Source organism: Budorcas taxicolor, chromosome 9 (assembly GCF_023091745.1).
Source record: "Budorcas taxicolor isolate Tak-1 chromosome 9, Takin1.1, whole genome shotgun sequence".
Classification (NCBI taxonomy): Eukaryota; Metazoa; Chordata; class Mammalia; order Artiodactyla; family Bovidae; genus Budorcas; species Budorcas taxicolor.
Window position 1 is genome coordinate 33,038,894 of NC_068918.1, and position 243,793 is coordinate 33,282,686.

Consider the following 243,793-nt stretch of genomic DNA (forward strand, 5'->3'; position numbering starts at 1 on the left):
AACTTGATCCATTTGACCACAGTTGAGAAAAGACATATGCCAACTGGGTTATGCAACAACCACCACAAAGTGTTGGCTCCTAGAACTGAAGTTTTCAGGAAGAAGGTTGTTATAAACAAGATTCTGAATGAAGTTTATCAGGATCCAATTTTACCTCCATCTCTCTGCTCACTTCTTGTTGAATGTTGAAGCCATTCAGAAACAGGCTCATGTCCATCAGATAACTGTCAGCAATTCCTAGAATTACACACTTCCGGGTCCACACTCAGCAGAAAGTGGGTCTTTGTCCTAGAGTATCGGGAAAATCGCATTGGCTCTTCCTGGATCACTGCTCATTCCTAACCAAATCACATTGCCTAAGGAAATCTGGAGCAGTGACTAGCTTAGGCCCAGGTCAGGGTTTTGATTCCTGGGCCAGGGGTCAACTTAGCTCCTCCAGAGACCCATAGGTTGAGAACAGGGTTAGTGGTAGTTTCCAAGTAGGAATTTAGGTTGTGGTTAGCAGGAGAAAAGTGAACAAATGCTTAACAACTAAAAGGACAAATATCCACCTGCCAAATCCGGTCTCTAAAGGCACATCATCTGAAGGTACCGGAAAGAACAGTGTCTTTCTGCTCTGGTCCTCCAAGGTTATTTCCATGATCCTGCTTCTTGGATTATGATCCTACTCTCTTCACACCGCCACCTGCTCTACACCCAGCCTCTCCACAAAACGCCCTGAGCTGTTTTGTCCCTGGCTTGTCCCTCCTCGTGTGCTCTCTTCTTCCTATCTTTCGGAAGTCTTAGCAAGAGTTGAGATAGGAGCAGGAGGAGGATGAGACGGTTTCTATTTCTTCGTTGTTGCTATTTTCTGTCTCTCTCTTTACCTCCTCAACAGAATAAGAGTCAGATGATCAGACTGAGCTTCATCATTCTACCGTTTACTGCTATGATTCTGAAAAAGTCACTTCACTACTCTCTCAATTTCCACAACTGCAGACAGAGCTAATGATATCCACTTCACCTCCTTCCAGGCAATAGCTCTAAAAAGAGTAGTATAAATGAGGGAGAGTAAGAGGGTGACAGGTCTGGAGACTAAGTCCTTTTAAATGACTGTTGAGATTGTGGGTGATGCTTCTGCTAGAGAAATCTTAAAACGTGGTTTTTTTTTTTTTTCCCCTCAAGCATTTCAGTGATTGTGAAGGCTAAATGAAATATTTTGCAAATGTTTATAGACTCTGAGGCTCTTAAGAGATGCTGAATTGTATTATGGGCCTCATACAGACGATTACGAACCTCTTATTCCACCCCAAGTATTGTTTGTGTGTGTCACTTGTCAAGGGTCTCTACCTAGGGAACAAAAGCACAAAAGTTGCACTGAAGTCCTCTGGCCTAATCCTCTTAAGAGTCATTAAAGCCTCTTTGAATTGATCCAAAGGGAGTCAAGTACCTTTTTCAGACAGAAGGTTCTTTTAGATTTCCTCACTGTTCCTGGTTCTGACAAGCCCACTCAAGTGTTCACTGCTACACACCACTGTTGCCATGCACCACTTGGAGCCAGAGATTCTGTCCAAGATCACAATGCCAGGAAATGGCTGACCAGAGATCTTTCTAGAATCCACCGTCCTTCCACGTGGCCAACAAACAGCACAGTCACAAGGGGCACTGTCAAGTGCAAGGCTTCAAAGGCTTTCGAAAAACAGATTTTGACTACACTCTGCAGGAGGAATGGGACAGTGTCTGAACAAGGGTTGTGTGTGCAGGAATGAGTGGGTCGGGCATCAGGGAGATCAGCTCTTAGCCTGGCAGGGTTGCCTAACCCAGGACTGAAGGCATAAGACCAAATGTTTTAATGATCACTGCATTTGCAGAGCCCAGCACAGCAGCTGGCTTCAGGGATGCTCTGTTGAGCTGATGGTGCAGGTGGACAGGAACAGAAAGACTTTAAGAGGTGGTCTGGAGAGGAGACAGTTAAAATTTGTGACTGGCTGAACATGAAGGATAAACAGTGAATAAGTGAACTCTGATTCAGGTCTGGGGAACTAGCAGACACAGGGACAATTGAGTAAGATGATTAAGAGTTCAGTGAGTGGCTTTAGTTTGAAGTGATGGTAGGTCTGCTATGAAAACTCTATCAGAGACTTACAACATGAAGTAGTTTCTTAATGAAAAATTTATACGAAATTCTATAGGTTTTTACTATAAAATGTTAAGCCAATAGAATGTCTTATAGAAATTTTCCTTTCTGTGGAGCACAGACCATTAGACAGACCACCTCCTAGTGTTTTCCTTACTAATGAAACTCTACTTTTGACTGAAACATTAGTGAGCCTGACTCAATATTTTCATATTTCAATTTCCCTTGCCAGATGACTATGGAACTCAACCTAGCCAACGAGACATAAGTAGAAGGTCTTGGACAGGCCCCAACCAACTGGTGTGTACATTTTGCTCTTGGACTTTTCATTTTTTCCCCACTTCCAATATGGACCTGATGGCTGGAGCTCCAGCAGCCTTCTGATGACAAGGATGGAAACCACATGCTAAAGATGGCAGATGGAAGGAAGCTGAGTTCTTCATGGCACTGTGAAACCATCATACCAAGCCCTGGATGCCACTGTGTAAATTCTATTTAACATAAGAAAGAAAGCCTCTAATTTGTTGTGTCTTTGTTTTTCAAGTCTCTATCTGTCAAGGCCAAATGTAATTGCTTTAAAATTGCATTTGTCATTAAAATTATGAAAGATCTTTGCTTTTCTTCCAGAATGAGTTTAAGTGTTTTACAAAAGTAATAAGGCTTTAGTCCTTGATTTAAAATAATGTTTCAACCTTATAAGCATGACCATCATTTACAATATCTGAAAGGCACTTTTGGGAGACTGGTGAAAACAGTTACAAGCATAGCCCATGGCCTTTGTACATTTTTTCAAAAAGATTGAGAGAACAGCATGTTTCAAATGCTACACAATTCAAGATTCTAACCCTTGCTCATGACCACTACTCTGCACTTAAAGCAACCCACTACTTTTAATCCCAAATAGCCTAATAAATACCAAGAGCATCCTGGTTTTTATAGTGGTGGAATCTGTGAGAATAGATCCGCTGTGAGCAAACTCGTCCCAGGGAGATCACCGTTGTTGAGGCGAAGGAGGGAGACGCCAGGCACCCACAGCTCCATCAGCCTCTTTTTTAGTTATGGTAACTGAACAGGATGTTTTTGTTTGATTGAAAGCACATGTCAGACAATGGCTGCTTCAACTCTGCCCCTCTACCTCAAGCCCAGCTCCAGCCAGCCGCTGACCACCTGACTGGCCAGGCCTAACACCATTTTCCAGGAGAGAGTCTTTGCTTAATCCAGCCCACTTTGTACAGGGGTTCTTCCCAGGTCCAGGGTGCGGCAAGGACTTTTGGTTTGGGACTATCTCCTGTGGTTGGCTAGGGGCTGTAGTGATTTTTAGTGCAAGGGGCATGGGGTAGGGGAGGGTGTCCAGATATGAGGAACAAACAGCAGAGGTGGGCACACCACAGATGCAAAATACAAAGTCACCCTTCAGGAAAGTTCCTCAGTCAGAATCCCATCTGGTTTCATGCCTGAAGCTGTGGGCTTCATTTCCACAGTGTTCTCAAGCCTAAGAGCTTCATTTTGTCAATCACCTTCACGGATACAGAGTTCATTACTTAGCACCTGAATAGTAGTTCTGTTTGAAAGATAAATTTCTCCAGATTTGTTCAGCTGATCTTTTAGGTAACCCAGAAACCTCTAAACAGAAACAGAAAAGAGAAAAACCTCAACCTTAATTCTATAGATCCAAAAGGGAAAAAAGATACCCCATTAAAGCCAGACTCACAGAGCTTCCAGCTCATTTGACTTGCTTAGAACAGACTCCCTCCCAAGGGGTGAGCCTTTTCTGGAGCTTTCTCAGAATTTCTCCCCTACCCTGAAGTCTTTGCTACTACTTCAGTGTCCCCAGGTGGGAGATGGAAATAAAACACACTCACAAACCTTGGCAAAGCAACATTCTGGTCTCCATGCCTATTCAAAGGAGGGGCAGAGTCTAGACACAGATGCTAAACTAGAGGAGAGCTTCTACTCCTGCCCAGGACAGTAGAAAGTGTTGATGAAGGAAGGCCCGGGCATGGCCCCAGCTCCTCAAGCAGCGTGAACGTACACTCACAGAGCATGTGGAGCTTGCATCACATGCATTCTCTCATTTCCCACAGCACTGGAGGCATCTCCCAGCACCAGTTCCACACGGGGCAGGAACCCCCCATCAGAAGGTCAGGCTGCTGCACGTCTGATGGGCAGGAACTCACCACTTCGTAAGGCCTCCCGCCCCCATTTTTACATCGAAACTCTGCATCCCTCTGGTTTTCATTCACTAATCTAGTTCCAGCCCTGCAGCTCTCCATGTAGATTATGCACTTCCGCAACCTCCTGATCATTTAATTATGTGACAACCACTATCATGCCACTCCAGTGAGTATTCTCCTTTACAGGCCACATGAAAGTGTTAGGAGCTCAGTCATGTCCGACTCTTTGCAACCCCATGGACGGCAGCCCACTAGTAGCCCACTAGTCTCCTCTGTCTATAGAATTCTCCAGGCAAGAATACTGGAGTGGATTGCTATTTCCTTCTCCAGGGAATCTTCCCAACCTAGGAATGGAACCCAGGTCTCTTGCATTGCAGGCAGATTCTTTACCATCTGATCCTCCAGGGAAGCCCCTTATAGGCCATAGAGCCCCTGTCATAGACCTTGATTTCTTCTCCACTTATCCTGCCTCCAGCTTGTCAATGACCCTCTTGAAGAGCATTGTTATGGAGGCCTGTGTTCACTTGACTGTGCATGCAAGCTCCAGGTGAGTCCTCCTAGGCCCTACACCTCTGTCAATAGAGTCCGTGGTTGTACTAATGTCTTTGTCAGCTCCAGTCACACTGAGCTTCTGGCCAACTAAAACTCATAAATCTTCTCCAGTCCAAACATGTGCCTTTCACTTTCTAAGAGTGGGACTGATGTCGATCAATAATGAATGTTGCTCCTGATGCAATTTTTGTTAAAGCCGAGGAGAGTTCTGTCCATTTACTTTAGAGGTTCCATCCTGATGTTCCAACTAGTCTCAAGATCTGGAAGACTGACCTGTCATTCGCCCTCAGCTACACTTTCCAGCTTTGTGGCAATCACGAGCTTGTGAACCTGCTTTGTATTTCTGTGTGCCACCCATGGAAGCTGACTGTCTCTACCAAGGGGTGAGCCGAGGTGATAGAGTCTATCTTACCTGGGGTTTGCCCAAGGTCGGGCAATAGACCTATGCCTGTGGAACTGCACTGGAATTCTGGTCTCCTGAAGCCCAGGGTGGAGATTTCCCCAGAGGGCCATGGGGCAGCTGCGTGGGATGCTTTCCTCCCCCGGGTGCTGCCACACCTGCTTCGTGCTCATCAGCCACTCTGCAGGTAGAATCTCCACGTGGTTTTCAGGGTGAGAAACTGTGTTCATTATCTTGTGTCGGCTGACACAGAAGGCCAGAGCTGCTGACAAAGTTGCTCTCCATTTGCATTCACTTCTAGACTTCAGGGGTCTCTGACCAAACCCAGCTAGACCTGCCTGCTCCATGGACCTGCCTGTATCACCCAGCTTTCTGCCCTGGCATGGGCAGCTCTGACCTAGGCACTAAGACTGGGATCCTAACGCTCATTCCATCATGTTTAATTCTTTGACTTTGAGACAAGCCATTTCCTCCTGAGCCTTAATTTTCTCATTTAAAATAGAGGACACAGCATCCTTCCTTTCAGGGTAAATTTGAGCATCAAAGGAGAAAATGAATATAACAATTTTTTGAAAACTCTCCAATGCTTTGCAAAGTATATTGTTATTATCAAATGGGTACAGAACTCCAAAATGAGTCAGAACCACTTAAAATTCCTTTTTTAAAGCAGTTCATTGTATCCTAACCTATTTATTCATTTCTTTCTTTTTTTTTTTTCTTCTTAAATTCCCAGTAAAAACTGAATATTAAGAATGCATGCAGGGAGAGCACTGAATACAAATTAACTATGTAATGTTCTTTAGTCACTTTGGCAGGGAAACGATACACCTATTAAAATACCCCAGGCAGAGCTGGCACGTACTCTGCTGATAACCCCAGCAGAGAATGACCTTGGCACCATTACAAGGGCAATATTTTCAAATGGATGAACTATTCTTGAACAAAGTGTCCAGTGTACTAGGAATAAACAGGCTTTTCATCAACAAAGCTGTGTGTTTTCTGGTTCCAACAACCTTTCCCAGAGACAGTGTCAGAGAGTGGGGAAGACCAGGAAGCGGCACCTCCAAGCCGCTTGCCCAGTCTTGCTTATCTCTCCTCGAGAATCCGGTGACTGAAAGGGCCTTCAAACCTCCCTCCTCTCTTTTGAAGTTGTCATGATGATTTGTCTGTACCTTTGCACAAGTGGAACCTGGTGCTGTCCACTGTGCTGCTGGGCAGACCTCAGTGAGTGCGTGGCAGGACCCCTGCAGTATCAAATGGGGGCCCGGAGCCTCATGAGCAAAGGCTGTGCTGGGGACTCATGTTCGATGCCACCAAGTGTGTCTAAGAGGCCAACTCCATCAGGAGGAGACAAGTCTCCCAGGCAGTTGAAAACAGGGTACACGAGAGGCTTTGAAGACAAGATCCTTGTGACAAAATTCACAAGGAGAGCAAGAAAGGACTCTCATTCACCAGAAACAAAGCGCATATGTACCATATATCAAAGAGACAGCCCTTGGGAATTTGCTGAGACTCAGGGAATTCGAACCAGGACTCGGTAACAGCCTAGTGGGGCAGGATGGGGAGAGAGGTGGGAGGTTCAAGAGGGAGGGGACATAGGTATACCTATGGGTGGTTCATGTTGATGTTTTGCAGAAACCAACACAATATTGTAAAGCAATTATCTTTCAATTAAAAATAAATTTAATTATTAAAAAAAACTCAACTGGTGAGACTTGCTTCCCCTCCTGGGCCCAACGAGGCTGGTCCATTTAGCTATCCATTCTTTCATTCATTTCAGATGTTTTTTTGAGTACCTACTGTGCACCTAACATTGTTCTATGTTCTGGGGACACAGAATAAAGAAGATGGTCTGTTCTCCTTACATTCTGGTAAGAATAGGCAAACAAAAAAAATAAGCCTATGTCTAGTCTGCCAGGTGGTGGAAAGTGCTAAGAGGCACAGGGAGTACAGGGGTGGGTGGGCATAAGTTTATATCGGGGAAGGCCACGCTGTGAAAGTAAATTTGACTGCAGGTTAAGAGGAAGTGCGAGAGCGGGCTGTGACTATCTGGGCAAGTGTATTCCAGGCAAGAATATGCTTCAAGCAGCAAAGAAGATAGTGTTACAGGAGGGGAGCCAGCCAAGGAGAAAGTCAGAAGAGATGAAGTCAGAGAGGTGATGGGGAGCCAGTCCTTGTGGGGCCTGAGAGCCATTTCAAGGACTTCGGTTTTAATTCTGAGTGATCTGGGGGCAGGGCGAGACTGGAAAAGTAAGATAATCTGATTTCTGGGTCTAAAGATCATCCTAGATGTTCTACTGAGAACAGCATGGAGACAGGCAGAATGTGAGCAGGAAGAGAATTAGGAGGATATGGCAAGAGTGTCAGCAAGAGAAGACAGCGGTGGCTGGAACCCAGACAGCACCTATGCAAGGGTGAGATGAGGCTCAGGATGTTTTTTAGGTAAGATCTGTAGGAACTGATAATAGTGGGATGTGGGAAATAAGGATTAGTCCATTGTTTTGACTTACGCACCTGGGAGGACAGAGTTAACATTTTATCAAGAAGGAGAAGATGATGGGTGAAACGTGACTAAAGGCATCAGGAGTCTGGTGTGGGACATGGTGAGTTGGATGTGTGCATGCATGTGAAGTCACTTCAGTCATGCCTGATTCTTTGTGACCCTATGGACCATATCTCTCCAGGCTCCTCTGTCCTTGGGATTCTCCAGGCAAGGATATTGGAGTGGGTTGCCAGGCCCTCCTCCAGGGGATCTTCCTGACCCAGGGATTGAACCTGTGTATCTTGTGTCTCCTGCATTGGCAGGCAGGTTCTTTGCCACTAGCACTACCTACGAAGCCCCACTGAGATGTCTAGTGGATGCCAAGTGGAATGCCTTGTAGGCAGTTGGATAAGCAAGCCTTGGGCCCAGGCTAGAGATATAAATGTGGGGATCATTATTGTAAAGAAGGGAAGGGACAGTCCACGTCGAAGCACACCCTTGCTCAAATGCCTCAGCTTGAAGGTTCATGTTCCCACACCAAGAACTAGTCATCTGGGCTAGTTACATGCACAGATATTGAGAAATGTCAGTTAGTTGTGTCTCCAGAAAGAAGAAACAGTTGGGTGACCATATAGCCAGTTTCTGCCAAAATGGCCTTAGCAAGTTCATTTTAGGGGATGGTGGGAGGAAAAGACTGATTGAGGAGATGTTAAGAGAAAGAAGGAAGTAGAGAAATGGGGTGGTGGCTAAAGTGGGATTTGGAATCAAGAGAGGTTGTGTGTTTTGTATCCAGCCTATATACAGGATGGAATGGAAATTTATCTATCCAAAAGAGGAAAAAGTGCGATGATGCAAAAGAGATAGGGACCACCCCAGAGGGATATTCCTGAGCAGGTGAGAGAGAAAGGGTTCTAGCTAAGTGCTTCTTAAATTTCACTGTGCTGAAGAATCACTTAGAGAGACAGTTTCCAGGCTCTACCCCACAAATTCTGATTCAGCAGGTCTGGAGTGGGCTGGACAATTGGTACTTCTGATCATCCCCCAGGTAATGCTGATGCTGCCAGTCAGGAGCAAGGACCACACTTTGAGTACTGCTGATGGAAGCTTGGGAAATTCACCCCAGTGCCAGCAGGGAAGGCAGAACAGATATGCACTGATGAGGATGGGTGGGTGGGTTGGTGCGGTGGTGGGAATGTGGAACTTGTCAGTTTATTGTTCTATAATCCCTCTGAACTAGGAAGCAAGGTCATCAGCTGAGAGTGAGCATGGGGGAGGAAGACTGAGGGTTTGAGAAGGGAGGAGAAAATGCGAAATCCTTGTCTTACAGAGTGGGAGAATAATGGTGTAGGGAAATGGAATAGAAGGACCAGGCCAGCACCAAGGTCCCACCCGAAGTTCAACCACAGCCAGTGGCATGCTCAGCCTTGCTGGTGCAGACACAGTGGACAGAGGTAGATTCAGCCAGGCCTCTCTGGTCTTGCCAGGAAGGTGCAATGAAGGAAGAAGTGGAAGGGAGTTGAATGTGTATTAGTGGCCAGGGTGATAATGAGAAACCACATAATCTAAGTGGGTAAGGAGGGCAGTGAGGACTTGTGGGTGACAATGGGGGTGGTGGGGAATACTGGAAGGGTGACAGATCCATTGACTGTGAATCTCAATGAGGTTGAAGAACCACTGGACAGAATAGAAGCCTGAACTGGAAGGAGAAAACTATGATGAGAGGGTGGAACATTTGAAATTGAGATTACCAAGGGAGTACAACTGTTAGTAATGGCAAAGTCAAGGGCATGGCCAGGGGCATGAGTGGCCAAAATACCATAATGAATCAATGGAACAAGACAGAAATCCCCCAAATAAACCCACACACCTATGGTCAATTAAACTACGATGAAGGAGGCAAGAATATACAATGGACAAAAAGTCTCTTCAATAAGTGGTGCTGAGAAAACTGGACAGAATGTAAAAGAATGAAATCAGAACATTCTCTAACACCACATACAGAAATAAACTCAAAATGGATCAAAGACCTAAATGTGAGGCCGGGCACTATAAAATTCTTAGAGGAAAACAGGCAAAACACTCTTTGACATAAATTGCAGCAATATCTTTTTTGCTCCGCCTCCTAGAGTAATGAAAATAAAAGCAGAAATAAACAAACAGGATCTAATTAAACTTAAAAGCTTTTGCACAGCAAAGGAAACCATAAACAAAACAAAAAGACAACCCACAGAACAGGAGAAAATATTTGCAAATGAACTGAACAACAAAGGCTTAATCTCCAAAATATACAAACAGCTCATGCAGCTCAATATTCAAAAACAAAAACCCAACAAAAAATGGGCAGATGATATAAATAGACATTTCTTCAAAGAAGACATACAGATGACCAAGAGGCATGTGAAAAGATGCTTAATATCACTAATTATCAGAGAAATGCAAATCAAAACTGCAATGAGGTATCACCTCACGCTGGTAAGAATGACCATCATCAAAGAATCTACAAATAACAAATACTGGAAAGGACGTGGAGAAAAAGAAATGCTCCTACATTGGTGGCAGGAATGTAAATTGGTATAATCACTATGGGAAGTTTCTTTAAAAAACTAAAAATAGAACCACTAGATGACCCAGCAATCCCCCTCCTGGGCGTATATCTGGAGAAAACTATAATTTGAAAAGATACATGTACCCCTATGTTCATTGCAACACTACTCACAATAGCTAAGACATGGTGGCAGTCTAAACATCCATTGACAGAGGAATGGATAAATAAGATGTCATACATACCTACAATGGAATATTATTCAGCCATAAAAAAGAATGGTTGGGGGAATGTCTTCACCAACTTCCCATGTGCCCCCATCCCCTCCCACCTCCTGCGTCAATAACCTGGAGCAAGAATGCCGACTTTGTCATTCCTCCCCCAGTCACATGCTTCTGTGAGCAGCCCATGCTGGGGCCTCGGGCCAAGTGCCCTGACCACCAGACCTGCCCCAGCAGTTTCTAAGGAGACCAGCCACCTGCCCAGGGAAGGATGAATGAGCTCTGCACCTCCAGCCTGGCAGCCAGGGGAGAATCTAGTCCTTCCTCCTACCTTGGGTAACTCACCTGCACGCCCTCCATGGACATGCCTGTGTTACCCCCTCTCCTGGGGACAGGCCAGGCAGCCTAGAGAGCCACTTTCCCATCTGCAGGACAGATACTGACACCACCCTACAGAGTCAAAATGCCGATTAAACATTTGTGCTTAAAAAGAGAATGTGCTTAAAAACTTCTCGGTGCCATGCTTAATTTTTTAAAAAAAGTCTTAACAGTGAGTATGTGACAGTGCCTATGTCCCAGATGCTGTTCCGGTGCTTTCCACACATCACCTCAACTCTCAAGGTGCTCAGGTTAGGTCATCTCATTAACATTCCAGAGCAGGAACTTGAACCCACCGCTGATGAGCTCTCAGCTGCTGGGTCACCGCCTCCCTTAACAGACCAAGTTTCTGTCCTGTTCCATCCTAGCGTCCCCTCTCCTAAATCTGCCATCTGGATGACCAACCATTTAAGATTTTGAGATATGTGGTCAATTCTGATGAAACTGGTAGAAAATTCTACTTAAAGAGTGTCACTGTCATTTCCTAGTGGCTTCCCAGATGACTCTGTGAGTAAAGAATCTGCCTGCAAAGCAGGAGACACGGGAGATGTGGGTTCAATCCCTGGATTAGGAAGATCCTCTGGGGAAGGAAATGGCAACTCACTCCAGTATTCTTGCCTGGAAAATTCCATGGACAGAGGAGTCTGGCCAGCTACAGTTCATAGGGTCATAAAGAGTCGAATGTGACTGAGCAACTAAGCAAAAAAAAGTGAAAGAATGCCATTTGCAGCAATTTGTATGGACCGAGAGATTATCATACTAAGTCACCCAGAGAAAGACAAATATCATGACATCACTTATATGTGGAATCTAATTTTTATAAATGAACTTATTTACAAAGCAAAAATAGATTTACAGATTTCAAAAACAGTTTCCAAAGGGGAAATGTAGGAGGGTGAGGTGGGGTGGATAAATTATGAGCTTGGGGTTAAAATGCACACACTACAATATATAAAATAGATAACCAACTTGTGCAAGGACCTCCTGTATAGCACAGGGAACCCTATTCAATATTCTGTAATAACTTATATGGGAAAAAAATCTGAAGAAGAATGAATATACGTGTATATATATATATATATATATATATATACACACACACACACACATATATATATAACTGAATCATTATGCTGTAAACCTGAAACTAATACAAGGTAAATCAACTATTTACCAATAAAATTTTTAAAAATGAATGAAAGCCGTACTCTATGTGAGACAGACATATAAAAATTTTTTAAGATGCCATAAAGGATAAGATCACTGGGAGGAGAAGAAGTTGAAGAACTGGGAGACAGTATTAGAAAGACCATGTTTGTGGATATTGACATTACCAATGATTATTATCAAGAGTATTTTTGGAAGAGCACTGAGAGCTATTGTTTTCAAACTCTCCTGACAGAATCTGGTGCTCTAATGAGGGGAAGAAGTTCTGAAATATAAATTCTGGGCCCCCAAGCAAAAATTTCCCCATGAGTCTCCTTCTAGCGCTAATTGCAGAATAAACAGATGAGCCAGCAGGGGCTGCCGGTGAAGAGGCCAAGCGAGCAGAGAGGACTGCTCTAGCTGGCCAGCACAGATCTCAAAAGAGCCCAACTTTCCCCAGCTCTTTCCTTGTTTAAGCTGAAGAATTCAGAGTGATACACTGTTCACTGGCTATGTGCGTGCTTGTGCTAAGTTGCTTCAGTCGTCCAACTCTTTGCAACCCCATGGACTGCAGCCTGCCCAGCTCTTCTGTCCATGGAATTCTCTAGGCAAGAATATTGGAGTGGGTTGCCATGCCCTCCTCCAGGGGATCTTCCTGACCCAGGGATCAAACCTGCGTCACCTGTGGCTTCTGCATTGCAGGCAGATTCTTTGCCGCTGAGCCACAGGGGAAGCCCCCAACTCAAAATTTAAAAAAAAATTTTTTAAGAGTGGTGGGGAGATGTTGAGAACCTGAGGTGATTCATCAGAGCCTGTGAATGCTGGTGATGTCTCCTCATGCATTTTATATGAAACAGGAGGCCGATGGTTTATGACGTCTTGGATTTCGTATTTAACTACTATGCATGTGCTAAGGCAGAAAAGACTAAATACAGACTTCAAATTAGGAGATCTAAAGGGAATGCCAAGGCAGCATCAAGGGTGAGCAGAGGAACCAGGAATTAGACTGGCAGACACTTGGCAAGAGGGTGGTATCCCTACATGAGGCCCCCCACTCCATGACAGGGGTGTCACCAAAGGAAATTAGCGGCTTCAATACACGATGGAGAACAGACATCCTTCATTCGCCTGAGCAAAGCTGAACTTCCGAGTCCTCACTGTGTGGGACACACTGAATCCTACTCAGAATCGTGGAGCAGGCTCCTCCCCCCTCACACCCCATCAGATTCATCCATCCCTGAGACAGAAAGGGGGCCTGACTCCCCGCTGTCCTCTCCATTACCCTCTAAGCCAGAGAATCCACACACAAAGCCCGGCCCCTTCTGCAGTGTAGACACTGCTGCAAAGCAGTGGGGATGGGCATGGAGGGTGGGAGGGTGGAAGAATGCCCATGACTCTGGCCACATACGAATCCCACCTGGGACCTTCCACACGTGTCTGTAGGGCAGGTGGGGTTCACATCCAGAGCTGGCTGTCCTTATCTCTGGGGGACAGGATTGTGGGTGACTTTTTCACTTTCTCATGTGTGTACTACTACTATGTGGAAAACCCCCAATAAACGTGTTTTATTGTTTATAAAATGCTTAGTTGGATGGGTTTGCCTGGACGAGGAGCAGATCAATCACGTGAGCCCACTCCAGGCAAACAGCTAAGGATTCGCCTGGCACATACCTGGACTCACACGTGGCATATGGCACCAGGCAGCGGCAAGTGTAAGAGGTGGTGATTCACTGCTAGCGCCACCTGGCAGGAGCCCTAAAACCCAAGGCTGGAAAAGACAAGGAAGCGAGGAAGGCAGAGCTGCCCTCAGGAGGGGGAGGACCCTTCGTGTCCCTCCGCCCGGTGATTCTCCTTCTGGCCCCAGGCTGTGGGCACCAGAGCATCTTCCTGTGGGTCAGCCGCCTCGTGAGCAAAAGGACAAGGTGACGTTGCACAGGCCAGTGTTACAAAGGAGGACACTACGTCACCCAGGAGGACAGATGTTTCATTTTCCCACCTGGTCTGGGTTACCCCGGATGTCACACTGGCTTTGTCCTGAAGGTTGAGGTCAGGTTCAAAGACCCCTGGGTTACTCTGTCATGTTTGACTCTTTGTGACCCCATGAACAAAAGCCTGCCAGGCTCCTCTCTTATGGGATTCTCCAGGCAACAATACTGGAGTGGGTTGCCATTCCCTTCTCCAGAAGATCTTTCTGACCCAGGGATTGAACCCTGGTCTCCTGGGTAGCAGGCAGATTCTTTACTGTCTGAGCCACCAGGGAAGTCCTCAAAGAACTCTAGTCTAGTAGAAACACACAATGACCTTGGATCCAGGGCAGACCCCAGATAAAATTGTTAAATGAATAAAAGGCACCTTTGGACATCTCCCTAAAAAACAGCAGCTACTTCTCACCATTTACCTCACTTTCTAGGGTCCCCTGAGGGTAGCTGCTGCAGTACTCCCCCATTCTGAGTCCCGATCCCTCAGGATTCTTATTCAGGAAAACCTCCCTAAACTGAGCCACTTGTGCAGAGACTCAAGTGGTGTAGCCCAAAATGTCACACTTCCTGCCATATCCAAATTATATCTGAGCCAGAGCCTCTTTCTAGAAAGACATGGCTTTACCTAAACAAACAAAATGCTAATGATAGAAATTTCAGGTTGATTTATAGGGGTGCAGGTCAAGGAGAACTGGGGGGATAGGGACAGCACCCCCCCTCACTAAAATAACACTTTACTTATTCTGCCATGTGTCTCTATCAATAAGAAGGTTGACTTACTGGAAGAGTGAGCCACTTTAAATCCTTTATGGAGCAATGAGGAATTTTTAAATGAAAAGAAGAAAGGAGGGAAGAGAAGAGAAAGAAAAGGGAAAATAAGGAGTTAGTAGAAAGAAAGACTGATTCTTAAAACACATTCATGCTCTTTCATTCATTTTTCTCCTTGTCTTTCACATGGACAAGATGCTATTTAGCCCATGATCGTGTCCTTCAAGTCTTACTTTTAATATATTATTTTCTAGGACATCAGTTCTCAAACTGTGTTCCAGGAAACTCTGGAAGGTATCTTTGAGTCAAAGTTATTTTCCATTTTAGTGCATTCTTGAGGTCAAAGCTATTTTCATAACAATACATCAAATAAAATTTGCCTTTTTAACTTGATTGAGTTTTCCAGAAGCCACATGATGTGTGATGACATCAATGCATGAAAAAATGCTCTATGTTCCAAAAGGTTTAGGAAATGCTTTTAGACTCTTTTAGAAAATTCACAGTGTCCATTGGCATATTGAAGGCTCTGAGAAGTTCTGTGGTAAAAGCAATTCTGTTTAACTTGTTTTAATACAACTTTGCACATTTGTTTGACCATGGACTTTTTGCTTAGTTTTGGTTTTGGTCGAAGCCTCACTTTAGTGCCTCAAACCTTCATGTTTCAGGAAATGTCCCTCCAAGGGTAAGATTTCAAGCCAGGAATCCTCTGGCCAAGGAATTTATTAGAGGTCCTTCCTCTGGGCCATAAGTGAGTCAAGACTGCACGCTAGTATGTCAGGACTGTGCTGGGGTCAAGAGCAGAGCCAGACTGCTTGAGTTCAAGTTCTGGCTCTGCCAGTCATTAGCTGTGACTTTGGGCGAGTTACTTAACATCTCTGAGCTTTGTAGTCCTTAAGCATAAAATGGGGAAGATAATATGCACACAACACTATACATATTTTACAACAGCACCTTGCACATAGTGAACTAAATAAGAGTTTGTGTGCGTGTGTATGTGAGTGTGTGTGTGTGTGTGAGTGTGTGTGTGTGTGTGTGTGCGCTCTTGCTATTATCTATTACTATGCCAAACTTGCCAGCCTAGGGTCAGGACCTAAAGCTAGTCACCAACTAGTGATGCGCCCTGAGGCTCGCCATCTCTCTGCCATGGACTTCGTTTTATCCATATGTCAAATTAGAAAGTGGGGTGAGGCAGTCTCTGAAGCCCCTTGTGCTGCTGATATTCTCTGATTCCACTCGCTTCTTACAGACTGTGGCACTAACCCGGAGCACACAGAAGGAGAGGGCGGTCTAAGAACCCTCAGGTCCTGGGCAGCATCGTCTGGAGATGAAGGGGTCCACAAGATGGGATGGTCAGCCCTTGAGGATGGAGTCCTTCAGTTCCGGAGTGCTGCCTCCCACTGACTTGGCTTCTCACCATGCACAGGCATGAAGGAGAAAGCAGGTGGGGGTTTATTCCCACCACTTCGACCCCACCCTTATGGCATGACTACCCCTTAAAACTGGCTGTTTGAAGACATAGAGAACAGACTTTTGGACATGGCAGGAATGGGGGGCAGGGAAGGAGAGGGTGGGATGAACGGAGAGAGTAGAAGGGAAACATACACTACCATATGTAAAAAAGACAGCCAGTGGGAATTTGCTGTATGACTCAGGGAGCTCACACTGCGGTTCTGTGACAACCTAGACCGGTGGGGTGGGGTGGGAAGTGGGAGGGAGGCTCAAGAAGGATGGGATATATGTATACCTATGGCTAATTCATGTTGATATATGGCAGAAATCAACACAATATTGTGAAGCAATTATCCTTCAATGAAAACTAAATAAATTCATTAAAAAACTGGAAAAAAATTGGCTGCTTGAGATGAGGGCCTGGCTACAGAGAGGAACATGTTCTTCATAAGGCATTAATAGGACACGGGACTTTCAGCTTCTCAGCAGGTTTTCCTGCTCTCTTCTAAAGACCACCACCCCAGCCCCAGGGAAAGCTTTCAGACACCTTTGGTTGGTAAGACACAACGGTGACTGCCTCTATAAAAATTCCCCCAGGGTAACTTCACCACCATTGGGAGTGAGAATACCTAAATTTAAAAAACTGAAAATGTCTGTACAAGAAAGAGCTTTGGATTGCCGGCAGCTGCGGACCAAGGTAGAGGCGCCCAACATAATGCTTCAGAGGCTAAATCGGGAACAATTTGAATGCTTGGTTTTACTTGTGCTTAAAAAAGCCAGTGGCAGCTCAGCTGCCAGATGTGGGAGAACTTCAACATGTAGCTCGCGGGCATGGTATCAGCGATGCTGTCGCAGGTGACCACGCGTCAAAGGGAGATGATGACTTGCTTTCCTAAAACTGCTTCTAGGGAGGGAGCCCGGTGGCTTTCATTTTTCACTTTCACTGAAGAAGTTAAATTTGGGAACACCAAAAAGATTTCACTTAACTCAGAGAGTATTGACACCAGGGCTTGTCAGCAAAGGAAGAATTTCTGAGAACCGTGCCTTTATAAGAGCTCAATTCCCTGTATCTAAGGCCTTCGAGTATTCACTGAACTATCATCTAATTCAGTGTATCAACTAGAAATTGCTGTTAGTTGCTAGTAACAGGACTGGTTACAGTGACTTAAACACAATGGTCTATTTATTGTTTAATGTGAAATGACAGTGTATTACTGGCATTGGATCAGTGGCTTATGAATCAATTAGAATCAAGAAAATTAGGACTGAGTCTTTGTGATTCTTTGTCTCTTCCTTGTGAACTCACTATGGTTCTTGCAGCTCCAGCCATCATATCCACACCCCAAACAAGGCAGGTAGGATGGAAGGGTAAAAGTCTTTCCCAGAAGTTCCATCCAACAATTTCTGCTTTCATTTTCTACAAAAGAGGCAGAAAATCATAGTCCTTTGACTGACTACATGCCACCTGGAATTACATTGTATCTCTGTCTCTAAGAAAGAAAGAGAGTGGATACCACATAGGAAGCTAGCACTCTCTGTATAGGGCTTTCTAGAGAGATGTGGGGGAGAAGGCAATGGCAACCCACTCCAGTACTCTTGCCTGGAAAAGCCCATGGGCGGAGGAGCCTGGTAGGCTGCAGTCCATGGGGTCGCTAAGAGTAGGACACGACTGAGTGACTTCACTTTCACTTTTCACTTTCATGCATTGGAGAAGGAAATGGCAACCCACTCCAGCATTCTTGCCTGGAGAATCCCAGGGACAGGGGAGCCTGGTGGGCTGCCGTCTCTGGGGTCACACAGAGTCGGACATGACTGAAGCGACTTAGCAGTAACAGGAGCAGAGAGATGTGGTTAGACAAGAATGTGCTGCCCAAACTGGTTTTTCTGGGAGAACTTGTTATGTGAAACAGCAGGCATCTAGGGGAGCCTCAGTTTACCCATGAGACTGACTTCCAGACCTCTCTCACTACGAGAGGAGGGGAAGCTAGTTCCCTTAGTTCCCTTATTTCCCAAAGCAACTTGGTTAGGGAAGAAAAAGAGGAGTCAGAAGACAGGAAAATCTCTGAATAGTAGTGGATTCATTTCTTGTTCAAAGGCAGGGTGCTCAACATTAAGTCTACAAAGATGAACGGATGTGGACACAGGCGCGACAAGCACTGCTTGCTGATGGAGTAAGGCAGGTAGTGAGTGAAGAAAACGTGGTGCAGACCCTCCAGAATCTTATCGTTTAGAAGAGAGAGGCAAAACATGTAAACTAGACAATGAAAGAGGTTGCTATAGATTGAATATTTGTGTCTCCCCCTCACCAAAATTCATATGTTGAAACCTAGCTCCCCAAAAATGATGGGGAGGTGATTAGCTCGTTAGGGCAAATGGGGTTGAATGAATCCCGCATGAATGGGATTGGTGCCCTCATAACAAAGACACCAGCCAGCTCCCTCAGCCCTTCTGCCATGAAAGGACGCAGCAAGAAGACACAGCTGTCTGTGAACCAGGAAGGAGGCCCTCATCTGACACTGTATCTTCTGACACCTTGATCTTGGACTTCCCAACCTCCAGAACTGTGAGAAGTAAGTTTCTATTGTTTATATGCTACCCAGTCTGTGGTGTTATAGCAGCTTGAGCAGACTAAGACAGAGGCTAAGTGGAGTCAGCACCAGGCACAGAGAGAGGGAATGGGCATCACCAGCAGGATGCTCCCAAAGAAGCCAGAGAAGAGGGGAAAGATGCAAAGGCTGCTGACCAGGGTGGGGAGGGGGGTGTCAGGGGAGGGGAAGGGGTGGGTTTTGCTAGCTACACAGTGGGGCTCCGTCAACTGGCAAGAGAAGCAGCCCTTGGCCTGAATTCCCAAGGGCCATCACGGATCTCAAATGAGATGTCATCCTGACATTTCCAACTCTCCATCCAGCCCCATACAACAAAGATGAGGAATTTAAGATCCAACCAAAACTGGAAAAGGAGAGGGAAAACTCTCACATTGATGTGTGGGGGATGGATTGAAGATGAGGAAATAGTTTGTTCCGGACTTTCTTCAGATTTGGGAGTGAAAATGGGCTGTGGAAAAATATGTGAAGGGCAGGAGTAGTACAAGAGGAAGAAAAATACTGCGTGTAATCACTTCTAGTGGAATCTAAACAATAAAACAAGTGAATGAATAGAATCAAACAGACTCACATATTAGAGAACAAACCAGAGGTTACCAGTGTGGAGAAGGAAGTGGGGAGGGCCAGAGAGGCGGAGGGAATTAAGAGGTTAAAAACTTCTAGGTATAACTAAATAAGCTACAAGGATATATTGTACAGCATGGGGAATATAGCCAATATTTTCTAATAATTTTAATGGAGTGTAATCTATAAAAATATCGAACTACTATGTTCTATACCTGAAACTAATATATTGTAAATCAACTATACTTCAATTTTTAAAAATTGTGTGTTTCTTTTAACACACACACAAAAAGAGAGTAGCCGGTTTGTTCCTTAAGTCTATGCTTTCCAACTGCTATTCGGTACTTCCAGCAGTTACCATATGTTCACAGATTCTAGAATCACAGTAAACGTCAGGGTGAGCTGCAGTGCAATAATTCCCAGCTTTGTTCACTCTCCAGCACCGCCCCCCAACTCATCAGATCACATAGCTTAAATGATGACTGGCCCTCCCTCCCCTTGCACATTAAGTGCGTGGCTCCTCTCTGCTAATGGCAGCGAAAACAGCCAATTTTACTCCTGTGGGAGTTAGGAGACATGCAAACTGACCGGTGAGCTTTGAATGGATCATGAAACCTTCTGTTGCTAAAACTTGCTTTTCCAAACGTTGGACTTTAAAAATAAGTTTTCTCCCTAGTAGCATCTTTTAAATGATCACAGAACACTAAAGCAAAGACTGATTCCACCCTGTCCTGCATCGTGAGAGGCTGATAACCTAGGAAGCAGTTGGAGGAGTGACTCTGGAGGGGACTCTCTGTGTTCAAATCCTGGTTCTGTCACTGATTTGCTCTGTGAAACCGGGCCCAGTATTTAACCAGTCTGTGCCTCGACATTCTTGTTTGTAAAATGAAGCTAATCGAAGTGCCTACCTCGTAGCACTGTGAAGATTAAATGAACTGACAAGTGTAAGCAGATTAAAACTGTGCCAGGAACAGATGCCGGTTATTATTATTAAGTAACTGCTGTGAATGTAATCACGTACTTATTTGCCTTGGTGGCTTCTTAAGGGTTAATCCTTAAGGCTCAAGTCCTGCAGGGACCTGCAGTGGGTTTGTCCACTTAGATGCAGGTAAGGCCTGCTCTTCTGCATACCTTCCTTCCCTCTCCCCTTTGCCCTTCCCACCACCAGCATCTTCCACAACACATGGAGCAAACCTACTGGCAAGTTACTGGCTCCTCTGTGTCCAACAGCACAGGAGGGTGGAGGAAAGATGGGAGGAGGGCACAGACCTGAGGGGCAGAAGTGTCCCCAGCTCAGAGTTCTTTTCTCTTTTCTGCAAGCCTGGTACACCTTTGCAGTCTTCCTATGGCAGTCAATTATCTGTACATCTGTTTGCAAAGCAGCCTGCTCATGGGGGCAGAGGCGAGCTGGCCTGGCCCAGCTCCTTGTGACACCAAGCAGGCTAGCACTGCTCTCGGGAGCCTTGCCCAGTGGTCTGGCCTTGGAGGAGCTGCCAGCTCCCCCGAGAGGGTTGGACCTTATCCATGTAACAGGATTGACTCAAAAAGAGCAAAGTTGCTCTCAACACCTGCTCACCCTCTCACAGCTCTGAAGGCCAAGGGTGGAACGAGTAATTGCAGACCATGGGCAATGAAAGGAAAAGGAGGAAAAATGTCAGCAGCCCTTAGTTCAGCATCTTCCGCACTGTCCTTTCACGGGAGATCAGGGCAGGACTCACCGTGTCTATCTCTGGGTGGAGAGCTGGGAAATAGCAAAGTGGCTCAAAGGGCAGCAGATGGGATGGGACAGAGGGATTCAGAAAAGCAAACCCAGAAAAAGTCTCCTACTCTGCTAAAGCTAGCTTGAAATGGGTTCCTACGACTTATGCACGTGTGCATGCTCAGTCGCTACAGCTGTGTCCAACTTTTTGTAACCATATGGGCTGCAGCCCACCAGGCTCCTCTGTCCGTGGGGATTCTCCAGGCAAGAATACTGGAGTGGGTTGCCGTGACTTTCTCCAAGGAATCTTCCCAACCCAGGGATTGAACCCATATCTCTTATGTCTCCTGCATTGGCAGGTGGGTTCTTTACCCCTTGCAGCACCTGGGAAGCCCTCCTATGACCTGTACCCACTCTCATTTGCAAGACATTTTGTGAGAAATGCACAGGGGTCCCTGAGCACAAGCAGAACAGCCTGGTCCCACTTCAGCTGCAGGGTGACTTCTGGGCCCCCAAAGCATCCCACAAGCCCAGCTCCACTCTCTGAGGGACCCCCAGCATCACTTTGCTTCGCGCCAGCTCTCAGCCAGGGCCATGCTCCACAGGGCTCACAGGACAGGACTCACAGAAGACAACAGAGACAAGGACAGTATGAAAGGAGGTTCTTAAAATCAAATGCCACCCTTCCGTTGACTAATGTAATCAGACCACTAGATTTTGGCATCATGTTTGTAGAGGGCACCTCTCCTGGTACCTGTCCACCAGCAGGGATGGACAGAGGATGACGTTTATCGGTATGACCCCTGCCCACACTCACAACTCAGCAGACAAGGCATGATTGCCTGCCCAGACTGAGCCATACGTGAGGACGTGAGAGAAAAGCCTGGGCTCATTGTTTAAACAGAGGCAGGTAATCACAGGTGCCACGGGGTGACCATATTTGGCCTGCAGGCCAGAGCAACAGAAGTCAGCCTGCAGAGAGGGAGGGGCATAAAGACAGATGGACGCGCAGAGGAGCCAGAGGGAGTGAGCTTCCAGCTCTCCAGACCGCATTTCTGCATCCAGGCTCACTCCCTGCCCCTGGTTTCTAAGAGATTTCCCAGTATTCTTTCAACTCATTGTCTGTTTTTTTCCTTTCTTCATGTATTAGGTTTTCTATTATATACATCCAGAACACCTTCCACAAGGGCGGTGACACAGTCACTGAAGGCTCACTTGTTATCGTGTTTGGATTTCGCTTTTCACGCTACTCCAAGAAGACGACATGGGAATCACCATCGACATTTTATGGCCAAAGAAGGCCAGGCGACTGGCCAGTCCTCAAGGTCTCCCAGGAAGGGAGGCAGTCTTTGACCCAGACCCAGCGTCGCCTCCACCATGCCTCCTTGACCTTGAAACCATGCCTCCTTGATCTTGAAGTTTCCTCCAGAAAAAGGAACACTGGCTCCAAGGCATAATCAAAGGAGATTGTGCAGCATTCCTAAGCACAGTCAGACATTTCCTGGGAGTACAGGAGCTTCAGCATGATCATTAGTTGTCAAACTTCACCGGCCTCCAATCAGCAGAGCTAGCCATGCCTCTGACTTTGAAAACAAAGGATGCAGAAAAGCAGAGATGCCTCCCTCTTATAAAAGTATGTGAAGCCTGTACTCTGACTATTATTTTAGTATCCATCATATAATACTTTCAGAGAAGGCAATGGCGACCCACTCCAGTACTCTTGCCTGGAAAATCCCATGGACAAAGGAGCCTGGTGGGCTGCAGTCCATGGGGTCACTGAGAGTTGGACACAACTGAAGCAACTTAGCAGCAACAGCAGCATACAATACTTTACATCTTTCTCCCTTCCTCCAGGGCACTTTAAACAAGGGATATATATGTTACATTTCTCCTCCATGCCTTGGTCTAGTCCTCACTCTGACATTTCCACCCAAAGTAGATTAACTCAGAAGTTGGCAGTCTCTCCCGCTGGCCTGTGTCTGTGCTTGTACATATGTGTGTGTACACACACACACACAACTCATGGATATCAAAAATTTAAAAACCAGCTTAAGATATAAATTCAGATACCATACAATTCAATTCATTTAAAATGTACAATTCAATGGTTTGGAGTATATTAAACTATTTTTAAACTGTGGTCAATATGTACATATAACCTAAAATTTGGAGTTTGAGCAAATTCCAGGAGAAGGTGAAGTACAGGGAAGCCTGGTGTGCTGCAGACCATGCAGAGAGTTGGACAGGACTTACTGACTGAATGACAACAAGTGTACAGTTCAGGCATTAATTACATTTGCAGTATTGTGCAATGGTCACCACGATTTCTAACATTTTTTGCTCTGTCTCCCTCCCTTCCTTCCCACCTTCTGTTTTCACTTTTTAAGCAGAGAGGGAGAGTCCACCTCTCCTCCAGCCCTGGCATCCCAACGTGCGCTAATCCCCACTGCACTGCTTCACTTTACATTCCACTATTAACTAACAGAGGCCAAGACTTGAAGGCAAGATATTGACTTAAGTGTGAATTTCTGCCTGCTCCCAAGTGCCCACAACGCAGAGAGAATAACCTGCTTCTGGGAAGTCTCCTGGGTGCCACACTCCCCTGCTGAAGGGGAACTGCTAGAGGTCAGGGCTATGTATCCTCGGGGGCTCAGCAAATGTCTGCAGAGTGGTCTTGGGGCCATGGTGGGCTGTCCTATGCACTGGCTGAGATGCAAGCACCTCAAGGAATATACATAGATATGTCGAATTCCTCAAGGAATTCCCCCTTGCTGAAAGTTAGGTTCTTTTTTTTTCCTTGTTACTTATTAAGTTTTATAGAAAGAACACACCTAAGTATCATTCTATTGGTGATGACAATTGAACAATACTCATAAACCATAATTCTTGAGTAAGTAATAATTATCAAAGATTATAATTGTATAATATTGAGACGTATAGAACAAAATACAATTATTGGAGGACAATTGCTCTACCCATGCTTTATTCCTTCATCACTTTTGCTTGCCTATTACTTTGCACATGTCCTAATTGCTGCGAGAAAAGAACCTTCCGGAAGTTCAGTCTAATCGGGTGCTAATGTGGGCTTAGCAATTTCATGTGGTTGCTGGTGGCCAGTGGGAGAAAGTGGGTCCTGATACTGTATTAGGTGCCAGGTCCTCACTTCTGGGTTCTGGAGGCAGGCAGTGCCCCCCTTCCAGGATCCACTCAGAGAGGAAGAGAGGGAGGCAGGAAGGTGGCATTTCAGAGGAAAAGTGCAATTCTTAAGCAGAGTCTCAGGGTGTCTGCACAGGAATGACTTATGAACTTGTCTGGAAGGCTACCAGTGAGCCCCATCCCCTTCACCAAAAGCCATCGTTGGGGATATCGTTACTGTCATTCATCATGCATGCGGACAGTCAACAACCCAGTCTCCTTGTGAGAGTTTTCTATGTAATTACATGTACTAGCCTGACACCACCACCCCCCACCCCAAAGAAAAGACAATATCTTCTGGACGTAAAATGACTTTTATTTCATCCCAAGGGGCAGCATGCTGTTGCTAGGTGCCTATTTTTCTGCCTCTCAAATATAAAGTGACTAATGGGGTATAGTTCATAAAACATCTGCAAGGATGTAGTTATTCTTATACTTCAGTGCCCTTTAAGATATTATTATCTGTCAACATTTGGACTAGGTGCTATTATGCAAATTAGACATAATAAAGGAAGAAGGGAGAGGTTCTTTGCTCCTAAAACATCATATTTTTAAGGTTAATGAGATTTATATATATTACATCAGGGAACTGGGGTTAGAATGCAAGACTTTTTGAAATGTAGTAGTTGGCAACACTAAAGATTTGCTGGTGTTTTTCCCTGCACAAGATCAAAACTTTTCTTCTCTGTTGAGGTTTAATGAGATGAAAAAAAAAATTCCCACAAAATCAAAACACATAGAATCCAACTTCAAGAACAAGGCAGACATTCTAAGCTGAATGTTTTCAATTAGTAGTGCCAAGAACAGGAGAAGGGTTTTAAAAACACATAATTTTGCATTAAAAAATCAAGTTAAATATTTCAATGAGATATCCATTGAAGCCAGGAAAGTGGGCACTTTTATTTTTTGGATGAAAGGGAAAATACCAGGAAAATTCAATCTAATAAAAGAAAATACACATGCCCCCCCTCAGAAAAAAAAAAACTGGAAAAAATTTATATATGTATGTACATATATGCACACTTTATAGAACTATGAAGTATTCTATAAGCAAACAGGAAAAGGTTCTGAACTCAGTCTGGTCAAATAATGGGAAGTTATAATTTAGCAAATATTCTGATTATAGGGAACTGTCTGTATCTTAGAGCATATGTCTATTTAGTATTAAAATAGAAACACAACTAAGTTTGTACTTGCTAAAGAATCAGATATCAGCAAAATACACTCAACACTAAAATAATTCTGCTGATTAAGTTATCAGTGACAACTCAAAGGCACTTTAGGATCTTGTAGCACTTGGGACCAATACTACAGACATGAAGTTACAGCTGTCTTTGTAGCTATCATGTGCAAGCCCTGAATAAGAGTTCCAGTTGATAGGATGTGGGATTAATCAAATGTAGGTGTTCTGGAAAGGTTTTAGGAGGCCAGTAATGGTGGATCCGCCCAGAACACCCAGAAGTGGGTCAGGGCCGGGTCAGTTTTTCTTCTTACTGAGTACACATGCACATAATCCTGGCACGTGGTTCCCCTGGGTGTTTACTGAATAAATATTGTGGATGAATGAATTATTAGTAGTGAATAGCAGAAGGTTAAATTGGAATTTTTCTGTTGAGAACTTTTGCTGAGGCTTAGAGCAGAGCTGGGTAACAAGTGGCCCAAAGGGAGACGAAGCTTCCATGTGAGCCTTGTTAGGAGTTGGCCAAAACAAGAGAGATAGATGATAGAGGTATACAGATATGATTTTAGATGGACTACAGGGGAGTTCTAATAAGAAGTATTGTGCACTTATTTTCCTTTTCCTCTCATCAGAGGAGGGGAGGGAGTGCTTCCCCCATCCAAGTGAGGTTGGCTCTAAGAGGCCCATTCAGAGAGTAGGGAAGTCAGCCAAGAGCAGAGATAAAATCTCCTTTCTTGGTGGATGCTTGCTGAACTGCAGGGTCTAGAGACAATAGGTGAGAATTCCTCTGTGGACCACGTGGATCCTGAGAATGGTAGCTGGGCTTCAGTCCTCTTAATAGGACTGGCCAAAGGCCTTGACTGCCACGGGGAGGTGAACCTGGCATTAAATGGCCATATGCAGTATCCCATTGGTTTGGATCTGAAGGGGGTTCCTAAGAGTCAGCCAGAGAGAGTGGGTGGGAATGGGGCTTCCAAGGAGCCCATGAAAGTGCCTTACAAGAGAAGGAACCAGTACCCCAAAACTCCCATATTCAGAGGATATCGGTGGCTGTGTTACAGCAGACCCCACAGAGTAAAAAGACGTTTTTGCTTCTTCTCCTGTTCTCCCTACTCTTCCTCTACCTTGGAGAGTCAGAAGCAGATAGTGAAAGTCAAGAGACAACACAACAATCAAAGACTGTGCAATCTTTTTGAGTTTGGGTGAATTCTGAGCTGAGGGAAGATGAAATAACTTTGAATTTGGCAGGAAACAGTTGTAAAATGTATATTGGATTGGGCTTTTTAATATTGTAACATGAGGACAGTTCATTAATAACCTGAAAGGGACCGAATAGTTCTGGGATCTGCCTGAGATATTGCCCAATGAAAGAAGGTTTGACAGCAACTTGGAAGGGCAGTGATGAGAGAGAGAAAAAGAAGCAATTTCCTGGTTGTATCCCACCAAGTCCAGCCCATTTGATAAACTAGCTACAGACGAGTGAATGAATGAATGAGTGAAATCATTTCTGTATAATTTAGTTGGCACTATGTCCACCTGTCCAGCGCCCTGTTCACCTTATCTGCCTCCAGATGACGTCTCAGCTACAGGTAGGGGATCCGTTGAGACCTCTCCCCCAGCTTCAGGGTGTGGCTGGGAAAAGTCACCCTGTTGGTGAGTCAGGGAAGGTTGACTTCTTGCATTCCTGATTTCTCTCCAGTGTATGTGGCTTGATCACTCATCACCATCTTATCAAACACTAAGATTGCTAAAAAAAAGAAAACTACAGGTCAATATCACTGATGAACATAGATGCAAAAATCCTCAACAAAATTCTAGCAATCAGAATCCAACAACACATTAAAAAGATCATACATCATGACCAAGTGGGCTTTATCCCAGGGATGCAAGGATTCTTCAATATCTGCAAATCAATCAATGTAATTCACCACATTAACAAATTGAAAAATAAAAACCATATGATTATCTCAATAGATGCAGAGAAGGCCTTTGACAAAATTCAACATCCATTTATGATAAAAACTCTCCAGAAAGCAGGAATAGAAGGAACATACCTCAACATAATAAAAGCTATATATGACAAACCCACAGCAAACATTATCCTCAATGGTGAAAAATTGAAAGCATTTCCCCTAAAGTCAGGAACAAGACAAGGGTGTCCACTTTCACCGCTACTATTCAACATAGTTCTGGAAGTTTTGGCCACAGCAATCAGAGCAGAAAAAGAAATAAAAGGAATCCAAATTGGAAAAGAAGAAGTAAAACTCTCACTGTTTGCAGATGACATGATCCTCTACATGGAAAACCCTAAAGACTCCACCAGAAAATTACTAGAGCTCATCAATGAATATAGTAAAGTTGCAGGATATAAAATCAACACACAGAAATCCCTTGCATTCCTATACACTAATAATGAGAAAGTAGAAAAAGAAATTAAGGAAACAATTCCATTCACCATTGCAACGAAAAGAATAAAATACTTAGGAATATATCTACCCAAAGAAACTAAAGACCTATATATAGAAAACTATAAAGCACTGATGAAAGAAATCAAAGAGGACACTAATAGATGGAGAAATATACCATGTTCATGGATTGGAAGAATCAATATAGTGAAAATGAGTACACTACCCAAAGCAATTTACAAATTCAATGCAATCCCTATCAAGCTACCAGCCATATTTTTCACAGAACTAGAACAAATAATTTCAAGATTTGTATGGAAATACAAAAAACCTCGAATAGCCAAAGCAGTCTTGAGAAAGAAGAATGGAACTGGAGGAATCAACTTGCCTGACTTCAGGCTCTACTACAAAGCCACAGTCATCAAAACAGTATGGTACTGGCACAAAGACAGAAATATAGATCAATGGAACAAAATAGAAAGCCCAGAGATAAATCCACACACATAAGGACACCTTATCTTTGACAAAGGAGGCAAGAATATACAATGGAGTAAAGACAATCTCTTTAACAAGTGGTGCTGGGAAAACTGGTCAACCACTTGTAAAAGAATGAAACTAGATCACTTTCTAACACCATACACAAAAATAAAATCAAAATGGATTAAAGATCTAAATGTAAGACCAGAAACTATAAAACTCCTAGAGGAGAACATAGGCAAAACACTCTCAGACATAAATCACAGCAGGATCCTCTATGAGCCACCTCCCAGAATTCTGGAAATAAAAGCAAAAATAAACAAATGGGATCTAATTAAAATTAAAAGCTTCTGCACAACAAAGGAAACTATAAGCAAGGTGAAAAGACAGCCTTCTGAATGGGAGAAAATAATAGCAAATGAAGCAACTGACAAACAACTAATCTCAAAAATATACAAGCAACTTATGCAGCTCAATTCCAGAAAAATAAACGACCCAATCAAAAAATGGGCCAAAGAACTAAATAGACATTTCTCCAAAGAAGACATACGGATGGCTAACAAACACATGAAAAGATGCTCAACATCACTCATCATCAGAGAAATGCAAATCAAAACCACAATGAGGTACCACTTCACACCAGTCAGAATGGCAGCGATCCAAAAATCTGCAAGCAATAAATGCTGGAGAGGGTGTGGAGAAAAGGGAACCCTCCTACACTGTTGGTGGGAATGCAAACTAGTACAGCCACTATGGAGAACAGTGTGGAGATTCCTTAAAAAATTGCAAATAGAACTACCTTATGACCCAGCAATCCCACTGCTGGGCATACACACCGAGGAAACCAGAATTGAAAGAGACACATGTACCCCAATGTTCATCGCAGCACTGTTTATAATAGCCAGGACATGGAAACAACCTAGATGTCCATCAGCAGATGAATGGATAAGAAAGCTGTGGTACATATACACAATGGAGTATTACTCAGCCGTTAAAAAGAATTCATTTGATTCAGTTCTGATGAGATGGATGAAACTGGAGCCGATTATACAGAGTGAAGTAAGCCAGAAAGAAAAACACCAATACAGTATACTAACACATATATATGGAATTTAGAAAGATGGCAATGACGACCCTGTATGCAAGACAGGAAAAAAGACACAGCTGTGTATAACTGACTTTTGGACTCAGAGGGAGAGGGAGAGGGTGGGATGATTTGGGAGAATGGCATTCTATCATGTATACTATCATGTAAGAATTGAATCGCCAGTCTATGTCTGACGCAGGATACAGCATGCTTGGGGCTGGTGCATGGGGATGACCCAGAGAGATGTTATGGGGAGGGAGGTGGGAGGGGGGTTCATGTTTGGGAACACATGTAAGAATTAAAGATTTTAAAATTAAAAAAAAAGAAAAAGAAAAAAAAAATAAAGCTCAGGGCAAACACAAGGTATTAATAAAAAAAAAAAAAAAACCACTAAGATTGCTAAGTGTTACTTTGGCCCCAATAAGAAATGACTCTCAGCAGGCACGTCAGCAAAGTGCCTGGGTGTGACATCACCCTCTGTTTGGTACAGGACGTCTCCACTCCAGGCTGCTCAGGACACGTCCCAGACAGTAGGCCTGAGAACTTGCTGAGAAGTGTGGGAAGGCTGAACGGTCCCTGCTTTTGCCATCTCTCCCTAGATGAGCACAGCACAGGTTCTTTTGTCAAGGCGCCTATGAAACGATGTTGACAAGAAGATCCATTCTAACCCTGATCTTTAAGTGCAGGGCTCACAGTAGTCTCCAGGGCATCATCCCCATTTTTCTCTTGTGACTTAATTGCATTGCCCAGAACTGGCTGATCACTGGTCTCTCTCTTCTAGGGCTGGAGTTTCTCATTATTCATGATTCTTCCTTCGGGTACAGAGTAGAGCCTCAAAAGATGGTGGTTCAGTAAATGAGACTGACTTGTCCCGTGGGTCTCCTGGAGACAGGTGGAGTTAGGGAGAAGACACATCCTCCAGCGGGAGTAGCAGAGGCATAGGTGTGGGGGAAGGGCTCGGCCAAAGGTCCACGGTGAAGCAGGAGGACAGGTGAGCACAGGGCAGAGAGACGAGCCTCGAAAAATAAACATGAAGCCAAAGGTCTCGGTAAACACAAATCAAAAGCTAGTTGCCTGGAGGTCAGGGTGTCTTCTCAGGGTATGGCTCTTAGTCCAGAGCCCTGGATAGCCATGATGTCACTGCCTGTTTAGTGGCATCTTACAGGTCATCAACTCACTTTTCACAGCAGCCCAGAGAGAAGAAGATGTTATTCTCTGGTCCAGAGAGGTTAAATGACATTCCTGATGATGCACGCCTACTAAAGGAGGAAGTGTGATGACCTCAGATCATGTGATCCCATATCTGTGAGCTTCCCACCAGCCCTGATCAAACCCAACTGTACAAGAGCATACAGAGCATTTCAGGACCCCCCAGGTGCCCCCTTTAAATAGTTTCAGAGCAGTGTTAGGAGAGATGTTTCTCAGTTTTTATATATACTTTAGAGGTTTCTTCAACTCTGCCCTAGCAGAGCCCACTGGGCCAGGCAGCGCTCTCATTCCCAGGAAGAGCCATACATAGTCCCTCTGCCCAGGTCCCAGTGGTGACGCAGGAGCCTGTTGCAGAATCCAGCTCCAGGTTGGGCTCCACAGCTTGTGCTGGGCCTGGACGGGACAGATTGCTGGGATCCGGAAGTGCCTCTGCAGCCAACACACTGCCGTATGGGAGAGGCTGCCGTGCCAAGGCTGTCATTTTCTGCTCCAAAATGTTGGGTGAGAAGTGAGGCAGGCAGCATCCTCCCCTCGGTGCCTCAGATGTGCAAGCTTTCCTTTCCACTGGTAACACCCAATATATTTCATTCTCTTCGGAGGGTTGTCTCGGCATAAAAAGAGTTTCTGAAATTTGGCATCCTCAGGGGTCTGATTTACAAAGTTGGGACCAGAAGGTGGAATTGCTTTCGAGGTTTTGTTCAGATTGTTAAAAGAGATGCCAAAAGATGTCTTTTTTATGTTCAGTTGGCTTCTTCTTTTAATGTCAATACCAGCTTAATGTTTTTAAGGTAACAAATGACACGCTGTGATAACTTGCCCAGTTAATTTTTAAAAGGAACTTTAGGGGGAGAGCCTGAAATTACTTTTTGTTTTTTAGTGACAAAGCATATTTAGGCAGGCTAAATGTGGCAAAATAAAAAACAACAAAAAAAGTAAATATCAGTTCAGAGACTTCCATTTACTGAAACTCACTTTAAAGGCAAGAAGAGACACGAAAGGCAAAAATTCTATGCAAATTCAAATAGTTTCCAAGGAAAATTCCTGTAACCTTGAAGAATAATAAAGGCTCATGGATATATTTGGAATTTCTGAATGGTAGGACTGTTTCCTGAGAGCATTTTAAACACCCAAGTGAAAAATGAGAACAAGGCCTAAATTGTTTGGTGAAGAGCAAAGAACTCTTCTTTGGTTTGAGAAAAAGAGAGGGGACTCTAAGAGTCAAAAAGTGCTGTGAGGGTTGGAGTTTCACATAAAATATGATTGACGGTAGTTTTTTGCCAGAAAACTTCTTGCTAGATGCCATAGGCAAAAAAAAAAAAATGTATGTTACAATCATTTTTTAAAGCCCATTTCATGCCATCTTGCATTCTCTAAGCTTTCCCCTTTGCTTTTTAGCCCCGAACAAGGTGTCAGGGTCTGAGCCTCTGCTGAGTGGGACCTGCCAGGCACACTCAGCCAAGCCCTTCTTTCATCTTTGCAGGATCCTGGGCATCTGCAGCCCCATCCCTGCCCAGATTTGTGTTCATTTCAAGGCAGTGGAGCATCTTTGCATTATTTTATATTCTTTCCAGCATTTCTAAGCCACTCAAACCTCAAAATTGGACATTACACTGAAACCTAATAAGGAGGATACCTGGTAGACTGACATACACAACTGCCCTCAAGTAGTTTATAATCCTTTGGTGTAGACAGTATTATGTGACACACATAAGAGGTGCAATAATAGCCAGCATTATCTGATGCATGTAATAAAGTCTAAGCACTTTGCAAATGCTAACAGGAGAGCAATTACTTCCATCTGAAAGGAGGGGAGAAGCCTTCATTCAAGCAGCATCAGTGCAAAAGGAACTTTGAGAGATGAATTGAGATTTAGCAGGGAAAGAGAAGCAGGCGGAAAGATTGCCGGGGAGCACAGGCCTGGAGCCTGGATCTGCCTGGCACCTTAGGGAAACTCCGGCTCCTCTGGGCCTGGTACCAACATGCAGAGTGGGACCTGGGGCTAAGGGGGAGGTTGGGCTGTGCCTTGGGAGGTTTGAGAACTGTGCTAAGGGCTCAGAGTTGCTTCTGGAGGTTAAGGGAGGCCACGCCTTTGGGAGCAAAATTATGAAACGCAGGGGACCTGGGAAGAGTCTGAAACTGCATCTGTTCCTATGCTCTATATGGTATGTGTGGTGAGTAGGAAGATATGTCCATGGCTTTCTCTAGTTTTTCAAAGGGTCTCACTGTTCTGAAGCCAGGTGTCAGAGCCAGGCTGGAAAAGAGGCTCACTGCCATCTTGTCCCCAGAACCCCCTACCCCACGCATCTACAGTCAAGACATAGGCACAAAGGATGCCTCCAGTGCACCCACCCCTGGAAAGAAATCAAATTAAAATGGAGACCTGGGGAGTGCTGGTTCCCTCCTCTGGGATCTCCTTGTGGTATTGCATTTCCGCACTACCTAAGGGTGTTTATTTACACATTTTAATGTCAAATAAATGGAGAATTGTCCAATAACTTCAGCCATGAGGTTCAGATTTCTAACTTTCCCCCTTTGGCAACATCATCTCAATTGTTTAAAACAAAGCAGCAGACTCTCCACGATTTCCCTGCTCCTCCCACGGCTCAACACCAGACCGCAGCCTCCTGTCCGTCTCTGACCATCACCACTGTCCCCAGCTAGCCACCAGCAGAACCCTGCTGGCCTTGTCAACCTTTTATCTAATGAGAATAAATGTGTCCTTCTCCCCTTCACCTCACTCCTCTCACACTTCCTTGGGGGCCAGGCTGCAAATCTTGTCCTCAGAGCCCTCTGCTCCATAGACCAACAGTACTGATGGAGTTTTCCAGAATGAAGCCCATGTTCTACTTGAGATGCATTCTGGCTATTTTACTACAACCATTCACCACTGTTGGAAATCACACCAGGTTGCTCATGAGAAGGCCTCCACATCTCGAGTGGTGGGCTGCAAGAAATGGGGAAGAGGCAGCCCAGAATCCGGGGAAGGGACAGTCAAGGCCCCTTGAAGACTGGAGAGAGATGAGCCTCACAAGCAGTGGCTGCTAGGCTGTCAAGGCTGACTTTAGAAGTATGGAGGTTGGGCTCCAATTCAAATAAGTACATTTAAAAAAAAAAAAAGAAAGAAGAAGTATAGAGGCTCAGAACCTGAACCACCACTCAAGAAATGAGTATTTCCTGGATTCAAAGCATGCAAAGTTAACCACCAAGCACATGTTACTATGTGCAAGCACTGGTCAGATTTAGAGGCTCAGGAGCCTAGATGTGTCTGCCCCCCTCACCCCCACAGGTGTCTTTCCTCCCCACCTGACTGTGATCTTGCAAGGTGCAGGTGCCCGACTCACTTGTGACCCCACTCCCACCACCCCTTCACTCACAGTCCTGGGTATGGGTCTTGAACATGGTGGACATCAGTGACTGTGTGCTAAAGAGCACTGGCCTGTGCAAATGTTTGTTGAACGCTCCTGATGTACCAGACACTATATCAAGCCCTGAAGACAGACTTAGATAAATAAAGCCCAGTCCCTGCAGTCCAGAGGCTAAATGACCACAGTACATGTGAAGGGAAGAGCTAACATTTAGGTAAAATGACCTAAGACCTAAACAAACGTAGAAGTAAAACAAATGAACAGGCGTAGAATGAGGCTGGCAAAACTTTGCTTTGATTGGCAGGGCAAAACTGCTCGTATTAACTGGACCCAGGGCAAGGAGCTCATTTACTTACTTTCTCCTCGTCTGGTAGAGCCAAAAGAAAGAAAACCACATCTTTGCCCCAGCAGGAGAATGTGCCTGGACACATACCCCTTCCCTCTCATCCCATCTCTGCATCTCTGGCAGCCGGACACTCAGAAACACAGAAGGTAGGACACACACCACCATAGTTTAGCTCAGAAACACAGAAGGGTCAGGACAAACGCACTGGAAAGAAGAAGATAGGAGGAAGGTGATTTGCAGGAAAAGTTTGGAGATAGAACTGCAGGTTTTCAGAACTTTCTAAAAGTTAAACGTGTGCACACACATGCACAGACACAATCTATCTACTTACTCTTTATCACCCATGCCTTGCCCTTTCCTCTTCGCTCTTAAAAGTGAAAATGAAGATACAGATGGCCAAGAAACACATAAAAGATGCTCAACATTGCTAATTATTAGAGAAATGCAAATCAAAACCACAATGAGTTATCACCTCACACCAGTCAGAATGTCCATCATTTAAAAAGTCTACAAACAATAAATGCTGGAGAGGGTATGCAGAAAGGGGAACACTCTTACACTGTTGGTGGGAATATAAATTGGTGCAGCCACTATGGAGATCAGTATGGAGACTCCCTAATAAGCTAAAAATATATTTATCATATGATTCCACTACTGGGCATATATCCAGAGAAAATCAATATTCAAAAAGATACATGCACCCCTATGCTCATAGCACCACTATTTACACTAGCCAAGACATGGAAACAATGTCCTAAATGTCCATCAACAGATGAATGGAGAGAAGAAAAAAAGGTGTGGTACATATATACAATGGAACATTACACAGCCATTAAAAAGGATGAAATAATGCCATTTGTAGCAACTTGGATGGACCTGGAGATTATCATAGTGAGTGAAATAAGTCAAAGAAAGACAAATATACCGTATCACTTATATATAGCATCTAAAAAAAATGATACAATTGAACTTATTTACAAACCAGAAACAGACTCAGTCTTTGAGAATGGAACTCATGGTCACTAGTGGGGAAGGATCAGGGGTAGGGAGAGACTGGGAGTTTGGGAGTGACATGTACATGCTATACTTAAAATATATAACCAACAAGGATATACTGTAGACAGCACATAGGATGCTGCTCAATGTTGTAATAACCCAAATAGGAAAAGAATTTGAAAAAGAATGGACATATGTATATGTATAACTGAAGCACTTTGCTATACACTCAAAACTAACACAACATTGTCAATCAACTATACTCCAATAAAATTTTTTTTAATTATTTTAAAAAGAGAAGTAAAAATCAAGAAAACAGAGGACTAGGCTATTTATGGGGTGAAAGGAATTGGGGCTGGGTCAGAGGTGGAGCTTCCTGTTTTGTTACAAACTCAAAACCAAGGACCATGGCTCTCTCTCACCCTCGCTGGACTCATACCCTGAGCCCCACCCCCTGCTTTGCTCCTCTTATAAAAATCCCTGGTTTCGTGAGAAAAATGAAAGAAAACACATATTACAAAATCTGTACAGTCCCATCTAATTTGCGTTTCTTTCTGAGTAACTACCGTCATTTCTACATTCACTGCCCTCCTCCCACACCACGACTTTCTAATTTTAGAGTTAAGAGCATGGAACTTGACACTGGATATGTTTCCATTTACCATGAAAGGCATGTTTCTTCACAAACAACTGGAGGGCAGGCTTGGAAAACAGGTTTAAAGACCAGACTTGTAGAATTTTGGCACGCAGTTCTCTGGAAATGTCCACCAACCAGGCAAGAGGCAGGAAGCACTGAGAACGAATATGTTCTCTGGCTTCTTTCAAGTGAAATGATTTAATTTTAAGACTTTCAATTCATAAAATAGCCTCAGCTAATTTTCCAAGGAAAAATTAGCATGTTTTGTTTTTCTTCATTTTTCAAAGAATATTTGGGCCATGAAAAAGAATTTATACTGACTTTCCTTAAAAGACTTATTTGGGTACTGACCCCAGTGCTTTAGGAATGAATATAAAATAGTGAAAGAAGCAAGTTTACTAGGGATAGAAACTTTTTTGTGATATAGAAATTAGAGATCAGTTCAGCCTTCATGATATTCACAAATAAAAATTAAACCAGAAGAAACCTGTCAGCTTGCTGTAGTCCATTTCTGTAATTTTGTAGATTTATAAATTTAGAAGTAGAAATAGCTTCTATTTCTACAGAAGGAAAGGCCAAGTCTTTGACTGTGAAGCTAACATTTTTCTATCTCCATGGATGTCCTCTTTACCTAAACTGTAGATCAGTGCCTTTTATTTCCACTTATATAGTCAAATTATCAATATTTTCCTTTAATCATCATTTTATAAGAGGAAGAGTCAGAAACCACTCACTGTAGTTTTAAACATGTCATTTTTTGTTGTTTTTAGTTTATTTTTTTCTTGAAGGATAATTGCTTTACAGAATTTCATTGTTTTCTGTCAAACCTCAACATGAATCAGCCATGCTGCTGCTGCTGCTGCTGCTAAGTCGCTTCAGTCATGTCCGACTCTGTGTGACCCCATAGACAGCAACCCATCAGGCTCCCCCGTCCCTGGGATTCTCCAGGCAAGAACACTGGAGTGGGTTGCCATTTCCTTCTCCAATGCATGAAAGTGAAAAGTGAAAGTAAAGTCGCTCAGTCGTGTGGACTCTTTGCAACCCCATGGACTGTAGCCTACCAGGCTCCTCCACCCATGGGATTTTCCAGGTAAGAGTACTGGAGTGGGGTGCCATTGCCTTCTCCATAGGTATACACATATCCCCTCCCTCCTGAACCTCCCCTCCCATCTGCCTCCCCATCCCACCACTCTAGGTTGATACAGAGCCCCTGTTTGAGTTTCCTGAGCCACAGAGCAAATTCCCCTCAGCTATCAATTTTACATATGGTAATCGGACACGACTGAGTGACTGAACTGAACTGAATGTAAGTTTCCATGTTACTCTCTCCATACATCTCACCCTCTCCTCCCCTCTCCCCATGTCCATTAGTCTATTCTCTATGTCTGTTTCTCCATTACTGCCCTGTAAATAAATTCTTCAGTACCATATTTCTAGATTCTGAATATATGCATTAGAATATGATATTTATCTTTCTCTTTCTGACTTACTTCACTCTGTATAATAGGTTCTATGTTCATCCCCCTCATCAGAACTGACTGAAATGTGTTCCTTTTTACGGCTGAGTAGTATTCCATTGTGTATATGAACCACAGCTTCTTTATCCATTCATCTGTTGATGGACATCTAGGTTGCTTCCATGTTCTAGCTACTGTAAATAGAGCTGCAATGAACAATGGGATACATGTGTCATTTTCCTCAGACTATATGCCTAGGAGTGGGATTGCTGGGTCATATGGTGGTTTTATTCCTAGTTTTTAAAGGAATTTCCATACCGTCTTCAGTATTGGCTATATCAATTTACATTCCCACCAACAGTGCACGAGCGTTCTCTTTTCTCCACACCCTCTCCCCCATTTATTGTTTGGAGACTTTTTGATGATGGCCATTCTGACTGGTGTGAGTTGATATCTCATTGTAGTTTTGATTTGCATTTCTCTAATAATGAGTGATGTTGAACATCTTTTCATATGTGTCAGCCATCTGTATGTCTTCTTTGGAGAAATGTTTTTTTAGGTCTTTTTCCCACTTTTTCATTGGGTTCTTTTTCTGGCATTGAGTTGTATGAGCTGCTTGTATATTTTGGAAATTAATCCTTTGTCAGTTGCTTCATTTGTTATTATTTTCTCCCATTTGGAGGGTTGTCTTTTCACCTTGCTTATAGTTTGCTTTGCTGTGCAAAAGCTTTTAAGTTTAATCAGGTCTAACTTATTTACTTTTGTTTTTATTTGCATTACTCTAGAAGGTGGGTCATTGAGGATCTTGCTTTGATTTATGTCGAGTGTTCTGCCTGTGTTTTCCTCTAAGAGTTTTATAGTTTCTGGTCTTACATTTTGGTCTTTAATCCATTTTGAGTTTATGTTTGTGGACATCACCAGATGGTCAACACTGAAATCAGATTGATCACATTCTTAACTGCCAAGCTCAATACAGTCAGCAAAAACAAGACCAGGAGTAGACTGTGGCTCAGATCATGAACTCCTTATTGCCAAATTCAGACTTAAATTGAAGAAAATGGGGAAAACCATTAGACCATTCAGGTGTCACCTAAATCAAATCCCTTATGATTATACAGTGGAAGTGAGAAATAGATTTAAAGGACTAGATCTGATAGACAGAGTGCCTGATGAACTATGGATGGAGGTTCGTGACATTGTACAGGAGACAGGGATCAAGACCATTCCCAAGAAAAAGAAATGCAAAAAAGCAAAATGGCTCTCTAAGGAGGCCTTACAAATAGCTGTGAAAAGAAGAGAAGTGAAAAGCAAAGGAGAAGAGGAAAGATATACCCATTTGAATGCAGAGTTCCAAAGAATAGCAAGGAGAGATAAGAAAATCTTCCTCAGTGATCAATGCAAAGAAATAGAGAAAAACAATAGAATGGGAAAGACCAGAGGTCTCTTCAAGAAAATCAGAGATACCAAGGGAACATTTCGTGCAAAGATGGGCTCAATAAAGGACAGAAATGGTCTGGACCAAATAGAAGCAGAAGATATTAAGAAGAGGTGGCAAGAATACACAGAACATCATGACCCAGATAATCATAATGGTGTGATCACTCACCTAGAGCCAGACATCCTGGAATGTGAAGTCAAGTGGGCCTTAGAAAGCATCACTATGAACAAAGCTAGTGGAGGTGATGGAATTCCAGTCGAGCTATTTCAAATCCTAAAAGATGATGCTGTCAAAGTGCTGCACTCAATATGCCAGCAAATTTGGAAAGTTCAGCAGTGGCTACAGGACTGGAAAAGATCAGCTTTCATTCCAATCCCAAAGAAAGGCAATGCCAAAGAATGCTCAAACTACTGCACAATTGCACTCATCTCACACACTAGTAAAGTAATGCTCAAAATTCTCCAAGCCAGGCTTCAGCAATACGTGAACTATGAACTTTCAGATGTTCAAGCTGGATTTAGAAAAGGCAGAGGAACCAGAGATCAAATTGCCGACATCTGCTGGATCATCAAAAAAGCAAGAGACTTCCAGAAAAACATCTATTTCTGCTTTATTGACTATGCCAAAGCCTTTGACTGTATGGATCACAATAAACTGTGGAAAATTCTGAGAGAGATGGGAATACCAGACCACCTGACCTGCCTCTTGAGAAACCTATATGCAGGTGAGGAAGCAACAGCTAGAACTGGACATGGAAGAGCAGACTGGTTCCAAATAGGAAAAGGAGTACGTCAAGGCTGTATATTGTCACCCTGCTTATTTAACTTATATGCAGAGTGTACATCATGAGAAATGCTGAGCTAGAAGAAGTACAGACTAGAATCAAGTTTGCTGGGAGAAATATCAATAACCTCAGATATGCAGATGGCACCACCCTTATGGCAGAAAGCAAATAAGAACTAAAAAGCCTCTTGATGAAAGTGAAAGAGGACAGTGAAAAAGTTGGCTTAAAGCTCAACGTTCAGAAAACTAAGATCATGGCATCGGTCCCATCACTTCATGGCAAATAGATGGGGAAACAATGGAAACAGTGGCTGACTTTATTTTGGGGGGGCTCCAAAATCACTGTAGATGGTGATTACAGCCATGAAATTAAAAGATGCTTACTCCTTGGAAGGAAAATTATGACCAACCTAGGCAGCATATTCAAAAGCAGAGACATTACTTTGCCAACAAAGGTCAAGGGTATGGTTTTTCCAGTAGTCATGTATGGATGTGAGAGTTGGACTGTGAGGAAAGCTCAGCGCCAAAGAATTGATGGTTTTGAACTGTGGTGTTGGAGAAGACTCTTGAGAGTCCCTTGGACTGCAAGGAGATCCAACTAGTCCATTCTGAAGGAGATCAGTCCTGGGTGTTCACTGGAAGGACTGATGTTGAAGCTGGAACTCCAGTACTTTGGCCACCTGATGTGAAGAGCTGACTCATCTGAAAAGACCCTGATGCTGGGAAAGATTGGGAGCAGGAGGAGAAGGGGACAACAGAGGATGAGATGGTTGGATGGCATCACCGACTCAGTGGACAAGAGTTTGAGTAAACTCTGGGAGTTGGTGATGGACAGGGAGGCCTGGAGTGCTGCGGTTCATGAGGTGGCAGAGAGTTGGACATGACTGAGCATCTGAACTCAGCTGAACTGATGGTGTTAGGAAGTGTTCTAAGTTCATTCTTTTACGTGTAACTGTCCAGTTTTCCCAGCACCATTTATTGAAGAGGCTGTCTTTGCAACATTGTATATTCTTCCCTTCTTTGTCAAAAATAAGGTACCCATAGGTGCATGGGTTTATTCTGGGCTTTCTATCTTGTTCCATTTGTCTGTATTTCTGTTTTTGTGCCAGTACTATACTGTCTTGATGACTGCAGTTTTGTAGTATAATCTGAAGTCAGAAAGGTTGATTCCTACAGCTCCATTCTTCTTTCTCAAGACTGCTTTGGCTATTGAGGTCTTTTGTCTTTCCCTATGAATTGTAAAATTTTTTGTTCTAGTTCTGTAAAAAATGACATTGGTAATTTGATAGGGATCACATTAAATCTGTAGATTGCATTTGGTATTATTGTCATTTTCACAATATTGATTCTTTCTACCCAGGAATATGAAATATCTCTCCATCTGTTTATGTCATCTTTTATTTCCTTCATCAGTGTCTTATAATTTTCTGTGTACAGTTCTTTTGTCTCCTTAGGTAAGTTTATTCCTAGATATTTAATTCTTTTTTGCAATAGTGAATGGGATAGATTCCTTAATTTCTCTTTCTGATTTTCCATTGTTAGTATATAGAAATGCAAGTGATTTCTGTGTATTGATTTTGTATTCTGAAACTTTGCTAAATTCACTGATTAGCTCTAGTAATTTTCTGATACTATTTTTAGGGTTTTCTATGTATAGTATCATGTCATCTGAAAACAGTGAGAGCTTTACTTCTTTCCTGATCTGGATTCTTTTTATTTCTTTTTCTTCTCTGATTGCTGTAGCTAGGACTTCCAGAACTATGTTGAATAATAGTGGTGAAAGTGCATACCCTTGTCTTGTTCCTGATCTTGGGGGAATGTTTTCAGTTTTCACCATTGAGAATAATGTTTGCTGTAGGCTCATCATATATGGCCTTTACTATGTTGAGGTAGGTTCCTTCTTTGCCCATTTTTTGAAGAGTTTTAATCATAAATGTGTGCTGAATTTTGTCAAAGGCTTTTTCTGCATCTATTGAGATTATCATATGGTTTTTATCTTTCAATTTGTTAATATGGTATATCACATTGATTGATTTGCGTATATTGAAGAATCCTTGAATTCCTGGAATAAACCCAACTTGATCATAGTGTATGAGCTTTTTGATGTGTTGCTGAATTTTGTTTGCTAAAATTTTGTTGAGGGTTTTTGCATCTATGTTCATCAGTGATATTGGCCTATAGTTTTCTTCTTTTGTGTTGTCTTTGTCTGGTTTTGGTATCAGGGTGATGGTGGCCTCACAGAATGAGTTTGGAAGCATCCCGTCCTGTGCAATTTTTTGAAAGAGTTTTAAAGGGATAGCTCTTCTCTAAATGTGTTTAAATAAAATTCTCCTGTGAAGCCATCTGGTCCTGGGCTTTTGTTTTGGGGGAGATTTTTGATCACAGCTTCAATTTCAGTGCTTGTAATTGGGTTGTTCATAATTTCTATTTCTTCCTGGTTCAATCTTGGAAGATTGAACTTTTCTAGAAATCTGTCCATTTCTTCCAGATTATCCATTTTATTGCCATATAGTTGTTCATAATAGTCTCTTATAATCCTTTCTATTTCTGCATTGTCCGTTGTAACCTCTCCTTTTTCATTTCTAATTTTGTTGATTTGATTCTTCTCTCTTTTTTTCTTGAATCTGGCTAAAGGTTTGTCAATTTTGTTTATCTTCTCAAAGAACCAGCTTTTAGTTTTATTCATCTTTACTATTGTTTCTTTCATTTCTTTCTGCTTGGATCTGTGATTTCTTTCCTTCTACTAGTTTTGGTGTTTTGGGTTTTTTTTTTTTTTGTTCTTCTTTTTCCAGTTGTTTTAGGTGTAAAGTTAGGTTATCTATTTGATATTTTCCTTGTTTCTTGAGGTAGGACTGTATTGCTATAAACATCCCTCTTAGAACTGCTTTAGCTACATCCCATTGGTTTTGAGTTGTCATGTTTTCATTGTCATTTGTTTCCAGAAATTTTCTGATTTCCCTTTTGACTTCTTCAGTAACCTGTTGGTTATTGAAATGTGTTGTTGAATCTCTATGTGTTTGTATTTCTTACATCTTTTTTCTTGTACTTGGTATCTAGACTCATAGCATTGTGGTCAGAGAAGATGCTTGATATGATTTCAATTTTCTTAAATTTACTGTTTGATTTGTGACCCAAGATGTGGTCTATCCTGGAGAATGTCCCATGTGCACTTGAGAAGAAGGTGTATTCTTCTGCATTTGGATGCAATGTCCTGAAGATATCAGTGAGATCCATCTCATCTAATGTATCATGTAAGATTTGTGTTTCCTTCTTAATTTTCAGTTTTGATGTTTGGTCCATTGGTGTGAGTGGGGTGTTAAAGTATCCTACTATTATTGTGTTACTGTCAATTTCTCCTTTTGTCTGTTAGTGTTTGTCTTATGTATTGAGGTGCTCCTATGTTGTGAAAAGTGAAGTTGCTCAGTCGTGTCCAACTCTTTGCGACCCCATGGACACCATGTTCCTCCTTCCATGGGATTTCTAGGCAAGAGTACTGGAGTGGGTTGCCATTTCCTTCTCCATGTTGGGTGCATATATATTTACAATTGTTATGTCTTCCTCTTGGATTGATCCCTTGATCATTATGTAGTGTCCTTTCTTATCTCTTGTAATCTTCTTTAAGGTCTATTTTGCCTGATATGAAGGTTGCTACTCCAGCTTTCTTTTGCTTCCCATTTGCATGGAATATATTTTTCCATCCTCTCACTTTCAGTCTCTATGTGTCTTTAGGTCTGAAGTGGGTTTCTTGTAGACAGCACATATATGGGTCTTGTTTTTGTATCCATTCAGCCAGTCTGTGTCTTTTTCTTGGAGCATTTAATCCATTTACATTTAAAGTAATTATTGATATATATGTTCCTATTGCCATTTTCTTGATTTTCTGGATCTGTTTTCTCCTCTTGTATTTCTTGACTATATAAGTCCCTTTAACATTTGTTGTAAAGCTGTTTTGGTGGTACTGTATTCTCTTAACTTTTGCTTGTCTGAAAAGCTTTTTATTTCTCCATCAATTTTGAAAGAGATCCTTGCTGGGTACAATAATCTTAGTTGTAGATTTTTTTCCATTTTAGTACTTTAAATATATCTTGCCATTCCCTTCTGGCCTGTAGAGTTTCTGCTGAAAGATCAGCTGTTAAGAGTATGGTGTTTCCCTTTTATGTTACTTGTTGCTTCTTCCTTGCTGCTTTTAATATTCTTTCTTTGTATTTAGTCTTTGTTAGCTTGATTAATATGTGTTGCGGCATGTTTCTCTTTAGGTTTATTCTGTGTGGGACTCTTTGTACCTCTTGGAGTTGACTATTTCCTTTTCCATGGTGGGGAAATTTTCAACTATAGTCTTTTCAAAATTTTTCTCATACCCTTTCTTTTTGTCTTCTTCTCTGAGACCCCTATAATTCGAATGTTGGTGTATTTGATATTGTCCCAGAAGTCTCTGAGACTATCTTCAGTTCTTTTCTTATACTTTATTCTGCTCTTCAGAAGTTATTTCCACCATTTTATATTCCAGCTGACTGATTCATTCTTCTGCTTCAGATATTCTGCTATTGATTCCTTCTAAAGCATTTTTAATTCCAGTAATTGTTGTTTGTCTCTGTATGGTTATTCTTTAATTCTTCAAGGTGTTTGTTAATTGATTCTTGCATTTTCTCCATTTTTTTTTTCAAGGTTTTTGATCATCTTTACTATCATTATTCTGAATTCTTTTTCAGGTAGTTTACTTATTTCTTTTTTCATGTTTCTAGTTTGTTCCTTCATTGGTGTAGTATTTCTCTGCCTTTTCATTATATTTTTTTAACTCATTGTGTTTGAGGTCTCCTTTTCCCAGGCTTCAAGGTTGAATTATTTCTTCCTTTTGGTTTCTGCCCTCCTAAGATCGGTCCAGTGGTTTGTGTAAGGTTCATATAGGGTGAGATTTGTGCTGAGTTTTTGTGTGTTTGTTTTTCTTCTGATGGGCAAGGCTGAATGAGGTGGTAATCCTGTCTGATGATTTGGATTGTATTTTTGTTTTGTTTTTTGTTTAGATGAGGCGTCCTGTACAGGGTGCTACTGGTAGTTGGGTGATGCTGTTTATTGTATTCAGGTGGTTTACTTTGTGTGCGTTCTCACTATTTGATACTTCCTAGGGTTAGTTCTCTGGTAGTCTAGGGTCTTTTAGTCAGTGCTCCCACTCCAAAGGCTCAGGGCTTGATCTCTTATGTTTTGTAAACAATGACATTGCTGACCTTGGTAGCACTTGGCCTGCACGCCCACTTGGCAATGGGCCACTTTTGTCTGTCTTAGTGTATCAGTAGTCTTTGAGGACTCCTTGCCTCTGCTGCCCAGAGAGAATAAACATGTCTGCAGCCCCCACAGCTCCTCGAGTCTTCTTCCAGCTTCCCTGGTTGCACGTTATCTACCCAGTGCGCTGCTGCACAGCAGCCAAACCGTAGCTCCCTTCATCAGTGCTAGAAGGCGGGCGCCACACTGACAACACATATCATTCTAAACGGAACTCCTGCCTGTTCAGTGTCTACGTCACCTGCCTGTGTCCCCCACCACCACACCTGTCCTTCCAGGAGGACAGCACAGCACCCAGTACACTGGCCCAGGTGTTTGGCCTGCTTTTCTTTCCAGTCCAGAGCTGCTACAACCAACAAAGAGCACTTTCTTCTCCTGTGACCAGCTCTTGGGCAAAGCAAAGTCTCCCCAACTCCTCTCTTCTACCTTATCCCTCAAAACAAGCAAATCAGCGATCAGCCCCCCTTTTAGAGAACTTACTGCTAATTCCGCTGTGGAAATGGACGTCATGTACTGAAAATGATGAGCAGGAAGAAGCTGGGGAATCTCCTCAGCTCTCCAAGGCTCTCTCTGATTAGAGCCTGACATTCTCCTTCTTACATGGCTGGCAGGAGCTTCTTCCAGTTGGTATTGGATACTGAGAAAACCTGTAGAGATCAGAGGAAAAATTAAATTTGATCTAGCTTACCTGCTGGATGAACTGATCAACAGAATTCTTAGCTATTGTGTAGGTACCTACCCGGGATGGCAAACTCTGCGACCTCTCTACCCCATGTCCAAAGCAGACTTGGCTTAACAATCACGACTTCTTTCCTGGTGAGCCTGGATGCCGCCCAGAATGCTTCTTAACAAGGTGCTAGAGGCAACCACTGGAAACTCTTTGGATTAGGCCTGTGAGGTAGACTTAGTTGTCATTTCTGTCCCACCCTGTCCCATATCCTGGTTGCTCTGCTGTATCCACCTTGCAGGAAAGCTTGACTTCTTCTCCTCTTGTCTTAAGAACAAGAGAGAAGCATTAGCTTTCTTGACCCTCACCTCCACTGGGGTGTGTCAGGTCTCAGGTTTTTAGCAGATCTCAACATTTACCCAGTTAATTTGTGCATATGAATTAGTCAGGGGCTAACTACATGCCTATCAGAAATTTGAGACATTGGTCTAAATGTGGGCAAAGGAGTTCTTATGTGTGGATGGGACATTTTATTCAAGTTAATGGAGTGGCCAGTGGGCCAACTTTCTGCTAGTTCCTCATCAGAAGGCCTGTGAGCCTGGCAGCTAAGGCTCCTCACAGGTAGGAGAGGGAGGAGGTGATTGAGGCAGTGGTTTTCTTCATGCTCGTGCCCTCCTCTGTGGCCTTTTATGAGGCACTTGGAAGAGTGCACACATCTAATTTGTTTTCACACAGACAAACAGTAGGGTTTGGGGAGCTTGGAGCGATTTCCTATGCCGCTTCCTCAGATGTGGGTCTTGTTAGCACTGACATACTCTGACAAGCCTACCTTCTTACAATGGTATAAATCATCTGAAGGCAGGGAGCTGTGGCTCTGGGGAGGAGAGCATTTCTCATGTGAACATGGAAATACAGGTATCCTGTTCACCTAGGCATGTGGTTGTAAGAGGACTTAGAAACAACCTTTCTTTCCCCGAACTGCCCAGCTGCCACTGTGGCACAGATTTGAACCACTGAAGCGTTATTTGGGGGAAATGAAGTCATACCTGAAGGAGAGCATCACAGATTAGACGGTGTGAATCACACATACATCTCTCTGGCCAGCCTCTGGAGTTGAAGCCCAGGGGGTGTGGCTGAATTATCAAGCATGTGTCCTGTGACAATGACTCAGGTTCATTGGACTGGCCACCCAAATGACACGATATTTCTGGATACTTGGAGCTCCATCGCAGAACATGAATTACTGCTATGAGCCAAACTCTATGCCTCACTTATATCATAAATCAGCTGGAATGAAGTTAAAAGTCACCACTCATAATGTAAACCTATATCCAGAACTGAGACGTGGTTTTGATTTAAGACATACCATAGTCCTGGGAAGAGTTCAGACTACTAGACACCAGGGATCACTTGACTGTATCTGATTAAAGACGAACTGTGGGCCTCTGACTGTATATTAGGATCTGGAAAGGGGGGTTTGGACTGTTTTGTATTTCTGAAAAGTATCTTCATGTTCAAACAGCTAAAAACATTTGCCATTTAAAATTTTCATGCAGCAAAATACACCACGTACTGATTTCTGAGGCAATGGTTTAAAAATGAAAAAAAAAACAAACAAACAAAAAAAAAACCTAAACACTCCTCTCTTAAGGTAATGCCTGGGCCTGATTCTACATATTTGACATATTCCAAGTCTTTAATCCTTTTAACTTTTAAAAAATTTCCAGCAAAGTATTTACTTAAATGCAAAATATCCTAAGGCTTAAGGTTCCTGATTCCAGTATGAAAGAAAGTCCTTCTAGGTTCACTGCTGTTTGCCAAGCTGCAATGATTGACACATGCTGTGACTAAAAAGGGCCTCATCTTCCCTGTTTCAGAGCATCAGCTCCCTCCCCCTCCTAAGCCCTTGGTTTTCTGCAGTGACTCACTATCCTTCTCCTCATAGGCCTCTCCCCTTCCTGCAAGTGAGCCTTTGAAATTCCCATTTTAAGGGGTAAAAATAGAAGGAAAAAAAAAAAGAGAATTCTGCCAAGAGAAAGAGTCCTCTCAGTATATCTTTAACAGGAATACCTTAGCCTTCATTCTGAAGCTCTTGAGAACATAGAACCATTTCAGGGGAACTTTCTAAGCACTAGAAACCATTCCATCTGCCTTCTTACCTTCCATTCCTAGACACTAGTGAGTCCTGATTGGCATCTTCCATCTCCCCAGGCTGCATTCTCTGGCTTTTCTTTGCGTTTCTCTGCCAAATGGGTCCTGAGTCTCCAGAAAAGTTGGCTCCTTTTTCCATCCTGGTGTATAACAGAAAGAATGGGGAAAAGAGAATTTATTGAAAATGAATCCCAGACAGTTCATTCCTGGACCTGGCACTGACTCTCTCTGTGGTACTGAGAAGTTCAGGGCCAGTGTCTCTGGTTTCACTTCCTCATATCACATAGGAGGGACCAGAAGACCTCCAAGGCCCCACCCAGGTCTAGCAGGATAGAATCTACCCTCCCACAGCAAGCCCTGGAACTGGGCTCCACGGAGGATCTCTCCTAGCTGGGGCCAAGTGGCTGGTTCTGCTCTGAGAATGTGGTGGGAGGGGCAGGGAGAGGGAAGCGCAGAATTACAGAAGTAGGTGGGGCAGTCAGCTAGCACTTTGCAAAAGGACAGATAGAACAGTAAGGAGGGAGGAAAGCAAACACTATAGGCTTCCCTGGTAGCTCAACTGGTAAAGAATCTGCCTGCCATGCAAGAGACCAGGGTTTGATCCTTGGGTTGGGAGGATTCCCAAGAGGAAGGCGTGGCAACCCACTCTGGTATTTTTGCCTGGAGAATTCCCATGGACAGAGGAACCCGGTGGGCTACACCAGTCTGCAGTCAATGGGGTTGCAAAGAGTTGGTCAAGACTAAGCGACTTTATATATATATATATATATATGCACCCTCTCATATGTGACATCTAAAATTACCAAACTCATAGGAACAGAGAACAGATTGGCAGTTGCTAAAGGGAAGGGTGTGGAGGTGGGGAAAATGGGTGAAGATGGTAAAAAGGTTTTTATAAACTTTCAGTCTTAAGATGAGTAAGTTCTAGGGATGTATTATATAGCAAGATGACTATAATTCACAATATCTGTATTGTATATTTGAAAGTTGATAAGTGTATATTCTAAAAGTTCTCATCACACACACAAAATGTAATGATGTGAGGTGGTAGATGTGTTAACTAATCTTATTTTGCAATATACACATATATCAAATCACTATCTTGTACACCTTAACCTTACATAATGTTGTAAGTCAATTATATCTCAATAAAGCTGGGGAGAAAATAACGACAAACAATGGGTGCATGGAAAGATGTTCAACATCATTAATCATCAGAGAAGTGCAAATCAAAACCACAAGGAGATATCACCTGAGACTTGTTAGAATGACTGTCATCAAAAAGGACATATAACAAATGTTGGCGAGGATGTAGAAGAAAGAAAACCATTGTACATTGTTGGTGGGAATGTTGGTGTAGCCTCTTCGGGAAACAGTATTCAGATTCCTGAAAAAACTAAAATTAGACCTACGTATGACCCAGCAATTCCACTTCTGGTCATATATATCTGAAACAAAAGTACTAATTCAGAAAGCTACATGCACCTCAATGTTCATGCAGCATTATTTATAATAACCAAGATATGGACCTGGATAGCATATTAAAAAGCAGAGACATTACTTTGCCAACAAAGGTCCATCTAATCCAGGCTATGGTTTTTCCAATAGTCATGTATGGATGTGAGAGTTGGACTGTGAAGAAAGCTGAGCGCTGAAGAATTGATGCTTTTGAACTGTGGTGTTGGAGAAGACTCTTGAGAGTCCCTTGGACTGCAAGGAGATCCAACTAGTCCATCCTAAAAATCAGTCCTGAGTGTTCATTGGAATACTCCAATACTTTGGCCACTGATGCGAGGCACTGACTTATTTGAAAAGACCCTGACACTGGGAAAGATTGAAGGTGAGAAGAAAAGGGGATGATAGAGGATATGGTTGGATGGCATCACCGACTCAATGGACATGAGTTTGAGTGAACTCCAGGAGCTGGTGATGGAAAGAGAGGCCTGGCATGCTGCATTCAATGGGGTCACAAAGAGTTGGACACAACTGAGTGACTGAACTGAAGATATGTAAACAACTTTAGTGTCCATCAACAGATGAAAGGATAAAGAAGATGTGCACACACAACAGAATACTACTCAGCCATTAAAAAGAATGAAATGCTGCCATTTGCAACAACATGCATGAACTTGGAGGCTATTATACTTAGTGAAATAAGTCAGAGAAAGAGAAATACTGTATGATATTACTTGTATGTGGAATAAAAAAAATAAAACAAACTAGTGAATATAACAAAGGAACAGACACACAGATATAGAGAACAAACTGGTGGTTACCAGTGGGGGGAGAGAAGTGGGGAGGAGAGAGATACAGGTACGCAGTTAAGAAGTACAAACTACTGTGTATAAAATAAGCTATAAGTATATATTGTACAGCACAGGGAATACAGCCAATTTTTTATAATAAGTGTAATGGAGTATGCGTGCTTAGTCACTTCAGTCATGTCCAACTCTCTGCGACCCCATGGACCATGGCCAGCCAGGCTCCTCTGTCCATGGGATTCTCCAGGCAAGAATACTGGAGTGGGCTGCCATTTCCTTCTCCAGTGATAAAGTATGAAGTGAGTGAAGTGGGTGAAGTGAAGTCGCTCAGTCATGTCCGACTCTTTGTGACCCCATGGACTGCAGCCTACCAGGCTCCTCCATCCATGGGATTCTCCAGGCAAAGAGTACTGGAGTGGGGTGCCATTTCCTTCTCCAAATGGAGTATAACCTTTAAATGGAATATAACCTTTAAAAATTGTGAATCACTGTCATACACCTGACACATAATACTGTAAATCAACTATACCTCAGTTTTTAAGTATGCTACTTAAAAAGAAGAAACTGGAAAAAAAATCAAGGATGAACATATATATGGCACTTCACAGTTCAGAGAAGCTTTCACTTACATTATCTCATTATTATCTCATGAGCAGGATTTCTTAAACAGAAGAAGTAGGTCTCTCTGTTTAAAAAAACAATCCCTCAAGCCTCTTCTCACTGATTTAAATTATTTCACTATGTTTCTTGACTATATCCAAACTAAATATAAGCTAGATTTGAAATTTAATAGAAACCCTTAAACTTTATGGCACTTAGGTAAGTGTCTGGTTTTGCTGAAACTAAACCGCCAACACTGATTAAATGGTAGATTTCGTGCGGGTCTGCACTGGCTCCTGCACGTGGCATGGAAGTGCTGTTGGCAGAGGATGCCTGTGCACCGGGTGCATGGTGGGGTAACTGCAGAGCTCTTTTGCCACTTCAAGATCATTACTTCCATACTGAACCAAAGTTCTGCCGGGAGCGAGCCTTGAAAGCCATCTCTAACGGTGGCCATCCAAGACTTCTGCCTCTTCTGCTTAAAGATAAGGTTCATGCCTTGCTGGCCAATTCTGGCTGCAAGCTGTTAGATGAAGAGCAGCGTAGAGACACAGATGTGTGTCTGCATGCCTGTGAATGTGGGCTCTGGCTTCTGGCAGGCTTTTCCTGTCACATGCTCTGGGAGGGCCCAGGTCTCCCACCTCACTAAGGGTAACGCCTTCACAGCCTGCAGGCCCCAAACAGCCAGGAGGCACTTGAGGCTTGGTGGTCACCCGAATGACCCAGAAGTGGCTCATGTGATTTGGGGGATCGTCACTGCAGAACTCTCAGTGCTACATAGACCTGTTGAGAAGCAGTGGTCTGAGCTATAAGATGTCACATTCTGTTTTAAAGCCCTGCTCCTGCTTTTTGATAACTGTCATCTAATCCCAAGTCACCAAACCTCCCTGCATGTCAATTTTTTTTCTCTGAAAGATGGAAACATTAATAACACCTGCTCATCTAATCTTACAGGATTGCTACAGTGCAGTGGTTCTCAAAGTGTGAACCTCAGAACAGCCCAGAAGCAGCACCTGGAAATGAAAAATGCAAATTCTTAGGTTCCACCCCAGACCTACAGAATCAGCACTTGTGGGTTGTGGGCAAGCAGTTTGTGTTTGAACAAACCCTCTAGGTAATTCTGATGCCTTCTAGAGTCTGCTAAAAAGAGAGGGGATAATGAAGGCGAATAGCATCTGCAAACTGCAATGCCTGTGTCCTCAATCTGAGAACCACAAGTCTCCAGAAAAGCTGGTGGCTGTTCTGCTACCCAGGCTCTCGTTAAAATACAAATAGCCTTCAGTATTGGTATAACAGTTGTCAGTGACTCCCAATAAGCATGGAAGGCAGTTAGGTGAGAATAACCCTTTCCAGAAGACTGAGAGTCTCCATGGCAGACAAGGGGGAGGGAGAAAGGAGACAGGGGTTTGGAGCTGCACAGATGGAACATATTCCAGCTCTGCCACTTACCAGCTACATGACCTTAGGCAAATTACTTAGACATTCTAATGGTGCTAATAACCTCCAAAGGGTTACTGAGATTAAATGACAATACATGCCAAGCACTCAGCTCAGTGCATGGCTCGTACAGGAATTCAATACATGACACCTATCTTAAGTAACAGGGTGTCCAGGCTGTCTGAGGTTCCCACCAGGACGAGTCCTCTCTCCCACATTGCTCAAGCTCCTCCCTACCATCCTGTCTCTTGGCATACTCATCATCACCAGCCACACCCTCACCCTTTCTTCCCTGGAGCTTCCTGACCTTAGACTTAAGACTGCCACCCGAAAGTGTCCCAGAAGTTTACCACCAAGAAAGGAAAGGGGGCATTTCCCAGAATGGCATAGCTGCCTCCAAAGACAGGTCAGGCCGTGCTCTGAAACCTGAGAGATGGCTGGCAACCCATGGAGGAAGTCTTTCCTCTGCGTCCATCCCCTTCTCTGACCTGGAGGCGTGGCAGGTACAGCCTGAGTTGGGCAGAGTGGACAGGAGCCGACCCACAGCCTTTGTCCATTGTTGACCCCGCCCACCTAGGGTTTACCTCTCAGGTGGCTCCCACCTATCTGCGCAGGTTCAGACCTCTGAGATGGGTCATATGAACTCAGCTCATCTCTCTGGGATGACTCAGGGTCTGTTGGCTGAGAGTCGCTCTCAGTCCCCTCCCAAAACTGACAGGAGGTCCGATGCCTTCCGGTTTAGTAAGGGCACTCCTTGAGGCTGCCTTTTGTCACCCGTCCATAGTGGGAATTCTCCTTTTGTGAGCAGGGAGCCACACCCTTCCCCAGAATGGGGGGTGGGGTGGGGTGGGGTGGTCTTTCCAGGTGGCACGGAAGCAGGGCTGGTTTCACAATGGCCAGCCCACAGGTAAGGGACCAAGGGCAGGCCTAGCCCCGGCAGCTGAATGGGACACGGCCTCCTGAACCTGCTTGGTCAGCCCTCCCCAGGCCTCCCTCCTGGGCTGCACCTGCTTGGTGCTCCGCCCACAGGAACAGCTGGGGAGAGAGGCTACAGCCGGCAGGGCAGGCAGAGGGATGACAGAAGAGCTGGGGTAACTGAGCGCTCGATGATGCCTGCAAACCAAACAAAGCTGCAAACCGGCCAGGCGGTGCTGGGCCACTCCTGACCATCGGCTCTCCCCTGAGAGCCCCAGAGAAGCCAGACTGCCATGCAGTGTCCCCCAGTTTATACACATGCTCACGCGGTGTCCCACTTTTCTTAAACCTACCAGCCACAGGAAAGTAGTATGAACCTTATCTGCAGCTCAGGATGGTGAAGGACATGTCTGGGTTATATGAGGATAAAGAGAAGAATTTTGGACTCAATCCCATGAGGTCCAACTCCAAAACCTGTCTATTTTCTACTAAGCCACTGGTTTTTAAGCTTCTTTTGAAAAAAAAATGTGAACATTGAAAAAGAATATGAAATTCTATGTTCCTTGCTATACTATCTTTGCAACTTTCTAGAAGTCTATAATTCTTCCAAAATAAGAAGTTTTTAAAAACCTATGTGAGGCTTCAATGTGTAGAATGTATCAATGAGATACTATCAGAAATCAAGAGCACGGCTCCCCTTTCGAGGGAAGCGCTGAAAAGGCGCACCAGGGGCTGGAAACGTTCTGCTTCTAGAGCAGAGTTGGTTCCACACGTGCACAGAGTCTGTAAAATGTCATTGAGCTGCACATTCTGGATAGGTGCCCTTTTCTATGTAAATGTTAAAAATCTTTAAAAGTTAAAAATGTATTGAAGTGGAGGTACTCTGGTTGAACAGGAAGAGAGGTTGGAATTTGCTTCTCCTTCCTTCCCCTCAACCCCCTGAACACCCCAGGGTTCTGTGGAATGCAGGTTGGAATCTGGGTCCCGATTCCTGGGTCAGAGGACCGCAAGTCTCCAGGGTTGGCTCTGAGCGGGTTGTCTGAGTGCCATTTCCCATTGTTGTTGTTGATGTTTAATCACTGAGTCATGTCCGACACTTTTGCAACCCCTTGAACTGTAGCCCACTAGGCTCTTCTGTCCGTGGGATTTCCCAGGCAAGAATACTAGAGTGGCTTAGCATTTCCTTTTCCAGGGGATCTTCCTGACCCGGGGATCGAACCAGCATGTCCTGCATTGGCAGGCAGATTCTTTACCACTGAGCCACCAGGCAAGCCCTGGGAAATGGACATGTCCATTCAAAAGCACGTGAAGAAGAGCATAATCCCGGATGTGGAGCAGACCCCAAAAGGATGCTGAGTGAGAAAGCAAACAGCAGGCTCTAGGTTTCCCACTTGGATAGGGCAGCCTTAGTCTGAAACTGTAATTTAGAGTGAAAGTTCCAAAGAAAACGGGGTTGTTGCGGTTTTGAAAAGGCTTTATGCCTTGAAAGGAACTGGTTCAGACTTACAATCACAGGAGCTGAAAATAATGGCTATTCAATATATTCTGGACATAAAAAGCACCTGACAACATAAAGCAAACAAGCAAACCTCCCTCATGACCTAAGTTGGCCATATACTTCATTTCCACTTGATTTGGCTTTGGTGAAGATATCTGGGTGGATGGTGCACATTTGCTGGGCAATGCTTTAGCAGGTTGTTGTTCCCCCTCATGCTTGGAGGATATGGTTAACATTTGTTACTTTAATCCACCAAGTTAATTTTCACTGTTACCTGCCCACTGCTGTACCTGGAATCAGCAGTAGCTGCCAACACACAGCTAAGGGCAGAAGTTAGCCCAGTGTGAGGTTAATTGGACCAAATTGAAGCCGTTACAGCTTAACAGATCTTCTTGGAAGTCTATGGGAGGAGTGCTTAAGTGGGCTCCCACGAGACTTTGGGAAGTTTGGAAATAAACTTGCTCTTGCTGTTGACTGTAGCAGGGGCCCCAGTATTTACGTGTCAAACAGTCACTGTCCAGGCTACAGTGGGATGAAGCTGTTAGACAAAGGAGAATCTTTTATGAGCTCCCATATCTAGAAGAGGCTACTTCCTGAGGGGATTGCTGCTGCCGCTGCTGCTGCTGCTAAGTCGCTTCAGTCGTGTCTGACTCTGTGCGACCCCAGAGACGGCAGCCCACCAGGCTCCCCGTCCCTGGGATTCTCCAGGCAAGAGCACTGGAGTGGGCTGCCATTTCCTTCTTCAGGGCATCTTCCCAACCCAGGGATTGAACCTGGGTCACTTTACCGTCTGAGCTAAAACAGTGACTAAGACTAATGGCCCAACTAAGCGGGGGAGGGGAGGGGAGGAGAGCAGTGAGGGATGCAGGTGTCAGGATCTTCTACTTGGTGATGTGGCTTTTCTGGGAAGTTCTTTCCTGTTCAATAACACTCCACTTCACTTCAAGGAAAATGGGGGTTTGTTTCACTGAATTTTCAGGCTCAGTGGAAAATTATTTTTTGGTACATCATATGTCATCGGAGCACCATATTTTCTGTGATTTCTGCCCAGAGCACTCTGTACCTGAGGACCACTCCTCTGCAGAATAAAGGCAAGGAGGTTCCAGTTGGTCAAAGGGTAAATAGACAGTGGCAGCACACAGTTCTTGTTTTAGAAGCCAGCCAGCCAGAGACAGCCTCCATCAAAGGGCTCATCTAATAAGGAAGGTAATAGTGTGGTCCTTCTGTGCTTCCAGGACATCTGGCTTGTTGGGTACAATTGTAAGAGGCTTATTTCAACACTGACACACTAGAATCTTCCCAGAAAAGAGCCCAGAGTGGTAACATGTCTGAGAGCTGGGTCAGTTACAGAGAAAGGGCATTCACATCCCAGGGAACAGAAGACTTATCTGGGGATAGGGTAGTCCCTGGGGGAAGAGCTCTGACCTCAGAGTTCTGGTTCTAATGAGGGATTGTTCAAAACCAAACTCCTAGATAGGGTTTCCCCATGCCCCAGTCACAGATCTAAACACTGCACATGCCACGACTTCATTTAATGCTCACAACAGTCTTATGGGGGTGCTAGCTCATACTGTCATCCTTGTTTTACAGATGTAAAAGCAAGTAACTTGCCCAAATCACACAGCTATATATGATAGAACTGGAATTCTAATCCAGCTTTCTTACTAGACCAGGGTTTCTCAATCTTGGCACTATTGACATTTGGGGTTGGGTAATTCTTTGTTGTGGGGGACTGTCCTGTACAATGTAGAATATTTAATAGCATCCTTAATCTCTGTCCACCAGAAGCTAGTATCATCTCTGAGTCATGACAACCAAATGTCTCCAGACATTGCCAGATGTTTCTGGGAAGGCACAATCCCCCAGGTGAGAACCACTAAGCAAGAGTCTTTGGGATGGGACAGCCTGTGTCATGCTGGAGAGGGTGCCCCTGATGTCCCCTCCAGCTCAATGTGGGGGCCACCAAGGACCTTTCCACCCCAAGACTTTAATGATGCCCATCTTAACAGAACAAAGTTCTACAATGGACCTTGTATCTGCCTAGAGAAGTCCTGGCACTAGAGGCTACTTTGCAACATTTCCAATAGTGATCTTTCAGTTCAGTTCAGTTGCTCAGTTATATCCGACTCTTTGCGAACCCATGAATTGCAGCACGCCAGGCCTCCCTGTCCATCACCAGCTCCCTGAGTTCACCCAAACATGTCCATCAAGTTGGTGATGCCATCCAGCCATCTCATCCTCTGTCGTCCCCTTCTCCTCCTGCCCCCAATCCCTCCCAGCATCAGGGTCTTTTCCAATGAGTCAACTCTTCGCATGAGGTGGCCATAGTATTAGAGTTTCAGCTTCAGCATCATTCCTTCCAAAGAAATCCCAGGGCTGATCTCCTTTAGGATGGACTGGTTGGATCTCTTTATAATCCAAGGGAATCTCAAGAGTCATCTCCAACGCCACAGTTCAAAAGCATCAATTCTTCGGCACTAAGCTTTCTTCACAGTTCAACTCTCACATCCATACATGATCTTTAACATTTACTAATTTTATTGCCATCTGGCCCTGTGTCTCAAAATGAAGGCCAGGGAGACACAGTTCCAATCTCTGGTCCAGGAAGACTCCTCATGCATGGAGCAGCTAGGCCCATGTACCACAGCTACTGACCTTCTGCTCTAGAGCTTGGGAGCCACAGCTACTGAGCCCACGTGTCCTAGAATCCATCACAACAAGAAGCCGCTGCAATGAGAAGCTCATCTGCTCTCACACAGTGCATGAGAAGCTCATGCGCCAACTAGAGAAAAGCCGGTGCAGCAACAAAGACCCAACAGGGCCGCAAGTATGTAATTAATTTTTTAAAAATAAAGGCCATAACACAATTCTGATTCACTGGGGCAAAAGCTGAGGAACGGCCTAAATTTTACACAATCAAAAGGCATAAATCCTTATAATAATCCTACTGGGGCAGATATTTTTTAACTTATTATTTTTATTGGTATATAGCTGATAAACAATACTGAGATAGTTTCAGGGGAATGACTCAGCCTTACACATACATGTATCCATCTCCCTGAAACTCCCCTCCCATCCAGGCTGCCACGTAACACTGAGCAGAGTTTCCTGTGCTATACAGTAGGTCCTATTGGTTATCCATTTTAAATATAGCAGTGTGTACATGTTGATGGGTTTCCCTGGAGCTCAGCTGGGAAAGAATCTGCCTGCAGGGGCTGGCAAATTCTTTGTTGTGGGGGACTGTCCTGTACAATGCAGGATATTTAACAGCATCCCTGACTTGCTTTCGATTCCTGGGTCGGAAAGATCCTCTGGAGAAGGGATAGGCTACCCACTCCAGTATTCTTGGGCTTCCCTGGTGGCTCAGATGGTAAAGAATTGCCTGCAATGCAGGAGACCTGGGTTCAGTCCCTGGGCTGGGAAGATCCCCTGGAGGAGGGCATGGCATCCCGCTCCAGTATTCTTGCCTGGAGAACCCCAGGGACAGAGGAGCCTCGTGGACTACAGTCCATGGGGCTGCAATGAATCAGACGCGACTGAAAGACTAAGCGCACAGTACATGTCAATACTTTTATGCTCACTTTACAGAGAAAACTGAGGCCCAGAAAGGTTGGTAACTTAGCCAGAGTCATAGCTGCTAAGCAATGGAGCCAGGATTTGTAGACAGATATGTTGATACCAAAATCCAGACACCTTTTTAAGGCACAATCAGAGAGAAGCTCAGACACTCGATGCTTACAGTCACAGACTGGGACAGGAAGCGCCTGAGCTGGAGGGCGGGGGTGGGGACAAGGGGCGGGAGACCTGTTGCCTCCACTGTCCCGGGAGACAAAGTGGTGTCACAGGCGATGGTGACAGGGCCTGAGGCCAGAGTTGGGGAGCACATTATGGAGGCTCCATGCTTGGCCCCCACCCTTGTCCAGCTCAGGCCCTGATCTCTCTCTTGTGGGCCCACCAGACTCCTTAGCCTTCAGCATCTCATGGGTGGCCATGCCTTCCTCTGGAGGATCTTCCTGACCCAGGGATTGAACCTGTGTCTCACATCTCCTGCACTGGCAGGTGGGTTCTTTACCACTAGCACCACGTGGGAAGCCTGCCCACGTCAGTCCTCTGCTCTAAGCCTCCACTGTTGCCCTCCTCTCAGAGCCAAAGCCCAAACCACCCAAGTCCAGACTCCTGCAACCTCTTGGCCACCTGACCTCATGTCCTCCAACCCCCACACACCTTCCTTCTAGCTCTTTCTGGAACTCCATGTTCTCTCTCGTATGCCAAGTTCTTCATGTCAAATCAAGGTTTTGAATGAGGTATTTGTGAGTATGTATATCCCACTGATTTTCTTTCTTGTTTCAGCTCTAGGTGGCCCAGGAGCCTCCTCCCAAGATCAATCCGTGCAGGGCTAGCTCAGTGCCTGTTACACTGTAGGACTCAATCAATTTCTTGCTGAATGTATATTAAACAAGCATATAATGTATGTTCTCATTTAAGTCACTGACAAAAATGCCAAGCAGTGGCAGATGGCTGTCAGCAAATACTACCCTCTGGGTGACGTCAGGTCCTTCATCCACACCATCTGGGTCATTCAACCTCCTGACGCCATCCACCTACATCTTCATGCAGTCTGTACACCTCCGCACCTCCAGGTTCTTTTCACCAGGCACTGTGAGAGCCCAGAAAGGCCTGTTAAAGTCCCTGCAACAGGTGCCGGCTCACTCCTTTGCTCTCCCACACCAAGAACCCTTTTTAAAAAGAAAATGAGTCTAATTTTCTTGATACAACTTCCTGCCTTTAATGGTCCTTCTTCCTTAAGTTCTCAAAAGTCTCTCAGTTATTGTATTACTTATGATCTGATTCTTAGGAAACTGAGAACAAGCTCTGAACACATGGGCCAGGACAGGTGTGATCTTTTCAACTTTACTAAGGTAATTGATGTTCAATAAACTGCAAAAATTAAAATTGTAAAACTTGGTGAGTTTAGGCAAATGTTTATCCCATGAAACTATCACCTCAGTCAAAATAATGAACATTGATTTCCATAACCCCCAAAGTTTCCTTGTGCCTCTGCGTCATCTATTCCTTTCTCCACCCCCATCCTGAGGCAGCCACTGATCTTTCTATCATGACAGCTTAGGGTACATGTTCAAAAACTTTAAATAAATGAAATCACATTGTATGCATTTTTAGGAGGAGGTAACTGACCTCTTTCAGTCAGCATAATTATTTTAAGGTTCATCCATGTTTGTGCGTGTAGTGATTGTTCCTTTTTTTTTTTTTTAGCTAAGAAGCATACGTACCATTATGGGTTTCTCTGGTGGCTCAAACAGTGAAGAACCCACCTGCAATGCAGAAGACCTGGGTTGGGAAGATCCTGCGGAGGAGGGCATGGCAACCCACTTCAGGATTCTTGCCTGGAGAATCCCATGGAGAGAGGAGCCTGGCGGGCTACAGCCCACGGGCCGCAGAGAGTCAAACACGACTGAGCGACTATGCATAACACGGAAGCATACATACCATTATATGATATGCCACAACTTCTTTATCCATCTACCCGTCATGGACATTTGGGTTATTACCCAACTGGGATCATTTCAGATAAGGCTTCTATGGACATTTGTGTACAAGCCTTCTGTGAACACGTTTTCATCTCTCTCATTTCTTTTCTCTTTTATTTCTCTACTTGGGAGTAGAATGGCCAGGTCATTTGACAGATGGATATTTAATTTTTTAAGAGAATATGAAACTATTTTTCCAAGTAGTTGCACGTGGCTGTCCTGATTACTATAGCTATATAACGTCCTAAAATCAGAGTAAGTCCTCCAACTTTTGTTTTTCAAGTTAGCTTTGGTTATTCTCTGTCTTTACATCTTAATATACTTTTTAGAATAACCTTGTCAATCTTTACAAATGATCTTCCTGGGATTTTGATTGAGAAATGGTGAATCTGTAGATCAATTTAAGGAGAATATTGAGTCTTCCAATCAATGAACACAGTGTAGTTTTCCATTTCATTATATATTTTTAATTTCTCAGTGATAATCTGTAGTTCTCAGCATGGAAGGCTTGAACATTTTTTATTAGTTATATTTTTAACTAATTTTATTTTAGGTTTTGTGGTACTATTATAAAAGGAATTGCTTTTTCAAATCTCATTTTCAAAATTTTTGCTGCTAGTGTATAAGAATATAATTGATTTTCTTATAATAATTTTATGTTGTACAATTGTACTAAATTCACTTATTAGTTCTTACTTTGTGGATTCTTTGGGATTCTACATATCAGCAATCATAACATCTGTAAGTAGGGACAATTTTATTTATTCTTTCTTTTTTAAATATATTTTGAAATTAATTAATTAATTTTTGACTGCACTGGGTCTTTGTTGCTGTGCTCGAGTTTTCCCTAGTTTTGGTGAGAGGGGGTTGCTCTCCAGCTGTGTTGTTTGGGCTCCTCATTGCAGTGGCTGCCCTCGTTGAGAAGCATGGGCTCTAGAGCGCAGGCTCAGTAGTTGTGACACACAGGCATAGCTGCCCTGTGGCATATGGGATCTTTCTGGACCAGAGACTACACTCATGTCCCCTGCATTGGCTGGGGGATTCTTAGCCACTAGACCACAAGGAAAATTGTATTTGTTCTTTCTTGATCTTTGTGCCTTTTATTTCTTTTCATGCCCAATTTCAGTAGCTGCTGCTGCTGCTTCTAAGTCGCTGCAGCTGTGTCCGACTCTGTGTGACCCCATAGACGGCAGCCCATCAGGCTCCCCCATACCTGGGATTCTCCAGGCAAGAACACTGGAGTGGGTTGCCATTTCCTTCTCCAGATTTCAATGGCTAGGACCTCTAAGACAACATTGAATAGAAGTGAAAGCAGGCATCCTTGCCTTATTTCTGATCTTCGGGAGAAAGTCTAATCTTTCACCATTAAGTAAGATGTTAGCTATTGGGTTTTCCGTAGATATCCTTATAAACTTGAAGTTTCTAGTTGCTGAGGGTTTTTATCATGAATGAGTGCTGCATTTTACCAAATGTTTTTTCTGTTTTGATTAAAGTGATCAGATGATTTTTCCTCCTAATTGTCTTACTCCATTCATGCTGCTATATCAAAATGCCAGAGTTTGAGTGGCTATTAAACAGTAGACATTATTTCTCACAGACGGGGGAGCCTGGTGGGCTTCCATCTATGGGGTTGCACGGAGTTGGACATGACTGAAGTGACTTAGGAGCAGCAGCGCTGTAGGCTGGGAAGTCCAAGATCAAGTCACCAGCAGATGAACGCCTGGCGAGGGCTCACTTTCTGGTTCACAGCTGTGTATTCCCTGTGTCTTCACATGGCAGAAGGGATTAGAGAGTTCTCTGGGGCCTCTTTTAGAAGGGTACTAATCCTGTTTATGAGGACTCCACCCTTATGACCTCATCCCCTCCCAGAAGCCCCAAATGCTAATACCATCACATTGGGAATTAGGTTTCAACATATGAGTTGTAGAGAGCCACCGTCGGTCTATAGCACTAAGACAGATGTAACTTTATGGAGGTAAGAAAAGGTGTGGAGTATGATATCCTGCCACCATAGAAACCTTCAGGCATCTTGGAGAAGAGGAGTGAAGGTGACAAAAGAATTAGAAAGAATACAAGCATTTCAGAGAGCCAACCTGGCCTTTGAAACTCAGCTCTACATCTTACTACAAGCAAGTTAACTCAAGTCTCAGTCTTCTCATCTGTAAGACAGAGGAAATACCTTCCTTGAAAGGTTGTGCTGAGGATTAAAAAGAAAAATATATGCATCGTAGGGAGCATGTATAAACAACAGATACTCTTGCCTATGTTGTTGGATATGAAACTGGAGGCATTGGTCCTTGGGTAAAGACAAAGTGTGCACAACTGTGAGACGAAAAATCCCAACCCTGCTTCAGCTGAGGATGTCTGGATAAAGGTTTCTCTACTTCCTTCTTGTGTGCCTTGATGATCCTAGCAGACATATTAGATTTTTAAAAAATGCATCAAAGATGATGGTGTCTTTTTTGTTAAACCAGAGGCAGGTATCTCTGAATTCAGAAGATTCAGAACCCATCCTTTGCAAGAAGTCATTCTTTTTCAATCATAGGTTAAAAAATTTCTGATGACTAAGTGTATAGTCACAGAAACGCCCATTCTGAATTTCCAATTCAGTTTAAAATCTATCTCTAAAATTATCACAGCAATTGGTATCATCCAATCCTTGGCGAGGTTACATTAGGAATAGGGTAATTTAATATTTCTCAAAGTGTGTTACATTGAATCTGGGGTATAAACAGTGTGACATAAATAGAAGTGTCCATTTTTTAAGTGATCAAATAAATGTGCAAATAGCAAGTTTATCATAAACATCCTTTTTAAATCACAGGACTTTAAGACACTAACATGATGTAAACCCCTAAAAGGAATACACAGGCGACGGAGTTTTCCAAACCTTTGACTTCAGGACCCTTTCTCAATTAGTTTTTTTCTCCCCCCCACTTTAGGAAAGCCTGCTGTAGTTCTACTCATGCCTTTGTGGCATCAAATCTTAAAGGTTTTAACATCCTAATCAAACATTAAAAAAAAAAAATTCAGACATATTTACTCCCTGCAGCCTTCCACATAGCTCAATGCTTAGTAGGCTATTACTTAGTAGGATTATATTATATTATAATATATATTGTTAGGTAGTATTATCCTCATTTCATGAATGAGAAGAAACATAACATAGAATGTTAACCACTTTTGCATCTCCCTCAGGTTAATCATCTCAACACCCCCGTGATGTTGACATCATGGTCTCCATTTGACAGCAGGGGAAGGAAGTTAAATAACTTGTCCAGGGTCACATAGCTAGTGGTAGAGTAAGAAAGGGAGTTGTGTCTTCTGGCACTAGGGTAGCAGGTCATCATGGCTGCCTGCATCCACCTGAGGTGAGCCAGTCACTAAGAGAAAGATGGACAGAGATGCGGTGCAAGTTCCTCCAGGAGGACGGCACCGTGCAGCTGCTACTGACTCACCCCCACCTCACCGCCCTTCCAGGTTGGCCTTGGAGGGGAATGAAGCGTGGATGGTAAAGAACTCTTGGACAAGAGGCTTTTGTTTTCTGCAGACACCAGATAGCGCCAGGAGATAATCTGGGCTCACAAACACGGCAGCCTGAGATTTGTAAGGCTTTCTGTGCAGCCCTTGCTGTCACCACTCCTTTCTTACTGGTGCATTTAGAAAGGAAGCAGGTAGAAATCCTTCACTCAGATGTCCACATGAATAGTCACTACGCTTGGGCCTGAAATTAAAAGACACTTGCTCCTTGGAAGGAAAGCTATGACAAACCTAGACAGTATATTAAAGAGCAGAGACATCACTTTGCCAGCAAAGGTACGTATAGTCAAAGCTATGGTTTTCCCAATAGTCACGTATAGATATGAGAGTTGGACCATAAAGAAGGCTGAGCGCTGAAGAACTGATGCTTTCAAATTGGGGTGCAAGAGAAGATTCTTGAGAGTCCCTTGGACTGCAAGGAGATCAAACAAGTCAATCCTAAAGAAAATTAACCCTGAATATTCATTAGAAGGACTGATGCTGAAGCTGAAGTTACAATACTCTGGTCATCTGATGTGAAGAGATGACTCATTGGAAAAGACCCTGGTGTTGGGGAAGGATTGAAGGCAAAAGGAGAAGGGGGCAGGAGAGGATGAGATGGTTAGATAGCATCACCAACTCAATGGATGTGAATCTGAACAAACTCAGGGAGACAGTGAAGGACAGGGGGCCTGACGTGCTGCAGCTCAAGGGGTCACTAATTGGACACGACTTAGTGACTGAGCAACAACCCCTGCTCCTGCCCAGTTTTAAGCTGAACGAGAGGGGAAAGGGAGACAGCCCAAGCCTTGAAAATTCAGGAAATCGTGGGTAGAGGAGAGTAAGGAAAATGTTAACCTGACATTCAGAATGAAAAGTTGTCATAAGGTGGTTACTCAATTGTATTAATTGGCAAGTAATTGCCAGGGTGTGGGGAGGAAAACACCTCATCACAGGAAGCCAAGTGTAATTTAGTAATCCCACTGAGACATACAGACACTGTTCTCAGATGTTTGGAAATCTGACCTTAAATGTAATCTGTGGGTGGAAGGGGGAACTCAGGTTTGCCTTTATTTTGAAGATGCTGAACATGGCCACATTATTCCAGGTTTAGATTTGAATATCTTAATGTTGGTCAAGGAGGGGAGGAACTGGCAGTGAGGTGTTAGCTTCCCCACACAAAAAAGATACAATTTCTTTCTTAGCTGCAAAAACAGTTTGATGAATCAGCTAGCAGCTTTTCTTGGTACAATGGTCCATTTATAAAGGCCACCCTAAGTAAGAGGATAAAAGCAGAGATCAAAATGAAAAATTAATTGGGAGACCATAGAAATGGGCCTGTAAAACAAATAGCACCCAAAAATCAGGCTGGCAGTTTTAGCCTCTGTCGGGTGTCCTGGATCCACTTGGCAATTTGACAAACATGGCAATAAATGCACACAACTTTGTGTAAACCTAAGGTGCTCATTGTTCTACTGGGGCCTCACCATAGACCTTCTGGACATGGAGAGCATAGATTTAGAATCCCTAATCTTGGCAGAAAGCATCTTTAAACTGGAAAGGGGCATTATGATTCTTTTCTTTTGAGATAATTAGCTGAGACCACTTTTAGAGCTACATCTGGGACTGCTCCAAGAAATCATTTCACTTAATCATCTGAGGCAGTCTATTAAATATTGGCTGTTCTGGAAAACTGGCCTGCATTCTGCCAATACTGGTGACTTATTAGAATTGATAAAAGACAATCACCTACGGGATAGATGTGGATCCCATTAACCCCCCTCTGGCTGTGATGCAAATATTGAACACGGTGACCTGGGTAATGAGGTGGGGGTTGGGTGGGATGGGATCTTCAAATGCCACCAGCTATTGATTCCCAGGAAATTGATTTTGTCCTTAGCAAAGCACATAGCAAGATAGGCTCTGTGTCCCTTGTGACAAATTGATGAAAGTCATCTTCTACGCAGGAGGTCATCAGCAAACACTGGGTGCGGGACCTCAGGCTCCAGGGGAAATGTTCAGGGATTCTCCATCCTGAACTGGAGTTGGTGTCCCCCGCTCCACTCCTTAGCTATGGACTTACACAGACTCCCAGCCATGACCAAGCTCAGAAGGTGAAACTGAACAGCTTTAACACTCCACTCATCGGTCTTGACTGCCTTTTGGGTTCATTCAAGGAGTGCTAGAGAGCGAGAAGACTTGGTTGACCAGTGACAGTCTCTCTCTCCATATACCCAGGCAAGGAAAACATTTCCTAAATCCTTCCTATACTGCCAGGTCATTCCAGAACAATGTCCTCTGAGATGTATGTGGGTCATTCTACCTGGACCAAGTTCTGTTGCCTGGGGCAACAGTGTTTTCTGAACCAATATGGGGGCTGGGAGATCTCCAGGTCTGGTGTGTTGCAGTTAAATGGAGGGTCAGACGAGTTGGGGCTGGCTGAGTCTTGGAAGCTGAGGGTCACCATAACCACATCTCACAGTGTCTCCCCTTCTGGACCAATATCTGAATGGTACACAGCTGGCATCTCAACACCCTTCTACAGCGCAGCAGTTTGTTTTAAGGGTAGAATGACTGGAGTTCTGCCACTTTGTGGCACACTTTCAGTTATTCATAAGTAAAATCAATGATAAATCAGATCACACTTCACATTAGAGCCTAGATTTCAGGTTATTTTTAAGAAAAATCTAAAGATAAAAATTCTTAAAATTGAAGAAAATTATACCATGACCCCAATTTCTCACCCTCTCCACCTTCCCCACCCCACCCCATGAATTGGGAAAAGACCAGGTTTCTTTGTGTTGGGAACAAATTGTCTCAACCTAATATGTGATGTAAGAGCACTGGCTGGGAGACATTGGTTTAAAGTTTTAATAGAGAACTGATGGACAAAAACAAGGAGGAAAAAAGAAGGGAGAATTATTTGCATTAAGCATTTTCTTTTGGCCTGTCTTCTTGTTTCTCAAAAAATCATAGTGTCTCACCCAGCTTTCCATTAAGTCTAATAATTTAAATCTATTTCTAGAAGTCTGAATGGCAGTCTGGTGTGGACTCTGAGAATTCTATTTCGATTTTATGAAAATACTTAAAACCAGAGTTTTAAAGTTATATTTATTTAGGGCTCTCTAGCAATAAGGAGTGGCTGCTGGAGTAATTTTCAGAGGCCAGAGCCATTCTCACCCCAGAATTCTCCTTCCACTGGCTTCCCACAGTGTGTCTAATGTTTCCCAATACAGTCTTCCAAGAAGTATTTCCAGAAGGCATATTAGAAAGATAACAGTATGAAAACACCAAAGACCCCAAATAGCCAAAGCAATCTTGTGAAAGGTAAATGCAGCTGGAAGAATCAGGTTCCCTGACTTCAGACTATACCACAAAGCTATAGTTATCAAAACAGTATGGTTCTGGCACAAAAACAGACATATAGATCAGCTGAACAGGATAGAAAGCCCAGAAATAAATGCACATACCATGGTCAATTAATCCATGACAAAGCAGGCAAGGATACAAAGGAAAAAAGACACTCTCTTCAATACATGTTGCTGGGAAAACGGAACAGCTACATGTAAAAGAATAAAATTAGAATGTTATCTAACACTATGTACAAAAGTAAACTTAAAATGGATTAAGATCTTAATGTTGGACCAGATACTATAAAACTCCTACATGAAAACATAAATAAAAGACTCTTTGAGATAAATTGCAGCAGTATATTTTCAGATTCATCTTCTAGGGAAATGAAAAATAAAAAGAAACAAATGTGACTTAGTCAAGTTTATAAACTTTTGCACAGCAAAAGAAACCATAAATAAAGCAAAAAGGTAGTCTATGAATTGGGAGAAAATATTTGCAAAGGATGCAACTAATGTGGGCTCAATTTCCAAAATACACAAACAGCTCATACAACTCGTATCAGAAACAACCAACCAACCAACCCAATCAAAAAATGGGCAGAAACTATGGAAGATGGTATGGAGATTTCTTTAAAAACTAAGAATAAAACTACCATACAACCCAGCAATCCCACTCCTAGGCATATACTCTGAGGAAACCAAAGTTGAAAAAGACACATGTACCCCAATGTTCATTGCAGCACTATTTACAATAGCTAGAACATGGAAGCAACCTAGATGTTCATTGACAGATTAATGGATAAAGAAGTTATGGTATGTATACACAATGGAATATTACTTAGCTATAAATATGAACACATTGAGTTAGTTCTAATGAGGTAGATAAACCTAGAACCTATTACACAGAGTGAGGTAAGTCAGAAAGAGAAATATAAATATTGTATACTAATGCATATATATGGAATCTAAAAAGATGTACAGATGAATTTATTTGCATGGAAGCAATGGAGAAACATAGAGAACAGACTTATGGACACAGGGAGAGGGAGAGAGAGGGTGAGATGTATGGAGAGAGTAACGTGGAAACTTATATTACCATATGTAAAACAGACAGCCAATGGGAATTTGCTGTATGTCTCAGAGAACTCAAACAGGGGCTCTGTATCAACCTAGAGGGGTGGGATGGGGAGGGTGATGGGAGGGAGGTTTAAGAGGGAGGGAACATATGTATGCCTATGGCTGATTCATGTTGATGTTTGACAGAAAACAACAAAATTCTGTAAAGCAATTATCCTTCAATTAAAAAATAAACAAATCAGAAAAAATTTTAATGGGCTAAAGATCTAGATAGACATTTCTCCAAAGAAGACATACAGATGGCCAAAAGGCATATGAAAAGATGTACAACATCACTAATTATCAGAGAAATGAAAATCAAAGCTGTAATGAGGTACCACTTCACACTGGTAAGAATGGCCATCATTTAAAAGAGTACAAATAATAAATTCTGGAGAGGGTGTGGAGGAAAAGGAACCCTCCTGCACTGTTGGTGGGAATGTAAATTGGGGTAGCCACTCTGGAGAACTGTATGAGGTGAAGTCGCTCAGTCATGTCCAACTCTGCAACCCCATGGACTGTAGCCTACCAGGCTCCTCCATCCATGGGATTCTCCAGGCAAGAATACTGGAGTGGGTTGCCATTTCCTTCTCCAGGGGATCTTCCCGACCCAGGGATCGAACCCAGGTCTCCCGCATTGGAGGCAGACGCTTTAACCTCTGAGCCACCAGAACTGTATAGAGGACTTTGAAAAGCTGAAAATAGAGTTATCATATGATTCAGCAATCCCACTCCTGAGCGTGTATCTGGAGAAGACAAAAACTCTAACTTGCAAAGATACAAGTACATGGTCACTGCAGTGCTATTTCAAATAGCCAAAGCATGGAAGCAACCTAAATGTCCATTGACCGATGAATGGAAAAAGAAGATGTGGCCTTCCAGGTGGTTATGAAAGTGTAACTTTTGAGTACTGAGGCTAGAACATGTTCTATTCAGCAGGTATTAGCTTGATTTGTAAGTTTCGTGTATTTGGGGCTGTCATTTATACCACAGCCCCCACACATATTAAGGTTGTGACTGGGCCGGAGTGGACTGGTTCTTCAACCACAATTTGGGTTCTGATAGGATGGGATTCTATAGGCAAAGAGGGAAGAGAAGGTGGGCTCAGACCCACAGAAGCTCACAGACCAGGGAAGAGCAAGGGCTCCACACCCAGGCAGAGCGGTAGAGTCGAGTCTTCTGAGTCTGGTGTTTGCAGTCCTCTAGAGAGAACTCCCTTTGGCTTTGGGGGACAGCACCAGTTTTTTATGCTAACGTTTATGGAATACGGCAGACATTGTTCTAAACGTATTTCATGAATTGCCACATTTAATCCTCCTATGAGTTGGGTAATATTATTATCCCATTTCACAGATAAGGAAACAGACAAGGAGATGAGGCAACTTGCCCAAGGCACAGCTGGGATTCAGGCTCAGGAATCTCAAGCCATGCTCTTCTCCATATCCTATCCTACATCCTACCCTGTAAGAACTCTGAGTACCTGGAGAAGACTCTGACCTCCCTACTCCCCACACCCTCCCTGGACAGGGAGAATGACCACTTGCTGTCATTCTCCAGCACATTTAAAAAGACAGTTTTTGCATCCTCATCTAAGCCTTCTCTTTTCCTGGCTGAACATGACCGTCTTTTTGCTTTTCCTCATGTGGCAGAGCTTCTGCTCTCCTTACCACCCAGCTTGCTCCTCAGTGGGGTCCCTCCTTCCTATTTCATTGTCTCTTTTGAAGTAAGGGACCCAGAACTAAAATCCACATTCAAGTTGTCCAAACTGCTCTGTGTGAGCAGAATTAGGAAATCCTTTCTGCCCCTCACTCCTATACAAACACAGCGAAAGACAGGGTTAGCATTGGCGACAGCCAGACCTTCTCTGCAAATATTTGTTGGGCATGAGAGAGCCCTGGCCCTCAGGGAGTGCACAGTCCCATGAAGGAGGCAGCAGGTGAACTGGTCACCGGAGTGAAATGTGTTGAGTGAGGGGGCACAGAGAAGTGAGGACTCTGTGACTGGGTCCTCAGGGTCCTGAGAGGCTCCACTCAGGCGGAGCTGCTGATCTGGGTCTTGAAGAGTGACTAGGAGCCCATCAGGTGATCTAGAGGGGCAGGGAGAGGGGACAGGGCATGCAGAGGTGTGGAAGTGTGCAAGGACACAGGACATTCCAGATCGTGTCCAGTGATGGTGGCCAGATCACATATGGATCTGATCCTATGGAAGGATAGAGCACCCTGATGGCAGAGGGGAGCCGTGAGCTCCTTACCATGGCTTGATTCCTGTGAACTCAGTGGAGCTTTCAGTTCACTAAAACCCTGGGTCCTTTTCACCCCATGTCACAGATTTGTTAAACCAAAGTCCAGAACTTTCTTCTTATTCCGAATGAGCCTCAAACTATTAGATCCTGCCCATTATTTCAGTCTGCCTGGGTCCTATTTCTGTATCCAAATTGCTAATGATCTCTCCCAGGGCTGCAACATCTGCCCTTGGTGTTATTGATAAAAAAGTACCCAAAATAGCAGGCTCAGGCCAGAGACTTGGTGCCCACCACTACAGACCTCCTTGGAGTCACCATCGGTCAGCATTCCCCAGGTTACATGTTTAATCAACTAAAAAAAAAAGATAGCGCTAAGTCATGTCCAAATCTTCCAATCCCATGGACTGTAGCCTGCCAGGCTCCTCTGTCCATGGGATTTTCCAGGCGAGAATACTGGAGTGGGTTGCCATTTCCTTCTCCAGGGGATCTACCTGACCCAGGAATCAAACCCAGGTCTCCTGCATTGTAGGTAGATGCTTTACCAACTGAGCTATGCACAAAGCCCTTAATCAGCTATGCATTCTTCCAAATAAAAGCATCTCTAGCTCACAATTGGCCAATTTTGACTAGGAGGAAGTCATGGGAGACATTATCAGCTGGCTTGCTGAAATCAGATATATACCACGTCATCAGCACTTCCCTGATCAACCAGCTCAGCAGCCCTATTAGAAGAGGAAGTGAGGTGAGACCTGGTTTGTTTCCAGTCAACCCTGTAGCCCTTTAGGGATCTGTGCTTCCATTGTCAAGGGGCACAAACCATTTGCTCAGTGGCATACAGTGCAGTTTCTCTGGGGCTCCCTCGTACCTGTGGGAATGCAGTATACAGAATCTAAAGTGTCCTCCTTCTTGAAAACTAGGGGTCTTGCCCGGCCCTGGAGCTCTCTCCCCTTTGCTCTGTCTATGAAAGATTAACAACAGCCTTGGAGAAAGCTAAGCCCTTCACTCTTTGAAGCCTGGGCTGGGGCTGGGTGCGCTGGCTGGGGAAGGGCACTGCGACTCCCTTCCAACCTTCTCCTGCTCCTCGGGCATGTTCTCACCAACCTTGGGTTCCAATCCCAACTTAGCAGAGCTATTTTTTTTCTCTCCAGACTGAAGATTACTTTTGAAAGAGAAAAGAGCAACAGGGTTTTGGCATTTTATCTCTTCTCTGTGGTGCTTTGTATTGCAGGCTAAAGAGTTTAAACTTCATCTGGTAAGTAGAGAAATCACCGGAGAATTTTGGGGGAAAAAAAAGAGTGATCTGATCCTATTTTAGGTGAAAAGTTTCAAGGTTTTCGACTGTTTCATGTCATTACTAACCACTTTTAGCCTCAACACTGAACACCAGCAGTTGCCTATAAGTGTGATAGGCAGTGCAAACTATACTAGCTAAGGTGGATCATTTTATCTTTAGTGTGAGGTGGAAAGGGAAAAGGATATATATAAGTAGGTTTTGGAGTCTGAAAGATCTGGGTTTAAATACCAATTCCATCACTTAAAGACCGGGGACCTTAAGCAAGCATCTTTCTAAGCCTCAGTTTTCTCATCTGAAAAATAGAAATAAATAATTGTACCCTCCCCGCAGAATGGGTGTGAGGATAGAGATAATGAGTGTAAGGTGCCTAGCTCCGAAGACAGAGCAAGTTCAAGAAGCCGTCCTTCGCTGGCATCCTTCAGCTTCAGTGTTACAATTACAAAGTGGTTATCCTGCAGGACTCCCAGGTGCCCCAAGACCAGACGGTGTACTCCCACAGCAGCCCGAAGGGAGTGGGGCTCCGTGGAAGCAGACATGGAGATGGTGCCTGCTTGCTGCCCAGCTCTGAGCTGATGATGCCGAGGCCTGGCAGGGCCCCAACCCCTGAGTGACCTGCAGGGGAGGCTGGCACCAAATTCCTAGAGTCCTGATCTACCATCCCACCCTAATTAGCTCTGCCTGGGTGTGTGTTTTGTCAGGAGTTGCAGGGTTAATGGCTGGAAGAACCGGTTTTAAAACATACCCTCAGGAGTTGGTCTGGGTGACTCTTCAGAGGAGCCTGGATGGGAGGCGCCAGGCCCCAGAACTGGAGTGTGTCCCAGGGCCCCGTGCAGGTACCCACAGCTTCCTGCACATGTGGCCTATCACCCCCCACACACCTGGACTGCCTCCTCCCACCCGGTGTGGGTGTGCAGAGAAGGAAAATGAAATAGGCCTGGGGACATATTGTTGGGGAGGTGCCAGCCGTCCCTCATCCCACTGTCATTCCAAGCTCCAAGGCTGGCCTTCCAGCCTTCCAAGCTGAGCAAAATAGCTCTGGATAGCACACAAAGCTACTCCGACTTCTGACCTGGGACCGGCTGGCTCAGGCCATCAGTTTATCCCGGCCAGAAGTAGCCACATTTTCTTTTCACTGAATGCATTTCCATCCAGATGCCCCGTTCTCTACTGCAACATGAATTCTCCCATACTCACCTCAACCCTGTCAAGAAGACTGGAACTTTCTAAACACTAACACAGCACATTGGACAAAATGCTGAGGGATCCCACAGGATGACTTGTTCAGTCCTCGCCCTATGCCAATGATGGACTATTACTGTCCCCATTTTACAGATGAGGAAACTGAGGTACTTGAGAGCTCAGACACCTTGCTAAAAAAACTACATATCTAAGCAAGTGGCAGAGTTGGGAACTGAACTCTTGAAAGTTTTCCCTGCTCTCTATTCTATTTCCTCTCCTGTGATAAAAATTTGGAGAATTTGGACACCTGGCAGGGACAAGTGCCAGTCACTTAACCACACACACCTGGCATTCCTCTTCTTGGGTCCAGGCAGCCACACACACACACACACACACACACACACACACACACCACATACCACACACCACACACACACCATACATATCACACACCACACACACACCATACATATCACACACAAACACACACATACCTGGCACTCCTCTTCTCGGGTCCAGGCAGTAGCAGCTATAGCCCTTGGCCACTGGAAGATTAAGCCTCTTTTTTAAAATGTGCTTTAAAAAATTGTATTATATATGTATGTATGTATGTATGTATATACACACACACATAATTTAGCATCTTAGCCATTTTTCAGTGGAGAGTTCAGCAGTGTTACTATATTAACATTGGTGTGAAACAAATCTCCAGATTTTTTCCAACTTACAAACCTGAAACTATACCCTTCCTTCTTTCTTCCCTAGCCCCTGGAAACTACCACGCATCTTCCCATCTCTCTGAGTTTGACATTTAGATAACACATATGTAAGTGGAATCATATGATATTCTGTCTTTTGTGATGGACTTATTTCACTTAGCATAATGTCCTCTAGGTTCATCGTGCTGTAGCATGTGACAGGATGTCCTTCCTTCTCAAGGCTGAATGATATTTCATTGTTTGTATAAACCACATTGTGTTTACCCGTTCATCTATTGACGGACACCTGGGTGGTTTCCACCTCTTGGTTATTGTGAACAGTGCTGCTGTGAACACGGGTGTGTAAATACCTCTTTGATACTCTGCTTTCAGTTCTTTTAGATATACACCCACAAGTGGGGATTGCTGGATCAGATGGTCATTCTATTTTTAATTTTTTGAGAACTTCCACATTGTTGTCATAGAAGCCGCACCATTTTACATCCCTACAAACAGTGCACAAAGTTTACTATTTCTCCATATCCATGCCAACACTTGTTATTTTCTGGTGTGTGTGTGTGGAGACGATCCTGTTGGGTGTGAGGTGTGAAGACTTAACTCTTGAGCATGGAGTCCTGCACACACTGACTGGAGGCTTGGACTTCCCATTGCCAGGATGGAGACTCACACGTGACAACAAGAGCTCTTGTTACATTTTCCTCATGACCAGAGAAACCAAGTGACCCTTGCTGACTTGCTGAAAAGCCTGGACATTACAACTTTGTTTTAGAGAATCCCTGAGGAACTGCCATGGTTCAGTGAACTTTCCTGCGCGAGCAGTATTTTCAGTGGGTGCTGGGCAGACATTAATGAATGTAAGTTCCTGTGCAGGCAGAGATGTTTGTCTTGGTCATCTCTGCATCCCCAGCACTCGGTACATGGAACATGCTCGAAAAGATTTGTTGAATAAACAAAGAAATGGGTAGCTTTCTAAGACTATTGAAAGCAGTCCCTCTGAGCAAAAGTGGTCCAAGAGTGATAACATTTCGCAGCCTGCCTTTGGTGGCTTGCAGACTGTTTTTCATGAAAGCCCCAGCTGCCCCTCCCTCCTTGCTCTAAAGCACTATGCACCTGGCTTCCAGCCGCCAGCCCACTCCTGTCACCCCCTTCTCTACAGAATGACTCTGGACTTTGTCATTCTGACAAGGCTGACAGGGAGAGAGTTTTAAAAGTTTGAGAGGGGATGCCTTTGAGGGAGGTTTTGACAGGCAGTGATAAATCGTCAGCTTTGCTTCAAGAAAAACAAAGTCTATCCTGTCCTCGCTCCTTGCAGGGAAGATTTTTTAAGCATCTCAGCACTTTTCTGTGCAGTGAGATCTAGCAGTCCACCAACCCCACCTCCAGACACAAAGACACTGCAGTGGGGAATGAGAATGGGGGGTTTCAAGCTAATACGGATACTGCTTCCTCCAGGATGGTATGAGGGAAGGGCGACAAGTGCGAAGAGAGTTTATGCCAGCCCCGTTGTCACAGCCTGGGGAATTCAGTGAAAGAACCCTTATTGTAGGCCTGGCCTTGTTCTCTGTTCTTGACACATACTAATTCATTTAGTCCTGCCAACAGTCTTGAAGGATGTATATTGATGTCACACCCATTGTACAGATAGGAAAACCAAGCCACTGAAAAATCAGGTCATCTGCCCACAGTCACACAGCCCGCAGGATTTGAATCCAGATGTGTAGTCCCAGAGTCTGGGCTCTTATCTGTGAACCATGCCAACTGTCTTGAGCCTGTTATCAATTCATTTGCTAATTCAACAACCATTTCTAGAGAGCCTACTATGTGGCAGGGACCATGCCCAGCAACGAACAAAACACAGGTCTCACCATCCAAGGCTTTCAGTCTAACAAGGACATTTACAGGTATCTGGTCTCTGAAAGGACACCAGGGATAGTGGGAATCCAGACTCACAAATCACCAAACCAAATTCAAATTCATTTTGTGATCAAGAGAGTCCTGACAGACTACTTTCCAGGAGTCGAAAGTTAACCTTTGTTTTTGAAGTAAACAGCAGTAAGTATAAGGGTATTTCAGATGGTGACTCTGGCCTCGGAAGAGAGACTTTGGAATATCCAGACTGAAAAGGGAGCCACTGATGCTGCTGCTGCACCCTTCGCACAGGGCACACCTGCCCATCCAAGAGCCAAGTAATGCCAAGATTTCCTCATGAAGATGCCAAACGAAGTCACGAGAAGTATCAACTAACAGCAGCCAAATTCCTGCACAGGAGTAGGATGAGAGGAGCTAAGAGCTGCCCTTAGCTTCTCTGGGGAGACCAGCCAAGCAGCAGTTTCTCATCAACTCAGATAAACCATGGGTTGTGTGTGTGTACAAATACCCTGCATTCCACAGACATGTTGGGGAAAGATGGAACACTCGTGTGTCTCTACTTGTGGAACAGTGGGCAGTTCAGAGCACAGATCTGTTTCATCCTGGCCCCACAGCTCATACAGGCAAATCTCTGCCTCTCCTTCAGCCTATAAAATGGGACTAATTTCTAATCATGCACCTTCTGCACGGGGTGGATGTAAGGACGAAAGGAGAGAATCCTGTTGAATATTTAGTATGGTGCCTGGCCAGAGAAAGGTACCAGAAGTGTCAGCTAATATTCTCTTATATATTATCAGCAAATAATTTCACTGACTTTGAAATTCACTGCATGTAAATAAATGTGTTATGAACACTGTATGAAAGTATTTGTTCTATATTGCTCAAAGTTAAAGCTTTATCCCCATCAGACACAGTATGGCCAAGGCCCATATTTCTTCCTGTTTTCAATCAGGTGGCAATAGGAGCAGGACCCTCAACGCCCAGTTCAAGGGTTTGTCCAGTGGCTCAAACTTCCTCCCTTCAGCTCTGGCTTCAGTCCATTGCACCTACTCAAAATCAGAGAGTTTTGCCCACCCCACTCATCCTGACTTCCAGGCCCCTCCTAGGTTGGCTTCCCCAGGAAGCAGACTCTTTTGGGTATAAGTAATTTAGCAAGGAGAGGCTCCTAGAGGAAACCAGTAAGGGAAGCAGTGCAGGGAAGCAGAGAAGGTCCATCCATGGTGAGGTCTCAGCAGAGCCTCATGGAGGGTGGCTTCAGACTGACCCTGCTGGGCACCTGCGCGAGCACCTGCGTCTTCCCTGCCCACAGGGACAGGAGCCGGAAACACAGACCAGGGAAGGACAGGTAGTGGGAGTGGCCCGCTCACCATCTCTGCCAGTGACCTACTTGGGAGAAACTGGGCTTCCCATCGTCACAACTTTTGGTTCTGTGGGTCTAGAGAGCCTAATTTCCAGAAGGAAGACACAGAAACGGTCTACTCAACCTGAATCTATGGCAGCCACTTGGTCATCTGGGGGCTTCTCATGCTGTAGAGAGAGCATCAGGCAAAGAAAGAAGCTGCCACGCCGGCCAGGGTAATTAACCCTGATCGTTAGGAGGAGGCTCTGTCGCTGCTACCACGGGCCAGGCGGGACTATGTGTGGAACTCAGGGCAACTAGAGGTCACTCCCACGCCCAGGGTTAACTGCAACCCAGCAATCATAGCCAGCACGGCCATAGTAACCGGGACTCAGACTCTTCACAAATGAAGGGCTGGGTCACCCCATCAGAGGAGCAGCCAGCAGCAGTGCCGGCCAGCCAAGGGTGAGGGCTTGAGGAGGGTTATGTAGGTATCCGTTGCCTCCAGTCTAGTTGTAACAGTGAGGTCTGTGAGTGGTCCAACTAGCCCACCTCTTGTAAGTTTTCCCTATAAATTGTAGCCAGTCTCCATCGTGAAAACTCCGTGATGAAGTTGGGTGGCTGCGAATGTGGGATGTGAGTGAATGATGTCTGTTCACTCCAGCAGGTGCTCTCGGATCCCTTCTTGTGGTTTTTGTTTACCCCTGGCTCCAGTGTGCTTAGCTTCCCAGTCCCACTTTTGAAACCAACTGTCATAGGTTGGGTTCCCCAAAGCAGGCTCCAGACTCAGAGTTTGTGTGCACATAATGTGAGGCCCCTGGGAGGGGTGCAGGGTGCAGGACAGGGACAGGGAGGAGCACAGGCTGGAGCTCACGCAGGGCAACTGGGGCTGACCTGCCACTGGAGCTCCAGGTGTCCTCTCTGAGCAGCCGAGGCAGTGCCAGAGCCCCCGCGGGCCATCCTGCCACACTCACCACAGAGCTAGTTTTGGGACCAAGGCCTAGGGTGTGCAAGAGGTGGTAAAAAGGAACTGAGGGGAGTATGGATGTAAGCACTGGCATTTTCTGTTACCAGCTTTACTACATAAATGCTTTTTGAGGTGCTTTGCTACCAGTAAGAATGAATCTGGGTCAAAAAAAAAAAGAAAAACACACACAGAACCAAGGGAACAAACAGTCGGCCTGTTTCAACAGGACCAGAAGACCACGTGTGCCCAGCTTGCCTCTAAGGGCTGGAGGAGCAAGGGAGGGCGGATGCGCAGTCCTGCTCTCCGGAAGGTCCTCTCTGGCTGCAGAGAGGAGAAGCCACCTGTGGACTTCGCAAGCCACAGCCCAGCAAGCTCCCAGGCAGCCTGTTATTACAGGGCAGAAGGGAAGTACATGCCCCAGGAGATTAGAGACTGGCAAGGTCGCCCTGAACCTGAGAGGTGAAAAAGCAAAGCAAAATAGACAGAGAACTGGCATTGACAAATTCAAGACACAAGTTGTTTCTTCAAATTACACTTCCTTAAGTTTTGCTTGGACTTGGAGTTATTTTCAAGTCAGGCAGGTTTCCAAGCGTCCAAAGCTGTTTTGATAGCAAGCACATTCATTGGTTCATCTCTTGTGCCTTTCTTTCAGTACACATTAACAGAATGCCTGCTCTATAAACAAGCACGGGCTGTGAAAAAGGAGTCATCGGCCCTGCCCTTTCGGAGTTTACGGTTTACAAGGGAGACAATCACTACATAAGTAACTCATAGGTATGAAAGTTCAGGTTGTGATGGGCATCTTGGAGGAAAAGTGTAGAATGTCATGAGAGAAAATAGTGGGGTGAACTAAATTAACTTCATTTGTCAGGAATGATCCCTCTGAGGCAGTAACCTATAGATTGAGGCCTGAGGATGAGTAGGAGCTAGACTATGGAGGGGAAGGAGGTTGGGCTTTGGTGGATTGGCCTTCCTGGGCAGAAAGAATAGCCTGGAGTTGTGGAAGATAGGGGTTGACCTGAGGATCACACAAACCAGAGCAAGCAAAGTAGAGCACCCCAGATCTCCCAAAGGATCCAACCAGAATCTCCAGCATGTTTCTGCATGTATTCAGTCGGTGTAGGGTTACAGAGTGGAAGGGGACCTGGAGTGGTGATAAGCATTAGCTTTGAAACCTGCTCTGGTTCGGAGATTTAAATCACACCAAAACAATCAACCTTTTGATAAAAGACAAGGCAGAATGGTCTCAGCTTATAGCACCGCACAACTCCAGGGGGCACTGTACACGCTGCAATCTTTGTGAAGACAGCCCCCAGGTGTGGGCAGTATGCAGTTTGTGTGGCCATCAAGTGCGTTTAAAACCAGAGCTATGTGTCTTCCCTGGTAGGCCAGTGGCTAAGATTCCATGCTCCCAATGCAGGGGGCCTGGGTTAGATCATTTGTTGGGGAACTAGATCCCACATGTCGCCACTAAGAGTTCATAGGCTGCAGCTAAAGATCCCACGTGCTACAACTAAGACCCAGCACAGCCAAATAAGTAAATAAATAAAATACATAGTTTTAAGTGAAAGTCGTTCAGTCGTGTCCAACTCTTTGCGACCCCATGGAGTGTATACAGTTCATGGGATTCTCCAGGCCAGACTACTAGAATGGGTAGCCTTTCCCTTCTCCAAGGGATCTTCCCAACCCAGGGATAAAACCCAGGCCTCCCGCATCACACGTGGATTCTTTACCAGCTGAGCTATCAGGGAAGAAATATTTTTTAAAAACAGATTGAAAAATAAAACCAGAGCAAGTGGGAAAGGAGCTCTCTGGAGAAGTCAGTAAAATAGTTTTATCATTGGGAAAAAAGAAGAAAACCTCATCACTGAAGTGATGAGGTTTTATTTTGTGGAGAAGTTGGAGGCCACTGAAGCAGAACAACAAAATGGAAATGTAATATGTATTGAGAAGAAGAGTTTTTCTCCTACAACAAAAAGGATTTGTGGAGCTTTCTGCCAGACAGATAAGATTGAGGAACGCAGACAAGGTCCTACCTCCGTAGAGCATACAGTCTAGTAGAGACGGAAAGACACTAGTATAAATAATATAAAAACACATGTGCCCTTGTACATGGAGAAGAAGCACGCAGGAGAGGCCATGGGGTGAGATGGTTGGAGGTGTGTGCCAGGTCCTATGTCTGGAGTGTGTCAGGACACCTTGCTTGAAGAAGCAATGTTTCAGTTGTGATCAAAGGGACGATCGAAGGTTAATCAGGCCAAGGAGGTGGAGATTCCGAGATTCCTAAACCTTTTTGACCACAGAATCCTTCTATCCCAAGGCAGCTTGGTGCAGTAGACAAACCTCTCTGGCAGTAGACTAAGGTAACCAGAGCACTATGCCATTTTTCCTTTGAGGACAAAACCAATCATACAGTGCCTCACACTTGACTTGGTGCTTTTGTATCACTTTATTTTGACATTTATTTTTAATTGGAGTATAATTGCTTTACAATGCTGTGTTAGTTTCTGCTGTTACAACAATGTGGATCAGCTACAGCTTCCCACTAGCAACCTATTTTATACATCATTCATCCCATCCTCTCCTTTCCACCCCGTGTCCACAAGTCCATTTGCTCATGTCTGCATCTCTATTCTTGCCCTACAAATACGTTAATCAGTACCACTTTCCGAGATTCCATAATATGCATTAATATACGATGTTTGTTTTTCTGACTTACTTCTGTGTGACAGACTCTAGATTCATCCATATCACTACAAATGACCCAAGTTCATTCCTTTTTATGGCTGAGTAATATTTCACTGTATATATGTACTGTTCAGCTCCACAGATAACCCTGCGTGGGTGGTTTTAGTATTCCCACCTACAGACAAAGCTCAGACATGTCAAGTGGCATACCCAGTAGCCACGTCTCACAGCTAGTGAGGTGCAGACCTGGAACTAAAGCTGGGGACAACCAGGTCACCAGATCCCAGACTGCTCTCACAGGGGAACAGTGTTATTAACTGAATAGTTCTAATGCCGATGCTTGGATCCTCAGAGCCTTCATCTGCTAGCTGAAAAGACTATGCTTCTGAACCAGACCTGCTGCTTCTTAATAACCTAAAAATGGCTACACTGAATCGGACCCAAGGTCTATATGGCTGTCCTCAGGGAGGTCAACTTTAAAGGCCAGAGCCCTACCCCAAACATCCTGCTTCTCTTTAATAGCCTGCTATTATGTAAACACCACGCAGATCAAGAAACATAAGGCTACCTGTGCCTCTTATCGACACAACACCTCCTCTCCATCCTAGAGGTAACCAGTGTTCTGAACTATTCTGACCTAATAATTCTCCCGTTATTACTGTAACAAATTATCACAAACTTAGTGGCTTTAAAACAACATATATTTATTCTCTTATAGCTCTGGAGAGTAGAAATGCAAAATCAGTGTCCCTGGGTTAAAAATCAAGGTGTCTGGGGCTTCCCTGGCTCAGAATCTGCCTGCCAATGCAGGAGACACAGGTTCGGCTTCTGATATGGAAAGATCCCAAATGTCTCGGAACGAATAAGCCCGTGCACCACAGCTAGAGAGGCTGTGCTCTAGAGGCTGGGAGCTGCAACTACTGACGCCCAGGTGCTCTAGAGCCACTGCGATCAGAAGCCTGCATGCTGCAGCTGGACAGTAACTCTCGTTCACCACGCGCAACCAGGGAAAAGCCCAGTCAGCCAAAGACTCAGCACAGCCCAAAGTAAATTAATTGTTTAAAAAATCAAGGTGTCTGCAGGGCTGCTTCTTTCCGGAGGCTTCTAGGGGAGAATCTCTTTCCTTCTCTTTTCCAGTTTCTGGGGGCCACCTGTACTTCTTGACTTCTGACCTCATTTGAACATCTTCAAATTCAACATCGCAGCTCTGACTCTCCTGCTCCCTCTTATTAGGACCCTTATAACTGGACTGAGCTCACCTGGATCATCAAGGATAATCTCCCCATTGCAGAATCCATAATTAAATCACATCTACAAGATCACTTTTTACCATATTAGGTCATATATTCTCAAGTTTAGGGGACTAGAATGTAGATATCTTTGGAGCGGGGGGCAGTGCTATTTGGCCTACCACAGACCATAATGCTATAGATTCACTTTGCTTGTTTTTAAACTTCATGTTAATAGAAAATCCCTTGGACTGAAAGGACATCCAAACAGTTCATTCTGAAGGAGATCAGCCCTGGGTGTTCTTTGCAGGGAATGATGCTAAAGCTGAAGCTCCAGTACTTTGGCCACCTCATGCAGAGTTGACTCACTGGAAAAGACTCTGATATTGGGAGGGATTGGGGACAAGAGGAAAAGGGGACAACAGAGGACGAGATGGCTGGATGGCATCACCGACTTGACAGACGTGTCTGAGTGAACTCCAGGAGTTGGTGATGGACAGGGAGGCCTGGCGTGCTGCAATTCATGGGGTCGCAAATAGTCGGACACAACTGAGCGACTGAACTGAACTGATATTTCTTCTTGTCACTATAAATTTTTACCTACACATTTAAACCTACAGTCTGCCTAGAATCAGTTTTAGTGGACAATGTGAGGTACTTATGAAGGTTCATTTTTTCCTGATATGTATACCCCAATGACCCAGTGTGATTTGGAAAAGATTGCCTTTGCCTCACTGATCTGAATTGCCACTTTTGTCTTAATCTAAGCATCTGATTCACACCATATAACACTGCCTTAATTATTGCAGTCTTTAAAATAAATCCAGACAATCTTTGGTGCAAATTCTCCAGTTCTGTACTTCTTCAAGATTACTCTGGCATTCTTGACCTTTTCCATTGTCATAAATTTTAGAATATGTTTACCAATTCTTTGAATTTGACTGAGACAATGAATCTGTTGATTATTTGAGAGCACGTCTGTACAATATTGAGCCCTCTGACCCCTGAATATTTACTTGGGTTTTCTTTCACTTAACTCAATGACATGTTATTCTTTTGCACAAAGGTGTTTTACACCCTCCATTGGATTTCTTCCTCTAGAGATGCACCACTTTCAATGCTCTTATCACAAGGCTGTAACATTATTCAAAAATTTCATTTGATTATTTCTGGTATATAGAAATACAATTGATTTTTTTATATTGATCTTACCTCCAGCTAGCTTGCTAAATTCTTTTACTAATTTATATAGTCTAATATATTCTTTTGGATCTCCTCCCTATAGTTACATCTATATAAATAACACACATATATACACATATATTCATATATATTTCTGTATATTATCCATGATGCTGATGAATAATGGCAGTTTTGCTTCTTCCTTTTTCATCCTCATACATTATTTCTTTTTCTTTCCTTACCACACGAGCTATGAACTTCTAGTCCAATGCTGAATAGATGTGATAACTGACATCTTTGTCTCATTTCCAAATGAGGGGGGATCATGCTGTTTGGTATAGGGTTATCTATAGGTACCCTTTAAAAGATTATGAAAGTTCCTTATATTTATAGTTTGCTAAATTTTTTTAAAATGAATAAATATTGAATTGTATTTAAATGCTTTTTCTATAACTATTAAGATGATTATAAGATTCCCCCCTTGATTCTGTTCATGTAGTAAATTACATTAATTGAATTATCTTAGCCTTTTGACATAATTTTAGATTTACAGGAGTTGCAAAAATAGAGTTCTCATGCACTCTACATAGGTGCTCCTAAGATTTGTTTTATGTAACAACAGGAGAAGGCAATGGCACTCCACTCCAGTACTCTTGCCTGGAAAATCCCATGGACGGAGGGGCCTGGTAGGCTATAGTCCATGGGGTCTCAAAGAGTCAGGCACAACTGAGCGACTTCACTTTCACTTTTCACTTTCATGCATTAGAGAAGGAAATGGCAACCCACTCCAGTGTTCTTGCCTGGAGAATCCCAGGGACGGGGGAGCCTGATGGGCTGCCGTCTATGGGGTCGCACAGAGTCGGACACGACTGAAGCGACTTAGCAGCAGCAGCAGGACAAGTATCAAAACTCAAGTAATTAGCAATGCTACAATACTTTTAACTATCACTTAAGTTCAGTCACTCAGTCATGTTCGACTCTTTGTGACCCCATGGACTGCAGCACGCCAGGCCTCCCTGTCCATCCCAACTCCCAGAGTTTACTCAAATTCCTGCCCATTGAGTTGGTGATGCCATCCAACCATTTCACCCTCTGTAATCCCCTGCCCCTCCCGCCTTCAATCTTTCTCAGCATCAGGGTCTTTTCACATGATTCAGCTCTTCACATCAAGTGGCTAAAGTATTTGAGTTTCAGCTTCACCATCAGTCCTTACATTGAATATTCAGGACTGATTTCCTTTAGGATGGACTGGTTGGATCTCCTTGTTGTCCAAGGAACTTTCAAGAGTCTTCTCCAACACCACAGTTCAAAAGCATCAATTCTTTGGCACTCAGTTTTCTTCACAGTCCAACTCTCACATCCACACATGACCACTGGAAAAACCATAGACTTGACTAGACGGACCTTTGTTGGCAAAGTAATGTCTCTGCTTTTGAATATGCTGCCTAGGTTGGTCATAACTTTTCTTCTAAGGAGTAAGCGTCTTTTAATTTCATGGCTGCAATCACCATCTGCAGAAAGCCCAGAAAAATAAAGTCAGCCACTGTTTCCACTGTTTCCCCATCTATCTGCCATGAAGTGATGGGACCGGATGCCATGATCTTCGTTTTCTGAATATTGAGCTTTAAGTCAACTTTTTCACTCTCCTCTTTCACTTTCATCAAGAGGCTTTTTAGTTCCTCTTCACTTTCTGCCATAAGGGTGGTGTCATCTGCATATCTGAGGTTATTGATATTTCTCCCGGCAATCTTGATTCCAGCTTGTGCTTTATCCAGCCCAGCGTTTCTCATGATGTACTCTGCATATAAGTTAAATAAGCAGGGTGACAATATACAGCCTTGACATACTCCTTTTCCTATTTGGAACCAGTCTGTTGTTCCATGTCCAGTTCTAACTGTTGCTTCCTGACCAGCACACAGATTTCTCAAGAGGCAGGTCAGGTTGTCTGGTATTCCCATCTCTCTCAGAATTTTTCACAGTTTGTTGTGATCCACACAATCAAAGGCTTTGGCATAGTCAATAAAGCAGAAATAGATGTTTTTCTGGAACTCTCTTGCTTTTTCCATGGTCCAGCGGATGTTGGCAATTTGATCTCTGGTTCCTCTGTCTTTTCTAAACCCAGCTTGAACACCTGGAAGTTCACGGTTCATGTATTGCTGAAGTCTGGCTTGGAGAATTTTGAGCATTACTTTACTAGCGTGTGAGATGAGTGCAATTGTGCGGTAGTTTGAGCATTCTTTGGCATTGCCTTTCTTTGGGATTGGAATGAAAACTGACCTTTTCCAGTCCTGTGGCCACTGCTGAGTTTTCCAAATTTGCTGGCATATTGAGTGCAGCACTTTCACAGCATCATCATTTAGGATTTGAAATAGATCAACTGGAATTTCATCATCTCCATTAGCTTTGTTTGTAGTGATGCTTCATAATGCCCACTTGACTTCACATTCCAGGATGTCTGGCTCTAGGTGAGTGATCACACCATCGTGATTATCTGGGTCATGAAGATATTTTTTGTACAGTTCTTCCGTGTATTCTTGCCACCTCTTCTTAATATCTTCTGCTTCTGTTAGGTCCATACCATTTCTGTCCTTTATTGAGCCCATCTTTGCATGAAATGTCCCCCTGGTATCTCTAATTTTCTTGAAAGGATCTCTAGTCTTTCCCATTCTATTGTTTTCCTCTATTTCTTTGCATTGATCACTGAGGAAGGCTTTCTTATCTCTTCTTGCTATTCTTTGGAACTCTGCATTCAGATGCTTCTATCTTTCCTTTTCTCCTTTGCTTTTTGCTTGTCTTCTTTTCACAGCTATTTGTAAGGCCTCCTCAGACAGCCATTTTGCTTTTTGCTTTTTTTTTTCTTCTGGATGGTCTTGATCCCTGTCTCCTGTACAATGTCATGAACCTCCATCCATAGTTCATCAGGCACTCTATCAGATCTAGTCCCTTAAATCTATTTATCACTTCCACTGTATAATCATAAAGGACTTGATTTAGGTCATACCTGAATGGTCTAGCGGTTTTCCCTACTTTCTTCAATTTAAGTCTGAATTTGGCAATAAGGAGTTCATGATCTGAGCCACAGTCAGCTCCTGGTCTTGTTTTTGCTGACTGTATAAAGCTTCTCCATCTTTGGCTGCAAAGAATATAATCAATCTGATTTCGGTGTTGACCATCTGGTGACGTCCATGTGTAGAGAGTTCTCTCGTGTTGTTGGAAGAGGGTGTTTGCTGTGACCAGTGTGTTCTCTTGGCAAAACTCTATTAGCCTTTGCCGTGCTTCATTCTGTACTCCAAGGCCAAATATGCCTGTTACTCCAGGTGTTTCTTGACTTTCTACTTTTGCATTCCAGTCCCCTAAAATGAAAAGGACATCTTTTTTGGGTGCTAGTTCTAAAAGGTCTAGTAGGTCTTCATAGAACCATTCAACTTCAGCTTCTTCAGCATTACTGGTCGGGGCATAGACATAGATTACCATGATATTGAACGGTTTGCCTTGGAAACGAACAGAGATCAATCTGTTGTTTTTGATATTGCATCCGAGTACAACATTTTGGACTCTTATGTTGACCATGATGGCTACTCCATTCCTTCTAAGGGATTCCTGCCCACAGTAGTAGATATAATGGTCATCTGAATTAAATTCACCCATTCCAGTCCATTTTCGTTTGCTGATTCCTAAAATGTCAACATTCACTCTTGCCATCTCCTGTTGACCACTTCCAATTTACCTTGATTCATGGACCTAACATTCCAGGTTCCTATGCAGTATTGCTTTTTACAGCATTGGACCTTGCCTCCACCACCAGTCACATCCACAACTGGGTGTTGTTTTTGCTTTGACTCCGTCTTTTCATTCTTTCTGGAGTTATTTCTCCACTGATCTCCAGTAGCATATTGGGCACCTACTGACCTAGGGAGTTCATCTTTCAGTGTCCTATTTTTTTTGCCTTTTCATACTGTACATGGGATTCTCAAGGCAAGAATACTGAAGTGGTTTGCCATTCCCTTCTCCAGTGGACCACATTTTTTCAGAATTCTCCATCATGAGCCGACCGTCTTGGGTGGCCCTACACGGCATGGCTCATAGTTTCACTGAGTTAGACAAGTCTGTGTCCATGTTGATTAGATTGGTTAGTTTTCTGTGATTGTGATTTTCAGTCCTTCTGCCCTCTGATGGAGAGGATAAGAGGCTTTTAGAAGCTTCCTGATGGGAGAGACTGACTGAGGGGGAGACTGGGTCTTGTTCCGATGGGCGGGGCTGTGCTCAGTAAATCTTTAATCCAATTATCTGTTGATGGGTGGAGCTGTGTCCCCTCCCTGCTATTTACCTGGGGCCAAACTGTGGTGGAGGTAATGAAGATAATGGTGACCTTCTTCAAAGGATCCCATGCATGCACTGCTACACTTAGCAGCAAGTGGCAGCTGCGCAGCTCTGGAGCAGTGAGTGGTGGAGAGGAAATACCCCACGTCCAAGGTCATAGAAAGCCCAGTAAGACGGTAGGCTCTGGAGCGGCTGTGTGGAGATACCCACGTCCAAGGGCAAAGGAGAAGCCCCAGAGAGAGGGCAGGAGGGGCAAATTCACGTTTGGAATCGAACCCAATTCCCACCAGAGATGCTCAGAGGGCTCAAACAAACCTTATACACCCCAGGACCCAGGAACCCCAGAGAGACTGAGACAGAACTGCGTTTGGGCGTCTCCTGTGGAGGTACGGGTCAGCAGTGGACTGCCACAGGGACAGGGGCTCTGGGTGCAGCAGACTTGGGCATGGCATAAGCCATCTTGGAGGAGGTCGTCATTAGTCTCACCATAGAGCTGCCAGAACTTACACAGGATTGGGAAATACACTCTTGGGGGGCACAACAGAACCTTGTGCACCAGGGCCCAGGGGAAAGGAGCAGTGACCCTACAAGAGACTGACCCAGACTTGCCTGTGCAGGTCCAGGAGTCTCAGCAGAAGTGTGGGTCAGTGGTGGCCTGCTGAAGGGTTACGGGTACTTTTAACTATACTATATACTTCGTTCAGATTTTATTAGTTTTTCAAATGTTTTTTTCTTCCAGGAGCCCATATTAATTACATTTGGTGGTTAAATCTCCTCAGTCCACTCTTACCTTTGACAGTCTCTTACTTTGAGTTTTGGGGAAATATTCTATACAGATGATGTGCTCTCCCAATCATCTGATCTGCTCTCCCCAATGCATCACATCAGGGGATACATGGGGATACATGATATCTGTTATTACTGACAATGTTAACTTTGATCACTTGGTTAAAATGGTATCTGGCAACACAATTAAAATTTGAACATTAAACTTTCCCTGTGTTCTTGGAATAAACTCAAAATTGGTTATAATAAATTTTCATATATTTTAGGCTAATATTTTGAATAGGATGCTTGCATTATGTTTGTAAGAGAGTTTCATCTATAATTTTCCTATCCTTTCCTGTAATGTTTGTCAGGATTTAGTATCAAGGTTAAGCTGGATTCATAAAAAAGTTACTAATATTTCCTCTCTAGTCTCTGGGAGAGTCTATGGTTTATGTAAGATTGCTGCTCTATTTCTTCCCAAAATACTTGAAGTATTCATTGATGAAGTCATCTGGGCATGCAGTTTTCCTTGAGGGCAGGGCAGGTTTTAAGTTATAGATTCAATATATATAGGACTTTTCTATTTCTGCTTTATTGACTACACCAAAGCCTTGGACTGTGTGGATCACAATAAACTGTGGAAAATTCTGAAAGAGATGGGAATACCAGACCACCTGACCTGCCTCTTGAGAAATCTGTGTGTAGGTCAGGAAGCAACAGTTAGAACTGGACATGGAACAACAGACTGGTTCCAAATAGGAAAAGGAGTGCGTCAAGGCTATATATTGTCACCCTGCTTATTTAACTTATATGAAGAGTACATCATGAGAAATGCTGGGCTGGATGAAACACAAGATGGAATCAAGATTGCCAGGAGAAATATCAATAACCGCAGATATGCAGATGACATCACCCTTATGGCAGAAAGTGAAGAAGAGCTAAAGAGTCTCTTGATGAAAGTGAAAGAGGAGAGTGAAAAAGTTGGCTTAAAGCTCAACATTCAGAAAACGAAGATCATGGCATCTGGTCCCATCACTTCATGACAAACAGATGGGGAAACAGTGGAAACAGTGGCTGACTTTATTTTTCTGGGCTCCAAAATCTCTGCAGATGGTGATTGCAGCCATGAAATAAAAAGACACTTACTCCTTGGAAGGAAAGTTATGACCAACCTAGATAGCATATTCAAAAGCAGAGACATTACTTTGCCAACAAAGGTCCATCTACTCAAGTCTATGGTTTTTCCAGTGGTCATGTATGGATATGAGAGTTGGACTATAAACAAAGCTGAGTGCCAAAGAATTGATGATTTTGAACTATGGTGTTGGAGAAGACTCTTTCTTGAGAGTTCCTTGGACTGCAAGGAGATCCAACCAGTCCATCCTAAAGGAAATCAGTCCTGAATATTTAATGTAAGGACTGATGGTGAAGCTGAAATCAATACTTTGGCCACTGATGCGAAGAGCTGACTTATTTGGAAAGACCCGGATGCTAGGAGAGATTGAAGGCAGGAGGAGCAGGGGATGACAGAGGGTGAGATGGTTGGATGGCATCACCAACTCAATGGACATGAGTTTGAGTAAACTCCAGGAGTTGGTGATGGACAGGGAGGCCTGGCGTGCTGCAGTCCATGGGGTCGCAAAGAGTTGGACACGACTGAGCAACTGAACTGAACAGAACTGAACTGAACTCAGATTTCTGTTTTTCGTTGTTTCCGCTTTAGTGCAGTATCTTTCAAGGGATTTATCCATTTTATATTTTCTAATCTATTGGCAGAAACATTTATCACATGTTGAGATTCTTTTATACATCTGTGTGATCTGTACTGAGTGTTGCTTTTAATCCCTCATACTAATATATTGTTTACTCTCTTTTTTCTTAATTATTCTTGCCGGAGGTTTATGAATGTCACTGATCTTTCTGCAGAGCCAGCTTTTGGCTTTGTTGGTTCTCTCACTGTACATTTGTTTACTACTTTATTAATATTTTACCTTTATCTTTATTATGTTCTTCTACATTCTTGGGTTCAGTTTGCTCAGTTTTTCCTCCCTAATTTTTTGAGATAGATTCCTATGTAACTGATTTTCAGCCTTTCTTCTTTCTTTAATGTATGCTTCTCATATTAGAAATTGCCACCCCAACCCTCAAACACAGCTTCAGTGGAATCCCTATGGTTTGATTATATACATGCTTTGATTACATATAATACATATTATACTATAATTTAGCTAAAATACTTTCTCTTTTTTATCCAAAGATTATTTAGAAATGTATCACTTAATGTTGCTGTGAAAACTGGACAGCTATATGTAAAAGAATGAAATTAGAACATTCTCTAACACTATATGCAAATATAAATTCAAAATGGATTAAACACCTAAATGTAAGACTGGATACTGTAAAACTCTTTGAGGAAAACAGACAGGACACTCTTTGTCATAAATCAGGGCAATATTTTTTTGGATCCATCTCCTAGAGTAATGGAAACAAATACAAACAAATGGTTCATAATTAAACTTAAAAGCTTTTGTACAGCAAAGGAGACCATAAACAAAACAAAAAGACAACCTATGCAATGGGAGAAAATATTTGCAAACAATGCAACTGACAAAGGATTAATTTCAAAAATATATTGTTCAGTTGCTAAGTTGTGTCTCACTCTTTGCGACCCCATGGACTGTAGCATGCCAGGCTTCCCTGTCCTTCACCATCTCCTGGAGCTTGCTCAGATTCATATCCATTGAGTTAGTGATGCCACCCAACCATCTCACTCTCTGACACCCCTTTTTCCTCCTGCTTTCAATCTTTCCCAGAATCAGGGTCTTTTCCAACGAGTATGCTTTTTGCATCAAGTGGCCAAAGCATTGGAGGCCAAAATATATAAACAGCTCAAAAAGCTCAATACCAAAACACCAAATAACCCAATCAAAAAATGTGTGTGTATTAGTCACTCAGTTCTGTCTGACTCTTTGATCCCATGGACAGTAACCCACCAGACTACTCTGTCCATGGAATTCTCCAGGAAGGAACATTGGAGTGGGTTGCCATTCCCAACCCAGGGACCAAACCCAGGTCTTCTGCATTGCAGGCAGATTCTTTATCATCTGAGCCACCAGGGAAGATCTAAATAAACAAAAAAATGGGCAGATCTATACAGACTGGTTCCAAATAGGAAAAGGAGTACATCAAGGCTGTATATTGTCACCCTGCTTGTTTAACTTATACGCAGAGGACCTCATGAGAAATGCTGGGGTGGAAGGAACACAAGCTGGAATCAAGATTGCCGGGAGAAATATCAACAACCTCAGATATGCAGATGACACCACCCTTATGGCAGAAAGCAAATAAGAACAAAAGAGCCTCTTGATGAAAGTGAAAGATGAGAGTGAAAAAGTTGGCTTAAAGCGCAACATTCAGAAAACGAAGATCATGGCATCTGGTCCCATCACTTCATGGCAGATGGATGGGGAAACAGTGGAAACAGTGTCAGACTTTATTTTTTTGGGCTCCAAAATCACTGCAGATGGTGACTGCAGCCATGAAATTAAAAGACGCTTACTCCTTGGAAGGAAAGTTATGACCAACCTAGATAGCATATTCAAAAGCAGAGACATTACTTTGCCAACAAAGGTCCGTCTAGTCAAGGCTATGGTTTTTCCAGTGGTCATATATGGATATAAGAGTTGGACTGTGAAGAAAGATGAGTGCCGAAGAATTGATGCTTTTGAACTGTGGTGTTGGAGAAGACTCTTGAGAGTCCCTTGGACTGCAAGGAGTTCCAACCAGTCCATTCTAAAGGAGATCAGTCCTGAGTGTTCATTGGAAGGACTGATGCTAAAGCTGAAGCTCCAATACTTTGGCCACCTCATGGGAAGAGTTGACTCAATGGAAAAGATCCTGATGCTGGGAGGGATCGGGGGCAGGAGGAGAAGGGGATGACAGAGGATGAGATGGCTGGATGGCATCACCGCCTCAATGGATGTGAGTTTGGGTGAACTCCGGGAGTTGGTGATGGACAGGGAGGCCTCGCGTGCTGCGATTCATGGGGTTGCAAAGAGCTGGACACAACTGAGCGACTGAACTGAACTGATACAGACATTTCTCCAAAGAAAACATACAAATGTCCAACAGGCCTATGAAAAGATGATCAACGTCACTCATTTCAGTTAGAGAAATGCAAACCAAAACCCCCATGAGATATCATCACCCAACAGTAAGAATGGCCATCACAGTGAGTCCTCCACATACAAAACTTCAAGCTGTGAACTTTCAAAGATGAGAACATGTGTTTACATGTCCAGTCACGTAAGTTAGCTCACATGTCTGGCACACATTGTCACATGCCTACATGCTCTACAAGTGGTCGTGCTTTGGGGTACTTGGCTGTACAGTACTGTATATAATTCAGTAGTACAGTCTCTTTATTTCAATATCAGGATGTCTGGAAGCAATAAAAGCGGCAGTGATGCAGATGGTGCTGCTGAGTGCCAGCCGTTACACCATACTATTGTACTTTCCAAGGTTCTGTACTGCAAGATTGAGATGGTTTCTTAATTTTTTTGTGTTGATTTTTATGTAGTATTTGTGTAAAAAGCATTAGAAACCTATTACAGTATAGTACTATATAGCCAGCTGTGCTATGTGGGTACCTAGGTTAACTAACAAATTGGACTAATGAATGCACTCTGGGAATGGAACGCTTTCATATATAGGGGACTTACCATATTAAAATGTCTACAAATATTATAATAAGGGCTGAAGATGATGGGGAGAAAGGGAACCCTCTTATGCTGTTGGTGGGAATGTATAAATTGGTGAGATCATTATATAAAACAGTTTTGGAGGTTTCTTAAAATAATAAAAATAGAGTTACCATATGACCCAGCAATTCCACTTCTGGGCATATACCCAGAAAAATCTCTAATTTGAAAATTCTAATTCAAAAATATACATGCACCCCAATGTTCATTACAGCACTATCTGCAACAGCGAAGACATGGAAAGTGAAAGTGAAAGTCACACAGTCATGCCCCACTCTTCTATACAGTCCATGGAACTCTGCAGGCCAGAATACTGGAGTGGGTAGCCGTTCCCTTCTCCAGGGGGTCTTCCTAACCCAGGGATCAAACCCAGGTCTCCCACATTGCTGGCAGATTCTTTACCAGCTGAGCCACCGGCGAAACCCAAGAATACTGGAGTGGGTAGCCTATCCCTTCTCACAGCGGATCTTCCCGACCCAGGAAAATGAACCAGGTCTCCTGCACTGCAGGCAGATTCTTTACCAGCTGAGCTATCAGGAAAGCCCCTAAGACATGGAAGCAATCTAAATATCCATTGACAGATGAATGGGTAAATATGATGTGGGGGGTGTGTGTGTGTACATATACAATGGAATATTCCTTTTTGTATCTTCTTGATTCCTTCTGGGATTCTTTTCTTTCTACCTGAAAAAACTGTTTAGTTTTTTCCTTTGGTGTCTGTTCAGTGAAGTCGCTCAGTCGTGTCCAGCTCTTTGTGGTCCCATGAACTGCAGCCTACCAGGATCCTCCATCCATGGAATTTTCCAGGCAAGAGTACTGGAATGGATTGCCATTTCCTTCTCCAGGGGATCTTCCCGACCTGGGGATTGAACCCAGGTCTCCCGCATTTCAGGCAGACACTTTACCGTCTAAGCTATCAGGGAAGCCCTGGTGTCCGTTAGCTAGCTATAAATCATCTCAGTTTTTTGTTTGGGTGGAAATGATTTATTTCACTTTTGAATAATACCTGGACATAGAATTCTGGGTTAGCAGTTATTTTCTTTTAACTTTCTTTTAAAGATGTCATTGTATTATTTTTACTTTCAAAGTTTTGGTTGAAAACTGTGTCTCTATATTTTCTTTAGAAAATTTCCTTATTGTGTCTTTATTTTCTTAGGCTCAAAAATCACTGCAGTCATGGCATTAAAAGATGCTTGCTCCTTGGAAGAAAAGCTACGACAAACCTAGACGGTGTATTAAAAAGAAGAGTTATCACTTTGCCAAAAAAGGTCCATGTGGTCAAAGCTACAGTTTTTCCAATAGTCATGTATAGATGTGAGAGTTGGACCATAAAGAAGGCTGAGTGCCAAAGAACTGATGCTTTTGAACTGTGGTGTTGGAGAAGACTCTTTCTTTGAGAGTCCTTTGGACTACAAGGAGATCCAACCAGTCAATACTAAAGGAAATCAAGCCTGAATATTCATTGAAAGGACTGATGGTGAAGCTGAAACTCTAATACTTTGGCCACCTGATGCAAAGAACTGACTCATTAGAAAAGACCCTGATGCTGGGAAAGATGGAAGGTGGGAGAAGGGGATGACAGAGGATGAGATGGTTGGATGCCATCACCGACTTAACAGACATGAGTTTGAGCAAGCTCCTGGAGATGGAAAAGGACAGGGAGGCCTGGCATGCTGCAGTCCATGGGGCCTCAAAGAGTTGGATACAACTGGGCAGTTAAACACCACCAATTGTTACTCTAAGCAAAGTACAGCTTTGTTGTTGCTGTTTATTTTGCTTTTTAACATAGGCTGCTTCTATAGTTTTTTCTTTGGTTGTTTTTACTATTTTACTATAATGTGCCTAATGATTACTTTCTTTGTACTTGCCTGCTTAAGGCTTATAGCGCTTTTAGAATCTATGACTTCATGCTTTTTTGGTCAGTTTTTAAATCCTCAGATTATTTTCTCTTCAAATCATCTATGCTACATTGTCTCTCTCCTTTCCTTCCAGGACTCTAATTACACAAAGTTTACACTGGCTTTCATGTATATCATAGTCTCTTTTTATAAATGTTTTATCTTGTTATTATAGTGACATCTGCATATTTTCTTCTGGCTTATATTCAAATTTATGAATCATATTTGTATATAGTCTGTTTTTAAATTCTTCCACTGAGTTTTTAATTTCAGTCCTAGAATTTTTATTTGACTATTTTTAAGAGAGATTCAGCATATATGTTTGAATTATATCCTTTTTCTCTTAGTTTTCAGTTATTTGGTTCTATCTTCTGGCATGCCTGTTTTTTAAATGTATGTACAGTGCATGAAAAATTGTAATGATAATTCAAGGCTCTGGATGGTGTTAGCTTCCTCCAAAGAGGATCTACTTGTTTCTGGCAAGCAGATAGCTAGGAGAATACATCCTTAATTAAATCTGATGGAATTTATTCAGATCTGAATTTCAGTCTCTGTGAGTACTAGTCTGTTTTCAGGCTAGCTTTACTACCAGGAGGAGAAGGGGACAACAGAGGATGAGATGGCTGGATGGCATCACTGACTCAATGGACGTGAGTCTGAGTGAACTCCGGGAGTTGGTGATGGACAGGGAGGCCTGGCGTGCTGCGATTCATGGGGTCTCGAAGAGTCAGACACGACTGAGCGACTGAACTGAACTGATAGACCTTCAAGGTTTCTAGCTGAAAGAGTGGGGCATTTACTAGAACACCTCCTTTTGGAAAGATTTAAATCCCAATTTTTGTTTCCTTAGGCCTGTGAAATTGCCAACAACCCTGCTCAGCTGCTCAGCATCTCTGTACTTTTTCAAAATTGCAAATACTTCATGGAGAAATCAGCTGTATATTAAGCTACTCACTGCTTTGAGTTTTATTTTCCTCTACCACCTTTGACCTTGTCTTAGTTGCTCTCCAGTGCTTCCAAACAGATAATTCTGAGTTGCTTTTTTTTTTTAATCTAGGTTTTTCTTATTCTCACATGGAGGACTGGTCTGCTATTGGGTTGGCCAAACAAGCCGTTCAGGTTTTTCTGTAAGATGTACGGAAAAACATGAATGAACCTTTTGGCCAACCCAATATAAGTCTGTAATGTCTGGAAGCAGAAGTCTCCCCCTAAGGAATCTGTAAGTAGTACTGCTCTATTTTATCAACCTTGGTTCCTGCCCTTAGGAACCTTTGCTTTAAAACTCAATCTCAGTTGCTATTAAAAAAAAAACAACTCAGGATAACAAAAGTAATTGACGCCTTGGATAGTATTATTTTTCAAACAATATGTTATAATGTCAATAATAATAATCAACAATTACTGAATGTTTACTCTGAGTTAGGAAGGGTTCTAGGACCTTACATGCAGTAATTTATTAAATGAGAGACAGTGAAATTCTAGTGCTGTCCATATTCCTCAATTACAGAATTTGATCAAGGGTGGGTCATGGGTGAAAGATGCCAGATAATTCCACAAACACAGCCAAGGCCCAACTAAGAAAAAAGTTTAGACGGTACCTAGGCTATTGAATTCGGAGAAGGCAATGGCATCCTACTCCAGCACTCTTGCCTGGAAAATCCCACGGATGGAGGAGCCTGGTGGGCTGCAGTCCATGGGGTTGCGAAGAGTCGGACAAGACTGAGCAACTTCACTTTCACTTTTCACTTTCACGCACTGGAGAAGGAAATGGCAACCCACTCCAGTGTTCTTGCCTGGAGAATCCCAGGGGTGGGGGAGCCTGGTGGGCTGCCGTCTATGGGGTCACACAGAGTCGGACACGACTGAAGCGACTTACCAGCAGTAGCAGGCTATCGAATTACAGGGAATGCACAGGCAAAAGGGTGACCGACATGCCTAACCACTTCCCCACTAGTCTTTTCTAGTGGGAACCACTAACAAAGTTAGTTGGCAACAAAAGACTAACAATGAGCGTGCTTTCCTTCCACCCGTGTGCTTCCTGGTGGAGGTGGCAAAATGTAAGTAGCAGAGAAGCAAGTAACAGGAGGTGAAGAGGAAACAACTAAGAGCCTAAATCGACTGTCACTGGGTATTAAGAACCAGCTTCCTTTGCATTCAGCAGACACCAAATAACTGCAGGTCTAGGTCATGGAAATGAGTTGTGAGACAGATATAAGAATGAAACAAAAGTGATATGGTATTGATGCCTCATGGTACCAAAGAGAAGTGAAGAAGATCTTTAGGCTATCTGCCCAGAAGAGCAGAAATGTACACCAAACACCAGGCACAGAACACAGAACACGCTCATTGCAGTCCAACTTCCACTCTCAGCCAAGCACTCTCCAGGGCCAATACTCCTCACCCTTCAGTATCCTCTAGCCAAAGTAGTAAACAGTGTGTGTGTCCTATTCTTGCTCTTGGGTAAAACTATTTAGCCTCATCCATACTCCAGGAAATTTTGTTTCCACCAGCAGAAGCAGTCTGGAGTAGTTGAAACATAGGCAGTAGAATAAGTCTCCCTTGGGTCACGTCTTGGTCCTACCTGGACTACTTTGGACAAATTGTTTAACCTCTCTCAGCTTCAATATCCTCACTGTGAAATGGGGGATGATGATAATAGTTATCAAGATGACATGAAGTAATGCTAGTGAAGCACTTGGCAAAATAAGTAAATAAATGTTGGCTATGGCCATTATTTAACTTAATTTAGGGTCCTGTAGTGTGTAGGGAGGGCTTGTACTATTCTCATCTACTGGATTCCTCATTTAAGAGGCAGCCTCAGGGGACTTCCCTGGTGGTCCACTGGCATTCCCAACACAGGGGACCCGGACTGACCCCTGATCAGGGAACTAGATCCCACATACTGCCAGGAAGAGTTCACATCCACAACTAAAAAATCGTACATGCCAGCCACAACAAAGACTGAAGATCCCGCATGCCACAGCTAAGACTCAGTGCAGCCAAATAAATAGATAATTAAAAGAAGAAGAAGAAGAAGTAGCCTCAGGAGTGCTGTGGGAGGGGAAGGGAGAGTTGGAAAACATAGGAGTTTCTGTGACTTCATGGCTGAGCATAAGTTTAATCCGACAGCAACGGTGCTTCCAAGGCTGGTATCTAGATCTTTTTAGAGACATCACAGATCTCAGTTTCCTCTCACCTATGCCTTCCAGACAGCCATTTTGCTTTTTTGCATATCTTTTCCATGGGGATGGTCTTGATCCCTGTCTCCTGTACAATGTCATGAACCTCATTCCATAGTTCATCAGCCACTCTATCTATCAGATCTAGACCCTTAAATCTATTTCTCACTTCCACTGTATAATCACAAGGGATTTGATTTAGGTCATACCTGAATGGTCTAGCGGTTTTCCCTACTTTCTTCAATTTGAGTCTGAATTTGGCAATAAGGAGTTCATGATCTGAGCCACAGTCAGCTCCTGGTCTTGTTTTTGCTGACTGTATAGAGCTTCTCCATCTTTGGCTGCAAAGAATATAATCAATCTGATTTCGGTGTTGACCATCTGGTGATGTCCTTGTGTAGAGTCTTCTCTTGTCTGGGGAGGCCTTACAAATAGCTGTGAAAAGAAGAGAGGCGAAAAGGAAAGATATAAGCATCGGAATGCAGAGTTCCAAAGAATAGCAAGAAGAGATAAGAATGCCTTCTTCAGTGATCAATGCAAAGAAATAGAGGAAAACAACAGAATGGGAAAGAATACAGATCTCTTCTAGAAAATCAGAGATACCAAGGGAACATTTCATGCAAAGATGGGCTCAATAAAGGACAGAAATGGTCTGGACCTAAGAGAAGCAGAAGATATTAAGAAGAGGTAGCAAGAATACACAGAAGAACTGTACAAAAAAGATCTTCACGACCAAGATAATCACGATGGTGTGATCACTCACCTAGAGCTAGACATCTTGGAATGTGAAGTCAAGTGGGCCTTAGAAAGTATCACTACGAACAAAGCTAGTGGAGGTGATGGAATTCCAGTGGAGCTGTTTCAAATCCTGAAAGATGATGCTGTGAAAGTGCTGCACTCAATATGCCAGCAAATTTGGAAAACTCAGCAGTGGCCACAGGACTGGAAAAGGTCAGTTTTCATTCCAATCCCAAAGAAAGGCAATGCCAAAGAATGCTCAAACTACCACACAATTGCACTCATCTCACATGCTAGTAAAGTAATGCTCAAAATTATCCAAGCCAGGCTTCAGCCATACGTGAACCACAAACTCCCTGATGTTCAAGCTGGTTTTAGAAATGGCAGAGGAACCAGAGATCAAATTGCCAACATCCGCTGGATCATCGAAAAAGCAAGAGAGTTCCAGAAAAACATCTATTTCTGCTTTATTGACTATGCCAAAGCCTTTGACTGTGTGGATCACAATAAACTGTGGAAAATTCTGAAAGAGATGGGAATACCTGACCACCTGACCTGCCTCTTGAGAAATCTGTATGCAGGTCAGGAAGCAACAGTTAGAACTGGACATGGAACAACAGACTGGTTCCAAATAGGAAAAGGAGTACGTCAAGGCTGTATATATGTCACCCTGCTTATTTAACTTATATGCAGAGTACATCATGAGAAACGCTGGGTTGGAAGAAACACAAGCTGGAATCAAGACTGCTGGGAGAAATATCAATAACCTCAGATATGCAGATGACACCACCCTTATGGCAGAAAGTGAAGAGGAACTAAAAAGCCTCTTGATGAAAGTGAAAGAGAAGAGTGAAAAAGTTGGCTTAAAGCTCAACATTCAGAAAATGAAGATCATGGCATCTGGTCCCATCACTTCATGGGAAATAGATAGGGAAACAGTAGAAACAGTGTCAAACTTATTTTTTGGGGCTCCAAAATCACTGCAGATGGTGACTGCAGCCATGAAATTAAAAGACGCTTACTTACTCCTTGGAAGAAAAGTTATGACCAATCTAGATAGTATATTCAAAAGCAGAGACATTACTTTGCCGACTAAGGTCCGTCTAGTCACAGCTATGGTTTTTCCAGTGGTCATGTGTGGATGTGAGAGTTGGACTGTGAAGAAGGCTGAGAGCTGAAGAATTGATGCTTTTGAACTGTGGTGTTGGAGAAGACTCTTGAGAGTCCCTTGGACTGCAAGGAGATACAACCAGTCCATTCTGAAGGAGATCAGCCCTAGGATTTCTTTGGAAGGAATGATGCTAAAGCTGAAGCTCCAGTACTTCGCCACCTCATGCAAAGAGTTGACTCATTGGAAAAGACTCTGATGCTGGGAGGGATTGTGGGCAGGAGGAGAAGGGGACGGCAGAGGATGAGATGGCTGGATGGCATCACCGACTCGATGGACGTGAGTCTGAGTGAACTCCAGGAGTTGGTGATGGACAGGGAGGCCTGGCGTGCTGCGATTCATGGGGTCACAAAGAGTCGGACACGACTGAGCGACTGAACTGAACTGAACTGATGCCTTCCAGAGACACCAAGGCTGAGATGGCCTTAGATTGATCACAAACAGATTGAGACAGGCTGGGACCCGGAGCCCTTTGACCTAGTACTTGCACCTGGACAAACGTTTCCTCAAGCAACAAACTATATGGGACTAAAAAGAGCTGTGTGCATGTGCATTTGGGGCAAATTATGGACACAAGACACACAAAGACCAAGAACCCAACCGCCACTTTGAAAAACTGGGAGCAAAAGCAGCGTACTGAGCATACCCCATGCACACACCACCACCAAATGGGTAGGCAAACCCCCCAAGTTATACCTCTGGCCTGATTCCTGGACACAGCCCTACCCTCACCCCATAAGGTACCAGCGCATCCGCTCCCCTGCCCTATCAGGAAGCAAGGAAGGTAATGTGTTACTTGACTTCACTCCCCTCCACCGCAGCAGCAGCCCCAGTAAAGCCTTGCCTGAATTTCCTGTCTGGTCTCTTAACTTCTATTGACTAGGGAAGGCCAAGAACCCTGTCAGTAACAAGATGATGCCTCCCCATCCTGGTAGTCAGAAGTGCTCTACCATGGAGCTCAGTGACCTCCCATCAAACTCTCTCCCCAGTAGAGTATTAAACATCAGCTCTTATTGTGAATTAACATGTCATTTCACCCAAACGCATTCACGAGTCATTTGAGCCTTACCTTTACCTGATTGTGTCCCCACGAAAGCAAGGAACAGCACTGTGAAGGGGGCCTGGAGGATAGCCATCTTAGGAGTCAGAAGATCCCTGTCCCCACTTCCAGTCTCATTAATTGTGTGGCTTTAGGTAATTTATTTTTCCTTTGTTGCCATCAACATCCTCATTAAAGAGGTCTCTAAAATCCCTTCCAGCTCTAAAACCTCTTATCTACAAAAAGTAGATCCCAGAAATCACCCTCAGGCACCTACACTCATCCCAATCCCAACCTGACCCAGGAAGCTTTCAACATGACCCATGTGCCCTCTCACCTGCCCTCCCCACCCCCACCCCCGCCCATCCCCTCCCCCTACTGCAGGGCCCCCCACCCCCACCCTGAGCCAGGCTCCCAGGGTGCTGGTAACCTGGGCCCAGCCTCACTGGTTGCCCCCCTTCTCCCCTCCTCTCCAGATCCCTGTTTCCTGTCTGGCAGATTTACGATGCAGTTCAAAGAAGGAAGGATGATATAACGCTTTCCTGCTCCCTCCCTCTCCCAACTGACTTAGGCTAACTGGCTGGGGGCCAAGTGGTTTGTTTTCCGAAGCCTTGAGTTTGTAAAAATACTCCAGGCCCCAACCTCCTGCCTGTGACATGGCGTCAGCTCCCAAACCCACCGGTCAGGCCTTCGCTTGTGGGCGGGAAGGAGGCGGCCCTGTGCTGGGCTGGAGTCTAATTAAGTGCTGAGCAAATAAACCATGGGCTTCAATTTTAGCTCTGAAAATAGCTAGGGCCCAGGATTCCTCTCTCTGGCCTGAGCTGTGAGGCTGGTCCCACCACAGTGACCTCCACGGACAGGGCAGTGGGGTCTGAGGAGCCCATGGAGACCCATGGGCACAAAGCCAGTGAGGGAAGCCGACTTCAGGGAGAGGGAGACTCCAGCCTGGGGGTGGGCTGCCCTGGACCTGCCTTTGCACTGTGCTGACCGCCTGCCTGCAGGACGCCCAGGAATTCTGGGTCCCACTGACTGCCTCTCCGAGCCCCATGTGGCTAAGAATGCTAAGCTCTGGCCAACACTGAGGTAATTCTCTAGGCAGATCATAGAATACACATCCCAGTTTCATGCATAATCAATCCTCTTGGGCAATGAGGATGAGGAAAAACATCAACAAATGAATGCGTGAAAATAAAAGCGCGAGTCAACTGAATGTGTTACTGGCTCAGTTAGTCTGGCTCCGGAGCATCTTCCTGTCCAGCCCTGCCTGGAGGGAGAGAGGATGGCCTGCTGAGGGGGCGGGCAGGGGACAACTAACCACCCCATTCCAGGTGAACAAGAGGGGTGGGCCGTGAGAACCAGGGCATGTCCAGAGGGTCACTGGCTTTGCCTTCTGGTCACCTCCTCCGTCCTTCATCCCATCCCAGCTCTTCTCATGCCGTGCCCTCGTCGGCCGTCCATCTGCTGATGAGACCCTGGATGGAAGCTCTGTTGTATCTCCTCCCCTCCCCCACTATGGCGGCACCTGGCTTGACAGCTTTTGTTCCTTTACAGCCTCCCTTGTGCAACACCTGGGACTGAATTTGCTGTGTGTTGGCATGGAGCCCTCGGACCTCAGCATCAAAGAGGCAGGCTGTGAAGCTACAGTCAAGAACCAGTGAAGTGAGTGCAGGGAATTTGCTCATTTGGATGGTGTCTGCATGTCTGGGTGACCCACAGGGAAGCAGACCTCCAGTGCCAACAGCAGCTGTGAAGACAAAAGTCACAAGTGCCTCACACTAAGCCAGTACTCTCTGCTTCTGCGGAATGGTTGGAAGAAAAAGGAAGGAGAAACTCAAAGGAAATCAAACTGCAAGGGCAGGAGTGCAGGCTCTTACCTGGCACTCCTTGGTGAGGGCTTTTCCAGCAGGACAAAATGCTGAGCAGGTATTTGGGGGACACAGACCCCTTCAGCTCACTCTTGCGGATGCCTTCAGAGGTCCTGCTTCTCTTCAACACCTTCAGTCACTCCATGAGCATGTTTGAAGCCGCTCCCACAGCCGCATGTGGCCGTGCAGCAGGGGCACAGCCAGCCGCACGAGTGATGACAAGACGGGGGCACAATTACAGTCGTGTGACCAGTGCTGCACAGAGGAGGGGACCGGGGGCCGAGCGAAGACGGGGCACAGGCACCCACGGCTGCCTGGCAGCCAAGAAGTCTCCCTGAGAGGGTGAGGGTGCCCAGGCCTTCTCCAGGCCTGTCCGCTGCTTTCCCCCACTTCACTAAGGGGCTGGTCAGGGGGCCTGGGCCGTGGGAGACAGACCGGCAGCCAGAGGACACTCTTCGTTCAAGAGGGAACTGTCAGCACCCTGGTCTCCCCTTTTCTGCTCCGAGGAGACTGCTCTGGCCTAGTTGTTCCTAACTCAGCCCCCTCTCTGGGTGGAGCCTGAGGCCAGAAAGCAGGCAACGCTGGGGGCAATAATAATAATAGTAATAATAACAGTAATGCGGAGAAAGGGGGCAGGGAGGGGAGTGGAGGAGGAGAAAGGCCGCTTTACCTCAAACCCCACCCTGTGGGTTAAGTGTCTCCACCCCCAGCCATGCTTGTGGAGAAGGCAGCTCCGCGTGGCCAGGCCACTGAGTCCCCATTTGGAAGATCCCCTTTCCTAACCACCCTGGCCCAACATCAGTAGCAATATTGCCCCGCAAGGAGCAGCGAGCCATTTGCTGCAAAAATCACCAGCATCAGGGCTCAAACACCAAGTTCAGACACGAAGAACTCCCCCTCTGGAGCGTAAAACCAAGTTCAGAATGAAGAAAAACAAAATTTCCAGCCCGAGTTTCCTCTGAGGAGACACCCTGGGCGCCCCTCCTCACAGCTGCAAGGCCTCCTTCCCGGGCTGGGCCCTCATTAGGAGCTAATGGGCCCCAGCTGTGCCAGCTTCCAGACTCCTCCTTAACCCCTTGGTTTCCTCCGTCACTGCCAGAGGAAAATGAGGCCTCGGGATTTCCGTGCAGGGTTGAGAGCAGAGGGCACCCACTGCACAGAGTTAGTGGTGTGCACCTTCTATGGTTCCTCATAAGAAACCAAATAATTAACAAGTACTACTACTTGGGGGGTGCCTCGTGTGCCTTTGTGCTGTGCTCAGTCACTTCAGTCATGTACGACTCTTTGTGACCCTATGGATTAGACGGTAGCCCACCAGGCTCCTCTGTCCATGGGATTCACAGGCAAGGACACTGGAGTGGGTTGCCATGCCCTCCTCCAGGGGATCTTCCTGACCCAGGGATCAAACCTGGGTCTCCTGCATTGCAGGCGGATTCTTTTCCACTGAGCCATCAGGAAAGCCCTTGTATGCCTTACCCACTAGGATTATTAGCTCCTCCGGGCTCTCTCATCTTTGCAGACACAGTGGGCGGGGGGGGGGGGGGGGGGGTAGGAATTATTGCACCCATCTTATGGATGAGAACATTGAGGCCAGCAAAGAGACGTGATTCCAACCTGTTCTGTTGTCTTTCTGCCCACCCTATCACTTGATCTGAGCAACAGTTGATTCTCCTACATGCAGATGAAAGAGATAAAGGCCACTCTCACGCTGTCCATCTGTAGAGGTGGTAAAACTCAAGCCGGGAAACACTGAGTGGAGAATCTGAAGAACCAGGTTTTCTCCCCAACCGAGGGCCTTTGTTGACTCTGGACAAATACCAGCTTCCTTGAGCTCCCACAACCTTATCTTCAAAATAATACAAGTAAAAATACCTGCCTTTCTTCCTCGTGGGCCTGTTGGAAGATCAAATAGATCCAGCTGGGCAAAAGCACTGTAAACTGTAGGGAAGAAGGAAGATGACCTTGGAGGACCTCCCCCCAACCCCCAATATTTGTGAGAAATAGGCTCTGAGGCATTCCGTCAGAAGCTGTTATTTCTATGATTTGGGAGGACCAGAGGTTTATTATAATGAAAAACTTTAAGTCCTCCCTGGCTGAACTTAGTCTCTTAAAAAGGTGAACCCTGATTGAGCCACTGTCTTTAACTTACCACCTATCCCCTCTTACCACATGGCCATTATATCAGATTTTCCCTCTCCCATGGAAAACAATCAGTTAATTAAGATAATTGGGTTTATCACCAAAACCCAGAAATGACCCAAGTGTCTTTCAGTTGGGGAAAGGATAAATGACCCTGGTACATTCGTATAAGCAACCAAAGGTGTGAAATACTGTTACCTATCATAAATACTTTATGCCAAGTGAAAGAGGCCAGACTCCAAAGGCTGTGTATCATATGATTCCATGCAAGTGACATTCTGGGGGAGGCAGAACTAGAGAGATGGGACCAGACCAGTGGTCACCAGGGGTAAGTGCTCAGGAAGGGTTGGACTAGAAGGGTGCAGGGAGCACAGAGGAGTTCCTGCTGGGGCAATGGAACTATTCTGTATCTTGATTATGATGGTGGCTACAGGACTCAAAGCACTTGTTAAAACCCACAGAACTGTGTACACAAAAGAGTGGATTTTACTGTAGATAAATTAAGACAGATTATTAAAAATTAAAAACTAAACCACTGAGATTTTTTACAAAAGGATCATTGAGAAAGCAGAGCAGTTTAGCAGGGAGTCCAGTGGCAGAGTGCACTGTAGTACCAGGCTGTGTAGTACACAGCAAGGGGTCAGGCCATGGGTTCTCTTCCTCAAATTGGTAGCAGTGGCCTGGAGAAGGTATTAAGAGTCCAGGATCCCACCCCCAGCTGATACGATTCCCTGGAGCTAGGGTAAACCTGGGGGTTTCATTCTAAACAAGTTTTCCAGGTTATTTTGGTTCAGGTAGTTAACAGCCCAGACTTGAAGGCCCACTATTAGGCCTTTCTTCATTATTTGAGAACTAAATTCTTGTGTGAGCAGGTCCCCTTTATGCTTTTGTGTTTCCACCATAAAATCAGGACGGTTCACCAGCCTCCTGCTCTAAGGGATCTGACATGGGAGGTCACTCAGGACGCCACGGGGTTGCCCCATGCTGGAACCTGCATTCAGCGGCAGGAGACTCGGCCTCTGGGGCCTGCACCCTGAACCTCTTCCTGCAATCTGCCATCTTAGAATTTACCTCACCTCTTGGCAAGTGGTGGCTTTCACCTTAAGAGGATACTGTTAAGATGAAAATTTGTTACTCTGAAATGATTTGAGTTTTCTCACGGAAAGAAATCCCAAGTCAAAGGCATGCTTTTCTGGGATGACCAGAATTCTGAGCTCTAGAACCATTCACACAGAAGACAGGAGGTGAACCTGGATCAAGTCCCCATTCCATCACTGACCATTTGTGTGATTCTGGATAAGTCATTTCATTTCTCTGAATCTCAAATACTTACATTCAAATTCCTCAGGGGTAAAGCAGAGCTGATAATTTGTATTTTGCCGGGAAATGATGGGGTTGAAAGATGCATGCTGAGGCATTTAGAGGAGAAGAGTTGTGACGGCTGAATATTCAGAAGATTTGGTAAAAAGAAACACACGTATGCACACACAAGCATACACCTGATAGATAAGTATATAAAGCAAATATGGGATCTGTTAGGCATTGCTGAATCCAAGTGACAGGCATGTGCGTAATCACTTTTTCAAGTTTTCTGTATGTTTTTACATTTTTATAATGAAATCAGGAAGAAGAGGTGGCCTGTGTCAGACGGTCAGCACAGTGCCTGTCACTCAGTAGGTCCCAGCAGCTTGGAGAGCAGGGGGGCTGAGAACGGCACGGTGGAGGGTAGGAAGGCAAGAGAAGGAGGAAGGCCTAGCGAAGGCTTGCCCACTGCAGGAAGAGCCTGGGGAGGGAAGGAAGCCAGGCAGTGCCCCATCTCAGTGAGGGTGTGGGTGTGAGAACCTCCCTTTGTCCCGCTCGAGAGAATCAGGGGAGGCTCCGCCATGCTCCTTTTCATTTCTGCAGGATCTGAGAACCAATTGTGCATGTTCATGTCCTTCAGGCCCTCTTGGTTGAGGTCCTTTGGGTCTCTGGAGATATATATATATATATGTATATTATATATATATATTTTTTATTTTTTTCCAATTTACAGGCACTCTGAGCCCCCATCCTGTATAAACATCCCGCTCAACAGCTGTCCTGAGCACCAGAGTGGAAATTAACAAGGTACAAATAACAGAGCAGGTCAGCCAAGCCATGAAGACAGCCTGTGAACCTGACAGCCTATCCCCGTCCCCTGCCGCTCCCGTCAGCCACGGGTGCCCACCCTAGACCACGGCTGGACCTCTTGGGTCTTCCAGATCCAGTGATGTGAGTCCTGGTCGAAGAGGACACATTTGCTTCCTGTTGCTGCTGTGACAAGTCACCACAAGCTTAGTGGCTTAAAACAACATCATTTTATTATCTTGATAATTCTGGAGGTTAGAAGCCCAGGTTGGGTTTCATGGGCTGAAGTCAAGCAGGGCTGCATTCCTTCTGGAGGTGCTAGATGAGAATCTGTTCTCTTGCCTTTTTCAGCTTCTGGAGGCTGCCCTCATTCCTTGACTGGTGGCCCTTCCTCCCTCTTCAAAGCCAGAGGAGTCTTCCTCAGAACACTGTCTCTCTGGTTCCAACTCTACTATCTCCATCTACTCCACATAAGAACACTTGTGATTACACTGGGCAGATAATCTTCTCATTCTGAAATTTGCTCATTAGCAACCTGAATTCCCCCTTGCCATATAGTCTACGACAGTCACAGTTTCCAGGCACCGGGACACAGACATCGTTCATTGTCGCTGTTCAGTCACTCAGCCACATCCGACTCTTTGCAAGCCCACGGACTGCAGCTTGCCAGGCTTCCCTGTCCTTCAGTGTCTCCCAGAATTTGCTTAAACTCACGTCCATTGGGCTGGTGATGCCATCCAACTATCTCATCCTCTTCCGCCCTCTTCTCCTCCTGCCCTCAATCTTTCCTAGCATCCAAATCTTTTCCAGTGAGTTGGCTCTTCAAACCAGGTGACCAAGTATTGGAGCTTCAGCTTCAGCATCAGTCCTTCCAACGGATATTCAGGCTTGATTTCCTTCAGGATTGACTGGTTTGATCTCTTGGCTGTCCAAGAGACTCTCGAGAGTCTTCTCCAACACCACAGTTCAAAAGCATCAATTCTTTGGCTCTCAGGCTTCTTTATGGTCCAACTCTCACATCCATACATGACTACTGGAAAAACCATAGCTTTGACTAGATGAACCTTTGTTGGCAAAATGATGTCTCTGCTTTTTAATATGCTGTCCAGATTTGTCATAGCTTTCCTTCCAAGGAGCAAGCGTCTTTTAATTTCATGGCTGCAGTCACCATCTGCAGTGATTTTGGAGCCCAAGAAAATAAAGTCTCACACTGTTTCCATTTTTTTCCTCATCTATTTGCTATAGCGATGGGACCAGATGCCATGATCTTAGTTTTCTGGATGCTGAGTTTTAAGCCAGCTTCTTCACTCTCTTCTTTCACCTTCATCAAGAGGTTCTTTAGGTCCTCTTCATTTTCTGCCATCAGGGTGGTATCATCTCCATATCTGAGGTTATTGATATTTCTCCCGGCAATCTTGATTCCAGCTTGTGCTTCATCCAGCCTGGCATTTCACATGATGTACTCTGTGTATAAGTTAAATAAGCACGTGACAATATACAGCCTCAATGTACTCTGTTCCTAATTTTGAGCCAGTCCGTTGTTCCATGTCCAGTTCTAACTTTGCTTCTTGACCTGCATACGGATTTCTCAGGAGGCAGGTATGGTGGTCATTATTCCCATCTCTTTAAGACATTTCTTTACAACATCTTTGGCAGCCATTATTCTGCCTACTACAGAGGATGCCCCAAGTGGATGAGCATTCTTACCTTTTATACCTGGGAATTTTCAAACTTTAGTATACTTCAGAATAATGGAATGTTTGAAAATGCTTGGAAATGTTTGGAAATGGAAAAATGCTTGAAAAGCCAGATTTTTAGCCTCTTTGGATTCTGATCCAGCACTTCTGGAGTGGATCCAAGGACTCTGAATTTTTAGTAAGCTCCCTCATGCCTTCTGATACACTTGATACAAGGAGCACATTTCTTTTGTCTTTGGACATGGTATAGTGGCTACATTTTAGCAACCTAATTACAGAATTTATGATCTATGATTTATTGAGCAATTTCAGTGTACTAATAGACATAACCAAGTGTAGCAGGGACTTACCATGTGCCCGATCTATTCTAAGTGGTCTCCATGCCTGTTCTCCTTTAATCCTCACGATAATAAGCTGAGGTATGGTTATCATTATCATCTCTATTTTGCAAATGAGAAGATGAAGGTACTGGAGTTTAAGTACCTTATCTAAGGCAAAGCACTTACACAGGCAAATCCAGGTGCCTATCCACACCACCCTCCCCCACCCCGTCGCCCCCGGCCCTTTCTTTTCTAAAGCCCAAGTGGCAGCTCCGCTCCAAGGCTGGAGCTAGCCAGGGGTATAGCCAAGGGGTGGGGGTGGGGAGGCCTGAAACTTTCCACTCACCGAGACACAAACACAGCAATTAAAAGCCTCAAACTATCCGGTTAGATACTCTTTAATTCTCCAAACACCCACCAGAGCCACAACAAGGCCAGCTGACAGGAAGTGGTCTGTTGAGGAAATTCCATCTTGGCCCATCCTGGAGACAGCAATATCAGAGGGTCTCCTCTCTCTCTCTCTCTCTCTCTCACACACACACACACACACACACCCAGGGGACAGTTTCCCTTTATTCCAGGGCCATGTTCCAGCCTGCTGCCATTTCCTGTACCCTTCAAAGTAGCAGTGATCACTCTGGCCTCCTGTCTGTGTCTGAGAGACCTTCCAGCCAGGGCCCTGTGGGCCCTTGTATCATTTCACTTCTTTAGAACAGAAACTGGAGAGACTCACGTAACGCCAGACAGGTTATGGGGCTGACCTCTGTGGAGGGCACACCAACCCCTCTGAGGTGGACACTACAGAACAAGACACTCTCTCCCCTTCCACCTCCTTCAACTCCAGTCCCATTTCCTCATCCATCCTTTTCGCTTTCTCCATCTTTCCCCCCATCTTCTTAGGATGCACTCTGTACTCTATCTCCCCAGGGTCTTACTGCCTTAAATGTGTGGCTTTGAGACAGACTAAGGGATGGTTGCAACCAGAAACCATGAACCTTTAGGCTGCTTTGGACTTCGCCTCAGTTTCCCTTCTGGAAAATGAACATATGAACATTTGCCAGTTTCCTGACTCAAAACAGTGTCTGTACTTCTGATCCCTGCTTTGTGGTTTGTAAAACATGTGCTCAATTTCCAGGTTGGTCGTGATGACTTATAAAGTCTGAAGGGTTCATGAAGTGGATGGCGCAGATGGGGAAGCTGGTGCCCAGAGGGAGGGAAATGACTCACCCAACATTCAGGGGCTGATCCTGGGCTAGAAACAAGTCTTCCGAGCCAGTCTTGCCATGACATTTGCGTTCTCTGTGACGATGGTGATGATTCTATGGTACACGGCATGGAGGACGTGGACCACAAGCATGGCTGCTTGCCAACAGATCCTGAAGAACATCAAAGATGAGAGCAAAAAATTCTTACAAGTCGGTTACCTTTTATGTTTAATTACTATGCAGTCTAATTATACCGATGGGGTTCGTTAATATGTCAAATTGTGTTTTATGTTTTTATATCATAAGAAGCCATCACCCCACAGGGTGTGGGCCAATGGCGTGTGTATAAGGAGAGGACTTCTGAGGCAGGGCTTGCTGCTGACTTGCTGGAGGCACACTGCAGTACTTCCCGGGCGCCTTCTCAGGTCATCCCCCTGACCCCAGATACAGGCAGACTTGTTTCCATTTCACAGATGAGAAAACAGAGGCCCAGAGACGTTAAGGGACTCACCTATCGTCATGGAGCTAGTGAACGGCAGACTGGCTCTGATCAACGTCTGCCCCATTCCAAAGTTGTGCTCCTCCCCGACTCTCTGATGCCAGGTCCCTGCAGAGACAACAAAGGCTCTGTGGTAAAGTGACTGTCTCCTATTCTGTAAAATCCTGCCTCCTGGTTTCTGCATTCACTAAGCAGGGCAACCCCTCCCCACCCCAGGTGCCAACATGCAGCACCTGCCCACAGGAGAGTTATCAGAGCTTTTCCTTTGGAGGAACAAGTTCCCCCCAACACGGGAGGCGGTCAGATCTTTGAGGCATCCCTCCAGCCCCACCCATCCCTGCTGGGGACAGCGCTGCCCCGAGAGCTGGAAGCCTTGCCCAGGAGCACTAGGGGGTCAGGACCCCGCTGAGGAGCAGCCCTGCTCGCCCCACGCCGGGCTGGGCTGTTCTCCAGCCGGTTGTGCAATCTTGCTATGAATAGGTCTAGGTGTGTGGTTTGGTGCCAAAGAGACCAGACTTGATTCCTTCGGGTGACAGCTCCCCTCTGGAATCCTGGGAGGTAAGGGAGCACAGCTGTGAGGTCAGGCCGCTGGCCTGAGCAGGGCGGTGCGAGCTGGTGGCGTGAGGGGCGGGGCCTGCGGTCAGACGGGCCAGGCAGGCTGGCACCGGGACCGAGCTCTTCTCCCTCCTTGGCCATCGCCAGGCCACCCGTAGTCTGCCTCCGGAGCCTCTCCCATCTTCCACTCCTCACTCTTGCCAGGCCCTCTTTGCCTTGGTACAGACTTAAAGAAGCTTAGAGGGAAAGGGAAAAACAGACTTGCAAGTTTATTTTTAAAACTTGAAAATTATAAGGCTGTGGGGAACCAGGGATTTCTCATATACTGTTGGTACATCAAATTGGTACATTGCAGGGCAATTTGATCCATTTATCAAAATTGCAAATGTATATGTATCATTTGCCCCAGAATTGTTTCCACTTTGGGCATTAATTCTACAAAGATTCTTATGTGTGTATGTAATGTATGTATGAGTTTGTAACTGCAGTGTTGCTGATAATAAAAAATGTTTAGAAACAAAGCCCAGTGTCTATCAATAGGGGAATACAGGTTAAATGAACTGGGATATAATGATGCAGAAGGCCATACAGCTCTAAAACTGAGGAGGCTTCCTGTGACTGATGTTTCCTCCGTGTGCGAGAAAACCATTAACAAAGCAAGATACTGGTCAGTGGCTATAATGTACTTTTAGTGTAATAAGAAAAGGTAGATATGTAAGAAATTCTGGAAGGATATGCAAGAAACTTTGGGAGAAACTAGGCTGAGAACTAGACAGGGACGGGAAAACACTCCCTGTGTGTGCATCTATATGCTTCCTAGATATCAATCGTGCCAACACATTACCTTCCAAAAATACAGGGCAACAAGTACATATAATTGTGACAAAAAATTCCATAACAACTTGCCAAATACAATGGACATTTGTCTTTTGGGGCCAAGTCTTGGCATGAGAATACCCTCCTACTTGGGGAATTTCCCAGTGGACACATCGTGGTGAGAGGAAGAGCCCCCTTTCCCCCATAGAAGTGCGAAGTGGCCAAGAACCAGTATCAGCTTATTCATGGTGCCAGCGGCTGAGGTTGTGAGTCTAGTGTCAAGGCCAAAGTGTCCACGACATAGGAATTCTCTCAAGTTTTGGCTTTTACCTTTTAGTATTTCTCCTCAGCCACAGTTTACACTGGCATATAGCATTTCTGCTTTTTTTCTTATGTCAATATAAAAGTTACAACAGCAATAGATAATTACATTTCTAAGAGTGCATCCTGTATAAGCGTATAGTTTTTATAATTATTAACAGGTGCATAAAATTCCTTTGTTCTGATTAGGTAATTCCTATAATGATATTCAAGGTGTTAACAGGAGGAAATTATGGAAATCCAAAATTATGAAGACACAATTTTGCAACGATATTATTCATTTATCAATCAGATTCCTTTTAGACAGTATCATCATCTCCTTCTCTCTACTTTTATTCCCTAATCCTTTCTCCCACTTTATTCGTTATTCCCTCCAGTCTCAGAAATGGCAACCCACTCCAGTATTCTTTCCTGGAGAATTCCATAGACAGAGGAGCCCGGCAGGCTGCAGTCCATGGAGTTGCAAGACTCGGACATGACTTAGCAACCAAACCACTCAGAGAAGAAGTCAAAGACAGCCTCTCCACCTTGGCTCTTTAGAAACCATTTTTATCTTTATAAAAGTAACACACTCCCACTTTGACAAATTAAGAGTATACAAGGACAGAGCTGAAAGTCAAAACCCTGGACTGAACCATTATGGAGTTTTCTATGGTTTCTTCCAGATCAGGGCTCTCAGTTTGGTTGGGAAGTTACAGGGGTGCCAAGCCATCGACCTCTCAGCCTTTGGGGGAGCCTGTTTGGCCAGGAGCTGAGAGACACCTGAGACGGAAGCAGCTTTCTCTGTCATCCCGCTCTCTGGTGCATCCTGGTGCTGGTGGGGTGGATGAACGTAGGGCTCACGGAGGCGGGCTTGTCCCCGTCCAAGAAGAGCACTGCAAGTTTTCTTCCCCGAGTGGGAGTGGGCAGGTTTGTAGTGTGTCTAGTAAGTCCTCTGAGAAAGGCAGCAAAAATGACATTTTGGGTCATTATTATGTGATGGACAGTAGGCAGAACTACAGACACACACAGACACAATCGAACTTTCTTCAGGTCTTATATATTGCTGAAAGTCTTCCTCTTTTAACGTTTGAATGAAGAAAATTCAAGCAGAAGGACCCCTCTCCTTCCAGCTCCAAAGGTGTCTACTCCTTGGCGCCCAGCACCCAACCGTCTCCTTGCTGGCGATGGAAGCAGAGAGAGGAGGGGGTCCCATTCCGGATGATCCTCTCCCCACCTCTGTTCTTCAAGCACACTCCCCTGAGCATGCCCACCATGAGATGAGCTGAGAGGCACCCAGGGCACCACAGCCATCTCCTTTTTTCCAAAGTTCCAGGGGAGTGGCCAAGGGCCAAGGTCAGGGAACGTCTGGCAGGTAAGTCCTGGCTATGAACTCTAACTTCCTCCACCTCTGACCTGTGTTCCAGCTGTGACGTGAGTGGCTTGGCTGATACATGTCACATGCGTGGGATTAGAAGTTTGCCCTTACTACTCAAACATTTTGAGATCAAACCTGTAAATCGTTAGTGAGATTAACCATTACAAATTCTTCCTTTTCTAAACAAGAAGCTGAAAGCAAGGAGAGCTGGCGACAGTTAGCTCTTTATTCCTCACAGGGGAACAGACAGATGACACCTTGAATATAAACTCACAGAAGCAAAGGCCCCGGTCCCAGTGGTCTTGATGTCCATCACGGTCTGGCCCCCGGCACATTTGATGTTGGCCTAGTGTTGTTCATTTAACTTCAAGTAATTTTAGTTGAATTTTTATTTGGCTTGGGGGAACTCTGAGAATCTTGTGATAGCTGGTTTTGGATTTCCATCTTTAATCTTTTGACAGGCAGGATCAAAACTGGAAAGCAATCTCAAATGAAGTATCTTTCAGTTGGCTTTGGTCTTAGAAGATGGTGAGGTTTTTACCTTTACAGGAAATTAAAACAATGGTAAGGACAGACTTATGGAAGCATGACTCTCCACCAACACAGACCTTATCCCAAAGGCAAACTTTAAAATCTTTCTTACCTACTTGACTTGAATGGAGTCCATCAAGTTGCGTAAGACTTTGAACCCAAAAGCTGAATAATTTTTATGATGTTTATTAATAGGAAAAACCACAACATGTGCTACTAAGAATAGTTTTACAGTAGGGTGGAGTTCCCCTGAACTTAGCCATGAGGAAATATTTATGCTATTGCCACCAGCAGCCTTAAATGCTGTTTGCTACGTAGGAGGGTACAGTGATGACTGACGACTGGTGTTCATCTGCTGGACTCCCGAGAGCAGGACCCTCGTAGGGTCAAAACCTCTGACACCCATGCGGGGCACGAAGTCCAAATCCCACCACCTGCACAGAAGCTCCCCCAGGGTGACCTGACTCAGGCAGGCTGAAAGTCGCTCTTCTCCACCATGCACAACGCCATAAATCTGCTTTATCAAAGTGTCTGGTTGTCTATGGAGGTCAAAATGGGTCAGAGAAAAAGTCCACAGGATTCATTTAGTTGAGAGATCTCAGGACAGTCTCTTTGCTCTGTGCCTCTCCCACAGGGAGACCTTGAGATAAACCCAGCTATTTCACTTCTCGGGTTAAAGAGACGGAGAGGGAGAACAAACAATCTCTTGGAGTAAGGTAGAGTGTCATCGATGCTTTATTTACATGCGTCACCATCGCTTTTACAAACTAGATTACGGTTTTAAATGGAATACACAAGGCAATATCTACAAACACCAAGGAAAGTTAAGTACTGCATCTCTATTTCACTTGGAAAGGAGAAGATTCCCAAATCAAACTGGTTTTGATTCTTGAGACAAAATGTGGTAGAGATATTTCATGGTAACATATGGACAGACAAAATCCTCAGTAAGAATGCAATATGATAGTGTTCGCTTTGAAAGGAAGGATGAGGTGCTTCAAACCAAAGCATCAACTGCATGACTCTCGGGTGTTTGAATATGGCCATGCACCACACTGAGCTCTAGTTTGCATGGGGTATGAGCAAGAAATTGAAACAGATAAGACAGTTTTACAGATACTGTATACAGATTTTTTTCCCATTCATGCAACTTTTCTTAAAAAAAAAAAAATTTAAACATGTGAAGCCAAAACATACATTTTTCTTTATTATCAACTTTTTTTTTTTTCTGGTCCTCCTTCACATCTGTTTACATTTCCTGTGTACATAATGTGCTAGGACAAGTATATTGAGAGAAGATTGATTGCCAGGCAATGAGATAATTTGAGAGAAATAAGTGACCAGACACACAGCTTTTTTTTTTTTTTTTTTAAGCAGCCGCACAAATATTTCTGGAGTGTGGCAGAGGCCTCGGAACCAATCATTCATCAAAGTAAAATACATACAAATAAAACTAAACAAGAGGAAAATATTTTTATTCATTCAAACTGCATAAAATGTTATCCACTAAAGATCTGGATCAAATATAATACACAGTCACCCCCGGCATCCGTAGGGGATTGGTTGCAGGACTCCATCCCCCCGCCTACATCCGGGAAAGCCCAAGTCCCTTATATAAAAAGGCGTAGTACAATTGGCCGTCTGGATCCGCGGTCGGCTGACTCAGGATGTGGAGCCCGTGTGTACTCAGGGCCAACTGTACTCTTCTCAGGACCTGGGCACCTGCGTTACGATCTGGTCTGACAAATGGGATTTCACAAGGACTGCTCTCTCCCCTTGCTGCACCCTGCCACCCCTGGTCTCCAGGAGAGGCTGGCTGTTTGTACCTCTTTGCCAGCGATTGAATTTCTACAAAAAATTTTTGCTTAATTAAAAAAAAAATGTTATACATAATCAACGTTTCCCAAATACACCAAGAAAGAAGAAATCACAGTTCGGACCTGTCAGGATTTTGTTTCTGCTTTTAGAGAGAAAAGGTAACTTATTTTCCTTCACCAGCCCTTGGCATCAGTGTACAAAAACATGGGCGTGGCTGTTTGCTTTCCTCTTGATGGGCTTTCCAAGAGATTCTAATATTCCTTATTCTTTAAGTTGGGGTTCATGAGATAGACTCCCTTCCATCTTTAACAGGTTCAGAAGCTGCCTGAAATAACACCCTGAGACTGGGCATACCTGTCCTGAGTAGTGAGCCATGAGGTCTTCTCAGAGTGGGGAAGCGACACACACAGGGCTGAAACCCAACACCAAACCCTGACCCCTCCACAGTCCACCAGTACATGTGTGTGCACGCTCCACCTGTTAACAGCAAAGACGAACTTCTGAAATCTTAAAAGAATGTGTTTCGGCAATAAAGGGAACTGACCTTAGATTCATTCACAGTTAATAGGATACTCTTGAGTCTGGCGGTCAGGCCTCATGCCAGGACAGGGAAGGCTTGTGATAAAGCTCTTTTCTAACTTTGGTAAAAGGTTTCTGGTTCTGGAACCCTGAAGGTAACAACAGAACCCCAGAGTTCAGGTCATGGTTTCAACACTGTTACTCTTCTTTATAAATTTCCCATCGAAAAGTAGAAGGCTCCCTAGAGCAGCTTAATGAGAGGCTGAGGGTAGACTCTGAGAGTTGATGGAAGCAAACATGACTGCCAGACCCCCAAAGGCTACTGAGTATTCCACTGAGACGCTCCAGGTCAGAAAACTTCCTGTGAGAGACCTGTGAGACTCAGAACTTCACGTGGTGGCCACTGGTAGGCCCCTCCTGAAAGCAGGGTCTTAACAGAAGGTGGCACCTCTGCCCTGCCTCGTCTGACTGCGGCAGGACCTGGTTAGTCTAAGAGATCCTGGCCTCCAGGTGAGTGGCCAAGGGTGAGAGTGAGGCTGTGTGATCCTGGACAGGCCTAACTATTCCATTCTTTCCCGACCCTTTCTAGCACTGATGCTGGCACCTGACTTTGCCCTGATCTCAGCTGTCCATGATACTCTACATGTAGATGCTGAGTTACTTTTTAAAAAAGAAAAAGTAAAGAAAAGATTCAAAGCCCCCCTCCCTCTCCACTTTCCTGATCTGTTCCATGGCTGTCTTGCTCTCACACCCCTTCTCTGTCCGTCCCTCAGCTGTTTTCAATTGAATTATAATCTGGTTCTAGGACATTTTGTAAGACATTCTGCCTGCAATCTAACAAACATTGGGGCGGTGGGGGTGGGGGGTGGGCGGGAGAATAAATAAGATGCCACAGGTCTGAAAGGAATTCAACATTTTAAAGTTGAAACACATTTGAGGGTTGCCTTTCTTACTCCCAAAGTAGTTTCCACAGTCTAGAAAACTGCAAAGGCAAATAGCTATTTTGTTAGTTTTCTTGTTTCTCTGAGCTCAGGAGAGAAGTCTCAGGGCCCTTGTGTTGGAAGCACTTTGGATTCTCTCCTGAATCCGATACCCCCTGGTCCCTCCCCTGTCCCTGACCAAACTGTGTCTCCACCGAGGGCAGCATCACTTGGGAACCCAGAGAGCAGCCCCCTCTCACTGATAATGGACAGTCCTCATGGACAGCAGACTACCAAAGACTCGAGGAAGGGGCTAGCCTTACTACAGAGGAATATGGTAAGCAAAAGTCTGTCTCACTGAGAAGCAGATTGCATGAATAGAATACATATTTTCAAAAATTATACATACTTTCAAAATGAAGATTATAAACTTGGAGCAGTTTAGAAAAGGCAATAGGCTACAGGTCTACTATAACCACAAACTGCACAACAATTTACAGATTCAGTAAAAGGCAGGGTGAAATCAACGGGGCCATCACTCACACATGACAACCTAAGCGAGGCGGGAGAGACAAGTGACAACACCAAATGGGACTTTCATTATGCCAGGAGCTGTTATCACCACCACCGTCACCCCCAGAGGAATCAGGAAGCAGAGATGCACAAGGGGGCCCTGGCGGCTGGTGACGGGTGCAGGTGGTCGGGTGGCATGTCTGTGTTGGTGGGGGAGTCAGCGCCCACTGCATGGTGCAAACGTCTGCGAGAACTCATGCAGGGAGGTCTGTGCTGAACTACGAGCCTGGATTCCTAACATCCGTGCAGAATGTTCCGTTTTTGTAACTGTACATGATAAAATATATTTATACATTTGTATGCCTAATGCTTTGTATGCAAAGAAAAGAGTCTTCATATACCTTTTTGGAGAAGTATGCATATGCTGTGCCAATCAGAGTGTCATTGTCCCAGTTTCATATGTACCAAAGGCGTTCCCAACTACTCTAACAAAGAGGGCAACTAATATAATCACACTTTCTGGGTTAAACAGAAAGCACCTATACAGCACCATAACTTTTTGAAAAGAAAAAAAAATGAAATCCATACAAGCAGGAAAAGTGGAAGGGAGGTCAAAACGGCCCTACCTTGTACTTCCATTGAGTCACGTGTATAATTACAACCTAAGCTTATTTATATTAAAAAAAAGAATCAGTTTGTATGCTATTGCCTCTCATTCATACACATCTACTAGATGAGATTATACAGAGCAAGGCTAAAAGTAATCAAGGGTGTGCATTTAGAAAAAAGAGTGACTCGGGTTTGTACTTTCCACACATTTCTCACTGCAGGCCTAATGTTTACCTGTAAGTTCACTTCTGCAAAGCAAAACAAGACTACTTTTTTTTTTCCCTTTTCTTTTCTTCTTAAAACTAAATCCATTAGTGGCCTTTGGCAATGAGTGAAGAGCTGAGCAGATTTCTTCCTTGAAGAGATCCTAATTTCTAGCCAGCATATGATCACTGTGACTGTGTGAGCTGAGGATACTGACAGACCACAGGCCAGACCCATCCGGCAACTGCAGACCAGGGACTGTCCCCCGACCGCCCTGACTCAGGACCGGGCACTTGGGGTCAGATGCTGGGCACCCTTCAGGTCGCAGATGCAGGGCTCTGTTCCTGGGCCGGTGCGCACAGCAAACACTTGTGCCACTGTTGTTTTTTTTTTAAGAAAAGAATAGTTTTCTACCAAAGTAAAGAAGACAGAAAAACCTCCTCTAGTTTACGTAATGTGTTAGTTTGGGGAGTTCTATAGGCTTGGACGTTTGTGACACCCAAAGCCAGCGCAGTAGCTGGTACACCTTCTGTTTGTAAATGTGCCAGGGGAAGGATGGTTAACACTTTAACATAAAAAGACTCCAAGTCAATGCATGTGAGAAACTGAGTCAGAGGAAAACGAACACAGAAACAACGCTTCACACATCCCATAAACCATCGCGATATTAAAACACCACAGGACGGCCCGCGGGCTGACGGTGTGCTCTGAACGGGGTGGCGGTGCTGGCAGGGTGCTGTCCTTCGCTGGCAGGTGGCTGTCACCCCGTACAAGGAAGGTTTTGCATACTTTATAGAGAGAGTTCTGTGCGAGGATAAGTGCTTCACCCGGGGGAAGGGGCCGATAGCAGTCTCTGCTGGGGTAGGAAACGCGCGGGCTCACAAAGGTGTTAAGCTGTAAACGGTTATCACTGTCCACTTGCTGAGAGCAGATTTGGCAAAGGGTTTTCTTGGTAGGTCTTGCGTCAGTTTGAGGGTCTATAGGAGGAGAGAAGAAAACCAGAGACGGTTAAGGACATTCAACAGCAGCAGCGGGCCCTCCGGGTCACACCTACTGAGGCTCCCCGGTCTCCTCACCCACCGCTGGGCTGGGGTGCTCCAAGTCAGGCTGTTTTGCTGCACTAGATTCAAAGGTCTGAAAACCTAAGGACAAAGCCTGAAGATTACTTACCTTACTCCTGTGCTTGATAACAAAATGCTCTCAAGTTCAAACGCCTAGAGGAAATGGGGCTATTCAGCCGGGGAGGTTAACAAAGCCAGGTAAACCGGGGGTGTCTCAGCGGGCCCTTCCAAGATAGGGAGGGCTAGCTGCAGATGGGGTTTTACTTCAGATTTTTGGATTGAAGGGCTTCCTGGGACATATGACTTTCATGCTATAAACCAGAGAAGCTGGTCACCCCAAACAGGCCAGCTATGCTTCTCTAGTTCTCCCCTGCTGGGTCTGTGGACTAAATAACCTTGCTTACCACTCTTTCCATTGATAGCCCAACACCAGAGGAGGAAATGGCCACTTTCCATAAATGCTTTATCAGTCTGCACAGATGGCCAGGGGTAATCTTGACTTCCCTCACCAAAAACCAAGTAATCTCTAAGTAGACTGTCTTGGGAAGTAGACTTTGTCTTGTCTAAGTAGACTTTGCTTTATATAGGAAAAATCTACAGAGGAAATAAAATTATATCACGCACAAATGGCTCAGAAAACCTCCCATAGAATACGCTCTCATAACGAACATTACTGTTGGCATTATTATTATGCCTCCAAGAAATCTTCAAATCGTAAGTCCTCTCAAAGCATCTGAATTTACACAAGTCTTATCAGATATCATATGACCACCAAGCCAGGAAAAGTTGGAGAATTAAAAAATAAACTTATTATACAGACACACACATATATTTATCCACACACTCAAGAGATGTAGCTAAATGAACTGATGTGACAGGCTTCAAGACCACTTGTTTATGGAGACAGTGTCAGCAGTCATGGTTTAAAAAAAAAAAGGCTCTAGGCCAAGAAATGGATAGCAAGGTGAGAGGGAAGTAACATGAACGCTGGATCGTCTCACCAGATAAGGTGAACAAGTAATGAAAAATGCATCAATATGCCCCCGCCTCTCACTCACTCAAACACACACGTTATTTACCTCTGCTTCTCTCTCTTGACTGGACTGCTTGGCAATCTTCCTTTTCACTACCCCTCAGAAAGACAGCAGGGCTTAGTATTTGTGACATTACACACCCACGGTCACAGCTACCCTTGCTACAGCTCCAAAAAGAAGAGCTTGGGTTGTTTATGAGAGGCAGAGATGATAAAGCAGGAAAAGGCCCCTTCTTTCCATCCTTTCGCCAAGTATTGTTTCCCTGGCTGATGGCTTTTTTGGAGGTATTCTCTGCTCTGTAAGGATGCTAGATAATATTATCCTGGACTATAAAATAGGAGCTTGCTGATTTCAAAGGGAGGAAAGGTCTGACGGGTATCAGCACCTGTGAGGCATTTAGCCTGCTGGAACCGGTGCTGTTCTAGCGGCTCCACCTGGGACCCCTGAGGCCCGAACAGACAAGGGTGCGGATATGGTTCTTTGGAAGGGGATTTCATTCTTTCCTTCACAGTAACACTTAACCACCATCTAAGATCTCTATGCAGTTAGTCATCAGGGGACTCTGGTCCCCAAGTCCGGACCCTGACTTACTACAAGTGCCAAAAGAGGAGCTGTGAAGTATTACCTAGCCCAAACCCCATCCCCCCCTTCCCTCTGGTGTTAATTACTCAGCCACAGACACCAGTGCATGCTGGGGAGTTGACACACTTCATTCCCCAAGTACAGCGGCAGAGCACGCAACTCGCTCCGATGCTGGCGCCTTGTCGACACAGGAGGGAAGAAGGCAGGGGGCACCTAAGCCCGTAACGTCACCTTGTTCTAAGCAAAAGAGGGCGTCAGCCATCACAATCTCATCCAAGGGTCCACACTAGCAGGGAGCTTCATCATTGAGCAAGGGATGTGCTGACCTGCCCGCTTTCCTTCTTTGCAGAATGGGTTTGGGGCCCCTCGTGGCACTACGTCCTGGCACGCCCCTGAGGTCACAGAGGAAACAGCCTACGCCTGGAAGTTCAACTGGCAGAGGCCAGGCCCAGGCTGAGAGGCGGCCCTCACGGAGGACAAACTGAACAGAGAAACCCCCACTCCACAGGATGGAAAGGCAACTTGTTCCTCTGTGGTAGAAGGCAAACAGTTTGTAAACTACCGTGAACACAGAAAGGAAACGCAATCACCCTTCTAAGAGGAACAGCAGGATCCGTATTCATGAGGAAGACCTTACAATTCCAGTTCATCACAAGGAAAGCAGCCCCTCTGAGGCCCCTGCCTTAAGACTTTTTAACCTCTCACTGGTGGCTCGATGTTTACACATGTTTATCTGACACCATCTGGAAAACTGACTGACTGGAAAAATGAAAGGAGCACAGTAAATAACCAGATTTAATGATACTTGGTTTGGACACAAACTCCCTGCGTTTGAACGGTGCTCTCACTAGCCTTACATTCTTTAAAGTGAGATGCTTTAGTTAACTATGAGGTTTACGTGTGTTTGTTGATGGCCTTATGAGTTTAAAACCACATCAGATTAAGCAAAACTTCAGGAAGGAAAAGGAAGCCTACAGCTGAAGGGGATTACAGCCATCACTTTGCAGTTACTAGGCAGTGGGCCAACTAACAATAAATAGGAAGACGCTGTCCTGTCCCATCCAGGACTTTCATTAACAGGGAGAAAATCTGCCCCCCCTCACTCCCTGCCCAAGACTAAGTTTGAAATCAGGCTGTTGATGCAAAGAAAATGAAACAGGGAAACCAAATGATAGGCCCCTTCTAAAAATACCTGTGGGCACTGTCATCCGGTCTCTGGTGAGAGTAAGTCCCTCTATAACCTTGGCATCTGTAGGGAAGACAAGTTTCTGCCTAATTATCACCACTAAATCACACGATGTTCTAAGAAAGGGCCATGCCTCCAAAAAACTGTACACAAAACATAACCCCCATCAACTTTAATCTGGGAATAAAACATAAACTGTTCCTGCTGCTGTCCTCCCACAACTCACTCCACTGTGACAAATCCGGATTTCTCAGCAGTGTTTTTATCTTCCTGGCAGAGAGGAGAGAACAGGGCCCCAGTTCCAAATATGACAGGGAAGGAAAAAGAACCACAGGGACAAAACTCTCCCATCTGCAAATCCACGCAGGTTAGCCACACTTTCCTGGCCAAAACTAAAAGATGCTTGGAGGAAAGTCTGCCTGAAACACAAAATTACAGTGAAATACCACTTTCTTTACTCTTTAAACATAAAGATAATTTAAGCCAAACTTGCAACCCCTGGGGTGAGTTGGAGACTAAACACAGAACATTTAGGATGGAAAAGAAATGAATTCATGTTTGCTCAATGACAGGGAAACTTCAGGTGGATTTCAGAGAACAGGTGTGGGTTTCAGAGAATGAATGCTTCTACCTGAGTAGACAGCAAAGAAATGCCTGCTGGCCACCATCTCTGCTTACCCCCAAGGAGGGTCTGAGGGACACCCAATCTATCACAGGCCACAACCATCTGACAGCAGCATCCAAGGCTTCTGCTGGTATCACCCCAGGAAAAACAGCAGGGCTTGGGTAAGGTGGTCCTGTCCGATGTTGGAGAGCAGAAATGTCAGCAAGTCCTATGGAGCTCATCTTTACAGTCCAACTACGAAGCAGCTCAAGAAAACACCTAATGGTGTTGAGGCACAGCACTCTGGCTTAATTTGGTAATTTCTTAGTCTCTTCTGAGTTGGAAGAGGGCAGCGCATGAAAACCAACCTGGTGTTCAGGGACCGCAGAGGCTTGGCTGATTAAAATGCAGTCCTCTGCTTGTGAGGCTGGCTGAAGGGAACCACCCTCCACAGCTGCCTGAGAAGGGGAATTATAGGAGGTGCAGCTCTATAAAAACTGTTTGGCAAATGCTATCAACTTGCCATTTTAGACACTGAATAGTTTATGAGGGGAAAGAAAACAGGTATGGACATTCTGGCCAAATCTGTACTCAGTTGAGGAGCCTCCCTAAAGGAAAATCAGGTTTCCAGGAAGGGCAGCCCATATAATACTCCAAAGCTGTGGCTGGCAGAGACCTGGGGGGTTTGGCTCTGCTGACCTCATTCTGGCTTTGCCACCTGATCTGATGGGCCAGGGTCAGTGCCTTGCCTGGCCTGCTCTCCCGATCCAAACATCCAGACAGTTCCTCCAGGCCCCCCTGCCCCAGGCTGTCCTCTGCTTAACTCCTAAGCCACACCTGGCACTGCACCATAGAGTGCCCAGAATGGTTACTTTTTCACACATATCGAATTCCCAGTATACTGAGAGCAGAGCAGAGCCTTCAAATCAAACCACTTACGGACCATCTCATTATCTCAAGAGCACTGTCTTAGACGTGGTATTCACCCACGAGAAGCGTACTCCAGCAGGGACACATTTTCTTGATGTCCCAAGTAGCCTGCAAAGTTGAAACAGAGGAGAGGCGCACAATAATTGCTGGCTGAATAAATGAACAAATGTCCTCCTGAAACAGCCCTCTCTTCCCTCTGCCATTTCAAATACTTAGCGCTCTTTCAAGCCTTACAGCCTCCATGAAGCATTTCAAACCTACACCTGCTTAAAGTTAATCTCTGCTGAATCCAAGCAGAACCTACTGCCTGTGGGACAAGGCCTAGAACTTTAATGATCCCCTTCTGGAGGGAGGATAGCTTCTTAGATTAAGTTTCTACAACTCACATTTCTTGTAAGATGAAACTTCCTAAGGATCAATACAAGGCGCAGTTTTAACACCCAAATAACTCAACTTTTGTAGTAATAAAATTTTAAATAGTAAGCATTTAATGAAGAACTTATCCTCTCCCATCCTACTACACCCCCCTTTAGTCCAGCTCCCTGAATTAAGAGTCATGCTACTCTAGCTCTCAGATTGCTGTCACGGCTAGAGAGACCACCGTTTAGAGACAAAAGGGAGCTGCAGTCCAGGAGGAAATCTTAGACCCGTAAACCATGACCTGAACATCACACTGTTCATGTCTGCTGGGTGTGGGCCCATCCTGTGTGACTCCTCACCGCACTCACTGGCCAGAGGGGGTGGGGGGGACAAGTGGCAGTGTGCCGCTACCCTGCTGGGCTGGGATGCCGCATCTCCCTTGGGGCCGGGCGCAAGGGTAGCTGCAATGCTCCAGCCCAGCTAAGGGTTCGGCCACCGAGCACCGAACAGTAGGCTCTCCAAAGGCTTCTTTCCCTGCTTTAGCTATGCAGGATTTTGCAGACAACCTAAAAATTCCCAAAAGTGACTCTGAAACTGACCACACAAAATCAGCTATTTTAGTTCCACAAATAGTCCAAACCCCTCATTCACCTCTAAGACACGACGAGGACACGCAGGTAACACAGATGGTGGCCAAGAAGCAGCACCCACATCAGTTCAGCAGAGGAAACAAGTGAAGGAGGAACCCAAACGAGGGTCTCCAGGGTGGCTCCAAGAGGGACAAGAGGCAAAGGCCCATCCATCCTGAGGGCAGCAGTCTGGTGGGAGGACAGATCCAGGAGTCAGGCGGACCCACACAGTGGGCGGCCTGGGTGGTCCTCCTCTCCCCTGACCAGCACTGCAGTGGAACGCGCCGGGAGCTCCCCACCTTGGTGCCCCACCCCAGATGGCAGGACAGCCTGAGATGACCAGGGCTGGGTGGGAGTGCACTCTGGCCACAGGGCCACCACCACCTAGGGGACACCTTCTAACAGATCTGTCAGTCACACCACATTTTCTGATTACTGGGCTCCACTGCTTTCCAGTCATTTCTGAACACACAATTGACTAATGAAGTTACAATTAATTACAGTGGCATGTATACAAACAGAGGCTCAGTGGAAATTAAAAGTTCAACCTCAGAACTTCTGGCCTCATCGTGGTCATTAATTTCCATTAAGGAGTCAAACTGAACACGACACAGACATGAATACTTAAAAAATGTCATGGTCCAAACTAGTTTCATCAGAGAGAAAGAGGAGAGAGAAAAGGGAAGAGGAAAAGAGGGAAGGGGAGTGGAGGAGACGGACAGAGAGAGAGAGAGCATATCAAACCAGGACTTGCAGTTCAAAGTTTTACCCTTAAAAACACTGGAATTATGCTTCATGACCAAGTATTTCTCGTCCTTTAATAAATGAATATCATAGATTTTAGCAAGAAAGGGGTTGTTTAAAAAAAGCAGAAATCTAGAATTACAGAGTAGGGTTCACATCTGTTACTGGGAAGAGAACAAAACCCCTGCAACCACGTGGCAGCTCTCCCAGTGGAGTGTTTCGGCTCCGGGCTTGGTCCTCCTTCTCTGGAAGGAAAGCTCCTGGAGAAGAATAGCCCGATTTCTCCGGGTTTTCACTGACCCTAGATTTGGGAGATCTTAATGATACGTCTGACCATATTTCCTGAACCCCAAATGGGGTCACGTTAGCCAGAATGGGGGTAAATCACTAACTCTTGGGAAGGTGGGGTCCACAGCCAGGCCCCTGACAGCATCGTGCCATTTATTGTGTGGTGATCTTTCTGCTTCCAAGAGGTCCTAGGAGAGCTGGACCAGCTCTTCATTTCTCTATGTGGCTGAGGTGGCCCGGCATGGAGGGGGAAGGTCAGATTTCCAGGCTCCCACCTGACAGGAAGGGGCTCCACTCCAAGGAAAGAGGGAACGGGGAGGGTGAGGCTCTCCCCCAGCACAGAGTGGGTATGACAGGCCCCCTAAGGAAAGAAAGCAGAAGCCAGACAGCTAGGATTTCTCAGGCAGTCCTTTTAAGATGCTAATGGAACACTTTGGGTACCATGTACAAAACTTCCCTAATCTACCTGTGGCAGGAGGTCCTTCACTAGTGAAAAAAAATAGCCTTTGTCAGGGACTCCTAAATTGGCAAGTAGGACTTCTAGGGGACATCAAAGGTTTCATACAACAGCAAATTACTGTACCTTTTTAATGAAAAGAAACCTGATCGATTCTAGTTTACTGAGGAAAGTGACTACTCTTTGTGCCAACGGTGTTAAGACTGGCTTGGGAGTTTCCTTAATTTTGCATTAATCTCTGGAGCCATTTTAAGTAACAATAAACAACAAGTAACTTTTTAAAATGTTGCCAAGGAAATTAGGTCATCTCACAGGTAGTTCTTACAAGAGCGTTTGTGGAGTAGGTTTCCATTTTAGCCCCATTTCACAGACAAGCAAACGGAGACTCAGAGAAATGGAGTGACTTGACTCGATGACACATAGCCATGAAAATGACAGCCTTCTGCTACAGATTCATAGGTTCTCTGCTGCACCACACAGACATTATTTAACACGAGATGGGCTGCAGAGAAAGCTTTTTAAATCTGCAGGTCTCTTCAGAGCAGAGCCCTAGGGACAGCGAGCTTGGAGCGGGTGGCTGGCTTTCATCCAACTGTGATGAACCACTTCTAGAAATCAAACATAAAAGCAAGTATCCTGCAGGGCTTTCAACAGGAACCAGGATCTGGATTTAGTCTGCACTCTGCCCGATCAGCACAGAGCCTATGTTTTTACCCCCAGCCAAAGACAGGTGAAATAGACCATATGATAACAGAACAGGGCATCTGAGAGCAGGACTGTCCCAGAAAACCAGACACGCAAGGCGGCCACTGCCCAATGGGGCCTTCGCTCCAGTCTCGCATGAAAAGCAGTCTTCCTCCATGACAGTGGTCACTGCCGGCACTGCCCCACGTCCCCAGCCAGGCATGATGCCTTGAGGGGAGACCCTACTTCACCTTCCTCTCTCCACTGTGCCTAGAGTACTGCAGGTCCTCTATGAATGAATCCTGTTTAATGAACAACCTTGAGCACCTCCACCAACATGAAGCCTACCCTTTTGCCAGGCAGATAGCTCATTCAAGAGCAGAACCCACTCTGTGGCTGAGAAAAGCTTGATACGTGACAAGGTCGAACAAAAAGCTCCAGTAAGAATCAAGAAGGCAAAAAAGCAAAGAAACACTTACGGCTGATTCATGTTGATGTTTGTCAGAAAACAACAAAATTCTGTAAAGCAATTCTCCTTCAATTAAAAAATACATTTTTTTAAAAAAGGCAAAGAATCCCCAGTTCTCAAGAGGTTGCTGACCTCTTTCAGGATTTCTTTAGGGGTTTCCTTAGGATGCTGGTCCTATGGTTTCTAGAATAAGGATTTAATTCAAGACGTCAAATAAACTTAGGAAACAATGAAATCTGATCCTAGAAAGTTTATAACATACATTAAACTTCTAAGGCTCTGAGAAGTCCTACAGGAAACAACCCTATTTCATTTTATTTCACATGGCATTCCTCAAACATTTGGTCACAGGATCTATTTTCTGTCTAATAACCATGAATAACCCTGAGGATCTAGTGATCTGTGAAACATTTTGAGAAACACCAATCCATGGGACCTCTAAATACCTGACATGTCCTGAGTTCACAATACAATGTTTTAATTCATTTTAGATTTTAAAATTTTAAACTTCACAACAATATGGAGGATGGAGGAGGCAGTATTTTCAAATCAAATGAACACAACAACAAACCAGGGTGAAGCAGGTCAAGTCTCTTACAAGGTGGGGAATCTCCATCTTGGAATGAAAATCCAGTGTCCCCCAGGTCAGGAAGAGAAAGCAGTGTCAGCAAGCATCCTTCTATCAGCCCCGGGCCCAGGAGGACCTCTGACAGGCCAATCTCTCTGGCTACGGCACAGGAGCAGGTCCCAACCCATCCACCCCCATCTCTATACAGAAAGGTACGTCTCTGAGAAGCAGGCCCCTGGGGGAAAACTCCACTCATAGGAAACAATATTTATAAGATGTTGAATACTGAGCATTACGAACACTCTGAAAAGAAGCACTTAGTGGGAACTTAGAGTATACAAGAAGTTCCAGGAGTAGTTCTGGTGATTTTTACTCTACTTCTTTAGCTTCCGCACAACCTCTGTGGCCACAAGACACCTTTCAAAAGCCATATATACATGCTACTGCTTAAAGGGCCAGGGCCACTCAGGCTCTGCCCCATGCTCAGCAGGCTGGTCAAGGGTGAGCAAAGCTGCGCTGAAAACCCAACAGGCCCAGGAAGAGCAGCCTCAGTGCTGGCATCACTCTTTCCAGGGAAAAGGGTGTGTGCGCGGAGCACACCAGCCTCTGCACAGAAACCTCTTTCCAGGGCTCTGACAACTTTCTCTCCCTGTCGTCAACACCAGAAAGACCCAGACAGCCATTCTCTCCATGAATGACCGTTCAGACTTTGGGTGTTTTAAAACTAAGAATAAAGATCCTTGCAGATGCATAATTCTTGAGGCTGGCACACCATAACCAAAGACTAGACAACAGTTCACAAGTGTAAGTAACAGGGCCTGTTTTCCATGTAATACACACCACGTGTTACATTCCCTAATGGGAATATCTATAGCAAGAAAAAACATCACTAAGTAGCCCTATAATATTGCCTGTATTTGGTTAGAATTAGTCCTACATGAATATTTAAAGATATAATGGAATCACAGCACTTAAACATTAGTCCAACAAGTATCAAAGACTTGCTCCTTCAGAGAAGTAGCCTAAATTTAAATTCTAAATGACCTCCAACCCTGGAGCCTGCTGTTTCTACACTGTTATATCACTATTTCTTTACAGTTCTATATCATCACTTACCCTTTACTGGGGCCATTTCATGGACAGAATGTTAGGTTTCAGGTTCAAAATTATACATCCTCTATACCCTTAATATTCTATGATTCTGCTAAAAAATACAACTAGTGAGCATAACAAAAAAGACGCAGACTCACAAATACAGAGAATTAGTGGTTATCGGTAGGGAGAAGAAAGCAGGTAGGGGCCAGACAGAGGTAGGGGATTTAGAGGTACAAACTACCAGGTGTAAAATAAGCTACAAGGACGTTCCGTACAACATGGTGAATATAGCCAGTATTTTATAATAACCATAAATGGAGTATAAGCCTTTAAAAATAATGAATCATTATATTGTACACCTGTTATATAATATTGTACAGAAACTAAACTTCAATTAAAAATACAATCTTATTGGTTAAACAAAAAAAAAACAGTTCTCTGATTCTGTCCTCTTTTGACAGATGAGAAACCTGCTATTCTAAGAGTCATCAGTGATGTGGCCAGTTGGCAGAGACAGGAAGAGAAGTCTCTCTCTCTTCTCCACATGGGCTCTTCCTGGTTAGTATTTTCCAGTCCTTATCATTAAGTTGTTTAAAATGCAACTAAATACGAGGTTGCTCCCTAATGGGGTCTCCAAATGCCAAAAGATGTAGATGAATGAAAGAGCATGTGAATTTAGGCATCTCTTGACATCAAAACTACAGTGAAACTGAAGCTGCTTTCCCGTTGAGAAGAGACACATGACAGTCTAAAGAGGGCTTACTGGAAGCTTAGCCTTGCAGCCAGCAAACTCACTCACAGACATGCCTGCTGCCAGCCTGTAAGTATGTGCACCAAGTTCCACCAATGCCTAAGAGAAGAAAGTGCCCTTCACACCCCAGTAGCTGGCACTCATAAAAAGGTACAATTATTTTTTCCTTTTCCAGATAGATCCCTAGGTCAAAGGATTTCACACATGGTCTAAAAGGAATGATATGCGTGAAACACCCAGCCCTCCAGAGAAGCATCTCGCCACAGCTCTCCAGCAAGATTGTCTGTCAGCTAGACAGACCTGCTCCATTAACTCCACAACCAGACAGCGCCCACTCAGCGTCATGTGACCTTCAGTTAGCAAGACAGGGATAGAGTCCAGAGAAATACCACAACTACTGGCTTTAAAAAAACAAAGTCAAACCAAGAAAGTCATTATAGAACAAGTCTTGGGAAGCCGGGCATGCTTAATTTTGAAGTGGGTTCTGAGATTATACTCTGAGGCCTGTTTTGGGAATTCAGGAGCATCTTCAATAAAGTGACAGCAACAAGTTAAATGTAAAAGCAAAGAATACACGTCAGGCCACACGTGACCCTGGCTGTTTAGAGGAGCAAATCATTCCAAAGCAAGATGGAAACTCTAAAACCCTGAAACCAGACGCTCACAGCCCTTCACTGTCTTCCGTATGTTTCTTCTCTTGCTCTGGTCATATTAAACTGGTTTACTTTCAGGACAATTTACTTTCAGGTGACTAGTTTTTATTTTTACTGAAGAAGCTATATTCTCAAAAAAACTTCCCCCAAAATGTTTCGAGAAAAAGATGACTAATGGTCCTAAGATTCTAATAATAATAAAATGTGTAATCTTAAAAGTAGTTATTATCAAAATAAGAATGCTTTAAATAAATTTTTAAAACTTAAGTATTTAAATCTCCCTTAAAATATTTTTATATAATCTTTCAGAATTACACACACACGCGCGCGCGCGCGCACACACACACACACACACACACACACACACACAAAAGAAAGGTCTGCTATTCAATCAAACGGAAAACAAACACTTGAAACATCAGGGAAAAATTGCTACCACATTTTCTTCTCTTACTCTTCTCAGTGAACTAGAAAGTAGGCTCCTTACAACCAAACCAAAATTAAAACCTACTCAAGTCTTTAGAAGCCACAATCACATTCCTCTTCTTAAAGGAAGACAAACTATCCTTCTAAAAGCCAAATACCTAAATTTCTCGAGGCAAGTCTCCACCAGCCTGAGTTCTGGCAGCATGAAAGTGTGTCAGCCTACTTAGCTTCTGCTGCAGTCTTTTGACCATCTCAAGGGCTATTAAGTGACTGGAAACAGATGTCTGAGTGCCATTAGGGGCCTGCTTCTGCCTGGGAAAGTGGAGAAGCTGAGCATCACAACACTCTCGACATTCCCCTTTCCACAACTACCCATGGCTGGATGAGCTCACCAGAGGCTCCTGCGATTCCTGCACCAGGGCAGAGGGTTAAACAAGGCTCAGGTGTTTATGGCTTTGAATCTCATTTCTCTTTCACACCACTTAAAGAGTATAAGTAGCTTGCTGATGGTACAAAAAAAAAAGGAACTGAGACACAGAACAGAGCCCCTAAACATGGGAGCATCTGGGGGTGCAAACCTGTTACAGTAGAAGACCCCAGTGCTCTTTCTACTGCTTGAAGAGGAGAGTTTAGGGGCAAGCTGTGTATTACCTGCTACTCTGGCTCCAGTTCAGAGTGCTTCCCATTTTTATCATCTAGCCATGATAATGATAAGAATGATCATGGTTCTAGCCATTCCAGAAACAGAGATTCTGGGTTCAGCTGTGTGACCTTGGGCAGACCACTTAACCTCTCTGGGCTTCCTGCTACCTCATCAGTTAGTGTGCATACCTAGTCACACCGAACATAGCCCACTTCAGATTTACAAAGCACTTTCACACCCTTCAGTATATTAGATTCTAGCAGTAACCCCATGAAGTAACAGGGGCTGTTGCCCTCATTTTATAAAACTGGAAACTGAAGCTCAGAGGCTAAGTGACACACTCTAGATGGCAGCCAGAAAGCAGAAGAAGTGGAACGGAGCCCTCGACTTCTGATTCGAATCAAATGCTTTTCTTGCCACACCATGTTGTGTCTTTTTGGTTCCAAGAGAATTAAAATGCCACAACTTAAAAAAAAAAAAAAAAAAAAAAACTGTCACCATTCACAAATCATGTCACTATTTGGAACCTGACATCATTTATACATTGGGAAAAAGAAGCACATGAATAAATGCTCCCTCACATAAGAGCTTCTGTTTTCAATTTAATTCTTTTGCTTTTTAAAATTGCTTAGATGCTTAGCGATAAAGATGCTTAGTACTACTAGTGAAAAATCGAAAGATGTTGCTTCTGGTGGCAAGAGTCTAGAAACATAGTCTACAGTTAAATTAGAAGCACCTAAAAATTGTTACTTTGTTGGAATAAAAGACACAGAAACCAGTCTACAGTTAAATTAGAAGCACCTAAAAATTGGTACTTTGTTGGAATAAAAGACACAGAAACCACCGAAGATGGACCGTGGCAGTGCTGGACCAGAGGGTCTAAGAAAGTCCTCTGGCAGAGTCCTGCACCATGACGTTTGTATGGCCTAAGGTTCCTTTCCTCCCTGCCCCTCTGTCCTCATCCATCCATCCAGTAGGGGTATCTGCATCACAGGTCAGCAGGGTGACTGGATACAAAGAAAAATGAAACCTCTGAATGTGTGTGTTGGTTTCACTGGCAGTAAAAGTCCTGAGCTGTCAGCAAACTGTGGAAAGGGGCACCTGACAGCCCTATTTGTTCTGCAGGTACAACTCGGAATGAACTGGCTGGGAGCCAGGTTACTGCACCATGTAAATAAAGGCGAGGGTCCCCCACCACCCGCTCTGTTAATACTATGCACTGACCTGCTCTGCCCACTTCCCCTTTCCTCAGTGAGCCTTCAGCCTGGCACCCAGCTCTGAGATGAGGCCTGCTTAGCACCAGTGAAGCTCCCCACGTTCAAACCAACAACGTTCTGTGTGGAGATGAGGGAATCAAAGTTAAAATCCAACCCATCAGCATCCATGAGTTCGCTACGGATAATGGACTCCATGTCACATTCCAAGCTCCCATTGAACATGTCCAGGTCCAAGTCGCTGGGGAACTTCTCGTGGCCCATGACTGGAAGGTTCGCACTGGTTGAGTACAAGGAGGAGCCTGAGAGAGAGTCCGAGAGGGTTTGCATAGACTGGCTGACGGGAGACTGTTGCTGGTGTTTGGCTGACCCGAGGCTGCTGGAGTCGCTCAAGCCCATGTTGCTGACGGAATTCGACAAGGCACGGCTGCCACCGAGAGCGCCCTGGGTTTGGTGCTGGTGGTGGAGCAAGTTCTGATTGACCAAACTCCCCTGGTTAGGCTGGGCGGCAAAGGACATCATTGGGTCACTGCGAAGCATCACGTTCCGGCGGGAGTTCTGGGCGGACACAGCGGTGCTGGCCTGAGACATCAAGGGGTCCGACTGGGTCATCATGACATCGCTGTGGCTGAGCGAGTCTGACGTGAGCAGGTCCTGGAGTGTCTGGTTGCCATAATGGGACATGGAAGAGAAGGTGGCTGGCTTGTTCTCTTGGATGGTCTGCATGGGAGACTGGCGCAGGGAGTTCAGAGACGAGGGACCAAATACCGCGCTGCTGAAGGAGCTGGTGGGGGAGCCCAGGCCGGAGCCCTTGGTGGTGTACGGGAAGCTGGAGCTGCGCTGCATGAGCCCCCCCGGGGGCGATGGCTGGGATGCAGGGAGCGCGATGTTGTCCAGCAGGTCGTCCATGAGGTTGTCGGCCAGCCCGTCGTTCAGATTCATGGTGCCCGCCATGTCGGTCAGCCGGGGCAGCTCCACAGTGCACGGCTTGCTGACGGAGGGCGACAGGCTGGCCGAGCTGCTATAGAGCATGGGGGACAGCGGTGCGTCATCGTCCTGGACGTCGTCCAGCTCTGTGCTCGCCAGAATGGGGGACAGGCGGCCGCTGACTGTGCTGGCGTTGGAATTGGTGCGTGAGCGGAAGTCGGTCCACGCGTCCAGCTCATCGCTGCTGCGGGATGTGGGGCTGCCGGGCCACTTGGAGAGCTGGGAGGGACTGTCGTCTGCTGACTCGGGGGCGGTCTGCAGGGCTGCCTTCTTCTTGGCGGCACGGCCGCGGCTCTTGGTGTACTTGTTGCTGTTGTCCATGGAGACGGCCCGCCGCCGGGGTGCCTTGCCACTCTTCCCGCCATCTGGGTTGATGATCCACCATGAGCTCTTGCCGGTTCCCTCATTCTGGACCCGCATGAATCGGCTGTGCAGTGACAGGTTGTGCCGGATAGAGTTCTGCAGAGAGAGAAGGGACAGTGCAGATGAGCCGCAGTGGTCCAACTGAGCACCCAGGAGAAACAGTTACTAATCTGACGCAATTTTTAAAGCAGCCTCAATTTCAGAGGCTTAAAAAAAAAAGGCATTTGCATGAGTCTCCTTGGCTTGGGATTAAATGACAATATTGTAGATGGCATTTTCATAGTCAGGGTGTGGGAGATGGTTTCATATTCAGAAGATGCGGGGGACTGTAGGACTTCACAGGTTTCCTTGTCCTTTCTGTAACTGTACTTCCTTTACTGAAGTTTGCACTTACAATGTATTACCACATCATCTCCCCTTGCATTTTGCAACAAACTTCCCTGGCTCTCTAAGGGTGATTCATCACCTACAGGGCTATTTTATTCCATTTTGGTCCCTTCCTCCTCTAGTACAAAGGCAGCATCTACCTTTTCTGAGCTACTTCTATTCAGAACTGGTGTGAATTTCTACCTATCTTTTCTCTGACTCCATCTCCTGCCACAAACTCACACCTGTCTCACAGGCATAAGAAAAAAATGGCAGAGTAAGATTTGCTGAGTTGACAGAAGAAGTAAGGCAAGTCTCCCATTCAGAAAAATTCCAGCTAATTTATGCGGACAGTCCCTCCTCAAGGCAATGTGATTTGAGCACAGTAACTTCCTTCCAAAGAGCACAGTGTGGAAAGGGGAGGTGAGGGAGAGTAACTTTACAGTGAAGAAACGTGACAGCTCAGCCCGGTAATCAAGGTCAACATCAAAGGGCAAAGTCAGATTGATGATGTGCACTCAAAACAACATGATGAAAACGGCACCCTCCCCTGTGGCCTTCCTTCCAAAACCCATCACCTCATTCCACTCGTGAGAAAAAGAGCAGACAAGTCCCAAATAAGGAACAGTTGAAAATGCTTGTCCAGTTCTCCTCAAAACTGTCAGACCCACAGGGAGCCTAAGAGAAACATGCTGACTAAACACAATGTGGAATCCTGGATGGGATGCTGGAACAGAAAAAGCAAAGTATACGGCAAAAGCTAAGGAAATCGGAATAAAGCACAGACCTCAGTTAATACTAATAATGTACCAACATTGGTTTATCAGTTGGGACAAGTGTACCAAACTGATATCAGATATTAATAACAACAGGGGAAACTTGATGTGGATAGCCAACATCAAGAACTTTCTGGGCCAGTCTGGTAACTTCTCTGCAAATCTAAAACCATTCTATATTAAAAGGTTTATTCTTAAAAAAAGGAAAGATGAGGGCAAAATATCCTCAAAACCCTAACAATTGCTCCCATCTTGCAAGAATCCTCTTCCTGATTTAGGGAAGCCCAGTTAACAGAGATGACCCTGATCCAGCCCCGTCTCTGTCACCGACCAACCATGAGACCTGAGCAAACCATTCGGTCTATGTCCAACAGCTTCAGTTCCCCATTTTCATTACAGCCATAGCATTTGAACCATCCCTCTCTGATAGGGATGACGTCAGGATGATATATGATAATGTACTTCAAAAGCCAGTCACGCTACTAAGTCAGGGTGTTCTTACTGCCATTGTAAAACAGAGAGTACATGATGGACAGAGCTCATTGCCTGGGGAGGTCTCCTATTCTGTAAAATGCCTCATGTGCTATGAAAGAGAGGAGCTGATGATGGCATCTGCCACGTCTGGAACAGCACCTGCAGGTCAGATGAGTTTTTATTTGCAAGTTAAAGACAAAAGATATTGCCTGCTGCTGTCTATTAAATGCAAACCATCCTAAAAGTTACCGTAGTTAAAAAAAAACTGGCAATCACCAACTGTATTTATGTAGAAGATACAAATACATGTGTTCTACCAGAATGTTTTTAAAACACAGAAAGTCAGTGGGATTTCACCATACATAAATAACCCAAAATACTCAGTGTTTCTGTGTATATGTTCCCATGCAAGGAAGTCCGACAGCTCTGGCTGGGCAATGAGCATCACCAACCACGGGTCATAGCTCGGCATCTCTATGACAGGCGTAAAGACACGTTTGAGAGGACATGTTGAGTATCTGATGAGCCAAATGGTGCCCAGGAGACTATATACCCAGCTTCCCTTTCACTCTTTTGGTTTTTTAAAGAATGGCATGTCTACTCATGGTTCAGAAATCACATTTCTTTAAAAAGTAAAACACTTTCTCCATAAAGATATGAAGCATGCTCTTAAAACTCACTCCACAGGGTTCAAAAAGCAGGCAAGTGCACGGTGATTCTATTACTGAGTACCCAGGAGACTAGATACATGAACCACAAACTTAAGCTCAAGCTTCTGGTTAGGAAAAGAATAGGCTTCAGTTTCTGAAGCCCTGTGGGGGCGATGTGGACACTGATTGAACCGCCCCTCTCGTGGCCAGCCCCCACTGCTCCAGATTTTGGAAAGAGTTTATTCATACCAACACCCAGCAACAACAATGATCAGTCATAAATATCCAGTTATCCACCCTTTAAAAAGCAGTTGTGGACAATTTTTAAAATGAATTTTTAGTTTCACCAATTCTAAACCAAGCAGAAATGAAAATGTTAACCCTTTAGAGACCTCCAAAATGTCCTATATGGATGGTCATCTATTCTACAACTCTAACCCTAGTGATGTATGTGTGTAATTTTTTTAAATTATAAGCTACCACTGGTTAGAATTTGGAGAGAGAAGCTAAGCTTCTGTAGGGCCTTGTGGGAAAGGGGCTGGAACACCCTCACAGAGGACAGAACCAAGGACTGTCAGACCCGGGCCCTGATTGCCAGGATGAGGAATGGAGCCTGACCGACTACAAGAGTCCGTTCCTGGGTCAGAGCTTTTAGATTCCTCATCTCTAATCTTCCTAACAAACCACAAAGTCGATGCCCTCATCATATATATGAAGCCTCAGACTGAGAGAGATTAAATAACTTATAGAAGGTCACACAGCTTTAAACCGAAACTTGTTTTTCCAACTCCACTCCAATGCTTTCTCCCAACCTTTCCCGGATCTGTCACCAAATTATACAGAAGTCATCATTTAACTTAACATCTAAAGAAAGACATTTATTTAAGAAAGACGAAGGATACAAAGGCATAATCTTACATGACTATAATTTTGTGAAATAGTTAACAGTAACAATTTAGTAGGTCTTTCCTAAAAATGTTTTTAAAAGTCTTTACAAAGAGTAATCCTATAGCCTGCGTTTGCATTTTCTTTACTAAGGTGGCCATCACAGCATTCATCCTAAAGAGAGGGCAGTGGTTACCATACAAACCCAAATAAGCTACACTTAGATTCTGAACCAAAACCCAATTTATTAAATGGGTGATGAGCTTCAGTGTCAAATCTTAGTTCAACTCTTGCTTTAGAGGTTACTAATGACAGAATACATTCCCTAAGGCATATCACCTACGACAGGATTTTCCAGTTTCATTACTAAGACAGTGCAAACAAAAACTATGTCACAATCATCCTCATGGTCCCTAGCCTTCCATTTATGAAATCCATAATCTGAAGCGGTGGGGGGACATTGACAAAGACCCATCAGTACGGTCCCCCCAGTCCATTTCTAGCTCAAATGCCCCTCACCCTAACAAAGTCAGATGTCAGAAATGTAGTCTGCTTTTTTGCCTCACAGGTCATGATTCTAATCACCAGGTTCTCTATGTTTTGGTGAAACAGGAAAAAGTGAACATAAATGCCCGAGAACGTATCAGAATAGCAGTGTTTCCCCAACACCTTCCCTGATAATGGAAGTTAGTGGTGATATAATTTCTGTAAGATTTCAAACTGCCCCTCCCTCACCTCAAACCCAGGAAGGAAGAAGTGGAATTTATAAAAAGAAACCAGCCAATTATAAAATCCTTTTATAATGTGTAGTTTAAGTTCTCTAAAGACCTCTTTAGTCAGGGGCTCTAAATTAAATTCCCAATGTATTTTGTGCATGTTAAACTATAAAACTGCTGTTAAAAATATTCTATGCTTTTCCACTAATTCATCTATCATACCAAATAGTCTAAATTTGTAAGCTATAACATTAGTTTGAGGGTTGGGAACTGACAGAGAAGGAGGAACGGTTTGATGGGACTAGAGAGATTTTTCCAGTCACATCTAAATACACATTTTGGAAAACATTGTGAGGTCCTTAAGGCTAAGGTGATAAGGTAAATATTACCAACCAGGACTCCCGCTGCTAGATCTCAGGCCATTCTGTCATCACATTCGTTTACTAGAGAAGCCAATAAATCACTATAACCCCAACCCAAAACCAGGTGAATAGTTCTGGTTATTTAAATCCACTACTAAAATTTTTTTCTTCCCTGGTAACTCAGACAGTAAAGAATCTGTCTGCAATGCAGGAGACCCAAGTTCAATGGGGAAGCCCCCTGGGGAAGGTAATGGCAGCCCACTCCAGTATTGTTGCCTGGAGAATTCCATGGACAGAGAAGCCTGGCAGGCTCCATTCTATGGAGTCATAGAGAGTTGGACACAACTGAGTGACTAACACACAACACAACTAAGAAATTCAGAGATTGATGAATTACAGTAAACTAAACATTTCTAGGAAGAAACTTTTGTCAGGGACAAAAATGCCAGTGTTTCCCCGCCCGACCCCCAGCCAGGGCCCAAAGACGTTGAAAACCCTGAAAACAACTGTAGCACAAGCTGTCTGAAGACAGAGCAGAGATTAAGAATAAATACCCTTTGATTCACTTTTTATGTCAATATTCTCTTTTACAAAACGATTTATACTGAAGCAAGGCCTACTCTGGGGCAGAAAAAACAGGTGTAGGTAATTAGCAGCAGAGCTGCCACAGCTGTCCTGAGTGACTGCAGCTGTCATTGGTGGCCTAGCCCTTCAAGGAGGGGTGCGCAGGTGCGTGGAGGAGGAAGGTGTGCCGACATTTCATAGTCACACGCACTCACATTTTACAGTCAGGCTGATTGGCGTGTGGTCCAGAGCCTAAGGTTCCCTTGGCCTGGCCCTCTTTGAAGAAATCAGCATAAAGATGACTATCCTCATCCGAATTTGGTCATTCTTGTTCGTGCTATAATGAAGACAGTGTTCTAATGCAAGACACGTTTATCCCTAATGCTAAAGTGCACAGCCACTACATTTATGCCAACTGCCTGTGAAGATAGATGGACCCCAAACAGATAAGATTAGATCAGGTGTCATGGAGAAGCTGCCTGAAACAAGTAAGTATTCCACCAATATTTACAAAGTGGGTAATTCACACATGCAATTTTTTAAGGTGGCCAACGGAGGGAGGTAGGCTTCAATGTCAGCCAGGTCGGAGCTAGAATAGTGGCCTAGGCGTGTGTCCTGTGACCCTGGACAACTGAGCCAACTTCAGTTGCCCCTTTTATAAAATGAGAATAAAACCACCCTCTCTAACTCTAGGATCTTTGGGACGATTAAATGAAAGTATGCATGCAAGTTACTCATCCAGTGCCAAGCACAAAAGCAGCTCTCAACTGTCAAGATTCCACACACGGAAGCAGTGACATCACAAAAGTTCACTTACTGTTTTCTGAGCATCATATGCTTTAAACCAGATGAGAGGGCGGCTCCTTTCAGGAAAAGATTTCAAACTTGTAAAAGTATTTCAAAGTGCCGTGCTGCTCAGGAGTAGCTGGTAATTTCCCAACTGTTGCTACCCTGTGTCCGCTCCAACCCCTTCCAACCATGTTTACCTTGTAAAGACTGTCCACTAACCCAGACACCAGCTGCATGTGCTTCCCCTGGAATACAGAGAGGGTTTTGTCTGGAAGCAACATGTGGTATCAATTTATCTTTCTCAGCAAGGGCAACAAGGAATCCACTGACTTTAAAAATAAAAAGGGAGTTGTGTAATTTAACTCTTAAAGGCCTCTACCTTTCTGAGTCACTTCCTTTTTTTGGTTATCTCAAAATGAGTTATGGTTGTCAACTCCCAAGCCAGACCCACTGATGTCCACCAAGCAGACTGCAGGCAGTGCCCTGGTCCTCATGAGAGATTTCAGTGGGGATGATCTATAAAGGACTGCTTTTAAATCCAGTGCTCATCTACGCTGCACACAGGACCAGTATTTCAAGTAGGTGTCCTTGCTTTGACTTGTTGTCACTGATAGTTCAGAATGGGACTGCCAAAGACCTGAATTCTAAAATATGTAACTGCTGAACAGTTGACAAAGGTCATGTGAAAAACCCAGTGGAGACCCAGGGAGCTGTGCACCACAGCACAACAACGGAGAGACAGGTTCGGGAGAGATGCTGCCTTTGACTTTTGATGATAGGCTCTTTCAGAGTCAGTTCTCTGCATGATGCCCTGATTTCTCTTAGGTATCAGTTCTCCACCCTGGCTGCCTCTTCCAATCAGCTGCGGAGGCTTTAAGCACTCAATTGTAGAGACTGGTGTGAGTAAGCCTCGGGGAGGCACAATATGAAAGCTCCCCAGATTATCAGCTCAGAGCTGAGAGTCCCTGGAATTTCCCCCTTACGTTTCTGCTGGCTGAGACTCTAAGCTAAAGATTCCTAGTCTCCCCAGGTCTGATGACACAGCACAGCAGATGTTCTTTAAGCCCAAGTTTCCACCATTTAGAAGATAAGGATGAGAATCGGGCTCACAGATTAAAGCTGTGTTTATACGCAGGGAGTAAAACGGAGAGTTAGAGCAATCTATCAGATCACTGGAGTCCAGATAGGGTTTCTTCCTAAAAAAAAAAAAAAAATAATAAGGTGGGGGGAGGAGTTGAGAGGGAAGGGTCCTTGACCTTGCACTGCCTTGTGGACAGTCATCCATCCTGCCCTGTGCCACTTCTCCACCCAGCATGGATAAGCATGGACAGAAAAGGGGCAAGAGGACTTTCCCAAAGGTAGTAACTGATATAGGCCACAGAAGGGATGGGCTGGGACTGTAACTGATCCCTGTAATTCTCAAAGCTCTCCCTGAATTAGCAATGCAACCTCACATAATCCCTTTTATAAGAGACTGTCCTTCAAATGAAATGCCAAAGATAGACTGCATAAAAATAACCACTGAAAAGGCCGTACCCCAATCCTGAGGTACTTATTAGCTTCCATTGTTAAGAATACAGCAAAGTATTACTTAATGAACTCCCTTGAGATCCAAAGCACATGATTTTAAGCAGATCATCTCAAGAACGTTAATAACAACCACACCGTTTCTCCTTCCTCGACTGTAGGAAACACGACGTCGCTGCACTTGGTGCAAAGACCCTGGATGGAGGGAGGCGGGGAGTGGACACTGCAAAGGGCCAAGAAGGGCCCATGTGAGGGAGAAGAGCGAGGGCTGGGCCTTCTCATTAGACAGCAGACATTTAGCTGGCTTGCCTTCGTCTACTACATTTTATCAACTTTGGGGCTAATTTGTTCAAAAGCAAGTACACAAAGTATGACAGCATAAAACAGACTTGAATTCAGAGCCATTGTTTCTGACTACATGGAATACCAACTATAATAGCCTTTCAGACACATAAGAAAAACATTCACATAAAGGATTGCATAATCAACCCTGATGTGTAAGACAAGTTCCAGGCTAGTTCCACTCTTACGTTTGTCTAAAACACTAAAAGTTTAAGCCATTAAAGGACTTATTTTTAAAAGATGATGTTCTAAAATAAATATTGTTGGGAATTTGTCTGAAGGATTAAATTTCCAGCTAGAAACAAGATTTCCGTTAAATCTGCTGACAATCCTCTACCCATACAGATCTTTGGAAAACTAACATTTGTTTCAAGTTTTCACACAGTAAGCAGTAGGTTCTGGTTCCTTGTTTGGAGGAATAAAATAATAACAACCTGGTGATCAGTAAAATGAACCCATTTCTTACCCAAGACAAATGAGACACATGAAGCTTTCTTGGGAAAAGAAAGGCTTGGCAGACAATTTGCTCTTCCCCTCAACTGAACAAGAAGTCCTAGATGGGAAGAAATTTCTCTTAAAGAGCTACTACGCTATTACAGACAGTTTTGTTGGGTTTTCCAGTGTGGGTTTTATTTTCATATTAATTTTTATTTTTTTCATTTAGCAATTTTTTTTCCAAGCCCTTCCACAGCTGTTTCTGCTCTTGGAGGGCAAGAGGGAACATTCCATTCCTCCCAGCCAAACCTGCACTTCCGGCACACAGAGAACCCTGGCAGCCTCGCACCCTCTGCCCACATCCACTCCCCTCAGCAGCCTCCCCACCCCCAAACCCCTCCGGCTGGAAGCCGCACGTCCTCCTTCCCACCCCCGAGGAAGCAGCAACTAATGTATGCAGTCAAAGGAAAGACAATCTCCAGAAAGCAGGTTAAAGCTGCAGCATTTGGCCACCCCTGTCTCCTGGCTCCAGGTTTCTTCCTGATGTGACTGAATCTTTCCCCTTCCCATAAGGGGCTCGGCAAACACATGCTACTTAAATTCTCCTCCCCGGTGGCTCAGACAGTAAAGAATGCACCTGCGATACAAGAGACCCAGGTTCAATCCCTGGGTCAGGAAGATCCCTTGGAGAAGGTAATGGCAACTCACTCCAGAATTCTTGCCTGGAGAATCCCATGGATAGAGGAGCCTGGCAAGCTGCAGTTCATGGGGTTGCAAAGAGTTGGACATGACTGAGCAACTAACACACACCTTAAGACCGTGCAGGACAAGCCACACAAAGTCGATGCTTCAAAGGGTTAAAAACCATGACATAAAAGAACATTCCTGAAACTGACTCTGCAAAGTAGAACAAAGTAGAACAGAAATAGCTTTGTTATTAACAAAATTTTCACTTAAGATTAAAAAAATAAAGCTGCAAGTTTTTTCAGTTTGAAAATGTATTGTGGGTGGAAATGGAGAGAATAAAAGGGCACTGGAAATACACATCCAGAATTCAGGAATGCATTGGAGTTTAATCACTTTCACGGCATTATGTAAGTGATCATCAGGACAGGAAGTTCAGTAAAAGGTAATACTGTGGAAAATGGAGGGCTGCTAAACTCATCTAATAAACAAGCAACCTTAACTTTACAGTGAAAGAAACTGAAGACCAACGAGATAAAAGGCATAGCTGAATTCAATCAGCTAGGAGGTGGCAGCCAAGCTGAGACAAACTCAGATCTCCTGGCCTCTAGGTGTTACAGTAATACCACCCAGAAACACCGTTAGTCCCAGTGTCTGGATTACCATGACAACTGAAAAGGTGAGGTGAAGTGCATGGAGCAGAGGACGGATAAGATCTACCATCCATCCATCCATTCAGCTTCAGTCTGCCTTGCTTTACAACTTATGGAATAGCTGTCTGTCTCCCCTAACACTTACTGAACCCTTTACAACCAGATGCCATGTTTTATTACAGCTTTACTGCCTAGCATGGCACTGCCACATAGCAGGTGCTCAAAAATATTCCTCTAATCCAGTGAATTAGTGGGAAGGGGACAGCAGCCACAAAACAGACCTGAACTATATGTTAAAATGAAATGTTATAAAAACATGAGACCAATAAGTGGTCCTCAATATGAAAAATGGAAGGAAATGTCCATTGCAAAATGTGAAATAGCATCAAGGTTTTTCTAAAGTCAACAAGTCTCAGCCTTGAATATAAACTTCAATTATACAACCAAATTTCCAAAAACAAAATGACATAGTCTAGTAAGCAGGCTTAAGGTTCTCTGTAATAATATTATAGAGATGGGCAGAAGGATGGCACGTAGGCTATTCGGGGGAGCAAGGGTTTGGAAGAATGGTCTCAGGTCCGGCCAGGGTGTAGATGCCTACCTGTCTCTACCCGTCTTGGGGTGTTATGGAGCCCCCATTACTTGGTAATGCAGTTGATTGGCTCAGAGCACTCAGAGGCATCCTTGAAACCACAGATAACACGCCTAGTTCTAAATCTCCCCCAAGCAAACACAGGGATAACAAGAGAAATCCAAAATGAAGTCTACCTCACCTGCAATCTGAAGGAACTTAACTGTATTAGTGCCTGCCCAAGCCAACACTCTGTGCTTCACAAACCTAATCTCACTTTATTTTCATGGAAAGTCTGTTAGGAGGAGACTGGGGTGCAGGACAGTAACTGTCTATAGGCACTGGGGCCTGAAATCAAGCCCAAGGCTAACTCCTATAGCAGAGTTCTAACCACTGCACTGCGTGTCCCTCTCCAGTCCCCCAACTGACTAAGGACAGAGGCACCATTCCAAGTGACCAAGGAGCTTGCAAGACTACACTAACCTGTGTCACTGAATTAAATGTTCTCAGCTCTAAGTTTCTGTACATGGTTCCTAGGACTATGAAAGGAGAGGAAAAGGTGGAAAAAAATCACTAACCATAAAGTAAGTGTTGGAACTGGATCATTTTTAGAAATTATCCTTTTTTCTCAGACACTCCCCAAAAGGAACACTATGGACATGTTCTGCCTTGACCTGGGATCACTACTTTTAGGGAATGAACAAACTGGATCACTGCCATAAACTTTTGAGTGCCCAGGCCTTCCTCTGTGCTATCACCTGTGACCGATTCAAGCCAATTTACCTGGTTGTCCTGGGCAGGCCTATCCAGGCCCCCAAGAGCTGGCACCATTCTAAGGTCCTGAAGCCAGAGACATCAGGCAAATGTCAGTTTTACCAGGGACCTTGCTATTTACAAGGCTTAATCTGAAACAGGGACTCAGCTCTATACTATTTAAAATATGTAATTAGTTTATTATTGAGCCAGAAACGATTAGCTTGCTTTCAAACTATGTGAATTTTAAAACATGATGTCTTTTGCCTGCCAGCTGACAGCATGATCGGGTTGCTTCTGTTTAGCCTCAATCAAAAACTCTGGTAGAAAACTGCTTTAAGGCTTCATATGCATGCTATTTTATTATTTGTCTTCTGGCATCAAAATCTGCAGAAACAGAAATCACTGACAATGCAAGCACACTAAGAGGGTGGATGCAGAGGTGCTGAGTGGGTGAGTTCAACAGCTTGAGAGTTTGACATCTGAGATCCAGGAGAACTGCCTTTCTCTTCTTAGGGTACAATCCCTCTCTTCACGTGGAATTCACTGGCTGTAGCATCACACATACAAACACTGACTGTTTCCAGCTCTTCAGATGGTCTGGTTCAGAAAAAAATGGTTCTTTTCTGTCTTGTTATTTCAAGAGCAATGAATTTCTTCTTGGTAGCTCTGAAATATATGCCAATGTGTGGGCACAGTCACACAGCTACACACGGGCCCACACCCTGGAAAGACTGGGAGGGGTAGAGGCACATTTTTTCAGCTAGGGCAGGAAAAAGTTGGGGCTGGTATTTATAAAACAGACATGTGTGTATGCATCTGGAAGCAGGCTCCCTTCCAAGTGTCAGTGTTAATTATTCTAACAGTCATCAAAAATCAAGGTGTTACTGGTGAAAGCAGAAAAAGGAAGCAAATGCCACCTAACAGAGTATCTCCTGCTGGCTACTGCAAACACAACCACTGACAGGCTTTTTCTTTACGGGAATAAAGAGTAGAGCAGTCGACTCTACAAAATGATTCAGGCCTGCAGCCCCTCTGTCCACTCCACACCCGAGTGAAATTCGGCTAGCAAGGAGTCTCCTGAGGAACTGCTCCCTCTACCTGAGGACCTCACCTGCAAGAGCAGCATTTCACAGTACTGGTTTTGCAAGATTTCTTCTAGTTTAAAATCACAGGATGCAAAAGTGGCTGATGACCAATACAATGATGTTGCTAAATACCGAGTGAATCAACCATTTATTCCCGGACACTCCTGGGTGCCAATTACACTCCCAGATGAGCACCAGCCAGCTTGAAAGTCCACATGAATGATCAAATAAAGATAGGAGATGACATTCCATTTGCTGAAGAACCAGGCATTCATTCTATTTTTTTTTCCTGAAGAAAATACTGATTGAGCCATTTGTATACAAGTGCATTTTAATTTATAATCTAGGATGTTCTTCACTTTCACTTTTCACTTTCATGCATTGGGGAAGGAAATGGCAACCCACTCCAGTGTTCTTGCCTAGAGAATCCCAGGGACGGTGAAGCCTCATGGGCTGCCGTCTATGGGGTCGCACAGAGTCAGACACAACTGAAACGACTTAGCAGCAGTAGCAGGATGTTCTCAAATGTGCAAGCTAACCATTAGTACTACCCCTCAAATTATGATGAATGAAGCACGTTGAATGTGCATGGGATAAATCAGTTTCTCTGAAAACCATGACGCGAATGCAGTATTTTAATACTAATACGTACTAGGCTGACATCTCCTCACATACACTGTTAGGTAAGCTTGAAAGCACTTAAGAAACTGGAAGCAACTAGTGTCAGTTGTGATACTAATCTATCACCCAAAGGGCAGGAGGGATAATATTAATTGCTAAGGACAGTCATACAAGAGGCTAAGAGTCTATGGGACATAAGAGACACTACATGTGTGGTGGAGAGTTGGAGGTGAGACCACTCCCCACCCAGCAGGCGTCACAGTGCTCCAGGGCTCCCTGGTTCCCACACACTTGCTGCCAGTGATTCCAAATCCATGCCTGAGGATGCAGGACCCCTGACTTTACAACTACCTCCTTGGCTGAGTCTCATTTGGCAGGTCTGGCCCTCAGATTCTCTCCCCCAACTTTCTCAAGCTCATCACCTGGACTTCCTGAACTTTCCAATTCTTTCCCCTTAGGTTGTTCATTTGCTAACAGGAAATGCGTGTGAGCTCATAGCACAACCAGGCCCTAGGTCGTTCCCTAAGACTTAACAAATCATCATACATTCAGGGTCCACTGAAACCAATCCCTTTACGTCAAGACAAGGGAGGAAACATGCACAAGAACAGATATTGCTGAGCCATTCTTAGGTTCACAGGTAGCTTCATGTAACACACTTCAGACTCTCTGAGACATTATGAGGAATAATATCACCCTATATTCCCTGCAGATGGTGACTGCAGCCATGAAATTAAAAGACGCTTACTCCTTGGAAGGAAAGTTATGACCAACCTAGATAGCATATTCAAAAGCAGAGACATTACTTTGCCGACTAAGGTCCGTCTAGTCAAGGCTATGGTTTTTCCAGTAGTCATGTATGGATGTGAGAGTTCGACTGTGAAGAAAGCTGAGTGCCGAAGAATTGATGCTTTTGAACTGTGGTGTTGGAGAAGACTCTTGAGAGTCCCTTGGACTGCAAGGAGATACAACCAGTCCATTCTAAAGGAGATCAGTCCTGGGTGTTCTTTGGAAGGAATGATGCTAAAGCTGAAACTCCAGTACTTTGGTCACCTGATGCGAAGAACTGACTCATTGGAAAAGACCCTGATGCTGGGAGGGATTGGGGGCATGAGGAGAAGGGGACGACAGAGGATGAGATGGCTGGATGGTATCACCGACTCGATGGATGTGAGTCTGAGTGAACTCTGGGAGTTAGTGATGGACAGGGAGGCCTGGTGTGCTGCAATTCATGGGGTCACAGAGAGTCGGACACGACTGAGCAACTGAACTGAACTGACTGATATTCCCTGTTTCTCCAGCAACGTGTTCATCAGGTTCTTCCAAACTGCCCTGACCTAGGGTCTCCCCAAGTAAAAAAGATAGCCAAGTCCTGATGCTAATTTGTGGACAGAACAGGAAATTAAGCTTCTCATAAGGTTAATGATCCAAGTTGGGAGACAATTCTCCACGGGGTCTCTGCAGGTCTTCCAAGCAAAGTATGAACAGCCCTTAGTTCTAGACTATCATTCAAAGATGTCTGTATTTGCATAGCCTTGAAAAACAGCGATGACATTGCACTCCAGAGCGAAGAACAGGTGTGCTGATTGCTCATTACCAAACATGTAGGATCCCCAAACTCAGGATTCCTCTTCCATTAACCAAACTCACTGCATGTACATGCATCAACCTGGACTCATCTGTGTCACTCATTCCCATGGGATTTGGGAGCAAGGATGGAGCAATGGGAAATATGTGGCTGCTCATGCTGCTTGCTGGGCAACCAGTGAGTAATAAATTCTCTGCCTTTGACCCAGGAGTCTCATGTCCAGCAGGGTCAAATCTCAGATCCTTCCAGTTCCTGACAGTCTGCTACTTTAGTTTATGAACTACTGACATTTCCTTAACTGTACCAGATAAAACTGGGCAATTCATCTCTAGCTAACTTTCTTCTCTACTCCTACATAAATGAGAAGAAACACAGATAATGGGATGGAGGAAAATGAGGTCACGAGTAAGAGGCATTTTGAAGGTTCTGATCTGGCTCTGCTGAGGACCCATAAGGCTTTATGAAGGCAAACCATGAATAGAGGGGGAGGGGCAGGGGAAAAGGAAAAGCTCCTCCTGTAGCCACTGTGCAGTGTTTCGTCCGCATCAGTCACCATCTTTGTCAGGGGTTGCTCAACTCTGCGGTTTGCTCATGAAGAGCAGAGTGAGCAGCAGCTTGGGTCTGTCGCTTTTGCCTTCCTCCTCCACTGAACAAGAGGACAGACCACATTATGTCCTCTAGGTAACACCTGTTGATTTTCTGCAGTGGCCGGATCTCCATCAGGGAGCCCTGGGCCATTCTTAGAGGGAAGAGGCTCTCCCTAGTCCTTCTGACTTGCCTGTGAGCTACCCCAAGTCTCACCCTGATGGAAATACTTTCATGGTCTTTATCTCGCCACAGTGACTGTCGGTGCACCTGTCACACAGGCAGAAGCCTGAGATTCCCTCCTCCTCCTTTGCGAGCTCTTCTACATACATTTGCTGCATTCCTCAGACAGTATTTAGCAGCTTCAGACCTGCAGAAAGGAAGACGGACTAGGCGGTTCCTGTGAACCGAGAGCAAACACACACACATTGAAACACTCCAAGTTTCCAAAAGAGAGTTAATTTTCTAGCTTATTAACTATGAACCAGGAGCCTCTACTATGAAATATAAAAACCTTACAAAACTTAACGCTCTTCAGTTTTTAACTACTGATTTAAGTCAGACATGTTCTGGTACATAGGAAATTGGTATTTTCTTTTCCCTCCCTTATCCTCCTGGATAACCTACTTCCATTCTTGGCAAAATGAGGTGTATATTTACTATAGTGTTCACATGCACCTACACGTCCAGAGACTCTGGAATGAGGCTGGGTTGTTGCCACACAGCCAAATAATGTGCCCTTTGAGAAATAATTATCAATTAGAGTGCTATAAAATGGGCCAGCAGTTTTACTCCACTCACACTGTGTGGTATTTTGGCCACCAAACACAACAAGCTTTCTTCGGTTCTCTTTACGTCAATCAGAAAATTACATTAATTTGCTCCGATGCTATTTGTGGACATATGTGGAAAGAATGCAGACATCCAGGGGTAAATTAGAGTCAATTCACTCCACTTGGGCAGCAGGTCCCCACACAGACATTAACATTATACAGGGACCCCAGCCTGGGCTATAGCAATGGATCTACAGTAAGGAACTATTAGCAACAACTTGCAAGTAATCAATTTCCAGTGCTTTTGAGTCTAGAGGAGCTGCCAAAAGAATCTGGCAAAAGCCATCATTTTAAAAACACCAATTTAAGCTACAGTAAGGTATTCTTACTATAGCAAATAGGTTTTATTTTGTCTCTTTAAATCTATATAGGAGGTTGAAAAATAGAAAAAATTAAAGGTTTGAAATTTAGATATCACTTGGACATTTTAAGTCTTACAGCTTTTCTGTCCTTCTTCCTGACAGCTCTCTTTTATGTGATATTATGTTTGGTGATAATTATTAAAATATTTCCTGGGGGGAAAGATATAAAAATAGGAAGAAGTTATATATAAGTTCTTAACAGAAGAAAAACTGGGAAGAGTTAAAGAGCAAAAGAAGACACAACTACATCCCCTGTTCTGTCCTGACACACGGAAGACCCTTAATACACCTTCTTGACAGGATAAATGAACGCCCCCCTCATTTTCTCTATTGAAGTAATCCATGCTGAATAAGGTTAGCGTCTGTAATACACTGCAGGAAGTCCAGCATTACAGAAGCAGACACTCTTTTCTCAGGTTCTCCATCTCCAAAAACCTCTTATCTCTTGCATTTAAAGTCACAGTAAATAAAGTATCAGATTTACATAAATTTAAGTCATCTGTGGTAAACTTCTCCACTTAGAAATTGAAACTGTGGATATTATTCATTTTACTAGAAATCACACTCATGCTTTAGGTGAACTATACAATTCAAACTACTGTAACACAGAGGGAAAGAAAATTTTATTTTTAATTAAGATTCATGACTTTTTTAAAACTGAGGAAAATAAACATTTAAATTGATTTGCAAAAGTATTAACTAGGTACAAACTTAAAAAAATCAGTATCTACTGACATTAAAAATGTACATTACCTTTGACTTAGAAGAACAGATCACTTCTCTTAGTGAAAATAGTTCACTATTAATTTTGGGCTTTTTGTCATATATAGCCAAATCTAATCCTACCTGATTCCAGCTTGTGTTTCTTCCAGTCCAGCGTTTCTCATGATGTACTCTGCATAGAAGTTAAATAAGCAGGGTGACAATAAACAGCCTTGATGCACTCCTTTTCCTATTTGGAACCAGTCTGTTGTTCCATGTCCAGTTCTAACTGTTGCTTCCTGACCTGCATACAGATTTCTCAAGAGGCAGGTCAGGTGGTCTGGTATTCCCATCTCTCTCAGAATTTTCCACAGTTCATTGTGATCCACACAGTCCAAGGCTTTGGCATAGTCAATAAAGCAGAAATAGATGTTTTTCTGGAACTCTCTTGCTTTTCCCATGATCCAGTGGATGTTGGCAATTTGATCTCTGGTTCCTCTGCCTTTTCTAAATCCAGCTTGAACATCAGAAAGTTCACGGTTCACGTAGTGCTGAAGTCTGGCTTGGAGAATTTTGAGCATTACTTTACTAGCATGTGAGATGAGTGCAACTGTGCGGTAGTTTGAGCATTCTTTTGCATTGCCTTTCTTTGGAATTGGAATGAAAACTGACCTTTTCCAGTCCTGTGGCCACTGCTGAGTTTTCCAAATTTGCTGGCATATTGAGTGCAGCACTTTCACAGCATCATCTCCCAGGATTTGAAACAGCTCAACTGGAATTCCATCACCTCCACTAGCTTTGTTCGTAGCGATGTTTTCCAAGGCCCACTTGATTTCACATTCCAGGATGTCTGGCTCTAGCTTAGTGATCACACCATTATGATTATCTTGGTTGTGATGATCTTTTTTGTACAGTTCTGTGTATTCTGCCACCTCTTCTTAATATCTTCTGCTTCTGTTAGGTCCATACCATTTCTGTCCTTTATCGAGCCCATCTTTGCATGAAATGTTCCTGTGGTATCTTTAATTTTCTTGAAGAGATCTCTAGTCTTTCCCATTCTGTTGTTTCCCTCTATTTCTTTGCATTGATCGCTGAGGAAGGCTTTCTTATCTTTTCTTGCTATTCTTTGGAACTCTGCATTCAGATGCTTATATCTTTCCTTTCCTCCTTTGCTTTTCACTTCTCTTCTTTTCACAGCTATTTGTAAGGCCTCCCCAGACAGCCATTTTGCTTTTTTGCATTTCTTTTCCATGGGGATGGTCTTGATCCCTGTCTCCTGTACAATGTCACGAACCTCAGTCCATAGTTCATCAGGCACTCTATCTATCAGATCTAGGCCCTTAAATCTATTTCTCACTTCCACTGTATAATCATAAGGGATGTGATTTAGGTCATACCTGAATGGTCTAGCGGTTTTCCCTACTTTCTTCAATTTGAGTCGGAATTTGGTAATAAGGAATTCATGATCTGAGCCACAGTCAGCTCCCGGTCTTGTTTTTGTTGACTGTATAGAGCTTTTCCATCTTTGGCTGCAAAGAATATAATCAGTCTGATTTCGGTGTTGACCATCTGGTGATGTCCATGTGTAGAGTCTTCTGTTGTGTTGTTGGAAGAGGGTGTTTGCTATGACCAGTGCATTTTCTTGGCAAAACCCTATTAGTCTTTGCCCTGCTTCATTCCGCATTCCAAGGCCAAATTTGCCTGTTACTCAGGGAGAAATATCAATAAGCTCAGATATGCAGATGACACCACCCTTTTGGCAGAAAGTGAAGAGGAACTAAGAAGCCTCTTGATGAAAGTGAAAGAGGAGAGTGAAAAAGTTGGCTTAAAGCTCAACATTCAGAAAACGAAGATCATGACATCTGGTCCCATCACTTCATGGGAAATAGATGGGGAAACAGTGGAAACAGTGTCAGACTTTATTTTGGGGGGCTCCAAAATCACTGCAGATGGTGACTGCAGCCATGAAATTAAAAGACGCTTACTCCTTGGAAGGAAAGTTATCACCGACCTAGATAGCATACTGAAAAGCAGAGACATTACTTTGCCAACAAAGGTCCATCTAGTCAAGGCTATGGTTTTTCCTGTGGTCATGTATGGATGTGAGAGGTGGACTGTGAAGAAAGCTGAGCACCGAAGAATTGATGCTTTTGAACTGTGGTGTTGGAGAAGACTCTTGAGAGTCCCTTGGACTGCAAGGAGATACAACCAGTCCATTCTAAAGGAGATCAGCCCTGGGATTTCTTTGGAAGGAATGATGCTAAAGATGAAACTCCAGTACTCTGGCCACCTCATGCAAAGAGTTGACTCACTGGAAAAGACCCTGATGCTGGGAAGGATTGGGGGCGGGAGAAGGGGACAACAGAGGATGAGATGGCTGGATGGCATCACTGACTCGATGGACGTGAGTCTGAGTGAACTCCGGGAGCTGGTGACCGACAGGGAGGCCTGGTGTGCTGTGATTCATGGGGTCACAAAGAGTCGTACACGACTGAGCGACTGAACTGAACTGAAGGACAGGGACCCAGCACATTTGCAAGTGATGAGGCTGTATTTATCATGAGGCTCTCAACACTTCCCGGTTTGGATGCACCTGGATCTCAAGAGAAAGAACACTTTCGTGGTTTTAGACATAAAAAATGTATCATGCAAATTATGGCTGAGAGACATATGGTCTTAGCTTCTAGGAATTAATTTTACAATAACACAATATATAAAGCTCTTTCTACTGATCATGGCAATTATGCAAGGCCGTACCTTAGCAATGATTTTCACAAAACTATCAGAAATAACATAAACAGCCAGTGAGCAAAGAATATCTACAACACACTGTAATGTTCTAGCTTGGACAAAGCCTTGCTCTTGTGACTCTGAAGCAACATGAAATGAGTGGAAAGTAAGGCAGACGCAGTGACATCATCAGTCTCCACTCAAGACCAGAGCATCAAATCCAAAAAATAAAATCCTATCCAATAAGAAACCAACAATCTCCCATCTGGACATCATGGGATAGCATCCAGTAAGAGTATTAAAACAAAACTCTGTATTCCCATGGAACCAAACAGTGGTCAGCTATCCATCCCTAAAATGAATTTTCAAAAATCAGGAAATGAGTAAATGAAGAGATCTGTCACAAAGTTATTGCAATATTCTGAATAATGAATGCTATACAAGAATAGGAACTTTATTGCATTAAGATACCACGACTATCTCAGTTTTTCATGTGTAAAGGTTGGATACTGAAAATCGCATCTATGAAGACCTAATAAACAGAGCAGCATTGCAATGTTTGAGTGTGCTGTCTGACCTCATCTGTATATGAGAGCATACTGGGGAGAGAGTCTTGGCGACCCCCGGTTAGGCCGGCACTATGGGTTGCAGTCACTGACTTGAAAGCAGAGTCATCTACAGGAGAAGAAGGAAAGACGGGTGATTTCCTCGGAGAGAAGACTACTTAGTGACTAATATCTCACATCTGTTTCACTGATGAATACTAAGCAGTCACTCTCCAAGCCCGTGTGGGATGAAAAGAGTTATTTCAGAGTTTAAACTGTCCCTTGCAACATCTTTTAAACTCTTCTTAATATGCTATTGAGTCCATTCCTGGCACTTCATAAATAAAGCTATAAAGTCTTGGCTCTGAATGGGTTATCGGGGCATCAACACCTCTGCTAGAAGGCAAGGCCACTGGGCCAGGACTACCAACATCTCTGGTGTCTCCCACACAATTCCTCACAAAGGGCTTTGCACTCTTTCCATGAAACTGCAACCACCCTAATTTACAGTCCATGAGGTCACAAGTGTCAGACAAGACTTAGCAAGTTAATTTCCCCCTAATTTAAAAAGGGGGAAAAAAAACCCTTGAAATCACAATATATGTTTAATGGACTAATAGCTCTTTTGAAAAGTGATTTTTAGTTTACTAACATTTTGTCCTTAGGAATAAATGTCCCACATCAAGTCTCAATTTCCTTTTGCTTCAGGATTTGAGCAACCCCCCTAGGCCATTCCATCCTGATCACTTCCCCAGAACTAGCACCTGAAGCTAACAGAAGTCCTTTGATTGTTAACTTTGAGGATGCTATCACTTCAAGATGACCGTGGCTGGAGGTAAAAGAGAAACAAGACCTTCCCTGACATGGAGGGTGGATCCAGGGTGGCAGGGGCAGGAAGGAATGGCGACCAAAGGGCAGTCTCTCCCTCTCCCCTCACACAGACTGTCAGGGCTGGATCAGTGGAGGAAGAAGTAGAGGGGCCTCCTGCATACACAATCGAATAGGTATTTACTGAGATCCTTTCGAGCACCAGGTGTACAAACACCAGTAACCAAGACACAGTCCCAGTCTCATTCATGAATTTTACAATTCTGTGGGGTAAGGGAGAGATAAGGGACAGATAATAATTAAAACAAACAAATACATACGTAATTACAAGTTGTGAAAAGTGCCCTGAAGGAAAACAAGAGTACCACAAGAGAAAGTAACAGGGTGGGTTGGACAGACCTAAGATTTAGATTGGGAATTCACGAAAGACCCAAGACCTGGAGGATGAGCAACCAAGCAGTGAAAGTCATCAGGGTCGATGCATTTACCTACAGGAAAAAAAAGGGAGGAGTATCTGAGATGTTCTCCTTGAAGTCAGGCAATGTGAGGTCAGGTAGAGATGAGGACCCAAATGGAGAGGAGCCACCAGACAAGAGGGGCCGTGGTGGTCATGACTGTGAGAATGCAGTACTTCCAGAAGACACAGCAGGCACCGCTCAAAGGCAGAGAGAGAGGAGGAGGTGAACACTGTCCGTGAGCTTTGGCAACAAAGAGGCATCACTGGTGGCCTTGGTAACAGCAGTATTGGCAGTGCCCAGGGCAAAAGTCAGGGAAGATACCAGCAACCGATAATAAATAATAAACCATAATCATAAGTCATAATCATAATTAAAAAGGTAACACTTACTGAGTGTTTATTATGCACTAAGCGCTGTTTAACAATATTATCTTATGTGCTGCAAATGAGAACACTGACCCCTCAGGAAATCTGCCCAAGACTACATGCTGTGAGCAGAGGGTCCAGGATCATAACTCCAGAAGTCTGGCTCGAGTCCAAACACTATGTGTGGAAGTGGGTGCCAGGGCCTATGGGTAGGGGCTGGCACGGTCCTGGCCCTGGAGTCACACGCAAGCCTCTCCCAGCAGAGGACATGGCTAGGCAGACTCTACTGGCTACAGTGGCCACAAGACTGTCCTTCCACCTTGGGAAAATAATGACTGTCTAAGAAAGGGTATGTCTCAGAATAGGCACTCCGCAATTTCCCACTATTCATCCAGTGAGACCCCTAGAAGTTATTTCCACTTAGAGATTCCCTAAAGGGCAAACGCAGCTGCAGTCCACGCTGAAGTCAGGTGTTACTGCCCTGCCACATGCTGTAACTCAGCAGCTCAGCTCTAGATCACACACTTTTCATCAGTTGGGTCCCAGAGGCACAGGGTGAGATGGGGCATGGCTAAGTGAACACACTGGACGTATCCTTTGCCCTACAGTTTAGTCAGGAAGGAAAGTCGCGCCATGAGAAGAAATTGCTGCACTGCTCCTGAGCAGTCCTTTCAATCCATAACCAGGAAAATAAATATAGACACAAACGAAACAGAGGAGCCATTGGCTTCTTTTGAGGTCTGCTCATTTTCAGGACCTGGCATTCTCATGCTTTCATCTCTGCTGAGCATAATTTTTAGGTCTTTGGGAGGATGAGTGCTAGTTCTGAGGTGACCTCAGTGGTCAAAACCAGTGAGCTAGGGTCCTTGGAGGGCCTCTCTAAGCCTTCCCTTCCCCTTGCCCCTTTCTCATCCTTTCTGTCTTCAGGCAGTTTAACATAGACCAAGTCTGAAAACACCAAGCTGGTCCGGGGTAAAGAAGTTACTGGTTGTTTACACAGTAAAATTACGAGCCTGAACAAAAAATAAAACCATCCTCTGTGGAACAGCACTACACACACACACACACACACACAAAATGAGGCAAAATAAAATTCCTCATTCAGTAAAGCTTTTGCAGGGATTACCAAAGGTGGGGAATCAAAGAGGCTGGAAGCCTATTTAACATTTTATGAGTGAATCTCCAGGTTAGGAAGTGGAGAACATGTAGAAATTCTTTAGTTAGGAAGTTTAGATGCACTTATCAAATCATGTGAAATATATATTAGGTTCTAGAGTCTTACAAATGAACTCCATCTGTATGCAGAGGACTAAAAACAAGCTGCAACAACAGCGAGGACTAAAGAGATGAATGAGTCTTGGGGCCACTAACTAGACTGCCTGCTACTCAGGGAGGAATCAGACAATCCTTCCAGTGACTGTTGCAGCAACTGTCCAAAACAAGGCAAGTTTAGAGTTCAAACCTTAGTCTCCGTGAAAGGAGTAAAGTAAGTTAGAGTACAACTCCTGCCATATGCAAATGACTCTAATTTTTCAAAATCTTTGTTATTTGCTAGCCTTGAATTGGCTACAAGTTGTTGAGCCTTTTTGTTTTGTCTTCAACTTTCCTCAGAGCAGCGGCTGTGCTTTGCTGAAGCAGCTGTGAAGAGATACCCCACGCACAAGGTAAGAGAAACCCAAGTAAGATGGCAGGTGTTGCAAGAGGGCATCAGAGGGCAGACACACTGAAACCATACTCACAGAAAACAAGTCAATCTAATCACACTAGGACCACAGCCTTGTCTAACTCAATGAAACCAAGCCATGCACGTGGGGCAACCCAAGACAGGCGGGTCATGGTGGAGAGGTCTGACAAAATGTGGTCCACTGGAGAAGGGAATGGCAAACCACTTCAGTATTCTTGCCTTGAGAACCCCATGAACAGTATGAAAAGGCAAAATGATAGGATACCAAAAGAGGAACTCCCCAGGTCAGTAGGTGTCCACTATGCTACTGGAGATCAGTGGAGAAATAACTCCAGAAAGAATGAAGGGATGGAGCCAAAGCAAAAACAATACCCAGCTGTGGTTGTGACTGGTGACAGAAGCAAGATCCGATGCTATAAAGAGCAATAGTGCATAGGCACCTGGAATGTCAGGTCCATGCATCAAGGCAAATTGGAAGTGGTCAAACAGGAGATGGCAAGGGTGAACGTTGACATTCTAGGAATCAGCGAACTAAAATGGACTGGAATGGGTGAATTTAACTCATATGACCATTCTATCTACTACTGTGAGCAGGTATCCCTCAGAAGAAATGGGGTAGCCATCATGGTCAGCAAAAGAATCCAAAATGCAGTACTTGGATGCAATCTCAAAAAGGACAGAATGATCTCTGTTCGTTTCCAAGGCAAACCATTCAAGATCACAGTAATCCAAGTCTATGCCCCAACCAGTAATGCTGAAGAAGCTGAAGTTGAACGGTTCTATGAAGACCTATAAGACCTTGTAGAACTAACACCCAAAAAAGATGTCCTTTTCATTATAGGGGACTGGAATGCAAGTAGGAAGTCAAGAAACACCTGGAATAACAGGCAAATTTGGCCTTGGAATGCAGAATGAAGCAGGGCAAAGACTAATAGAGTTTTGCCAAGAAAATGCACTGGTCATAGCAAACACCCTCTTCCAACAACACAAGAGAAGACTCTACACATGGACATCACCAGATGGTCAACACCGAAATCAGACTGATTATATTCTTTGCAGCCAAAGATGGAAAAGCTCTATACAGTCAACAAAAACAAGACCGGGAGCTGACTGTGGCTCAGATCATGAACTCCTTATTACCAAATTCCGACTCAAATTGAAGAAAGTAGGGAAAACCGCTAGACCATTCAGGTATGACCTAAATCACATCCCTTATGATTATACAGTGGAAGTGAGAAAGAGATTTAAGGGCCTAGATCTGATAGATAGAGTGCCTGATGAACTATGGATGGAGGTTCATGACATTGTACAGGAGACAGGGATCAAGACCATCCCCATGGAAAGGAAATGCAAAAAAGCAAAATGGCTCTCTGGGGAGGCCTTACAAATAGCTGTGAAAAGAAGAGAGGTGAAAAGCAAAGGAGAAAAGGAAAGATATAAGCATCTGAATGCAGAGTTCCAAAGAATAGCAAGAAGAGATAAGAAAGCCTTCCTCAGCAATCAACGCAAAGAAATAGAGGGAAACAACAGAATCGGAAAGACTAGACATCTCTTCAAGAAAATTAGAGATACCAAGGGAACATTTCATGCAAAGATGGGCTTGATAAAGGACAGAAATGGTATGGACCTAACAGAAGCAGAAGATATTAAGAAGAGGTGGCAAGAATATACAGAAGAACTGTACAAAAAAGATCCTGACAACCCGGATAATCATAATGGTGTGATCACTAAGCTAGAGCCAGACATCCTGGAATGTGAAGTCAAGAGGGCCTTAGAAAGCATCATTATGAACAAAGCTAGTGGAGGTGATGGAATTCCAGTTGCGCTATTTCAAATCCTGAAAGAGGATGCTGTGAAAGTGCTGCACTCAATATGCCAGCAAATTTGGAAAACTCAGCAGTGGCCACAGGACTGGAAAAGGTCAGTTTTCATTCCAATCCCAAAGAAAGGCAATGCCAAAGAATGCTCAAACTACCGCACAATTGCACTTATCTCACACGCTAGTAAAGTAATGCTCAAAATTCTCCAAGCCAGGCTTCAACAATATGTGAACCATGAACTTCCTGATGTTCAAGCTGGTTTTAGAAAAAGCAGAGGAACCAGAGATCAAATTGCCAACATCCGCTGGATCATCGAAAAGGCAAGAGAGTTCCAGAAAACATCTATTTCTGCTTTATTGACTATGCCAAAGCCTTTGATTGTGTGGATCACAATAAACTGTGGAAAATTCTGAAAGAGATGGGAATACCAGACCACCTGACCTGCCTCTTGAGAAATCTGTATGCAGGTCAGGAAGCAACAGTTAGAACTGGACATGGAACAACAGACTGGTTCCAAATAGGAAAAGGAGTGCATCAAGGCTGTATATTGTCACCCTGCTTATTTAACTCATATGCAGAGTACATCATGAGAAACCCTGGACTGGAAGAAACACAAGCTGGAATCAAGATTGCCGGGAGAAATATCAATAACCTCAGATATGCAGATGACACCACCCTTATGGCAGAAAGTGAAGAGGAACTAAAAAGCCTCTTGATGAAAGTGAAAGAGGGGAGCGAAAGTTGGCTTAAAGCTCAACATTCAGAAAACAAAGATCATGGCATCTGGTCCCATCACTTCATGGGAAATAGATGGGGAAACAGTAGAAACAGTGTCAGACTTTATTTTGGGGGGCTCCGAAATCACTGCAGATGGTGACTGCAGCCATGAAATTAAAAGACGCTTACTCCTTGGAAGAAAGGTTATGACCAACCTAGATAGCATATTCAAAAGCAGAGACATTACTTTGCCGACCAAGGTCCATCTCAAGGCTATGGTTTTTCCAGTGGTCATGTATGGATGTGAGAGTTGGACTGTGAAGAAGGCTGAGAGCTGAAGAATTGATGCTTTTGAACTGTGGTGTTGGAGAAGACTCTTGAGAGTCCCTTGGACTGCAAGGAGATCCAACCAGTCCATTCTGAAGGAGATCAACCCTGGGATTTCTTTGGAAGGAATGATGCTAAAGATGAAACTCTAGTACTTTGGCCACCTCATGCGAAGAGTTGACTTATTGGAAGAGACTCTGATGCTGGGATGTACTGGGGGCAAGAGGAGACAGAGGGATGACAGAGGATGAGATGGCTGGATGGCATCACTGACTCGATGGACGTTGAGTCTGAGTGAACTCTGGGAGATGGTGATGAACAGGGAGGCCTGGCGTGCTGCAATTCATGGGGTAGCAAAGAGTCGGACACGACTGAGCGACTGAACTGAACTGAACTGAATGTGTATATTCTAAAAAACTAACAAGATTAGAAAAGTGAAGCAGCAGAAAACAATCACGTACTTGGCCCTTCCAGACACAAAATTTGTAGATTTTGCTACTTATTTTCTATAGTTTTTGTGTATGTGAATGGGAACATCCTGCATGCTATTCTTATGTTTTACCCAAATTGATGTTAAATTTATAACAAACAGAGGCTCTTGTTTATAAGCCCTCTTAAATGTATTTCTTAAAACATCAATGATCTGTATTTTTCTTTATTGAATTGTACTGCTCTCAAAGTTTGATTTATTAAGGCTTTATATTTCAAGCTTTATATATTCTTGCATTCTTCTTCACAAACTCCATGTAGAACGCAGAATGTAAGTATGCAGGATGCTCTCCCAGTTGTCCTACTTGCATATACAGATCTTAATACAAGGAATGGCATCTGTATTTCAGGTACAATGAAAAGTTTACCCTTTACAAGCAAAGTGCAAGAGGGATTTGGGCTGTTCTGTCTGTTCAGGGACCGCTCTAGTCCCAACCACACACAGCACACCTGAGCATGCCCCACATCCTCGTGTTTCCATGGCTGCTTCTGCACTCCCCAGTCCTCACCCTGCTACTATGGGGGCAACTGGGCCACCAACAGGAGGAAAAGACCCAAAAATGGATGAGGGGGAATTATCCTTTACATCTGTACCAAATAGTCATCACAACTCCTGTCTAGTTGATAAGTTAAATGTTACTACTATCCTGTTAATGCAGGAGAAAACGGCACAAAGATGTTAAGACAGAATTTTAGAATGGGAAAGGACTTCAGGGATCAACTAACCCAGTGGTGATCAAATTCCTTAGTGGATTTGTGGAGGTTCTGGTTCTTTAGGGCCTTAGGCGGGAGATGTAGACCAACTCAACATTTAATGTGGCAAATTTCCCAAAACTGACTGCCTTCAAAAGCATTTTCAGAAATGTTTTAATAGTGTTTGTATGTTTGTTTCTTTTGCTATTGATAGTGAAATGTATTGAAATAAATCAATAGTTTAAATTCAAAGGCATCAAAAAGGAAACAATATTAATTAAAACCACTGTACCACACTGAAATACTAAGTTTTGTTTCTAATCAGTAGTTTCTAGGAGCTAAGTACCTAGAACAGTGCCCAGTACATGCTACTGCTGCTGCTGCTGCTAAGTCACTTCAGTCGTGACCGACTCTGTGCAACCCCATAGATGGCAGCCCACCAGGCTCTGCCGTCCCTGGGATTCTCCAGGCAAGAACACTGGAGTGGGTTAGCACATAGTAGGGCCAAATAGGTATTTGTTGGATGAACTTATGAATGAATAAGATCCATCAACTCATAGAAAGTGAAAGTGAAGTCACTCAGTTGTGTCCGACTCTTTGTGACCCCGTGGACTGTAGCCCACCAGGCTCCTCCGTCCATGGGATTCTCCAGGCAAGAATACTGGAGTGGGTTGCCATTTCCTCCTCCAGGGGATCTTCCCAACCCAGGGATCGAACCCAGGTCTCCCGCATTGCAGGCTGACGCTTTAACCTCTGAGCCACCAGGGAAGCAAAAACTCCACATAAAAGAGTAAAATCATTCAAAGCAGTAAGTAGAAAGGAAGTCTGGAAGGCATTAATGAGATGGATGATTCATAAGCAATTTCATATCTACTAGTTGTACACATGAAATTGTGAAGGATCAAAAACTCAAACTGATTAAATATCTTAAACATGCTTAAACATGCCAAAAAGTTTATACAGCTGAAAAGGATGGAAAAAAAAATTAAACATCAGGATAAATGGAACTACATCCACATGAAACTGATGAAGCATATTGTTATGAATTTGTTTAAACATGTGCTTCAGTTCAGTTCAGTTGCTCAGACGTGTCCGACTCTTTCTGACCCAATGAATCGCAACACACCAGGCCTCCCTGTCCATCACCAACTCCCAGAGTTCACTCAAACTCATGTCCATCGAGTCAGTGATGCCATCTAGCCATCTCATCCTCTGTCGTCCCCTTCTCCTCCTGCCCCCAATACCTCCCAGCATCAGAGTCTTTTCCAATGAGTCAACTCTTCGCATGAGGTGGCCAAATATGTGCTTAAGTACAGTGTATTGTTTCTAAAGCACGTGGTGACCTAATATATGAGGCCTACATGGGGAAGCACATGGCCAGCTTGGGGTGAGGCAGAGGGTATCTCTGTTTCAGTTCAGCCTGTTTGTATTGCTGCCCCAATTACTCTCCTGCCAAAGATGACCTTAATGCTTCCTGTGGCTGAGCAAAGCTTTTCAGCAGTTGTGCACGTGTTTCCAAAGCCTCCACCTTTCTTACTAACATGCAGCAGCATCTCTACCTTCCACCTACAATGAAAACAATCAGCTTGCTTCCTTCCACAAACCTCTCCAGGAGCACGCCTTGACTCCTCCATCCTTCCTTCAAATTCCAGCTTCAAGCTCACTGCCTACAACTAGGCCGGCTCCACCTGATTCAGATCACTGCTTGCACCTGCATCTGGAAGAAGGTGCTCCACATTTAAAAGCACAAACACTGGGTGCTTTGCAGTTTTGAACTCTGTTTCAAAACTGCTTCACAGGTGTATGATCTTCTGTTTGCTGCTGTCTCTTCAAGTAGTTAACCCGAGACACAACCAGTAAGTTTTCTATGCTTCCTGTATCTCAGAGTGACTGACACAGTTTGATGCATGCAGTATGGTGTTCCATCAATATTTAGAAACTAAAATCTGTGGTAAAATCTATGCTATAGGACAGAGACCACAACATATTGATCATCCAAGTTTTGTCCTTTTAAAATTCACTGTACTTTTCAGGGAAAGTTAGTCCATACTTAATTCATTCAAATTAAAAATTTTTTAAGGTGCCTAATTGCTTACTCCTTGGAAGAAAAGTTATGACCAACCTAGATAGCATATTAAAAAGCAGAGACATTACTTTGCCGACCAAGGTCTGTCTAGTCAAGGCTATGGTTTTTCCAGTGGTCGTGTATGGATATGAGAGTTGGACTGTGAAGAAGGCTGAGTGCCGAAGAATTGATGCTTTTGAACTGTGGTGTTGGAGAAGACTCTTGAGAGTCCCTTGGACTGCAAGGAGGTCCAACCAGTCCATTCTGAAGGAGATCAGTCCTGGGTGTTCACTGGAAGGAATGATGCTAAAGCTGAAACTCCAATACTTTGGCCACCTCATGCGAAGAGCTGACTCACTGGAAAAGACATTGATGCTGGGAGGGATTAGGGGCAGGAGTAGAAGCGGACGACAGAGGATGAGATGGCTGGATGGCATCACCGACTCGACGGACATGAGTTTGAGTGAACTTGGGAGCTGGTGATGGACAGGGAGGCCTGGCGTGCTGCGATTCATGGGGTCGCAAAGAGTCGGACACAACTGAGTGACTGAACTGAACTGAAGTAATTACAGTAGCTGTAATTACAGTAGCTGTAATTACAGGGAATATTAATCAACCTGGGAACAAACCTAAACCTGCCTAGAACAGGGTCAGGTCCACTCGCCCCTTTCTGAAGGGCTCCTGCCATTGCTGTCACCGAGGGTTGTCGCAGCCACACTTAAGCAGGATTTTCTGTCTCAGGGAATGCTTTCTGTGTAGTACAATAAGAAATAAGACAGTCTCATCTGGCTTTCTCACATTTCAGTCCAATGCAGTTTTGATCAACAAGCTGAGCATTAGCTATTATTACAACTCCATACACATTATATATATGAAAGCTTCTCCAAAAAGTCAACAAGCTAACACATAGTAGTGTAGACACCAATGGAGTTCTCCATTCCTTCCCCAGAGGCGTCCTGGTGAAGAGATGATGCTTTGCATGGGAAAAGCAGCAGGTTCTGGGCCTCACTGAGGTGGCTGTGAGAGGTCTGAAGGAGGACGCCCTATCTTCAGGTCAGTAGAGCTAAGTGATGCCAGGGCTCCAGGCCTCTCCAATGAGAAAGGACGGATCCCAGTGACCTTTCCTCTTGGGCCGTTAATGTGAAAGGTCTCCTGTGTCAGCCTACGTGTCAGAGGGAGCGCAGCCTTCTCACACCCACCTAAGGCCATCTAGATAGTGTGGACCCAGCAACGGGAATGAATTCTAGAAGAACACCCCAGACCAGTTAGCCAAGATAAGGTGAACATTTCTGGCCTTTTTCCTGCTGTCAAATTGGCATAACTTTAAAGTTGAGAGTAATTACCATTCACTTTTCCTAAAGAGTCCAGACCTCTAATCTAAACCAGTAAATCATCTTTAAAAGCAGCAACGCACATCACTGTGCTGGCTCCTCTTGCCTCTCATCTTAACCACACATTCCTATCAGAAAACAGTTCACAAGTTAACCCAAACTTCCAAACAGGGGACTTGCTAACGGGGCCTCTGGTCTTCCAGGTGGGGGTGGTGGGAAGAGGCTGGGAGTCACAGCACTCTTTTCCTTTTTTTCATCACCTGAATGGAATCCCAAATAGAATGTCCTGAAATGTCAGAGCTGGAAGGGACTTCCAGATTGCTCCTCACCTGAACGTTCCCCTCATCTCAAGAGACAGGAGCACCAGCGTGCAGAGAAGTGACATGCAGAGCCCCTCGCTCTGGTTAAAGGCTTGCCAGGGCCCACACCTGGGTTTCCAGGCTCTGACGCCGAGATTTGCTCTTTTCTCTACACCAGTGGTTTTCATATTTTATGTTTAGCAGAAGAATCCTTTCTAACCAAATGAAATGTTAGGCAAACCTTGATTCAAAAAGCAAATAAAAGTGGCAACACTCTGGATCAAGTGGGGTCTAGAAGACCCAGAGGCCCTTCCCACAAGCCTGACTTCACCTTCCCTCAGGGCCCTGCAGCTGCTCTGAGGACCCCAGGGGTCTCCTGGGACTGCATTTGAGGAAGACTGCTCGTATACCTTGCTGTCCCACACACCGAAAAATGCCGTATGGATGGAGGGGTGGGTGGGGGTAAATATAAGCACACAAATAATAACATTTCTGAAAATTTAGAAAACAGAACTCAAAGCACGATCTACAAATACAGTAAGTCACACGCGGACTGGAACCTAGGCACGGGGTCACTCCATCCCTGTCTTCCTTCCCGGAAGGAGGTAGGGAGGAACAGAGGTGCCGGTCACATATTGGAAGCAGGCCATGAACCCAGGCCTCAGAACAATTGATCTTCTCACTCCTTGAACTAAGGGCGAGCCTGCCAGGCTGAGGAGTGACACAGCTTAACCCTGCTCTGTTTGCAAAAGCTGACGAGATCGCCATTCCGACAACCAATCAGTAGAGAACCAGCTTTCTTTCTTTCCAAGACGTCTTATCAAGTGAACCAGTTATTATATTATACACAAAAGATACGCTTTTTAAATTCTCCCTTTTCTCTGTTGTCTCTAAACACTCAAGTCATCATAACTAACTTATCCCCCATGACGTGGCTCAAACCTTCTCATGAAGGCAACAAGTCAGCATGTTTCAGAAAACTGTGTCATAGCTAACCGCCTTTCATCCTGACCCCTCACCACCATCTCTCCTGACTCATGAGGGACCCCACCCCTGCTGTGCAGCTGCACAGGCCATGCTGGCCACGCTGTGAACTGCTGTGTCAGGCAATGCGCCTCTAACAGGGAAGAAAGTGCCGCTCAGAACCCCTGCAGTGTGGCTCCCCACATGTCTAAAAACACTTCTTGATACAGAGTCAAAGCTTTATTACTCTTTTTATTGTGATTTAGTTTCAACAGAAAAAAAGGCTACACAATATAACAAAGACCCATGTATCCACTGCTCAATTTTAACAAATCATATTTTGCCATGTGCATGCTAAGTCACTTCAGTCCTGTCTGACTCTTCGAGATCCTATGGACCATAGCCCTCCAGGCCCCTCTGTCCATGGGATTCTCCAGGCAAGAATACTGGAGCGGGTTGCCATTTCCTTTTCCAGGGATCTTCCAGATCCAGGGATCAAACCCATGTCTCTTGCATTTCCTGCACTGAGAGGCAAGTTCTGTACCACTAGCACCACTTGGGAAGCTCCATATTAGCTTCAAGTAACTTAAAAAAAAAAATAAGTAACACATTACAGATACAGATGAAACACCATGCATCCCCCTGGTCATTTTCCTTCTCTTCCACCCTCCTTGGAAGTAACCACTATCCTAAAGTTAGTATTTACTACTTTTTACAAATGTTTAAATTTTTATTATATAAGTATACATGCACCAACAATACACAATATTATTTGCAGATCTAGAACTTTATATGAATGGCATCACACTGTCTCTGCTGTTATGCATTTTTGGCTCAACTGTTTTAAAAAGCTCTTATGGAGAGTTTCAAATACATGCAAAAGTAAAAAGAATGTTATAATAAAAACCCCTACCTATTCATCATCCAGCCTCTTGAGCAATCTTATTATATCTAAATATATAGAGATTATATCTATCCCCAATCCACTCAATCACCCTGCTTCTCTCCCCCAATTACTCTGAAACAAATCCTATACATGCAAAACTTTTAATGGTCTAGTTTCCATCAGAGATGGGTTTTTTCCTAAAGAGAAACTAAAGTAGAAGGGGAAAAAGTCCAAATACACAACCTGTTTCAATTACTCTAGGAATTATAGTAGGCCCTTCCTATCTGTACGTTCTGCATCTACAGATTCAACCAACCTGGATCAAAAATATTTGGGGAAAAAAAATTACAGTAAATTCCAAAAAGCAAAACTTCAATTTGCCACACACCAGCATCTATTTATATAGTGTTTCCATTGTATTTACAACTATTTATATAGCATTTACATTGTATTGGGTATTATAAGTAATCTAGAGATGATTTAAAGTATATGTGAGGATGTGTCGTAAGTCAAAGAAAGAAAGTGAAGTTGCTCAGTCGTGTCTGATTCTTTGTGACCCCATGGACTGTAGCCAACCAGGCTCCTCTGTTCATGGGATTTTCCAGGCAAGAGTACTGGAATGGGTTGCCATTTCCTTCTCCAGGGGATCTTCCTGACCTGATGTGCCATGGTTATATGCAAATATACCATTTTATATGAGGGACTTGAGTTTGCACAGATTTTGGGAACTTTGGATCTTGGAATTCCCAGGGGTTCTAAAACCAATTCCCCATAGATTCTGAGGGATGACTATATAGCTCAAATCATTAGCAAATGTACCGAATTGGGTAAAAAAGAATGCCCAGAAGGCAAAGCATAAGCTGCTCCCTTCATACGACTATGAGGCCAGGAGAGAAGTCATCCCTGAACCTCTCCAATGTTACTGCCTTCAGCCCCAGCTCAGTCTTATCTCTGAATACTTGAATTGTCACCTAGAAAGAAATCCCATCTTCACCTTTCTTTTCTTACTCAATGTCTGAACTGCATCTCTAAATAAATTTACATATACACATGTGACATTAGCAGTTAATGTTTACCAAGTGCTTTCTTTGTGCCAGGCAATTTTTTTTCTCATGCCTGAAGTTGTACTATTAACCTATTTTACAGATAAGAAAAATGAGCAGAGGAGTTAAATAGTCCCCCCCAAGGCCAATCAGCTCACAAGTGGAGCCGTGTATTGAACCAAGGTGGACTAGGTCCAGGTCCACGTCACCATCCCCACAGCCTCCTTAGCAAAAGGACCAGTTCCCAGTAGAATATAAAGAAGCCACAAGCCTGAACACTTGGAGGCAATCAAAACTCCACCAGTAAGTATGTAATAAAAATTGGGAATAACTGAGCTAGACTGGAGTAACTGAGCCAGATTGAAGGCTATTTGTGGACTGCTCTAGGCAACTGGTTCTCAGAGCCATGACACTTAATATTTCCTTTTAAGAGGTCACAATCAAATTGACTTCTCTGAAGGAAAAGTAAAGAAATAAAAATAAAATAGCACACAGGTAGAGAAAAGCCATTCATGAATCAGCTTCCCCCTTCAACTTTACCCTCAACAGCCACTTAAAACAGGGAACTCAAGAAAGAGTAGATCATGCTCTTAATGCCTGAAACACGTGACTGTCCTTCATCCTGAGAATGTGGCCGTGCCATAACAAAGAGCTCATTGTGCTTCACGCACAAAAGGGGGCAGAATTATAATGATCTTAGTACTTGACCTTCATGCAGCAAATGCATCAAAGCCTGCTCCCTAACAATCTCTGGTCATTCATAACAGAGAGTGATTTGTAAGGAAGAAATGCCACTTTTCTTTTAAGAACGAAGTCCAGAATTTTACTCAGCAGCTTCTTAGGACGTATGTGTGTGTATACATATCTGTAAGTTAAATGCTATGTTGTTTATAAAACAATCTTTTTAAAAAAAAATCAGCAGATAAGAGAAATCCTATTTGCCAATGCAACACACACACACACACACACACACACACACTCCTCCCTATCCACCCCCTAGTGCCCAAGCCAAAGTCCCTTATCCAAAATGGACTGGGATTTTTCACTGTGATCATATTGTTTACTTGCGATTTCTAAACAAGAGTAAACATTACTGCACCAACATCTCATTTTATTTATTCAATGAGTATTTAGTGTTAAATGTTGAAACACAACAGTGAACAAGATATTCCTTGAGAACTTTAAATTTGAATATACAGAGGAATTTCCTCTTTTGCTTAAGTTCTTGACTTACAAAGCCTCGGCTGAGAGCACATCTTCTAGTTGGAAATTTTACTTTCTTATGGGAAAGAAAAATGTACAAGGGGTGGGGATTAGGTAGAGGCAGATAAGATCATAATATGGTAACATATTTTTTCATAGGTTTTAAAGAACAGTTCTATAAAGGCTGTATAAACAACTTCAAAGTTCCAGCTTCATTCTCGATAAAGTGTAAACCTCTCCATAGTATCCCCTCAAAAAAAAAAGGGAAAGAAGGAAAAGAAATACAAGGATGTTTGCTAGAAACTCTTTTACACTGTACTGTTTCTGTGCTCTAAATTTACATGGGTCGGGGAGGCGGAGGTAGAGAAACAGAGCCACTGACATGGGCAATCTCGTCAAACATGGCACAGCTTGCTTTCTTACCATGAACTTAACTTGCCTTTCGTGTGTCTCACTGACCAGACGTAGGAAGTCAGGTGCGCTGGAAGGCATCTACAGCAACGTTACAGTGCCTTGAACAACGCAATACACAGTGGGTTAGGGAGAGAGAAAAATTACTTTGAAAAGATTTACAGGGAATAAAACTAGCAGTAGAAAAGAGCTGGGACACCATGGGATGGGAGAAAGCATTATGTTTCTGTATTAACTGTTTCAGAGTGCTAAAATTTCAAAGGCTTCTAAGATAATCTCTCTTGATATAAGGCTAACTCTTGACTTCCTGGTCCCAGCTACATTTTACTTATCTTTTGTCATGCTGCTGGTCACTGCTTCCAAAGAGAAATGTGAGGCATCTTTGCAGTTCCCCAGAGTGCCTAGTACTGTGTCTAAACCAAGCTTGGGACTCACTAATTAAAGGTTATCTTTAATTAAGTGAAGGAGGCTTTCTCTCCCTTGTGTGAAGCCACATGAAGGTCACAGCACTACTAAGAAGGCTGAACCTGAATCTGGCCTCTAGAACAAGAGCTAATTTCCAGTGTCAGGAAATTCAGGTGATAGAGGAACAAGATAATGGCACCACAAGAAAGCTGATACATCCAGAATGTGGGACACCATGCAGGACAACTGACCCAGTTTCTGAAACAAGTCAATGGCCTGAAAAAAGAAAGGGGGAAGGGAGGTGGGGGGTGCTTTTGATTTTGAGACATAACATCCAAATGCTACAGGCGGACCCTGGTTGAATGCTGAGTCCAACAAAACAACTGTTTAAAAAAATTTCTTTAACACAAAAAAAATTATTCTAAACTGGGCATTAGATGATACCAATAAAATTTAGTAAATGTAACCATGATAATGGAACTGTGGCTATGTAAGAATGTCTGTATCTGTCCAAGAGTTATCCTGAAGTATGCAGATGTGAAATAACTGGCCTAGAAGTTGCTCTAAATTTCTCAAGAAAGAAAAAGGGCAGATTAAGCAAATGAGGCAAAATCTTGATAACTGTTAAGTATGTATTTCATATTTTTGAACATGTTTGACTTTTTCATAATAATTTTTAAATTAAGGAGACTCAGAAGCAGTAATTTAAAATTTTATGTATAAATGAAGCAAATATTTTTAAACCTCTCTGACCACATTCTCATGCCCATTAGTGAAGCAGTTTAAATTGGCACCCCATTCGTAGATCCTCACACCTACGACTTCAGGAAGAAAATGGAAGTACAGGTATGTGTGGTCAGGTGTTTCCAGGTGTCTGCAGATGAGAGGTGGAAATGACCACATATGTCAGGTCCCTAAAGGGAACAATACCCCATTCATCTGGAGACAGTCTGACAAGCAAAACTGGCAGTTTCTATCCTTATCAGTCTGTACCATCACTCAGAATTTACGGACTCATCAACATATTCCCAAGTGCACAGCAGGTAACACACCAAAGGAATGTGCATAAATACAGCCACCATCCTAACTACTCCAGTCTTCTGTCATCTCAAAACCAGAAGACTTAGTTCATCATCGTGGACATCAATATTTTCTAAGTTCCACAAGTGTAGCTTAAGAAAGCAGTGCAATTTAATGTATTTTAGAAAGACTACTATTAAAATGTCTAAAATAAATGGGCTAGGGCACTTATACTTTGAAAAACACACACACATTCAACAACCTCTATTCCATGAAAATAAAAGACCCTAAATTTCATGACTATTTTATGCATTCTAATCAATTAACAAATACAATCTTCTATAATCACTCCTTGAGAAGGAGTATGAGCAATAGCTCCTTAATAGTAACAGGAAAGAAAGCAGAAATAGCAGAGCTTGAGAAAATCTAATAGAGCTTTTTCTTCTTTTTAAAGTGAACTGAGTCGCCAAGAATGAGAGAGAAGTGGCAGGACCTATGCACAAACTGATCTAACTTGGGAGGTAGAAATGTATTACAGAACCAGCTGATCCAACAAGATAGGGCTAAGTCACAAGATCACAGCAAAATAACCCTCGAAGGAGGGGCAGAGCTGCCTTCTACTCTTTCTTCTGCACCCAGAGCACCAAGTGCAAGGAATCCCATCAGACACAAAGACGCTGCTGACTCCTGGTTCAGGTTCTCAACGTCTCCCTGGTCCCCTCAAATGTTCAAATTCTCTTGAAAGTCTCACAGCCACAAAGGCATCCCTCAGGCTCCATGTCCCTCAAATCGAACCCCTTCTCCTTCCCCCCATTTATCAGCCTCCACCCTTCAGTCTCAACCTCATCTCTGGCCATCCCCACCTAACACCTTCTCTGTCCCCTCGGGGTTGTTCCACGTTCCCTATTTTCACCCTTCTGCCCTTTTTCTCCCTTTCCCTTCCAACCCATTCTCCTCTCTTCACCTCTTCTTTGTCTCCTTCTCACTTTCTGCTTTATATCGGTCCCCGGTCTTGCTTCCCACCAGAGCTTTCTGTCCCTACCCAGTCTCTTCTTCGCCATTCTATTGCTGGAAGCCAGTTCTGAAATCATTTGTCATCTGATTAAACCAGAGGAAACAATCTTCTCCTAGAAAGGGCCAATCTGGGGTTTAAATGAATATAATATTTTAAAGTTGGTCATGTTAAAAATTGTTTTAAACATCAAGTATGACCTGGTTGCAATAAGAAGGGCCCCAGACCTTCAGGTGGGCTTTTCCAAGCTTAGGTCCAGGAGGGCAGAGTTTGTATAACCAGACAAATGTATCCAAATCAATCTCCTGGTCTGTAATTCTTTTATCATGAGTTCACCAGCAAGGCCACAGGGATTTATGGATGAAAAGGTCGCTTTTCTTTGGTTTATCATCTGAATTCCTTTCAAAGGTGCTTAAAGACAAGTGCTACTTTATTCACAAGAAAGCCTGAGAAGAGTGCATAAAGAGAGCAGTTCATTTATTTAAAGAGTCCTGCAGGGGTGGGGGCGGGGAGAGGTGTGGCAGGGGTAGGGGTAGGGAGAGGTGTTTTTTTAAGATCATAGAATAATACTGCTGAAAGAGGTTTTACTATGTAGCAAGTAGTCTATCTCCTCTTAATCCCTTTTGAAAAGACAGAATATTTGCTTATAATATTATCATGAGAAAAGAAATAAGCAACCCGCCCCCTTGACTGATACTGCAGCAGACCAAACCTCTTCTGCTGGCAGTTCTTCCCCCCCTGCCCCTGCCCTGCAACCACTTGATTCCACTTTGTCTCAGATCTTAAGACACCACAGTAAGATCGCACCAGAAAATTACACAGCCCTCATCCTCAACCTTACCTGCCTTTCCTACAGAACTGAATTGACAGAAGGTCTTAAAGGGGCCCTTCATAATTTAGATCGAAGGCAACACTGCTCTTTCACTCTTGAAAATGCTGCCTACTACTTCTGATTTTTCTGCCCTCCTTGGCACCTCTGACTTCTGTTGGTGATTACTATTCATCACCAATAGTAAAGGAGCATTTTTTGCTAGGAACTATGCTAAACACTTAATATGCATAACCTGGATACAATCCTCAACTGGGATTTTATTTATGAGAAATGGGGGCACAGAAAGGTTATAGAACTTGCTCAAGGTCTTACCAGTAAGTCAGGGAGTTCAGACTGGCACCCCAGGTCTGTCCTAAAGCCCAAACTCTAAACCATGAGACAGTGTTAGGCAAACAGGATCCTCCAAGCCCCTATCCCAACTGCAAAAGTTCAAAACCTCATAGAAGTCAGAAGACCACCCACACTCATTCTGTGAAAACCTCTTCATCCACCCAAGGGTCCTCCCACCTCTCGCCTCTGCCCACCAGTGCCCAGTGGGGAGGAAGGAGGTCCTCCCCACTCTGTCCCAGGGTAGAGTACTGTTCTACCTCTTCTTCATTACAACTGGCAAAAAGTGTGGGTTTAAATGCTTTCAACACTATGACACCTGCTTAGAACCCTGATGGAGCCGCCTTCCTCCTACGTGCCCCACCTCATGTCCTGGATAAAGCAAATGGACCAGAGAAGAGTCATGTACCAAGTGACACAACTCCATGGTGAAACACCACTATTCCTCCCCACCCAAGCCCTTAGAGTGACATTCCTTTGGAAGGACCACCCAAATGTCCTGTCCCTGCTGGTTCTTTTCTTATGTGGGAGAAAAAGACTGAGAAAATGGGCTACTGTGGATTAGTCATTAGAAAGCTCCTGCTGAGCTCATGCTTTATCTTAGTTAATGCTTAAATATGCAAGTCAGAGACTTCAAGTTCATCAGGGCTTTTGGAGGAGGGGAGAAGAATACACAGAAGTAATCTTGTTACTTTTCTTGGCATGAGGCAGCCCAATTAAAAAAACACGTATTTTGCACTGAAAAGTAGATTCTGAAACCGAAAGAAAAAACAGAGAACAAAAATACATGATAACTTCCCATACATCTGTGGAGGAAGAACCAAACAAATTTGAACCAAGGGGCAAGTATCAAAGAATAAGACTGAGAACGGTTACTGGTGACTGAACACTTGGGTCTCTGCCAAGCTCTGTGCCCGATGCTTCATAGACAATTTCTCATTCAACCTTCATAACCCTGTGAAGTTCTTATGAAGAGAGGAAACTGAAGCTTAGGGACTCTATCTCCAAGGTAATTATACAGCACTTATTGTGTGCCAGGCTCTTTAAATATGCATATATTGACTCCTTTAATCCTATTGTAAAGGATTAAAGGAGCAGGTGATACTAGTAAGAGATGAGCCATCTTACTGAGGGAGTCACTTGCCCAAGGTGACGGAGCTGATAAGTAAAAGGATTTAAACCGAGGCACTCAAGTTTCTACCATCTGTGCTCTTGTCACTGAACTATACTGCAAATATACTACCTGGGTTGTTTTTTTTTTTTTTTTCCTGCTGTTATTTCTCCAATGAGACTGCAAACTCTTTGAGAAGAGGGGGCACTCTTCATATCCTACTCAGCAATCAGCATGGTGAACCAGGTAAGGCAGAGTCATCAGTAAACACAGCTGACCCTTGAAAATGTGGGGGACTGGGGGTTTAATCCATGTACAATGTACAGTTGGCTCTCTGCATCCATAGTTCCTCCAAATTCTCAGATTCAAGCAATTGAAGACTGTATTATACAGCAATATTTACTGGTAAAAAAATCTACATATAAGTAGACAAACGCAGTGCCAGCCCGCCTTGTGCACGGGTCAACTGCGATGAGTCTGGTGCAACACAGAGATGGGGCTGACTGCCGGAGTGTCTCACCCAGCTCCACTGCCCAGGTCCAGGCCTCCAGGTCCTCCCACCTCAGCAGTCCCCAAAGCCCCCTGACCAGTCTGGGTCCATTTCGAGGTGAAGCACAACTGGTACAGACTGAAAATGGCCTAGCATAAAGGTCAGATTCTTTTACTCCCCATTTCCAATCCACAGGGGGAGCGAATGCACAGCAACTGGACATCTGCTCCTTCCTGCTCCACCCCCCAACCTGATGTCCACAAGAGCCCTCTCTCCCTCCCCTGGAGTGACCTCAGAAGCCACCATCAACCAGCAGGTCAGCAAGCAAGAGGGCATCTACCGACCACTCCTGCCTACAGCATGAAGGACACACTCTGTCCTGACCTTTGGGTGGACCTGCTCCCTTTCTTCCCACTGTCCACACTTACCTGCGGTCGTTATTCCTTGACAACTGTTTCTGGAGTGCCCACCACACACTTGGCTTTCTGTAAGGGGTTGGGAAAAAGGTGAACTAGAGACAGTCTTCCCTCATGGAGCTTACCCATCCTCTTCACCTTAAGAAACTCCAGGTTTAGCTCACATGCCACCACCTATGTGAAATCTTTCCCCTTGTTTCAAGTAGCTGGCTGTTAAGAGTTATGTCTGTGTGTTTAAAAAGTATCTAAAATCCAAATCAAAATATTGGCATGGCCAGTGGGGAAAATAAAATACCAAATGAAAGAAAATAAGATTTTACTCAGAAAATCTTAGAAAGAACATAAGGACATGTTACTCAGCAATATGAAGAATGCTGCTAAGTCACTTCAGTCACGTCCGACTCTGTGCAACCCCATAGACGGCAGCCCACCAGGCTCTGCCATCCCTGGGATTCTCCAGGCAAGAACACTAGAGTGGGTTGCCATTTCCTTCTCCAATGCATGAAAGTGAAAAGCGAAAGTGAAGTCGCTCAGTCGTGTCCAACCCTCAGCGACCCCATGGACTGCAGCCTTCCAGGCTCCTCTGTCCATGGGCTTTTCCACGCAAGAGTACTGGAGTGGGGTGCCATTGCCTTCTCCAATATGAAGAATGGTAAAGGTTAAAAGAAAAAAATCCATGAAATCAATGATTCCTGGGAACAACAACAAAAAAATCTGACAAGGCAGAGAACTTTGATCCACTTTAACCCATAAACTGATTTTATCTTGCTCTCCCTGGCTATCTAGTTCTTCATTTCAAAACTCAATGGCCTGCCTGTGCATATCAGGTCATTAAGTAACCAAGCAACACGGATTAAAACAATGAGGCTTGTGCCTTAAGGTAGGTGACAGACATTCCAGAAAACCACCACCACTTGCTAGGAGGACAAGATAGCATAAGCATCTGAACTGGCAACACAACCAGTGAGCGACATCCCCAGAAAGAGAGCTGGCGACCATCCTTGGAGCTCACGCTGCTAAAAGTGACTTGAACTCTCCCCAGGCCAACTGACACACCTTGTCTACGTGCAAACCACAGGAAAATACAGGGAATACACCTAAGTGAAACTAAACTAACGTCTGCTTCTCAGTGCCATAGAAAATGTGAGCAAATTAAAAGAGCGTACTGGACACAAAGGAGCACTTTCTGGATGGCCAGGTCATACTGAAGTGCGTACCTTTGCAAACCGCCTCAGACTGCTTCCTCTGCTTCAGGCAGCTACTTCCCCACACCCCAGCCCAGCCTCCCCCACACCAGCTGTCTACCTAGCAAGAACTGAAAGGAAAAGCAGATAACTGCGCTTATGCAACACACCAGCTGAATTGAGACACAATTCTAAGTAAACCTGCTCTGGTCTCCCTCACAAGGAGGCGAGAGGCAGGGAAAGAAGCCAGCACGTACTGAGCGCCGGTGCAGGGAAGGCACCACTCCGCATTTCATAACTCCAACAAAGAGTAACACCAGACAACTCAGCACGGAGTAATATTATTTCTAATTTCAAGAGAACGTGAATGAGCTCTGGCAAAATGGGGAGCTCACCTCAGGCCTCACAGCTGGCAGCTGACAGGGGGGTAGGTCCCAGCTCTGACCCCAAGTCACATCAGCTCTCACTACACCAAAGGTGAGCCACGGGGGAGTCAAGATCTTGCCAGAAGACTTGATACAGATTGTGGAGCTTAGAACTCTTCTCACCACAACCTCCCGGAGTTTCTTTAGTTTTAGAGAAATCATTCTTCTTACTGTTATATCTTTTAGAAGTTAAACTTTATAGGGAAACAATTAATACAGTGAAGACAAGTATCCCACACCAGACACCAGAATGCACCTTTAACTGAGGTGTTATAAACAACCTAGGATCTTCAGTATAGTTTTCATCAATAAAGAGTATAGTTTTCATCAATACACTTACAGGAAGAAATTGTCATGACTATACAAAAGGGGAGACCACTCACCTAACAACCTAACAAAATTATTACTTCAATCATTATCTTAAGATTGAGCAAACTCACCAAGAAGCATGAAAATATTTAGAAATTGAACTTTTCACAGGAAACTAAACAAAAATTAAGAAAACCATAACTGCAAATACATGTCAGTTCATTGTATATAGTTCTATACACTCGATAAATTATAACAAATACCAGATAAAATATTTAACCCTCTACATATGGCATGTGTTCAGTGAACACTTTTTCAATAACTGCAAAAAATATGATATACATGAGAAATATCAACACCCATTTCCACTCAGTTGAGGATGTACTTGTGATTTCTTTGACCGTCACTTTTACACATAGAAAAAAGTTTTTAAAGAAATTAAAACATCTAAAGCTTTTACAAAAATGCAACACAAACCTTTAACCTTTTACACTTTGATTGCTGCTGCTGCTGCTGCTGCTAAGTCACCTCAGTCGTGTCTGACTCTATGTGACACCATAAACAGTAGTCCTCCAGGCTCCTCTGTCCCTGGGATTCTCCAGGCAACAATACTGGAGTGGGTTGCCATTTCCTTCTCCAACGCATGCATGCATGCTCAGTCACTTCAGTTGTGTCCGACTCTGTGCGACCCCATAGACGGCAGCCCACCAGGCTCCTCTGTCCACAGGATTCTCTAGGCAAGAACACTGGAGTGGGTTACACTTTATTTCCTGCCAAAATAAAGCAGCAATTTAAATTCTTCTCTCCACGCCCACATACAGGATTTATCCTGCAACTACAAATCTTTTCTAAAAGTACACTCATCCTATACACATAGCTTCATTCCTGCCACTATATTTATTAAGTAAGCAACCTACAGGTCTAATAAACTTGATAATTTCTCCCTTCACATCTTGAAATATATTTATAAAACCTAATCCCTTCATTTGAACTGCCTTGGATTTGTGCCCAAAGAGCTGTAAATCTTCCTAAAGTAAACGAGAGTTTTTTTGTTTTTTTTTTTTTAACCATTAGTTACCCTAAAAAAAAAGTCTCTTCAAAACAAGGAAAGGAGATACACACCCTATAGGCTTTCAAGTTCAGATACAAGTCCTTGGGAGGCACGGGTACAACCTGATTTGGACCTTGCTCTCCAAGCAAGTGAGAGAACTTCTCCCTAGAACATTCACAAACTATCAAACAGGTTCATAGGAAGAACGAAATTTCCTTGTTCCAATGCTGTCAATCCAAATGTCCAATGCTGTACAATCCAAATGTCAAAATCTTGGTACCTATTTTCACTGAGAAATACAGATTTCTCCATTACTTCAAAATTCACTTAATAAATGAACCAACACTACTTATGGGTTGTTCTCTCTTTTTTAGGGAGGGGGATAAAAGGAGGAAACTCTTGTATCGACTGTGCCCCAAAGAGGAAACATTAAGAACAGTTAGTATCATGAAAGAAAAAAGACTTTTCTTGTTAAGACCAGAGTATGAACCCATAGCCAAAGACCTCAATTTTATTAGCTGATATTCCTTACTCCTTAGTGAATCAGCACAAACTGGCATAAATACTTGATTTCTGTGTTTTCTACAAAGGTCAGAAGATCGACCAGGGTATATTCCTTTGCCTTCCTGGAAAAAGGCTCTGTAATTTCTTATCGTTAATGACATAAGAAAAGCAAATACCCAGGAGCAAGAAGTCTGACAAGGTCTGCCCAGGGAGAAAACAGGCTTTTCCACAACCGAAGGGCCAGGCCCAGAGGCCACAATGGGGCTGAGCCAGTGTGTGTCAGTTCTGAGCCTGAGACAATGCTGAGTTGTCCTCAGGGAGGAACCTGGAGGTGGCAAGGTCTCCACCCAAACTGAGGAGGAGAGACATTAAGGAAAGCTTTGCATGTGCAGATAGGTTCATGAAAACCTACTCACCACAACTATCTTTTACTCACCCACAGAATATCCTACAAGTTCCCACCCACACTCACCAATGACCCAGAAACCATGAAAGGAGATCAGCTTATAAGGTCACCAGGAAGACTCCAGAGACACCCAGGGCTCTGCCCCGACCCCTCCTGAGGGTTAGCCTGGGAACACACAGAATCCTCCTTGATCCGGAGACTGGAAGGCTTCAGCAGGTTCTGGAAGGCTTCTGAGGCACGCTTTCGTCATATGACAAGCCCAAGATGAGAAGGAGCCACGCCACAGAACGGAGGTGGGTACACAGCACCTGCCAGGCTCAGACCTCCTTCTGTGCCTCTCCCTGACCTGGGAAGCGGTGGACCCTCCTGCTGCTTCCACTGCAGCTCAGGCAAGGGAACATTTCCAGTTTTGTTGTTTGTTCGTTTTTTTAAGGCCAACATGATCCTAGGACTCCAGAGAAGCACACTACTGGAAGAATGTCTGAATGGGAGACATGACACACAGGCGGCCCCAGCTCTCTCACAGACATTTGCAGGATGAGTCACTTCATCTCCATCTGCTGCTGCCACTCCCGCTCAGAGCAAACGAGTGAGGCAAACGGACCCACACCAGATCCCTGGAAACTGAACAAGTGACCATCACAGCAGCGGGAAAAGGGTGCTCCAGAAAGGCTCCCCTCCATGTCTGTGCAGTTGCAGGGAGAAGCGAAAACAAGGATACTGGGAAAGGAGGGGAGAGAGATACTGGGGGGGAAAAAAAGGTGGGGAAAATCATCTCAACTCAACCATGCCCTCATAACTGTCCTGGGGCAGGGACTCTTTCCTTTGACTTGATCCCAAGCAGAAACTATACTGGACAAGACCCCTCTTCCCTCCCTCCTCGACCTTCTGGCTGATTCTAGTGGACTCTCAGGAACAGAGTAAACCTCAAGACAGAAAGAAAGTTTCCACTCTCAGCTCTCCTGTTCTCCAAGAGGAAATTAAGGAGAGCTGCGTTGATCTCTCCTTAGAGCTTCAGATGCCTCTGCTTCCTCTTCCCAAATCTCCAGACAGAACTTGCAATTCACTCCTCAGTGGCATCAGACCCACGATCATCCCTAACGTCATTATCAACCTGACTGCATGAGCGTGAGGCCACATTCAGGAGAGGCCCTCTGAGCATGCCCTGCCATTAGGCATCGCCTGGCTGGCAAGCACTGACTGGCCTGACTTTAGGGAGCTGAAGACTTCTCCCCACCAAGTTGTGAAATGGCCTGGACCCCTGTTAGGCTTAAGGCAAGGTTTCTCAGCCTTGGCACCACTGACATTTTGAGCTGGAGGATTCTCTGTGGTAGGGGCTGTCCAGTGCACTGGAGTATGTTTAGTGGCTTCCCTGGCCTCTACCCACCAGACTCCAGTAGCAGCCCCTCAGTGGTGACAATCAAAAGGGTCTAAATGTCCCTGGGGGTTACCCCCACCCAACACACATGTCCCCTGCTCATGTTGAGAACCACTGGCTTAGGATAATCAGTTCTGAATAGTCTCTCTGTAAATTCCTGTTTTCTTAGGTGGAGAAGACAGACATGAACTGCTGCAAGCGAATATGACTTCTATGTGAATTAATCTACGCTGAGAGGAATACAGCCTGACAAAGACGTGATTACACTGAGGGCTTGGCCTTTGTAGCAGGGCTGAGAGTGGAGATGGGAATGGAGATGCCACCAGTAGGAAACACGGTACAAAAAGAAACAGCTAACTCCCCATTTGCAGCAGGGACTTGAAGCTGCTTACCCCCTACTTATGAGGGAACAGAACGGAATCCACATCTCTGTCTTACCCACGGAATAAGAACCTCAGCAAGACTGAACCTCACCAAACATCCATTACCAAAGGGTCAAACTGGACCTGGCCAATGAAAGGAAGACAACAACTCCAACATTTCTGCCTGAGGGATGTCTCCAGGAGCCCTTGACAAGCGTCCTGATGTCCACATAGAGAACTGGAACACATGAGACACGAGCCTGTGAAATGGAGTGACTGGTGGCAGCCTCACAGGGATGTGAAATCACACTGAATAAGCAGCCAGCAACTCTAAGAGTTCAAAACGATATACAAAAGGATAAAACATGGTTTCTGCCCTCAAGTTGCTGGCAATCACGCTGGGAAAAGGGTAATTACACATTCATCATCATCGCCATCTTAACCATAACAGCTAAAATTTATTGGAAGTTTATAATCCTAAACTCTATGCAGGTCACTGTACGTCCATTTTCTCTTTTAATCCCTATGATACAGGGAGTATTACTATCCCTGTCCTATACCTGAAAAATTGAGGTTCAAGGTGACAACCTGCCCAAAGTCATAGAGCTGATAAGTGATGGAGTTGAGTTTTAAATATAGATTTGTTTAACTCCAGACTCATTTATAACCAATGTGCAATGAATGTCGTGCTAAAGACTGCAACACCACAGGAGAGCACAGGGCCAGCATGCTGGGGCCTGGCAGACCACTGGGACTCTCAAGGAAAGCCAAGGACTGGGGTTGGCAAAAAAGAAAAATGTTCTTCCAAAGCAAAAAGTTCTTTAAAAATTAGCTCTATGTCTTGCAGCAGCCTAATCAGCTATTGGAAATACTACTGCCCACAAGGGAAATCCTTAAGCCATTCCTTAAAAGGATTTAGAGGTTGGGATGAGGGGGATGTTGCAGGCAGGCACAGCTGAAGGCCAAGAGATGCTGGGTTTGCATCCAGGGATAAATATCACCCTTTCTGTTGGGTTTAAAGCTTTCGCATTCTTTTCACAGCCACACCATCCCTCTAGGTCACTGGATCCTCATTCTGTGGAGTCATGGACTCTTCTGAAAGTCTGGTGAATGCTACACACCCACTTCCCAGAAAAACATCCATATACGTAGCTTTCTGCATACCATTTTAAGAACACTAAAAAGGCTTTATACTTTACAAGTACAGGAGGATCAGTTCCATTCAGTCACTCAGTCGTGTCTGACTCTTTGTGATCCCATGAATCGCAGCACGCCAAGCCTCCCCGTCCATCACCAACTCCCGGAGTTCACTCAAACTATGTCCATCGAGTCAGTGATCCCATCCAGCCATCTCATCCTCTGTTGTCCCCTTCTCCTCCTGCCCCCAATCCCTCCCAGCATCAGGGTCTTTTCCAATGAGTCAACTCTTCACATGAGGTAGCCAAAGTACTGGAGTTTCAGCCTCAGCATCAGTCCTTCCCATGAACACCCAGAACTGATCTCCTTTAGAATGGACTGGTTGGACCTCCTTGCAGTCCAAGGGACTCTCAAGAGTCTTCTCCAACACCACAGTTCAAAACCATCAATTCTCTGGTGCTCAGCTTTCTTCACAGTCCAACTCTCACATCCATACATGATCACTGGAAAAACCATAGCCTTGACTAGACGGACCTTTGTTGGCAAGGTAATATCTCTGCTTTTCAATACGCTATCTAGGTTGGTCATAACTTTCCTTCCAAGGAGTAAGCGTCTTAATTTCATGGCCGTACAGGAGGATACGAATACCTAATTTGGCCCTAGGTTTGGATTTCACTTTTTTCAGGCATTTTCTTCCTACGCGATCCATCTTCTCCTTCCAGAGCAGGTCTGCACTGGACCAAGTCTAGCCAGTGTGGTAAGAGATTCATCCCAGTAGATTCATTCCCTGTAGTGGCTGAGGTACACCATGCACTACACATCCACTTAATTCTTACTCCTGAAGGTTGCCTTGCTAACTGTACTCTGAACGTGACTCCTGACATGGCCTTAAAAATGACCAAGGAAGGCCCTGATATGGTTCTGACGTCATCTGATGTCTTTGGGACTCACACAAGCATTTAGTCAGCAAGGCAGCAGGCTTGTTCACATGAATAGAAGCTCCACTCTGTCACCCTGATGACTACAGCCTGAATGAACTGCAGCTCCTCGTGGTAACTCCAAGTTATTGAGGCAGAGCAAGGACATACAAGCTTGCCTTCCAAAATACTTAATGGCAATTATGCTCGTTTGGTGATTCATTGAGCAGTACAGGATGTGCCCAATTACACACTCTATTTTTTCCCATTCTTATTTCATAAACTCCGATTTCATAAGAACATAGATTCTCCATCCAAACAAAATTATCCTAAGTGAACAACTGAAACACTAGCTATCCCCAAAAGTTTCTTTGCAAGTAGAAATATAAGTAAGACATGATTTTAATAAATATTTTAATAGTTTTGGTTGTATCATTCATTCAAACATTGATGAAGTGCCTACACTTGGGATACTTAGGCAGGTCACAGGTACAGGGAGAATCATTTGCTGAATGTTAGTAAAACACCATGTGATAAAGACACCAGTTAGGCCCTCTATCAAGTAAAACAACTTTTATCAAGTAACATTAATAATTTTAATTTTGTTCCTTCCTATTCCCACCCCAGATTAAAGACTACAACTTGAAATTTTTAGTAGTAAGCTGCCAACAACAGCTTCTTTTGAAAAATAAAAGAAGATTCTTATTATAAACAAATTATTAGTTTTGTCCAAGATAAATAATAACTTGGTGTTCTCGTCCTCAGACTCAAAAACACAGATTCGTAATACAAATGATCCCTGCTCCACCAGAAAAGCATCATGCCTTCAAACACACACAGCCTCATCCATCTATAAAACACCATAAAGCACTTCCATCTGTAAAGAAATAAAGGGGTACTATCTCCAAAACACTGGTAACTTCAGTTTCCAAGGAAAACATCTAGATTCTGCATGAAATAAACTGTTCTTTTAAGGAAAAGGACAGACCAAAAAAATGTACTGTTAAAATGTGTTAAGGAAAAATGTTTTACACACAAAAACAAATCAAAAAGGCAACATGAAACCATGCAAGACCTCTAAAACAGCAGTCAATGATACTGTATATTTCTGGGCTCCTACATATAAGCATGGTCTGTTTTCTGAACCCAAAAATATAATGAAAGGATTTAATTAACTAAAAAATTTAACAGAGGATACTGTTAGAATTCGTTTGGGAAATGAACCATGCTCTTGGGCAAAGAATGTTATTTAACAAACCTATGCTAAGAATGATCTGCAGAGATTCCCTATGGCTCCATGCAAGCTCGGTCCTAAAATTTAACCTCTAAGAAACCCAGGCAGGTTTAGGAAATGGGGTCCCAAGAGGGCAGTGACATGTCTCAGCTTGGCCAAGTTCAGAAGACTCATTTGTCAGGCTTTGCAACCAAGCTTAAGTGTGGTTTAAGAGTAAGACACGCCAAATTAAAACTAGTAAGGGCCATTAATCATACCCTCATGACTTCAAATACAGCCATACAACATATGCTTATGTAGGTCTGGTCTTTACTCTTAATCAGAGGTATTAGCTTCCTACTTGAACAGCCTATAGGAGGAATTGTTTCAAAAGTGGGGCAAGCATGGACAGCCCATTCATTATTTTAAGTAATTAAATAATAAAGATGTGACTACGAAAATTTTGTTATTCTTGGACACAGATGGCTAGTGAAGAAATGAGATCAATTTTACAGCTGAGAGTATACTATATTCCACTTGCAGTTTCTCAATATCAAAGCTTAACAGATATATCCAAGAATCCAATTGATAAACAGAATAGGAAAATCATTTTTATTTCATTTGTTTGGCATATTTCAACTGTTAAGAAATAGAAATAAGCAGAAGTGGTAAAGGGTCAGGAAGATCCACTGGGGAAGGATTAGGCTACCCACTCCAGTGTTCTTGGGCTTCCCTTGTGGCTCAGCTGGTAAAGAATGCCTAGCAGAGCACCAAGTACCTGGTGGGAATTTAATAAGTATTAACTTGGATGACTAAAGGGGGCAATCACTCAAACAATGACTAGCACATTGAAGACTCAGGGATCTCTTCTTTAAATCACAAATGCCCTAAGTTAGAAAGTGAAGGTACCATTTCTGTGTATGAGCAGACTGCTTTCTGCCTTGAAGCCACAGTTACACTTACTCTTTTTCTCCCTAGAACAGGCTCTACTCTAAACAATTAATATAGTAGCAGATTTTGGCACAGAAAACACATTTATCATGGACTCAAGCCATGATGGAGTAACAGCTAGAAAACTGACGGACTATATGAAACAACTGTTCTCAGACCCTGGACAACAGGCAGCACAGAACTCGATTCCCGAGAAAAGTGAGGAAAGCCCTATGTCTGCCTGAACATACTGCCACGAGGCAGTCTCCACACCACAGAACAGAGAAGCGGGAACTAAGAGGACAGCAGTCACGATGAGCCGAGGGGAGATCGTATTCGGGGAGGCCAAGATGGCTAGATTTGGCAGGGCGGCAGAGAAGGCGGCAGGCAGTGCAGAGGTCCCCCAGAGTCAGGCTGAGTTCTGATCCATGGGAGAGAAGACTACTATCAGAGACTCTCTCTCTGATCCATGTGAGAGAAGTTGGGGACAGAAACACCAGAAAGTAGTTGATCTAAAAAGTCCCAAAGCTCATACAGGGCTAGAAACAGTTCATGTCTCCATCAACAAAAATGGAAATAATTCATTAATAATATGCATGGCATCAGATAAAACCCTCATAAGAATATTACCTTAATTTTGGAGAAAAATCATCCCTAAACTACCAACTGCTCTGGACCCACACTAACAAAGCCTAAAAGCTGGCTTCAAAACAATACAACCAAGTCCCAGCAACTTAACTGCACGCCAGAGCAAAGTCCAGCACTACTTAATGAAGTATAACAAAATTTAGCACTCAAACAATATACAGCTCAGTTGGTAAAGAATCTGCCCGCAAATGCAAGAGACCCTGGTTCAATTCCTGGGTCAGGAAGATCCACTGGGGAAGGATTAGGCTACCCACTCCAGTGTTCTTGGGCTTCCCTTGTGGCTCAGCTGGTAAAGAATCTGCCTGCAATGAAGGAGACCTAGGTTCAATCCCTGGGTTGGGAAGATCCCCTAGAGAAGGAAAAGGCTGCCCACTCCAGTATTCTGGCCTGGGGAACTTCACGGACTATATAGTCCATGGGGTCGCAAAGAGTTGGACACAACTGTGCAACTTTCACTTTCACTTTTCAAACAATATATGTCTGATACCTAAGCAAAAATCATCAGGTGGGCAAATGGAGAAGAATTATGACCCATAACCAGGACAAAAATAAATCAATAGGAACAGAGCTAGAACAGAAGCGCAGGAATACTGGAGTGGGTAGCCTATTCCTTCTCCAGTGGATCTTTCAGACCCAGGAATCAAACCTGGATTTCCTGTTTTGCAGGCAGATTCTTTACCAGTTGAGCTACTAAGGAAGCCCAGAAATGACAGATGATGGAATTAGCAGACAAGAACATTAAACAACTTATTATAGTGGTATAGCTTCTTTGGAAAATAGCTTTGCAGTTTCATAAAAGGTTAAATTGGAACAGGTTACCATTTTCTTCTCCAGTATATCTTCCCCACCTGGGGAATGAATGTGCATCTCCTGCATTGCAGATGGATTCTTTACCACTGATCCCATCTGGAAAGCCAGTATATTTGGATAAATATAAAAACTTTTTCTTATTTTTAATTTTTTAAAAGATAATGCCTCTTCAAAGCAAAATAACAATAATATATTGTGGGGTTTATAGCATATGTAGAAGTAAAGCAGGACTAAACAGGAAGGGAGAAAAGGCAGTTTACTGTTTCAAGGGTCTTACACTCCATGTAAAGTGGTATATTCGAAGGTTGACTGTAGTCAGTTAAAGATGTACAAACCCTACAGCAACCATTATCAAATAAGGAAGTACAGCAAATAAGGCTGGAGACTGAACTCAAAAGAAGACAGGCAAGAGGGGAAAGGACATAAAGAACATAAAGGACAACAGAAAACTAGTAACAACATGGTAGCTTAATTAACAAATCATAATTATAGAAAATGGTCTTAAAAAAAAATCTCAAATAAAAAGCAAAGACTGTCAGACTGGAACAAACAACAGCAACATCAACAACAAAAACCAAGACCCACGTACGTGCTATCTACATACATATAAAAATAGATTAAATACAAAGACACAGATTAAAAGTATAAGGAGGGAAAAAAACTATACCACAAAAACACTAATCAAAGGAAAGTTGAAGTAACTGTATTAGTATCAGCTCAAAAAATACTGTGAGGATGAAAAAGGACATTCCATCATAATATCGGAGTCAATGTATCAAGAGAATATAACCACCTTAAATGTTTATTTGCCAGTAACAGAATTTCAAAATACAAGAAGCAAGAACAGAATTGAAAAGAGGAGACAAATCCACAGTTACATCTGGATATTTCAAATTTGCTTCACAAGAATAAGAGGTCACAAAATGAAGTTGGACATCTTTATCTAACTTGCACTTATAGAACACACCATATAGTATATAGCATTCTTTTCAAGCACACATAAAGTGTTCTCCAAGACTGTTCATATTCTAGGCCATAAAACAACTCCCGATAAGTTTTAAAAGGATTGAAATCACATCAAAATATAAAAGCACTTAGGGATAAATTTTACAGAATATGTGTAAGACCTGTACTCTGAATTTCAAACATTGCTGAGAGAGATTAAAGAAGACTAAATCTAGAACAGCCCAAACAATTTTGAAAGAGAACTAAATTGAAAGGCCTATACTATCTGATTTCAAGACTTATTTCAAAGCTATAATGATAAACACAGTATGGTATTGGTACAAGATACGTACATCAACAAAACAGGAAAGAGTCTAGAAATACATTAAGGTGTCAAGGTAGCTCCATGGATAAATTAATAATATATTACAACTAACTTCAAATAGATCAGAAACTTAAAATTAACAGTTAAAACTATGTAGCCTGTTGAAAAAAACATAGGGGGGAAAAAACTATCATGACCTTTGATTAGACAAAAATTTCTTAGGACAGAAAAAGTACAAAGTGGACTTGACCAAAATTAAATGCCTGTTCTTCAAAAAGACACTGTTAGGTAAATGAACAAGCAATCCAGACAGGGGAAAAGTCACAAATTTTATTTCTGAAGAAAAAATTGTATTCAAAATATATAAGGAACTCTTATAGCTGACTAGTATGAAAACAAATACTCTTACTTCTAAAAAAGGCCAAAGATCTCAATAGATACTTGACCAAAGAAGATATACGAATTACAAGTAAACACATGAAAAGATGTTTAACATTACTAATTACACAAATGCAAACAAAAATCTACTATTATACACCGTACATTCTACAAAAGATAAAACAGTAAAATAACTGACAATTACAAATATGGAAAGGATGGAGAACAACTAGAACTCTCATACTTTGCTGGTTTGTTAGTCTGGCAGTTTGGTAGCTTCTTAAAAAGGTGCATACACTATATATAATCTTATGCTGAGCTATTTACCTCAAAGAAATGAAAACATATACCACAGAAAGACTTGAACATGAACATTCCTAGCAGTTTTATTCAAAATAGTAAAAAAAAAAAAAAAAAAAACACCCCAAAACCTAGAAACAACCCAAATGTCCAATGTCCATCTACTGGTAAATGGATAAAATATTGTGCTATTGACATATTTATGGCCACAGTTATGGCAGAAATTGAAGAAGAACTAAAGAGCCTCTTAATGAAAGTGAAAGAGGAGAGTGAAAAAGTTGGCTTAAAACTCAACATTCAGAAAATGAAGATCATGGAATCTGGTCCCATCACTTCATGGGAAATAGATGGGGAAACAATGGAAACAGTGGCTAACTTTATTTTGGGGGGCTCTAAAATCACTGCAGATGGTGACTGCAGCCATGACATTAAAAGACATTTGCTCCTTAGAAGAAAAGCTATGACAAACCTAGATAGCATATGAAAAAGCACAGACATTACTTTGCCGACAAAGGTCCATCTAGTCAAAGCTATGGTTTTTCCAGTAGTCATGTATGGATGTGAGAGTTGGACTATAAAGAAAGCTGAGCGCTGAAGAACTGATGCTTTTGAACTGTGGGGTTGAAGAAGACTCTTGAGAGTCCCTTGGACTGCAAGGAGATCCAACCAGTCCATCCCAAAGGAGATCAGTCCTGAATATTCATTGGAAGGACTGATGCTGAAGCTGAAACTCCAATACTCTGGCCACCTCATGTGAAGAGCTGACTCACTGGAAAAGACCCTGATGCTGGGAAAGACTGAAGGCGGGAGAAGGGGACAACAGAGGATGAGACGGCTGGATGTCATCACCGACTCAATGGACATGAGTTTGAGTGAGCTCTAGGAGCTGGTGATGGACAGGGAGGCCTGCAGTGCTGCAGTCCATGGGGTTACAAACAGTCAAGTATGACTGAGCAACTGAACTAAACTGAAAGACATATTTATATAATGAAATATTCATACAATGGAATACTTCATAGCAATTAAAAGGAATGAGCCACTGCTAAAAGTAAAACAAACGAATCTCAAATGCACTATGCCAAGTGATTGGAGCTAATACAAAAAGTTATATACAGTATGACTCTGTTTATATAAAATTCCAGAAAAGGCAAAAAGCAGCTCAAATGTAGCTAGGAGCCAGGAGTAGGGGCAGGGGACTGAATGAAAAGGGGCATTAGGGGACTTTTGGGGTGATGAAAAATGTCTGAAATGTTTTATACCACAACTAAGGTGTTACACAACTGTGTACACATTTATGAAATCCAAATTTTACACTTAAATTGTTATAGCTTTAATGTATTCAAATTATACAACTCAATATATTTGATTATTTTTTTCCACAATTTCAAAATAAACCATCTCAGGATTTTTTAAAGAGAATTTTTTCTTTCTTTTTTCTTATTTTTATTTTAAAATTTTATTTAAAATTACACTGAAATTTAAAATACATTGAAACTTTATTTCAGTGTAAAATTATCCAAATACTTCAAACTGTGAGACTATTGGAAAAAAATCTTTATCCTCTTTGGGTCACAAACTGGTGGGGATGGGAGGTGGCATTAGACAACAGGAATAAAAAACACGAGTGCAAATAAACCGTGGAGGCTGTTCTCTGAATTGTTAAACCATTATACGCCAAACCCCCACCCTTATCACTTACATCTACTTGTAAAGGACAGAAAAACCAACAAACACACACACACACACACACACACCCAGTCCTTTATCTATTCTCTTTGCCTCTTTGACTCAGAGCACAAAGATGGAGAGGCTCAGACTATTAGGCTGAGGGGTCCAGTCTCATGCCTCTCCTTTGCACAGGCTTAATACTGAATCCTCCTCTCTTAATTCTATTGTGTTTCTTGTGGGGCAAATTTCCCTGCAGCTAGTTTACTGTGAGTTCCTGTTCAGGAATCCCATTAGAACCTTCACAATTTACAAGACTGTTAGATGCAGTCTTTTTATTTTAAAATAATAAAAAACAATAATTATATTATTAAAGAATACCAAAATAAAGGGAAAAAAACCAATGGCTCTCCAACAGGGAAACAGTTAAAGTATGGATAAAAACAAAAAAAGAACAGAGAATATCTTAATGTAGCTAAGTAAATAGTTCATATGCATATAATCAAATCTGCAAGAAACTCACATAAATGAAGAGGTTATAACAGATTTCAACTATTTTCTTTTCAAAAGTATACTGTACATATGTGTGTATATATTTTTTCTCTTTTTGTAATAGCAGTTTGTACTTCAAATACCTCCCCACATCAGCTCTCCATCCTTACCTCCACTGTTAAGCACTAATTTGTTCTACCTGTGAATCTATTTCCTTTTTGTTATATTCACTAGTTTACTTTTTAGATTCCACATATTATATCATATAGTATTTGTCTTTCTGTGTCAGACTGTGTGGTCTGACTTTTTTTTTAATTGAGGTGCACATCTCCTAAGCTTAATGAAAGGATTCTAGCCTAAGCAACAAGCATCCTTGCGGTCAATAGCCAAGTCCTCTAGGCATGTTACCACCATGTATGTACATGTGCTGTCAGCCCTAAGCTGCAACTGAGGGACCTGTGACCATGTGTACCACTAAAGGGGAGTGACATGAAGAAACAGGTGAGAAGAACACTGCCTCCCAATTAAGAGGTTGCTTGTTGGTCCATGTGGCTGACCCAGAAACACAAAGACGTCCATCCTAAAGGTGATCATAGTGTTATTCAGAGAGAGATAACAGTGAGACACAAATTCACTTGTCTACCTGGTACCTTTGCCTCTCTTCTAAACAAGACCACCTTCAATCTCAATACTCTATGTCCATCACCACCTTGAAAGAAGTAGACAAAACAGCCAGGGTTTTGGCTAATGTTAAAACTAAAGAGATCAAGGCCCAGTGCTTTACAACTCTGCCTGGGGTCACTCAGCTACAAAGCAGCTAAACCTGGCCGAGAGCGGAGGCCCTTTGGCACCTGGACAGGTAACACCAGGGTGATCTCCATGAATGGTGGACACTATCCCCGGTCAGCACAACCAGTCCCACCCTTCCAGGAACAACTCCAGGGTCCTGTCCTGTCTCTAAGCCCTCACTAAAACGAAACCTCTTCGAAGTGACATGACCATTCACGATTCATTTTGGGGGGAAGGCTAAAACTAATAAGGTTCAGAGATAATCCATTTACTCAGCTTACCAGTTACAAACCATTGCTGGTTTATACCAAACATTACAGCAGGCCGATCTTAAAAAGACATTTAAGAACTAACCTCTTCCACATCATGTCCTCTGGTAACTATCCATTTAAATGAAGGCAAAATCTTGAGGTCTGGTGAACACTCATTTGCAGCTGGAGAAAGCACTCCAGCTACCTCAGTGTTAACAGAAAAAAAAAAACACACTGTACTGCTGAGCATTAACTGCCACTGCTGAAGCAGCTTGAGGAAGAAACAAATCTGTCCCGGGAATTCAGGGCCAGTTTTTCTGACCCTGGGAGAGTAGGGGTAAAGAAAAAGTTAAGCTTTGTAATTTTTTCTTTTCCACTTTTGAGAATAGCATGGTCCTCTTCAAACTTTGGAGAACTGACAATCAGCAATGCTAAATCCTATTTTTTTTAAAGTATCAAGGCCAAAAGAAGAGCTTTTAAATTGTTTTCTGCTTATAAGCACACACTGGAGTGGTTTTCAAATAAATCTCAAGACAGCTAAAAGGAATCCTCAATGGTACACTCTGTTCAGAACCCCTAGAGTTGGCTAGCCGGTAGGATATATTTGGTTTCCTGATTTCTGTCAGGATATTTTTGTTTCTGGATTGTGTTTTTGATAGAGAAAATGCAGAAGCACCAGAAAATGGTTGGCTTTTCTTTTATCCAAGTTCTGAAAAGTTCTTTGAGTAGCCTTCTATTTTGTTTAGACTATGTTCCTAATCTAGTCCATGTTCCATTTCCCTCTAGGGGGAAAAAGATAGTTTTTAGTAGAACTACTTGTAATACCAGAACACAGGTCTGTGATAGCCAATTCTCAATCATCTTTAAGTAGAAGTTATCCACGGATAACTTCTTCCCATTTATCCATGGATCAAGTTTCCCAAGATCCTGAACTAGAGATTTCACTCAACTCAAGCATTTAAAAAATAATTCTGAGTATAAAACATATACTGAGAATGGAAACAGAGAACCTCGAGGTGATCTTAAGGCTGACTAGGACTATGCATATGGAATTCTATATTACTCCTGACGAATAGAATGAGGGAACTAGATTAGTACTTTCTACATATATTTCAACTCTGATATTCTATGATCCAAAGGTCCATGGAAAATGGCAGCAAACAGGATAAACAGTACTGAAGGCCAGACCTGCCATTGACTCTCAAACTGCTGGGTGATGAACTAAGACATGGGTAATGATCAGATAGTTCTTCCAGGGTAACTCACTGTTAAAGAATATACATTTCAGTGCCTGCCATGTAGTAGGCATCAATAAACATTTACTGAGTGAATGAATAAATTTCTTCCTTAACATTAAAGGTAAAGCACCCAAAGAATTTAATCTGTGAGCCATTAAAGGATGCTTATATATTACTACATGTCAGGATGGCAGACAAGTAATATAGGGCCTCCCTTGGGCTTTGGAGACTGAGTAGAATTTATTCAGTCATCTGGGCGTCTGAGTAGAGCAAGACAAACTAGGTTAGAAACAAATGCATCTTACAATCCAGTCTTCAAGACATAAAACTTCACCAGGATCAGAAAACCTAGTATTAATGAAACAAGTTTCTGAAAAAAGAGTGTAGAAATGTTATTCTTCCACAGTATTTCAAGTAGTGATTTAGAAAAAAAGAACACTTTTATCTCCTAAGTATGCCCTTTTGGGTAGGAAAGACAAAACATGACAAGTTAATCAATTAAAAAGTCCAGTTCTAAATTCCATGAGTTTAAGAACCAATGACCATACTTTGCCCCTCAGTATTCTTCTATCTCAGAGGTTCATTTGTTTTTCAAATATAACAAAATAAAAAAACAAACAAACCCAACATGGACACTTGCTAGTTAAACTAACATTGCCTCTTCAACCTGCTTCTGTTGAGCTTTCTTTATGGGACCTGCACCCTGACCCTTGGTGCCACAGAGGGCAAGAAAAATGAAAATCACACACATAACAGCGACCAAGCCAGCTGTGCAAATCGGCTGATGTAAAAAGTGATCAAAATACACAGGGTAACCACTTAAAACATAGAGATTGATCACTAAGCCCTTGGTAAAAGTAGGTCTGGCTGATAAAAGCACTGGAAAAAAGTTTCTTGGCTCCTTGGCTTTCTGAACCTGCCTAACAAGGCTGCTTCCTGGGAAGAAGGAAAAGAAAGTTTTTTAATGGGGCTTCCTTGATCACAGCATGGCAGAACTATGCAGACACATCAAATTTGAGAAAACTCCCCCCCACCCCTTACTGATTTTTGCTCTACTAGCAGTCATGCCACTGTGTGTGAAGAACCCAAAGAGTGAAAATCACAATAGTAGAAGCCTGATTACTATGAAGAAAACACCACCCTACCACACAGCAAACCGCCCCTGGGAAGAGGAGCCAGGGTGTAGTCCGTGGCAGCAAACAAAAAGAGTGATGTACTGTGGGATTCGTTTCAGAAAGAATCCCTCATCTCCAGAGTTTCTGGATTTCTAGGCAAGAGCAGCAATTAGTCATTAACTGAGAAGAACATTACGGACAGCCAAGAAAGAGGCTGTGATCAGCCTCCTATCAAAAGCATACAGAATTCTGGTCCTCAAACCCTGAATACCAAACTGTGCCCCCACCCTGCCCCCCTCTTCTTTTTAAGGTTTTTGGTTGTGCTTGCTCTTTGCTGTTTGAGGACTTTCCCCCGTGCGGTGGCTTTTCTGGCTGTGGAGCACAGGCTCTGCGTGCACGGGCTTCAGCAGTTGCAGCACTTACGCTCAGCAGTCGTGGCTCGCGGGCTCCAGAGCACAGGCTCAATAGTTACGGCACTTAGTTGCTTAGTTGCTCCAAGGAATCTTAACTGACCAGGGATCAAACCCTTGACCCCTGCATTGGCAGTTGGATTCTTCTCCACTGTACCACCAAGGAAGTCCCCTACCTCTCTTAAAATTTATATTGTTCTGTTTCAGACTAAAGCTGTCCAGATCAAAGTTTGTTAATGCACAACTGTCTTAATTTACTTGTAATTCTTATATTAAAAAATCCAAAACATTCTACCGATGACAATCTGCAAAGCAAATTAACTTTCAAGTATCACGTATTTGCATTATAAGATTAAAGAAAAACCTTTTTTCTGGTCTTTTGAGTGATGTGAAAGTACCACATTTTACAAAATAATTGTATCTTCTGACTTTTCCATTGAACCTAATTTTCTGTCCTACCTCAACCTCATACTACATTTCCACACTCCCCATCTCAGCCATTCTGGTCAGGCCCCTCATTTTCTCTGAGCAGGTTATCAAAACTGGAAATACTCCAATATTCCCTGTGCTAAAACAAAAAAGAAAAACAAATATATGTTCTTTTTGTAGGGTAATTCCAATCATCCCTGAGCCAAATGTGAAATTAAGATAATTCATTCTGAATTCCCACCCTTTTATTTATGAAGAGTGTCACCTTTGGCAGACTTTTAATTGATCTAAGCCTCTGTTTCTTGTTTGAGAAATGAGTAACTTTCAAAGTGTGTATTAGAAACAGTGTGTGTACAGGACCCAGTGCGGTGTCTGATACATTATGTGTACTCAAAAAGAGTAGTAGTACTTAAACAGAAGGATGCTGGTAAAGTGTGACTGCAAACTCCACTCATCTCAATTAAAAAGTTTATTTTGGCCTAAGCACTATCTTAAATTTAAAAATAAAAATTAGGAAAGCCAGGAGGCCATGCCCTTGTAAAAAAGTATGAAAAACATCTACAAAACAGAAGTACTTGGCTTTAAGTACCCCTTTCTCTCTTTTCATTGGGCTGTTACAATCCCCAAGTGAGCGGTACCACACGAAAATGGTAGATATCTCAAAATCACCACCCTTTCGGGACGTTCAGAAGTAGTGTGAGGGCCTCTCCATGGGGATGCACCAGAGCTAGGACAATTCTCCAGATGCTTTAAAGGAAGAAAAAAAAAAAGGCCCAAACCAAACAGCAAAAAAGAAACAGCCAAAAAAACCAACATTTAAAAACTTTGGGAACCCTGAAACATCCAGACTGGCTGTTTTCTTTGGCTGAATTCACAGGCTGTTGTTCAATTTCAGTTCAAGCACAGACTCTAAAACTGTAGCATTTATTTGTTGTTCAAACACAATAATGAACAATGAATGTGAACTGAATATTCCTTGTTCACAAATAGGTCAATGTCAAATACGATGTACTAATAAATCATGTGAAACCTCCACACTCCAATACAGTTTTAGAATAGGACTATTCACTCACTTCAGGCAAAGGCATGGTGCTGTTAAATGTTATCCAAATCCAAAAAGAATTTTAAAAAAATATGTCAGGGAGTTCTTCCACATAGTCATCCCAAAGGTATAACAATCCACAAAAATTTGACTTGACACTGAAGGGGTCAAAGTAACCCAATGATTTTCATCGTATTTATTCACCAAGAAACATACTGCTGTCTTTCAGTTCCTCTTTATTACTTATTAAAACCACCATAATTCTAGATTTCCATATGCAAAAATTTCCTGAAATAGCTATAAAATAAGTCTTCTTTGTCTAAAATGTACATTTTCCTCTCCTCTAGCATCTTCTGGGGCTTCCCAGGTAAAGGTAAAGAACCTGCCTGCCAGTGCAGGAGATGGAAGAGACCCAAGTTCAGCCCCTGGGCTGGGAAGATCCCCTGGAGAAGGAAATGGCTACCCACTTCGGCATTTGTACCTAGAAAATTCCATGGGCAGAGGAGCCTGTCGGGCTACAGTCCAGGGGGCTGCAGAGTTGGACACGACTAAGCAACTGAGCACATACACACACAGCCCCTTCTGACTTCCTCAATAAACTAATTTTGCATGACACCGAACTGTCTCCTAATCAACACACAGATTAGAACTAAACATCATCATTTCAGTCAAAATGGTCTGAAAGTCTGATGCTGCTGTTTGCATTTGATCAAATGTAAATCATATTCTTTCAGGGTGGCTTCAGTCACCATTACTAGTAAATTTCATAAGCAAAGATTCTGCTGCTGCTGCTGCTGCTAAGTCACTTCAGCTGTGTCCAACTCTGTGCGACCCTATAGATGGCAGCCCACCAGGCTCCCCCGTCCCTGGGATTCTCCAGGCAAGAATACTAGAGTGGGCTGCCATTTCCTTCTCCAATGCATGAAAGTGAAAAGTGAAAATGAAGTCACTCAGTCGTGTCCTACTCTTTGCGACCCCATGGACTGCAGCCTATCAGGCTCCTCCATCCATGGGATTTTCCAGGCAAGAGTACTGGAGTGGATTGCCATTGCCTTCTCTTCCAAAAGATTCTTCTAGGAGTTCCCAGACCTACAGGTATTTCCATGATCATTACCAAAACACTTCTTTTTAAATTAAAAAACTATCTATAATGTACCATACCAGAGAAAAATTTTTATTTCAAAATAGAACTAAACTCTGAGATTAAAATAAGTTGATAAATTCCAAAGCCCTCATACTGCCATGAAGGAAAATGATGCTACATATCAGTCTGGGAAAGGCTAAATTAGCCAACACTCCCCCAGCAGGTCACCCTCTCTCCTGCATTTGGCAGAGACTCCTTCCTGTATTATATATACCTGGAGATAAGAACAACCAACTTGATGTTCAACACTATATTTTCTTTCCTAGGTCAACATGCATATGAATGTTTTAGATACTTAATTTTTTTTTTTTTTCAGCCATACCACATGGCTTGTGGGCTCTCAATTCCCCGACCAGGGATTTAACATAGGTCACTGTAGTGAAAAGCCCAGAATCCTAACTATTAGGCCAACAGAGAACTCCCACCAGATAAACTGAAGACCACCAATGTTGTAAGAATCATAAGAAATTGGGAAAAAATGACAATACAAAGTTTTACCATTCCTTAAAAAGTGAATAGTTTTTATGGATGATACTTTACTTGATTCACTCATTTTGTTACATTCCCTATTAGTCTTCAGCTATGAACCTGTGTATTAAAATGGCAAAATGAGTAAGGATTGCTTATAACTTTAAAAAGAAAAATGCCAGATGCTGCTAGCCTCCTTTATTCATTTATTTGTAAGAACGAGGTCTGCCTCCATCATATCAATTAAGCACCGAACAAGTTGGTGGGCACAATCTCTTCTGAAATTGTCCAACCTTCTGTAAGAGTGACTAGCTATTCTAAGAGGAAAACAATTTTTACTGAAATCAGACTGATTCAGGTTAAATATGGTACCACAGGTAAAGAAGAAAACAAGTAACTATAGATCTTGAAACACAAAAAGGAGAAAACATCTTACACTGGAAGGAATGTCAGTTTGTCATATTCCAACCAGAAAGTAACTCTGAAACCAGACTTCATTTATATCAGAGAAACAAAAATACGTTCCCCAGGTTTTAGTACATATATATTCTTAACCTTATCTTAATCCTTGAAAATCACTGCCTAGTCACACACACAGAAACACTAAAACACTTTAGCATGAGAAAGAAAAGTATCTCACCACTCTAAGTTTCATAAAAAGTCTATACTTAAATCTCACCTCATCTCTAAGAGCTTCAGATGAGCATAACACACAGACACACATACAAATATCACTACGCTGTTTATATTAACTAGCTTTTATAAAAAGTGATTCACATCTCAAAAGTTTTTTCTTTTTTAAGGTCTAGTTCTTCTGCACCAATAAGAGATACAAAAGAAAACAACATATAGAAGTTCAGAATTCTTTGTATCCATCTTATACCACGTCTTCTGAAGTTTTAGCAGACTCCCAAATCTCATGCAAAACAAGATCTTGGTGGTATTCTCTGATTCTAGAAGGTTTTTTCAGGCAAGCAAGACTGGAAAACTAACAGTTGAGTTGTGGATGTATGCTGCTACTGGGTAAGGGAGAAATTTATGAAGATTTATTAAAGTAATAATGCTCTGTGTTGTCAAGGGCATGGAAATGGGCACTGCTGGTGGGAGTCCAGCAGGTTTTTATGAAAGATAAAAAGAGATACTAGGGGGAAAAGTTTTAAAATTATGCATACTCTGAGGCATCAATTCCACTTCTAGAAATAAAAGATGTACATAAAGACTTATCTACAACTCTAAAAGATACATGCACCCTAATGTTCATAGCAGCATTATTTACAATTGCCAAGATATTGAAATAACCTAAGTGTCTGTAATAGACAAATAGATAAAGAAGATATGATATATATACACAGTGTGGTACAGATATACTCAGCCAAAAAAAAAACAGAACAAAATTTTGTCATTTGTAGCAACATGAATGGATTTGGAGGGCATTACACTATGTGAAAACATGCTATGAAAAACACATTATGCCATCATTAAATGTTATGCCATCATTAAAACGAAGTCATTGGACATTTAGCCCAGAAAATGGAAATTTATGTTCACACAAAAACATGTACACAAATGTTCATAGCAGCTTTATTCAAAATAGCCCCTAATTGGAAATAACCCAAATACCCAGTCAGCTGATAGATGGACAAATAAAATGCGATATATCCAAATAACAGAATATTATTCAGCAATCAAAAATAAACTATTGATTATGTGTAACAACTTGGATAAATCTTCAGGGAATTAGGTTAATGGAAAAAGCCAGTTCTGAAAGGTCACATACTATATCATTCTTGTATACACTTATACTGCATTCTTGAAAAGACTAAATTATAAAAAGGGAGAACAGATGAGTGGTGCCAGGGGTCAGGGTGGAGGCAATAAAAGGTGTGTATGGCTATAATAGGGCAACAGGAGGAATCCTAGTGATAGCAATGTTCTATAGCTTGAACGTATCAATGTCAGTAACTTGCCTGTGGGTACTAGAATTTTGCGAGATGTAGCCAACTGGGGAATCTGGGGATGGCATATGGGATCCCTCTGTATTATTTCTTACAACTGCATGTAAGTCTACAATTATTTCAAAATAAGATGTTTAATTTCTATTAAAGTCATTAACAACTGTTAATGATATGGAAAAGTTTCCATAAATCCCACTCCTTTTATGAAAACTGACCAAGACATCAAACCACCAAGTTCCTGAGGCTTATAGGAAAAAACAGGTTTTAAGGCCATAGGTATAATAATACATAATACTAGCCAGCCAAACAATTTAAAATAAGCACAATAAAAGGTTAACAATAAACCACAGAATCATAGGTGGTTTTTATTTTCTTTGTTTTTGCAATCGGCAGTTTTACATTTTAATCAGTGAACACAAATATTTTAATAATGAAAGAAAACATTCAGCACCAATTTGTGTTAAGCTAATCCCCCTAGGTAATACAATAAGGTTTGTCAGTAGTCTCTTAAAAGTGAATGACTTTAAAAAATTGCAAATTTGTATGGTGATGGATGTTAACTAAACTTATTGTGGTTACACTTCAAAATAATATACACATATAAAATCATTACATTGTACACCTAAAACTAATACAGTGTTATATGTCTACTATATCTCAATAAGAAAGAAATAAAAACAAATAAAGTAAATGGCTTACTTCTCAGAAGTCGTGAAAGACAAATATCTAGAGGCAAATGTTACTGGGCAGCAACTCAATCTTTTGTTCAAATAGAGGGCTGGTATAGCCAGGTGGATCTTTTAGGAAAGAACCATCTATGCAACATCTTTTTGCTGGAATGTGGTTACATTCTGGAAGAAAACTTGAAATGCAGCAATCTACATCCACAGTCAAGAATATATAGGATGGAAAGAAGGGATGGAATTTGTCTGAAGAAAGAGTATAAGCCTTAACAGAAAGAACTATATGATGGATGTGGAGCAAAGCCTACTTCTCAGATACTTACTCTAAAGCATTGCTAAGTTTGTAAATCAGAGTTTAATGGACTAAAATTTGTCACTGGCTTGTTTCCCCGCCACCGCCCCCTCCCCCCCAAGGAAGGTGGAAGAGGGTTTTACAAAACTAAGCCCACTGAAATACAGTTAAAAATATTAATAAACTCAGGAAAGTCTTCTGTGACAGTTAACCAAGAAAAAAGATCAACTCTGTAGTAGAAAAGACCATCTTTGTAGAAGCACAAAATTCCCATCAAATGCCAGGGCAAGACATACACCACATAAAAGATCATTATGAGAAGCCTTATAAAAGCCTATAATTTTAAAACATTTATGCTTTCTTTTTTAAATTCAACTTATTTAGGCTGTGCTGGGTCTTCACTGCTGCCCAGGCTTTTCTCTACTTGCAGTGTGTGGGTTTCTCATTGCAGTGGCTTCTCCTGTGGCAGCGCATGGGCCTTATAGCACACGAGATTCAGTAGTTGTAGCTCCTGGGTTCTAGAGCACAGGCTCAATAGTTGTGGTGCATGGGCTTAAACACTCCGCAGCATGTGGAATCTTCTCGGACCAGGGATCAAACCCGTGTCTCCTGCATTGGCAGGTGGATTCTTTACCACTGAGCCATCAGGGAAGCCCTATACTATTTTCTAAATCAAACAGTAAACACCATTCAAAATAGGAAAAATAACTGTATTCAAAACATAAATCTACAAATTCCAGTTGTGATAAGTACACAGACACTCACATACACACAATTCTAGACATAGCTGAGAGCATACAGATGTATAGAAATAAAATATTTGGGGGGGGGGGTATCCTAACTTGAATGGAATTTGTAACCTATTGCATGAAAACTATATAAATCTTAATCATGCTGAATTGATTCATGGTGCTTTTCAGGTTTACTATATCCTTTTACTTTCTGTATACTCATTCTATTAGTTTTGAGAGTCTGATACTGAAACGTCAATTAAAAATCTTAATTTATCTACATAAAATACTACTTGCTATATACAGTGGAATTACATGTAACTTTGTTCTGTATTTTCCAAGTCTCCTGTAAATGTGTTATCATACTTCCATAATTTAAATACTAAAAAAGAGAAAAAAATATTTGGGCGTCCTAAAATAAGCCTAAAATAATACCTAAAAGGATTATACTTTTTATATAAAATGGCCCTGTTTAAAAGAAAAGCTCTATTTAAAACGCTTATGTTTTAAAGAACACTCCTAAGCCTTTTTCAGTTCAGAGGGTCATTTACTTATTAACTGGAATAATAACAGGGTAAAAGGAAGATGGAGGGCAAGGAATAAAAAAACACCCTGCTCTTGCAAAGTTATTCTGATCCAGGAATATGCAGACAGATGTCATTCAACTTTCTAATAAACCCAGTTTACATCTCAAGTTTCTTATATAGTAACTTAATAATCTTTCTATTAATTACATCTAAAAAAGAAGAGAAAAAGAACATGCACAGAGGAGACTTTGAGAAATCTCTCCCTGGCCATTTTAGTGAAAAGCCAAGAGTAAAACCCATTATCATACTTCTTTCTATAGAGCAAAGAAGTATCTCTCTCCCTCTTCTCTTGAGAGAGAGGGCCTCTGCCCTAGGTGGGAGTTTTCCAGTCATTACAGGTTGCAGTGAAATGAACAGAGACTATCAACAATCTTCATCTTGCCATATAAGTCTGGTTGGCATTCCTGGAAACCATTTGTCTGCCAAACCAATTCCATGAATGGGAGCCTTCCCAGAACATATTCAGAATTCTTGCCCTAAATCTCTCTTTCCATGATGGTGAATTTCCAGTAAGTCAATCTCCATAAAATGTGTAATACTCCTCCCCCAGCCCACCCCCAAATCTGGATAGCCCCAAACCTTTGGAATTGTGCTTCTGACTCATGGTGTACTTCAAAACTGTGCTCAAGAGTCGGTTCTAGATTTTTTCCTCCTCTTTCCCAGCAGTCCCAGCATAAACAGTTGGTTCAGAGCATGGCCAGTGTGTCTCAGTGGTTTTTTTTTTTTTTGACATCCTGCTTGCGGTTGCCTTGGTTCAGTTTATCACTCAGCAACTGCTTGGTAATCCCCTGTCATCCCCACCGTGAATGTGCACATCAACAGAGCTGGGGAGCGACGTGTCAGCAGAACCGAGCCAATCCCTTCCTCCTCTGAAGGCTGAGGTGACATAAGTGAAGATGAAGAAACCGCTGAAGAACACAATTCTAGGGCAAAAAGACTGTTTCAAACCGGGAGAAGCAAGGTGGTAGGGGGAGGTCCTTCACTAAACTGGGGGAGACAGAAGACAGGAGGGTCCAGAGGAAGGCAAGAATTAAATCAGAGAGAACCCACAACACTGTATTATTATGAACTGCATGGGAACCAGATCCTTAAAGACAGACACGAGCCTCACCAAGTATCTGGAAACCTAGAAACTGCATGAAAGAAATTATATCTCTATTTTTTGTTAAGTTTTTTCTTGCTTGCTTTAGCTGGAAGGTTCACAAATTCTAGCTTAGAATTTATGGGTTTGGAAGAGGTTATTTAACAAATATGGCTGACTAGAAGTAGTTTCAGCAAAGGAAGAAGAATCACTAACTTAAAAAAAATAAAAATAAAAGCCAAAGCACGGATCCTAATTTTAGAACCTCTTTAGTACTGTAGTAGGTGGCATGTGATGGACTCTGTGATACACCTCAAAAGCCAGGCAGACCTAAGTGCTTATTAAAAATTAGAAGAAACATGAGATTTGTTCCCAAAATAGCTCTCCAGCTACCACACATGGTACGGCTGGACTCAGCCACATACAGGTCTACAGTATGAGCCATCAAAGTGTATTAATATTGCAGAATATGTTTTAAAAAATTATCAAAAACACGGGGGCACCTAACCAAGTGAATGCTAGGCTCAGGAGACTGATAACACAGTAGAAGAGGCATAGCAGAATCAAAGTGCCTTTTGCCCTGTAAAGGCAAAATTTAGGCTTAATTTTAGCCCGTGGAATCCATAATTTCACATAATCATTATCCAGAATGGTATGAATACCACAAGGCAGCAAGGAGATGTCCTGATCTCATTAAACACATCACAATCATTTTGTTTAAGAAGAAACAATTTCTCTTAAGCTAGCATCCTCACAGCTGAAAAGGAAACTCCCTTTTACACCTGGATGCGTTAATCTTGTTCTACTTCCATGTGTTACCTGGTCTCAGACTGGTGGGCTTCTGGGTTTAACGGGCGACATTACTTCTGACAGCTCAGCTGGACACTCTCAGCTCTGCTCTTTTTTTTCCCCCTGTCCCTAGTAGGAACTCACACAACTTCTGGGCTGCGTGCCTCTCAACGCAGTCCAACGGCATTACTCACATTCTTGCATATCCCCTTTGGACCACGGGAAGACACAACCGCATGGCCTACTTATGGTCTCACTAAGCTTCTGCTACCTCCACAGTGATATTTTCTAATCTCTGGGGATTTCTTTCTGTTTATTGTGAGTTCAGGATGTCATCCACACCTCAGAAAGTATTTCATTTCCTAACGTGTGTTCTGCTGACAACTGTTTTCTGCAGAAAGCATTCCTTGGACCTAAAACTGGGAGATGCTGGATTAAACTATGTAAAACAGGTTCTTTACTGCAGGACTCCTCAGGGACATGAGCCAGAAGATATGCATGTTCAAGACTCTAAAGGGTGACAGTATTTTAAGCGTTTTCCAAGTTCATCTAACCACAAATCTTTTAAGAAACAGTATGTGTGATCATGCTAGGGTTTTAGAGTCTCCCAAACACTCTACAATTTTGCCTCTGGACAGGTGCACGGTGACCTCCTCTTTCCCCTGAATAGTCCCGCTCAGCACTATCTTGGACTCTCACTTCCTGCTTAAACTTTCCCACCCCCTCACAAACAAACATTTTGCTTCCCTGCTTACAAAACATACTTGAGATGTTCATCACTCATCAACTCATAACTCTTCCAAGTAATCTGGACATAGGTTTTTTTCCCCCTGTATATCCAAGTCCACATTCCTACTTTTACTTTGAGCAGTATTTTTTTAATTAGGGAATTAAACAGAAGTCCATGGATGGGATTTAGAGCATACATAAGCTCCTAAAATTATATGCAAATCACATGCAAAATGTCTTATGTAACCACATTTTTCTGGACATAGGCAGTACAACTCTCTCAAAGGGGTCTGATAATAACACGTAAATAATAGGAAAAATTGTATTATAAAAATATTTTCAATGCTATGGGATAATGGAATGGAGAGGAGACATATACAAAATAGAGCATTTGACCTTTTTGATAAAATAATACATACTGACAGATTATAAGTTTAGGGAAAATTCTAAAAAGAGAATATTGTAGGAAGGAAAAACAAAATGGTAAGCTTAAACAAAAATGACAGGAGAAAGGAATCAGGGTCTAAAGCAAAGCTGGACAGAATGACAGAGGACCAGGCTGCCACCACTATAACATTTTACTGGAATACTGAAACATACTATTGCTGTCGTTCAGTCACTCAGTCACGTCCAACTCTTTTGTGACTCCCCTGAACTGCAGCACGCCAGACCTCCCTGTCCTTCACCACTTTTCGAAGCTTGCTCAAACTCATGTCCATTGAGTAGGTGATGCCATCTAACCATCTCATCCTCTGTCATCCCCTTCTCCTCCTGGCTTCAATCTTTCCCAGCATCAGGGTCTTTTCTGATGAGTTAGCTCCTTGCATCAGGTGGCCAAATTATTGGAGCTTCAGCCTCAGCATCAGTCCTTCCAAAGCAATATCCTATGCTTAACCCTACATATTTTGCAATAATGCAAAATCAATTTCCAACTGAACTATGAAGCTTATCACTAGCAAGATAAAGTGGCAGCTTCCCTGCTATCTCAGTTGGTAAAGAATCCGCCTGCAATGCAGGAGACCCCAGTACGATTCCTGGGTCGGGAAGATCCCCTGGAGAGGGACAGGCTACCCACTCCAGTATTCCTGGGTTTCCCTTGTGGCTCAGCTGGTAAAGAATCCGCCTGCAATGCAGGAGACCCCAGTTCGATTCTTGGGTTGGGAGGATCCCCTGGAGAGGGATAGGCCACCCACTCCAGTATTCCTGGGTTTCCCTTGTGGCTCAGCTGGTAAAGAATCTGCCTGCAATGCGGGAGACCTGGGTTTGATCCCTAGGTTGGGAAGATACCATGGAGAAGGGAAAGGCTACCCACTCCAGTACTCTGGCCTGGAGAATTCCATGGACTATATATAGTCCATGGGGTCACAAAGAGTCAGACACGACTGAGCGACTTTCACTTTGGCATGATAACACCAGCAAGGCACGCATTAACATGTGGTCTTACAGAGGTCATTATGATTTCATGTGTGCACAAAAAGTTCCCTTTAGATAGTAATTACTATAAACATAAAAGCAGGTTTTATTCTAAAGTCTCAGAAATGAGAGACGTAAGAAGGCAGATTCTATAAAGTTTCTGCTTTCATTATGCCTTTCTGTCCTGGAGTAAATAACTAATCTTCAGGAACTGCATTAACAAACTTGCCCTCCCCTCTAGAAAGGCATGTTTCAAGTAAATTCAATATAGTCAGCTCTTATATGCCTCTTAAAAAAAAAATATATATATATATATATATATATATCTGCTTGAGAACAACATTAAAATACCAAAGGATAAACCGAACTCATAGTTCTTGCCAGTGTTGTTTGGGGAACCACCATGAAAATACTTTGGATCACAAACATCTCTGCCAAAATCACGCATTTTCCCTGACACTACAGCCCACTAACCCACATTCTGAAATGGTTTCTATACAAAGGAAGGGGGAGACACCCCACAAAACCGCTCAGGTGAAGCCCATTCTTATCTCACAGCACAAGGGCGTCAAGAGGCGGTTTGGAAAGAGCTGGGTTTTTGCCACAGTCAACAAAGCCAGATTTGGGGACGAGGGCTGCTTGTGCCAACCTATCCCAACTCAGTCACTGCGACAGGACAGCCAGGCCCTGAAGCCACTGGGGCATGAGGGGGCACGGAAGACCAGGGCCACCACCAGAGATGCAGAGCCCGGCTCTGTCATGTGTATTCTTAAAGAGTTTGCAGCAGGGGGATGAAACTAGCAGGGCCAAGCCCACGGAAGAAGAGCTGTGATAGGGCGGTGAGGGCACAGAGGGAAATGGGGCTGAGGCCACTCACCTGACCCTAGGGCCAGGAGGCCAGTACCTCGATTCTATTAAGAAGCAGCCAGAACTCCAGTAACTCGCCTGGAGTTTTCTTTATTTGGCTTGTAACCAGAGGGGCTTTTAGATAAGCTTTAGATTTTCTAACAACTCTCCTGAGAAGGGGAAGGAAGAGGGAGGTAGGGACTCTTTTTTCTTCTCTAAAGTTTCATAAACTTCATCTGCTTTATTTTGTGAACAAATAGACAGCTCACACCCATATAAAAATCTCAAGTGGTCCCCATCAACTTGAAATTAATTTACCAACAACTTTTTGGGGAGGGAAAAACCAGAAAGGGGGAAGAGCATCTGCGTAAAGCTCTGCACCATCTCTCTGCTCAGCTCTAGTCGTCCTAAGGAAGCCAGTTTACAGAAACACAAGCACACAACCAAAAGATGTCCAAGAGAAATACACAAAAGAAAAAAAAATTACCTTCCCCACCCCCGCCCCCAATTATTTAGCTCTCCTCTGGCACAGCTTACCTTCTGAGAACACAACCTTTTCTTATTCTTTTGAGCTCATCTATTTTAAAACAGTAAGATCTAAAATATCTACACACCCTATTTTCCAATCAACATCTTTTGATAAACTAGGAAATAAAGGAACATCTTGTTACTATAATGCGTAATCCTCCCTTCTAAGAAAAAACACTTGAACCAATTCCAGCTAACATGATCCATTAAGAGCAAGCCTGTTCTTTCTTAAAGCCTAACTCTGATTATACATGGAGGACTTGAACTTTAAGAACAAACACTCAACAATGTTCCCAATACCTGGACGTTTCAAATTACCCTCTAAATTATACATTCCTGGGCATGCATTCACTTCTCTGTGGACACACAGACAAATAACCTCACTAACTTCTAATGGGATTGAGATTAAAGACCAGGTGCAGGGGGCAGGGAGCCATGAAAATGCTGAGGACCATCCTCCACCCCTTACCCACCAAATTACCACCCGTGCAACCATTCTCAACAAATGGCTTCTCAGAGACTCTAAAACCACAACAAATGTGCACCCCTAGGCCCCAGCTGGGCCAGAAGCGGACTTAGGCAGGTGTGAGGAACCATGGCACAATTATCTGAGGATACGCACCCTCTTCCCACACACACACACACTCTCACACTTCACCACACCTCCATTCCAGAGAACCACTAATGCTTAAAAGGCCGCCTACATGAAAAATAATTTCAGGGGAATTTAATACGCGTTCTTGCTGACGACTAACAAGGACTCTAAGTTCCCAAAAGGAAAGAGTTTTCTAAAGCTCAAATCACCAAAACAGTGATCAAGCAGAAGAGATGGGCAGCTTCTTAAGCAGTCATGAACACAGGAATAAATGCAGAACGTCAAAGCATAGGGCCAGGCTTACTATGCTGAAAAACTGGCCAACATGCACGATTTGTTCCTCGAGCTGCACAAATTCCAATCATAGCCTTTCTAAACTTTCTCCTCTTTTTAAATCAATTTTATTGATGTATTATTTACGTACCAAAAATGCACCCTTCTTCAGCAGTTAGATGAATTTTGACAAATGTATACACCAATGTAACCACCACAAAGATACAGTACAATTTTCATCTCCCCAGAAAGTTCCCTTATGCCCTTTTCACAGTCAATCTCCTACCCCCGTAGCCCCTGGTAATCACTGATTTGCTTTGTGTCACCATGGGTGAATCTTGCCTTTTCTATAACTTCATAATAAATGAAATCAAACAGCTTGCACCTTCTGCATGTTTGAAAATCATTCTTTTTTTTTTAATCAGTGGCTGTTCCTCTTTATTGCTGAGTAACACTCCTTTTGAATCAAGATACTACAATTATTCAAATTTTTAAAATAAAAAGGCAGCTGTGGTTAACTCTAAAAGGTACATAAAACTGCTTAAAATGTATTTATTTTTTAATTGAAGGATAATTGCTTTACAGAATTTTGTTGTTTTCTGTCAAACCATAAAACCTAAGAATACCATTATTTTTTTCTTTCAAAGTAATTGGAACCTCTAAGTAACTGAAGTGTGGATCTCAAAACCTTTGGCTTAAGGAACACAGGTTTTGTTTTGTTTCACCTCCCTACACAATAATTCGTTCAATTAGATGGAAAGAAAAATGACAACCTGAGATTTCTGTTTACTGCCAGCTCAAGATGATATTTCAAGCTGCTAAAGAACTATGAGGAAACTGTATCCAAGCAAATTTTTATGTGCTGCTTCCTGAATGCCTGACCCAAAAGTGAACTTCAGGGCTATGTTTAATTTAATTCTCATCCTTCTGCTTCTGCCTGATTATAGTCAGAATTTGGGGTTTCATGCTGACTCCTGAGTTACTTTACCACCAAAAGGATATGATGAGATTGCCTCAAGAAGTCCTGTTTAGAAAATAAACGAAAATATATCACTTAAACTGTGTTCAACCTAACTGCCTTAGAGACCTAGGTTTGATCCCTGGGTCAGGAAGATCCCCTGGAGAAGGGAATGGCTACCCACTCCAGTATTCTTGCCTGGAAAACTCTATGCAGAAGAGTCTGGCGGGCTTTTAGTCCATAGGGTCGCAAAGAGTCGGACATGACTGTGGGACTAAGGCACTTTTAACTGTTCAAATCAGGAAGCCCACTACTATTTAGAGAATACAGTTTGGGAAGCACTGTTCTAACAGATGCAAAGAATATCCCTAGGAGGCCTGCCCAGCTGTAATGGGTAAGGTTATCCTCAATGTAAATGGACCACCCTTAGCCCCACTGTTGGGTACAATGTCAAAACCTGAGGTTCTGACAGAGCTCCCAGTAGCCCCAGCCGCACCTGGGCTGGGAATGAGAAACTCTAATGCCCCAGAGGCAAAAGCAGATCTCTGTGTCCCCATCCCCCACTCCCTACCTGCACCTCAAGCAGGTCTTTATATTAATAACAGTCACAGAGACAGGCAGCAACTTCTTTTAAAGGAAAATTGTGGAATGAGAATTCAGCTTCCTGCCTACTCTGCTTAACCTATTAGCTGGGTGCTGAGTCCACTCCAGACTGTGGGCCTCAGTTTCTTCTATTGAAGGAAGAGGCTGGCCTAGAATGAGCTCTGTTACTTCCTCCAGTCTGAAAGCAGTAATACGAGTCTCATAAAAGAGCGATAATGTTGGGGCTTCCCTGGTGGTCCAGTGGCTAAGACTCCATGCTCCCAGTGGCCCCCTGCATGGAACCTGGAACCATCCCTGGTCAGGGAACTAGATCCCATATGCTGCAACTAGAGATTCTTCATGCTGCACTAGACCTGGTATAGACAAATAAATAAATGAACATTTAAAGGAAAAAGGCAATAATGCCAAGATTAAGATGAGAAAAGCTGCACAATTTTTGAACCATGACAGAATCTGTAAATACGGCCATTCAAAATTCTGACAGAAACATAAGCCTCAATTGTTCATTCATAATTTTTGGCCATTATAGTCTGTAAATAAGACTTTTGCCTACCTATTCTCTCTTTCCTTTCCTCTAAAGTATTACCCTGTCAAAAAAAGGAGGGGGGGGAGAGGTGTGATTTAAATTAAATCCTATTAATGAGCTGCAGTCTTCACATTTAACTTTATACATTTACATGCCTGTTCTCATCTGGAATACTAATGCTTAACAGCTTTTATTATGACTTATTGCATAGAAAATGGTCTTCTTTGATTAAGAATAAATCTCTAGAGGATGAAAAGTTCCCTGGGGGGAGGGGAATATTATATATATATATATATATATATATATAAACTTGATTTTGCAACAGTTTCAAACATGGGCAATATCTTTTGCATTTTGATTATTCATGAAGTTGCAAGGATCACCTAAGCTTGACTAACATTCAGTATGAAACAGTTTATACACTTGCAATTAGAAGGCTGTGTCTTAGAATCCACATTAGGCAACAGTGTATAATCCAAAAGCCCCTTAACTTTCCCATCAGAATCCAAGGAAAGCACTCCTTTCCTAAACGTTAGTCACAGGATCCCATGCCGTGCAGACAGCCATGCAGCTCCAGCACAGTCTACCCAGCCTGACTTCTCCTACAGCTCTGAAAGTTCACAGCTGCTAAAGCTGAGAATTCTGTGGGGGTTCGGCTGCAGGGGAGAGAGCCTGTGGGTCTTCTCTGGAATCTGGGGAAGGGGTGTGTAGCCGAGGTATAAAGCCTGCACTCGAAGAACAAAAGCCTGCCTTGCGGATGGAGCGCTTTCCAAGACAGTCAGGAACAGCAGGGCTGAGCGTGCTGGCAGGAGCACTCGTGTGCAGGCGCGCAGTCCTTCTTAGTACTCGATGTCCCAGCCACGAGAGGAAGTAAACAAGGGCCCCGGCTTGTGCATGCGACTGTGTGACCCAGGCTGGCCGAGGCCCGGCTGGTCAAAACTCTTGACCCTCCAGGCAAGGGTGCTGACGTCACAGAGCTCCAGAATGTGGGCTGTGTGTGACCAGGAAAAAATTACAAAGGCCAGCTTAAATACAGCCTAGATTTCTCTCCACCGTTTAGATTTTCTTCTTTCAAAAACAGTAATTTTCTGAAGAAGTTCAGCAAAGCTGGAACACGGCAACAGCTACATGTGGAATGGCCCACAGGAATCGCACCAGGCACTGTGCACGGTGCCACCCCTTCTCCTCAAAATACAGCTCCATCGAACTACCCCAGCCCTACCAGACCCAAACAGGCTTAGCTATTTTATGTTAGGAAAGACCCTCAGAGATGTCCGTTTTTAACTTCTCTACTGCAGAATGTTTACAATGTTTACCTAAGAAATATTAAGAAATGAGATCCTGTCAGGACCTCTCATCAAAAATTGCCAGCATTCCTTCAACCTTATCCATTTTCCAGTCCTACCAGAGCAAACTACCTTTCTGGCTTTCACCCAGTTGCAGAGAATAAACCCAGCAGAGCAGAAAGCATCCCGTAGAGGCTTTGCATGCAAGCACAAGGCACCATCAAGCTGGTCTGTTTCTTCAGCCCAGACCACTGCCTCCCTGAGCCAACATGACACCACATCTTCAGTCACCACTAAGACAGTCTCAATGTGTCCCAACAGTCAGTTTCTTCTTAGCCTCTGCCTCTTGGGGAGGGAGAAAGCAAGAGGCTGGGAGAGCTGAGTCTGGGTCTCTGCATACACATCTTATTTTGTATAACACATGCATTCCTATAAAGCTGACTCTAATTACACTTCTGGAATTTGATTTTTTAATGTAACAGCTCATTAATTAAACAAATGTAATTGTACAACAACCTCAGTTATGTCTTTTTTGTAAATCTTAAGTTTTCATACAGTTCAGCTTTAAAAAAATACTATGATATCCAGTCCATGGTCCATGCCAATGAATCAGCACGCTCACAAAGAGAGTGACCACAAATGTGGGGAAAAACCGTGAGCAGACTTTTTAAAAATATATAGCTCAAAAGCAATTTACTTAGCTCACACTTATCATCTCTACCTTTGCTGAATTCATCAATTTAAAGATTTATTTATTCTTAAATAAAGCATCACAGGCAATGCAACTGGTTAGCAGACTGTCTCAAGAACTTCACAGCTTTTAACTCTGTTAAAGTAGCCTTAAGAAGCAGCTTCACTTTTAAATGGGACCTTACACTTAGAAGGCAGGTCCCTTTGGCCTTACTGCAAACAAGAGATAACAGGACAGGCAGCTAGCCTAGTGAAAAGCTAGGGCAGGGAAGAGAATGGGACGCCCTTCTCCAGCGTGTGTCCCAGTTAATTGTGTTCCAAACTAGTAACAGTTTGGAAACACCGGTCTGAGTCATCTCAGAGTGCAGGAATCCTTAAGTTTTCTATAAAAATAATTGTGTGTCCTACGACTGACTTAATGTAACACGAGCAGGCAAAAAGAAAGTTCCAGGTTCTAGAACCAAATGTATTATCGGGCAAGTCAACTAAGTACAGATAACCTCAGAGAGAAATTAAACATTTCGTCAAGGGTTTCTGATGACAATGCAAAAGCAGGCGAGTACACTGTACTTTCAACAATGCCTTGTCTGTTTGTAGGAACATGGGCTGGCCTAAAATGGAGGGGAGAAAAAACAAGGACAGCGCCGAGGCCCAGCTTCCACTTCACAGGCAAACTGTGGAACTTGTGTGTGTGTGTGTGCACGCATGCATGTGCACGCACACACACATACATACTCATTTTTGTAAGAATTAACATAATCTGTGTCCCACCAGTGGGCACACAAAGCTCTGAGCGCTGCCGGACACCCCACTCCCATTAGCCCCTGTATCTGATGCCTCCACATGGAGCCACAAGACTTCCATGAGCAGTCTGGGGACCAACTCTGCCCAGAGAAACAGTCTCGGGATCCCTTCATCTGTCACCTGGAGGCTGATTCCAGCCCCGAGCAACTGTTCTAAGAAACAGGGGCCTCTGACAAAGGAGGGGAAGCCAGGAGGTGGAGCAGGCAGGCTAGGTATTCATTCACTGCCACTCAGGAGCCAGCTGGGCTGGGCCCACTGGGTGTACCAAACACCCACTAGACCCAGCTGGGGCCAGCCCCAGCCCCAAGCTTCAGATTCTTCAGCAACTAAAAAAGGAATCATCTTATCTTCAGGTTTATCAGGAGAATGGTGCTCAATAAACCAACACGCTCACCTTGCTGACTCCCTGGCCCTTCCCTGAGGCATCACGACAACCAGTCTGGTTTCACAACCCAAATCCTGGCGGAAGCTAGACACCCCACCACATTGAGCTGAGCACCAACTGACCCCTAACATTCCCCTTCTGCTGAGCCCTGGGCTTCTTGGTAGACACAATTCCTTAAACAAAGACACCCACCTTCAGCCACATCGTCTCACTCCTCAGTTTCCCCACCGGCCTCAGTCTCCTGCCCTGGGCTACTCCGAGGCCCTTCCCAAAGAACCTCATTCACGCTGCTTCATCTGCGTAAGTCCCAGTTGCTCCCTAGGTCTGGAGCCACACACATCCAACCAAACTCCTGATATGTCAGAAACGGATTTACAAGGCTAGACAGACAGACAAAATACAATGAGGAGAGAACGCTCAGACTGGCTCACGAGAACCAAGTCCCAAATAGGACCGTGTCACCCATTAGACCAGTGTTCTCTTTATGATGTCCTAGGAGGAAAAAGTTCCTCAGTAACAGAAAATGCCATGCTTCTTCTGCGAAACTGATCTGTTTTTATTTACAGGCAATTACAAATCTGGAAGCTGATCCTACGTCCCTCTTCCCTTCAGCTGCTGTGAAACTCAAGAGCCAGATCTGTGGGCTAACTCAGCACCTGTCGACTACTGTATTGTCCTCTGGCCTCAGGTTTTATCCCCTCACGCTGCATGTGTCTTACTAAGTTGCTGCGGTGGTACAGAGGAGCATAAACAAACTTTCATTTGAAATTAACACCTTAAGGGAAAGGTGGTCTTTGCTTTTCTGCAGGTTTTCTATGGGGTCGCACAGAGTCGGACACGACTGCAGTGACTTAGCAGCAGCAGGAACAGTAGACTGATGTCTATTTTTAGACCAGCAATAATACAGCACGGAGCCTGTACGAATGTGGGATGGAAACGAGGTAGAAGCAAACTCAGGCCTGTGCCCCTCACTTCTCTTCCAGGTACCCCTGAAGGAGGCATGAGGGCGGCAGCCTGAACAAGGGGTACAGATGCCTGGGGCGGCACACCCTACCACTCTGTGCAAGCCAACGTAGGATGATACCATTTCCAGTGCCTAATTAAAGCAGTTTAGGTTTTCACTGAGGACTAATAGAATAACAATAGCTTTTCCTAAGTTGCCCTTAGAAGCACTCTAATGGGAGGTAAAAGGCATCTCTAAAATGGGGAGAGCATGCGGCACACCTTGCAGAGGCTCTCTGTCGTGCTGGTGAAAAGAACACAGCCACTCCCCACTGAAGCACCGACCAGGGCACGGGACGCTTCAGAGGGCGGAGGAGCCACGCATGCGCTGCCAGCCGGCTCCAGATCCAACAGCCAGCAACTGGTCCCCAAGCCGGGGGGCCCGAGGACCCCAACCCACTCTGAGATCGGTCAAGCTTCGACACAGGCACTTTCAGCAGAAGTCAGACTCCAGATGGGAAACCTTTGCTCCAACGACAGCAAAGACCCTTTATGTGTGGAGACTGCAGACAGCAATTCCTAGCAGCAAAGCAAGAGTCAAAGCTGTAGGTTAATGAATTTAACTTCCCGTTCAAAGGGGGCAGCTCTATGACCCTGTGCAGGCTACCATGTATCAATTTCATCACTAACCAAACAGAATAAAGAGTCCTGCCTTTCACCTCCCATCAGAATGCTTCTGAAGCTATTCAGGGCTCCTTAGGAGAAGCCATCATTATTATTACTCTATTAGTCTGCAACCTCCTAGGTTTTAGCCAAATGAAAATCTAAACCGCTTTTAAAGTACACGTTGGACTCAGCACCACCTGAAATTGGCTCTGCGTCCTGGTAAATGTGAGTTTCCAGATGGCACAATTCTAGGTGAAACCATCAAAAGACTACGTAAGTGCTGCGTATCATCCTGCGCCTTCCACTCATCAATTCACCCAATGCTTGGCACTTTAGGGGTAAGCCGAGGAACCTCCTTTACAAAAAGCAGACTCAGTCTTCTCTTGGGGCTACACAAACAAACAGCCAAGCCAAAACAAAAGGAAGAACTCCCTCCTCCCCACACCCTGCTATCTGTCAAGCCGGGTCTGTGTTCTATCACAGACCTATCCTTGAGGGCTGCAAAAGTTGTGCAAGAATTCTTTGATGACTGTGATACTTTCATCAACGAAAGAAAGTGAACTCCAACACACTGCACTGTGAGAAGTTTCCTTATCAGAGGTGGAAATAATGAAGGATGGGCAGAAATACACGCCGGGATGCAGAGCTCAGCAAGACTGCCCTCCTTTCCAGGTGAGACAGACTCTGGGCCCAGAGGGGCCTTGCTCAGTGCCGCCTCAGCAGACAAAGGTCAGCGTCCTGTGCACATCCCTGTCATTCAGCCGACCAGACACTCACTAAGGCGGTGCCCACTTACTTCTACAACCATCGTGGTCATCCACACATCACCCTGTTGGCTGAGTGAGAGCAGATGAATGAATAATCATGGCTGCAACTCATCTCCTATCCCCAAAGGTCCATGTCGTGTGAGCCCTGGGTAAGACCTAGACCCTGGCCCAAGCTACAGAAGCCAGTACCACTGCCACCAACCTGCTGGGGAGGGACCAGAGCTTCCAAAAACTTGTGTGGCTGGAAAATCTTACATTCACGTGAGCTTTAGTCAGATAATTTGCTGTATTTTTAGTTTACCTTTAAGGCACATATGGATTCACTCACCACATTAGAAATCCTATTTGCTACAGACCTGTAAATAATCAACACGAGGCCTGAGAGCTCCCGGTAACATTAAAAGTAACTAGAAGTGGCACTTTTCCTCTCAATGCCAAAGCCGAAAAAATTGCTTGTTTCAAAGACTACCAAATTTTTCCAGTGCCTACAAAAGAGCTTAAACATTATCAACCGGACTTTTAATAGTTACAGAAAGCTGCTTTGGGGACTTAATTCTCAATAAAAGACTCCCAAGTCTACCCAACAGATGTAATGTACAGGCTGCCCAGCATTAAGACCAATGGAACCAGGAATATTCCTTGGAGCAATTCACTGCAATTAAAACCACTGACCCAGGCAGCAGTACCCACTCCTCCAGCACAAAGTAACTAATTCTTGGGAACATTACATGCAGTGCAACTCTTTCCCATAGTCACACACCTCCAAGTTACAACCACTTAAGAAAACTTGGGCCCCACCACTCTGGATTATACAGCTGCTACCAGGCCGTCATTCTTCAAGGCGCGGAGGTCTATGAGGCAGCATTTTGGCTGCCCGAGGGTCTCCTACGGGTGCACTTCCACAGAATGCCTCCACACTGGCTCTACCTTGTTCCTCCCTGGAGAATAAATAGTGTAGGGCTGTCCGAAGTGAGGAATCTGTCCAGGCAGGTATTAGCCGGTGTACAGACCCTCATGAGACAGTGGGGCAGGTCATCCTCTGTAAAAATGACTGAGTGGACCACTGAGGCAGCTCACAACTAAGAGTGGCCTCCCTGTGTGCTTTGTATCTCTCATCCTCAATTTCCTCCTCCAGAAAATAAAGGGAGAGATCAGACAACATCCGAGGCATTCAGTCCTGGAACTCAGAGGTTCCAGCACCAACTTAGCATCAATCTGTTTCTCAGATCAGTCCTTTCCCTAGAAAATCCCTAAGGAAGCAGGGTCTGGGTTAGATGAACAGGGCGATGTTGGGTATATTACATGGGGGTGCCCAGAAGGGTGGTCTAGCTACCAAGAGTCAGGAGTAAAGGGCTGGCAGATGTGGAGTCCGTCACACCTCACACAGGGGTGGAGAACAGAATCGAGGGCTGGACTGATCTACTGCACTGTTGGTTTTTTTGGTTCCTATATGAATATCCAGGAAGAAGGGGAAAACAAAATACCAAAAGTCGGTCCTGAAAACTATCTCTTCAAAAAAGAAATAATCCCATTCCTTAACATCTTCTGAAGGAGGCACTCACCATCTACATGATGAAAGCCTTAACTAGAAGGTATGAAGTTAAACAGGATTAATGCATTATCTTACAAACACCTCCTTATTTTCTATTTACATGCAAAATGCAAATTTTTCATTTTAAACACTCCTTTTAAAAATATTACTGGTTCTACAATTTTGTAAAGTAATTAGCCTCCAATTAAAATAAATAAATTTTAAAAAATACATTACTAGTTCTGACTTCTTACAACTAGGTATAAAGACTTTCACGTGACATCTGGGATGAAAAACTACTTCCCACCAGCACCTGGGGCTGGGTGTCGTGGCCTTTTTAGCACCTGCTTCCCCTCCACTCCCAGGAGAAGTCACAAGCCCACTGGGCCTGCCCCTCACATCTGGAAAACAAGATGTTTAGGATGATCCCTGTGTTTAATCTAAATGAAGCTGGTACACACTTGCTTCTATGGCTTGTAAATAAATGGCCTATACCAAACCAAGAAAGAAAGGTGATTTATCCTTTTTCCTGGGGCTCTGTGTGTGTGTATAACTTCACTTAAATCTGCTTTGCAAGCAGTTTGAAAAAAACAGGCAGTCTGGAGAGGTCCCATCCCTAGGCACAGTCACACTACACAGGAGTGCAAGTCTTACAAGGCTTCTGTGCTCACTATGGATGCTTGTCCACAAATACACACTGAAGTCTGTTCCTCTCAGGTTCTGAAAGAGTGACAAGCCAGGTGTAACACATCTGCCTCAACTTTAATAGATCATGCAAACTCCCCTCCTTCCTCTTTTAAACCAAACTGAGAGAGATGGTAGGAACAAAAAGCCCAGTGAGATTTCAGGCAGTTCTATAAAATCAAAATCCCTAAAGCTTGAATTACTGGCTGTGGAGTTTATTTAGTCAATGCAGAGACGTGCTGATAGAGGTATCCCACCTCTATCCCTTCCCAACTGTGTGGCTTTGGCTGAGTCACATAACCACCCTATCTATCAGTTTCCCTGTCTTAAAGAAGAGCTAACATGTATAAAGCCCACAACAGTGTCTGGCACATAAGTAAGTGTTCAATTAATAGTAGATTTTAGTTACAGCATGAAAATGATGCATCAACCTAAGGCTATGCCTGCACGCACCACATCCATTCGCACCAGTACAACTCAAAGATACAACTGTTGGGGGAGAGAGATAAAAACTTTCTAGCTTCAACTGTGACTTCTTCCATAGAAGTCAGGACTCAGGGACCATATCCTCAAAACCAGAGGCCTCCATTACCACCTGGCAGAGGGGATTTCTGAAGAGGGGTTGAGCAGACCAACATCCCTTACTTCCATCTTCAGATCTGGGCCACTGGAGCTGAAGACTCAGACCCCTCTGGTCCTTGGGTTGGGAGTCACGCCTTCTCCATGGCTGGCAGGCAGTCTTTTTCTTAGGAGCCTGGCTGGCCTGGCTGTTCCTTAAAGCACTGTACTCCTCTATAAATGCATCCTTAATATCAGGTGTTTTTCCCAACATACACTACCACCAGCCCACTCGCCGAACATGCAGACAGCAGTCCATTCTTTAGGAAAACTAAAATGGAAACGAACTAACACGTGTCTCTTCATCTGTGAGCAGCAGCCGCTTTGGGAAGCATCCCCCCATGTGGGACACTCAGGTTTCCACCAGCTGACTAATGTGTGACTTCTTTAAAAGGCCTGAGCGCTCTCCTGGAGTCCAACTTTGAATGCTGCTCACGGTGTTAATGGCACCATATTCGGGATTCTTGTCCAAACTCTGGCCCCAGACATAAGCCTCTCAACACAGCATTCCCCACTGCTGTGTGAATCTCCTGATGTTCCAACAACTGAACCTGCCTTCTTGATCCTTCCCAAGAATCCTGGTGAATCTGAGGAGAGTAACTTGCCTGCCCTCCCCATTGCCAAGAAGAAAACCCAGATTACTGTCCCACTAAAGCTCAGCATCCAAGCTGAGTCATCTCGGGCAGAGCTTGATACAGAAAATGGTATCTACTCAACTGCAGAAAAATTTGTAATCCAAACTAATCCTATTTTTTTTTTAATGTGTCAGATATATGAGTATTTATGAATCTCAGGCAACATCCTGAAGCAGCTGCTAAGTGGTCCTGCAATGAACTTCTAAGGCCCGGCCAACCCCCTGTTCTTTGCACTATTTATATTCCTAAAGCCAATAGCTATGTTAGATACAGCTGATCGTGAGGCCCTGTTTAATGGACTACAGAATCCAATGATACTGACAAGCAGCGATCAGCTAGTTTGGTCTCTACCTAGCTTCACCTTGTGGTAGGAGAGGCCGAGCACCATTTTAAGACTCTGGGCTGAGATCCATGCCTCACCTCTACCTCAGCACGAAAGCAGCATCACTCTTCCTTTCACTTCACTCGCCCTCTCACACTGATTACACCCAGCACATTTTAATCTTATCTCTCCTCCACATGTCCCATGTCTGTCTGTGGATGAGTCAGGCTGATGTCTGATGCTGGTCTTAAACTAGGAACATTCCCCAAAGACCAAAACAAATAAGAACGGGAAAAGATCACCAAACAACAAGAATCCAACCTAAACACAGTCCTCTGAACAGAGTATATGCACCAGGGTGAACACGTGGCTTCCTCTGTGCACCAGAGCAGATTCTTTATTACTGCTGTCTTGGGGAGGAGAAAGGACTTCCCCCATGGTTCAGTGGTAAAGAATTCTCCTGCAATGCAGGAGCCAAAGGAGATGTGGGCTCGATCCTTGGGTCAGGAAGATCCCCTGGAGAAGGAAATGGCAACCCACTCCATTATTTTTGCCTGGAGAATCCCATGGACAGAGGAGCCTGGCGGGCTACAGTCTATGGGGTCACAAAGAGTCAGATGTGACTGAAGCAACTTGGCAGGAGGTGAGGGGGAGGCTGGTGACCTTCACTGCACAGAAAGCTACACAGCAAATGAGGATCTGTGGATAGTCTATTCTAGAGCCAAGAACTCAGTTACATCTCCACAGATACCACTGCAAGCTCTCTGTTCATCTTTTTCAACTCTTTATCAGGTCTCTGAAGTCAAGATGGTATGAAAAATGTGATTGTTGACTCCTAATCTGGACTCAGCGGATGACTAAAAGCAGTGGTTCTCAAATTTGAGCTTGCAGCAGGATTACTTGGAAGCCTTGTGACAACACAGATTGCTGGGTCTAGAATGTCTAAGTCAGTATGTTTGAGGTGAGCCAAGAATATGAATTTCCAAAAAGTTCCTAGGTGATGCTGCTGCTGTTGGTGTGGGGACCATGCTTTGAGAAGCACTAGCTTAATGCATCAGAACATGGTAGAACCCTCTAGTACATAAGATTAGGCTGCACAAAAGAGGAAAAGTGAGTTTATCTGTCTCAGATTTCAAGAATCATACCATAACTTGAACTAGCAGCATCTCTTCTTACAAATTCCCTAATACTTAAAAATTAGTTAAATAGGGTCCAGTGGAGACTAGAAAAACAAGTGGGAGCTGGAAAACTTTAAAGAAGCCACATTCATTTGCACAAAAGAAAGTAGAGAAGAAATCCTAGTTAAACACAGTTTATTAAATAATGATGCCCTTGTCTTAGAAGTCAACTGTTCTCTTAGATCCCAATTTGACAGCACTCCTCCCTTTTTATATGGAACTTTCAGGGAGTAAATTCACCTTGTAACCTCCCCACGGAGGAGAGGGTGGAAATAGACCTAAAAGTCATCACTAAATTGGCTGATAACTTCCACAGTCAAAATCTCATTTTTTCTAAAGCAATGTTCTCAACCCTAGCTGCACACCCATAACTACCTGGGAGCTTTAAAAAATATAGATGCCCAGGCCCTACATTGAGAGATTCTAACCTAAATGGTTTCAGACTAGACCTAGACGGCAGTGTTTTTAAAAGCTCCCTGTGATTCTCAAATACAGCCAAGGTTGAAAACCACTGATGCAGGAGAAAGGTCCCAGAGAGATCATGGGTGATGGGAAAGAGGGAAGAAGGACAGGAAGACCTCTTCAGCTAATGTCTAATGACACAAAACAGGAAAGAATGGGACAGCAGCTGGGAGCAATTAGGACAAGTAAAACGGGCTCTTAGATTCTGAGACTGAGCTAAGGCTCAACCCAGCACTGGCAGTCTCAGGTTCAAAAATCAGAAACAGCCAGATAATCAAGGAAGTGCCCTCACTTGTCAAAGACAAGGCTACAGTCCAAAGGAAATATCAGGAAACCCTTTTTTAAAAGGGTACTATTTTTTTTTTCGGAAGTTAATGAATAACTGAACTTGAGGCAAAGAGCTTTAACGTCTCACAAGGTTCAACTTAAGAAATTATTTGCCTGAAAAACAATAAAATGTATCCTTGAGCAAAATTAGTTTTTTCCCAAAAGGATGGCAAAAGGGAAGAGATGACAGCAGTAACTCTCAGAGTCCACGGTAATCAAAATTATCTCCCCAGTAACCACACTGACAAGTGAGTTTTCAGAGCTGTAAAATCATGTGATGCAAATGATAAAACCAAGATAGAGTTGTTTTCTTCTCTTCCTTCTTGACTAAGGACAGAAGCATGAGGTAACAAGCTAGAAAACACATATGAAAGCTTTATGATCCTGTTTAAGATAGAATGATGAACACAAAACAAAGCAGTTAGAAGAACGTAGTGTTGCTGGTTAGTGGACACAGCAGGAATCTCAGCTCAGGTAACAGACAGAAGTCAGGTGAAAATTATCCGTGCTCACAGCAGGACAAACACTGGGAGCCCAGAGAGCAAAGCCCAGATGTTATCCCACTGTGTTAACAGTTAAAACTTACCCATCAATTTAAAGCCCTGATGTGATTAGAAAACCAAGATGTGGGAAAAATATGCACCTTAAAAATGAGCATGGTAATTTTTGATAAAAATATTGATTTGTGAAGTCATTATGTTAAAACCCAATTTGGAGGACGGCAGTTTTCACCACCTCAAGTTGTTGCTATTGGTCACTCAGTCATGTCCGACTCTTGATGACCCCGTGGACTGCAGCCCGCCAGGCTCCTCTGTCCATGGGATTTCCCAGGCAAGAGTACTGGAGTGGGTTGCCATTTCCTCCTCTAGGGGATCTTCCTGACCCAGGGATTGAACCTGTGTCTCCTGCATTGCAGGCCAGTTCTTTGTGGCTGAGCACCAGGGAGCCCATAACACCACAAGTTAGCTCTCCTAATTTGACACATGGTGCTTTACTTAATTCAGTACTAACTGCTGCTGCTACTGCTGCTAAGTCGCTTCAGTCAGGTCTGACTCTGTGCAACCCCACCGACGGCAGCCCACCAGGCTTCCCCATCCCTGGAATTCTCCAGGCAAGAGCACTGGAGTGGGTTGCCATTTCCTTCTCCAATGGATGAAAGTGAAAAGTGAAAGTGAAGTCACTCAGTCATGTCTGACTCAGCGACCCCATGGACAGCAGCCTACCAGGCTCCTCCGTCCATGGGATTTTTCAGGCAAAAGTACTGGAGTGGGGTGCCATTGCCTTCTCCTCAGTATTGACTACCCACAAGTTAACTTGGAGCACTCCCCGATATTATGAGATTATCAGAATAAATCCCTCACCTCCTCCCAAACTACTAAAAGATGCCTACAATCAGATGCCAGGGAATTCCCCTACGGTTCAGTAGTCAGGACTCCATGCTTTCACTGCTGAGGGCCCAGGGTTCAATCTCTGATAAGGGAACTAAGACCCAGTAAGCTGAGTGGCATAATCGGATGCCAAATTTCACCTTGGTGACTGACATGAAGGTTGACTGTGGTGAAGCCTAACATGTGGCCCAGATCACCTAGACTTCCAGCCTGGAAAAAAAGGATCTTTCATGTAAAGGAAGGAGACTAAACAGGACTGATTTAGCAAATTCAGTTCAGCACAGGGCACACATCTATTCAAAGAGGAGGCAGTAAGCTTATCTATACTGGACAGGGTTGGAGATAGAAGGCCTGATCGAGGCCACTAATTTCAAGAAACAGTATACTAGCTCACCTAAGAAGCTGCCTATCAGGAGCTTAAGAGCCCAACTGTGCTGAAGCAAGCCACTCACAACTCTGTCAGCCGGAAGACAACTTTGAAAGAATCGGGCCCATAACATTTCTAAGGCCCATTCTGGGTTTCTCAGGATTACACAAATGATACCCCCCAAAATAACTGATCATTGTTCTTAAAAAAAATTCACAGGAATGTCTGGGGCTCAGTGTCAATTTTTACTTAAAAAAAAAAATCACCTTGCTTAAAATGTAGTCTGTGGGCCATGGTCTATTTATAATCATAGGTATATTCATAAATGGCAAATTAATGCTGTTAATTGGACTGTTCTGACAAATAATGAATAAAGGCATGTTCCTTCTCATTCCACCAGCTGGGGAAGGAAGCAAAAGCAAAAACCAAGGTACTCAAATACAGACCAAGATGCAAAGGCATGATGGGTGAGATCTACAAGTCCTTGACTGGAAACGAATGCTGACAGAAAACTCCGGACCAGCTATCATACACAGTAAAGATTCTAGAAAAAATAAACAGCAAAACTGACTTTCAAATTAGGTTGAATTTTAAAGGAATTTACCAACAAGAAGTTCTAATGGAAAGATGTTGAGAGTGTTTTTACTTTATGAAACCATTTACAGCATTAGAAGTAAAACCGCATTAAAAAAAATTAAGTAAAATAGAAATGAAAATTAAAAAGAGAAAGGAGAGGAAGGTGAGAGAAGGCTTTAAACATCATTCAGCCAAACTTAATGTGAAATATGGAACTGAGGCAATTATTTAGATAATTTATGATGAAAGAACTATCATTTTTTAGAAATTAATTATTATGACACTTTGGGGGGAAAAAAAGCAGTTCTGAAATTTGAATTATGTGAATTAATGGCCTAACTCTCCATTTGATCTTTTTAATGTAATACCAATTTTCAAGGAGACATCTAACAAGCTGTATTGGACGTAATGCTATGCCCTCCTTCAACTTCAGGTTTATACCCAGAGTTGTATCTTTTAAAGTCCACGAGGCCAAGGCCACCTTCTTCATAACTGCCTTTGGCCCCACCACGCTCCCCACACCCTGGGCTCCCTCAGTTATCAGGCAGAGCCATTCTGCCTGCCCCACATTTATCACGGGGTTTCAGTCTATCTTCTGGACACTCTCCAGACACTACTCACCTATCTTTACTGTGAAACTGAGAGTTCTAAAATTTTTTCCAACACATACATGGGATTAGTCTTCTGCAAGCCGTATTTTATCTCAGGGCGCATGGGTGCTGTATTCCCGTGGCCAATTAAAACCATCATTTTAGGTCCTACTCATACATATTCTACCTTGTAGACAAAAGCAGTAAGTGCCTTAATAAGATAAACCCTTTAACCTGGCCAGCAACTTGCATTTTGCAACATTTTCTGTGTCTGTCTTGCCTTTAAACGTGTTAGTAACTCCATTGGAAAGTATGCTTAATACCTCACAAAATACGCTTGATACCTTTCATTTTGAGATCTGTTTGGGCTTCGACCACACTCCTGCCAGAAACCTTTTATAAATGTCTTTTTTTCCCTGAAATCCATCTTTCTTGGTGGTATTATCTCCATCCATCTACCTACCTGAAGCCTACAGAAGCACAGATATACCCTGTTCTCCCAAGGCAGAAATTTCTCAAAGATAGTAGCCCAGCCCTAAGGATTTCCACACACTATGGTATCACTCTATTAGTTCTGAACACTAGTATACTATCTGACCCATAGTAAACCATGGTTAAACAGTGGTTTACTAAAGCAGCGTCCAAACAGAAATAGAAATCCCCAAATTAAATTGCTCCACTAAGAGCCCAGGCACTGATTGGATTCTTAAAATTATTCACTCAGACAAAATCAAAGGCAGGAGCCTAAATCATGGGTCTCTGTCTACTCCACCTCCAACACAGAGAGAGGTATCAGTTACCCCGAGTCAGCCACAGTCCAGAAGATAAACATTCAAGACAGCATTCTGAAAGATTAACATCAGGACTGATGGTAATATATACGAAGACTGTGGCACATAGTAGCAACTTTTTCAATGGCAGCTATTTAATCTTATTGTTGTACTCACCCCAGGCAAAGTCCCACCACACTCAGGAGGCAGCAAAGCTTAGCAGAAAATGTTGACGTTCAAAGAAACCTTCCTCTGAATCCCAAGCAATTAAACTTCTCTGAACCATTTTCTTGTCTCTAAATTGGGTTTATACTTAAATGCTTAACATGTAGGATCAATATTAGATGTAAAAAATCTACCTGAGTAATTGGCCTATGATAGTGTTCGATAAATCATAGCTACTATTATTATTATAACTAGGCTTCAGAATATCTTGTGTCAACTCCTCTTTCTATTGTAAAAACCAAACTGTGTTTCCAATTGATTTATAATCCTGGCTCCCTTTTCCCAAAATACTATTTTGAAATATGAGCATAAACAGATGCAATTCTAATTCTGAAATATTTCTGAACAATTCAACTCAAACACCTTCACGGTACCTAGGAAACACCTGTTGCTACTTGAATGAGGACTACCACTCCATGCTCCTTCAGGACGGCTGGGTTTTGCAGACATAAATGTATACAGAGGGGATGGGAGCCTGAAGGCTCAAGTGTTGACACTTTGAAAGGGCTTGAACCAAGCACAGGAAGAGCCAAGGAGACTCCAGAGAGATTCTGATTATCCTTACTGCCACCATGGACGGCAGTCAATCTGATGGGGCTCTATCTTCTCAAGCCTGACTGAGATGGGGAAAAGAGAATTCTTCAACCTTCTCCTTCCGCTGAGGACCCAGGCTGCTCCCTCCCTGAAAGACTATCGTAGACCAAAGCTCTCAGCTAGACCTTGGCCTTGAACCTCAAGTCCACACTCCCCAAGTACAGCCATTCCACCAGCCTCACGAAGTAGAAACTGAGTAAGCAGAGTGGGAGAGTTAGGGAGGGTGCCCAGGATACACGCTAAACGGAGGGTGGAAGGCTCGCTGCAGCAGTTCTCACTGGGAAATCAGGGGAATTCACACCTCCCTTCTGTGCCTCACAGCAGGATGAAGAAAGAAGAAATTTAAGTTATCAGAAAGTAGCCTAGGAGTGATTAACATTTTAATTTTAATCTAAATATAAATTTGGAGGGAGAGGGCAAAATGGGTGAAGCAGGGCAAAATGGGTGAAGCAGGTCAAAAGAGACAAACTTCCAATTACAAAATAAGTCAGTCCTGGGGATGCAATATACAGCTTGGTGAATATAGTTAATACTTAGGTATCTGAAAGTTGCTCAGAGAGTAAATATTAAAAAGTTCTCAACATAAGAAAGAAAAAGAAAAATGTTAACTAGACTTACAGTGATGATCATTCTGCAACATGTATAAATACCAAATCATTATGTTGTACACTTGACACTAATAATGTTGTTATGTCAATTATATCTCAGTTTTAAAAATAAAACCTTCTTTTCCTCTTCTCCTCTATCTGCAACTCTTCATGTTCCTCTCTTCCATCCCTGTGCTCCTGTGTTTCCTAGGGCTACCATGACAAATTACTACAAACTTAGGGGCTTCAAACAATAGAAACATATTCTCTCACAGTGCTGGAGGCTAGAAGTCCACAGTCAAGGTGTGAGCAGCACCATGCTCCCTCTGAAGGCTGCAGCGGAGGGTCCTGCCTGGCCTCCAACCAGCCCCTGGCGCCCCCAGCAATCTGGAGCCCCTTGGCTTGTGACTGTGCTGCCCCACCTCCTGCCGTGGCGTCACACAGCCTTCTCTGAATCTACCATGTCTTCTGCCCCCCTCATACGGACACCAGTCACTGGACCCAGGGCCCACGTGAATCCGATATGACTCCACCTTAATGTAACTACCTCCCTCCAGAGAGATCCTAGTCCCAAGCAAGGTTACACTCTGAGGTTACAGGTGGACCTTAATGGGGGGGTTGGAGGGGTACTATTCAACCCACTACAGCTCCCAAATTAAAATAAGCCGCCACCACCAGAATACGGGGCAATGTGAAGGGTGCGACAAACTACAGAACACAGAACTACAGAACTTTAGATTACAAAACTGCTAGCGGGTCCATGACTGCTAAATCTGAATTAAGAATAATGGAGGTTCTGCCTTTCTTTCACCTACAGGAAAATGACGTCTTGGAAAACATCAAGAGTCTCAACCAAAAGAGCACTAAAACACAGAGCCCACTGATCTTGACACACTGTGATGTGTGCTATCAGGTACAGAAGAACATTCACATGTTTTCAAGAGTGAAGTACTGCGACTCCCCTGAAAGTGGCTGATTCATGTTGATGTTTGGCAGAAACCAACAAAATGCTGTAAAGCAATTATCTTTCAATTCAAAAATAAATAAATTTTAAAAAAGAGTGAAGTAGCAAAAATATGTGAAACAGAGGAGGAAAATTTTCAGTTAGAAAGCCTTTAATTATTTGAGGATGGGAATTAGACCATAAGTCTCAGAAGACCAAAGTTCCTTTTTTAAAAAGTTATCTTAGGTTTTTAAACACTCTCTCCTCCAAATTACCCTTTTCTAATAATGACATAGGCCTACATGGAAACACTATATATTACAGGTTTGTTTTTTTTTTTTTGGTGTTTTTAACCAAGGTATTATTTTAGCTATGTGGGGAAAAAAACTCAAGATCAGTTTAAAGACATGTGCACTCCCTCTGCTGGCTCTAAATTTAAAGAAAATTCTCAATAGCTGCAAGAGCCAAGTTATTAATTTCACTAGACATCCAAAACACAAGAAAAAATACGATGCGAATTCTCCCACACATGCACACTCAAAAGTCTTCACAGAAATAAATAAGATATTACAAAACACATACTGAAAACTGTCAAAGGCATCTGCTGGAATTATTATGGGTTTCCTTTTCCAAAGGAAAGCTAATGCATTTTGTTTCTGTGTGGCAGGGGCCGCTTCCCACCTTGGCCTTTCCCCCTACAAGTGAGCCACAGCTTCCTTGCTCTAAGCTCACCTCTTCATTGCAGAATGGGGGTGCATTTGGATACCCAGGCATGGTAAGCCCCCAGAAGATAAGCTGGCTTCTTCACTACACACAATCATGAGAGGACCAAATGAGTGCAAGTACCACAGGCCACCAGAAAACTTCATCTACTTGACTTTGTACCGTTATCTCATAGTAGGGACTGACATGCTGCAGAGAAAAAGTCTCAAGATCAAAATATCCCAAAAAGCTCCAAGTGAAAATACACATTCTGAGGGGGGTGGGAAGCCCAGCTTGAAGCATACTCCATACATTTGTATTTCACCAGAAAGGAGTGATACATCACAATATTCTACAGATGCTTGCTATTTTACTTCTTTTTCCAACTGGGGAAATTATAATACTGAGAAATGGAAGTCGTTCGATCAAGAATAAAATGATGAGAGATGCTGAGCCTGTCTGGACACTGATTTGATCAGAATTGAGGTTTTCCATGATAATCAGTAGCCAAAACACCTATTCAGAAAACCATCTTGGAAGAGAGGCAGACTGGCCCTGGACAGGTCCAGCTCAGACTGCTCACTATCTCTTCTTCCTTCATCTGTGACTTGTATTTACCAATCCATTATGTAAAACTTCAAGTACATCTGAGACTTACATCTGCAAATGCAAAACACTTTGGACAACTTAATTTTACACCAGAGCTCTGCTTCTGAAGTGGATATTTATATTTGGTGACTCTTTCTAGACAGTAATACTGATGCTGCATAAAGCAGGGTCTACACACAGAAGGAAAACATGATTTCAACTTTCTCTTCAGGAAAGGTCATCCCAAGATCAGGTTTCTCTCCGTTTCTGTGATGCGTAACGACTGGCACTGATGAAGTTTTCAGGGACTTCTACACTAGGAAACAAGACACTAAGAAATGCCTTAGATAGCACAGCACCATTTCATAATTACATGACATCATATCGATACCAGCACTAGGAGGTCTGGGCCACCTTCGTAGCTACAAGTATCCAAAAGATTCTACACATGACATCACTCCACTCCTGAGTCACATCATCCCCCTTCCAGTATCACTGTCCCAGAACGAGGCTAAGCTCATGGGCTGAGGACATAATCAGCCCAAAAGCAGCTCAAAGTTATCAGAAATGTTTTTGTCTGGTAGGCACCTTCCTTGCTTTCAAGGTTCTTACACTGTTCTTGAAAATATAGAGGAGTCACAGAAAAATGGGAAAAGGAACAGACAGAAGTCAGGAGGTGGGCAGGGTAGGGCGAGGTTGAAAGAATAGGCTTTTCCAGCAAGGTGAGCTGAGTGCTGATAGAGAATGCAAAAAGAGAAACACAGCTATTCTCCTGCTGGCCAGCCAATCTAGAGGATGGGGGAGGGGAGCCGAGGAGAGAAAATGAAGTAAGAATTTGCAGAAATGGAGGCACTGACTCGAACAGCTGTGAAACCACAATGGTTAGCAACAGACATTACAGAACACTGGTGCCCTGGGCTCACACGGACACATTTAACTCCACCCCTGCTACTTCTGGGCCCCTGAGCTAGTCACTCACATGCTCCTGCCTGTTTCCTTACTTGCAAAATGAAATATTTAGATAATCCTTAAGACTTCATTTAGTGTTTAATTTGAGACAAGAAGTCATACAGACAATTCGACTGCATCAAGGCTCCACATCCATGCCAAGAGGCTGGTCCTATATCGTGACCCCATAAGACAGAACTGGGGACCCAAGATGAGTACAGGGCTACCAGTGTGCTCTAATTCCAGCTTCTCCCCAAAAGATCCAGACTACAGGAGCCATGTGACAGAGGCCCTGCATCTCCAAAGCAAGCTGAAAATTATGATCTGCAGAGAGCTAAAGGCCAGCTCCAAGCCAGGGCCCAGCATCCACTTTGCCATTTGCTGGTGACTTCTCCGCAGAGAGCCGGAGCACTAAGGAAAGCAGAAGCACAGATGGGAAAAAGGCAAAGAGAAGGGGCAATGATGACAAGTTTACAGGGCACAGATTTGCATGTTTATTTTCTGTCTTTCCCCAAGAGAACACAAACTCCTGTGAACTGGAACCTTATCTGCCCTGTGCTACCACTACATCCCTGGGCCCGGCAGAATGCCCTCCACACTGCATGCCTTTGATAAATATTTGCTGAATGAATGAAATGGCATGAGATGCAAATGAGTAAAAAGGGTTTTCTCTTTTCAGTCTTTTACTTACTGTGCACCAGCTGCATCATCCACTGATACAACCCACCTGCATGTATGTCATCCCCAGCTCTTTTTATAGCAGCAGAAAGTCCAAGTGGCCCTCAGGGCTCCTCCATTTGTGATACAGGAAAAGGTGAGGAGAAAAACGAGGAGTCAAAAATAGGATTGAGCCTGTTCCTCACAGACAAGACAAAAGAGTATGAAAACAAAATAAATTTCATTCTCTCCAGCCCAGGGAATCCAAAAACTGATCAGCAAGGGGTAAGCTGGGTATCTTCTCAAAAGGCACTAGCTTAAACAGTCTTATCTTTGCATTTTTATAAAGATCTTTAGATGAACAGTGTCTGCTAAATTTTTGCAAATCAGGTAAATGATTTTTTTAGTGGGACAAGGCTTCTTCACAAATTTTCCAAATAAAAATATCGTGCTGGTTTTAAGTAAGCATCATAAGTAGAGTATTAAAAAGTTTAACTACAGATGTTCTTCTATGGTATCATTCCCTTAAAATAGAACCCTCCTAAAAACTCCTAAAAATAAGTCTGCATAGTTTCATTTCATTTTCAAAGAAGGAGATAAACATATCAAAACAAACACTTAACTTCTTTTTAAAAGAGCCTCTCTGTTACATGGGGCTCACAGATCAAAGTCTAAAATGGTCAATTTCTTCACCTCATAGGTCGATGACACAGCTTTGAAAAAGAAGAAAAACAGTCCCCCTAGTGTACCGCCACTGTAGAAAGAGGAAGTATGTTAGTTGAGAATCACTGACGAAGACAGTACTGCCGAAGGAAATTACAAAACAGTATTTCAGCAACAGGGGCCAAGCTGAAGACAGATTCCTCGTACAGCACAACCCTAACTGGCCCGTTAGTGAGTCAGTCCAAAAGGTGACTGGGGTCAAAATCAGAGGCCAGTATGAAATTATTATGCCTCTGCCGTTTTGAAATTGTTGAAAATATTTTTAAACATCAAAGTTGCAGTTAAAATAACATATTTAAAAAATACAGTATGGTGAAAAGGAACTGGGTGCATTCATCTAAAGAGCTAGAACTGTAAGGACGTGAGCAAGTATTATGTGGCAGGCCAGCCCTCATCTTTTAACCTTGCGAAGAATCGGCAAGAGGGCACATTCTCACATGAAGGAAGACTCAGTCACTTGCAGCAGCAGAAGTCCTCTCACATTTGTGAAGCTGTAGGAACCACCACATAAACTCATAGCCGCCTGATATTATTGTGCCCTGACCCATGGGAAGCACTGATGAGTGGGCGTGTGCAGGAGAATCAGTGAAAAATGGGCCTCACCAGGTAAACTCTGGAGTTCTAGAGGTCTGCCTGAGACAGGAGGAAACAGAGACCTCACCAGCTCAATTAACGGTGCAGCGCAAGTAAGCTTAATCTGAGTTAAAGGAAATGTAACCTTTTCCCCCTTTAACCACATCTGATTATTCATTTCTACTTTAATGCCTGAGGTAAGGGAACCTGTGAGATAGCTATCACCTTTCTCCCTGGCACGGTTTGCATCTGACAAACTCAAGTTAACCAAGAGCTTCCTCCTTTTGTTAAAATGGTCCTTTTTTGCCACCTTTGTCACTTCACAGTTCCTAAGTACTCTTTCCTGATAGGCACCAGACAGCTTTACAGACACTGTGTGCTCACTCAGCCTCTACCAATAATCAGTCATCTTCCCGATGCTGAAATAATAACCGAGATTTTTTTAGATGGAGAGACAAATATGCTTTTTAGGAAAACAACTTCTACTTATGTAAGACTACCCAGTGCTTAGTACATAACCTTTAGAAAAGATCAATTTAAAGAGAAAAAAATAGTGTAATAAAGATCTCTAGAGCCACAGGCTGCTAATTATCTCTGTACTAACCAGCTGTGTGTTCTTAGTAAAGTCATTAACTTGAAGAATTAAGATCTTCACCTATAAAATAAGGGGACTGAACTAGATCAGCAAACCTCGTCCTGCCTGTACATTAGAATCACCTAAGAAACTTCAAAAATTAAACAAAAACAACCTCACCAACCAATACCCTCACATCGGCCCAATTAAATCAGGTTCTCTGGGTACTGATATTTTTTAAAAGCTCCCAGATAATTCTTACATGCAACCAGAGCTTTGATTCACTGGTCTTGATTCTGATCGCTAAGACCTCTTTTCTAATTCGCTCTATGCTCTTAGGGTGATAATTCTAGTTACAAGATCTCATTAATACAAAGGCCCAGAAACTATAAAAGAAGTAAGGCCTAGGTGCTGCATACTACATCTATGTGCACACATGACTGGCAGAGGTTAACCTGAATTCTAGACATTTTTAGAAGTTAAAAACCTGAATGTAAAACGCAGAATGAAAGTAGTGTGGTTTAAAAGCACACACCTGCTTCCAAATGACTAATCATGATAGGAATCAACTCCTGAAACTTGGATGCATAGAAATAGGTCACAATTAGCTCCTGACCTCTCCCTTTTCCCTCTCTTCCACCTCCACTAAACCACAAGCACAAAAAAAGCTTGGCTATTACTCATAATCGGAATGTGAAACCACAACCCCAGTTTCAAAGGGCCTTCTCCATCATCAAAGATTTGGAAGTTCTTGCATGGCTGCATCTTTTGGTAAAGATTATCTTGCAAAAACTCTAACTCAATTATATCTCTATAGTCTTCAAGGATTAGTTATCATGCGATAATCAGAAATGGACCTGGTGTAAAATTTTAAAGATAAAATATTCATAAAATATGCGCCTAGTATTAAACATATGACTGCTGGACAGTTTCAATTTATAATGCTTCATAAGATTTTAGTTAAAGAAAAATGAGATAGCAGAGAAGGAAAAAACAAACCATGAGACCAAAAAGAGTTAAGATATAAAACCACGAAGTTTAAGACTAGGCCCCAAATCTCTATTGCAGATCCTGTAAGCTACCTGAAAATGTAATTAATTCAGTATCAATTCATGGTTATTTTTGGTAGCCACACTTTCCCACATAAGTCTTAAAAAAAAGTTTCAAATGCCATAAACTGGTATTATCTTTAACCATAAACATGATGCAAGAAATATTACTTATGGAAAATTACTTTCATAACCTTAAAAATCATAAAAAAAGGTGAAAACCCTTGCTGTGTTAACTTTCTAACTAACTTAAAGCTAACTTTTAACTAACAGATTCTCTGCACCAAATCCAAAATATGTAGGACTAAATTTCAAGTGTGAGAAATTTGGAAAAGACTCCACACCCCACCCAATCCATCTTCTTAGATCCCACAAATTCATCCCTTCCTAACACTATACACTGAGATCAACCCTTGCTATCCACTTGAAAACTCAGTTTTTAAAAGTATCACATCAGCACTGCTTTGAAACAAAATTCTCATCTTTTTCATAAATAACCTATTATCACAAAACTGGCATTCTTTTGCAAAGCAATACAATTGAATCGAACCTAAGATTCATAATAACAGCGTTTGTTCAAGGATGAGATAGATTTGTGGAACAATATCAAAGCACTTGTTTTCCTTTTAAGTATCAAACCCTTTCCCTATACTGACCATAAAAAAATTTTAAGGCATATTTCAAGATTTTTTTTAACCAAATTAAAAGTCAATGACACTAAATTCTTTAGCTTTTTCATGTACTAGCTCCTCTCCAGTGCTTCAGTTCTCCACCTAAGGTCAAACTGTTCTTATTTTATACACCCACTGGAACCTATGAAGTACAGAGCTCCCCAAAGACAACAAAGGAAGGGACAGAAGGAGGAAGCAACCACCTTTTTAATTAAAATTTAAAAAAAAATCCAACTTGTTACTAGAAGCAACAGACAGAAAGATATGTGTCTACAGCTGCACAGGGCTCCCTTTAGCCTGGTATGCATTCCTGTCTTGGGAGATGGGGCCAGGAGGATGAGGTGCAAGAGCAAAGCCGCTGGGTATCAGCGGCCCAGCAGGGGCACAGGAGTTAATCTCTTTGGATGCCCAATTGCAGGAAGTCATTACATCATAGGCCTTTCCACACTTCTCTCCCTACCACGTGTCCAGTGCCCCAAGAGGCTGAAAACGAACAGTAGAGAGCCTCTCTTCAGGTTCACTTACAGGTAGAAGCCATTACGGTCCAGCCCTGCCAGCAAACCTCCCTCCCCAAGGCCCAGGTGAGGCGCCAGGCGCGGGTCCTGGGCACCTGGACCCTCTGCCTCAAACAGCGCCAGAATCCGGACCTCTGCGCAGAAGCCAGCAGGTGCAGCGAGTCCCCGCTGAGGTAGAAAGGCTGGCCCGTGCCAGGCCCCAAAGCATCTCAGAAGCTACCTGCTGTAGGGACATCTCTGAAGAACAGAGGTGTGGACACAGGCAAGGAAAGGAAACCGGCCAGGAAGAGGTTTACAACCACCGCTTTTTGTAATTGGATTGATGTGCCTGTGGGAGTGAACACCCACAAGCCCGAAAACTTGGGCACAAGGGTTCTCATCCAGGTAGTCACAACACACCACGCTTCAGCGACTGACTTAAAACCACAAATCCACCCCTCCCAACCCGTCCCCTCACTCCCCCCGTAGTGGCCTCGCCGCACCCCCACGATGGGGGACTTATACTCCCAAGTTGGCCGCAGACCTACCTTCTCTGCGATGACCCAGGAATCCAGCAAATTCACTCCGGTCCGTCTGTCCTTCCCTCGCCGGTGTCCCTCAACCCCTCGCCTCACCTGGCCATGCCTGAGGTTCCCCCAGGAGCCTTCTCTCCCCATCCTGCCACCTTCGCGGCCGTCCCCGGTTGCCCCTCCTCCGGGATCACACAAAACCCCCAAAACCTCACAGCGGAGGCTCTCCCTGCCAACCCCTCTCCCCCGCGCCCGCAGGAGCGCTCCGTCGAATCGCAGACGCGCCTCGCACTGCGCAGGAGGCCCGGCGGGTCCGGCCGCCCGCCTCAGGTGGGTACGCACCTTCCAGCCGGCAGAGCTGTTGCTGTCGCCCTTATCCTTGAAGTAGGGCACGCAGCGCACCATCCACTCATAGATCTGGGACAGAGTGAGCCGTTTGTCTGGGGAGCTCTCGATCGCGCGAGTGATCAGGTCGGCGTAGGACAGGTTCCCCCAGGCGTTCCTCCGCGACGAGCATTTCCTCGGCTGCCCGGAGCCCCCAGCCGTCCCCGGCTGCGGCGGTGGCAGTGGCTGCTGAGGCTGCAGCGGTGTCTGCGTTCCCCCGCTCAGCGCGCCCGCCGCGGGGGCTGGCCCGGACCCGGGGTCCTGCCCTCCAGGAGCCAACAGCCGGGCCGAGTCCTCCAGGAGCAACCCAGAGCCCAGCGGGCCGCCCCCGCCGCCGCCGATCGCCATGGCCGAGCCGGCCCTACTGCCACCGTCCTCGTCGTCTTCATCGTCCTCCTCCTCGGGGATCATGGAGTCAGCAGCCGCCTCCCCAGAGGGCTTGGCCGGGCTCCCCTGGAGCTCCGGCCTCTGCAGGGGCCACGTACAGGAGCGCGGCCGGCTCTGGGGCTCGAACTCCGGGTCCAGCTCCACTTCGAGCGGAGAGATCGGGGCCGGGGAGGCCGGCGCCTCTGCCATCTTCGCCGCCCGCCCGCCCGCGGCTCGGGCTCTCGCGCTCTCCTCTCGCGCCGGGGCGGGGTGCGGCGGGGGAGGGACGGGGGCGCCGAGAAGGCTCGGGCTCCCAGGCGGCGCCGCCGCCGCCGCCGCTACTGCCGCCGCCTGGGGAAGCACGAGAGGAGAGAGAAGGAGAGTTGGTTATCCCGGGCTGGAACCCAGTCTTCGGCGAGTCCTCGCCCGCCGTCGCCGCCGCCACCGCTTCGCGACCGCACCGCGCCCGCCTCCCAGGAGCAGGCAGACCTGGAGACGTGCGTCCCGCGAACCTGGCGCAGCAGACGCCGCCCCCAGACCAGGCCGCTGGGGAGACGGGAGCGAATCGACGGGCTCGCACGGGGCACCCCCTCCCCCGCCGCCGCCGGAGCTGCAGGTCTCTCCTGGGCTAGGTGGCTGGGCGGGGAAGAAGGGGGAGGGGCGGGGCGGGGGAGGGGCGCGGGCCGCGCCTTTAAAGCGGGCAGCAGCCAGCGCTGGCGCAGCCCAGCTGCGGTCCGAGCCCGAGTCCGGGCGGGCGGGCGTGCGTTTGTTTATGTTTCGCTCGGGCCCGCTCAAGTGCTTCCCGCGACGCCGCCGCCAAAGTCTGTGGCGTCTTCGGCTCTTCTTCCAGTCCCCGGCCCTGCTGCCTCCGCGCCCCTCTGCCACCCCCTCCCAGCGGAGGGCTCGAGCCCGGGGACGGCGCGGGAAGCTCCTTATTTCCCTATCTGCCCGCGGGCTGAGAGGGCAAGCGTGGGTCCGAGCGCAAACGGGCCCTTGTCACTTCCAGAAAAAGGGGAAGCCGGGAAAAAGGAGGGCAAGCAGCTCGGTGGGTATTTGCCAAGGGTCGAGCCGAGCGGCAACGGCCACTTTCGGGGTTTGTGAGGCTTATTCTCCCACGGGCGTTGTGCCTTACACCCCCTTCCCAGTGAAGAACGGGAGAAGGGGGCAAGTCGAAACGTGAATCTTCCAACAGGTCAGGAAGCACCAAGTCTCCCGGGCCGCCAGAAAGCTCAGACCAGCACGTTCTTCACCTCCTTGCTCCCGCTGCTGCCATCTTGACAGTTTCCCCCCCTTCACTCAAGTCCTTTAAAAACACTAGCGGGAGAGAAGAGGGGCGCGCACAACGAGTCACGGGGAGGGAAAAGGGAAGCGCCTGGCCCAGCTCAGAAGCAGATCCGGAGTCGCCGGGAAGGCGGTCGACCCGCTCACAGCTCCGGCGCCTACCTCGGTTCCTTCCCCTCAGGGACGAGGGGGGAGGACGCACAATCCCGCGCGGGCCTGGGGCACGGTGAGGAGGGGGCGCGCAACCTCGGCCGAGAGGCGCTCCGGCCGCCGCCGCCGCAGCCCGCCTGAGAAACCGCCTGTCAGCCTGCGCCCCGCCGCCTTCCACATTCCTCCTCCTCCCTTCCACAAGCAAAGCGGCCGAGGCAGCAACACAAAGTTATAGACACACGCAGGGTGCCTCAACCTAGGCTGACGGCGGGCGGGCGGGCAGGTCCCCGCCCAGGGGGAGGGCTGGGCGGCGGGCCGGGGTGTGCTCGCGTGCGTGCGTGTGTGCGCGCGCTCGCGCGCGCGCCTGCGCGACCCGGTTCCGCGAGGCTGCAGGCTTGAGTGTCAGGGCGCGCGCCGGGAACGAGACTCGGCGGGCTCCTCCTCCCTCCTGCGAGCCTCAACAACAAAGCACGGCGCTGGCTCAGGAGACGAGGGAGGGGGGCCAGCAGAGCTCCAAACGCTCAACGAGCGCAGTCGCGTGGCCTCCCAGACTCCAAGCAGGACGCCTGGCACCCTCCCCAGCGACGAAGGGTCCCCGTCGCTCCGCCAGGCTCTGGGCCCGCCCTGGTGTCCGGTTCCCCATTAGAACCGGACACCAGGTAACACCCGAGATAAGATGCTGACCGCAGGCGGCAAGGGTTACCTCAGCGTGAAAATACTGGCAAGCGAAGATGTTGGTGTCCTCAGGACTTCGATAAGCTGATGCTCTCAGATTTGATCAGGAACCAGGAGGTTTGCAACTGAGTCTCTAACGTAGGACACTTGACTGCAGTAGTGTTTCGTTTCGCATGAATTTCATGGCCAGCGAGTGAAGTGTAACTGACTCGGGAGAAAAGCAAATTATTCCATATTCCTAAATGCAAGAACAAATTCTGAACAACTGTGAAGGGGAAATAATGAGTCTAATTTTTAAATGACGGCAAAGCAGCTAACTGTGCTTTTATAAACTTTTTAAAAATAAAGACACTTCTTCAGGTTTAGAAAAACATCTTCACACGTCCTTATCCTACGACAGTACCCAAGTCGTTCATTCGTGCACTAAGAATGCACTACATGCAACACACACACCGAGAGTCTATCAATTTTGATTTATAAATATCCCGCCCCATCCTTCCAAGTCACGAGAAGTATCTTAAGCAGTCCAGGGCGGTCTCGGCAACAACCCCATACACAAAAAGGTCCAACTCAGCGTAGGCAGGAATGCGCCCATCCACCTGAGTCCATGCTCCGGGCTTTGCTCAGGACCCGTCACTCAAGTGACGCGCGGCCCCGCCCCTGCACCAAGCTAGTTCGACGCGTACAAACAGATGATGTCATTGTATCCACAAGCGCGTGACCCTGGATCTCTGCGCCGCATTGCCATTCGCTGCGCCGCTCAATCGTCAAGCCATGCCGCGCTCTGACTGGCCGCGGCCACCCGTCTCCAGGCCCCAGACACCCCTCTCCGCCCCCCGCCTCCGCCCCCCCATCAAATAATAAACAATCGAGTAAAATTCGATGGAAGGGAGGAGAGGACAGAGACGGCGAACCCAGAAGCCAATCCTTCGCGTGCTGACGGAAGGGAGAGTTAAAAGGCGGAGGGTTTGCGAGGACCGGGTTGCGGGGGGAAGGAGCAGACCTGAGGCGATTTGTCCCGCCTCGATGAGGTGGCATCAGGGGAGGAAAGTTGGAAAGCACTCTGCGGGGCACGCCTGGTAACGCAGGGGGGCTCTAGGGCCCCGGAGCGGCAGGGCTCAGGACTCCGCGGTGGTGCGCTGCCAGCCGAAGGGGCGGAGATTGGGCCTCGCTAGCGCTGCGCAGGCGGAGCTGGCAGACACGTGCGGGAGGAGGGCGGACGCGCGCCGCACGGGCTCGCCCCGGGCACGCGGCTCCGAGAGACGCGCGCGCTTGTTTACCAGCGCACGTGGGTGTTATTTTTAAATGGAATGTTGTGCTGGCAGCTCGGTCGAGTGGCTGGCGCGTGGGGCTGCCCGCGCCGGCTGGGGAACGCGGCGGGGCCGCGCCGCGGCCTCTTTGAGCGCAGCTCACGGGACAGCAAGGCTGTCCCCGCTACGAGCTTCCTTTGCAGACGGCCGTTTGGGCCTGATTGGGAGTTTCGCGCGCTGTTTCGTGAGAGTTTCAAGCTTCTACGGAGACAACGTGTTCTCGCTGCAGAATACTGCCTTTTGTAAGCCCGGGCTCGGCTTCCTTATTCACATTCCGGAGCAAAGCCACCTGTTTCTTTTCATCCTGGAGGCCGCGCCAGGCTAGGCTCCGTGGCCACCGGCTCCGAAGCAGATTTCAACACACTTAACGCACTAAACACCCTTGTCTGTGCCCTCCTCCCTTGCTCCGAATGTCCCCAGTCCATCTGTACCTGTCTCTTGGGTGGACATCTCTGCCCGCGAGTCGCTGCGCTTCTTGTGCAGAGGTGGAAGTCTGGAGTAGAGCAGTCTCTGCTTCTAGGGCTTGTTCTCAGTGCGGCCCCTCTCCTCTCATCGTGGGCCTGCCCCGCTGAGAAGCCGAGTTTACATCTGGTTTATAGCCTAGCAGTGTGGAAGGTGTGGTAGAATTTATTGCTGAGTCTGGTTTTCTGCTTTGCACGAAGAACCAGGAGGCCTCATCACCTAGGCTTTGCCCTATGGTACAGCATAAAATCCAAAGAACTTTCAGTTGCTTCTTTTTAATACTTTAACATGCTGTAAAAGAAATCACCCCCTTTCTTCTCTAAATCTAGGCAATTCTTTGTCTTTAAGACATAGAAAGAATGTGTTTACACTGGCCGGGATCTTGGCCATTAGAATTTCACTAATGAAAACAGGTTGAGTGTGTGTTCATTAACAGAATGCATATCCCACGGACCTTCCCCCTAAAATGAAAAAAATTAAAGATTCCTAGATTAATTGAGCTCATTGTGACTCTCTTGGTGATTAAAGGGGGGTAGGGACATAATAAAGCTACTTTCCTCAAAAAGCTTTACAGTCTTAATTGTGAGGGTAAAACGTTTAAAACTTCAGTATTTCAAGAGTTTACAGGCAGTACAAGACAAATAGAAGAGGTCGTACATACAGTGTTGGGTAAGTTTCTAAATGAGTTGAAGATCAAAACTTCAAATGGCAGTGACTATAAACATACAGACTGGTAAATCTACCCAAAGAATTAACACTTGTAATGTGTCCCTATGGGCAAGCCTTTGAAAACTCAGAGTGATTGTTCCCTCTAAGTCAGAAATTGCTTTGACCTTTGTCTTCCCCTTGAAGGCTTCCTTGGTCCTTCATTTCTTCGCAGTTTAGTATACGAAAGCTGAATAAGTTATGGTTGTTGATCGGGAAGGAATGCCAACATTACCTCTGCAATAGAATTTTTGGTCAAAATTTTCCCTACTTATTATACCTTGTTAATTTCTACAGTTGATTTAAGGTAGTAACTGTCCACTCCAATTTGTAAATTCAATCACTGGAGGAACAAACATTAAAAAAATTTTTTTACTTGAGTAAGCTAAGTAAATTCACCATCCCAAACACCCAACTTGTGGGGGTTTTGATAGTAGATGCCAGAGTTCTCTGAGGAGTCACCACTAGCACTGGGTCCCTGCCCAGCCCCTTTGCAGCTGGATACTCCCTCTAACACCAGAGCCCAAACACCAGCGACCGAGCATGCTGCCCATGAGCAAAGTGCTCATTTCCCTCTTGGATTGGCTTCTGTGTCTATTTCAAGAATGAAGACAGGAAACACTCAGTCATGTCTGACTCTTTGTGACCCCATGGACTATAGCCCACCAGGCTGTTCTGTCCATGGAATTCTCCAGGCAAGAATACTGGAGTGGGTTGCCATTTTCCTTCTCCAGGGGATCTTCCCAACCCAGGGACTGAACCCAGGTCTCTTGCATTGCAGGCAGACTCTTTACCGACTGAGCCACCAGGAAAGAAAGAAGGAGCCCCTATGTTCAGGTCTCCAGTGGCTTCCCATTCTTTGTCTGACATCTTCATCAGTCCCTCCTCTGCTTCCCCACTTCTCCGCATACTGCTCCTCTGGAAAACATACTGAACAGTATGTACCAAAGAGCCTGAGCTTTGACTTGTCCTCTGGGGCATCAACCCAGGCATATTTCACCACCATTCTCTCTAGGAGTCTGGAGCTCTTGTCCTCTCTCCTCTTTTTCCCCCTTCAGGTGAGACATACCTTGGCAGAGTCTCCCCTAGGTCATTACAATGACTGGCCTGTGGTTCATTTGTAGGGCAAGTATGTATGTTTTCAGGGAGAAAAAAAGTTGATCCAAAAAATGGTGAAGATTTACCTGAAATGGAATTGCACAGACAAGAGAAAGTGGGAAAGGATTCTCTGTTTTGGTTTTATGAGGTAATGATGATAGCTAACATTTGTCACTTAACATGCTCCAAGTCCTGAACTAAGCACTTTATTGTCCGTGTTTAATTTTAGCCTCACAAAAACCCTATATGATATGTACAATAGTGCTAAACAGCATGGGGTTTGAGAATTCAAGTTCTGAGGTTTTAAGTCTGATCCTCTTCCCTACCAGTTATATGACTTTGGGCTGTTATTAATGATTGAGCCTCAGGTCCTCATTCATAAAATGAGAAGAATACTATCTAAGATTGTTGGAGTGGGCTAGGTGAAATAAGATGATGAATCTAAAGCATTTAGGATTAGAATCTGAGGAGAAGGGGGTACTTTTTAAGATAATGATGACCAGGCTTCTTGAATCAACTGAATTAGAATCTTAAACAGGAGGCTCTGGCACTGATATTTTAAAAATATTTTCCAGGTAATTCCAAGGCAGTGAAGGTTGCGAAGAGTGAGCTAGAGGTCTTTCTTCCACACACACCAGTGTTTGCCTTCAGCTGTGACTAACTGGCTTCTGCTTAAGAATGATAACAGAGCCATAACTATCTCCACACAGAGGGCAGGTTCCCTACACATAACATCTCGGTTTATCTCTAGAACAACCTACTCAAACAAGGACCACCGCTCTCCTTTTACAGACTTTCCCCAAGATCACAGAGTAAGCGGCAGGCTCAGGATTTGAAATCTGAGGTCCGTCTGAATCCACGGTGTGTGCTCTTCCCCCAACCCTCCACTGTCTCTCTAACAGCATTTCTTTACATGGGCCATTTGGCCTAAAGAAATAAGGCTAGAACTAGATAAGGAAGCGTAACCCCAAGCACTAGCCCAACCGGTCCATAGCTGGTGGATATCTGGCCAAATCTGTCCCCCTTAGGGTGTTTTTTTGGCTCTCTCACATATTCTTAAAGTTTGTGAGTCAATGGCCAACATTTAAAAAGATTTCAGCTAAAAGCTAGATTTCTAACTCTCCTTGAAAATTCACATCTGGTGACACTGGCACAGTGCCCACATGGCAACAGGAAGCTGGCCCGTGCGCTCCAGTTCCCCTCTTCCTCATCAGGCCCTCTTCCCTCACTCGTGAGTCCTGACTGGCCTCCAGGCACTCGACTCAGCCACCCTGTCCTGCGTCTCCTCCTTGTGCAGTAGGGAGAGTTAGTTCACTCCAGTGCATGAGGAACAACTGTGCACATCTCTTTCCAACTCTTTGTTCTGTGAGTTGACCCAGTAGCTTGAAGGCAGCTGCTGAGGGAATATTCAACCCCCATAAACGGCAAATGCTCATAATCAAGTCTGTGTTTCTCTCTGAGAGCCAGTTTGCTAGCACATCATTATCCCTATTCCACTCAGCTACCGTCTGGTATTCTGAGGACAGAGATTTGCTCCAAATAAAAAGTAAAGGCAACAGAAATCCTTGAGAAACTGTACTTCAGCTGTGCATAGCACCTGGTTATACATTTCTAACCTTGTTTCTATAGCACTTCACTTTAACATGGTGGGTAGCTAACTGGAACAGACCACTTGATGAAAACCAAAGCTGGATAAGATTTTAAAATATTTTTTTCAATGAATCATTGAGCTGGAAAGAGAACCACAGAAACCAAAAACAAAGTTAAAGTGAGACTCCTGGGAAGTGAGCAAGCTCCTAGAAAATCTGTCAAACCATAGTGTCATAAGTTTTCACACTGTCAAGGTACAGGGGCTGAGAGAAGATAAAGCCTCAGGCTTGTGCAAGATCATGAGCAAAATAAGAAATCTCTCCCAATGTAAATTGATATGATCACTATGGAAAGGAGTATGGAAGTTCCTCAAAAAATTAAAAATAGAATTACCATATGATACGGCAATCTCACTTTTGGGTATATATCCAAAAGAAATGAAATCATTATCTCAAAAAGATATCTGCACCCCTACATCCATTTACAGTAGCCAAGACATGGAAACAAGCTAAGTATCTGTCAACAGATACATGGGAAACGTGGCACGTATATATGTGTATATATGTATATACACATGCTGCTGCTGCTAAGTCACTTCAGTCGCGTCCGACTCTGTGCGATCCCAGCCCACCAGGCTCCCCCGTCCCTGGGATTCTCCAGGCAAGAACACTGGAGTGGGTTGCCATTTCTTTCTCCAATGCATGAAAGTGAAAAGTGAAAGTGAAGTCGCTCAGTCGTGTCCGACTCTTAGCGACCCCATGGACTGCAGCCTACCAGGCTCCTCCATCCGTGGGACTTTCTAGGCAATCCAGGTTTTCACAAATGGCATAATTTCCCTTTTTTATGATGGAGTAATATTCCATTGTGTGTGTGTGTATATATATAATGGAATATTAATCATAAAAAAGGAAATTATGCCATTTGTGAAAACCTGGATGAAACTTGGGGGCACTACGCTAGATGAAATGAGTCAGATAGAAAA

The 243,793-nt window shown here is 44.0% G+C and overlaps 1 protein-coding gene and 1 non-coding gene across 3 annotated transcripts; both read right to left on the reverse strand.

Annotated features, from left to right (window-relative positions):
- Nucleotides 1-93,397: 93,397 nt before the first annotated feature.
- On the reverse strand, nt 93,398-93,470 carry TRNAF-GAA (transfer RNA phenylalanine (anticodon GAA)). The gene has a single exon. It is a non-coding gene; the product is annotated as a tRNA-Phe (tRNA).
- A 21,230-nt stretch (nt 93,471-114,700) lies between these two features.
- Nucleotides 114,701-237,158, reverse strand: FOXO3 (forkhead box O3). Of its 2 annotated transcripts, none has more exons than XM_052645994.1 (4): nt 236,984-237,158; nt 235,133-235,891; nt 132,955-134,390; nt 114,701-119,543 (listed from the first exon to the last, which is right to left on the reverse strand). In XM_052645994.1, exons 2-3 carry the CDS (start codon nt 235,748-235,750, stop codon nt 132,990-132,992), a joined length of 2,019 nt encoding a protein of 672 aa, XP_052501954.1. In that variant the 5' UTR covers nt 235,751-235,891; nt 236,984-237,158; the 3' UTR covers nt 114,701-119,543; nt 132,955-132,989. The 2 variants fall into 2 exon arrangements, with proteins under 2 accessions (XP_052501954.1, XP_052501955.1); XM_052645995.1 differs by lacking the exon at nt 236,984-237,158 and adding an exon at nt 236,030-236,140.
- Nucleotides 237,159-243,793: the final 6,635 nt, after the last annotated feature.

What these genes read in the sequence shown, in the direction of transcription:
- FOXO3 (XM_052645994.1), bottom strand. Translation starts at nt 235,750, where the DNA reads ATGGCAGAGGCGCCGGCCTCCCCGGCCCCGATCTCTCCGCTCGAAGTG. An exon ending in ACAGCTCTGCCGGCTGGAAG is followed by an intron (nt 134,391 to 235,132) that starts GTGCGTACCCAC and finishes CTCTCTCTGCAG; the next exon opens with AACTCTATCCGGCACAACCT.